Genomic DNA, 288358 nt, shown 5'->3' on the forward strand with positions numbered 1-288358 from the left:
TAAAAATGCAAAAGGAGGAGGGGGGGAAATGAGAATATTTAAAGTCTGGAAGCATTGGTCAAGGTCCAGAACCAGAAGGTCCACTTTTGCGTTGGTATCAAACGACAGGTGGTTTGCACATTTTAATGGTAGTCTTGGTAACGATTTATAGAAGTCTTGGCAACCTGTAGACTGGGTTCGAAGCTCGACCAGCTGTAAACTGTCCCTCGGGTGAATGTTAAACTGAGCGTCCCATCTAGCAGCATCGGTCGGTGGACGTTAAAGCTTGCTTCCGCAAAAATAGGCAAGCCATCGACGGGACCACAAAGAAATTCCAAATTCCTGCCCTGACTTTCAATGTCAAAGTGTCAAACCCAGACTGACTTCCATCCAGGATTGTACCCCGAGCCAAGAAACTGCTTCAGCAGAACCGTCGCTCCATATAGAGCAAGCATCATGGTAGAGGAAGATGGTTATCGATCAAGTGTTTGAAAATGCCATAAGTGTGGTTAACTGGTTCAGTGTTGCGATTCGACAATCCAAGCAACTTCAAACTTTCCAAAGACCACTGTGATCTCACAAAGGCATTCCGTTCACTGCGAAACTTACAAATCGAGTAAGCTGCGTCATATGAGGCAAAGGCTGCCCGGTGGATTGCCGTTAATGATAAACACAAAGTTCTTGGAAATGAATGACTCAGTCCCTGACATTAACACAGGTGCAGAAACATTTTTCACCAAATTAGAAGTTTTAACCCTTGGATGCAGTGATTGGGCCTCGGAGGCCCACAAGGTTGTTTTTTTTGTTGCAAAAACTATGCTGTACAAAAAAATTTTGGAATGAGGCTCATTTTCACAGACTTTCATGTTATTACACAAAATTCAGTGACATAAATAAATAAAAAATTCAATCAGACGTGGGAAAATCTTCATTCTTCACTTACCTGAAAAACCGACATGAATGCAGGCCTGGGGCCTTCGAGACCCCGCATAAATGTTGTTGTACTACTAAGTTATATCATTATTTTCTTGATATGAACCTCATTATATGCTCCTATAACTTGGTTACAAATAATTTAGTGACAAAAATATGAAAATTTAAAAACTTTACATGAATACATTCGTGGGGGCTCTGAGGCCCAATGGCTGCATAGGTGCAGGATTTTTGACAGTTGTGAACATATACATTCTAAATAAAAGGATTAGTGAATCATATTTTTTGAGCAAATACTCCTCCATGAACCTCAACTTTTTAGAGAGAAAAAGTTGAAAAACCAAGAACAAAATTCTTTTTTTGCAAAAAAAAAAAAAAAAGATTCATTACTTGTATGGGATTCTTCCAACTAATAGGATCAATGATTCACATTTTCTGAGCAAATACACATCCATGAGCATCGACTTAGATTGAAAAAGGATATGAAAGAAAAATATATATTTAAAAAAAAAAGACAAAAAAAACATTACATGAATACACCCGTTGAGCCTCCGAGGACAAATGGCTGCATTTATGTAGGATTTTTGACAGTTGTGGACATATACATTCTAAATAAAAGGATTAGTGAATCATATTTTTTGAGCAAATATTCCTCCATGAGCTTCAACTTTTTAGAGAAAAAAGTTGAAAAACCAAGAACAAAAATTGTTTTTGCAAAAAAAACAAAAACGGATTCATTACTTGTATGAGATTCTTCCAACTAATAGGATCAATGATTCACATTTTCTGAGCAAATACACATCCATGAGCATCGACTTGGATTGAAAATACATATGAAAGAAAAAAAATCTATAAAAAAAAATCTATAATTACACGAATACATCTGTTGGGCCTCCGAGGCCCAATGGCTGCGTTTATGTAGGAGTTTTGACGCCTGCATCTAAGAGTTAAGGAAAAGTTTTTCACATCTCCAGAGAGAACCCAAATTCCTGCAGGCCATTCGTGATATTAAAATACAAGAAGTCACTGTGAGAGAGTGGCCAGATGTGTGTGGCCGGGCGGTTTACCAAGACGAACAGGTCTGTTTATCAGCTTGTGGGTCGATGCAAAACATAACGTAAGCAGGATGTGGTTGCATTCAAATAGGAGGGGGAAATATAGCGAAAAAGCATTTTTCCATCTCAAACCTGTGTAAGAAAACAGGAACTCTTAGTTGGAAATGTGTCTCAGCAAGCAATCGATTGTAAGCCTGAACGGGGACAGCAGCGGATAACTCGATTGGACAAGGTGCTGTGAATATACATTCTCAGGTATGTATTGCCTGTTACTTATCCTGACACTTTCTATCAATTGCATCAATTTTAAAAGCAGCGTTGATTCTTTTTGAGAATGGAGAAGAAATGTCCATCGCGCCTTCACCCTCCCAATATGTAGGTGGTTCACCTGAGTGCTCTCTGATGTTAAGGTGCAATTTTTAACTCTAATTGGTTGTTCTGCATCCTTCTCGGTCCCTTCTGTTCAGCATCTCCAAGGTTTTGAATTTTTTTTGTCCCCAACCCGTTGGACCGCCCCTCCTATCCGCCAAAGTCGGAGACGGGACGTTAAAACAACCTCCGTCCGACCGATCAACCGTTCATGTACTTTTGTGTACGCAGTATTTCAAAAAACGTTGAACATTTAGCTTCATATTGCAGACATCTATTCCTCATGACATTATCTTAACCTGATTAGATCATTGCTGCGATTGGCTGAATCATGTTGCCATGGTAATCATCTAGGTAACTTGGCTTGTGTACGTGATATTTCAAAAAGTATTCCAGATTTAGCTTTCATATTACACAGATCTATTCCTCGTGCCACCTAAAGGCCTAGAGTATCAGCTGTTTTGTTCATTTAAAATTGTCCGCTACACCATCAATCGGAGAGCACTCTGGTGCAGACTTTTGGGATACCGAACATATAACCAGGACCAAGAAAGGTACATCTATATGAAAGGGACATCCCAGATTCTCTATTATTGGTAAATTTTACATTTGAATTTAAGTCTTGTGCTTGATGTCATTTTTGCTTTGACCTTTGATTAAGATTAAGTTCAAGAGCTCTCCATTTCAGAAAAGTTAATTTTTTTTTCCATTTTGCATTTTCAGAAAATGTCCATTTTCCATTTTCAGAAAATGTCCGTTTTCCATTTTCAGAAAATGTCCATTTTCCATTTTCATGAAATGTCCATTCAATTTCCATTTTCAGATTTTCAGAAATTTTCATTTGCACATTTTCATTTTCATTTTTCAATTCAGAGAAAAATCAAAAAACATTTTCATTTTCTTCACAAATTTTCAAATTTCACTTTTTTGTTTAATTTCAAATTTTGAAATTTCAAAATTCACATTTTTTCAAATTCAAAATTTCAAATTTCAAAAAATTTCAAATTTCAAAATTTCAAAATTTTCAAATTTCACAAATTTCCCTTCACAAATTTTCACAAAAACATTTCAAATTTTCTTCACAAATCTTCACAAAATTGAAAGACATTTTCAGAAAAGAAATGTCCATTTTCAGAAAATATTCAGTTCAGAAAATAATTACAGAAGCAAAGAATAGGAAGTTCGATAAAACAGATGGAAATATTTCCATTGCTTGTTGCGTACTTTCACTGTTCATCTATCTATAATTCCAGTAATCTCTGTCTGTACGTTTGTTTGTCTGTGACCGCTGTTTCTCGACAACCACGGGTCCGATATACTTTTAACTTGCCAGGTATATTGCTGGGGACCCGAGGATGTGCCTTTTCAAGGTTTCATATTAATCGGACAATTACTTACCGAGCTATGTCCAAAAAACGATTCAACCAATCAGAGAGCAGCGAACGATCGCGTGTGCCGGCGTTGCGAATGGACCAAACCATTCCATGTAAATAGAGGGGGGGGGGGTTCTGTGGTCGTTGCGAATGGACGAAACCATTTCATGTAAATAGAGGGGGGGGATTGTCACTGTACTCGCAAGCCGTTCGCCGTTCGCTTTGGCGTTGCGAATGGACCAAACCATTTCATGTAAATAGAGGGGGGGGATATAATTTTAGATAGATATATAGTACGGGCATATATATAGTACGGGCATGCCCTAGTTAATAATAATAATAATAATAATAATAATAATAATAATAACCATTCCTTTCATGCTGTCAAGCACACATAGGGATGCCAATACAGTTTTCCATTGGCTAGGGGGCTAAATCCTGGATGGGTCATCACTCCGATGCAGCTGGATTCTCGAATAGCTCAATTTTCCAGGGACAACAGGGACTTTAAGATCTTAAGCCAGGCTGCCATTGTTATTTTGGAGTTCCATTTATCCCACATCTAGCATTCTCTGACTGTGATTCTTACCTACGGAACCTCAATTGATCCGAGACCGGAGTGACGACGACCAGGGGTGGCATTCACATCTGGATATGGAATATATGACTGAGCGCATGTAAAGTAAACCGGCCTATCCCACATATTCCCAACCGTGTCTCAAAATTATGCAATCTGAAAGGGAACAGAACACCACATATCCATAGTGACAGTGGAACATGCAATGACTACAATAGATACCTTTTTGAACATGAAAACTAAAATGTATAAATATTCCTCAAAAACAGGATTTTTTGAAAACAGGAAGCAGCACGTACCATTTTTAAAGTCTTTGGTATGACTTGAACCGGTTCAAACCGGATGGGTGTTTTTTAGGAGACACCATCTCCTTACTGGATGACAGTTGGTTCCCTACGGGAGCTCATCCGCCCTTTGCCAGGTGTTTTTGGTCCTGGCAGTGTGTCACAGTCACCTTCCCCAACTAGCAAAGCCAGTGAAGGGTGTTGGTTTAGTCGCCGGGCAACCCGACCATGCGGCAGGTAGCACTGGGTTACCCATTACCAGTGGCAGTCCCAAAAGATTGACCTGACCTGAAAGAAGGATATGGCCCAGAAGTATGCACACTCACCTCTAACCTGTCCTCCTAGGAGGGCATCATAAGCCAGGTTCCCGTTTGCCAACATTTGCCGGCGGACGATAAAGCCCTTCCCTGTATATTCCAAGATTAGGCCATCGTGTGGCGGCACCCTGGCCAAATCCCAATTCCTGACCTAACCAGGCGCATTGCCCATGGCAGTCACCATATTGTGGTGGTTCCTCAGGTACAACACCAGTGCCCAACCCAACTCCTGCCCAGAATGTCGCTTCAACTGTTATTTACAGAAAAAAAATTCTCTACTAACAAACCTAGGTCATATTGATCACCGGAAAGTCTTTTCTGTCTAATTATACAGACCGTTGGGCTCTTCAATGGATTCCTTGATTCTTTACATCCAATGGCTTTCATACCTGAAGATTATATTCATCATTTGTTTTGCCTCAACGTACGTTGTTTCAGGTAAATAGGCCTTAATTTTCCCCACCTTTGTTTTGGTTTTTATTTGTTACCTACCGCTTTAATTAGTGGGGGTTTATTTGGTATTTTTTGGAGAATTGGGAGCAGTTAAAGATTGTTTTTGTTTCTCTACAACCTCGTAGAAACCCTTCCGCAAGTTAACAACCTTCAGGTGATTGTACAGCCGAACGGGGAGCTTTCTCTGCAATGGCAATGGCCAGGCCCAGTCGGCCCAAACTGCATAGACTTTCAAATAGAGTACAAAATCAGCAGAATATCAAAGTCATGGAAGGTAATCATGTTTTTTGCCGGATGAAGGTAGGCAATTTCATCTTGATTCTATCAATTTGAGGTGATTTTTATTCATTTATTTAAATTTTATGACCAGTATTTGACCCGTCCTGAACACAGAATGTTACCACCGGTAGCAACCAAGTGATGCTTCCAGGAAGTCACGTCAAATGGATGAATAAGTTCCGCATGCGGGCAGTTGGCGTATGCTATAACGCAAGCACCTATGGTAACTGGAGCTACGGATCATTTTCAGGTACGATCAAATTGTTATGTTCTTTGCGTGAAAGTCAAATGGTCGCGCCTCATTTGTGGCCTATCAATATTCCAGCTGACAAAAGGACTTTTGCAGCCAAAACAGCCGTGCCCCAAAACTTGAGCATTTCTGCTGTTGGGAACCTGACAAAGTTACGTGTTGATTGGGGATCTTCCGAGATCCTCAACATAAGCAGTTGCATCGAGTTCCAAATGGATTATGGTCATAACCCAAAACACAGCAACGCCTGGCAAGTGAGTACAAAGGCAGTGCACACGTCAATCTTATCACACTGGGACTGCACATTAAACATACAATCCTGATTGAACAAGCATTCTGAGTATTGCGCTGCAATACATGTCCCCTACCGGTAGTCTGTCGTCCGGAAAACTGTTGGGGAAATTACCAAAGGGTTATTTACCCACAGGTTCTGAATCTTTCCCAATCGCTAATTACCTCAGGACGGGCTCACCTGTGATTCGCACTTGGGACTTCGATTTATACACCTTGCAAACAGGTCAGCAGAAACACGAGAAAATAAGTTGTTGATAAAGAACCTTTCGAGTCGCTAAATATCAGTAATTTATTATATTTTCCGGTTCATGATCAATGATCGATGTGTATATATATATGTTGCTCGGCTTGGCTCCGCTCCACCCGAAAGCGCGCGCTGTGTCGCGCTTTTGACGTTCGCGAGACGAGGCTGAGGGCGCGCGGTGCGGCTTGAGGAGAACTCTAGAATAAACAAGAGATATCCATTTTAAAAATATTTTCGTTTAATTAACGATATCTGCCAAACCCCGCACCCTATCGCAAATTCCAAAAGGACGTTTTAGTAGATTGACATGCTGAACAGATTTGTGAAGTTTCCCCTCGATTGGATCAAAAATGAGGGAGGAGCTCGGTTTTAAAGGTTCATGCTTAAAAACGTCATAACTCTGAAACCATGTGATGCATGACATCATGCTCGCTGACTTTTTAGTTCGTCATGGGTATGCGATTCTTCCTGAAACGTTTGGCCTCGATCTGTTCAGCCGTTGCAGAGAAAAAGGGGTGGCCGAACAATATGGCGGCCGAACCACATGACCTCTGACGTCATAATCACCATTAAAATATTCTACAGACCGAGTCCCTCATATGGTGAAAATTTGATCTCAATCGGTCCAATTATTGCAGAGAAAATCTTTTTTAAAGGAAATTAAAACTTAAAATGGCACTGAGTTAAGGATCATCAGAATTATCAGAATTCCCAAAGTTCAAAGTGCCATAACTTTGTCAAAAATGATCAAAACGTCGTGAAGTTCGAACTTGATCTGTAACTTATCATGAGGAAACCATGTACCAAGTTTGAAATCATTAGCATTAAGCGTTTAGAAAAAACGTCCGGAAAACTGTTCTTTGCGTGACGGACTGACGGACTGATGGACTGACAGACTGACAGATGGAGGGACGGCGTGCAAACCTATAGTCCCCTCCGGTGTACACCGATAGGGGACTAATAAATACACCATGGGCAGCCCACCGACCTTGTCCAGCATGCATGATAGACAAGACGTTGAAAAGGTAGCACACCAGCACGAGCTGGTAGATGTTGAAAGATCCCACACGGTGTCTCAACAAGTTATCACCAGTACCCTGGCCAAATTCCAACCTCTAAAGACTGTCTCATGTATCACATGTCACGTGTGAATGGCAAACTTTTCTAACAGGCTATTGACAAACAGAAGGGCGACATGTGCGAGTTCTTGATTGGACAACCGCTACTGGTGCGTGACTATCGTTTAGAACCGGAAGTGCGCAACAGGTTGTTGTTGTTGTTGTTTTATAGCACCGGACAACCCACGGCACGGAGGCAGCCGATCTATCTTGCAGGAGCAACCCAGAGATCTCCTACATCTAGGATGATGTGCCCCTGCCTTGATGAAGTCAAGGTCACAACAGAGTTAGAGAGAGAGAGAGAGAGAGCAAAGAGAGAGAGAGAGAGAGAGGGAGGAGAGAGAGAGAGAGAGAGAGAGAGAGCAGAGAGAGCAAAGAGAGAGAGAGAGAGAGAGAGAGAGAGAGAGAGAGAGAGAGAGAGCAAAGAGAGAGAGAGAGAGAGAGAGAGGGAGGAGAGAGAGAGAGAGAGAGAGCAGAGAGAGAGAGAGAGAGAGAGAGAGAGGGGGAGACAAGAGGGAGAAGGCTGGTCCATGGGAACCAATTAGCACTCTGACTGCGACTGCGCTGCTCTGACGAATCCGGGCAGCAAGGAAGCATAGGTATAAGATTTGGCCCCCGACTTGCGTTGGGGGGTACACCACCGCAAAGAGGTGTCCCCGGTAGTTGTGCGCAACTGGTACTGTTAAGCACAGACGAGGGCGTTTCAATTATGATATTGAACTTGAATCAGCTGATTGGGAACACGATGTGGACTAAATACATGATATTGGACTTATCTGTGAAGTTCAACCTTCTCCGTCGGTGGAATATCCTGTAAGATGGGAGTCGATGCCATCGAGACCAACCAAAAGTTACACCTGCACTGATGACGACTACAGTGACCGATTCTGTGTCGACATTGACAGGTGTTATCTCAACTGACAAATTCCTCTAGGGGGGGAATAAGATATCCCCAGAGACACTAAAGCTCAGCAGAGATTAGATTTGTGAAGTGACTTCATTGATGGGGTAGAATAATCCCCTTCAAATGATGAGCCAGGGTAGGTGTTCTGTGACGTCATAAGAGTTCATTTGAAGGCTTTTGGTTGTAAAAAATATATTTATGTTGAAAAAGGGAAAAATCTTGGCAGATCATTGTCTCTCAAAATTTAGGTCGTTATTATTCCATTTGTGGAGTTCAGTTGCGGGTGAGACAAAAGATCATCTCGTTCATGACGCTCCGATGTTCTGCTTTAGAGTAATACTGTTTCCTCGATGTCCATTGAAGGAGTTAGACATCAACTAAAACTTGGCAAATGAATGATTAACTCCGCTACCAAAGGTGGTTGGAGGTTACGTTTTCACCCGTCTGTCTGTCCATTTGTCTGTCTGTCAGTCCGTTTGTGAACAAGATATCTCAAAAGGTTGTGGACGGATTTGGACGAAATTTGGCAGAGGTGTAGCGTATGGGACACGGAATAAATGATAAGATTTTGGTGAAGATCCGGATTCGGCTACAAGAATTTTAAAAGTGATTCTTCACCATTGGGAGATAGGGCCAAAAACGATACATAGCGGGATATCTCAAAACGTTACGGACGGATTTGGACGAAACTTGGTGGACAGGTTGGGTGTGTGACGAGGACGATTCGATTCGATTTTTATAAAGAGAGAGAGAGAGAGAGAGGCCAGGTGTTAGAATAAAACTCTCCACTGATTTCTGAGGATCTTTTTTTTTTGACATTTGCAGAATTTGTTTTCTGTCTGATAAAAATTTGTCTGACAAAACCTGTGGTGTAAACTTTTAGTGTCAAATTTTTTGCCATCACATGCAGATGGATGGACGGATTACCAGTCGTTCCGGCTGAAATCATTTTGTGGTTAAATATAAGGAACAGGAACAATGTTCTTCACAGGAATAAACATACCATGCTCGGTCAGCTTCCTTGCTGTGTTACAATTCAGTTGAGTCGTGTCCCCAAAATCCTCCAATCAGATGTTTTTTAAACCAGGCAAGGCTTTTTACAGCGTAGCCCATCGGGCAAAGCCATCTAGAACAGTGTTTGTCCGTCTGTATGTATGTATGTCGCCTCAAACATAAACCAATCAGAGCTCAGGATATGGTCACATGACAGGGTGATGTGATTACGTCTGATGTCATTACGGTGGCTGACTCTCCACACACCGCCATTTTGTTTTCATGCCGAACATATCGTCGAACCTGTCATATATCACAATCGCCATGCTCTGCCTTTATGTTTTTCATTCAGTGTGAAACACAAACAAACCGATTGTTAAAATGATCATCAAATATCTGAAGCACAGACGTTACGGATCTTCCAACAAAACGGTACGTACCCAACCCTTGTGGGGTATATAGATTACCGTAGATCTTCCCTCAGTTCTGAAAGTAAAACTTACCTCACGCATGTCGGGATTCTTCCAAATTTCTTTGTTTAATGTTATAAGCAGCATTAGCGACTGTTAAAAAAGCTAATCATACGTGTGTTTGTGGTTTATAATATTTTACAAGCTCGGCTACGTCGCTGTTGGACTTCCGGTCTTGTTTAAAGTTAAAATTCCTCAAAGAAACAGCACGGAGAGCAGAGTAGGCCCGTACCAGGAAGATGTCGTGGCCCAGCTATCCAACACCAAGAGCGTCCCCAGCAAAAAAGAGCGATGCTGTAGAGCAATCCCAATGAAAGAGTGAACGTCGCACCTCCGGCCCTCAAATACTGCCCCTTCCCACGTTCTCGTTCCCTCACGTGACCAATGGCGGCCACTGGGACGACGTCTTCCCACCGACGGCCCAATCAGGTGATGCCTCATGGCTCCGGCCAATAGCGGCACTTCCTGTTGCCAGCTAGTCCAGCCAATGGTATGCTGCTTTGCTGCCACAGTAGTCAGTCGGTGGGTCCTCCCACTTAACCTTAAGTGATGACATTGACGACAGTGGTGATGTTATGCCCTCTGGCCTGCAAAGATACCAGAGGTTGCGGGGGACTGCAGCGATACTTCGTGCTGCATGCTGGGACGACCTCATATAAATGATCCTCTCGGGGTCCCTCCCCTCACTTTGCCTCACCTGGCCCTCGCTTGTTAGTCCCCTACCGGTGCACACCGATCCTGTCTGTCAGTCCGTTACGCAAAGAACAGTTTTCCGGACGTTTTTTCTAAACTCTTAATGTTAATAATTTCAAACTTGGCACATGGTTTCCTCATGATAAGTTACAGATCGAGTTCGAACTTCACGACGTTTCGATCATTTTTGACAAAGTTATGGCACTTTGAACTTTGGTAATTTCCCCAACCGTTTTCGGGACGACAGACTGCCGGTAGGGGACATGTATTGCAGCGCAATACTCAGAATGCTTGTTCATACTGGAAAACCAGATCACACAACGCCCCACCAAAAGCGTGCAAGAAAACGACAACTTAACCTAAACACAAAATCCTTATTGCAGGTAAAATTATCTATCCTACGCCAGCAGATAGCCCATGCTAAGACCTTACATTTTGATAACCGCCCCATAACCTACACACGAAACACACACACACACACACACACACACACACACACACACACATACACATACACACACACACACATATACATACACACACATACACACATACACACACACATACATAATACACACACACACACACACATGCACACACATACGTACATATACAGACACATATACACACACACGTACACACACACACACACACACACACACACACACACACATACACACACACACACACACGCACACACACATACACATACATATACACACACACATACATACACACATACAAACACACACACATGCACACACATACGTACATATACAGACACATATACACACACACGTACACACACACACACACACACACACACACACACACACACACACACACACATGCACACACATACATGCACACACATACATACACACACACACACACACGTACACACAAAGACAGACTCAGACATACACAGAAGTGATTGCAAAATCCCATCTGCAGGGGACAGGCTAATAAGAACGACTGAATGTATAACGTGATGGCAATTGATTTGTTCATGGCGTGACGTCACAGCGCCTTTCGTGGGGCATCAACTCGCCAACTCATGTGTGGGCGCCAACTGCGACTGTCGGCCAGTGGTTTTCCACGGCGGAATTTCTAATTACCCTGTGCTCGCGAAGCGCGAAGCGAGATTAAGCGATCGGGTACGTGCTTACGTATGTATCACATGGTACGGCCGCCATGTTGGGAAAAAAACGAAAAACTTTGGACTACACCTCCAAAACCGCTCCATTTAAAATTTTTTAACGTCGCTCATTGTAAAGAACTCCACATGGGGAATAACTGCTATTAACAATGACGTCATTGGTGCCTTCATTATGACGTCATAATTCCACAAGTACAACGCTTAGTCCGATCAGTTTGAAATTTCTTCAGTGTGATTTACGCAACAATTATATCAGACAATATAAATGTATGACGTCATCGGTCACGTGATGTGCCAGCCATATTGGATCACATTTTTTTTAAACCTTAAACAACAGAGGAGTTAGTTCGCACCAAGTTTACTACGTGGGGTAAGTATTCTATGAATACCATGTATAGTTTTTAATAGAATTGAGTGTTGTTCTGTATTCTCTAACCATAAGAGTTTTGTATTCTCTCTGCTGATCGGTTTCTCCTTGTGCAGAAAACGTACCAAAAGGATACCTTTTTTGAAAGTCACTTTGATGGAAATTTGCAGCTTGACGTTCGAGTTCGAACAAAATTTGAATGTCTTAAACGAGTGCATTCAAAATGGAGCCCAACAGTTACCAGGTTACCACCCCACGGTAGGTTGAACAAGAGGTACGAATACATACCATGTTATCGAAGTGTAGTTGGGTAGCGCAGCCAAGTGTACAGGAGGTTCTATCACCATTGGGACATCGGGATAAAAACGATACATAGCAGGATATCTCAAAAAGTTATGGATGGATTTGGACGAGACGTGGTGGAGTGGTTGGTGGTTTGACAAGGAAGAATCGATTCGATTTTGGTGAAGATACGGATACGGATCCACCTAGTAGAATTTTTAAGCGATTCTTCACCATTGAATGATATGATCAACCAGGTGGAGGTATGTAATAATAATAATAATAATTCATTTATTTTGTATAGCGCTTTTCCAGAAGCCCAAAGGCGCTTTGACAGAGTGGAAAACATAATGCATAATGCAAAACATAATGTATGCTCTCTACTGAGTGCCGTTCTAGTTTTTAGTGTGGTCACTCTTTGCTTGAGGGTTTTTCAGGTGGAGCAGGAAATACTTGGATTTCCGGGATCATAATGTACAGTACTGGTCAAAAATGTTTGCAAATGAGATCTTGATAAGACGTTATGACTTCTGTATATTTACGTTTTCCATTGTCACTCATAATCTCAAGGGGCCTCTTTGATTTGCATTTTACGCAAACAATTCCCAAGAAATAGAATCATTTCCCACCACAATGTGCGAGCCATTTGTCATCGATACATCGCGTATGTTCGATCTAACTCTTGAGAATGATATGGCAATGATCGTTTTTGGCTCAATCTCTCAATGGTGGTGATAAGAATGACTTTAAAAAATTTTAAAACTCTGGTATTTGGATCTGGACCTTCACCAAAATCAAATCGAATCGTCCTTGTCGCACACACAACCTGTCCAACTAACTCCACAAAGTTTCATCCAAACCCGTCCATAACTTTTTGAAACTTCGTGCTATATATCATTTTTGGCCCCATCACTCAATGAAGATCATTCACTTTAAAAAATCGAAATTTCTCGTATTCTAATTCGAATCTTCACCGATATCGAATCAATTTGTTGTTGTCACCCACCCAACCTGTGCGCTAAGTTTTGTCCGAATCCGTCCACCACTTTTTGAGATATCCTGCTATGTATCGTTTTTGGCCTTATCTCCCAATGGTGAAGAATCACTTTAAAGACAAAAAAAATTCTCGTATCTGGAACCGTATTGGGGTCTTCACCAAAATCGAAATGATTCGTTCTTAGTCACCCATCCAAACTGGAACCAGGTTTTGTCCAAATCCGTCCACAACGTTTTGAAATATCGTGCTAGATATTGTTTTTGGCCCGTTCACTCAATAGTGAAGATCAATCACTTAAAAAGAAGTCGTATCCGAATCAATATCTGGATCTTCACCAAAATCGAAGCTACTTTTTCTTGTAACCCACCCCAGCTGTCCACTAAGTTTCCTCCGAATCTGTCCACAACGTTTCGAGATATCGTGTTATATATCGTTTTTAGCCCAATCACTCAATGGTGAAGAATCACTTCAATTTTTTTTTTTAAACTCTCGTATCCGGATTCGAATCTTCACTAAAATCAAATCAATTTGTTATTGTCACCCACCCAACTTGCCCACCAGGTTTCGGCCCAATCCGTCCACAACCTTTTGAGATATCCTGCTCACAAACAAATAAACAAGAGGACGTCATGCGTAGCACGATACTTGCAAAATCCGCCCCCAAAAGTTTCCCATTGATACAGCAAATTGTCCATTTCGTGAAGATTAAAATTTACAATCTTGATCAAAGCTCGGGTCAACAGGATGAAAATTGACGATTTTTCAGATGAAAAATGATGATTTTGGAAGGTTGACCTTGAGTTGACCTTTGACCTTTTTACCTCAAAACCAGTTAGCTTCCCTATTTAGTGACTCAATGTGCAAATGCTGTTCAATTTTCAAGTCAATCGGAAGAAAATTGAGGATTTTAGAAATCTGGCCTATGTTGACCTTTTGGCCAATGTTGACCTCAAATATACTTGGTGGTTGAATTCAGTGACCAGATATGCAAGTCCTCTTCAAATTTCAAGTCAATTGGATGAAAATTGAGGATTTTAGAAATTTGGCCTATGTTGACCTTTTGGCCTATGTTGACCTCAAGAATACTTGGTGGTTGAATTCAGTGACCATATATGCAAGTTATCTTCAAATTTCAAGTCAATTGGATGGAAATTGAGGATTTTAGAAATTTGGCCTATGTTGACCATTTGGCCTATGTTGACCTCAAAAATAGATGGTGGTTGAATTCAGTGACCATATATATAAATCCTCTTCAAATTTCAAGTCAATTGGATGAAAATTGAGGATTTTAGAAATTTGGCCTATGTTGACCTTTTGGCCTATGTTCACCTAAAATATAATTTGTGGTTGAATTCAGTGACGAGATATGCAAGTCCTTTTCAAATTTCAAGTCAATTGGATGAAAATTGAGGATTTTAGAAATTTGGCCTATGTTGACCATTTGGCCTATGTTGACCTGAAGAATACTTGGTGGTTGAATTCAGTGACCATATATGCAAGTTATCTTCAAATTTCAAGTCAATTGGATGGAAATTGAGGATTTTAGAAATTTGGCCTATGTTGACCTTTTGGCCTATGTTGACCTCAAAGATACTTGTTGGTTGATTGAATTCAGTGACCAGATATGCAAGTCCTCTTCAAATTTCAAGTCAATTGGATGAAAATTGAGGATTTTAGAAATTTGGCCTATGTTGACCTTTTGGCCTATGTTCACCTAAAATATAATGTGTGGTTGAATTCAGTGACGAGATATGCAAGTCCTTTTCAAATTTCAAGTCAATTGGATGAAAATTGAGGATTTTAGAAATTTGGCCTATGTTGACCATTTGGCTTATGTTGACCTCAAAAATGCTCGGTGGTTGAATTCAGTGACCAGATATGCAAGTGGTCTTCAAATTTCAAGTCAATCGGATGAAAATTGAGGATTTTAGAAATTTAGCAAAGTTGGTGACCTTTGGCCTATGTTGACCTTTTGACCTATTGACCCCAAAAACAATAGGCTTCTGGCATTTGACCAACTCTACCATTTGGTGAAGTTTGGTGAAGATCGGTTGAAAATTGTGACCTGTAGGCCGGTGACAAACAAACAAACAGACAGACAGACAGAGTCACAAACACAACCGACCAATATACTTGAAAAATCTTCGATTTTGCAAGTAACAAGAGATATGTCATGCATAGCACGATACATGCGAAATCCATAAAATAAGTTGTTGGTCTAAGATGACCTAAAAAAGAATTGGTGGTTGAATTCAGTAACCATATATGCAAATCCTCTTAAAATTTCAAGTCAATCAGATGAAAATTGAGGATTTTAGAAATGTGGCCTATGTTGACCTTAATAATACTTGGTGGTTGCATTCAATGACCTGCTATGCAAATCCTCTTCAAATTTCAAGTCAATCGGATTAAAATTGACGATTTTAGAAATTTGGCCTATGTTGACCTTTTGGCCTATGTTGACTTCAAAAATAGTTGGTGGTTGAATACAGTGACCAGATATGGACATCCTCTTAAAATTTCAAGTCAATCAGATGAAAATTGAAGATTTTATAAACGTGGCTTATGTTGACCTTTTGGCCGATGCTGATCTCAAAAAATCTTGGTGAATGGTTTCATTAAAAGCTGATATGCAAATCGTATTCAGATTTCAAGTCAATCGGATGGAAATTGAGGATTTTAGAGACTTGGCCTATGTTGACCTTTTGGCCTCTGTTGACCTTTTGGCCTATATTGACCTTTTGGCCGGTGCTGATCTCAAAAATAGTTGGTGGTTGAATTCAGTAAGCCGATATGTAAATCCTATTCAGATTTCAAGTCATTCAGATGAAAATTGAGGATTTTAGGAATTTGAAAAAAAGTGGTTGATCTTTGGCCTATGTTGACCTTTTGACCTCAAGGATCTATATAATTTGTCGGACCACGAACTCCACCATTTGGTTTAAGTTTCGTGAAGCTCGGTTTAAAACTGTGACCTGAAGGGAAGTATAAGTGAGCGGACAGACAAACAAACACACAAACAAAAAACACACAAACCGGAGTGATCAACATACTTGTCAAAAACTCTTTTTTTGCCAACAACGCACAAGACCAACCAATATATACACAAAGAATTAAGTTAAGCACCCCCCCCCGTTTTTTTACAACCTCGCACATTACAAGTTTGTTGTCGTCAAAACAGTGTAATATACCCATGATATTGCTATATTTTCTGGAGAAGTGATATTATGGTCACATAAAAACATAACAATCATGCCGTTTTCAATATTTTATTCTGCATAATTTAAGGTGAAATTTTTTGGGGAATTTTAGGCATATTTTCACCTCAATTTAAGTATGGAGCTATAGGTCCATCACGGACAGTGTGGATGACGTTTATGTTTTCTAACGTACAGTCATTGTTCTGAGAAGACCTCGAGCGATCTTTGCGTCAATAACGTCAATAACGTCAATAACGTCAATAACGTGTAATGTCAATAACGTGCAAGTGACGTCAATAACGTCAATAACGTCAATAACTAATGTCATACCAATCATTATTTGATCTCACATACCTTAGAATATATGCCAATGTATACATATACACAAAGAATATATATTAGGGGGTGCTTACCTTAATTCGTTGTGTAGGGGTGCTTAACTTAATTCTTTGTGTATACTTGGAAAAATCTTTGATTTTCGCAAGTAACAAACAGACAGACAGGAGTGAAAACATAACCTCCGTCCATCTTCTGTGGCATATGTGGCATAACCAGCTTGGTGGCATTACCAGCTTGGTGGCATAACCACCTTGGTGGCATAACCAGCTTGGTGGCATAACCAGCTTCGTGGCATAACCAGCTTGGTGGCATAACCAGCTCGGTGGCATAACCAGCTTGGTGGCATAACCAGCTTGGTGGCATTACCAGCTTGGTGGCATAACCAGCTTGGTGGCATAACCAGCTTGGTGGCATAACCAGCTCGGTGGCATAACCAGCTTCGTGGCATAACCAGCTTGGTGGCATTACCAGCTTGGTGGCATAACCAGCTTGGTGGCATAACCAGCTTGGTGGCATAATCAGCTCGGTGGCATAACCAGCTTGGTGGCATAACCAGCTTGGTGGCATAACAAGCTCGGTGGCATAACCAGCTTGGTGGCATAACCAGCTCGGTGGCATGACCAGCTTGGTGGCATAACCAGCTCGGTGGCATAACCAGCTTGGTGGCATAACCAGCTTGGTGGCATAACAAGCTCGGTGGCATAACCAGCTTGGTGGCATTACCAGCTTGGTGGCATAACCAGCTTGGTGGCATAACCAGCTTGGTGGCATAACCAGCTTCGTGGCATAACCAGCTTGGTGGCATAACCAGCTCGGTGGCATAACCAGCTTGGTGGCATAACCAGCTTGGTGGCATTACCAGCTTGGTGGCATAACCAGCTTGGTGGCATAACCAGCTTGGTGGCATAACCAGCTCGGTGGCATAACCAGCTTCGTGGCATAACCAGCTTGGTGGCATTACCAGCTTGGTGGCATAACCAGCTTGGTGGCATAATCAGCTCGGTGGCATAACCAGCTTGGTGGCATAACCAGCTTGGTGGCATAACAAGCTCGGTGGCATAACCAGCTTGGTGGCATAACCAGCTCGGTGGCATGACCAGCTTGGTGGCATAACCAGCTCGGTGGCATAACCAGCTTGGTGGCATAACCAGCTTGGTGGCATAACAAGCTCGGTGGCATAACCAGCTTGGTGGCATAACCAGCTTGGTGGCATAACCAGCTTCGTGGCATAACCAACTTGGTGGCATAACCAGCTTCGTGGCATAACCAACTTGGTGGCATAGCCAGCTTGGTGGCATAACCAGCTTGGTGGCATAACCAACTTGGTGGCATAACCAGCTTGGTGGCATAACCAGCTCGGTGGCATAACCAGCTCGGTGGCATAACAAGCTCGGTGGCATAACCAGCTTGGTGGCATAACAAGCTCGGTGGCATAACCAACTTGGTGGCATAACCAGCTTCGTGGCATAACCAACTTGGTGGCATAACCAGCTTGGTGGCATAACCAGCTTGGTGGCATAACCAACTTGGTGGCATAACCAGCTTGGTGGCATAACCAGCTTGGTGGCATTACCAGCTTGGTGGCATAACCAGCTTGGTGGCATAACCAGCTCGGTGGCATAACCAGCTTGGTGGCATAACAAGCTCGGTGGCATAACCAGCTTGGTGGCATAACCAGCTTGGTGGCATAACCAGCTTCGTGGCATAACCAGCTTGGTAGCATAACCAGCTCGGTGGCATAACCAGCTTGGTGGCATAACCAGATTGGTGGCATTACCAGCTTGGTGGCATAACCAGCTTGGTGGCATAACCAGCTCGGTGGCATAACCAGCTTCGTGGCATAACCAGCTTGGTGGCATTACCAGCTTGGTGGCATAACCAGCTTGGTGGCATAACCAGCTCGGTGGCATAACCAGCTTGGTGGCATAACAAGCTCGGTGGCATAACCAGCTTGGTGGCATAACCAGCTCGGTGGCATGACCAGCTTGGTGGCATAACCAGCTCGGTGGCATAACCAGCTTGGTGGCATAACAAGCTCGGTGGCATAACCAGCTTGGTGGCATAACCAGCTTCGTGGCATAACCAGCTTGGTGGCATAACCAGCTTGGTGGCATAACCAACTTGGTGGCATAACCAGCTTGGTGGCATAACCAGCTTGGTGGCATTACCAGCTTGGTGGCATAACCAGCTTGGTGGCATAACCAGCTCGGTGGCATAACCAGCTCGGTGGCATAACCAGCTTGGTGGCATAACAAGCTCGGTGGCATAACCAGCTTGGTGGCATAACAAGCTCGGTGGCATAACCAACTTGGTGGCATAACCAGCTTCGTGGCATAACCAACTTGGTGGCATAACCAGCTTGGTGGCATAACCAGCTTGGTGGCATTACCAGCTTGGTGGCATAACCAGTTCGGTGGCATAACCAGCTCGGTGGCATAACCAGCTTGGTGGCATAACCAGCTTGGTGGCATAACCAGCTTGGTGGCATAACAAGCTCGGTGGCATAACCAGCTTGGTGGCATAACCAACTTGGTGGCATAACCAGCTTGGTGGCATAACAAGCTCGGTGACATAACCAGCTTGGTGGCATAACAAGCTCGGTGGCATAACCAGCTTGGTGGCATAACCAGCTTGGTGGCATAACCAACTTGGTGGCATAACCAGCTTGGTGGCATAACAAGCTCGGTGGCATAACCAGCTTGGTGGCATAACCAGCTTGGTGGCATAACAAGCTCGGTGGCATAACCAGCTTGGTGGCATAACCAGCTTGGTGGCATAACCAGCTTGGTGGCATAACCAGCTCGGTGGCATAACCAGCTTGGTGGCATAACCAGCTTGGTGGCATATCCAGCTTGGTGGCATAACAAGCTCGGTGGCATAACCAGCTTGGTGGCATAACCAACTTGGTGGCATAACCAGCTTGGTGGCATAACAAGCTCGGTGGCATAACCAGCTTGGTGGCATAACCAGCTTGGTGGCATAACCAGCTTGGTGGCATAACAAGCTCGGTGGCATAACCAGCTTGGTGGCATAACCAGCTTGGTGGCATAACCAACTTGGTGGCATAACCAGCTTGGTGGCATAACAAGCTCGGTGGCATAACCAGCTTGGTGGCATAACCAGCTTGGTGGCATAACCAGCTTGGTGGCATAACCAACTTGGTGGCATAACCAGCTTGGTGGCATAACCAGCTTCGTGGCATAACCAGCTTGGTGGCATAACCAGCTTGGTGGCATTACCAGCTTGGTGGCATAACCAGCTTGGTGGCATAACCAGCTTGGTGGCATAACCAGCTTGGTGGCATAACCAGCTTGTCGAGTCGGGTGAAGGTAACTCCTCAATCAAGCCCTCCAACAAAACGGTTGATAAGGACGAACTGGCTTGGCAAGTGATATCAATCTGACCCCATGATTGTGCACAGATTGCTGAACTTACCACCTTCCGGGAAGCAGTTGAATCAGCCTTTTTATATCGGTTTGCACTTTTTTTTTGTTTTCCAGGTGCAAATGGCACCACAGCGCATGGCATCGCTTGTATCTTACACAACGGCCTTTTTATGGAATGTTCCTGGAAACGTGGCTTGGCTGTATCCAATGACACCCGGTACAGACTGTATTACTGGTAAGAGGAACAATTCATCATTCCGCCATGTCCTGCACGAATTGGAATTGCAATATAATTGGGAGTGATGTGGGTTGAAATTGAAAGGGAATTTTAAACAAATTTTGGAAAAAATCATGTTGTTCACCTTAACAGCACAAACATAAAAGCATAACTTGGGGAATACAGTTGAGCTAGATTGATGACTTTTAGGTCTTGAAATTGAAGACCTCAAATCCACTTGCATTTGAGATTTCCTGCTTTGAGGTCAGTCGCACTTCGACTCTGCTGTTGTCCCTTTCCATTCTGTTCTTGCTCTTCCAAGACACTCAATCATGGATACAAAGTTTTAGCCCGTTCCCTGCACAGCAGGAGACCAGGTTTTGTAATCACTTCTGTGTGTCTGTGTGTCTGTGTGTGTGTCTGTCTGTCTGTCTGTCTGTCTGTCCGAGCCGTAACCTTTTTACCATTTGAGTTTTGACATCTAATTTTCACCAAAGATTTACGATGATAATATCGAGAAGGCAAAATAATAATTTTGTCAAAAGGTCAAAGGTCAGCGTCACATCAAATCATAAATTTTCACCCAATCTCAATTTACAATTTTTTGTCATCAATTTTTCAACAAAGCTTTATTATGATAATATCGAGAAGGCAAAATAATAATTTTGTCAAAAGGTCAAAGGTCAGCGTCACATCAAATCATAAATTTTCACCCAATCTCAATTTACCATTTTTTGTCCTCAATTTTTTAACAAAGCTTTAATATGAGAATATGGAGAAGACAAATTAATAATTTTGTCAAAAGGTTAAAGGTCAGCATCACATTAATTCGTCAATTTTCCTCCAATTGACCTGAAATTTCAATTTACCATTTTTTGTCCTCAATTTTTTAACAAAGCTTTAATATGAGAATATGGAGAAGACAAATTAATAATTTTGTCAAAAGGTTAAAGGTCAGCATCACATTAATTCGTCAATTTTCCTCCAATTGACCTGAAATTTCAATTTACCATTTTTTGTCCTCAATTTTTTAACAAAGCTTTATCTATCTATAATTCCAGCAATCTCTGTGTGTCTGTCTGTGTGTCTGTGTGTTTGTCTGTGACCGCTGTTTCTCGACAACCACGGGTCCGATATACTTGAAACTTGCCAGGTATATTGCTGGGGACCCGAGGATGTGCCTTTTCAAGGTTTGTAATTAATCGGACAAGTACCTACCGAGCTATGTCCAAAAAACGCTTCAACCAATCAGAGAGCAGCGAGCTATCACGTGTGCCGAACCGTTAATGCAATGCAAGCGTTAATGCGTTAATGCAAGGCTTTTCTTTTTTTCCCTCTTCTCTTTCTACTTTTCCTTGCGATTAAATTGCAAACAGCCAAAATACGTTGGCGCTAATTGAATAATTGGCCATTAACACTAAAATAATCGTAACTGCGATATGCCAACTTCCGGACAGTGCAGCCTTCCATGTTGTTGTTGTTTGCAGCAGCTGTTTGCAGCAAGGCAAGGCTTTTCTTTTTTTCCCTCTTCTCTTTCTACTTTTCCTTGCGATTAAATTGCAAAAAGCCAAAATACGTTGGCGATAATTGAATAAATGGGCATTAATAGATAGATAGATAGATATGCGATATGCGAACTTCCGGACAGTGTGCGCGTTACGAGCTGACCGCCATTACGGTACGTAATTCGATTTCTTATGCGCATTATTTCTCCCAATTCAGTCAGAGCGAAGGGCGGAAGCGAAGAGCGTTGTTATTTTTTGTTTACGGGCGTACGGGCGGGGTAGAGCGTACGGGTAGCGTTTTTTTTTTTTTTTGGCAAGGAACGGGCACCCACGTACGGGCAATGCCCTAGTCTATCTATAATTCCAGTAATCTCTGTCTGTACGTTTGTTTGTCTGTGACCGCTGTTTCTCGACAACCACGGGTCCGATATACTTTTAACTTGCCAGGTATATTGCTGGGGACCCGAGGATGTGCCTTTTCAAGGTTTCATATTAATCGGACAATTACTTACCGAGCTATGTCCAAAAAACGATTCAACCAATCAGAGAGCAGCGAACGATCGCGTGTGCCGAACGTGGCGGGCACACTCTGCCTCGGATGGCACATTTGAGAGCGTATTCATTTATTTCACGTTTGCAAACTATGTTGGCGCTATGTTGGCGTTAAACGATGTTTTAAAACTAATAAAAACCCCGGGGGGATTGTCACTGTACTCGCAAGCCGTTCGCCGTTCGCTTTGGCGTTGCGAATGGACCAAAACATTTCATGCACCAAACCATTTCATGTAAAGCGTTCGCCGTTCGCTTTGGCGTTGCGAATGAACCAAAACATTTCATGTCCCAAACCATTTCATGTAAATAGAGGGGGGGATATAATTTTAGATATAGATATAGTACGGGCATGCCCTAGTCTATCTATAATTCCAGTAATCTCTGTCTGTACGTTTGTTTGTCTGTGACCGCTGTTTCTCGACAACCACGGGTCCGATATACTTGAAACTTGCCAGGTATATTGCTGGGGACCCGAGGATGTGCCTTTTCAAGGTTTCATATTAATCGGACAATTACTTACCGAGCTATGTCCAAAAAACGATTCAACCAATCAGAGAGCAGCGAACTATCGCGTGTGCCGAACGTGGCGGGCACACTCTGCCTCGGATGGCACATTTGAGAGCGTATTCATTTATTTCACGTTTGCAAACTATGTTGGCGTTAAACTATGTTTTACAACTAATAAAAACGAATTTGCGATTCATTCGCTTTCCTGCGCGTTTGTGCACGCGATGGCGATTTCTTTACCAAACTCCGGAAGCCGTTCGCTTTGGACCAAACCATTGCATGTAAATAGAGGGGGGGGATTGTCACCGTACTCGCAAGCCGTTCGCTTTGGACCAAACCATTTCATGTAAATAGAGGGGGGGGGATATAATTTTAGATATAGATATAGTACGGGCAATGCCCTAGTTATGATAATATGGAGAAGGCAAATTAATAATTTTGTCAAAAGGTTAAAGGTCAGCATCACATTAATTTGCCAATTTTCCTCCAATTGACCTGAAATTTAAATTTACCAGTTTTTGTCATCAATTTTTTAACAAAGCTTTATTATGATAATATGGAGAAGGCAAATTAATAATTTTGTCAAAAGGTTAAAGGTCAGCATCACATTAATTTGCCAATTTTCCTCCAATTGACCTGAAATTTCAATTTACCAGTTTTTGTCATCAATTTTTTAACAAAGCTTTATTATGATAATATGGAGAAGACAAATTAATAATTTTGTCAAAAGGTTAAAGGTCAGCGTCACATTAATTCGTCAATTTTCCTCCAATTGACCTGAAATTTCAATTTACCATTTTTTGTCATCAAATTTCAACAAAGCTTTATTATGATAATATTGAGAAGAAAAACTAATAGTTTTGTCAAAAAGTCAAAAGGCTAAAGGTCAGCATCACCTAAATCATCAATTTTCATCCAATTGACCTGATATTTCAATTTACCATTTTTTGTCATAAATTTTTCAACAAAGCTTTATTATGATAATATGGAGAAGACAAATTAATAATTTTGTCAAAAAGTTAAAGGTCAGCATCACATTAATTCGTCAATTTTCCTCCAATTGACCTGAAACTTCAAATTACCATTTTTTATCATCAATTTTTTAACAAACCTTTATTATGATAATATGGAGAAGAAAAATTAATAGTTTTGTCAAAAAGTCAAAAGGTTAAAGGTCAGCATCACCTAAATCATCAATTTTCATCCAATTTACCTGAAATTTCAATTTACCATTTTTTATCATCAATTTTTCAACAAAGCTTTATTATGATAATATTGAGAAGAAAAATTAATAATAATAATAATAATAATTCATTTATTTTGTATAGCGCTTTTCATGAAGCCCAAAGGCGCTTTGACAGAGTGCAAAACATAATGCATAACAAAACATGAAAACAACAATTGCAAAAAGACAAGAATCAATAGGGAAATATTTAAAGCAAAAGGAGGGAGAAGGAGAAGTGATAGTCAGGGGTTAAATGCAATAGTTTAATAATAGGACAATAGTTTTGTCCAAAAGTCAAAAGGTTAAAGGTCAGCATCACCTAAATCATCAATTTTCATCCAATTTACCTGAAATTTTAAGAATTTGCATATTGGGTCACTGAGTTGGTTCTCCAATCAAAATCTAGAAGTTGATTTTTATTTATTTATCGAAAACTCAAAGGTCAAGGCTGCATCAAATCATCAATTTTCATTTTGTATTTTTTTAAATAAACTGTCTTCGTTATTTTGAGCAGGCAAAAGAAGACGAAGACGTTTGAATACAAACGGACGTGGACAGGCTTTTCATTTTCAGTTGGTTTCTAGTTTTATAATGGAATGTGCATTAGTCTTTTCCTCAGAAGGTTGAAGCGAGTCTGTTTATCAATGTCACGCATGCATTGGTCACTATGGAGATGGATAACCTCTCTCGGCAACGAATCGACTGCTTGGCGAAGGCTCTACAAATGAAGTCAGAAATACCTGTGTACTTAATTAATTAGTCACAAGGCGGGGGAAGTTTGGCTGTTATAACACCCTTTTTGAATATGATTAACCGCCACTTGGTGAATGCTATCCAGGCTGCTTTTGCAAGCCATGGCGTTACAGTAGACAGAGTTCCCTTTTTGTTTTATGTACCCATTTTTTTAATGACTAACATTTTGTGCGATTATATGAACCTTCCCCGAACCTCCCCCCCTTGCCCCCCTCTTCCCCTTCCCCTCCTCCTCTTCCTCCCTCCTCCTCTCTCTCCATCCTCTCCTCCCCCTCTCTTCATATGCCTGTCAGGAAGCGACTTATTGTTAAACGGCAATGCCGAATACTTTTGCTAGTATATATATATATATATATATATATATATATATATATATATATATATATATATATATATATATTGTTACAGACGTGGCTTAGATGTTATTTACCGAGCGGTTTGGTATGACCACGTCTGCACAAGTTACCCGATTATACCCGAACGTTGACTAATCGCGCTACGCTAGGTCAATGAAGGAAAAGACACACAGCTGGGATTCAAATGACACGACACCAGGGTTCAGTTCTCAAGACCTCCGGAGGAGGTTATATTGTTACGGAAGGTTAGATTACAACTACAAGAGGGACAGCATAGTAAGATAAGCACTTAGACACACTCTTATATTATTCCCAACAGACGACAGATAAACGGGACAAAAGGCTGACTCACACGGGGATTGATGGCTAGGAAAGGCAGGATCGATGGCTCCAGGTGCACCTGGGCTCAGGGACAGAATCGGCTCGGTCCGGTCCAGAGATGCAGCATGCAGGGAGGTCGCAGCGCTCGGAGGTAGTGACTTGCTCTTCTTCAAGCTGGGGGCGCATCTCACCTCACATCCGGTGAGTCGCTTCGTATATCCGGCGGGGAGTGACACGCCCTCGGCTCGTTAGCTCCGCCCCAGATGGAATCGGCACGTCGCTTCTCATTGGGTGCGTGCGGGGGGGGTTACCGGCTCCGCCCTTGACGGGGGACTGACAAGGAGCCCCTTCGTGGTAACCCCGTGGAGCGCATGGTCCGGAGCGCATTGTCAATGGCGGCTAACCGAGCCGGTGTGATGACGCACACTCCCCCGCGCAGCGTCGTTGTTGTTGTAATTGTTGTTGTAGTTGTAGTTGTAGTTGTTGTTGTTGTTGTTGTTGTTTGGGGAAGAAGATGGAAGGAGGTATGGGAAAGGTCCTAAACTCACTACTGGTGCCATATAATCACATTCTGGTGCAACGAAGAGTCAGAATTAATGGAAACGAGTCCTTAACTGACATAGACTAAGAATAACTAGCAAGATGTCCGAAAGTTGTCTACGTGTGATGCGGTGGACCTGGGCACGACATTTAATGGGGGAAAAAGGGGAAGGTCGGCTCTACTGATTGTTGTTTACAGACAATGGGACTAGGGAATGGGGGATTGGGGATAGTTGGGGAGTATTGGGGAAATAGGGGAATATTTACAAGCGGATATGGAGGCCAAATTCCATATTCGCAACATTGCACCCTTCTCTACCCTCGGGGCGTCCCGACCCGATAAATTTTTACCTACTTTAGTGTGGCACGCAATGTAGTTCCCTCTACTATTAACTCTACCCTGAGTGCGACAGTTTTACAGATATTCACAAATGAGTAAATATGTCCCCCTGCGACGTTGCACCCTTCTCCTCTCAGAAACACACCCACAGGATAACCGAATCCGGAAAGAATTCGCAAACTAAACATACAGCCGGTAGGGAGCATTATTTACAAGACTACGCTGATATTTACACTACGATCCAGGACCTGTTTTTGGAGGGACACATGCTGATGTTATGCATAGAGAGAGCACGCATGCTAGCATCGATACACCAACCCACGAGTGCTCTGTGGCCTACGGCCTTTAATAACGTGCAGAGCACCCCTTTCCCAGCACGAAAAGCACCACCCCATCACACAGTCAGCACCATCCGGTGCACCAATAAAGTGTTTAATAAACCATTGTGTGGTGTCACAGCCGGCCGATGTTCTGCCGCTGGTCTTGCCCTCGTGTGGTGCACCCGGCCCCCGCACTTCTTTCAAAAATAAAGAAAGGCGCCAACCGCGTCCATCTCCGTGTTGTGGCCTTCAGTGGTGTCAACTATAAGTGGTTCACCTGTATGGCATAGGTGCCACGTTGACCCATAGGTCCATCCATGGGTGGTGCTTGGCCGCAAAAGAACTGCGGTCCATTGTGGGTGGCCACAAACATTGCGGTCCATATGGTGTATCGATCCAAGCAGCAAGCAGCGAAAGTGCAGGCCCACAACTGCGAAGCCAGCACCTCTCTCTCCTCTCTCTCTACCCCAAAGCCAGATCCTCGGAGGTGGGAGACAAAAGAAGCAGACAAGTGAGTAAGGTGGTAAGGGCGCAAAAGTGCACACAATGCAAGGTAATGCACACTGGGGGCACATGGGAACCAGGTGAGACAGGTACGTTCCTACCGTACGCTCCCCCCCACCAGGTAACCTACATGGCCCCTCCCTTACCCCTTACTGTATCCACAAAACACAACACTACCCATAAACATCTATTTTACAAATCAACAAACATCCCTACTGTCTTCCCCGTTCCTCCCATAAACCAAATTCGTCTTCTCTCCCTCCTAACCAATCAAATTTGCCATTTTCAACTCTCATCAAAATTTGCCATCTCCAACTGAACATCAAAATTTGCCATTACCAATTCATCATCAGTCCCCCCTAAGGGGGGAGAGATGGAATCACCCCAATGTCTCATCCACGTCGTGATGCGTCTCACAAATCCTCACAGCAATTCTCATTTCCTGCACACAGAACAAAGAAAACACAGGTGTGGAGTCATCATCATCACCACAGGTAAGTGGCTGCGTATGGTGCGACAGGTTCATCAATCCTAACTATTTCCTAAATGACTTTAACAACTTTACACTACCCGGGGTCTTTCTCCGGCCAAACCATTGGCCCTCTTACACTATGGGTTCTAAAAACCAATTCCCATTGGCCAAACTGTGGTGCTCTTCAATTTGGGGTCTCACTCCCCCGATTCATCTCCCGGTGCCCTCGCACAATTTCTGGGCTGTGGCGTGTACCTCTCCCAGCGGGTCTACCCACCTGCACACCTCCACCACTGCAGTTGCCTCCGAGCTTACCGGCTCCTTACCCTAACCTAACTACCTGGGGAAGGCCCTCTGGCGCTCTCCCCACTCGGTGCCCTCTCTGGCACTGGGCTGCCCGATCCACACCCGGGATCCTCAGGCACCCACTCACAACTACCGGCTCCCAGAGCCCACCTGCGGCCTCACCTGGCCGACATCCTCACAGTGGTGGAGTGCCCAACCAACTACACACACTAACAGGCTACACGCCCAGCCATTTCCACAACACTAATGCACCCATTCACAATACCATTCTGTCACCCGCACCACAGATGCCAATATCCAACCACAATTTACCTGTACCCTCTACCTAACACTTACACTACCCGCCCCGGGTATCCGTGAAAAGGGTCCACTCTTCCCCCATCCACACCTTCGCACCATGCACACCACTCCGTACCACTTACTCCAACTCTCTCCACACACCTGTACTTGCACACCTGTGCTCTCACACCTGGTGCCACCTGCACCCTTCTCTCCCCAAGCGCATTCGCGCTGATCTACAACACTCACTACTCACACACTGCTCCACACACCCGTCCAGTTGCACACCTGTGCAATCACACCTGTTCAATTCTCACCTGTTCAATCTTCACACACACGGCATCATCTCAGCTAACTACTCCCTTCTGAAACTTGCGCTTCCCAGTCGTCCCTTTAAACTATTGCGCTCCCTCGTCATTATAATCCACACTAATCTACCTGCGTCCCCACTACAGGTATCAGTCACTACCTAACCTTATCGTCACCTAATGTCATCTTCGCTAGATCCCTATCAATATAACCTAACCCACCCGGGCTAGTTTTCACTGCCATACACCCCATAAGCTATTGCTCCTTTGCCCCCTATGGGAAGGGTGGCAGGGATGCCAGCCTTACCCACCGGGCCCATCGCTCACTACCAATTTTGCACATCAAATTTCAACAAATCAAAAATTTGCCAATCGCTACCCATCATCTGCCAATCACTACTGCCAATCCCTTGCCAATCATCAAATTTTTGTTTTTCTCTAATTTTGGGTCCAAAACACTAACCTCATCACCCAGTCTACTCACTAATACCTCTCGGTGCGCCAATCCCTGTCCAAAGCCCGGCTTCGTAAAGCCAAGCAATGGATGCTGGTTGTTTTGTGCCAGCGGCTGGATGCGTCCGGCACTCGGTGCAGGGACGGGGGCTTACCCGGGCCGAGATCCCACGCACCCTCTCGGCGTGGAGCCATCCAATGTCCCGATCTCGACCTGCCGGACTGCCTCAACAAAAAGTGGTCGCCATGACGACCCTTTCTATCGGGCTGCCCGCTCCGCCTAGTGGAGCACGGACGCAGCCGTTCAAAGCGAGGCCCAGCACGCACCGAGGGCCCGATTCGGCTATAAGTCGTTCTAAACTCTACCCCGTCTAACGTCGATGCTTCACCTGGACGCTTACACCCCGCAGCCCGTTCCTTGCTCACACATCCAGCCGTGCCCATGCTCCTCGTACCTTTCCTTACACACCCAGGTACACCCATTCCACTCACAGCCTTGGTCACACACCTGACCACCGAACACCTTGGCACACATTCGTTGGTAGCACACCTCACCAACACACCTCTTCGCGCCCCTTCCTCTGTCACCTCCTCTGTGACAATCACAGGTGTGCTCTCATTCGCACACCCAACCACGTGCCTCACTACCAATTCCAGCGTGCATTCCCACTCACGCTCTACCATTCCAGGTGTGCATCCTTCCATCCCAGGTGTACATCCTCGCTCACCTGTCACAACCAACTCACTCTCCTTGTCACTCTCACTACTCTCACCTCCATTCTTGACAGCGCACTCACCCTTACTCTTGACAGCGCACTCTTTCCTCGTGCACCTGTCCGTCACACACCTTTCTCGCGCACACTCTCCCGTTACACCCTCTGTAACACTCACCACAGGTGTGCATTCTTCCTTGCCTTTGACAGCGCACTCTTTCCCCATGCACCTGTCCGTCACACACCTTTCTCGCGCACACTCTCCCGTCACACCCTCTGTAACACTCACCACACCACGCTTCCATGTGCTCCCTCGCACACGCGCTACGACCGACTCACTCTCGCCAGCACCCTCACTCCTTGGCACGCACTTTTTCCTCACACACCCCAGAGTCGGACTTTCTCGCACACCTCCTCTTTCGCACACCAGACCTGTCGCACACTTCACCAACGGCCTCTCACGAACACCCGGGTCCATCTCGACCCCCAAGCTTATTAAATCACCTGGCGCATCATACGCACGACCATATTGGTCACCACTTACACCGGGTCCTCTTCCTCTTCGCTTCTCCTCCATCACCTGCGAATCCCTCATCCGGTTAATGAGCACATCATCACGATCCAAACACAGACTTTGGACCAATTCTTTTATCTCCTCTTTTATCTCTTTCTTATCCCCTCTCCGTCGCTTCTTAATTTCGCTCATCCCTTCTTCCACTTCTTCTAATTTCTGCTTCACCTCTTTTATTCCCCGGTACGTCTCCTCAAGCTCATCCTCTAAGGCTACCTTGACCGTTTCCAGGTGCGTCCTCACCTGCCGGTCCTTCGTCTCCATTACCTCTATCACCTCGTCCAACCTCGTTGTCAGTCCCTCACGTACCATCTGACATTCCCTCTTTGTCGCTATCAAGTCGTTTTTTATGTCGTTTTGTGTCGCTTTTAAACCTCCTAATACCGCAGTGTTCCTTTGAACCTGCTCCACTAACTCCGTTTGTCCCACCGTCAGCTGCTCCACCTCCTGCGTCAGGTCCTCTATGCCCCCTTGCAATTTTACAGTCCCCTTTCTCACCTCTTTCTCCATGCGCTCCTTACAGTGCCTCACCTCCTCGCGCACTCCTCCGACCTCCTCACTCACTCCTCTCCTGATCTCCTCTCCCATCACTTGCATCTCCTGCCCAGATGCCACCCTCATCTGCTCCATTTCCTCCCTGTGAGCATCCAGTTTGGCTTCTACCCCCATTCTGACCCCCTCTATCTGCTGCCCCATTTGGTTAACTTCACTTTCCGCTTGGTCCCTCATGTCCCTCAATTTGCCTTCCATCCTGTTTTCTAACCCCTCTAACCCTTTTTGCATCCCTTCCATTTGATTCTCTTGAGCGGCCATTCTGTTTTCTACCCCCGTTAACCCATGTTTCACTCCCTCTATCTGATTCTCTTGAGCGGCCATTCTGTTTTCTACCCCCGTTAACCCATGTTTCACTCCCTCTATCTGATTCTCTTGAGCGGCCATTCTGTTTTCTACCCCCATTAACCCATTTCTCACCTCTTTTATCCCGTTGTCTAACCCCTCAAAATTATTGTCTAACTTCTCACTGGTACCCCTCGCTTCGTCCCTCATTACCCCCATTTCGTTTCCCATTACCCCCAATTGCTCACTCTGAGCCCTCATTTGCTCACTATTCTGGGCCATAAGGGCCTTCATTTGTATTAAAAACAAGTTCAAATCCACCGGTGGCGCTGCCACGGTCGCGGGCGCGGTGACCAGCGAGGCGCCATTTTGTGCGTTTGCTACCCTCGCTGCTTCGCTCTCCTCCTGTCCCTCATGTCCCTCAATTTGGTCCTGGACCGACCCTGCCTCACTCTCCCCTACCGGACCCCAGCTGTCTTGATCCGCCATAGCGCGACTTTCAAAATTCGGGTTTTTATTTTCGTATAACAAAATCAAATTTCGCCGTTATAATTTCGCGCGGGAAACGCGCTCCGAATCGATTCTAATTGTTACAAATTTGGGCCTAATAAATTTAGTCCCGGGTTCGAATTCCACTCCTCGACACCAATTGTTACAGACGTGGCTTAGATGTTATTTACCGAGCGGTTTGGTATGACCACGTCTGCACAAGTTACCCGATTATACCCGAACGTTGACTAATCGCGCTACGCTAGGTCAATGAAGGAAAAGACACACAGCTGGGATTCAAATGACACGACACCAGGGTTCAGTTCTCAAGACCTCCGGAGGAGGTTATATTGTTACGGAAGGTTAGATTACAACTACAAGAGGGACAGCATAGTAAGATAAGCACTTAGACACACTCTTATATTATTCCCAACAGACGACAGATAAACGGGACAAAAGGCTGACTCACACGGGGATTGATGGCTAGGAAAGGCAGGATCGATGGCTCCAGGTGCACCTGGGCTCAGGGACAGAATCGGCTCGGTCCGGTCCAGAGATGCAGCATGCAGGGAGGTCGCAGCGCTCGGAGGTAGTGACTTGCTCTTCTTCAAGCTGGGGGCGCATCTCACCTCACCTCACATCCGGTGAGTCGCTTCGTATATCCGGCGGGGAGTGACACGCCCTCGGCTCGTTAGCTCCGCCCCAGATGGAATCGGCACGTCGCTTCTCATTGGGTGCGTGCGGGGGGGGTTACCGGCTCCGCCCTTGACGGGGGACTGACAAGGAGCCCCTTCGTGGTAACCCCGTGGAGCGCATGGTCCGGAGCGCATTGTCAATGGCGGCTAACCGAGCCGGTGTGATGACGCACACTCCCCCGTGCAGCGTCGTTGTTGTTGTAATTGTTGTTGTAGTTGTAGTTGTAGTTGTTGTTGTTGTTGTTGTTGTTTGGGGAAGAAGATGGAAGGAGGTATGGGAAAGGTCCTAAACTCACTACTGGTGCCATATAATCACATTCTGGTGCAACGAAGAGTCAGAATTAATGGAAACGAGTCCTTAACTGACATAGACTAAGAATAACTAGCAAGATGTCCGAAAGTTGTCTACGTGTGATGCGGTGGACCTGGGCACGACATTTAATGGGGGAAAAAGGGGATGGTCGGCTCTACTGATTGTTGTTTACAGACAATGGGACTAGGGAATGGGGGATTGGGGATAGTTGGGGAGTATTGGGGAAATAGGGGAATATTTACAAGCGGATATGGAGGCCAAATTCCATATTCGCAACAATATATATATATACTGTATATATATATATATATATATATATATATATTCCCCCAAAAATAATATATATATTTAAAATATATATACAGTATATATATTGTAGCGGTTGCCGCTGAGCATACACAATCACCTTACACCTGCCGAAGACGCAACCAGGGAGCGATCACGGTACCGGGCACGCCGGCCGACATCCCCTTCGCGGACACTGTCCTGCTCTGCGACGTCTCCCAAGACCAGCCTCGCCCCGTCGTGCCCGTTACCTGGCAGCGCCGCGTTTTCGCCTCCCTCCACGGCCTTTCCCACCCGGGCCGGAAAGCTTCCCAGAAGCTGGTGTCGGCGCGTTTCGTCTGGCACGGACTTCGACGGGACGTCTGCGATTGGGCCAACGCCTGCATGGCCTGCCAGCGGGCCAAGGTCCACCGCCACACCCAGGCCCCGCTGGCACCTTTCACCGTGCCCGAACGGCGTTTCGACCACGTCAACGTGGACCTGGTGGGCCCCCTTCCCCCATCACGAGGTTTCACACACCTGCTCACCATGGTGGACAGGACCACCAGGTGGCCGGAGGCCGTTCCCCTCATTTCCACCACCACCGTCGACGTGGCGCAGGCTTTCATCGCCACCTGGGTCGCCCGCTTCGGCGCACCGGCGGACATCTCTTCGGACCGCGGTCCGCAGTTCACCTCCGAGCTGTGGGGCGCGGTCGCCCGCAACCTGGGGGTCAAGCTCCACCGTACCACGGCCTACCACCCCCAAGCCAATGGGTTGTGCGAGCGTTTTCACCGCTCCATGAAGGCCGCGCTCATGGCCGGCCTTCAGGACGGCGGTTGGGCCGACCGGCTGCCGTGGGTCCTTTTGGGCCTCTGCACAGCCCCCAAGGAGGACCTCCAGGCATCCACCGCCGAGCTCGTCTACGGCCAGCCGCTACGCGTCCCGGGCGAGTTCGTGCCCGACGCTACCAGTCCCTGGTCCGCAGCTCGCAAGCGCTCGGACCTCCAGAAGGCCGCCCGACGGTTTGCCCCCGTGCCAACGTCCCGCTACGGTGGCCCCCAGTCCTACGTCCCCCCAGCGCTTCGCACAGCGGAGTACATTTTTGTGCATCATGACGCACACCGGGGGCCGCTCCAGGCGCCGTACAACGGACCCTTCCGGGTCCTGCGATGGGACGACAAGTCTTTCGTCATCGACGTCGGTGGCAGGTCGGACCGGATTTCGGTGGACCGCCTCAAGCCGGCGCACGTGGACGTCGACCAACCATCACGGTTGGCCCTTCCTCCGCGGCGAGGCCGCCCCCCGTCCACGGTTCCCCCCGCTCGACCACCCACCACCACACCGGACCCCCCCCCCCCCCCACGACCCTCCAGGGGTCGCTTCGGCCGGGTCATCAGGACCCCCCTTAAATCTACCCTGCCGGTGCAAGTCGATTCTGGGGGGGCGCGTGTAGCGGTTGCCGCTGAGCATACACAATCGCCTTACACCTGCCGAAGACGCAACCAGGGAGCGATCACTGTACCGGGCTCGCCCAGACCGCCAGGAGACGCTCAGTCTCGCCTTTCCCGGGCATGTCCAGACTCGCCTTTCCCGGGCTCGCCCAGACCGCCCGGAGACACCCAGTCTCGCCTTTCCCGGGCATGTCCAGACTTGCCTTTCCCGGGCTCGCCCAGGCCACCCAGGCACGCCCACTCTCGCTGTGTTTGATTGCATATATATATTGCTGCCCGATAAACCGGCTTTTCAGAGTACCCGAGTTTGGTTTTGCTGAATAAAGAAACTCGGACGAATTCCCGTCTTTTGTCGCGTCAATCCTTTCAACTCGCGTAGGAGCACAGCTCCTTCAATATATATATACAGTATTGCTACTGTTTTCAGAACTGGCACTTGTAAATAATAATCCATTATAAATAATGCCCTGTAAATATTCTCATCTTCCAAAGGTTAAAGGTCGCACCCTAATTAGTCCATATACAACACGTAGGGCACAATAGGAAGTCTAGTTATTTCTTTAGTATGTGTTTCAGGTAAGGCTCTGTTTCCAATAGTTTGACTCTGCGTTGCAATAATTAAATAAGATAGGTCCTTCAATCCCGTGCATTTTGATCTCTCTCTCTCCAAGCTACTCCATCATGCACACCTACAGATGGGGGTTGTCTCTCTCTTGCTATTACGCGCCTTACCGCTTGCTTGCTAGCAGCGTTTGCTGCATCAAACGCCATTGCGAACGCGGTCAGGCTGGCGAAGAAGGGCGGAGCGCGGGGAGGAGGCGTGGCCCCCCCATCGACTTATCATCAAAGGTGGAGCCAGCGAGCCCTCGCCGATCAACCAGGGCTGAGGTAAGCTCGCTAGTGGGCGTAGCCCTATGAAGGCGGCTTGATTTCAACGCGCGAGATATAAGTGCGAGCGCGAAGCCCGATTACGGACTGCGCAGGGTAGGGTTGATTGTCATGTTACGAAGATGACTGCGCAGGGAAGCATTGCTTGATACGAACTGCGCCAAAAGAGAGCTCGATTACCTATAACTGTGCTGGGGGATGCTGATGTTACGAACTGCGCAGGGAGCGACCAACTGTATTGGACTGCGCCGGGGACTTCTGTTGAACTGCAGCACGTTATGAACGTTGAGAGTGAGAAAGTCGAATACCTTCCCCGATATATGAACCCCGCTAAGTAAGGTCCGCTCGCGTGCAACAATATACGAGCAGCGCTACCTGCCGGGTTTCGCCACGGAGCTGGAGCGTGGATCGGAGCCGGAGCCCACGCCGTCCTTCTGCTTGGACCTTCCCTCCCTGCCACCATTACTCCTTTTGTGTAAGTCTGTTTGTGTTGTCCTGGGGCGTGATAGTTAAGACTGTTTAAGACTGCACTGTGTTCTGCTTCTTCCTCTTCCCTTGTACATTTACCCTTCCGTTTCCTCTTTAATTATTGGTGTTAATAAATTCCTGTGTTCTTCCTTACTTTGGTTTCTTCTGTCCGATCGTCTTAGTCTTTTCACAATTGAATATACGTGGTACGATTTCGGCAATCGCTCAGGATCGGGTTCGTCAACCGCTAACGGCTCGGGCTTCGGATTGCTAACCGCTCGGCAAATTCCATCTTGTCCGCGGTCCGAGCAGGAGTTATCTCCCTGCTTCACGGCCAGGGGTAGCACTCAGGTATTTGGGACTTCATTGACCAATCACCCTGGCTACTCCCGACCGGAAGGAGCGTTATAACTTCTATGGTTTGGGGAACGGCCAGCTTAAAGGACAAGGGGATTAACCCCCCCTTGGTAACGGGAGTGCCGGATCCCGAATATATATATTTTTTTGGTGCAAATATTCTCAAACAAGTTTTCCCAAATATGGTGCCACATCCATTTATTGTCGCTTTGAAATCTCAACTTTTCCATGACCTCGTGTTTATTCGAAAATTATAAGGCTTTAGTCTTTGGCAATCCATTGATACCTTTCATCCATTTGGGATTGTTGTTTAATCACCTTGGTAATCAGAAACCAGCACTAAAACTGTGTTTTACATCATGACTTTGGTGACTGATCCCACTTCATGAACATCCTCTGGGAGATCATGATGCTGTGACCCCCTTATAACTTTGGGCCATTTTTTGGGCACAGTCACATCACGATATTTGTCAAAAAAAATTTTTTTGCATGTATTGTTTTTTATGCCGGTTGCACATTGAGATTATCATTAGTTATTTATCGCATTCTGCGGTTTGCGGGTTTAGCAGCCATTCTGAGTGTGCAATGTCTGTGGTTCAATTCTGGCCCTGGCTGTGTCACACCGATGACTTTAAAATTGGTACGAGCTCCTTTCTTGGTTACTGATAAGTGATAAGTATTTGGAGGATACACCATGGAAAGACCCTCTGGGACAGCCTTCCATGGGAGCTATGGGAGTGAGCGGAGAGATTTCTATTTAATTATCCTATATTGACTGCGGAGACAAGTACATCACAATGTGGCGTTACCAACACACACAATGCACCAGGAAGTTACATCACTTTCCCAAACAAGTCACCGGCTGTGTTTGTCTGAAATCAAGTCTGATGTTGTCTAATGTCTCTGCATGTAAAGCTCCTCCATGATCCAAAGTACATGAAAAGTAAACTACATATTGCAAAGATTTTTGGTAAATCTCATATTACATTAACGGTGGCGTGTATACAGGCACATTGACAAGCCTTACCCAGAGGAGTGTCCGAACTACTTCTGGAAAGATGGCAGCGAACAAGCTTGTCGTTTTGAACAAGGAGAAGTCCCATTACATGCAGATTTCACCCTCTTCATCAATGGGACAAATGCTAAAGTGAAGTCCACCTTCAGCAAGCCCATTATCACCGGTAAGGCTCTGCACTGGTGGCCAATGGCCCCCACTTTGTTTTTTTTTGTATACAAGGTCGAGGCTCGTGTAAGAGCTAACATTAATCACAAAAAGACAAACTGACACATAAAACATATGATAAAGGGAGCGGGAGAACAAGATGGAGAGCAGGGACATCGGGAGATCTGTGGGAGGGAGAGGGCTTGGAGGGAGGAGGAATGGGAAGGGGGGGTGGGGGGGGGGGGAGAGGTAAAATAAAAAAACACATGGACACAGCTAGGACTTCCAGGAAAGAAGTCGGTATTTCAAAAAAGTGTATCTGGGGTGAATTAGCGGGGGTAGAAAAGATCAAGGTTTTGGATGGGGGAAGATAATTGATGGTGGCGAACAGCTGTTTTAAAGACCTGGAGGGTGGAGTGGGATTGAAGAGAGTGAGGGAGTTTGTTTTAGAGGCGGGAAAAAAGAGGAATGAAGGAGTGAAGGTGAGCAGAGAGCCTATATTTTGGCAGTTTAACCATAAGTGGCAGTTTATCCATGAGTTTAACCATCTTCCATCTGCATATGTGGCACCAGTACCTAGATATCCAGGTCAAAGAACAACAAAAGAGAATTGAAAGACAACGGAATACACAAAAATTGTTTCCTGCATTCTTGTCATGGTAAATTGCAAAATACCGAGACAAATAAGAATGCGTGTACAGGTATATCTAGAAAATAATTAATTAATGAAGATACAATTTGAGGATAAAAAGGTTAATCAGATGCACATCGTGTAGACAAGGAAGCACCCATGTCCCTAGGAAAATCAAGTCTTTCTTACCATAAGCAAATGGCACTACCGTATATAAATCCGATATTTACCTCCGCCACCAAAGGTGGATGGAGGTTGTAATGTTTTCCCCCAACTGTCTGTCTGTCTGTCTGTCTGTCTGTGGTTATTTGTTTGTGAACAGGATATCTCAAAAAGTTATGGACGGATTCGGACGAAACTTGGTGGATGAGTTGGTTAGGGGACAAGAACCCGATTCGACTTTTGTTCTTGTCCGAATCCAGATCTGACCTATCGGTGGGATGGGATACAAAACGTAATCTGTTCAGCCTGGCGGAGGTACAGTATGTGCTCTACCAGTTTCTTTGCAGTTCTAGTTTGGTTTGGAGGGTTTTTTCTAACAAGGTCGACGCTCAAGGAATATCAAGGTGACTGACAGTATGAACAGACAGTGCAGCACCAGGTGGACATAATGAACACGGGATTGAACAGGAAACAGGAAGAGAGGAGGTAGAGAAAGAGGAGGAAATACAGTAACTTTCAAATAAGACGATTGGGCAGGACAGGATCAATGGGGGTAAAAAAAAAAAGTGTATGCTGGTGATTTGGGGGGATGTGGACATGAGATAGTAGTGCATCACCTGCTTCAAGAGAAAGCTGTTCCATGGAAGGAAGAAGTGAGGAATAGGAGTTCATGTATGTGCACTCCACCTGGATTTTGGAAGTTTAACCAGGAGTGGATTAATGGAATAACACATGCATCCTGGAATTGCTGCGGAGGATCGGGGAAGTAAGAAATCAGAGGGAGCCAGACTGGAGGAAAAGTTAGTGACCTACAGAGTTGCTTCCTGTGGATGATAAATTTTCGGTGTCAAAAGGGATACGGTGTCAAAATCTAGTTTGCTTTCTACAGTGGGCAGATGGATTTTCACCTCATTGGTGCCGCAGCTGCGCCCTGGCATACGATGCTACCCGCAGCACTGCATATGAAAGAAGACCTTTTTTAATACACCATTGTGGCTCGTGGAGGAGCTAGAGCACAGTGCGGACCAGGACGTAACAGAACGAAAATAACTGCAGAAAGAGAGTTGGGTGGAGGGTATAACATACGAACAGCAGGGTCGAAGGACAAAATAGAGGGAGACTTTGAAGGACAAGAAATGTGGGGAAGAATGAGAACAAGGGAACGACACAGGGGTGAACAAGGTGGAATCAATCTGCAAATTCTTAATCACAGAAGTGGAAGAAAAAAACTGGAAACCCAGAAAGAGATGGCCTTGGGTAAGGTTCATGGGAGTAGAAAAGATCATGGATGTGGAAGGGGATGACCTGTAATGGTGTTGAACAGATGTCTTGAGTTCCTGGAGGGAAGAATTATATTGAAGAGAATGAGGAACTTCGTTCCATTGGTGGAATAAAAATTAGGAACAAACGAGTGCAGGTGAGCAGTGATTCTGGATACTTATATTTTACTGGTGGACCATGTGCATCCTGTATAAACCTGAGGGGAAGGAGTCCACAGAGCATGGAAATGGGAAAAGGCGCATGACCGGAAAGGAGACGGAATAATACAGACCACCGACCTGTCTTTGATGGTTAAGTGATAAAGCTAATAGACTCAGCTTCATTGCGGGAGATTCCAATAATTTTGAAGGCCTTGGTTTCCAGAGCGCAAAACTGAGCAAGATGAGAGGCAGGAGCGCCAGCCCAGAGAGGAGAGCAGTATTCCATCAAGTTGTGGATGAAGGCCTCGTAGGTTCAACAGTGTGTGCTACTGTTCCTTTTGTCCTGTTGCGTCCTGATCCATTCAGTGTACTAGCTCTTCCATGAGCCTCAACTCTATTAATAATAAAAAATCCTTACCATGGATAACTTTCTGTTTTCCGTTTATTTTGGTTTATCTGCACACTATAAACCTTACTTATCTTACTTGCCCAACTGCTAATGCGTGACAAACATTTCTGTAGATGTCAAGGTGAACTCTTAGGTCCACTAATGTATTTTTTCACATCTGCTTTGCAGTGAGACCATATGCTCCAGAGAACTTGACAGTGACGTGTACAGATGGAGTGGCATTTACCTCATGGCACGCGCCACCCGGTGGTTTCTGGAAAAACAAAATGGATCAACTGCAGTACATGCTCGAGACAAGACAAGCGAAGAATGAAAACTGGACTGTGAGTACTTGACCAAAATGAGCCGTGACTCTTGTAATCAAATGATTTTGGGGATTTCCGTAGGCCAATCAAGATTATTTGTACACCACAATTTGTTGGAGGGAAGGGAAACCCACCACTCCGAGTCAGCTGAATTCACAGTACAGTATTTACAAATCACAAAATTCAGTGTGAAAAAGTCACAAGTACCGATGCCCATCAATCCATGTGTGCTCACATCTTAAATACCCTTGAAGAGGAATGGGTGTGACACAAAAAACATCTCAAAATGCAGACTATCTGCGTCTGCTTTGAACAGTACCCAAAACAAACTTGACCAAAATAACACCGAAAATAAATAAATATTGCACAAAAACATGACCAAAATAACAGCGAAAATAAAGAAATATTGTACACCAACTTGTCCAAAATAACAGCGAAAATAAATAAATATTGTACACAAACTTGACCAAAATAACAGCGAAAATAAATAAATATTGCACAAAAACTTGACCAAAATAGCAGCAAAATAAAGAAATATTGTACACAAACTTGTCCAAAATAACAGCGAAAATAAATAAATATTGTACACAAACTTGACCAAAATAACAGCGAAAATAAATAAATATTGTACACAAACTTGACCAAAATAGCAGCGAAAATAAATAAATATTGCACACAAACTTGACCAAAATAACAGCGAAAATAAATAAATATTGTACACAAACTTGACCAAAATAACAGCGAAAATAAATAAATATTGTACACAAACTTGACCAAAATAACAGCGAAAATAAATATATATTGTACACAAACTTGACCAAAATAACAGCGAAAATAAATAAATATTGCACACAAACTTGACCAAAACAACAGTGAAAATAAATAAATATTGCACACAAACTTGACCAAAATAACAGCGAAAATAAATATATATTGTACACAAACTTGACCAAAATAGCAGCAAAATAAATAAATATTGAACACAAACTTGAGCAAAACAACAGTGAAAATAAATAAATATTGCACACAAACTTGACCAAAATAACAGCGAAAATAAATAAATATTGCACACAAACTTGACCAAAATAACAGCGAAAATAAATAAATATTGCACACAAACTTGACGAAAATAGCAGCAAAATAAATAAATATTGTACACAAACTTGAACAAAATAACAGCGAAAATAAATAAATATTGTACACAAACTTGACCAAATAACAGCGAAAATAAATATATATTGCACAAACTTGACCAAAATAACAGCGAAAATAAATAAATATTGCACACAAACTTGACCAAAATAGCAGCAAAAATAAATAAATATTGTACACAGACTTGACCAAAATAACAGTGAAAATAAATAAATATTGCACACAAACTTGACCAAAATAACAGCGAAAATAAATAAATATTTTACACAAACGACCAAAATAGCAGCACAATAAATAAATATTGTACACAAACTTGATCAAAATAGCAGCAAAATAAATAAATATTGCACACAAACTTGAGCAAAACAACAGTGAAAATAAATAAATATTGTACACAAACTTGACCAAAATAACAGTGAAAATAAATAAATATTGTACACAAACTTGACCAAAATAACAGCGAAAATAAATAAATATTGTACACAAACTTGATCAAAATAGCAGCAAAATAAATAAATATTGCACACAAACTTGAGCAAAACAACAGCGAAAATAAATAAATATTGTACACAAACTTGACCAAAATAACAGCGAAAATAAATAAATATTGTACACAAACTTGACCAAAATAACAGCGAAAATAAATAAATATTGCACAAAAACTTGACCAAAATAACAGCGAAAATAAATAAATATTGCACAAAAACTTGACCAAAATAGCAGCAAAATAAAGAAATATTGTACACAAACTTGTCCAAAATAACAGCGAAAATAAATAAATATTGTACACAAACTTGACCAAAATAACAGCGAAAATAAATAAATATTGTACACAAACTTGACCAAAATAGCAGCGAAAATAAATAAATATTGCACACAAACTTGACCAAAATAACAGCGAAAATAAATAAATATTGTACACAAACATGACCAAAATAACAGCGAAAATAAATAAATATTGCACACAAACTTGACCAAAATAACAGCGAAAATAAATAAATATTGTACACAAACTTGACCAAAATAACAGCGAAAATAAATATATATTGTACACAAACTTAACCAAAATAACAGCGAAAATAAATAAATATTGCACACAAACTTGACCAAAACAACAGTGAAAATAAATAAATATTGCACACAAACTTGACCAAAATAACAGCGAAAATAAATATATATTGTACACAAACTTGACCAAAATAGCAGCAAAATAAATAAATATTGAACACAAACTTGAGCAAAACAACAGTGAAAATAAATAAATATTGCACACAAACTTGACCAAAATAACAGCGAAAATAAATAAATATTGCACACAAACTTGACCAAAATAACAGCGAAAATAAATAAATATTGCACACAAACTTGACGAAAATAGCAGCAAAATAAATAAATATTGTACACAAACTTGACCAAAATAACAGCGAAAATAAATAAATATTGTACACAAACTTGACCAAATAACAGCGAAAATAAATATATATTGCACAAACTTGACCAAAATAACAGCGAAAATAAATAAATATTGCACACAAACTTGACCAAAATAGCAGCAAAAATAAATAAATATTGTACACAAACTTGACCAAAATAACAGTGAAAATAAATAAATATTGCACACAAACTTGACCAAAATAACAGCGAAAAGAAATAAATATTTTACACAAACGACCAAAATAGCAGCACAATAAATAAATATTGTACACAAACTTGATCAAAATAGCAGCAAAATAAATAAATATTGCACACAAACTTGAGCAAAACAACAGTGAAAATAAATAAATATTGTACACAAACTTGACCAAAATAACAGTGAAAATAAATAAATATTGTACACAAACTTGACCAAAATAACAGCGAAAATAAATAAATATTGTACATTTTATAAATTTGTGTTCTCAATATTCTCATAATGAAGGTTTGTTAAAGATTTTATGACAAAAGCTCAATTGGTAAAAAACGGTACGGCCTGGACAGACACAATGAAGCTCAATCTGTAATAATGAAAGACGGTGTGTGTCTCCTCCATAACTACAAAACCATGAAGCCTAGTGGCCCAAATCTCTACACGGATACGAAAGGAACTTCAAGGAAGTGCATGAATCAAAACTGGGTGTTTGAGTAAATTTAAATACCCATATTGAAGTTACTGTCATGGCCAAAAATATTGGCACCCTTGCACTTTTTTTTCAAATAATGCACTATTTCTTCCAGAAAATTGTTAAAATAAAAAAGTATTTTGGTATCCACAGATGTATTTCTTTGGTTTGCAGTGGAACAAAACAAAAAAAGCTGAAAAAAATTACCAAATCTTAGCTTATTCCACACAGGAATCCTAAAATGGCCTGGACATATTATTGGCACCTTTTGGAAGTTGTTGGAAATAATTAGATTTCAAGCAGGTGATTCTCCTTTACTTTGGAATTGAACTCACCTGTGGTCAGCTGCAGGTGCCTGCAATATAAAAATCACTCATTCAACCAGTTTGAATAGAGAAAAGAAGTCATTCTGCTGTTTTGTGTCACTGTGTACCGCAATGAGCATGGAGAAAATAAAAGAAAACCAGAGAATTGTCTGAGGAGGTCAGACACAAGATTGTAGCCAAGCATGGACAATCTCAAGGCTACAAGTCCATCTCCAGAGACCTTGATGTTCCTGTGTCCACCGTACACAATGTTATCAGGAAGTTTAAGACCAATGGCACAGTAGCCAACCTTCCTGAACGTGGCCGCAAGAGAAAACTTGATCGAAGATTGCAGTGAAGGATTGTTTGAATGGTGGAGAAAGCACCTCGATCAATTGCCAAACAGATTCAAGCTGAAATTCAGACACGAGGTGCGACAGTTTCAACTCACACCATCTGTCGCCAACTCAATGAAAGGGGGTTCTATGGTAGGAGACCCAGGAGGACCCCACTGCTGAGAGAGAGAGACATAAGAAAGCCTGACTGGAGTTTGCCAAAACACACCAGAACAAGCCAAAATCCTTCTGGGAGAATGTCCTGTGGACAGATGAGACCAAATTAGCGCTTTTTGGTAAATCACATCATCTCTATGCTTCCAGAAAACAAAATGAAGCCTTCAAAGAAAAGAATACCTTTCCTACAGTCAAACATGGAGGAGGTTCAGTGATGTTTTGGGGTTGCTGTGCTGCCTCTGGCACTGGGTGCCTTGAATGTGTGCACGGCATCATGAAATCAGGAGATTACCAAGGTATTTTGGAGCGCAAAGTTGAACCCAGTGTCAGAAAGCTGAGTCTCCATCGAAGGTCATGGGTCTTGCAGCAGGACAATGACCCCAAACACACCAGGAATGGTTCAAGACAAAACGCTGGACTGTTGTGAAGTGGCCAGAAATGAGTCCAGATCTAAATCCCATTGAACACCTGTGGGGAGATCTGAAAACAGCAGTTGGGAGAAGGCACCCTTCAAATCTGGGAGAACTGGAGCAGTTTGCACAACAAGAGTGTTTCACAAGAAGAGCGTTTTCACTTTGCACAAGTTTCACTTTTTTGAAATACCAACTTCTTCTGTTCTCTGCTGTTGTACTTGTGTGCTTCCCTCTCTCTCCCCATCTTGTTTCCCGCTCCCTTTATCATGTTTTATGTGTCGTTTTTTTTTTTTTTGTGTTGTGATTAATGTTAGCTCTTACACGAGCCTCAATCTTGAATCCCAAAAAAAAGAGTGGGCCAAACTGCCAGTAGATAGGTGTAGGAAGCTCATTCATGGCTATAGGAAGCGCTTGACTGCAGTTATTTTGTCCAATGGTTGTGCTACCAAATAGTAAGTCAAGGGTGTCAATAATTTTGACAATGCCATTTATTTTTATTTTCTGATTTAAAAGGATTTATTAAGTTCTAAATAAAAAACAAAGGTTCCATAATACTAACAGTGAAATAAAGAATTGTGGAGACCAAATACTTTTGTCAATTTAAACTTATTTTTCAAGGAAATTGTGAGTTATTCGAAAAAATTGCAAGGGTGCCAATATTTTTGGCCACGACTGTAATTAACGGCCTTATTAAATTAAAACAAAAATAGGCTTTATCCTTGGTCAGCCCGCTATCCCTCACAGGGTTTTGGCCTGATCAAAAACGCCTTGCCTTGGAACAGACCGCAACCGTTTCTACACGATTAAAGGCTGAAAATTGGTTGGTTTTTAAAATATTTTTCTCAATCACATCATCGAATGTCTCTTCATATCGATGAATCGCTGTATGCATCACTTTTGTACGTGCTATAGTTTTCAAATTATGAGTTTGGAGCAATTTTATGCATTATATGATGCAATTTTCCACGACAGACTGAGGGAGTGTGGGAGTCTGAAGTGGGGTGGGAGGAGAGACAATGCCGGGCACCTTTACTAGTGGTAAATAAAGAACCAGTGATAAATAAATAATTGAAATTTCAAATATGAATCCAGATCTTTACCAAAATCTCATCATTTTGCCCTTATCACACACACACACACACACATACACAGTCACACACACAACATCTCCACCAAATTTCAGCCGAATCCATCCACAATGTTTTGAGATATCCTGTTCACAGACAGACAGACAGGGGTGAAAACATAACAACAGCCCACCTTTGGTGGCGGAGGTAACTCGAGAGTTCATGGAACATGATATACCATGCCATGTTCAAGCATATACTTCAATTTTAATTCCATAGTAATTATTAATTAATTAATATTCAATGATTCAATAATTCTTTTACAATAAATAATTAATAATAAGGGAAAAATATATATATCATATACTTCAATAATAAATTCAATAATCATATACTTATGTATACTTCAATAAATAATATAATAAATATATGTATAATAAATAATATTCAATAAAAATAAAAAGAATCTTACTATAATTCACCAAAAGTCTGTCCGTCTGTCCGTCTGTTCCCAGGTACCGCAAAAACGGCTGAACCGATTGCAACGAAATTTTGGGTGGGTAATCCTGGGACCCCCTGGAGTAAATTAGGCTATATTGTTTTTCCAATTTTTCCAATTTCAAAATTTTCCAGTTTTTCCAAGCACGATGGAATAATATTTACCGATATGAACAGTGATGCGGCTTTTATTTAAATTCTATAAATAGTTTAGATTTTGATGATTTGTGTGTGATACGATTTAACGGATGTTTATATAAATCGTTCAAAATATTTTTTTAAACCTTCAATTTCTGATATTTTGCCTTTTCATTTGGGCCTCCCAATTGAAGCCCCGCCCCTAGGGCGGGTACCGTTGCTAGTAATAAATAATTAAATAATCATATACTTCAATAATTATTTTAAAGATCGTCAAAATAAAATAAAAATCTGGAAGTTTAGCACAATCGGCATCGTACATAGTTAAGTGATCTGTGTATTTATTTTATTTAATTTAAATGAATGACTGGAATTTTGATTTGAACTTTGCCAGGAGTGGGAAAGCAAGAAGCCCGAACTGCAGATCGAGGGATTGGATAAAAGGCGAGAATACGTGTTTCGAACACGAGCCAAGGTTGTGCGTCAAGGGGACTGGAGTACCTGGAGTGGAGAGGCCCGGTGTGGTTGTGAGTCGACTCTCGCGATACTCACGCGTGCAAATCGTTGCTCACTTCGTGTGCGAAATGTTGCCTTTAATCAAGGAATGATCCCTTCTGCGCAGTGTCGACCACCAAGGATATTTTATCGACCGAAGGAACAATTGTGTTGGCGTTTGCTTCTGCTCTTTGCGTCGCCCTTTCCCTTGTGGTCTACAATAGGAGAAGGTAATGAAACATTTGGCAAATTAGTTAAACCTCCGCATTTTCCAAAGTGATTATGTAATCTTATTATAACGGAGCAAACGTATATGGTTATGTATCCATGCATGTATATCTGTGACCAAAACGTCTTCTTCTTCAAATTTGTATAAAACCGAAAAACACGGTCCGTGAAGCCATGAGGCGGTGAAGCCATGTGACTGTATATCTATTAATTAGGTACTGTTTGAATGTCGGTTGCATCCTGTCAATTAATTACGTACTGTTGGAATATGCCTTTCGACCCTTTAGATTGCTGAGACCCAATAGACCTTTGAAGACCCTTTAAGTCTCAAGACCACCAATACCCCCAAAGACCCAAAATATCCCAACGACCCTTAAAGACCATAAAGACCCAGAAGACCTCAAATATCCTGAAGACTCAAAAGATCCCCGCAGACCCAAATACAACTACCACAAAGAGGCGTCCCTGATAGTTGTAGGTGACGGGTTATGTATGCTGGTGAATCTGAATTGGACCAAATATTTTGTGGTATGTGAACGATATTGGAGGAACTGATGGTGTCTTTCCGACCCCACTGCCTGCTAGGGGAATTTGGTCAGTGCCCTATTATTCTGGCGTGCACCAGGGCCGGACTTTAAGTGCGTATTGGAACGAATTATCAACAACAGGGCGATCACCCATTCAGTGGATCAATCCATCCTGATTATTGGGGACTTCAATAGATGTGACCTCAGTCAGCAGATCCCTCGGCTCCATCACTATGTGAATGATCTTTGGACAAATGTCATTGCAACAGTGAACATGCTTATGTGATGAAGTGTACTCCTGCGATCGGGCAATCGGTTCATAAGGTGATCCATCTCTCTCCCAAGTATAGACAAAAGTTGAAAAGAATGCCTGTACTTTGCAAAAGTGTTAAAACTGATGATGTCGAGTCTCCTCGGGCAATGATGGTGTGTTTGTCATCATATTTGCCTTTCTATGGCTGGTACACATGGGTAAGTGTGTAGTATAGACGGGGGTCGCCACTCCTCTCCATATCTCTGCTGGCCATTGGGGAATTCACCCTCTTCCGCCCGAAGAAGAAACATGCATTCCTGTAGATTGTAGAAGGATGCCTGTGCCCTGAGAGTGGCGAAGAAAGAACTGCGCTCTGTCATCGGCAAGTGTAAACGGTCGTACAAGGATAAGATTGAAGAACAACTACACGATGGTGATGCTCATAACTCAGAAATATGGTGGGCATGACCGAGAAGGTGAAGGATGTGAGGTTGCCCATTCAAGTTCCTGATTCCAAATTCGTGGATGAATTGAGCGACTTTATGCTAGATTTGATGTTCTGGGAAACTGAGTAAATTGTGAAACTCTCTGTGAGGATCTAGATGCTCAAGCATAGTCATACTGGTAATTTGTGATTCCGATATTGTAAAATGTGACTTAAAGTCCTCAACTCCCCTCCCCTCAAACCCCAGGTCCTCACCCTCTGCCTCCCAACCCCAAATGCTCAACCTCTGCCTCTGCCTCCCAAACCCAAGTCCTCAACCTCTGCCTCCCAAACCCAAGTCCTCAACCTCTGCCTCCCAAACCCAAGTCCTCAACCTCTGCCTCCCAAACCCAAGTCCTCAACCTCTGCCTCCCAAACCCAAGTCCTCAACCTCTGCCTCCCAAACCCAAGTCCTCACCCTCTGCCTCCCAAACCCAAGTCCTCAACCTCTGCCTCCCAAACCCAAGTCCTCAACCTCTGCCCTCCCAAACCCAAGTCCTCAACCTCTGCCTCGCAAACCCAAGTCATCAACGTTTGCCTCCCAACCCCAAGTCATCACCTTTCCCATCCCAATCCTAAGGCATCAATCCTATGCCCACCCCAAGCCTTCAAACAATGTCCCCATCTGTCACGGTTGCCTGTGTAACTCACAATCCCACAATATATGTGGAAAATAATATGCCATGAACAGAAGTCCATAGAGGCCAGCTTTGTGAAGGGAACAGGATATTGTTGATTGATGAACATTAACTCCCATCTCAGACAGAGCCTTGTGGATCTTTTAGTCATTGTTGGATTTACAGTCACATCCCGAACCAGTTTCCTGCTTGCCCGGGTGCTGATTTTGGACAGGTGACCTGATCTGGGTAGAATCTGGGTGATATGATACGTCTTCCACTTCGTAATGATGGATTTCACCGAACTCAAAGGGATAACGAGTGACTTTGAAATCTTCTTATAACCCTCTCCTGAACGGTGCTTCTCCACCATTTTATGTCTGACTTCTTTGGAAAGCTGCTGCTTTGGAAAGGTCTTCATGTTCGCCTTGTTGGTTGACCGAGTGTTTCACCTTAAAACTCCTTACATAAGTGGAGAAGCTTAATTTTTAAGTTAAACCACTGATTACATACAGGTGAAACCTATTACACTTATTTTGTAACCTTTAAAACAAATCATTTGCTCCTGGAGTGATTTAGGGTTAATTAGGCAAAGGGTTTGGGTTAATTAGATAAAGGGTTTGAATACTTATGCAACTGAGAATCATCTGAGTTTCTCTGTTAATCAAACTTATTCACATTTTATCTGCATTTTTAGCTCTATCACTTTAGAGTAGTTTGTGAAGACTATTTATATTAAGTTTGATTTCAAAGAATCATGAAATAAGCTCAGGTGGCATCAAAATTTGTAAACTTTGGAGGAGGGTGAATACATTGCAGGCCACTGTATTATTTGATGAAGAAAATCATTTATATTGATGTTGTTGCAGGATCACATCACGTGTATTGCCACCAATTCCTGATCCAAAACATTCATTTCAGCACCTGTTTTCTGCCTACAAGGGAAGTATGCAGGTTCGTGTTACCTCATCCAAGTGAATTAGACCGGATTATATCGATTTTTTTTAAATTTTTTTTTTTGTATACTGAATCGAGGCTCGTGAAAGAGCTAATAAAGAGCTAATAATGATGACGAACAACAAACATTTCAACAAGTTAGTTGCAAAACAAATCAAAACCCATGGTCGAAAATTTCCATCTATGACACCGTATCTTAATGCATACTTAATGTATACGGGGTGACTTTGAACCCAGAGTAATGACTTTCCATTTCTGTGCAGTTCTGAATGAAAAGCAATATCGAAGTAGTAAGCAGTGGATGTCTATCTGCATTGGTTTCCAATCTTGATGTGCATAGAAAAAAATTAAATGAATTTAAAAAAAAGTCTTCATGCTACATGTAGGGTGAACCAAAGTACTGTAGTTAGTTGCTTGTGCTATGCAAGCATGCCCTACTGGTGTGTGTGTGTGTGTGTGTATATATATATATATATATATATATATATATATATATATATATATATATATATTAGTATAGGAAGCTCTTTTTAACCACCCACTCATTGACTGACTAATATTAATGTTCGGTAGCTTCCAGGTGATGCAGAAAGCTGAAATTTGGCCTGCCGACGGGTATCAAATCTGGTACGCTGGGGAAATCGCAGATCCATCAGAAAGTGTCCATAAATGAAAATTGATGCAAAAAAACGCAAATGTGTACATTAAAAAAACCCAAAAAAAAAACAAACATAAAAAAAAAATCTAAATCTAACAACATATTCAATCAATATCTAACATTTAAAAATTGTAATTTCTATAACTGTATACTGTGAAATCAAAATCTCAATGAAAATTTACATAAAAAAAGCTGTAAATGCATACATTAAAAAACAAAAAAACAAATAAAACCCTTAGTCGATATGTAAGCATTTTAAAATTGTAATTTCTATAACTGTATACTGTGAAATAAAAATCTCAATGAAAATTTACATTAAAAAAGCTGTAAATGCATACATTAAAAAACAAAAAAAACCCTTAGTCGATATCTAATCATTTTAAAATTGTAATTTCTATAACTGTATACTGTGAAATAAAAATCTCAATGAAAATTTACATTTAAAAAAACCTGCAAATGCATACATGAAAAACCCCTCAATCAATATATAATCATTTTAAAATTGTAATTTCTATAATGGTAAACTGTGAAATAAAAATCTCAATGAAAATGTACATTAAAAAAGCCGTAAATGTGTACATAAAAAAACAAAAAACAAATAAAACCCTTGATCGATATTTAATCATTTTAAAATTATAATTTCTATAACTGTAAACTAAAATAAAAATTTCAATCAAAATTTATGCAAAAAAGCTGTAAATGCATACATTAAAAACCCCTCAATCAATATCTAGTATTTGAAAATTGTAATTTAGATAACTGTAAACTGTGAAATAAAGATGACAATAATGTCCGTAAATGAAAATTTTCATTTAAAAAAGCGTAAACATGTCTGTAAAAACAAAACAAAAAGAAAAAACTCAATCGACATCTACCATTTGGAAATTGCAATTTCTACAACTGTAAAATGTGAAATAAAAATCTCAATGAACATTTACGTAAAAACCATAAACGCATCTGCACTATACAAAAATAAACAAGAAAGAGCAATCAGATTACAGACCCTGACCAGGATGTGTTTTCAGTGGTTTTTAAGGCTTTTGTGTTAAAACAAATATGGCGGCCAAACCACGTGACCGATGACGTCATCATTTTTTTTTTCTCTGCAAATTTATCCCTATATTATGCTCAAGAAATCTTGATTGGATGAAGTTTTGTACTTGTCAAACTATGATGTCATAATGAAGGCACATATGACATCACTAACAGATGTTATTCCACATGGAGAGTTCTTTACAATGAGCCATGTCTCAATTTTTTCTATGCAGCGCTTTTGGAGACAGAGGTGCAATTGTTTTCGTTTTTTTCCAAGATGGTGGCCGAACCACGTGACTGATGACGTCATAATTATAATTAAAAAATTCTGCAGGTGGAGATGCACCTATGGTGAAAATTTCCTGTCAATCGGACCAACGGTTGCAGAGAAAATCATATTTATTCTGTGCAGACAAACAAACAAATGAAAAAATCGGTCAGAGACCGAGGACTTGCCGGAATGTACTTTTTATCGGCCATTTTGAACAAATATGGCGGCCGAACCACGTGACCAATGACGTCGTTATTTGTTTTCTAAACTAATTTATTCCGAGATTATGCTCAAGAAATTTTGTCTAGATCGGATGAAGTTTTGTACTTGTCGAATGATGGTCATAATGGAGGCACCTATGACATCATTAACATATTTTATTCCCCATGAAGAGTTCTTTACAATGAGCCATGTCTCAATTCTTTCCATTCAGCACTTTCGGAGATATAGAGGTGCAAAGTTTTTCGATTTTTCCAAGATGGCGGCCAAACCACGTGACCGATGACGTCATCATTTTTTTTTTCTCCACCAGTTTATGCCGACATGGCGCTCAAGAAATTGCATCTTGATCGGATGAAGTTTTGTACATGTCGAATTATGACGTCATAATGGAGGCCTTGGGTTGGGGGCAAACACAAACGACAAACAGGGTTGGTGGCAGGAAGGGCATCCGGCCGTAAAACATTGCTTCAAAAAGGGGACCAACAAAAACAACAACAACCACGGTGCCCGAAAAAGGCCAACCCCCGCTTTGCGGGGAAAAATGGCCTCGAAAAGGTGGGTTTTGTTTTTAATGGAGGCCTTGGGCCGAGAGTTAAAAATTGGGCACAATCTATTCCAGGGCAAGACAAATATGTGTGTAAAGTTTGGCGATTCTATGTGCAACGATGTAGACGTAGTACTGCACACAAACAGACAGACAAGCAGACAAACAAACAGACAAACCAACCAACCAGCATACTTGCCGGAATCTTTTCCGGCAAGTAACAAACAGACAGACAGACAAATGAAAAATCGGTCAGAGACCGAGGACTTGCCGGAATATACTTGCTATGTACTTACTTACAATATGGCGATGCTATGTGCAATCGATGTAGACGTAGTACTGCGCACAAACAGACAGACAAACCAAACAATCAACATACTTGCCGGAATCGGACTCAAATGCAATACCCTCTCCTCAGGTGAGGGTAATAACCTAAATTGATATCTAGCATCAGGTGATGCTTGCCTATAATCATAAAGCTTCTATTTATTATGTACCTATGTATGAAGCATGGTTCATTATTGCTTACAATGTGTAAGCCTACCCCACTAGTGTGTATATATATTTATTTATTTTTAAATATATATCTATAAGCAGGAATCAAATTCCTGCGAGGGGCTAAGTGTGAAAAAATTCTGACAATGCGGGGCTCGAACCACGGACCTCCGTTGATTACACGTCAACAGCCCACTGCGCTATTGAGCCAGCCGCAATCTCCTCAGAACTTTTCCACACTTACTGCGAGCTTTATAATGGCCGATGTCTTACGTGCCTGCTCGGCAGACCCCGAATGTTAGCGTAAGTATATATATGCGTATGTATGTGTGTATAAGCAGAAGTGCATTGAAGATTAATTCATCTACAATTTTACAAATGATATACATATACATACATACACACATCACGAATAAGATAATTAATTTAATATCATTAATTAATACAATTAGGCTACTCACAATCACTTGAGTGGCAGTTGCATATAATTTCCATGAGTACCTGCTCGTACTGTTCAGTGGATTATACTTCTGGCATTGTGTTTCAGATTCGTACTGGAAATGAATGCAACAACAGAAATTCCAAATGGCCTCAAAAACAAGATGTGGAAGGTGCATTCACTGCTGTGAGTATCATATCAGAAACCGAGCAATGCCTCCCAAGTGGCTACGTCAACCTGGATGGAACAAACACCGAAATGCTGCTTTGCAGCCAAGTAGGACATGTGACTATGACCACCAACCAGTCATTGCTGCTGAGAATGTGATCTGTACTTCGAGTTAACATTGTGGAGAGAGTGCGCCTTCGATTCGAATAACGAGTCGTTTTAAATGTGTTACCGCTGTACGCAATATGTTGTCCATGCTCAATAATTATGTGTATTAAAAAATAATTCATTTTTTTAAAAATAAAATTCATCGCGGAAACGTATGTGCATCACTTATATTTTCTTAGTTTGATTTTTAATGTTTTCCAAAAGGATCAAAATAGTTTTCACCATAGTTTCTTTCCATGTTTTTTTTTTTTTTTTACCTCTTCCACCCCTCTTCCCCCCAAGCCCTCCACCTCCCACAGAACTCCCGATGTCCCTGCTCTCAAATGTTGTACTTGTGCGCTTCCCCCTCCCTCCCCATCTCGTCTCCCACTCCCTTTACGTCTTATGTATCCGTTTTTTTTGTCATGAACGTTAGCTCTTACACGAGCCTCGATCTTGTATACAAAAAATAAATAAATAAATAAATATATATATATATATATATATATAAAAACATGCTGGACAAACAAGAAATCAATTCTGAAGGCAGACGAAATAAAAATGGAACAAAGGAGTGGATGGAGGTGAACAAACAGAATGGATTTCAGCAATGGTGGTTCGAGTACATTAAGCGCCATGGAAAAAGAGAAGTGTGACTGTGGCTGACGTGTTGAGCTTTAGCCCTGGCCAACTGAGCAGTGATTGGCTGATTTTTGTTTTTTTTGTATATGACAGTGTATACAAAAAAAACAGATTACAGTCACCCTCCCCTCTAGCAAAGCCAGTGAGGGGTGTCGGTTTCATCGCCGCCAGCCCGACCATGCGGCAGGTAGCACTGGGTTACATGGCACCGGTGGCATTCCCAAAAGACTGACCTGACTGAACTTCTCAAGGAAATACTCAGAACGTCATAGGATGTCCAAACCCTAACTGGGACAGAATGGAAACTGATGGTCTCAATTCAGGCTGTTTGAAAGCAGGAAAGACGACGTCACAAGTGTTGATGGATTCCATGACCTTCCTTACATTCTTGTAAGCAAGCTTGGTGGTCTGTGGTTGAGAGAAGTGATGTTAGCAGATTTCCAGGCAGATAGTAGGAAGCCAAAAGAGAAGGCTACCGTTGAATAGAGCAGGCAGAGAAGCAAAAGAAGAGCGGGGTTTGAATACATGGGCCCTGATGCCATCTGAGTCCACCGATGAAGTAGGTTGGACAGACCCTTATCAGGTGAGATGGGCACAAATCCTGATTGGCTATGGGGTAAGATAGGGACTGGGCAGGATGTATTGGGTCTAGGATTTGGAGGCGGAGATACGAAATTCTACCTTATCTCAGTCTTGTGATTTCATTTGTTCCGAGGACGGGATGAGGGGGAGCACACACAAGTGAAGGATTTAACAAGGCACCGCCATGGCTTTGAGGAAGGAAACTGGTTGGAGAGTTCAACCTTGAGATTTGCAAGATGATGTTTTCTCACTTGCCTCAATATAGACACCCTTGTTGTGGGATCTGACTGCATGGCCTAAAATTATTCTCCATCGGGTTTGTTTTGTGGTTAAAAAAAAATCCATCATAGATGTATACTCAAATAGAAGGCCCCTCGCCACAAGCAGCAATACACTACAGATCGACAACAACATTATTTTCTTTTTTTCCACTGGTGACAAGAAATTACAATAACCCAAGTACAGAGTGTTCCAAAAAGACCTGGACAACTTTGGGTGTTAATATATTTAGCACCACAAATGATACAATGATACCCTTTGGTTTATATGATACAGAAACTTAAAGTTTTCTTTATTTTCAAGTCCGGTGGTTTATTGGAAGAGAAAATGGCGACTCCACGGGAGAATGGTTCAAGACGAGATCCGACACAAGTTCAGCGTAATTTCTGTACAAGGTATGGAAGGAATCCGCCATCATGGATTAGTATCAGAGAGTGGTACAGGTTTAAGGAGACTGGAATCTGTCAGAAACAGAAAGTACCAGTCGAGCACAAGTGCAGCGGACATTGAACGAGTGTGTGAATCATTTCAACAAAGTCCCAGAAAATCAATCCGACACACATCCAGAGAACTGGGACTACCAAGCACCACTATACACATAATTTTCCATAAACGACTGAAGTGTAGCTCATTAACTTTTAGACCCATAACCGCTACAATACATTCGGGCAATATATTGCTTTTCATCATTGCCATGGTAACAGATATTGTTATGGCCTACCTTTAGCTATTAGAATCGGTTATCGGTACAACATGTGAAATCAGCAAACTTGTAATCCTGAAACAACATACGAGCGTCCGACATTTTCTTTTATTGGGTGAATACCAGCAACCATGCAGAATTCCCAAAATCTGGAAATCACTGCTCACCTACACTCATTTGTTCATTCCTCTTTTCCCCACCTGTGGAACCAACTTTCACGTTCTCTTCAATCTCGTTCTTGCATCCAGGTCTTCAAGACAGCTGTTCACCACCATCCCAGATCATCCCTCATCCAAAACCATTGTCTTTTCTACCCTCGTCAACCCTTCCCAAGCACACCTCTGGGGGTTTTCTGTTTTTCCTTCCTGAGAATTTGCTTCTGTATCCATCTTTTCTACCCCATGTGTCCTCTTTTAACCTCCATTCCTAACCACATCCCTTATCTGTCCTCGTCTCACTCTATTTTGTCGCTCAACACTGCTGTTGATCTTTCCTCCTCCTCTTTCTGCTGCTACTTTTGTTTTGTTGCGACCTGATGTGTTCAGTAGCTCTTACAAGAACCTTGACTTTGTATACAAACAACAACAAAAACACATCGGGTCCATTCTGAACTGAAACATCCTTTAGAATCAGTATGGCAAAAAGTTCTTAAACCTTTTGACAAGGAATTATTTAATGCTAATGGCAATGAGGAAAATTTACATACCACAAAATTGCCTTCTTCTAATTACAGTATTAGTTTAGATAATTTTAGAAGTAGAATTAGTGTTACCTGTACTTCAAAAGGACATTTGGTAACAGTGGCCAGATTACCTTGGATGACTTTAGAAACCCAATTTAAAGAAAAAGTAAATAAAGCATTTGTGAAATTACCTCAGAGTGGCCAAAAAAGTAGAGGGCAGCCAAAGAAGAAACAGAAAACGTCACAATCAGCTTCTATCATGGCCTAAGTTTTTAATTCCATTGTAAAAGCGAAACAATCAGTGATTGTGAATAACATATCCAAAGGTAAAGTGACTCAGCAGTCGGTCATTGATACAACAGAGTGGACAATTGGACTCGTCCATCCCTCGAGGCTGAGATAATTGAGCTGCAGTCACAACCAGGAGACCAGTCCACGGCAGTCACAGGAGAAGCATGTGAACCCAGAGACAGGCATGGCTTGAGGGACTGCGATGTCAACTGGAGGGAGACACGTCATAAACCTTTTGTAACATTATCTATCGATGCATGCCTTCGGTAATAATACAAAAATAAAGATCAAACCCTACCTATGGTTCGAGCCCCGCATTGAGTCAGAATTTTTTCACACTTAGCCCCTCGCAGGAATGTGATTCCTGTTTATAAAATTGTAGATGAATTAATCTTCAATGCATTTCTACTTATTCACACATACATACGCATGCATATACTTACGCTAACATTCGGGGTCTGCCTAGCAGGCACGTAAGACATCGGCCATGATAAAGCTCGCAGTGTTAAGTGTGGAAAAGTTCTGAGGAGATTGTGGCTGGCTCAACAGCGCAGTGGGCGATAAATATATATATATATATATATATATATGATAAATGCCTCCTCCTTCCCTTGCACTGCCTCTCTTCGGAACAGCCTCCCCAGCAGTGTTCCTGACTTCTATCAACTTGCAACAATTCAAGTCACGAATTAATGATCTCAATATCTTATTATCCTCTGTTTTTGGACTTGTCTCTTCCCTGTGGAGTTAATAATAATGTAAAAAATTGGCAATTTCATCCAAGGTGCTTGGTTGCCATTTAAATCTCAGTATCCATATAACCGCATACAGCCCCAATGATGTTCATATCGGTACCTTGTGCAGGCCAAGGCATCTTTGTGAGTGTTCCGTCAGCCTCTTTACATTCCAGATACGTAGTTTTGGTTATTGCTAAACATTGGAAAACGTAGACCTTCTTCCAGTATTGGTTATCCCACCACTTCATTTCTGCTGCCCATTTTTGCCTTTTACTTTGGTTACTGGATAGTCGTCTATCAGGTAGAGAACCTACCCGGAAGTATTTAACATCAATTTTGAAGAGTTTGGGGGTTTCTTCCTCACCCACTTTGATTGTCAACAGTGACCAACTTCGCATATCCATCAAATCCAGCTCCTGCCTGCTTAAACATGAAGTCAGGGCTGCAATCTATCACATGGAGTAACCATCACTAACTAAGAGTTTCATTTCTATGTGCTCGTCATGTGATACCTCCTCTCGGGAAGACATAATATTCACCACATGACAATATCACCGACTACACTTCTATAGTCCATCTGTAAGTGTGGCGCTTCCTGATTGCTTGCATGATAACCAATCACAGTGTTCTCTATCAACACATTACTGTACTTTTTTTTTTTTACATTTCATTTTTACACACAAGTTGCGAAATCGTTGGAAGAGAGATCTTTGAATTGTTGAGAATTCAGAATTCGTTATCGTTGAGAGAGAGGAAGACAAATGATGATTTGCGAAAGATGATGGGAATAGAGCCTGTGATGGATGCTGTGAAGAGGAACAGGTTGAGATGGTTTGGTCATGTGTTGAGGAAGGATGAAAGTGACTGGTTGAGAAGAGTGATGGAAATGAATGTAGAAGGAAGTAGAGGACGGGGAAGACCGAGAAAGACTTGGCTGAAGATGGTGGAAGAAGAAATGCGGGCAAGGGGGCTAACAAGGGGAGATGCAGAAAATAGTGCAAAATGGAGAAGATTGTCATGCAAGTCAAGTGAAGATTGTCATGCAAGTGAAGATTAGCAAGGCTAACCCCCGCTCCAGCAGGGAAAATGACCTTAAAATGCCTGTTGTTGTTTGTTGTATTTTTACACACAAGATGCGTTTCTATCACATGTTATTTGCATTTTATACCCAGCTCTTCTTCCGTTTTCATAATTATTCCCAATATTCCTCGAATGCATTTCCATAATATATCCATACTAGTGGGGTCACCCGTGGGAATCCCACGGGCATGGACGTGTGTGACATTTCGACATATTGAGTGAGATGCTGCACCTGTTTCACAATAACACACACACACACACACACACACACACACACACACACACACACACACACACACACACACACACACACACACACACACACACACACACACACACACACACACACACAACCTCGTTTTTTCATTTCTGTATCTCACAATTCGGTCTCTCTCTTATTCACACACCCACACACACACACCCACACCCACACCCACACCCACACACACCCACCCACACACACACCCACACACACACACACACGCAAACACACATCCACACGTACACCCACACACATGCACACATACAGACACACATATATACACATACAGACACACATATATACACATACAGACACACACATATATACACATACACACATATATACACACACATACACACGTGTACACACACGTACACACACATGTACACCGACACACATGCACACACATACACATGCACATACACACATATACACACACATATATATATATACACATACACACATGTACACCCACACACACACATACATACACACACACACACACAAACACACACATATACACACACACAAAAACACACACACATACACGCACACACACACGTACAGACAAATTAATGTACATCGACACACATGCACACACACATATATATATATATATACACATACACATATATGCATGCACACACATATATGCATGCACACACATATATGCATGCACACACACACACATATATATGCACACACACACACACACACACACACACACACACACACACACACACACACACACACACACACACACACACACACACACACACACACACACACACACCCCACATGTATATATCCCACATCCCACATGTATATACATGTTTAAAGTGTACGTGCCCTTCCCCCCTCCCCCGCCCGGCAACGCTGAGTACTTCTGCTAGTAACTAATGAAATAAAAACGGAGAAATATCTCTGGGTAATTTCCTGAAACTCGGTGAAATTCGCTGAAATTCGCTCGGTGTATGGGTGAAATATTTTATTTGGGCGGTGTATAATTGCTTCGAACGAAATATCTCTAAGCAATTTCCCGTCTGTGTTTCATGTCCATGCACACGTGAAATGGAGTTTGTTTTTGCACACGTGAACCTTTACTTCCGGATAATGTTGAATGAAATAAAAACGAAGAAATATAGTGGGGTCACCCGTGGGAATCCCACGGGCATGGACGTGTGTGACATTTCGACATATTGAGTTAGATGCTGCACATTCATTTTTACAAAATGGTTACTGGCAAGTCATCAGATCCAGAAATGGTGTAATGAACACAATTTATTTATTTCACATAATATGTGACCCCTCACTCCTCTCCACCTGACACTCTCCTCTCTCTACCTGACACTCTCCTCTCTCCACCTGACACTCTCCTCTCTCCACCTGACACTCTCCTCTCTCCACCTAGCACTCCTCTCCTCTCCTCTCCAATCCCTCACCCTCACTCTCCTCTCCAATCGCTCCTCACTCGCCTCTCCAATCGCTCCTCACTCGCCTCTCCAATCGCTCCTCACTCGCCTCTCCAATCGCTCCTCACTCGCCTCTCCAATCGCTCCTCACTCGCCTCTCCAATCGCTCCTCACTCGCCTCTCCAATCGCTCCTCACTCGCCTCTCCAATCGCTCCTCACTCGCCTCTCCAATCGCTCCTCACTCGCCTCTCCAATCGCTCCTCACTCGCCTCTCCAATCGGCTTTCCCCGTCTCGTTTCTCTCGTTCTTCTCCCGTCTCATTCTTTTTCTTGCTCCAAATCGGCCCGTCTCGCCCGTCGGCCCGTCGGAATCGGAAATCGGGCCGTCTTGCTTTCTTGCTTGCGCGTAAATAAATTGTGTTCATTACACCATTTCTGGATCTGATGACTTGCCAGTAACCATTTTGTAAAAATGAATGTGCAGCATCTAACTCAATATGTCGAAATGTCACACACATCCATGCCCGTGGGATTCCCACGGGTGACCCCGCAAGTTTGCATTGACGTTCGTCGATGGACTCGTTCGCCCGTCTCATTCGTTTTCTTGCTGCATCCTGTTCAAGTCTGCGTTCTTCATCGATCGTCTCATTCATTTTGGAAATAGAAGTTTCCACGCAGCGCATGAATTGTCGCGATCCTCAAGAGGAAGTGTCTCGTAATCATCAAATGATAAATGGCAAGTAAATTATATTGTGGAAAATTAAAGATTTCAAATAAACCTATTTAAAGTGTATGTGCACATAACTAATAAAAAAAACGAAGAAATATCTCTCGGTAATTTCCTGAAACATATTTTACTTCCGGCTAATAATGTTGAATGAAATAAAAATGAAGAAATATATGTCGGCATCATTGTTGACGTTTTTGTGACGACTGTCATCAAACGAAAAAGTAATATATCTTAACGGAAAAGCAAAAGCGAATTTTTAATATATATCGACACGTTGCCGTCGGTGTCATGTTGGGCGGTGTATGATACACCATGACGCGATTTAAAAAAATATATCTCTGCATTTTCCCGCGTGTGTGGAATGTTCTCAATTATTGCTGACACCGAGTCTAAAACCATCGATAAAAATGAAATCATATGGTGAGTTAGATTGGAGATAAAGGCGTGAGAGAGACTCAATGGCCTTGAAGTTACAGGCGTTTGAGAATTCATTTCGTTCTATAAACGGCAACTTTCATTGGATTTTCTTCCCGTTTTTTTTCAACCGAGTCTAAAACTATGTTAGCGACTGTGAAAAATGAAATGATATATCGAATTTGATTTGAAATAAAACTGGGAGAGAGAGCAAGACACCATGGGCCTACAAAACAGGCCTCAAAGCTATGCGAGTTAATAAAATGGTGGATATTTGTTTATAATTATATGAAGCCACTCCCAGAATGGGTGGAGCTATGGGTGGAGCTACTCTGCAAACCAAGTAAGCCACACCCTGGACAGACACCCAACAGACAGACAGACAGAGACAGAATCATCTACGGCTATTATAATATAGATTGTCGCGCAACTCCGATTCACACCAGAGTTGCGGACGCCGATTACGAGGCTTTAACTCCCAAGGCGGAAGCTCAATAGCGGATTCCAAAATCGACACCTAAAACCCTTAAGCGCGCGGAATGGAGGGGAACGGCGAGAGCCCCGCAGCCTTATCTATTAAAATCAAACACCCGGTAAACTGCGTTCAGATATATGTATAAAAATAATATAAGGGTTTATTCAAATGGCCTCTAAAGGTGGTTATTTTTTTTTTATATTCAAATGAAAAAGGCAGGACAGGAAAATGCGCACCGATAATAAATATCCTAATCGGGATCCCGCACACCAGACTTCAAATACACCACACAGGAAGATGAATAACCAAAAGAAAAACGTTTGTTATGTAATGTAAATGTAATGTAGTGTGCAGTCTTATCTGTCCGTAGTCTTGCAGTGTAACACGGCCCCGCTCGGCCCCGCTGGCGTGCCAGCAGGCCCCGCTCCAAGCCTCTCGCCGCTCACGAGGTCCGTGCACCAAGCACCACACGTCCAACACACCAAAAGCACCACGCGTCCAACGCAGGCCAGCGAGCTCCACACGAGGTCGATCTCCAACACGAGCACAAACCCAGAACCAAGAAGAATGGAAAAAAGGGGAGAGGGCGCAAGTGCGACTGCACGCTATGAGCCAAGTCCAAGTCCGAGCACCGCTCCAAGCCCGAGTTCGCTCTCTCTCCGAGCCAAGCGAGTCCTTTTTATAACCTTGCCGTGGTGACGTCAGCCTTGGCGCGCCGCCACCCAATCAGTGCCCTCCACCGACCCGTTGGCTGGAGGTTCGTGCCTACCATGCCAACCCATCACTCGTTCCCTGTAGCATGGTCATAGCGCGTGCTATTCGAGGTGGATAGGCCTGCCGGAGGTGTAGGTGGCGGCGGCCATCATCGGCGGTGTCCTGGCCTGGTTTCCTGTCCGTTTTCTTCCAAAGTCACCGTCAGGGAAGGGAATTATTTAATGTTGCGCTAGGGACCTAACTAAGTGTCTACAGGTGTGCATTGCCATAAGGGACAAAGGTTTGATGACCAGGTTGGACTCACAGGGGCGTTATCTTTAATCCCTAACTACTTAACACTCGAACATCCTGGTATGTTCACAAGCAGCCATCTTAACCCGACAAATCGCCTAAACATGAAGAACTTATTACAGGTAGATTCCCTATCGCGACAGTCGAATACCTACCTATACAGATCTACCTAGCTCTAGATATTGCTTTACCCCCAGACATAACAATATTTAGCCTAGTGAACTGAAATGTCTAACGTGCGGATTACTGCGTTTCTTCCTCGTCTATCTTCCCTTTTCCTGTATGCTGATTCTCTTGACTGTGTCCAACTATGGCCCAACTAACCCCAGTGCTAGGATGTCACCTTTTTTCTCTCTCTGCAACTTTGCTCTTCCACAAGCCTAGATTTTGTATGTAAACTTTACTATGTCCGAGATGCTAGATGGGAGAGTGTGAGAGCTACTCTTGGTACCAAATGACATCATGTTCATTGATGACATCACAAAGCTGGGAGCTTTTGGCACATATAATTTAACTTCAGAAACTATCAGTGTGTGTAGTCCGGGTAAACTACACCTGTATGCCAACTTTGATGTTTCTAGCCTTTACCGACCCCTTTGGCAATTCTGGACACTCAAAAAACATACATACGTAACATACAAATGTTGTAGTGTTTTAAAATGAGTTTTTAAATACATTACAGAATAGACACATTCGGTCCATGCAAAGATGTTATAATTACAAATGGACAGATTTGTAATTTTTTTACACATTTCACACATTTACCTCGTAAATTGTTGCTTGCAAGCCATTGCAAGCCGCCAGGTATTGCAAGCCCCCCTGACTTCCTGAATCGAGTGCAAACGGTCGTCCCCATGGTGAGAGCGCCAACGAAGCTGGGGGTGGCCGCCAAGCCAAGCCCACTGTTGCTTCATCATGGCTTCCGCCCAAGGAAAGGTCCACCACGGAAGAACTCGGAGAGTGGAGAGACCACTGTACAAACTAGGGGAGTGGGGGGGAGGGGGGGTGTAGGAGTCAAAGGCAGGGCAATATAAGAACCAAAAAATTTCTCAACTAGAAAAGGTTCAAAGGCCTGGGTTTGAATCCCGACCCAAAAACAAACTGTCATCCCAGTGTTTCACTGTCAGGGTGATTCATCGATGTGTGTGCCATCCCCCGGATGGATGTTAAACGGTCTTCCCGTCTGCCAGCATTCACTGGTGGACATTAAAGATCCCACGGTGCCCTTCGTGAAGAGTAGGGGAGCTATCGTCGGCACCTTGAACAAACTATAAATTTCTGCCCAACCATGCAACAGGGGGCATTGCATCAGTGGCACGGCCACGCTCCTACCCAGTGATGCAACCCAGTAAGCCTTGTGCTGCATACGAGTGAAGAAGCACATGTGATAGTCAGATGACTGCAAATATCAGGTCAGGCAGAGATTTGTTTAGCATGATTTTTGTTCCTCTTCCAAAACCCATCACCTTTTCCTTCCGCTTCCTCCTTACACCTCCTATTTACTTTGTCATTTTAGCATGGCTCTGCCCAACCTCTGCACTCTCGAGTTGTTCACTGCAGGTTTTTTTTGTTTTTTTTAACATCAAAATCCCACGGTTCCCTTTACATTTATTGTTGTTATGGACCCGTTCACGACGTGGTAGGAAGTCGGATGGCACGAGCACAAAAACCTGTTTAGCTGGCATAAAGAAGTCAAGATGGTACTTTTTTTCTGGCATACAAATTACAAACAAGCCTGGTGTTGGCTTAGCGGTTAGGGTGCCGGGTTGGGATCCTAGGATCCTGAGTTCGAATCCCGGTCGATCGCTGAATTAACGCCAGTGGGGTTGACTCAGCCTGTCATCCTTCCGAGGTCGGCAAATTGAGTACCAGCTTGCTGGGATGAATGATCCCGGTGTGTACCCCGATTTAGAATAGGTACACCGTATCCCTACGCATCGTAAGAGGCGACTAAGGGTTGGCGTCAGGAAGGGCATCCGGACATTAAAAAAAACTGTCTCAAAAAGGGAACCATGAGGTCATGGTTCCCTTTTATCAATCGCAAGGCTAACTCCCGCTCCAGCAGGGAAAAATGGCCTTAAAACGATCATTCGATACAATTTACAAACAGATGGCAAAAGAAAAGAAGATTTTCTGCTTCCTCGCTTAAAATCATTAACAAGGGGAATGGGTCGGAGTAAATTGATTGAACATTCTTGTGCAAATCTTCACTGGTAACAAGGTATGCGCTTCAAATCTTCGTATAAAATCGAGATGGCTCCCATTATTTTAGGTCGATTACTCATACCCATGCTGTCGCAAAAATGTACTTTTGCCAGCAAAACAGGTTTCTGCGAATGTGCCATCCGACTTTCCATTATATCATGAACAGGTTCGTTGTACAAAACCTCAGTTCCTGAAGACCAATATTCTTACCATTAATTACCCCTCGACCCTCAACCAAGTCCAATAGGTTTTCCAAAAGGAGATTTTATCTCTTTTTTTTGGTGTTTCAGTATAACATGTCGCATAAAATTACACAGAACAACGTTCTCTCCACCAAATATCATTTTGCAAATGTTTAAGAACAAATTTAAGAATTCTCTCGACATTTCAAAAACAATACTTGAAAGCAAAACTTATGGGAAGCTTGGCTTCATTATATGAACACGTGAAACCTTTTCACAAGTCGATTCGCCAAATCGCCAAAAAGGAGGTAGAGAATTTGCAAGCACCGGTTCATAAACCATAATTCACAGCATATTGATCGGATTGTATCTTACGCATATTGGGCTCGGAATCACTTACGAGTTCGGCCCGCAGGTACGATAATATATATGGGGTGCCGATGCAGTGCACACTGTCGGTTAGGGCAGCAATTTGGAATTTGGTCGGGGTGTCAAGAATAACCTGCAGACTCTTTACGGCACATATAATTTACAAGACGATAAATCAAATCACAAAATACAGAAAGAAAAAACAAAAACACAGGATTATTCAAATCATCATTTGCTCTCACCCTGTTGTCTTCTCCCATAGTATAAATACTAGTTTCATCTCCACTGAACTCCAGCGCCCAAACGCTGCCCTGATGTGCAGGCCACTTGAGAAGGCACTCACCACGAGCAACATCTACACACACACACACACACACACACACACACACACACACACACACACACACACACACACACACACACACACACACACACACACACACACACACACACACACACACACACACACGGTAAATGTGCCAATAATAAATTTGTTCAAAACTGATGTACAAGTATAAAGGTATTAAAATGTATTTATCATTTCAATCATTGGTTTAGACTTCAGACAATAAAATGTGGTAGAGATGTCTCTTGCGGTCGCAGTATAGCATCACGTGATGGTGAAATCACAGTGTTGCTGTGGGTTGGATGATAATCATCTTTATTCCCAGCCGCAAAATGATGTTCTCCTATCAGTGCTATAGTAAGAGACAATGTGCTCATGTGGCAGAGGATGCTTGTTGGTCATACATCTGTGATGGGACACAATTTGTCTTGTACTTGCTATACACAACAAGGGGTTCTTACCATATATATTGTTACCCTTGTGAGGAGAGGTGGGAGGTGTGGTGGAGGGGAGTTTAGAGATTACTTCCGTACAGATAAAAGTGTATAGAGTAGTGTGGTCCATGTACGAGTAGTTAGCCAATCTTGATGTAATAACCAGGGACATGTAGCTTACTGATTGTCTGTTTGAATGTATACCATACAGAAGGTGGTGCATTGTAATTAATAGCAAAGGATTAAGTAAATTAAATGTGTGTACAGGCCTCTCTGTAACCATCCACCGGGTGCACCGGATGGCAAGAGCAGAGGAGAGCGAAGCAGATAGTAATGGGGCTCTGCCAGGCAAGAGGGCGGAGCTATGATCGTCTCCTAAAGGGGGTGGAGCCCAACTCTTCAAGGGGTGGAGGGTTGTCAAGAGAGCAGAGGGGAGGAGCCTGTGTGGTGTAAGTTTGTTGCGTATGGAGATCGCGCTGGTTCTGAGGAGTTCACAGAGGTTTGAAAAGAATTGAAGCGTTGCCAGGTAGTGCGTCGTGCTTGGAGGGGAGTAAAAAGGGCCATTCCCCTGAGGACAACTGCTCATCTGCTGGCCTGCTCGCATTCCTCCCTTCGCCCTGTGCCTGTTTTTGATCGTTTGCTGCCTGTTCATTCTCCTGCTCATATCCTCGTCACATCCTCACCGCCTGTTCATGACTACTCAGCACCCCATCCTTTTCTGTTACCAGCAGAGAGAGATGAGCCACCTGGTTTTTGTTCACTTTCCCTGTCTGTGATCGATTCCGGTGTGAGGTGCCATAGGTCCATAGTTCTATTGCATTTAGTTACTTATTTGATTCAATCCTCCCTGTTTGTTATTTGTCGTGTTCGGGAATAAATCAGTTTGTTTTTAAAAGAGATAAGGTTCTCGTGTTTCTCCTCAGTTCCACGCAAGCATAAGACTGTAGCGGTTGCCGCTGAACATACACAATCGCCTTACACTTGCCGAGGACGCAACCACGGAGCGATTGCTGTGCCGGGCTCGCCCAGACCGCCCGGAGACGCTCAGTCTCGCCTTTCCCGGGCATGCCCGGACTCGCCTTTCCCGGCCCGTCCGGCGACACCCAGTCTCGCCGTTCCCGGGCATGTCCAGGCACGCCCGGCGACACTCAGTCTCGCCTTTCCCGGACTCGCCTTTCCCGGGCTCGCCTTTCCCGGGCTCGCCCGGCCCGTCCGGCGACACCCAGTCTTGCCGTTCCCGGGCATGTCCAGACTCGCCCAGGTCTCCCGGACATGCCCAGTCGCACCTTTTAAGGGCAAACGCTCCAGCATGAGATATTCGAGTGCTTGTATACAATGCTGCCCGATAAACGGGCTTTTCAGAGTACCCGAGTTGATTTGATGCAATAAAGAAACTCGGACGAATTCCAGCTTTTTGTCGCGTCCATTCTTTCGATTCGAGTTGGAGCACAGCTCCTTCATTGGTGACCTACCGACATGGACACGGCAGTTGCGCTCAAACTGCCTACCTTCTGGGAGGCTCACGCGGCGGTTTGGTTCGCCCAGGCGGACTCACAGTTCGCCCTGCGAGGCATCACCGCCGACGATACCCGCTTCCATCATGTGGTAGCAGCACTCGGCTCAGCCACCGCGGCCCGCGCCCTCAGCCTCCTCCAGCACCCGCCAGCCGCTGACAAGTACGGCGCGATCAAGAAGCTCCTCCTCGACGCTTTCGCCCTCTCATCGGCGGAACGCGCACGGCGCCTGCTCGATCTGCCCGAGCTCGGCGACACATGCCCGTCCGAGCGAATGGATTACATGCTCTCGTTGCTCGGGGAGCACGCCCCGGATTTTCTTTTTCAAGAGCTGTTCCTCCGTCAGCTGCCTAGCCAGGTACGCCTCGCCCTGGCAAGCACGCAGATCACGGATCCCCGCGCCCTCGCCAGGGAAGCCGACAAGATCTCCTCGGCAGGCCAACGCATCGGGGCAGCGACCTGGAGCCCGCCGCCGTCCGAAGCAACGCCCCTGGCGCCCGAGCACCCGGCAGGGTCGGCGGCCGAACTGCCGGCGCAATTGGCGGCCGCTACGCCGCGCCGACCGCCTCCAACACGACGACCGGGGCCTACACCTGACCAGGCGTGGTGTTACTACCATGCCAGGTTCGGACAAAGGGCCCGGACATGCCGACCCCCGTGCACTTTCGGCAAGTCGGGAAACGGCCGGGCCGGCGTTCATTACCAGCCATGAGCGCCGGCCACACGGGCAACTTACTTTTTATCAGGGACAAAGCGTCCGGACGGCGCTTCCTGTGTGACACCGGCGCCCAACTGAGCGTCATATCCGCCTCCGATCAGGACAGGCAGTCCGTGGTTTGCGGCCCCTCCTTGGTGGCGGCCAACGGATCGGCCATCCGCACCATCGGCCCGTGCAACGTCACCCTCTGCTTCGGCAGCCAGCGCTTTCATTGGACTTTTGTGACCGCAAGCGTGCCCATGGCTCTGCTGGGCGCCGACTTCCTCTGCGCACACGGGCTGCTGGTTGACGTCAAACGGCGTCGCCTCATCAACGCCGAGACCTTCAGCTCCCTGGCATGCACGTTGAGCAGCTCCGCGCCGACCGAGCTAGCATGCGCCCTCCCGGCGGCGAACGAGTTTACTCGCCTGCTCGCGGAGTTCCCGGCCCTCACGCGGCCGACATTTTCGGCCGTCGCGGTACGACATGGTATCGAGCACCACATACCAACTACGGGCCCGTCGGTCGACGCCAGAACCCGCCGCCTCGACCAAGCCAAGCTCGCCGTGGCCAAAGCCGAGTTCGACGCTTTGGAACACCTCGGCATCGTGCGGTGCTCCGATAGCGCGTGGGCTTCGCCACTACACATCGTACCGAAGCTGGGGGGCGGCTGGCACCCATGTGGCGACTACCGCCACCTTAACGACGTTACCACCCCCGACAGGTATCCGATCCCGCACATTCAAGACTTCTCTGCCCGTTTGGCAGGATGGGTCATTTTTTCGAAGATCGATTTGATACGGGGATACCACCAGGTACCTGTCAGGCCGGCCGACGTCCCAAAAACGGCCGTCATCACGCCGTTCGGCTTATTCAAATTCCTTCGAATGCCATTTGGCCTCAAGAACGCGGCTCAGGCGTTCCAGCGCTTGATGGACGGCGTGCTGCGCGACCTGCCGTTCCTCTTCGTCTACCTGGACGACATCCTCGTCGCCAGCGCGTCCCGGGCCGAGCACCTCCTCCACCTCCGAACACTGTTCGGGCGCCTCAGCGAGCACGGCCTAATCGTCAACCCGGCCAAATGCCACTTCGGCACGACGGCCGTTGATTTTTGGGCCACCACATCACCAAGAACGGGGCCGTGCCGCTGCCTACCAAGGTCGAGGCCATCACCGTGTTTCCGCGTCCCCGCTCCATCAAGGCCCTGCAGGAGTTCCTCGGCATGGTGAATTTCTATCACCGCTTCGTGCCCCGCGCTGCTCAGCTCATGCGGCCCCTCTACGAAGCCCTCCGGGGCAAGCTGGCCAAACACGACGTCGTCTGGTCCGCAGCCATGGACGCGGCATTTACAAGCTCAAAGCGGGCCCTCGCCGATGCAACACTGCTCGCTCACCCGGTGCTCAACGTTCCCATCGCCCTCACCACGGATGCCTCCGACTACGCGGTGGGCGCCGTACATGAGCAATGGGTGAACGGGGTTTGGCAGCCACTCGCTTTTTTCAGCCGGCAACTCCAGCCAAACGAGCTCAAATATAGCACGTTTGACCGCGAGCTCCTCGGTCTACACCTGGCCGTTCGCCATTTCCGCCACCTCCTGGAGGGCCGACCCTTCATGGCTTTCGTCGACCACAAGCCGTTGGTTTATGCAATGGCCAAAGTCACGGAGCCGTGGTCGGCCCGCCAGCAGCGCCACCTCTCCGCCATGTCGGAGTTTACCACGGACATCCGGCACGTCGCCGGCAAAGACAACGCCGTGGCCGACTGTCTTTCTCGGGCCAGCGCGAACGCGGTCCACCTCGGCGTTGACTTCGCGCTTATGGCGGCTGACCAGACCACCGACACCACGGTGCAAGCCCTCCGGGCGGCGGACACGGGCCTCCGCCTGGCCGACGTCCCCTTCGCGGACACTGTCCTGCTCTGCGACGTTTCCCAAGGCCAGCCTCGCCCCATCGTGCCCGTTACCTGGCAACGCCGCATCTTCGCCTCCCTCCACGGCCTTTCCCACCCGGGCCGGAAAGCTTCCCAGAAGCTGGTGTCGGCGCCATTCATCTGGCACGGCCTTCGACGGGATGTCCGCGATTGGACCAGCACCTGCACGGCCTGCCAACAGGCCAAGTCCCACCGACACACCCAGGCCCCGCTGGCACCTTTCACCGTGCCCGAACGGCGTTTCGGCCACGTCAACGTGGACCTGGTGGGCCCCCTCCCCCCATCACGGGGTTTCACACACCTGCTCACCATGGTGGACAGGACCACCAGGTGGCCGGAGGCCGTTCCCCTCGTCTCCACCACCACCGCCGACGTGGCGCAGGCTTTCATCGCCACCTGGGTCGCCCGTTTCGGCGCACATCTCTTCGGACCGCGGGCCGCAGTTCACCTCCGAGCTGTGGGGCGCGGTCCACCGCAACCTGGGGGTCAGGCTCCACCGTACCACGGCCTACCACCCCCAAGCCAACGGGTTGTGCGAGCGGTTCCACCGTTCCATGAAGGCCGCGCTCATGGCCGGCCTTCAGGACGGCGGCTGGACCGACCGGCTACCGTGGGTCCTTTTGGGCCTCCGCACGGCCCCCAAGGAGGACCTCCGGGCATCCACCGCCGAGCTGGTCTACGGCCAGCCGCTACGCGTCCCGGGTGAATTCGTGCCCGACGCCACCAGTCCCTGATCCGCAGCTCGCCAGCGCTCGGACCTCCAGGAGACCGCCCGACGGTTTGCCCCCGTGCCAACGTCCCACCACGGTGACCCCCAGGCCTACGTCCCCCCAGCGCTTCGCACAGCGGAGTACGTTTTCGTGCGTCATGACGCACACCGGGGGCCACTCAGGCCGCCGTAGGACGGACCCTTCCGGGTCCTGCGACGGGACGACAAGTCCTTCGTCATCGACGTCAGGTCGGACCGGATTTCGGTGGACCGCTTCAAGCCGGCACACGTGGACATCGACCAACCACCTCGGTTGGCCCTTCCTCCATGGCGAGGCCGCCCCCCGTCCACGGTGCCTCCCGCTCGACCACCCACCCCCACACCGGACCCCCCCCCCCACGACCCTCCAGGGGTCGCTTCGGCCGGGTCATCAGGACCCCCCTTAAATTGACCCTGCCGGTGCAAGTCGATTCTGGGGGGGCGTGTGTAGCGGTTGCCGCTGAACATACACAATCGCCTTACACCTGCCGAGGACGCAACCACGGAGCGATCGCTGTGCCGGGCTCGCCCAGACCGCCCGGAGACGCTCAGTCTCGCCTTTCCCGGGCATGCCCAGACTCGCCTTTCCCGGGCTCGCCCGGCCCGTCCGGCGACACCCAGTCTCGCCGTTCCCGGGCATGTCCAGACTCGCCCAGGTCTCCCGGACACGCCCAGTCGCGCCTTTTAAGGGAAAACGCTCCGGCATGAGATATTCGAGTGCTTGTATATAATGCTGCCCAATAAACAGGCTTTTCAGAGTACCCGAGTTGATTTGATGCAATAAAGAAACTCGGCCGAATTCCAGCTTTTTGTCGCGTCCATTCTTTCGATTCGAGTTGGAGCACAGCTCCTTCAAGACCACCATAAATTGAACACAGTCTGAGGGAGTTAAAGTCTGTTCGGCCCATCCAGTGTAACAGGGACATGTATCTTATGGATTGTCTGTTTAAACATGCACCATGCGGTGGGTGGTACGTTATATTAAATAGCTAGGGTTTAATGTGAAGGAAACGTGTGTAAAACCTCCTGCGTAATCCCCAGTGCAGCCTGGGTGTGGCTTCAAAGAAGGAAGGGAGGAGCTTCGTCTCCCCAAGAGGGGCGGAGTTATGAATGCCTGCAAGGGCGGAGTGTTGTCCGGAGAGTAAGGGGTCGAGCTAGTGTCTGTTGGATCCGGTGCACTGGAGGGAGGTTGTGAAAAAAGCACGAGTGGAGGAGAGCTTTTTTTGGGGGAGAATTGGTATCACCTGAGAGGAAGTGCTTGTACACAGACCATACTACTTTATACAGTTCTATCTGTTCTAAGGAAATCTTAGACTCTTACCCCCCCCCCCCCCCCCCCCCCACTCCAAATGTAACTATATATACATATACACAAAGAATTAAGTTAAGCACCCCTACACAACGAATTAAGGTAAGCACCCCCTAATATATATTCTTTGTGTATATGTATACATTGGCATATATTCTAAGGTATGTGAGATCAAATAATGATTGGTATGACATTAGCAATTATCCATTGATGAAATTGAGTGATCAAAGTGAAAAAAAGTGATTAGTTGAGTCAGTGATCCGATCACGTGGGTCCTACACACGTTATTGACGCAAAGATCGCTAGAGGTCTTCTCAGAACAATGACTGTACGTTAGAAAACATAAACGTCATCCACACTGTCCGTGATGGACCTATAGCTCCATACTTAAATTGAGGTGAAAATATGCCTAAAATTCCCAAAAAATTTCACCTTAAATTATTCAGAATAAAATATTGAAAACGGCATGATTGTTATGTTTTTATGTGACCATAATATCACTTCTCCAGAAAATATAGCAATATCATGGGTATATTACACTGTTTTGACGACAACAAACTTGTAATGTGCGAGGTTGTAAAAAAACGGGGGGGGGGTGCTTAACTTAATTCTTTGTGTATATATCTGTGCAGTGTCTGTGTTGTCTTGTCATTGAACTACTCCCTCAAAACTTTTGGTTCTGTGGTTGTGAAGTGTTTTTAATAACACGGTGGTGAGGTGTTTTGAATCACGTGGTGGTGAGGTGTTTTGAATTTCATGGTGGTGAGGTGTTTTGAATTACGTGGTGGTGAGGTGTGATCGGCCCAAACTTTCAGTCTGCACCTACCCCTCCCCTATGTATGTGCTGAGGGATTTTTTTTTTAATTGTTTTTTTTTTTCAACTTAAATCTTCAACCTAAATTGTTTATAAAAATGTAATATCACAAACACCACAAGTAAATTTGTGCAAAATAATTGTTTGTATTATGATTGGTGTAAATCATGACAACACAACTCAGGTACAGTCATTATCCTGAGCTAAAATAAGCCCGTTCCTCTGTGTCTGTAACGACGCGTGGTGAGGTGAGCCACGCTCGTGTATATATATATACACAAAGAATTAAGTTAAGCACCCCTACACAACGAATTAAGGTAAGCACCCCCTAATATATATTCTTTGTGTATATGTATACATTGGCATATATTCTAAGGTATGTGAGATCAAATAATGATTGGTATGACATTAGCAATTATCCATTGATGAAATTGAGTGATCAAAGTGAAAAAAAGTGATTGGTTGAGTCAGTGATCCGATCACGTGGGTCCTACACACGTTATTGACGCAAAGATCGCTAGAGGTCTTCTCAGAACAATGACTGTACGTTAGAAAACATAAACGTCATCCACACTGTCCGTGATGGACCTATAGCTCCATACTTAAATTGAGGTGAAAATATGCCTAAAATTCCCAAAAAATTTCACCTTAAATTATTCAGAATAAAATATTGAAAACGGCATGATTGTTATGTTTTTATGTGACCATAATATCACTTCTCCAGAAAATATAGCAATATCATGGGTATATTACACTGTTTTGACGACAACAAACTTGTAATGTGCGAGGTTGTAAAAAAACGGGGGGGGGGGGGGGTGCTTAACTTAATTCTTTGTGTATATATATATATATATATATATATATATATATATATATATATATAGTTGCGGTTTTGAGTCTGTCAAGTGAGTTTAATAAAGACTAAAGTCTGTCCCCCATAGTTAGTAACACAAGCAACATGTAGCCTCGCGATAGTATAGTTATGTCTTAATATTTGTGAGCTTAGTTACTCTCCTTTGTTCATTCTGCGTTGAGTAGGAGCCAGGGAAATAGGCCCTACTTGCCACCGATTTCCCAGCCACCCTAGCCTCGATCATCCTACGTCCGTAGCCCCAACCCCTTTTGCGTTAACGTTGGTTCATATTGGGCGAGTTAACACTAGGCAGGCAGAGGAGGATCGGGGCGGAGTCGAGGTGGAGCGGCAGAAGCAATGACGGTAAGCACGAGCCGCCAATCAGAGCCTGAGGGAGATGGCGGCGGCGTGGCGTCAGAGGGCGTGGTGAGAAGAGTCTGGTGAGTTTCAGAAGGTTCGGGGGGCGCAGCTATAAAACCCGTTGCGCAAAGCCCTCGACAGGACTTGCATCAGAGGGCTAAGAGGACTTGATTTGCTGCAAGAGAGAGAGAGATAAAAGGACTCGCGTTGTACTGCCTGATGAACTTGACCATTGCACGAGAACGCGCGTGCTAACCAAGTGTATTGAAGAAGAGGGGTTGGTCGCTACATATACGTGGGCGCAGCCAGGCGCGCTGATAACGAAATAGAGCATTTCAGCCGTGCGAGTGAACGAGGCTGGGTAACCGCCAGCCGCGCTAAGGTCCGCCCTCTACCGTTTCGCCCCGATCATCTGCTTTGTACGAGAGACGCGCTACGAGTCCCTGTCTTCGCCTGCCATCATCTTCGCGGGACGCGCCGGGCCGTGGAGAGCCGGACGGAGGCCGTCTCTGGATGACGACATCGACGCGTGGGGAACACCTGCCCATCTACAATCCCCTGTGTGAGTGTGAGTGAGATGGGCCCGTTGTCCCAGGGATAATTTAAGACTGTATAAGGCTACTCTGTGTCTCTTCGTCCTTGAACTGTATATACATGTGGGAATAATTAAACCCATCTGTTCTTCCTTTCTTCTTGATTCGATTGTTTCTGTGATTTCTCCAGTTGACTAAGCGTGGCACGAATAAGATCGCTCCAATCAGGTTCCACCGAGTAAGACTGCGCGGACCACGTGTACGCAATCCGCTCGGCGTACTCAAACCACATGTGGTTCGTGCGAGGCTCGTTTCCTCGCTCCCAGGGCAGCGCGGGTACTTAGGTACGAGCGAGAAAGTAGTCCCGAAACCCTACTCCGCGTGTGTCCGGGGGGGGACGGGGGGGGGGGACGTAATAAGTCTCGGTTCCGCCAGGCCAGTAAAGACAAGGGGAGTAATCCCCACTTGATAAGGGGGAGAAGGCCGGCGTAGAGAACCGCAACAATATATATATATATATAAATATAATTATATATATATTTCATCTTTCCTCCCCATTTGATTTTATCTCTTCACCTTGTATTTAGCTTCAGATGCTCTCCCATTTCATTACAACTTACCATTATTAATCATTGCTTCATTTGGTTTGCTTTTGCATGCCTGTAATTATTTGTTTGCATAAGATGCTGTTACTCATTTGCTTCCATGGTGAAATATGGCACCAAAGTAAACAAGGTGAAATATGGCTTTGAAGGATAGGAGAACAGTCTCCACTCGACTACTTGGGCCAAGCAATCTCCCAATTATAATATTAGCTTCCCGGCTAATATAATATTCTTGAATAAATAAAACATTCTTAATAAATAAACAATAATAAACAAACAAGATTAAAATTCTTGGGCAGATCGACTAATATTGAAACTTTGATACAAAGCTTACATCGTCCATGATGAAAGCAAATTATTTCATTTCTTTCTCACAAGCACCGAGTTAACGGGCGTGTCTTTGGTAATTTCACCATTATATATTTATCACCCTTGAACATTTCATCACGATTAATGCGCCGTTTTTGAACATGACCTTGCGTATCCCTCTCACCAGGATTAACACTCACCAAAAACTCTCGTTACCCCATCTGTTCCACCCGCAGCCAGCAGAGTGCCATTGTGGTTGAAGGCAACGCAGCTGGAAGCCATCGTGAGGGTTGAACCTCCAAACTGGTGCTGCCATGTTTGGGTGAGAATTGAGGTCAAAAGTAAAATCAATAACTAATAACCCAAACTTTGTGATAATTGAAAGAGTGACGATGCAACATGTTAGCACAGTGTGAAAACAGCTCTATTATTCCTCATCATCCCCTACACACCAACTGTTTCATTGTCTTCATGTCCCAAAGGGTCAGCAGTCCTGATGGCGTAAAGGCTGTGGGTTGTGCTGCTGCACATACCGCACTGCAGACAAGTGAACTGGAGCCGGGAGAGCAGGAAATGCACAAAACCCTGGGGCCAAATAACCAGAAAGAAAATGAGAGCCATTTAAAAACAAAACTAGAGCAAAGGCAATGAAAGCTCCACCAGGAATGACCCAATATCAAAATCTGAGTTTAAAAAATCTTCTGTTCTGACCCTTGTGACCTTAAGTCTCCACCCTCTGGGGCATGAACTGGGAGTCAAATTAAAAAAACTAGCAATGGTACCCGCCCTATGGGCGGGGCTTCAATTGGGAAGCCCAAATGAAAAGGCAAAATATCAGAAATTGAAGGCTTTTTTATTTTAAACGATTCATATAAACATCTGTTGAATCATATCATACGCAAATCATCAAAATCTAAACAGTACATGGCGCCCATTTTGAAAAAAGATTGAATTCTGCAAAACGGAAGCGGCCGCTGCACATCTTTCTCAGTCGCACGTTTATGTGTGAAGAGTGCACGCCGAATCTGTAACACGGAAAATTGGAAAACTTGGAAAAACAATATAGCCTATTTTACTCCCAGGGGTCCCAGGAATACCCACCCAAAATATCGTTGCGATCGGTTGAGCCGTTTTTAGGGTACCTTCGAACGGACGGACGGACATTTGGTGAATTATAGTAAGATGGTTACATATTTTACATGTCCTCCAATGGTAATTGCATATACAAAGTTTCATTAAAAACATGTTATTAAATGTGCGTGCAATTTAATTTTTTTGTGCCTGTAATTGCCTTTTGACCCCTTTGACCCCGGGGGGGGGGGGGGGCAGGGCAAAAAATGATATTGCTCTTGCACCTTCTTGCCATGTGGTGAGCACAACAACCAAATTTGGTTGAATTTCTGCAGAACCAGCAAGAAGATAGCATGACGGACAGATGGACTGACAGACAGACGCAGTGACATTACACTAAGGTGCACCTTGGGAAAGCCATGTCAAGAGAAACCTCTCCGACAGTTCTTTTAACAGCGATGTCGTAGATGCGAACTCCAGCAACCGCTGAACCAAGGACCAACTGCAAAGCAGAAAGCACCAATCATGGTTGGGCAACATAGGTATGCGTCTGTGGAGACACTCACGATGTGCCTGACATAACATAATGTGATGATTATATCAATGCAGTTCATCCCCCCCTCCTCGTCCTCCTCCTACGTCCACCTTTGCTTATGGACAATCTCAAGAAATTATGAGGCAGTTCAACCACCTCCACGAGATACCTTCCAGTTCCACATTAACTGCTTGTTTGTTTCTCGTTTTTCTTTTCTTTTTCCAAACAGTGCCAAGGTGGAAGAACTAGAACAATGAATGAATCAGGATGCAACTGGACGAAAGGAACATTAGAGTGGTCGGTTGGGAGAGGCATCAACAGCGTAGTTGAAGGACAAAATAGAGGGAGACTTGGACAAACAATGTGCGCGTGGAGGAATGGGGGAGCAGAGGGCAGGAAAGGACGCATAGGGTGGACATGTGGATACACAGAGGAAAACTGTCAGGTAAGAAAACCTGGACATTTGGAAGGAGGAGGGATTGGGTGGGGCTAATGAGGGTAGAAAGATCTTGGTTTTGGATTGGGGATGATCTGAGATGGTGGTGAACAGCTGTCTTGAAGATCTGGAGGGAAGGATGAGAATGAAAAGGATGTTGAAGTTGGTTCCACAGGTGTACAAAAAGAGGAACATACGAGTGGAGGCGAGCAGCGATACTGGATTTTGGGGGTTTCACCAGAAATCAAATTTCAAATTTTGGGAGTGTTGATGGTGGACCGTATGTACCCTACAGGAACAAGGGGGAGTCAAGGCAGGTCTGACGAGTCAGCTGCTGAAAGATTTGGGCCAAAAAATTTCCCCGAGTCGACCCCACAAAGAAGGTGGCCATATTTGGATCTATGAAAGTGGTAGTGGTATTATGAGTTAAAGATGCACCAATACACCAACACACCCTCTTATTATTATTAATATTCAAATAATACTTTTAATACAATGCACTTTGAATAGCACAGCTGATTTCACCCGAGTCTTGGTCGGTAGATAGTCAGCTAGAGATTAAACGTTTTCCCTTTGCCAAGAGCAGGATGCAATAACAATTGAGATTTTACAACAATCTGACAGTGACTGGACAAATTGGACAATTTAACTGGGCCTAGTTTGACCAAGAGCGTTTGTTACAGTTAAAATAGTCCTCAAACCCACGACATCCAGGATGCCATAGCAGTGCACCAGACACTGCACTATCCATCCAACAAACATTCAACAGTGAACCTCACATTGTTCCTCCTCACCAGTCGATCTGGCCTGTGTGACCACGCAAGAGAGAGGATCGGAGATTTTGCCATGATGGTAGCGATCGTTTTACCAGGTTCTCCACCGCTTCCACCATTCCCCAAATCTCTTTCTCGTGAGATCATCCCCTCAGCACGCCCTCGCTCTGCACTCTCACCGCTCTCAGCTTTCGCCTCGCCACGAGATGCAACAGCGGCCCACACTTTAACGATGCCATCAGCATCCAGACTAGCAACATGGCGACCAGAAGCATCAAACCTTAGGAGGAACAGGGAGTAAAGAAGGAAAACAAGAGTTAAAATAAAAACTACCACAGGTTGCCTGTGTCATTGCACTGTCTGTGTCATTCCTCAGATAGATGTTTAACTGGGCGTCACGTCTGCCAGCATCATTTGGTGGGCAATAAAGATCCCACGGGGCCCTTCGCGGAGACTATGTGAGCTATCGCCAGCACCCTGATCAACTTACAAATGTGTGCCCTAACCTACAGAGGTCATTGCATCAGCAGCATATCCGCTCCCTCAGCCAATGATGCCAACCCCCATGGCCTTGTACTGCCGATGAAAAAAGAATAAGCCTACTCTATTACAACTTTAACGGCCCACTTAATCCCACCTTCTTGAGGGATAAGCCAAGGTGGTATATTCAACATAATAATGGTTTCATAAACACCGATCAATTTATAGCAACAAAATAATTAAAAAACGAATGTTACATGACCAGAAAACAACGCACAATGAAGTAATGATGCATGAGATCAACAGAATGGTCATTGAGGTATGCGAACAGCCGTGGGAAGCAAGGAGAAACTGATGTTTCCGACGTTAACCCTTTTTCAACCCACATTTGAGGATTTAACAGGAAGAAAAAGACAAAATGTCATAGCCCCCACCCCACCGTGGTTTTAGCAATTTCGCTGTACGGCGTTAAAAGCCGTTAGTCGGTCATCTTTGGTTGGATGACAAAACAATATCTTCTGAATATGTACACTCGTGTATCGTCTTTGTGCCAAGTTTGAAGAAAATCGGTCCATGCATATCCGAAAGTAAAAAAATGGCCGCCAGTCGGCCATCTTGGATATGATCTCGAAAAAAAAATGTCGTGGACATGTAACCCATCATTCACTAATTGTGTGCCAAATTTTAACAAGATCGGTAAATTCAGGTGCGAGGAATGGTTGAGGATGTGTTCAATATCGGGTTTTTTACAACTAAAATGGCCACCAGTCTAATAGTCGGCCATCTTTGATCAGATTGCAAAATAAAGTGAGGTGCACATGAATGCCATCATGTACTCTGCTTGTGCCAAGTTTAAACAAAAGCGGACCATGCATGTCCGAGAAATTGTTGGAGACACGTTTAAGTAACAAAATGGCCGCCAGTCGGCAATCTTAGATCTGTTCTCGAAAAGAAATAATGTGCATATGTAAGCCATAATTCTTTATCTGTGTGCCAAGTTGGAACTACATCGGCAAATGCATGTCCAGGAAATGGTGGAGGACCTGTTCAACATTGGGGTTTTTTTACAACTAAAATGGCTGCCCGTCGGCCATCTTTGATCGCGTCGCGAAACAAAATGATGTGCATATGTATACTGTCACGTATTGTCTTTTTTCCAAGTATGAACAAAATCGAGACCAAATCCATCAGCCCCTTTTTCGGACCAAGTCCAATGGGGGCGAATAAACAGAGTTAAACAACCACAAAAGAGAGTTGAGTGTGATTGACATACCTCACATTAACCACTCCCGAACGATGCTCTTTGAACTCCTCCTGCCAAAGCAGCATGAAAGGACCTTGGCTGTAAGAAGAGGAAAGATAGACAATAGGAACAAAATGGAAAATAAAACTAGGTGTTTCAATTAAGCAATACGAGTCAGCCCAGAAAAAAAAAAAAAGAAAAAAAAAGGTCTCTGAAACCGGTGCATCTTGGCACCAACATATGGGAGAATTTATCCCTGAATCACCCAAAACGATGCCACCTCATCCACCAAGCCATGAATCTTTTAGTGCTGGACAATGTAAACACGAAAGTGGAAAGATGACAAAGAAGTGAGGAGAGAGAACAAAACCCTGCACTGTGGACCCCTTTTCCACCCGGAACATTCTGCTCTCACTGCCCTAAAATCTTCGGTTCTAGGATTGGCATCTTCAGTCACCTTATGACCCATCGACATGCCTCAACCTTGGTGGGCATCATCCTCACATCGATGGACTGCCAAAGACAAAGGAAGACCTCCCATTTCTGGGGTGGCTCTCCTCCATCAGTTATTGGTATTCTGGATCATGCCCGACTAACTCCCCATTTCTGTTCCTCTTCCTCGTCACTCTGTTCTTAACACCAGTCTATCATCTACTCATCACCCTCGGTATCAATCACCGAGCCTCTTCCTTCTTCTTCCCCTGCACTGCCTCTGTTTGGAACATCCTTCCAGTAGTGTGCTCCTGACTTCTATCACCTCACATCAATTAAAATCATGAATCAATCCTCCACATATCATTTAATGATTGCATTTTTCCATTTTCTTGTTTGTGATATGCACACAGTTCAACAATAAAACATACAAGCACAGACACAAAAAGAAGGTAAAGTTCTCAAAACTATTTCTATACCAAAAGCACAAAATGGTTGGCGAAACAAACAACCACCATAATAAATAGATGAAATCAATATCAGGGAAGTATAACAAGCCAAGATGAAAAGTTTCAGACTTAAATTGCTTGCCAAACATATTCACAGTATGTTTGTGTGGATGTCGAGCGCACTTGACCCAGAGGAATAAAACAATCACTATACCATGGGTTCGCAGAGATGCCAGTGTCACTCTGAGTGGGATGAGTTTGCTTGCTGCTGCTCACAGCACAGGTGTCAAAGGAAGAGCTGTCCACCTCAAAGAAGAAACAATATCATGGCAAAACGCAATTAGAGCGTACTTGTAGACAATCAGAACAGCACTCTTCGACGTCACGATAATATATGTATACGTATAAACTCGCCATCAAAATAAACTTATCAAATCTTTAGAAGGATACTCATTGAAATCGTCCATGCAAAAATGAAAAATATTTGAACACAGAGGTAAGTTCAGCTACCTTTACTAAACACAGGTCAATAAGCAAGAGGTTGCCTCAATCACAAAAAGCAAAAAGCATGAACATCACAGCACTGCAACACAAAGGCACGCACCTGAATACAGTCAAAACAAAATGACACAGGAATGGACAAAACACTCCTAACAGTCAAGGACAGAATGACAGCAGTCCTCAATATCGTGTGTGTCCTCCCTGAGATGTGATGCAGGCTGTACACCTCCGACGCATGCTCTGTACCAGGCGTCTGATGCGGTCCTGGGGAAGTCTGTCCCACTCCTCCAACAAGCCTTGAATGAGCATTTGCCGATTTACAGCTGTTCATCTCCTAGATGCAAGACGTCGACCAAGCTCATCACATAAATGCTCAATGGGATTTAGGTCAGGGGAATAAGGCATCCAAGTCATCACTTCAACACCCTGTTCCTGGAGGAAGTTGGTGGTCAGGCGAGCAGCATGGGGTCAAGCGTTGTCCTGCTGGAAAACTGCGATGTCAGGATGAGCCTGGAGTAATGGCAGCAGATGAGGTCTCAAAACTTCATTGACATAACGCTGACGAGTGAGATTGCCTTCGATGACGAACAGAGGTGTCCTGAAACGGGTGGAAATGCCGGGCCATACCATCACACTGGGTCCTCCCCAACGATTGATCTGGCGAATACAGCATGATGCATACCTTTCCCCATCTCTGCGTCATACCCGTTGACGCCCATCAGCAGCATGGAGGCAAAATCTGGACTAAGACGTTGGGCAATTGTTCGCTGGCTTACACCAGCCTCAAGCATCCCAATTGCCCTTAAACTTTGTTCAGATGTCAGGCGTGGCATCTCAATTTTCTTGTTGTTTTCATTGTCAGAAGTCTCGAGTCTAGAGTGACTATAGACAGCAGTAAATGAATGTCTAACCATGAGAACTGAAGGATTTCATTATGAGGGTCATTATTTAAAGGGAAAGATCCAAACACAGAACCACTCAAGCATGCCATTGTCAATCAACCAGGTAGTCTAGTAGGAAGACTAGGTCCCCCTGCACCCCCCGGAGATATACTTCTAATCAGTGTTTCTAGATTGGAAAAAATGTGTAGAAAATGACTAGCTATGGCCCCAAGCTGAAAAAATGTCCCACATACCATTTTTATGCAAATTACTGCTGCAAATTTTATGCAAAATTATGCAAATTTTATGCAAATTTTTGATGAGGAGTAGAGTTGAGGGGTCTTTGAGGGCTTCATCGAGGTGCTCTCGGTTGCAAGACTGGGTCATTCTGAGAAGCACAGCAGGGTCAGAGATCATGATGTTCTCCTCCTCAGTGAATCTCTCCATCAACAGCCTCTCCATTGCCTCACACACTGTTTTGAGGCAAAAGAGGGACTTTGCGTAGGCCTTTCCACTGAGAACACCTTTGAGAGATCCACTTGTTACTAGTTGTGCCTCAAAGAGAATCTCTGCATATCCAGAACCACGCATCTTGTGTCCAGTGAGCATCCCGATGTAGTTCATGGATGTGTGGAAGGGTCCAATCGTTACTACATGACTAGCAAATTCATTTGGCCAGCGCCAGATGATGGGAAGGGCTTTCATGCAGACACCCAGATCAAATGTATTCAGGACCCATCTCTGACCCACCTCAGCAGTTGCTGCCTCGGAACGCTTCAGTAGCTCACGAACAACTGCGTTGTCTGTGATCGGTCTGTGCCTGGTGCCTGCATGGCATGGCAATGGCCTGCAGCCTGTGCCTGGGCTAGGGGGTTTCACCTCTGCAACTGGTTCTCCCCCACCCAGCAAATCAACAGTCGACTACTGCACGCCTATCCACCAACCGATCACAGACAACGCAGTTGTTCGTGAGCTACTGAAGCGTTCCGAGGCAGCAACTGCTGAGGTGGGTCAGAGATGGGTCCTGAATACATTTGATCTGGGTGTCTGCATGAAAGCCCTTCCCATCATCTGGCGCTGGCCAAATGAATTTGCTAGTCATGTAGTAACGATTGGACCCTTCCACACATCCATGAACTACATCGGGATGCTCACTGGACACAAGATGCGTGGTTCTGGATATGCAGAGATTCTCTTTGAGGCACAACTAGTAACAAGTGGATCTCTCAAAGGTGTTCTCAGTGGAAAGGCCTACGCAAAGTCCCTCTTTTGCCTCAAAACAGTGTGTGAGGCAATGGAGAGGCTGTTGATGGAGAGATTCACTGAGGAGGAGAACATCATGATCTCTGACCCTGCTGTGCTTCTCAGAATGACCCAGTCTTGCAACCGAGAGCACCTCGATGAAGCCCTCAAAGACCCCTCAACTCTACTCCTCATCAAAAATTTGCATAAAATTTGCATAATTTTGCATAAAATTTGCAGCAGTAATTTGCATAAAAATGGTATGTGGGACATTTTTTCAGCTTGGGGCCATAGCTAGTCATTTTCTACACATTTTTTCCAATCTAGAAACACTGATTAGAAGTATATCTCCGGGGGGTGCAGAGGGACCTAGTCTTCCTACTAGACTAAGGTGATTGAAGTGAAGTTCCTGTTACATAATCAGCCATTACAATTGAAGAAACGTGTTTGTAAAGCTGCACATTTCAAAAAATGAGTGATAAGTTTATTTTGATGTTCAGTATATATATATATATATATATATATACAGTCACGTGAAAAAGTAAGTACACCCCATGTAAAGTTTTGACTTTTCAACATATTTCAACATACGGCTATTTGATCTTCATTTCAACAATATTGATAGATAACGGTGATATAATACAACAAATATCATGAAACATTTACATTTTGTAGTCCATTGTATAATTTAAATAAACATAAATGCAAAATTCACATGTGGAAAAAGTAAGTACACCCCATGAAATGTTTTTTAATCTTTTTAACATATGTGGCCACTGGACATATCAATATCTGATCTTCATTTAAACAGTATCTATAGATAAAGGTGACCTAATTGAACAAAAAACAATGAGAAATTGACTTTGTAATAATTTATTCAACAAAATTTAACAGAGATGCCATTTCCTTCTGTGGAAAAAGTAAGTACACCCTTGGCTCTAATAGGTGGTATTGCCCCCTTTGGCAGAAACAACCTCAAGTAGGCGTTTCTTATAACTGTCTAACAGTCTCTGACATCGACTGGGAGAAATTTTTGCCCACTCCATGCAGAATTCTTTCAGCTGTGCGATGTTTGAGGGGTTTCTTGCATGCACAGCTCGTTTCAAATCCCCCCACAACATCTCGATGGGATTTAGATCCGGGCTTTGACTTGGCCATTCCAGAACCCTCCATTTCTTTCTTTTCAGCCATTCCGTGGTGGATTTACTGGTATGTTTAGGGTCATTGTCATGTTGCAAGGTCCACCCTCGGTTGAGCTTCAACTCTCTGACAGAGGGCCTCACATTATCCTCAAGCACCCTCTGGTACAATTAAGAATTCATAGTGGATTCTATGATGGTGAACTGCCCAGGCCCTGATGCAGCAAAGCTGCCCCAAACCATAATATTTCCACCACCATGCTTTGCAGTTGGTATGAGGTTCTTGTGGTCAAATGCTGTCTTTGGTTTTCGTCAAACATGTCTTCTGGTACTGTGGCCAAATAGCTCTACCATTGACTCATCTGTCCAGAGCACATTGCTCCAGAAGTGCTGGTCTTTGCCGAGGTGTTCATTGGCAAACTTTAGTCTTGCCCTGATGTTCTTTCTGGGCAGCAAAGGTTTCCTCCTGGCACACCTACCATGTAGATCAAATTTGTGCAGCCTCTTTCTCATGGTAGACTCGTGCACTTTGACATCAACAGTGGCAAGAGCTACCTGTAGGTCCCGTGATGACATTCTGGGGTTATTAGAGACTTCTTTCAGCATCTTGCGGTCTGCTCTCTGGCTGAACTTGCTGGGGCAGCCTGGCCTAAACAAGTTGGCAGTTGTTTGGAATCTTCTCCACTTGTAGATGATCTTCCGGACAGTTGAACGATCGATTTCAAATTGTTTGGAGATCTTTTTAAATCCCTTCGCAGACTCGTAGGCATCTATAACCTTCTTTCTGAAGGCCTCAGAGAGCTCTTTTGATCTCGGCATGGTGACGCCGCACACTTCAACAACAAAGAGCAAACCAAACGAAATGTCTGAGGTTTAAATAAGACAGGTTCCTCCAAGATCCTAACGATGTTCTAATCATTTGCACCTGAGCTGGTGCACCTGATTCTAATTTTAGGTATTTGAAGTAGTGATAAATGTCGGTGGGTACTTACTCTTTCCACATGCGAAATTTGCATTTATGTTTATTTAAATTATACAATGGACTACAAAATGTAAATGTTTCATGATATTTGTTATATTATATCACCTTTATCTATCAATATTGTTGAAATGAAGATCAAATAGCTGTATGTTGGAATATGTTGAAAAAGTCAAAACTTCACATGGGGTGTACTTACTTTTTCACGTGACTGTATATACACACACTATATGTATACACACTATATGTATACACACTATATATATATATATATATATATATATATATATATATATATATATATATATATACATACATACCACTACATGACCAAAAGTATGTGGACGCCCAAACATCGAACATCTCATTCCAAATCACCACTCTGAATTGTGAAGGGTGGTTTTAATGAATTGTGAAGGATGGTGATCATGGCCTTGACAAATATGTATTTTTACATTTGACATGTTGCAGGTCTACAAGAGATTCATATTGCTGTTGTTGTTGATGTTGTTGTTGCATAGCCCCAGACAGTTCTCTTGAACAAGCCCGCAGCATGGAGAAAGCCGATCGATCTCGCATCAGCGACCCAGAGATCCGACATATCCAGGATGGTGTAACCCTGCCTTCATGACGTCAGGGCCACGACAGAATTAGAGAGGGAGCGAGAGAGAGGGAGATAGCAAGAGAGAGAGAGATAGAGAGAGATAGAGAGAGAGAGAGTGAAGAGACAGAGACAAGAGGGAAAGGGCCGGTCAATGGGGACCAATAGGCACTCTGTCCGTGACCACGCTGCCCTGACGAATCCAGGCAGCAGGAAAGAATGGGGAAGATTTGGCCCCTGACTTGCGTTGGGGGGTACAACCACCATGAAGAGGCGTCCCCGATAGTTGTTATTGTTGTTGCTGTTGGGGTTCTTGGTGGGGGTCGATCTTTTAAATGTGCACCTATTGGTCGGATAGCTTCCAGACCACACCCACATCTGTCACTCGACTCCATGCACCATAGTGCAGAAACAAAATTATATATATCTTGTTTCCTGGTGGGCCTCGCACATTGTTGCGGCAGATTTCCATTGGCTTTGTTTGGGTTGATTAAAGTATTCGCTTAATGACAACGTCCCGTACCTCGAATGAACACGTACAAGTTTTTAATGAACAAAGGGTTTATTTGCTCAAAGTGGCAGGGTGGAAACTTACTAACTGAATACACCTTTGACATTCATGAGGCCCGAGCCAAGATCTACTGTAATCTATATGCCACACAGAAGATAATAACATAAACCTTCCTGCCGCTTCTGGTCGGAGTGTGTGCACTAGTTGCCTGACACCAGACCCAGCTGTCCAAAAGACTCGTAGTTGATATTGAACCAAACTGTGAAGACCCTCAGAGATGATGAATCATATGATACCTCCAAGAGCAAGGATGAGGGAGTTAAATGGAAAAAGGAGGCGAAACATATATATTTTCTGTCGCAGGTTGTGACCACATTGCGGTCATTCTTGTTTTTTGACGCATATGTCATAGCTTTGCAACAAATCAGTGTATAGTTACTCACATGGGAGTTTATAGATGCACACTTGCAAACAAAGAAAATCATTGTGAGAGATGAAGCATTGAGCAATTTGAGTGTCATTTGTTCGGGCTTTTCCTTATTACCTGTGCCAATGGACGAGTATTTGGAACTGTTTTTGCGGAGTCCAGCTTGGAAGGCTTTGATGTCATCTAAATACAGGTTGGAATGACAAAGGAGAAATTCTATAAGCAGCAATTCCACCTGCACGGTGTCCCAAATTATTACAACTACCTCACGCCACACTCCTATATTTTCTACTTTCAGTCGTGTACAATACAGGGATTCTGAAGAACACTCAAAATTACAAATAATAACAAATACCTCCACAGTCTTTGCTGGAGAATGAGTGCTCTTTGAGAGCTGCGTTGATGGCTGCGTAGTGCGACAAGTAGCCGAGCTCAAACGTGAAGTAGGCATCATGATCAGAGTACGATTGGAAAGTGAACGTGGATCGAGAGTATTTCCATTGCTGGTAGATGTGGGAGTAAAAGAAGAAGAAGAAATCTCTTCATAAATTAAGAAAGATAATGTTCCCCAAAAGGTAGTGTACAAGCTCACCATTTTAAACACCAATGACATTCTGGTCTCTTTGATGGATGGTGAAGGCGTGCATCGGTGTACAGGATAACAATGGGTTTATCAACTGATGGTTAAAAAGAATATTTTACTTCAGTAGAAATGGAGGTGAAGTGACTTTTCAAGCATTATCCCTTTGTTAAGCAAGATCACATGTCAAATGTGGGAAGAAAAAGAAAAAGGAGACAAAGAAAAAGAATAACTGGACCGAAGTTAATGACGCACTGTCGCAAATCCTCATGCTTCCCAGCTAAAGCAAAGTTGAACTAGAACGGCACTCGGTGGAGCACATACCTCCGCCAGGCTGAACAGTTTACATTTTATATCCATTGATAGGTCAGATCTGGATCCGGATCTGGATCCGGACCTGAACCAAAATCTAAGCGGCTTATTCTTGTACCATCTCATCCACCTAGTTTTGTCATAATCTGTCCACAACTTTTTGAAATATCGTGCTATACATTGTGTTAGCCCTGTCTGTCAATGCTGAAGAATCACTTTTAAAAATTCTCACATCCATATCCGTATGTTCACCAATATCTAATCATTTCATCCTTGTCACATACGCAACCTCTCCACCAAATTTAGTCTGAATCCGTCCACAATGTTTTGAGATATTCGGTGCACAGACAGACAGACGGGTGAAAACCTAACCTCCGTCCATCTTTAGTGGCGGAGATAAAGATGGAAAAAAGTTCCACCAAGAATGACCCAATACCAAATCGAGTTTTAAAAAATCTTCTATTTTGACCCCTGTGACCAAAGTCGCCACCACCCCTGATAGACCGCAATGCAGTGAGCAGAAAGAGCTCTATTTCTTGACTTTTGCAACCACCATCTGGCAACTACTTGAAATTTTGTAGAAAGATGAGGAAAAATACATTGAATAAACACACAAAGTCGTCAAGGATAAAACTTGCACATTATTTAGTAATAGTAATTTAAAATTTCAGAACTTCTGTTTGTCGCCCTCTTGAGTCCTGTTGGGGGATTGTATAATAAGGATTATTACTGACTGACTTCCAACGGAATCCTCTCCGCGAGTACGTGATATACGAATTTGGTATGAAATCTTGAAGACTCAATTTATTTTCTATGATCCAGGAACACATTTGAGTTTACATCCTACCCAAAGGATGCTTGGATAACTATGATTTACTGTATTTTCTTTTCTATAATCACTGGTGGATTCTTTGAATGAATAATGGCAAATAGAGCTCCCATCCATGGCATATATGTGCTATTACTCGTCAAAGAAATGTTACATGTGGGTGTTTTTTATGCAAATTAATTTACCATGTTTGGTTTTACATCCTATCTGAAGGATGCATTGACAACTATGATTTAGTGGCTTTTTTTGGTCTAGAACCACCAGCGGATTTAAAAAAAAAGAATAATGGCACTAACAAAATACAACACCAATCCATAGCATATTTTGTATATTACAGCTTGCTAACTATCCAAGAGATGCTCCATGTATTATTTCATTTAATATTCAATTACTTTCTTTATTTTTTGTCAAAACCAGTTTGAATATTCTGTGACATGGTCATTTTTTTCTCCCTCCCCCCCCCCCCCCCCCACCCCCCTCTCTCTTGTCTATTATCTGCTACATTTTATATGTTCTGCTTGAAATGAATTTTCTCTCTTCTCTGACATCGGGTTCATCAACAATTCCATTCATCTATTCCACTTCATCAAATCCACTCTTCACATCTTGTAAAATCACTGAATTTCTAATTTCCTTTCCTCTCGCAACATACTCCATTACAACAATGAACAAACTTTCCATTTCCCTTTGTCTCATTCAATTTGTTGTGAAATAACAGCTAATTAATTTAAATGCACATTCTTTTTCATTAATAAATGTTTTATTTGTGAACATGACACATGCAAACCAAGCCTCTTCATTTATTTCTGTTGTTGTTTTACTATCTTATTTGAAATTGATGAACTGTCAAAGATGAGACAAAAAGCTTTAAAAGCTTTTTAAGTGCCAATATGTATCAAAACAAAACTGAAACGTTTCGGAGGCAATGTCCATCATACCATAAACCACATCCAATACTAGAATGTATCTCCAGATAAATATAAAAAAACCACCTTTAGAGGCCATTTTTCCCCGCAAGCGGGGGTTGGCCTTTTTCGGGAACTGTGGTTGTTGTTGTTTTTCGGTCCCCTTTTTGAAGCAATGTTTTACGGCCGGATGCCCTTCCTGACGCCAACCCTTTTTGCCACCTTTAACGACAAGCAGGGAATTACCAGTGAACTGGTACTCAATTTGCCGACCTCGGAAGGATGACAGGCTGAGTCAACCCCCCTGGCGTTAATTCAGCGATTGACCGGGATTCGAACCCAGGATCCTAAGCCGGCACCCTAGCCGCTAGCCCAACACCAGGGACTCTATTTTCTGAAACATCTCCAGATAAAACAATGTTATTCTTTGTGTCAAAGAAGAATAGAAATTAAGACAACAAAATTTCATAACCAAACACAGTTCAATCATTAAATTACATGTATATGGTAATTGTGCACCATATGGCATGTACACATTGATATGTTTAGTTGACAAGATAAACATTGAATATTTCATAATTTCATGGATTATGGATGCTGTTACACATACCTAACCATCTTTGTCCTGTTTCAGAATTACTTATCAATAACAAATATAAATATGCCCTTGGCCAATCACTAGCAAGCATTTTGGTGAGTTGTAACAATTGTCGGAACAAATTAAAACAACTTCTTATGAAATGAGACACTTGATTAAACTTTATGTAGTAGTTGTTGAAAATAAGATTGAGATTTATAGTGAAATCACTACAGGGATGTACATTATATAGTGGAGATATGATACTCATCCCCACATAACATCTTCCACAAATATGACCAAATGAAGATCATATATTCACAAAGTGTTTGTCATTCTACTGTTCATAAATTAATGCTTTCTGATATATCTTGCGCTCTGACAAGTACACTGGCCTTTACATTATCTAGCAAAATGTACGCATCTAGCAATTGATAAAGAGCATCAAAGGATCACCATGCATGTCTGTAGGCAATCTTTCCTCTTGTAATACCCTGATGTATCACAGGCCAGTAAAATATTCAAGTAATTGCACATTATGTATTGTATTCTTTATGACAGGAACATGTTTTTTTTACCCCTGCATGTCTGACATGACCTTTACAAGCAAAATTACATTTGTGTTCATCTATTCAACTCACATTTAATTTAGTATGTCTACAATAAAACATGATTGTACGACATGCAAAGGATGATGGCAAACTTCTAATCTATAATCATCCCAATAATAGTAATGATAAAAGGAATACATGCCCCAAATTATGGCAAAATACATGTCACACAATTATGGCAAATTGGTAAAACTATGTATGTACACAGAGGGTATTCTGGTGACATAGCTTCTCGCACTGTACATTCAGTGGTTAAACTGCAGCTTCATACATTTCAACTAAATAATGCTTAGAGCAGTGAGTAATATCTGTACCCTATTAGCAATAGTCTTTCTGTCTAGAGGTACACAACAGTACTACATACAGCATACCTCAAGGAATCTATCTAATACATTATCATTAATTGGCAACCTGTTTGTTTTTTACAGCATACATACATGTACACATCATTGCCAATAAGCAATCGGATAGGAACTTTGAATGTGGTGGTAACTTGTATATTTGGGCATTCTGTAAAGAAAAAAAAAATCATTACTTTGACTGTAAACGGCTTCAAACTATTCCAAGAAACAGAATGAAATAGTAGGGGAGCTCCCAATAGAGTTCGTGACCATTTTCCCGTGATCAAGGTTTGAAGGTTGATTTTGAAAGATAAAAATATATATAAAAAAATAAGCTTGGGTATCTTTTTTTTAAATGCGGGCTAACTCGGCCAGAGGACAAAATCCAAGATGTCCGCCAAAACCGCGAAATCGGGCATATTTCCGCCTACGTGAATGCTACATATACATATTGGGTGTCCATATGTGGGTTTTTCTGGGCCCAGATCTTGCATCTTACATCAGTCAAGTGATATTGTGACTTAAAATGATATTAAATGATTAATGTTGACCAAAATCCAAGATGGCCGCTGCAAAAAACCATGTATTGTATATGTTCATAATTGTGCATACCATAGATTCATCGCTGGCGTCTAAATACAGTTTTACATGACTAGTGTTTTCATTTATAACCTTATTGTTACTATGAATGACTTTTTGAGCAGGTAACGAACCAAGATTGCTGCCTTATCTACAAGATGGTTTGATTAAGTTTCACAGGTATTTGTTCACAGGTAGTTGTTAGTATTAATTTCCAGGGAGTACCAGGGTGGACAATGGATCAAGGCATTACAGTTAAGTATATTCAACTAATAATAGTTAAAATATTAGTTAAGTCCCTTTCTTTAAGAGATAAAGATCTGTCCTGTTCAATATTTAAGTTCAGTTAAGTATTAACATCATTCATATCATGCTGTCTGATGTACGGTATGTACAGTAAGTAATAGGTTTTATTTTTCATTGCAGAGTATACCATGGCGACACCACCCATTCAAGGAAAGAAGAGAAAGAGTGAAGATGAGGACCAGCCTCCAGGACTATCAAGCTCCAGTGAGTGTATCCTCTGTCATAAGCATTGTGATGAGGAAAAGAGTGGCTTAAGCCCAGAAGCCTGGCAGCATCTCCAACAACAAGCAGAACGATGGAGAGGATTGGACAAATATGGTCAAGTCTTTGATGCAGTGCCATGGCACAATGGACCAGCTGGAATATATTTCCACAAACTGTGTAAAGTTCAACTGGCCAGTAACTATAAATTGGAGCAGGCACTAAAGCGACAAAAGAAATGTTTTGAAACAGAAATCTCTCGCAGCGATGATGTAGCTGACGAAGCACCTGGACCATCTTGCGCTCAGAGACAATCACGATCACAAACCGGTATTATACAAGACAAACATTTGTGTATTTGGTGTATGAAGGGAGAAGACCTGAAACACCCTGGACGGGACAAGTGGCACATCATGCAACAAATGGATGCATGGCATGTCTTCAAAGGTCACACAGTCCATCTGGACGACGAGAATATGCGGGATCACATTTTGACACTGATTGATTCCACGTCAGATCCATTTGCCACAGAGATCCGCTACCATCGGTCATGTTGGACGAAATACATCAAAGTCCATGATTATAATGATCAACATTTGCACATGCACAATGTACGACTGGCAGAAGTACGTCAAATGTTTTTCAAACATGTGCGCACTGTAATTTTTGAAAGACATGAACTCCGAACACTACAGAGCCTTCTACAAGACTACACGCAAATGCTGGTGAACTTTGGCATGACTGTGAACACTGTGAAGTCTAGCACAATAAAATCTATGCTCCAAACGGAATTCAGCGACCAAATTGGTTTCCACGAAAGAGTTACAAAAAACAAGAGCTCAATGGTTTTTGACACGTCAGCTGGTGGAACATACATAGAAGCTGCTGTAAATTGCCTAGGTGCAACTGATGACCAACTCGTCTCAATTGTAGCGCAACGAATTAGAGCTGAAGCAGCAAAAGTATCGCCAATGATCTGGCCACCTCACATTGACGATTTACTCAATGAGGACGAAACAAGCAGCCTACTGAAACAGCTCATTTCCCGTCTAAAGTCTTCAAAACCTCAGCGTGACCTTGATATGGAGGATGACGACTCTGCAGTTATCGCTTTGACTGCCTTGCTCTCTTCATATATGACAGGCAAACGAACTTCATTTGGAACAAGGTTGTCTGTTATGATACACGGACTAACCAGAAGCCGGGAACTTGTCGAGTTATTGAAAAAATTCTCAATTGGGATCAGCTACAAAGACGTGCTACATCTCTATGATGCTTGGGCCAAGTACGATATTGAGCAGAACAAAGCATGTCCAGAGGAGCTTGCACTGGGTATGCCAGGGACAGCAGTAATGGACAATGATGACTTTTCTGAGGACACGCTAACTGGCACGAACACTTCACACCGTACAAATGTTATGTTTGTCCAGCCACTTGATTTGGTTCATGCTCCAGAGGAATCGGCCCCAGAATTAACAATTCCCAAGTCTAAAGAAATGAAGCATCTTTGCATCGATCAGCATAAAGTCCATCCTTACAAGACTGTCCAGCGTGGAGCTCCAAGTATGCGAACAGGTGTTGACATTACTCCTTCAGATACTAAAGTCCAGAGGCAGCGAGGACTCATTCATGCCATGGCACGTCTAGATGAGACTCATACACCACCTGCACCATGCAGTCAAACAGTTGGGGGATTTGCAGGTTTCCAGTCAACAGTTCAGCTGCATGTTGTCAAAAGCAAGCCGTATTACTTCTTGACTTTTCCAAATCCTCCTGGAAAATCTGTAGTGCACGAAATAATGTGCCAGATGGTTGATGCAGCAGGCAAAAAGAACATGCCCTTCATCCATTTGGTAGGAGATCAACCAGTGTATGCCTTGATAGTGCAAATGAGATACGAACACCCTGATAAATTCAGTGTCGTGTTGCCTTCTATGGGCCCATTTCATATTCACATGTCTTACATTTCTGCCATGAATAAGCGTTTTCACGGGTCTGGCTTGTCTGACATCCTCGTTGCGGCAGATGTTATTGCAGAAGGGTCTGTGGACCAGGCATTACGGGGCAAACACTACAAGAGGAGCATACGATGTCTCCGATTGATGTATGAAACTCTGCTGAGAAGAATCATACAACAGTCACTACAGAATGGGGGAAGCATCTCAGATGAACTTGAAGCTCACTTGACTGTCCTGCGGAATCCTTCCTCAACAGCAGAAGAACGGCAGGAATGTTATGCACTTCTGGAAGCCAACCAAGAGGTTATTTCATTGGTGGCAGATGAGTTCAATAGAATTGAGGAGTCCGGTGGTTCAATGGCAAAGTACTGGATCACATTTATGGAGATGACTGAAATATTGATGATGAATCTGCATGCGTTGAGAATCCAGAACTGGGAACAATTCAAGTCGACATTACGTTTAATGCTACCATGGATCCAGATTTATGACAACGATAAATATGGACGGTGGTTGGTTGAGTATTGGCTGGAAATGGAATCCCTCCCAGAGGATGTAGCACAATACATGCGAGATGGCTTATTTGCTCAATCCATGTCAGGAAAGCCTTACTCATGTTTGCCATTGGATCTCTGGATCGAGATGACAATGAACAAGGGTTCAAAGATGAAAGCTGGCTGGCTCAAAATTTTGAAGAACGAAAAGATGCTGCTGTCACATTCCCGAAATGCTAACAATGTTAATAGAGTCCGATCCTCACTGCATGATCTTGCCAGCACATCAGAAACAAAACGACATCACAGTGAAAATGCTCCCACTCGCATGAAGGAAGACGAACAAGCTGTACAAGATATTAACAACTGCATCACTGAATTCGGCTGTGACCCTTTCAATGAAGAAAACAAGGTCTTGAAATCACTACAGTCTGGAATGGTAGCTTCTGATGACCTCATTCAAGATTTTGAATCGGTCCACACCGATGGCGAGAAATGCTTGAAGGCATTCTGTGAAGACAGAATGTTCAGCAGCAACAAACCTTTCCATGCAACCATTCACAGGAATTTGAGACGGAACTTCAGCAACCCACCTTCAGTCAAGACTGGCGAGCGCATCATGAAGTCAGACGCAATGGAGAACAGAGCGATGGCAGCAGTTGTCTCACTTGCTGAAAATGACACCGAAAATTTCACCTTGTCAGAGATAATGTCGTACCGAGTCACAGATGAATGTCTGCCAATATTCAATATCAACGGCACCATGAAAAAAGTGCAAAAATCTAAGTTGGTAGAAAAATTCAAGCTACATGCGTTGGAACCAACACCAGACAAGTACACGGCGATCCTGGACATGGGATTTATATGGCGTTTGTCTACGCCATCGGTAGAAGACAGGGAAAAGGCTGATGGAATTTCCTACACCTGGGGAGACTACGCATCGAAGGTGTTCGCCGTCATTATGAGCAGACATAAATATGCATCACAAGTTGTGTTTGTCAATGACAGATATGATGTTTCCCTGACCGTCAAGGATAGCGAACGCAAGCTTCGAAAAAGCACTTCTGGATTTTCAGATGGCTCCAAGAATGTATTTTTCAAGCAGTCGGACAAATTCCCATCTGCCAAAGGATTTCAAGACTTCTTCCACAATGCAACAAACAAGCAGCACCTACAGATCTTTCTCAGAAACGAGTTCAGCGTGTTGTACCGAAACTATTCTAACACTGAATTTGTCTACTGCGTTGGGCCCACATGTGTCAATCTATCGACAGGTTTGCCTGTTACAGACTTCCAGTGTGAACAGTTAGAAGCAGACACATGCATGTTCTTCATCTACTCACAAATACGTAAAGCTGGAATAGAAACACCTGTTATCATCGACGCAGAAGATACGGACGTGCTTGTATTGGCATCGTATGTTGCTCATAGAACTGAAGGGGTGCTCGCAATGAAGTACAAAAAGCAGTTCATAGATTGTACAGCTTTCTGCCCGAAGGAAATAGCAGATATCATAGTTCCTCTTCACGTCCACAGCGGCTCAGACACAACAGCAGCATTCTTTGGACATGGGAAGAAAACCATCTTCGACATATCATCCACTTCACCTGAAGCTAGAGCGTTCCTCAGTGAAGTAGGGAAACACCTACCGGTCCCTCAGCAGGTGCTTGATCATATGACGCTGTACACCATACGGTACATATACAAGGACAAACAAAGTACCACTCTGTGTGATGCTCGGGCCAGGAAGTGGCGACAAATGAAAAGGAAATCAATACTGCGGCTTCCACCAGACAAAGAATCCCACGATTTGAAAGTCAAGAGAGTGAACTATCAAACCTACGTGTTGCTCAACTACGAAAAACCTGATGCGCCACCGTCTCCTTTATCTCATGGCTGGCATCTCGAGGAAGGCATGTGTCTTCCATTGAGGTACATTCACCCAGCACTCCCAGAAAAACTAACTCAGGCTTTGGAAAGCAGCCCAACTATGGATGATCCAGTCGAGTCTGGGTCCGAGACGGACGATTCGGACAGTGAATAACAATTTCAATCTATCCAACACAAACAAACTGTTATAACAACTATTGTCATTTTCAACCCTACCGTATATGCTACTTGTGCAATGTGTATCACTGCTTGTAAATGTAATGTCATGTCACTGTAAATATAATAAAACAAAATAGAGAAAGATAAATTCTTTCTTACTGATTGCAAATGAAAACCTTGAACATTGTGTCAAATAAAAGACGTTGCAATAGATACAATGTACAGTAGCCATAACTGCTTATCTAACGGGCGAGAGGCAGCCATCTTGGCTCGTTACCTGCTCAAAAAGTCATTCATAGTAACAGTAAGGTTATAAATGAAAACACTAGTCATGTAAAACTGTATTTAGACGCCAGCGATGAATCTATGGTATGCACAATTATGAACATATACAATACATGGTTTTTTGCAGCGGCCATCTTGGATTTTGGTCAACATTAATCATTTAATATCATTTAAAGTCACAATATCACTTGACTGATGTAAGATGCAAGATCTGGGCCCAGAAAAACCCACATATGGACACCCAATATGTATATGTAGCATTCACGTAGGCGGAAATATGCCCGATTTCGCGGTTTTGGTGGACATCTTGGATTTTGTCCTCTGGCCGAGTTAGCCCGCATTTAAAAAAGATACCCAAGCTTATTTTTTTATATATATTTTTATCTTTCAAAATCAACCTTCAAACCTTGATCACGGGAAAATGGTCACGAACTCTATTGGGAGCTCCCCTACTAAAAGTGCTTCAATAATCTATCTCAACACAGTGGCAAATTCAGAGAACCCACAGTATGGACAGAAAAACTAGACAGTTTCACAATAATGAGATTTAACGCACATACAGTAGGTGTGCATAATTAGATATGTTATCATTTGCATGATAGAGGAAACAGTCAAAATATTTACAATAAACTTCAATGTCATCATCATGGAAAGGATCTGTTCATTAGACACATGAATGAACAGTGTACTGTACATGCATGGGTATATATACATGTTGATTCAGGGCAAATGACCAACTGGATATTCTTGCTTTGCAGACTAAATTATGGATTACAAATGTGTGTCCCAGCAAACTAGACTCAGCAGACTGGTTCTAATGATTACTTATAAGTTGTCACGTACTATGTTTGACCTTATGGATTGTTTCTCTTTTCTGGCAGATGCAGAAGCTTTGAAGTGCTATTTACTGCCCTAAAACAAATGATCAATCTCTATTAACATCGTTACCAGAAAAAGAAATGTGTTCTGTCTCACAAGCATTTCAGTGATTGGTACAGTATGTAAATGCAAGCAGTGTTATTATTAACAATGTTCTTCCAAGGAGCTTAAGAGTGAGCGATGAAATCAATTGCCTATTCATCTTCTGCATTATCAGAGTCTTCTTCAATGTCATCCATGTCATTTTCAGTAGGGACTGAATTCTTGCAGTCTATACACTTGCATAGATCTGTACAAGGTATATTGTGGTGTCTACAAGAGCAGCGGCCCTTTCCTCCTCCTTTGGGGTCCTCACAGTTTGTCTTCTTGCAACTACAGTGTGTGAGCTCCAGCAGAGTGCTTGGTGCAGGAGGAAGATCACCCCACACAATCTCCAGTTCGGTGTCGTCGGTCACTTTCCATCCATGATTATGTGGGCTCGGGATGGTGGGAAATTGTTCCAAACATTTAGTGTGCACAGCAGCTTGGTAGTTAGCTCTCAAAATATGTTTTTGCAAGGAGTCCCTGGTAGGGGGCATGTTCATCTCAGCTTTGACACCCATCAAAAAGTTATTGTATCGAGCTGTGTTCACGTCAGTGCAATCTTGATCATACAACTTGCACACAAACCTCTCCATCATGTCACTCAGACTGGCATCTAAGGTAAATGCATTTCCCAGCTTTTTGAAGGCTTCTTGGAAGTCTGTAGATTCACGCAATAGTTTCATTGCCTTCTTCTTTGACCGCCCATAAAAGGAGCTCACAGAGTCACATCCAGTGAAGCAGTGAAGGCCAATGAGAGCATCTGTTATATTTTGCCCAAGATAATCTTGTATGACACTCAGATTCAATGTGCGTTTCCCATTTCCTCTGCCAGTATGAAAGAGAAGCTGTGCACTAATCTTGTGAGCTTTAGCCACACCAATAACAAATACATCAGTATCTGGGCTCTTGATGATGACAGAGGGGCATCTGTTTGAAGAAGATGGGAGAGAAGCAGCAGCATACTGGCAGTGTAGGAAGAGTCTTGTGTCAGCTTCCGCGTGGTTGCATTCAAGTTCTCTCACAGCAGTTACTTCCAATGCACCAGCAACATTACTGACAGAATGACACTCTCCATCATGTGCCATCACAACGGTTACATTTTGAAGGACATGTCCAGAGCTTTCACTCCACAGCTTGAAAAGAAAACGTACCAGGGCTCCCTTATTTTCATTGCATGACAGAAATTTCTTCCATTGCTGTGGGACTTTTTGATCTGCTGCATAGATCTTTGTGATCTGACTTCCAGTAGCTGCACGTCTTCCTCTCTCTGTCCCTTTGATGCTGAGCTGTCGGTAAGTATCCACTACAAAGTGAATAGCATCACTGTGGGCACTCCTTGCCAGGTCAATAAGCTGCTTGAGTATGTGACTGGCAAGTTGGCCAAATGTGCCTGGAAGAGCTCTTTGTGGTAACTCGTGCAGCATTGCCATACCATCTATAATCCACACACTTCCAAGTGGGATGCCTTCCACCACAGGAGGTGGCTGAACACTTGCTTCGATGTAATGTAGCAAGCTGGACTTGGTAGTCTTGGTCAATGCTCCATCTACACAAGAAAGGGAAAGCGGCAGAGGACCCAAATTGTAGGACATCATGTTCTTAATGTCTAGCTTTCTCACACTGGCAATGATGAGAAGCCTTTGGAACAAGTTTCGATCAGCTCGTATTGTAACCTCCTTCCCCATCACTTTTGACTTTGCAGACTTGCTCATCGATGCAAAGGTTTTCTTTTTTTGCTTCTTCAGAACTTTGAAGATATCTCCATCACCCTGTAGTCGTTCTTCACAGAAAGTTCTAAAAGCTGCATCGCCACTTTCATAAGCTGTTATATAATCATGTGTTACATCAGTTGATGCTGTGGCTCCGGATGCAATGTGAACTAGCCCTTCATTACTTTCTTGGAAAGGGTTGATCATGGCTTCAACAGTTTCAACTACTGAACGGATATTCCTCTCATCTTTCATCATACGTGCAGTACTGAGATCTTTCTTCACTCTACTTCTGTCATCCTTTCCTGCCATCTCTTCACAGAGCTTGCTGATGGCACTCCGTTCATGCTGGGACAGTATCCAGCGGGAAACCGCACCCTTGTTTCTTGTGAAACCAACCATGCCTCCTTTCGTCTTGGAATCCCTGTTGCAGGTTTGCTCAATGGTCTGGTCACATGCTGTTCCACAGAACCCATGGTCAGTATGACGCTGTACCGCAAACTTCCCTTCCATGAAGGCCTCGTGAACTGCTGGATGACTATCGGGTAGCTGACACATTTCCAGCCAATACACTGGCAGGTATCTTGCATAATTTGTATGATCATATGCAAAAAACCAGGGTATGAAGCTGCGAATGGCTGACAGATGGAGTCTCCAATCGCCTTGCCTTGTTGAATTTTTTAAAACTTTTCTCACTGAAAGAAAGAACCTTGCCATGCGTGTCTACTGTGTGCATGTAGCAAAATGCAGAATATTTTCCTTCGGAATCTGCCTCAGACGACATGGAAGACACATACGGCATGTAGGTCGCCATGTTGTTTAGTATCGCGCAAATGTAACAAGAGGCATAATTGGTTAAGAGGAGATGGCGATTGCGGTTTCGCGTAAGACACGCGCTGTGATTGGTCAATATTTTGGATAGGAAAAGCTAATTTTTTGTTCGTTTTTTCTCATTTTCTCTCTTTTGTGCAAGTTATATTCTTGACGAGTTTCACAAACTTACTGAAATATATTTATATACATCATGTTAGGATATTATGTAGTTGCAGCACGGTGGTCACAAAAGTGAAAGATTTTCGGGGTCAGCATGCAGTCTATGAGTTATGAACTGTGGGTCAAATCCCAAAAAATCGTTAAATATTTCATGCTTCCTCCAATATTGATTGCATAAATCAATTTTTATTAAAAAATGTTTTCAAATGTGCCTGTAATTGCATATTTTGGTATTTGTCCTTTTTGACCCTGCCCCAAGACCACAGGGGATGGACCAGAAACGGTACTGCTCTCATAATTTTGCCATGCATGGATCATAACTACGAAGTTTGGTGAATTTATGCACAACCATTTAGGCGGGGATAGCGTAACGGACAGATGGACGATTACAATATCCCCCCACCTTGTTTTTTCCCAAAAGTGTGGGGATAACAAGAAGACAGAGTCTTCAAAGGGGTACAAAATCTACAAACATCTCGCTCTGGGAATGGTTGTTGATATCTGACAGGTTCCACAAATTTAATATTTAATAAAGTTCCCGAGAAATTTAATAAAGTGGTTTTGCACAAAACACATTTAGGAATAAAATTGGTGAAGAAATGTTGAGGGGAAAGGACAGCTAGTTGAAAAGGATTAGCAAACGGGAATGAACAAGCTAGATCAGAAAATGCCAATTCTGTTTCGAAAGTTTTGATGTGCTTGGGGGAAAGAGATTGAACTTCCGTTCGGGCTAAGGAGCAATTCTGCCCCAGAAAGATTACAAGGGTCGCAACTACGTCACCCAAGGACTTGAAAGTGCTGCATTACCCCCGCCACCGAAAGTGGCCGGAAGTTATGTTTTCACCTCTGTCTCTGGCTGTCAGTCTGTTCGTCTGTGAACAGGATACAGTATCTCAAAAAGTTGTGGAGGGATTCGGATGAAATTGGGTGCAACGGTTGGGTGTGTGAAAAGGATGAATCGATTCGATTTTCGTGAAGTTCCGCATCAGGATCCGAGAATTTAATTCATTCTTCACCATTGGGTGATAGGGCCAAAATGATATATGGCATGATATTTCAAAAGGTTTTGGACAGATTATGACAAAACTAGGCGGATGAGCTGGTTTGGTGACAAGAACAAGCCGATTAGATTTTGGTTCAGGTCCAAATCCAGATCCGGTCTTTCGGTGGGATACAAAACGTAAACTGTTCAGCCTGGTGGAGAAATTCTCTACCGAGTGCCGTTCTAGCTCTACTCGTCCTAATGATGATCATAGGCAGGTAGAAGGAAGGCAAATATTTTGTTCATGCATTATGTATACCATGGTCCCTTCCTTTTCAGAACCAATGATCTTTGCTCTGGTGTCAAAGACGAAAAGGTCGAATAATTTATGCATTTTTTTCCCTGCGTGAGAAAGTGCTACACGATCCGAATACATGTAAATGGTACCTGCAAACATGTAAAGGCCCCATAATGTTGCACTTTTATAATTGTTTTCTACAAAGAGATTTTGTTTTGCATCAAAATAATATTATAAACGTATTCAGAGGAAAAACACAAGTGATGCAACGAATTTTGATGGAAACAAAAATTGCAGGATAAAAATAGGATAAAGCCTTACTTTTCGTTAAAGTTCCCACCACAACCGCCACCACCATCAACGCCTTTCCGGATCGGCATGCCTCCGTATGCCTTAAACAAAAGAAGGGGAGCAGAAGTGCAGTTCAGAATAAACCATAAACTTGTGGTAAAGCTTGCCAATAGTTTATCAACTAGTCAATGGAACAGCTGTCATATGTAAAAGAGCAAGATAAGTGGCATCAACTGCAAGCATTTGACCACTTTAATGTAAAATAGATGGTATTCATAGAATACTTACCCTGCGCAGTCAACTTGTTGCGAGCCAACTCTTCTGTTGTTGAATTAATTTTTTCTTTGATCCAATATGGCTGCCAGACTACGTGAGCGATTGACATCATAAATTTATATTATCCAATATAATTGTTGCATAGATCACGCTCAATACATTTCAAACTGATCAGACTAAGCGTTGTCCCTGTCGAATTATGACGTCATAATTATGGCACCAATGACGTCATCGTTAACACCACCTATTCCCCATATGAAGTTATTTACAATGAGCCATGTTTAAATTTTTTCCATGCAGCGGTTTTGGAGATAGAGGTGCAACATTTTTCGGTTTTTCTAAGATGGCACCTGTACCACGTGACCAATGACGTCATAATAATCATTAAAATATTCTACAGGAGGAGTCCCTCCTATTGTGGAAATTTCATGTCAATCGGACCAACGGTTGCTGAGAAAATGAATTTTTAAAATGCAGACACGGCACGTACGCACCTTGCGTGTTGGAAGAAAAACAGCGTGTTGTAATATACGACTGAATAAAACATTCCAGGGGAAAGTTTAAACATATTTAAACAGAACCGTGAAGAACAATCTATATTCACAAAAATACCAATGGGGAGAGGGAGCCCAGAGGGACGGCCACGAGTCACTTGAACAGGGCAAAAGGTGGAAGGCAAGGGAAAATGGGGGCGGGGCGAGACAGCGCACGTGGGCAGAGGCAAAAGCATACGATGGGACAAAAGCACACGAGGAGAAAGGGAAATAAAAGTTTGTTTTTTTTTGTTTTTGGGGGGGGGGGGGGGGGGAGGAGTGTGGGGGTTACAACGTTAGACAAATAGTAGATGTTCGGTGAAGTTTGGGGGAGAAGGGAAAATCAAAAAACCTAGCAAAACCAGAGAAGGAAGAAACAAACTTCGACGGGGTAAGCCTGAGGCTGCAAGGCCTCACACGCCACGCGGCAAACAAACAATTAATTTATGAAAGATAAACACCGAGAAACATCCAAGGGACACACTATAAGTTCACATGCCGAAAGATAAAATACAGTTACGACAAAATACAATTGTGAACAGACTCAACATTGAAAACGTGGAGACCGTGTGGAGCTTCGAAAATTCGTGACGTCGTCTCGAGATCTCACATCGCCAACTGGACCAGACGGCATCAGCCCACGGGTCCTAAAATCCTGCTCTCTCTCGTGCACAGATTTGTCCCATCTAGTCTTCAGTTGTCTTACCCTTCCTCCCGTCCATGGTACACTGAATCTTGTGGTGAGGCAGTTGCCCTGAATGCTTAACCCCACTTTACGCTACGCGAGCGCAGAGTAACTAACACGCATTAAATGCGCATTGAGCCCATCACTTCACTGAGGGTAGTTGAACAACACAACGTGGATGGTACAGTAGGGTACAATGGTTTATTGACAGTCAATACTGTCGGACCTTGACATTTGCGATTTCAACATGCAGAGACCCCGCATATCCACGGTTCATACATTGTGACCTGAGCTTCTACCTTCGTGGCCCTGTGCCCCCACATATACAGTGGAACCTTGACTTACGAGTGCCCCAACTTACGAGTTTTTCGAGATACGAGCCGTCGCTCGGGCGGTTTATTGCTTTGAGATGCGAGCCGAGATCTGAGTTACGAGCTTTCGCCACCCGGTCACGTGGTTATCTTGTCGTGCAAGTACAGTATCTCTGCCGTATAGCGCTGCATTTTTGTTTTCACATGTTGGTTATTTTGAGTTTACGCCACCAGGTGGGTTCCGGTCACGTGGTTATCTTGTCGTGCAAGTACAGTATCTCTGCCGTATAGCGCTGCATTTTTGTTTTCACATGTTGGTTATTTTGAGTTTACGCCACCAGGTGGGTTCCGGTCACGTGGTTATCTTGCCGTGCAAGTACAGTATCTCTGCCGTATAGCGCTGCATTTTTGTTTTCGCATGTTGGTTATTTTGAGTTTACGCCACCAGGTGGGTTCTGGTCACGTGGTTATCTTGCCGTGCAAGTACAGTATCTCTGCCGTCAACTTGTTCAGAGTGCCGGCGATAGCTCGCCTTCTCTTTGTGGAAAACACGGTACTGAGAAGAAGAAGAGGATGATGTGCTTGGATATAAAACACGCAATCGTCGAAAAACATGAGCGAGGTGTCGAGGAGGACGTATATAACGGCAGAGGAGAAGAGCATGCCAGGCCACAACTTGTGGATATAAAACACGCAATCGTCGTGTTTTATATAAAACTTGTGCTTGGATATAAAACACGCAATCGTCGAAAAACATGAGCGAGGTGCTGAGGAGGACGTATATAACGGCAGAGGAGAAGAGCATGCCAGGCCACAACTTGTTCAGAGTGCCGGCGATAGCTCGCCTTCTCTTTGTGGAAAACACGGTGAGATCCTTAACATCCAACAACTAATGGGACGCAAACGGGGCGCCCAGTTTAGCGGTACACACATTGATGAATCACCCTGCCTGTGATTCACCCATGACAGGTTATAGCTGGGTCGGGATTCAAACCCAGGCTGGACAGTTTAGACTTTAGAGTCAAGTGTGCGTACCTCCAGTCCAGGCCATCCTGCCAACTTGTATGCTGCATACAGGTGAAATATAAAGCGCGAGATATTTTTATATATACTGTATATTTTTTAAAAAATTGGTGTGGTTTTTGGCGGGCTGGAACGGATTAATAGCATTTCAATGCATTTTAATGGGGAAATTTGATTTGAGAAACGAGCAATTTGAGTTACGAGCTCGGTCACAGAACGAATTAAACTCGTAAGTCAAGGTTCCACTGTACATACATTGTGACCTGTGCTTCCACAATCGTGGCCCTGTGCCCCACGTATCCGCGGTTCATACATTGTGACCTGCTCTTCTACAATTGTGGCCCTGCGCCCCACGTATCCGCGGTTCATACATTGTGACCTACTTCTACCTTCGCGGCCCTGTGCCCCACGCATCTGTGGTTCATACATTGTGACCTGCTCTTCGAGAGCAGAGTCTTCTCTTGGAGAGCAGGTCACAATGTATGAACCTTCATGGCCCTGTGCCTCGCATATGCACGGCTTTTCACTGGCGCAAAAAAGATGTTTGCTCGGGAACCGCGAGCGATTATTTAATCATATATACCAGCAACAGTACCCGCCCTATAGGCGGGGCTTCAATTGGGAAGCCCAAATGAAAAGGCAAAATATGAGAAATTGAAGGCTTTTTTATTTTAAACGATTCATATAAACATCCGTTGAATGATGTTTATATCATTTATATCATTCTGCATTCATATCATTTTGCAGAAAATATTCTGTTTCACTTACAGGTAGGACAACCTGGTCACATGCAAATCATCAAAATCTAAATAGTACATGCCGCCCATTTTGAAAAAAGATTGAATTCTGCAAAACGGAAGCGGCCGCTACACGTCTTTCTCAGTCGCACGTTTATGTGTGAAGAGTGCGCGCCGAATCTGTAACACGGAAGTGGCCGCTACACCTGTTTGTCAGTCGCTTTGCACACGCTGCCGTGTTACTTCAGAGCCGCACGTTTATACAGGAAGAGTTCATCAGGAGTCGATCTACTCTCTCCTGGTACGTAGAATAAACAGTGTTTGTAGAATTTCAACGAAAGCCACATCACTGTTCATATCGGTAAATATTATTCCATCGTGTTTGGAAAAACTTTGGCTAACCCCCGCTCTAGTAGGGAAAATGGCCTTTAAAATGCATGTTGTTGTGTGTTGTTTGTTGTGTTTGGAAAAACTGGAAAATTGGAAAAATTTGAAAAACAATATAGCCTATTTTACTCCACGGGGTCCTAGGATTACCCACCCAAAATATCGTTGCGATCGGTTCAGCCGTTTTTGTGGTACCTTCAAACGGACAGACGGACGGACATTTGGTGAATTATAGTAAGATGTTGTTCAGTTTTAAGTCTTATTCTTTCGTTAGTATAATTCTACATGCTGCCCTGTCTCCTAGAAACCATTGAAAATGGTTTAAAATACCTTTAGTCCATGTAACATTAAACTCCAAGCTGTTGAATCGGCAACTATTTCTGGGATGAAGATGCGCTTTGGGGATCACGCAAGATCGAAGCAAAACAAACGGTTTGTTTTCGATAAAGTAACATGACACTCGCGGCAAAGGAATGAGCTAACCTTTTGGAAAAGTTTACAATATTTTTTATTTGCAAGCATTTTAATGAAACTGTAAATAATGATGTGCATTCGTGTTCGTATAATTTAAATTTTTTCCCTTATGAATCAGGAACCGTCGGGAACAGATCCCCCTTTTTCCTATTGAAACATTGGCCGGACATTTGTGGATTCGACATTCGCGGCATTTTTTCAGGAATGTCGGGGTTCGACAGTATTTGCATTTTTATTTATTTATTCCAGAAACATTCTGTTTACTCCTAACAACCCAGCGATTATTTAAGTAACGTTATTACAATACGATCATTATTATTAACGTTACATTATTATGACAACAGTAGGATTAATAATTGTAGGCAAATTCGTTACGGCTTGGAAGCAGTTATAAGTGGTTTATTCCCATCGAGTCGTGAATAATACACGGTCGTGAAGGCCGGGCCTAGTGCTGGACTAGTTCTTCATTCCAGTGTGTAATCCAGGATGAAGACCATTCTGCAATTGAAGCATCAGACCTCAGCCATGTACCAACTACTATTATCACAATGACCCCAATAAGTCGCTCATTGCTTTTGGTCAGCCACGATAAGTATGCTATTGGTCCAAATCATCATCGACATAGCTGGTCAGGCCTAGCATTTGACTGGATCCGATTTGGGCAGGAAATTGTAATTTGTTCAGAGTTTTGGTGAGGGAGGGTATACCTCGTGGTGCTACACCCTGCCTCCGCAGCACCAATCTGATAATTAATACTCGGGCCAAGAATCAAACCAAAATGGGACAGCATTACCTCTGCACCATCCTGTGGTTACCTTTGCACCAAAAGATCTTTCCAACTACTTGGGATTCCAGTTATTTGCAAATTTTAAATAACCAGACCGTCACAATAAATTAGGTAGTGATGTACAAGAACGGCAACATGAGATATTGTTAAAACATCAGACAAACATTTATAGAACAAAAAGGAAATTCAAAAATGTGCACTTCCTACATTCAGTTAATGCGAGATCAAGCAGCAATCACCTTCGCCCTCAGCTTGTCATTCTCTGTCTGCAGTGTGCGGGTTCGTTCCAATTCTGCTTCAAATGCCAAGAGAGCAGGGACAGGTAGGCTCGTTAAGGAGGTTCTCCTTTTGGGTGGGGTTTACAAGGAATAACAAGGAACTTCGATGCAGGAGGGGGACATTCAGTCCATCATGCCTGCGCTACACCAACACCAGATTAAACAAGAGTGATAATTGTTATGCAATAATGTCCCCTACCAATGTGATATTTTCTAAATCCAAAAAGGGCATAACTCTGTGAAAAATTGACGAAACGCCCAGAAACTCGAACTTGTTCTACAACTTATCATAATAAAGCCATGTACAAAGTTTCAGTTGAATATGTTAAAGGGTATGGGAAAAAGTCTGAAAAAAACCCCACAGGTAGGACAACCTGGTGACAATACTACGACCGCTGTCAATAAACATAGACTGTGTGGTTGTGTCCTCCGAGACAGTTCCTCAGACGTGATGTACACAGCGGACAGGGGCAGGAAAAGCAAGGATTTGAGGTCTCGCAAATCCAGCTTGAATTAATCAAGCAGGAGAATAAAGAAGCAATGACCTATGATCAAAAATGTAGACTGGAGCAACCCAGAGAACCTTGCTGCGATGGTGAACAATGGCATGGTGGTCCACACAGAGTTCACAGTGATGTCCGGCATGACTCAATCGACCTCATCGCCAATAGCCACCGACATACAGCTTGTGGTGGCGTGTAGTTGTGCGAGCGTCAGCGGTGATGGGAGGGTACGTGATTTGATAGGAAGAGAAAGTCATAGATCAACAAAAAATGTCACAACTGCATCCATGATGGTGAAAGCTTTGAGGAAAGTCAACTTCCTTTCCATCTCCTTTCTGGACTTGCACCCTCTGCCCTTTCTGTGCTCTGTCTCCCCCCTCCTCTCTCTCCCACTTCCCAGGTTTCTTCAGAGCACACGTGGTCTTCCAGAAATTCCAGCAACCCCCCTGGGGAACTCCCAAAATCCTGATTTACGACTCACCTCCACTCATTCTGTCCTCTTTTCCCCACCTGTGGAACCCACTTCCTCAATCCCTTCTTCCCTTCAGGATTTCAAAACAGCTGTGTACCACCATCTCAGGTCATCCCCCATCCACAACCATGATTTCTTTTCTCACCCCATTGACCCCCTTAAGCCCACATCTTTCCAAGTTTACAGTTTTTTCTTCCACTCCTGTGATTTAGAGTTTGCAGCTGTATCTATCTCGTTCACCCAGTGTCCTCCCCTTGCCCTCATTTGTCCCTTGTCCCTCCAAACCTCCCTCTCTTTTGTCCTTCAGCTCCGCTGTTGGTGCTCTCTATATGCAGTTCCTTTTGTTCTGTGTCGTCCTGATCCGTTCTGTGTTCTACCTCCCCCATGAGCCTCAACCGTTTATAAAAAGAAAACTATAGGTACAGAGGACTTTTCCTTTTTTTTTTTTTCCCAAGGCTTTCATCCACAGCTCAATGGAATATTGCTCTCCCCTCTGGGCTGGTGCTCCTGTCTCACACCTAGCTCGGCTTCACGCTGTTGAAACCAACGCTTTCAGAATCATTGGAATCTCCCACGATGAAGCCGATTGTGAGGGCCTTTCACTCACTTGCCGCAGGCAGGTTGGTGGTCTATCTTCTACAGACTCCTCTCCAGCCTAGCTCCCCCAGCTCTGTCTGTGCTCTGTCCCCCAAATATTCTACAGGTCACACAACATCTGCCAGCAACCCTCTTCTGGTGAAACTCCCAAAATCAAGACTCTGCTCACCTTCACTCTTTCATTCCTCTTTTCTCCTGCCTCTGGAACAACCTCCCTCACTCTCTTCAATCCCACTCCTACATCCAGGTCTTTAAAACAGCTGTTCACCACCATCTCCTATCTTCCCATTTCCAAAACCTTGATCTTTTCTACCCCCGTTAATTCACCCCAGATCCACTTTTTTTGAAATACTGACTTCTTTCCTGGAAGTCCTCGCAGTGTCCATGTGTTTTGTACCTCTCCCCCCCCCCCCCCCCCACCCCTGACGCCTCCCCCACCCCAAGCCCTCTCCCTCCGACAGATCTCCCAATGTCCCTGCTCTCAAATGTTGTACTTGTGTGTTTCCCTCTCTCTCCCCATCTTGTCTCCCGCTCACTTTGTTATATATTTCATGTGTCCGTTTATGTTTTTTGTGATTAATGTTAGCCCTCACACGAGCCTCAATCTTGTATACAAAAAAAATAATAATAATAAAAAATAAAAATAAAAAGGTCTTCTCTAGGTTTCCCGGTTGTAATTCTTCTTATCGTCTGGGTGTCCATTCTGACAATGCTTTCGGTCTTCATCTTGCCACGATGTTGGTGCAGATTCAAGGTCACTGTTACGGCATTATATATCTCCCTTAATATATCGCGTTTGTAATCGTGCTAACTAGAACGGCACTCTTCGATGTTGCGAAGTCGACCGATATGCCTCCACCCACATTATTACATCATTATACATATTTAAATCAAGTTTGATTTAAATCCATTCAGCTGTTCTCAAGTATCACATTTTTGCCTGACATGACCCTTGACCTTCGATGCCGAAATCTAATCAGTTCATCTTTTCATCATAATATATAATTATACCAAGTTTTTTTTTTTTTTTAAAGTTAGCGTGGTAACATAATTTTTACTTAATATGACCTTTGACTTCTTGACCCAATAATCTAATCAGTTCATCCTTACATCATTATACATACCTGTACCGAGTTTGCCTTGGATACTTTAAGCCACATTTAAGTTATAATGGCAACATAACTTTTACTTAAAATGACCATTGACCTCTTGACCCCAAAATCTAATCAGTTCATCTTTGCATCATAATATATACCAAGTTTTGTCAAAATTATATCACTTGTTCGCAAGATAGAGCAGTAACAGACTTTTTACTTAACATGACCTTTGACCTCTTGATCAATTAACTTTACATAATTCTACATACTTGTACCAAGTTTGACTTTGATCCCTTCAGCTATTCTTAAGTTATCGCCGCAAAGAAAACCTATCACGGACGGATGGACAGCCGGACAGACGACCTGAAAACGTAATGCCTCTGGTGACTTTGTCGGCGGAAGGATAAAAATAAACAATTATGTTTTGATTGGGAGGAGCGGGGACCCCCGATAGTGGAGGAAGAACAAAACTGATATTGTATCTGAAATAAAGCCATTAAATGCGCCCGCCGGTGATAAAACGGCATTATTATTACCATCAATGCAAACCTCCAATAAAGGATATGCATAGCGTGGAACAAGACGCTAAGGAAATTATGAAGGGAGAGCCAGAAGGTGTCCTGCCACTGCCGGGAAGCCCAGGGAAGAGAGGAGTTGCTGAGCGTGGGAGAAGCGGCGTGCCCGGTGCCGAGATCATCAGCAGGGCGCCTGGCTCGACGGGAAGGAGGTGAGGGGCTCGGCACAAACACAGCCCCAAAGCCAGACAGCCAGTCTGGCCGAGTGCTAGCTTCAGGGCCAAGCCAAGTCAGAGCCTCTTGGACCTTGTCCATTCGACCACCCTGGAAAAAGAAGAAGTCAAAAAGTGTTTCAAAGCATCTGTGTTGTAATACCGGCACAAAGATCGTATTTTACCTCCGCCACCGAAGGTAGACGGAGGCTGTTTTTTTCACCGCTGTTTGTGAGCAGGATATTTCAAAATGTTATGGACCGATTTGGGCGAAACTTGGTGGACAGGTTGGGTGTGCACCGAGAACGAATCGATTTGATATTGGTGAATATCCAGATCCCAATTAGGATAATATAATTTTTTAAAATCTGTAAGTGATTCTTTACAATTAAGAGATGGGGCCAAAACCGATGTATAGCATGATATCTCAAAAAGTTGCGGACAGATGTGGCCGAAACTTGGCGGAGAGGTTGTGTATGTGACAAGAATCGATTCAATTTTGGTGAAGATTCGAATCCGGATGCAGATCAGGGAATCTTTTTAAGTGATTCTTCAACATTGAGCGATCGGGCTAAAACTGATACATAGCAGGATAGCTCAAAAAGTTGTGGACGCATTTGGACGAAACTTGGTGGACCGGTTGGGTGTGTGACAAGGACTAATCGATTCGATTTTGGTGGAGATCTGAATATGGATTTGGATACGATAATTATTTAATTTTTAAGTGATTCTTCACCATTGAGAGATCGGGCGAAATCGATATATCACATGATATTTTAAAAAGTTATGGACGAGTTATGACTAAACTTGGTGAACGAGTTGGTGAGGTGACAAGAACAAGCCGATTAGATTTTGTTTCAGGTCCAGATCCAGATCCGGCCTATCAGTGGGAAACAAAACACAAACTGGTGAGCCTGGTGGAGGTGTGCTCTCTACTGAGTGCCATTCTAGTTTATTTTCTATTTGTGAATTCAAAAGTGAATGTAGTATGCTCATGTCTCATCGAGCTCTCCACTCTGGACTGGCATCCCTGCCTGATGACACCTTGCTCAGCTTTACATAGTGGTAAGCAAGGCCTTAAAATTAATTGGAATCTCCCATGATAGAGCTGAGTCTCTGGCTCTGGGCCTATCACTTTCACAAAACAAACAGGTCGATGGTCTCACCTTCCAAGGCCTCCTTTGTGGTCTTGCACCCTTCCGTGCGTTGCCCCTCCCCACCAACCACCAGGTGTCTACGAGGAGGCACGGGTCTGCCGCCAACCCCCTTCCGGTGAAACTCCCAAAATCCACCCCCTGTGGAACCATCTTCCTCAGTCTCTTAAATCTCATTCTTACCCTCAGGGCTTCAAAACAGCTGTTCAACATCATCTCGGATCATCCCCCATCCACAACCATGATATTTTCTACCCCCATTAACCCTACCCAAGCCCACCTCTTTCAAGGTTTCAAGTTTTCCACTTCTATGATTGAAAATTTTGTGGCTGCATCCATCTTGCCCACCTCCAGAGACCTCCCCTTTCCATAATTCTTCCGCACATCTCTTATTTCTCGAAGACTCCTTCTATTTGTCCCTCAGCCCCTATCTTTTTACTTTTTGTACTGTTACTTACTGGTCCATTTTGTGTTCTCGCTCTGCCATGAGCTTCCACTCTGCATCCAAAAAAGTATTTCTCCAACATCAAAAAAAAAAACCTGTTACTCCTGCACCAAGTTGCGCTGCGTAAAGTGAAAACAGCCCTTCTGAAAGTTGGAGAAAAAAATGAACCACCTTTAGAGGCCATTTTTCCCCGCAGAGCAGGGGTTGGCCTTTTTTGGGCACCGTGGTCCCCTTTTTGAAGCAATGTCTTATGGCCGGATGCCATTCCTGCCGCCAACCCTGTTAGTCACCTCTTGCGACACACAGGGAATTACCAGTGAACTGGTACTCAATTTGCCGACCTCGGAGGGATGACAGGCAGAGTCAACCCCCCTGGTGTTCATTCAGCGATCAACCGGGATTCGAACCCAGGATCCTAGGATCCCAAGCCGGCACCCTAACCGCTAAGCCAACACCAGGCTCAGATTATAAAATCAAGAAATTATGATCATAAAATATTTTCTTAATCAATTGGCTAATAGCATACCTAAACCACCAGTACTTCATCCGAAGCGGCAACCTTTTGAAAATTAATTAAATAAGTCATTAATTGAAAAAAACCAAAAGCTAATTGATTAATCAATAAATAATTAATCGATTACTCAATAAATAATTAATCAATTAATTGCTTAATCAATAAATCAAAAATATCCTTTATAGCCACATCACTTGGAGATGAAACTTCACTTCTGAAAGGTGGAGAAAGATCAGTATCGAGTCACAATAAAGGATGCTCCATAAAAACACAATTCATTCCCAACCTGTGCTGCTGCGGCCACAAACGCTTGTCCCAGGGACAGGCGAAGACGTTGGGCTGCAATTGCACCTGCATGGTCCAGCCTGGAGAGCAGACGAGGTTCCAACAGTGCCCAGAAGTCCCGCACAGCAACTAAATCGAGAGTATTCACAGCTTGCTGCAGCCATGGAACTATTTTCTCAGGCTGGTGGGTTATGGGTAGTGAAAAAGCAACTGTCAATCATAGATCTGAAGAACCCAAGACAAATAAATAAATCACTGGCTTCTCCTGCCTCGATACTGTATTCACTTGCAGGTACTGCATATACTAGGCCGTGACCTACACGTTGAAATGTAACTTTTTAGTAATAGTGTGAGGTCACATGACCCGTTTAAAATGATGGCTAAAATGTGGGGTCTTTTTCATTCATTACGTCCGCCACCTAAGGTATGTAAGTCATGTTTTCACCTCTGTCTGTCTACCTGTGTCTGTCTGTGAGAAAGAAAATGTCAATGCTGTGGACAGAATCAGACGAAATTTGGCGGACAGGTTGGGTGTTTGACAAGGACGAATTGATTAGATTTTGGTGAAGATTCGAATCTGTTAATTTTTTAAGCGATTCTTCACCATTGAGTGATCGGGCTAAAAATGCTATATAGCACAATATGTCAAAAAGTTACAGACGGATTCGGACGGAACTTGGTGGATGACTCGGGAGTGTGACAAGGACTAATCGATTTGATTTTGGCTCAAGTCTGGATCCAGATCCGGCCTATCAGTGGGATACAAACGTAAACTTTTCAGTCTGGTGGAAGTATGTGCTCCACCGAGTGCCGTTCTAGTTACCTCCACCACCAAAGGTGGATGGAGGTTATGTTTGCACCCCTGTCTGTCCATTTGTCAACAAAATATCTCAAAAAGTTGTGGACAGATTCGGACACAATTTGGCAGATACGTAGTGTATGTGACACAGACGAAATAATTAGATTTTGGTGAAGATCCGGATTCAGATACTATAATTTTTTAAAGTGATTCTTCACCATTGGGAGATAGGGCCAAAAACGATACATAGCAGGATATCTCAAAAAGTTGTGGACGAAACTTGGTGGACAGATCGTGTGTCTGACAAGGACAAATAGATTCGATTTTGGTGAAGATCTTAATATGGATTCGGATATGAGAATTATTTAATTCTCTAAGTAATTCTTCACCTTTGGGAGATAGGGCAAAAAACGGTACATAGCGGGATATCCCAAAAAGTTATGGATGGATTTGGACGAAACTTGGTGGACAGGTTGTTTGTGTCACAAGGAAGAATTGATTCAATTTTGGTAAAGATCCAGATACGGATCCACCTAATATAATTTTTTCAAGTGATTCTTCACCATTGAGTGATAGGATCAACCAGGTGGAGGTATGTATGCTCGCTACTGAGTGCTGTTCTAGTTTCGTATGTAGCTGGTGGGTGGCTGCTGGTTGTAGCTTGTTGGAAGTACAGCGGTGCCGCTGATGCAGTGTCCCCCGTGGCTGTACGACTCGGAGTGACAGGAGATCAGGGGCAAAAATTTGTATTTTGTTTAAAATAGTTTCAAAACCAGCAGCTTCAAACTACAACAGACTCTATGGAGTCACGGACCATACAAAATGTCAAAACTGGATTACTAAAAATGGGAGATTGGGACAAACACAAAATTCAGATGTGCAGGTAGTTGTAACGATCTGGTAGTGGTAGAGAGACAGGTAAACATGGCAGTGAACTCCCTACCCGGAGAGCTCGGTCTCTGTCGGTCCGAAGTTCGGCCTCGAAGGCTCGAAGCGTTCCAGGAAACCCGCGGAACAACAGGTACTGTCTCACGAGCTCGTCCGCCCGCTCAACGCCGTGAGACATCCTCCCCCAGGTGTGAAGAGGCTCAGCCAATCAGGACGGGAGGGACACCCTGCGAAACGGCTTGGGTCAAACACCTTAGCAATACGTCAACGGCTTTGAAAGGAAAACCTATGAGCCATTAAATCCCCCGAAATACCTTTGATCGCCTTGTCTCGACCAGGGCTGCCACTCTAAATTTTCATTTTCCCCTGCCACGCGTGCGCATTTTCCCCTACGTTTCCCCTACGCCCATCCCTAAAAAAAAAAAAAATACTGCACCTACACTGAGTGTTCCCACAAGTTCAAAACATAAACTCCCTACAATAAGGCTGAAAATTCGCAATATTGGACCACAATTCCCCAAATCCATTTTACATGCATATACCGTATGTGAAAATAAAAGTATTTATATATTTCTTTCAGTTTTTTAAATTTTATTCTTTCATTACAAAAGTTCCACAAATTATTCCACAAAACAAAAAACAAATTTATGGCGTAAATGAACATTTTCCTTTGGTATCCGGCATTCCGGCTACATCAGTTGTGCAAGTATTTACAACTGTATTACTGAAAGTACAATATGTGTATGAATGAAAATGAAAATACATGTATTACTGAAAGTCCTCAGCATGGGTCTGCTCATTTTCTGTGTACTTCTCCATGTACGTCTTTCTTGCGTCGGTATACAAGCGAGTAAGCCTTGCGTTTACATCAACACGCGATGGAAAGGCTTCTGCCGTTTTGATGATGGCCTCCAAGGTGTGTACAGCTAGGGAACTCCTTAGCTTTGTTTTGTTTGCATTAAGTTTGGAGAAGGTCCTCTCTACCTCTGCAGTGCTTTGTGGCAAGGCGGTCATTTGCAGCATAAAGATCGCGACGTCTTCATACTCAGGAAGGCAGCGCAGACTCTGCCAAAACTCTACAATGGGCTTGCTCTCCCACCCTCCTTTCTTCACATTGTCATCAATCAGAACGCTACGCCATTGTCGATCAATAGCCTGCACTTTTGACGAACTGATCCTTGGAAAGCCCTTGGCAAGAACTGCACCAGAGCTGACATCAGCACTGCCATTCAGTATTTTCACATGGTTTCACATGGAGACTCTCGACCGTTCACACTTGTATTTATTTGTAAACACTTGCTCACTGCACTCTGAGCAGACTTCTTCCTGTTCCTCTTTTACCGAAGCCCCGACAAAAATGCAAATGATTATTGGATTGTGATTTTTGTATGATGTAAAATCCGAAACATAGCTCACTCATATTGACAGGAATATACGAATCGAAATATAATTTAACGCACAGCCCAAGCAATACTGCTGCCGACTACACCGCCTGCCTGGTCCTCGCCACCAAGACGAGGACCAAATGATTTGAAAATAATAATTCAAAAACTGAAAGTGAGAACTAGACAACTCTTGTATGGTACTGTTCTCTATTGCGTTCTCATCTTGTGTAATACTGCGCATTGTTATTTGCATATTCTGTATCTATTATCTTATTCTAATATCTACCATCGCTTTCTTTGTCTTGCAGATTGATTGTTCATCGTTGTTGCTAATAAACCTGCATTCAATTGATACATTCTTGTTTATGAACAATCAACTCATCTGAAGATGCCTGCTGCAGTCTGCCCCTTCCCGAGCTGTGTCTACGTTACTGACAGCACTGACAATGCCGTTGCTGCTATCCAGCTCTCCATCCACGCCATGACTCACACGTCCATTGCACCAGCCAAACCGGACAAAGTCAGCCGTCCTCGTATCCAAACCGGCGGTACCAGCGAAGATTGGCAATATTTCACCAGAAGATGGGATGGTTACAAGGCAGCGACCCAGATAATCGGCAATGATGTTCGCGTTCAACTCCTTGAATGTTGTGATGATAATCTACGACGTGACCTCCACCGCAGCAACCCACGCATTGAAATCAAGGACGAGGCAGCTATACTACAAGCCATTCGGTCCCTTGCTGTCCGAGAGGAGAATACCATGGTGTCCCGCGTAAACCTCCACAACATGCGACAGGACCGAGAAGAACCAATTCGTACCTACGCAGCCCGTCTGGCTGGTCAAGCTGAGATCTGCAAGTTTTCTGTTGTATGCTCATGCAATCCCCCTACTGATGTCAACTACACCAAGGACATGGTTCGCGATGTCCTATGTCGGGGACTCGCCGATCAAGATATACAACAGGACATTCTCGGCGATCAAAATCAGAACATGAGCTTGGAGGAAGTTCTCATTTTCGTCGAGGCCAAGGAAGCAGGGAAACGTTCCCAGAATGCCTTGCTCGATAGTGAAGGCGCTCATGGCGCAAGCCAATACAAAAACTGGAAGAACAAAAGAGCCCTGATCACTACCGACAAGCAGGCGGCCATTTGTAGTTATTGCGGCAAAACTGGTCATGGCAAACAGCCGAACATCGACCAAAGGCGTCAATTCTGCAATGCCTACGGGAAAACATGCAGTAAATGCGCCACTCGCGGCCATTTTGCACATGTCTGCCGGGGAGGCACGAAAAAGGCGGACAACAAACCTACGGACAAATCAATGGATGCTCATGATGTGGAAGAAAGCAGCCAGGTCCACGATCTCCTCTGCTCTGTCACGGAACGAGAAACGGCCATTTGGAAGCCGCAAATTAAAAGGGCCATGGCCACCTCGTCAACTCCACTACACCTCGACCACCATATATTTGACCACCTCTCTGGCTGGACCAAGAAGAAGTCTCAACCACAGCCGTACATAAAACTCATAGCACGGATCGATAAGGAATCTTATGACCATTTCGGCCAGCCACTGTCATCCCGACCAAAATCGGCCAGGCTCCAGGCCATGGCCGACACTGGCTGTCAAAGCTGCCTCACAGGACTTAATATTTTCCACAAACTCGGGCTGCGTAATGAAGACCTGTTACCTGTCAACCTGAAGATGAATGCTGTTAACAGTGGAAGGGTCCGGATTATCGGCGCCATGCTCCTACACCTGTCTGGTTGCACAGCCAATGGCGACATTATTGAAACCCGACAAATCTGCTACATCTCACCTGACACACGGAACATGTATCTCAGTCGTGAAGCATGCGTCGATCTAGGCCTCGTGTCTAGTAGCTTCCCAACCATTGGCGAATCCAACACAGTTGGTGCTGCAGTGGCAGCAGTTATCGATGCAAATTGTAACTGCCCGGAAAGATCGCTTCCCCCTACACTGCCTACATCTATCCCATTTCCGGCCACTGACGAGAACCGAGAGAGGCTGGAGAAATGGCTACTGGAGTACTACAAAAGCAGCACATTCAATGTCTGCGAACACCAGCCACTACCCCACATGGAAGGTCCGCCTCTCACACTGATGGTTGACCCCGAGGCAACACCAAAAGCGGTGCACACCCCAGTGCCTGTCCCCTTACACTGGCAGGCAGAAGTCAAGGCTGGTATCGATCGCGACATCAGGTTAGGGGTCCTGGAACCGGTGCCAATTGGTGAACCAGTGACATGGTGCAGCAGAATGGTCGTCTGTCCAAAGAAGGATGGGACCCCACGGAGGACAGTTGATCTGCAACCACTGAATGCGCACTGCACACGTGAGACCCACCACACCCAGTCACCCTTCCATCAAGCAATGGCGGTGCCACATAACACCAAAAAGACGGTAACAGACGCCTGGAATGGCTATCACAGCGTTCCAATCAGAGAATGTGACCGCCATCTGACAACGTTCATCACACCATGGGGCCGATACCGTTACTGCACCACTCCCCAAGGTTACATCGCTTCAGGTAATGGATACTCCAGACGATTTGACGAAATTGTATCGGACTTCAAAAACAAGTCCAAATGTATTGATGATACCATCATGTGGAGCGACACATTGGAAGAGAGCTTTTTTCAGGCATGCAACTGGCTCGACCTGTGCGGCCGTAATGGGATTACGCAAAATCCGACGAAATTCCATTTTGGTCAGGACACGGTCGAATTCGCTGGATTCGAGATCACCATGGACAGTGTACGACCATGCCAAAGGTATCTCCAAGCGATACAGGACTTCCCCACACCAAAAACAATTACTGACATTCGCTCCTGGTTTGGGCTAGTCAATCAGGTAACATACTGCTTCAGCATGACCGAGAGGATGCGACCTTTTCGGGACCTCCTAAAACCATGCACCCCCTTCTACTGGGATGCAACACTACAATCCCTATTCGAAGAATCAAAACGACTCATCATATCTGAAGTCGCAAATGGGGTCCGGATCTTTGACAAGGAACGGACAACATGTCTCGCAACTGACTGGTCGAAGGATGGGATTGGCTTCTGGCTCCTCCAAAAACACTGCAGATGCCCTGGTGAAACCCCACAGTGCTGCCCCGATGGCTGGAAAATCACCCTTGCTGGAGGCCGCTTCACCCATGCAGCGGAGTCGCGCTATGCTCCGATAGAGGGTGAAGCTCTAGCAGTGGCGGACAGCCTGGAAAAAGTAAAGTATTTTGTGTTGGGATGCAAGAACCTGATTATTGCCGTCGATCACAAGCCCTTAATCAAGCTTCTTGGTGACAGACGATTAGAGGACATCCATAACACGCGGCTTGCCAACTTGAAAGAAAGGACCCTAGCATATCGTTTCCGAATTATCCACATCCCGGGAAAACGACACTGCGTACCAGATGCGATTTCACGACATCCGTCGGGTGCCAGACCATCGGAACGACTGCCACTGGTGGATGACATTTCCTCCATTATGGATGTGGCCACATCGACTACACTAAGACAGCACACCTTGACTGGGCTGTGGACCACAGATGACGACACTGGCATGGAAATGGCTATTTCTATGGCAGCCATCAAGACACTCGATTCTGTGCGGTCCGTCACTTGGGACGATGTTCGGGACGAAACAGCAAGTGACACTCAGATGCTGCAGTTACTCAATTCTATTGAGCAGGGTCTACCTGCCAGTCGGGACGATTTCCCTGTGTCCATTTTGGAATACTTTCCCTTCCGTGAACACCTCTACACTATTGATGGCATAGTGGTCTACAAGGGGAGGATTATAATCCCACCGAAGCTACGGAAGCTTGTCCTTGAGAATCTTCATGCTGCTCACCAAGGAGTCACGGCTATGACCACCCGGGCCAGCAGCTCGATCTTTTGGCCTGGAATCACTCCCCAGATTCATGAGATGCGCAATCGCTGCTCACACTGCAATCGGATGGCCCCATCGCAACCAAGCGCTCCACCTACAGCCTCAGCTGAACCTGCCTACCCTTTCCAGTACGTTTGTTCAGATTACTTTCATCACAAGGGTCGGAGTTATTTGGTCACCGTTGATCGTTACTCTAATTGGCCAATCATTCAGCTAACAACTGGCGGGGCACAAGGCCTAGTGAAATGTCTGCGGTCGAACTTCGCCACTTATGGTATCCCCGACAAATTGGCATCTGACTGTGGGCCAGAATTCACGGCACATGACACCCAAGACTTCTTGCGTCGGTGGGGCGTTAACCATCGGTTGTCATCCACTGCCTTCCCACACAGCAACTGTCGTGCCGAGATCGCAGTCAAAACATCGAAAAGATTGATCACCGATAACACTGGTTCCAATGGTGAACTAGACACTGATCGGTTCCAACGTGCAATACTCCAGTACCGGAATGCACCGGATCAGGACACTAGGTTGTCTCCAGCCATGATCATCTTCAAGAGGCCAGTCAAGGACTTCATACCCATCATCCCAGGCAGATACTTGCCATCGGACACCTGGCGGGAAACACGCAACAATCGTGAGGAAGCTTTGCGCATTCGGCATGCCAGGGAGATCGAAAGACTCTCTGAACACACGACAAAGCTACCTCCACTGGCCGTCGGGGACCATGTCCGGATCCAGAACCAGACCGGCCTGGAACCACGAAAATGGGACCGGACCGGAACCGTGATTGAGGTAAAACAATTCGATCAATACGTTGTCAAGGTGGATGGCTCCGGAAGAATCACTCTCCGGAATCGTAAGTTCCTGCGACGTTTTACGCCTTTCAGCATGACAACCCCCACTACGACTGGCAAAAGTGGCATGCTGCCAACCGTTATGCCAAGTGTTATGCCAATCGTACCGAAATACTTAATGTCTGGTACCCAACCCATCGCCGCTCCAAGAGTCTGTCTCAATCCTGTTACCACTCCCCAGAAGGGTGAACCCCAACATGTCATTGCGCCGGGCTTACCATCACAGACACTCCGCTCCATCACCGCGATGACACCACCTGCGAGAGTCGCTAACCAACCACATGTGCAGACCACCGCCACACCTCCACGGTCACTGCCTATTTCTGCCCCCTTGACGGTTCGGGTGATGATGGACCAGCTGGAGGGGACTCCGGCGTCGGACAGGGCGATAGCGAACCACCCACCGGAGACTCCCACAATGGACCAGGAAATTACGAACTGCCCTCAGAGGACTCCGACGATTGATCGGGTGGTGACGGGCCACCCGAAGCGAATTATCAAACCACCAGCCCGATTCAATTCAGAAGAATATCAATTATAAACTCATGTGATCCTTTTTCTCGGTCTCCAGTTTCGTTCTATTCTGTGTCACAATTGAACGTTTTTGGGAAAGGGAGATAGACAACTCTTGTATGGTACTGTTCTCTATTGCGTTCTCATCTTGTGTAATACTGCGCATTGTTATTTGCATATTCTGTATCTATTATCTTATTCTAATATCTACCATCGCTTTCTTTGTCTTGCAGATTGATTGTTCATCGTTGTTGCTAATAAACCTGCATTCAATTGATACATTCTTGTTTAAGAACGACAACCCTGTAAGCAAATTGTAAAATAAATATTTGTGTTTCTTTTTAGCCATTTATGGCCTTTCTTGCACCGACTATTTGTACTTTGTGGGATTATTTGTACTTTGGACGCTGGTTATCAGGTTAATTAAACTTCCAATACCTTACACGTTTGTCCAATTAAAAGTCTCAGGTGTCTGTAGATGCACCAGTTAACAAACCTAAGACGGTTTTAAATCAAATATGGATCAATATGTGATACATCGTCCCAACATTACACTGAGGGCTATGGTTGGACGCAAAATTGGAGTACTTCCGGGTAGCGACGGCCGCCGCCATTTTGGAGCGGTGAAAACAACTCCCTAGCAACGAACAGGACGCCTTGTAATGCTGTTTGAGTCGACTCCTCTTTTTATGTGTTGCAGCAAATCATTCCATACAAACATTGGAGTGAATCTTATTATAACAGAGCAAACGTATATGGTTATGTTTGTTTGTTTCGATGCGACCAAAACGTCTTCTTCTTCTACTTCAAATATAATTAACACCCAAAACAAAACATAGACCGTGAACACTTAATTACGTTTAGACTGCTGAGACCATTCAGACCTTTTACGACCCTTTAAATCCCCCAAGAGCAAGACCCTTAAGACCACCAAGACCCCTGAAGACCCAAAATATCCTTAAAGACCCTGAAGACCCTGAAGACTCAAAACATCCAAAAGACCCTGAAGACCCAAAATACCCTGAAGACCACAAAGACCCCAAAGACCACGAAGACCCAAAACACCCAAAAGACCCTGAAGACCCAAAACACCCAAAAGACCCTGAAGACCCAAAAGACCCTGAAGACCACAAAGACCACGAAGACCCAAAACACTCCGAAGACACAAAACACCTCGAAGATCCAAAACACACTGAAGACCACAAAGACCTTCAAAGACCCCGAAGACCCAAAAATACCCTAAATACCCCAAATACCCTTAAATACCCTTTAGACCCAAAAGACCCTTAAATACCCCGAATAACCAAAATACCCGAAAGACCCTTAAAGACGCAGAGGAACGAAAAGACCCTTCAGACCCAAAATACCCCGAAGACCCAAAAGACATAGAAATAGTCAAAGATGCCTATCCCTCTGAAACGACGTGTGGTGAGGCGCGCTGAGCGCACCGAGTCATGCTAGTGCAGGAAATACAACACATAGACATGCAGGAAATATTTGAATACATATTTCATTGAATTTCCCCGGACAACGCCGGATACTTCAGCTCGTCTCGTATAAGGATCAGGATTTGTTCCAGAGGAAATTCCAAATAGGATAACATTTAATTGATTGGTTATTGTATAATTTTGAATCAAACTACGGCGACCATTTTTGCTGACATAACTAAGCAAGCGCTTGATACGGTACGACTGGCTTGGAAAGCGATAGCAAGCCGATTGCTAGCAGACCACGCCCCCCTCGGATTAGCGAGCGGAAGTCGCGATGCTCGGTTCACGCACATGTTGCCACGTGTTTACAGAGATCGTCCCGTGAAATTCCCGCTCTTCTGTCATGGTCTCTGTTATTCCTTTACGGGTAAATATCTTCAATTAACCTGAGTTAAGCAATGCTATGAATGTTATCGATTAATAGTTTGTCAAGCTTTAATGTACTTGGGCTGACTGTTGCTATGGTAACGAAGCTAGGCCGCGACGAAGCCTTTTGCGTGTTATGCCCAGCACAATTGGCAGGTACATATTTAAGGGTGTAGTACTGGTGAAAAATTGAGAAAACTACATAGGTACCTTTGAGAGGCCTTTAAGTTTACACAAAAACAAAGTCAAGTTAATATCTAATTTTCAGTTTTTGTTGAAAGATATAATCTTGGCTTTAACTCAGACCAGTTTCAACGCTTCTTTGTCATATTACATGCATATAATTTGCATAAATTAGACCGTCAATAAAAAACAAGGAAAAACAAAGAACACATTTCTACTTCTATCTTCTATGTCACCTATCATTCTTTTCACACAAAACTTGGTACATGTATTATACATGTGTTACTCTACTACCTGATGAGAGGATTTTGTGAAATGATGTCAAATGTTCACTAATTAGCTAATTATGCCAATTACCAGATAAAACTTGGTTGTCCTTCAATAAATCCACAATGGCTACTCCTATAAACAAAAGCCTTCATCATTTTAAAGGAAGTGATATTCTGAATATCCTGTCCAAATTTCAGCCCAAAAGAATGATGCAAATTAAAGTTATAACAAATTTCATGCAAAATATTATATTTCTTGTAAATTGCGTGTAAACATAACAATAATTAGGGGTACTTCTATGACCTCTAATAGCATGGTTCTTGTTTATAAGACTATAAGGAAACTGTTCAGCTAAAAAAAACAAAAAAACACCTGTTCACCAGTACTACACCCTTAATTAACCGATTTGATGGATCGATTTCCAATTGTGTTTCCTCCCGTGTGATTTTTCTTCTCTGGAATTCGACAATTCCCGGAAATCTGGATGGGACGCACGGTTGTCGTTCGTTGTGGTGATGTACTCAAGATCTGGCGCTCCGACTAATGGTCTCTTTCGTTCCTTTCCAGAAATAAAGTTTGTTTGACCAACTACTCGGCTTGGTCGAACGGGTCGGTAGCGTTACACACGCAGATGCCAAAACGAAAAACGCATCTATCTACAGGTGCTCGCACCCCATCCGCGAAGCGAAGCAGGGCGGCCAGGTTGAGGGAGTCTTCACTACAACGTCGATGTAGACAGCTGAACGACGCCGCGGCACACGCAGCCGCCCGTCTGAGAGGTCGGAGGGATGAAGCCCGAGGTCGGAGGGATGAAGCCCGAGGACGGTCACCCGATGGACTACCGAAGAGATTACCTGCTGACGATTATCGACCATCCAGGGAGGATGACTGCGCCAACACCTGCCACGTTGGGAAGAAGTCGAAGGTCCCTGCTCGTTCCGGAGCCAAGACTTGCCAAAAGGAATTGTCTTCGTTGTGTTCTTCAAGAAAAGTGGAGTTACAGCCACGGTTGGAGCCACCGCCGCCGCTGAAAGGTTTGATTCTTACCTCCGCCATGTGTGATGGATGCAGGTCATAGTCAGGTTCACCATGTTTTTTCGTTTCAAAAATTTTCGAGATTAGCAAAACTATACATTTTTGGAATATTCAGAGCATGAGGAATCCAAAAATTAATGTTGGCATTTGCGTAGACACCTTTGCAAAAATGACACTCAGGACGGTGATGAAGATCTGTAAAAGCATATTCCTGAACGGTATCTAGACCGAGTAGATCCTGTGTATAGGACTTGTAGTTCAATCTGATACGAACAAGGCTGCTTCCTTGCTTTATAAACCCATACCTATAACTTCAAAGGACTTGCAATATCATGTATTATGTAATACAGTTATATCATCCATCATTTATATCAGCATTATATTATATTATATTATTATATATCATTATATTTATTTATATCATCCATCATTTATATTTACTAGGGCATGCCCGTACGTGGGTGCCCGTTCCTTGCCAAAAAAAAAAAAAAACTCTACCCGTACGCTCTACCCCGCCCGTACGCCCGTACGCCCGTAAACAAAAAAAACAACGCTCTTCGCTTCCGCCCTTCGCTCTGACTGAATTGGGAGAAATAATGCGCATAAGAAATCGAGAAATTATTATTTTCTCCGGAAGAAATCGAATTACGAACCGTAATGGCGCACGCGCTCGGCTCGGCTCGCTCTCACATCGGCCACGCCTACGCAATAACGCGTTCTGTGATTGGCTGCCGGAAGTGCAGTCTTCACTGTCCGGAAGGTCGCAAATCGCAGTTACGATGAATCGCAAATTAGTTTTAATTAGTTTTAAAACATAGTTTAACGGCAACATAGTTTTCCAACGTGAAATAAATGAATACGCTCTCAAATGTGCCGTCCGAGGCAGAGTCTGTTCGCCACGTTCGGCACACGTGATAGCTCGCTGCTCTCTGATTGGTTGAATCGTTTTTTGGACATAGCTCGGTAACTACTTCTCCGATTAATATGAAACCTTGAAAAGGCACATCCTCGGGTCCCCAGCAATATACCTGGCAAGTTTAAAGTATATCGGACCCGTGGTTGTCGAGAAACAGCGGTCACAGACAAACAAACAAACACACACACAGACACACAGACACACAGACACACACACACACACACAGAGATTGCTGGAATTATAGATAGATATTTACTTTCAGTTATATCAGCCTCATCTCCATCTCGTCTGCTCCATCATTTGAACACCTGGCTTTTAAACTTTCTGGTCACACACAGTCAGTCATGGCAGTTGTCTACCGCCCTCCCAAACCACACCCATCATTCCTGTCTGACTTCTCTTACTTTCTGACCCAGCTCTGTTCCTTCTCCCCCTCAACCCTCCTCTTCGGTGATTTCAATATCCACATGGACTCCACTGACTCCACAATAACCGCTGACTTCATTGATATTCTTAATTGCTTTAACCTCACTCAACATGTCAACTTCCCCACCCATAACCGTGGTCACATTCTGGACCTTGTCTGTTCTATTGGACTAATCTACACCATCTCTCTGGCTCTGACCTCACTCTCTCCGATCACTTAGCCATCACTATGACCATAAACATCCCCACCCCAGCACCAAGGCAAAAACGCATAATCAACTTCCGTAAGCTAAACTCTCTTTCACCTACCTCATTCTCATCTTCCCTCTCCGAAAAAATGTCCACCTCTACCTTCGTTGATTTGCACAGCCCCTCTGACCTCACTGACTACTACAACCACACTCTCTCCTCCTGCCTCGACCAGCTTGCACCTATAAAAACCAAAACAGTTTCCTTCACCCATTCTGCTCCCTGGTTTACCCCTGAACTCCGCCTGATGAAAACCCGTGCCCGCCAACTTGAAAGACTCCGTAATAAAACATGTGTCACAATCCACTCCCAAGCCTACAAAGACCACCTGCAGCACTACAAAGATGCCCTCTCCCGTGCCCGCTCCGCCTACTACTCTCAAATTATCCACTCTGGCTTCGGAAACCCAAAAGCACTCTTTTCCACAATAAACAAACTCCTCAGCCCCCTGGATACCACCACCCAGTCATTCACAGTTGACAACTGCATTTCTTTCCTTTCATTCTTCTAAAGCAAGATAGACAACATCTACAGCAGCTTAACCACCACCTCACCTGCTCCCCCTCAAACCACCTGCCCCCCCTTATCCTGCCAACCCCTATCTTAGTTTTCCCCAGTTTCCCCTACTGACCTCTCTGAACTCCTCACAGGAATGAAAACTGCCACCTGCACTCTTGACCCCATCCCCTCCAGCTTTGTTAAGGCTTGCCTTCCTGCTCTCTCTCCACTTATCACTGCAACGATAAACTCCTCCCTGTCTACTGGCATCGTCCCACCATCCCTCAAAATCGCTGCTGTCAACCCCATTCTGAAAAAACCTGGACTCAACCCTGACACCCCAAATAACTTCAGACCCATCTCCAACCTACCCTTTCTGTCAAAAGTTTTGGAACGCGCTGTAGCCACTCAACTCAAACATCACCTCTCTGCCAATAACCTGTATGAAACATTCCAATCCGGATTCCGCCTCAACCACAGTACGGAAACTGCACTCCTCAAAATCACCAACGACTTTCTCCTCTCCTCCGACGCCGGTAACCTCAACATTCTCATCCTTCTCGACCTCAGCGCCGCCTTTGACACCATCAATCACATCATCCTCCTTACCCGACTTGAAACCACCTTTAACATCACTGGCACTGCCCTTTCTTGGATCAAATCATACCTCTCCGACAGGCACCAGTTCATCTCCATCAATAATTGCAAATCCCCACCGCTCCCCTCCCCCAAGGTGTCCCCCAAGGTTCAGTTCTCGGTCCCCTCCTCTTCATCCTGTACCTGTTCCCCCTTGGTCACTTAATCCGTCGTCATGGTCTCCAATTCCACTGCTTCGCCGATGACATCCAGCTTTTCATTTCCGCCAAGTCAATTTCCACCGTCACCCATTCTATCCTGACAAACTGCATCACTGAAATAAAATCCTGGCTTCAAATCAACTTCCTCAAACTAAACTGTGATAAATCCGAAATAATCATTATTGGACCAAAAACGCTCACCAAATCCACCCACAACTTCACCCTCAACATCGACGGTATCCCAGTATCCACCTCCCCTCACATCCGGAATCTTGGCATCATCTTTGACCAAACCCTCGCCTTCGACAAGTACACTAAACAGATCACCAAGACAGCCTTCTTTCATCTGAAAAACATCGCCCGTCTCCGTCCATCCCTCTCCTCCACGGCTGCAGAAACCCTCATCCACGCCTTCATCACTTCCCGTCTGGACTACTGCAACAGCCTCCTCTATGGTTCACCCTCAAATATCATCAATAAACTTCAATACATTCAGAACTCCGCTGCCCGTCTACTCACCCACTCCCGGGCCCGGGACCACATCACCCCCGTCCTTCACAAGCTCCCGATCTCCCAGAGAATCCAGAGAATCCTCCTCCTGACCTACAAAGCCCTCCATAACCTGGCCCCATCCTACCTGACTGACCTCCTCCCCAGACACACTCCCACCCGCACCCTCCACTCTGCTGCTGCCAATCTCCTGTCCCCCACCCCCCCCCCCCCCATCCGGACCAAACTCATATCCTGGGGGGACAGGGCCTTCTCCATTGCTGCTCCCACACTCTGGAACTCACTACCTCAAACCATCAGAGACTCCTCCTCACTCACCACATTCAAATCATCACTCAAGACCCACCTGTTCAACACCGCATTCAACCCCTGACCGTCTCTTCTCCTTCTCCTTCCTTTCTGTTTGGTTATTTAATTATGTATTTTTGTCTTTTTTGTCTTTGTTTTACGTACTATGTCAAAGCGTCTTTGGGTTTCTTGAAAAGCGCTGTACAAAATAAATGTATTATTATTATTATTATTATTATCACAAATATAAAGACAATGGTTTTCAATTACCTTTGTTTGTTGCTTTTCTATAATCCTGAGCACTATTTTGAGGCCTTTATTGGATTCCTTGACCCAGAAAACATAGGATTAGCATATTTAATTAAGTCTCTAGGTTGACTCGAAGCCGAGATCGCGCAAAATATGTATTTTATGGTGGCCATTTTGAAAATCCAAAATGGCGGCTGTAGTGAAATTATACCAAGGTGAACCCAGGGGTGCTCGCTACGGAAGGGGCGTCTATAAGACCCGGGACAACCGGGGCGCGCGGACACTCCAGCGGAACTCACTGTGACATAGTCCTGTAGTTTGAATGGTACGTACGCCCCCAAATGCTGCGCTGACAATGCGCTGCGCTAACCATTGTTATATTGAATCAACCATTGCTGCTCATGAAATGCTCTGATTTTAATGCCTGTTGCATGCATGTATTCTTACAGGATGTACTGCAGATCTAAATGATATTAAACCTACCCAGAGGTCAAGTCGTGTCTGAGCTTGATTTTCACGACATTTAATATCATTTAGATCGCCGGAATGGCTGACCACAAGATGATCGTGGTACCGATTCTCGGAGCCGACCCTCAAGCTGAGGGATCAGCATCGGAATTCGCTCACTGGCTCAACACGCTGGAGAATTACTTTGCTGCTCACGAAACAGAGCCCACCGCTGCGATAAAGCTGTCCGTGTTACAGTCGAAGGTCTATCACACTGTTTTCCGGAACATTTCTCGATTTGGGACGTACGCTACGGCTCTAGCCGAGCTGAAGCGCCTCTACGTAAAGACACGGAGCGCTGTGCACGGCCGGCATCAACTCTCTCAGCGGCGACAGCAACCATCTGAATCGATCGATCGCTTCGCGCAGGAGTTGCGCTACCTGTTGGCAGACTGCGTGCAGGACGTCCGGACCCACGAGCAAGTGCAGGACGACTTGCTCCGAGATTCATTCATCTCCGGAATTAGTTCTGGAGTCTTGCAGCTCCGACTCTTGGAGGTCGCGGATCTGACATTTACAGAAGCACTACGGCTGGCACGCGTATACACAGATGCCCGAGAACAATTGACCGCATATGATCATCCACGAGTCGTGGCGGGGGCCTCGCAACTCGCGCGACCTGAGAGGGCTACCGCCGAGGATACGGAGGGGGACCCGACCACCACTACGGCCGAGTCTCTGGGAGCTCCTGAAGCGGACTCCGCTTCCGGCCTCGCTGCTGCCGCCGCTGCCCGGCCACGGCCTGACCGGTATGCAAAATGTTATTTTTGTGGAAATCGGCAGCATCCTCGCTCTGAATGCCCGGCCCGGGAGGCGACATGTCACCTGTGCTCCACCAAGGGCCATTTTGCAAAGGTCTGCAGGAAGGCTGCTCGGGGCACGCATCCCCGCGCGACCTTGAATGGGCTCATCGTGGAGCCAACGGATCGAGCGCCGGACGGGGCGCCTCACTCGGCTTTGAAGAGCCGCTCTCCTTCTCGCGGGCCTCTGGCTACCCGCCCGACCTTGGTGAGATACATCGGGCCGCCGAAACAAATGGCGCGAACGCGACCGGTCACAGCGCGACCGACCTTGACTGGCGTTCAAACGCCTACTTCAAACAAGCGACATGCTCCTGCTTTGGAAACTCCTCTCGAAGTGCGGCAAACGCAGCACGTGACACGAGCCCCATCTGACGGCAGCTTTTACGAATTACATGCACCCACTTTGGCATGTGAATCTGCAGACGGCAGAGATCTTTCTCACGTGACGCGAGCGCCATCTGGCGGCGGCTCTTACAAATTACATGTGTCGAGAATAGAACCATGTTCCACACCTTGAGTTCAAGAGATAACAAGATTTAATGATGAACCAATATCACAGCGCTGTGGAGGGTGTAAGAGTCATACCCTTCACAAATGAACAGCATGGCCACATACACTCCTGAGTTCCTTACAGAAAGAACTTCCTTATATACTTGCAGAGTGTGATAAAAATCTCCGCTAATTTTGGCAAGTTTCAGCAGTATAATACACAATGGGGGAAACGTTGACCAGTACCCCCACCCTTGTCCTATCTTCTTTGGCATGAGAAAAGGGCAAGATGCGGGAGGGAGAAAGAGCACCGTGACATTCTCAAAACTTATCTTCCATGTTGGCTTTTGGTCAAGGACAGACAGACGCGTTTTCACTAGGGGGTCTAACGGAGCAAGCGGTTTCACTATCTTTCTACATTTTTTGGCACATTGGTATACAACCTCCTGAGTCAATACTTCATAGAAACGCCTTTGGCAGAGATTACAGCTTCAAGCCTTCTTGGGTATGTCTGTATCAGCTTTGCGCATCTGGATTTGGGGAGTTTCTCCCATTCTTCCTTGTACATTTGCTCCAGCTCAGTCAAGTTGAATAGGGAGTGTCGTGAATAGCAATCTTCAAATTTTTCCACAGTTGGACAATAAAACATAGTTCAAAACAAGAGGGAACATAGTAAGCTTAATCCTTTTCACAAAGCAACCATTATTAAATGCAAACCACAATTACATAAGGCACAATAAAAGGCATGATCTCGACATTCCCCCATTTGGTCTCTACGAGACTACGTATCACAGAGACCAGGCCACATCGGCTTTATTTGCAAAGCAAAAGAGTATAGTGTTATATGTGGCCACATCAGGCTTTATTGAGTGTTGTATGTGTGTCCTCCAAGGGCATGCCACCACATAAAGTACCTCGCATGCATGTTTGAAAGGTGTCATGTTGTGCGTGTTTGGAACATGAAGGCTCAGAACATGAAAGGCCATTAACGTTTCGGATCCACAACGAAGGCCTCTGGTTCAGATGAGGTTCTGCTCCGCCAGGGGGCCAACAACCTCCCCTGCGGAACTTGCTCCCCCCACCCTTTGCAGATGCGGTCCTTGCAGATCTTCGAAGTTAATCAACGATCATGCCCATGAGATCTCTCACGTGCTGCTGTTCTGGGGAATACATAATGTTGTCAGTATCTTGTGTCTCATGTTCCTGGTCAGGGTACAGAGCGTTAAAATCCGAATCACTTGAAGCAAAGAGATCCGAAACATTTGAAGCAAAGAGAGGGACTTCCTTTATGTCAAAGTCTCCCATGGACGCCTGGTCGGCTTGCGGGTCTAGGATATCCATGTCGGGTCCCTCGACTGCCAGACCCAGCGTCGCAATCAGATCCATAGTTGGGTCGGAAGGGGGTGTACAGCTGTGAGCTTGTAATACATAAGAGGCGTTAGCTAGTACACGCAAGGGGTTTACCACACAAGTATCACAGCCATCACAAACATCAATACAGGCATCAGCCAGTTCCCACAAGGGATTTTCAACACAAGTATCACAGTCATCACAAAAATCAATACAATCTTCTGAAGCGCCGGTCACATCTGCCTTGTTGTAGGACCCATTCAGGTCGACGGCCTCTGTGGTCAAGATCATGGTCTTCCGACGGCGGTTTCTTCATCGTCCATCCTGAAAAATACTTTCTTACACACACCATGATCAAATTCCTAGTCCCCCGTCCCACCAATTGGCATTTAGTTACCTTATCTCTCAGATGGTTGGCTTATTCATAGCCGCATTTCCTGTGTCGTGTCTGGAAATTCAAATGCCATATTTACTTTCACCAATTTCCGAAAATACCTTCCTTTTAATCATCTTCCCTACATCTAATAATACATGATTTACCAACCATTTCCCCCCCATTTGGTCAATGGAAATAATCGGTATTCTCCCCTTCAAAATTTCACTGTTATCCTATCAATACCTGGACATTTTTTCCCTTCCTTCCTAGATACGCGAATTTCACACCAGTATAAACCCACTGGAAAAATTATCTGAAAAATAACGAAATCGTCTCCAAGTTCTCTAGCTAATCTCCATCCGCAATCACCAACTTTACCCTCCTATGCATTTTGCCTTAGGTTTTAGAACCTAGAGTCTACCAAAACAACAACAATTAGCCTCCCAAAGCCATTTCCCTGCAAGAGTGGGGGTTAGCCTTGCGGTCCCCATGACAATCTTCTTCATTTTGCTCTATCACCTCCCTTTGAGCAATAATTCAATTGATGTGATTCCCACATACCTGGTGGAGTTCTGTTCACCTGGTCTGCAGAGCCGTGATCCAATCTTCACCAGCCTCCAATCACCTCCTCGATTGGGGTCATTCTGCATGTAGAAATCTAACACAACGTTTTTAAACTTTACATTCATTGGTCCCCCCAGTGCAAGCCAACCCCTTGTATCACCTTCTTATCTCAAAAACAACAGTCCATAACTAACCACTTTCCTTTATTTCCTGTCTTTTCCATTAACATTTTACAACCTTTTCCTCTACTTCCTCAACAATTCCTGCAGTCACCTGTCATTGACAAATAATCCATCTGAGTCGACTTTCCAATCCAATCATCTTTGCACTTTCCACGACCTTCTTCACACTTCCTCCCAAACCTTTCCTTCAGACACGACCCACATGAGTTATGAATACAATTTCCCCTTTCAGGCGCATGTCTAGCCACTCACAAAGTGTCCACAAGACAATGTCACCATATTTCACACCTCGGACCAGCCAGGGGTCCATCGAGAGATGCATCCTAATGTTAATCAGCTCTCGAGAGCTCAATTTTGAACAGGGGTAAAACCAGCAACACTCAATTCTGCCAAGCAAGAGGCCAGAGCAGTATCACTCCCTCTTCCCTCTGCCCACCATAACTGGCAGACAGACAATGGCGAGCCACAAGCCCCAACCCTACAAGGCTCCAGCTCCCATCCAAAGGACACAAACTCCCTCAGACTGGCATAATCTCTTTGCCAGCTTATGTACGAACCAAGATTGCAAACAAATAGTTTTCCAAACAAAACTCAGTTGTCACCCTATTGCACCATATTGGCAGTATTCACTTCAGCTCTCTACCACTCTTGTGTCGAGTGGTGCCCCAAAATGACATTGCACGAACCCTTTCAATACCTGTCTAAACCTACTGCCATTTAACGACGCTTCCCAGATGACGGTTCCCCATACACTATTCTGGCACAAAATTGTTGCATCCCACAGATGCCACGATTATTTGAACAAACTCATTTTCCTAATCCACCTTTTCAATTTTCATTTCAATTTAAAGTTAATCCAATGTCCTCTAATACCTCTCTTAGCATCCCATGCACCTGTTGCAGACACCTGTTTTAGCCTCTGGCCCAATAGCTGCCCAATAAACAAATAATAAAAAGAAAATAACCTGATCTATTTATTGAAATAGACCTAATTCTCATGTTGGTCAATTTTTTCACCCACTGTGACTCTCGCGTCAATCCTGCCATTCCCAACCACATTTCCAGCGAGGATGACGTCACTATTTCACACCTTTCCTCCCTTGAACAGCGGGAGTCCTCCATGAGATGCATTCCGATGTAAATCACTTCAAAGTACCCGAATAGCCCTCTCTGGAATCGCACCTTTAACATTACCGGCACCGCCCTTTCTTGGTTCAAATCCTACCTCTGACAGACACAAATCCACTGCTCAACTCTATCCTGACGGACTGCATCACTGAAATAAATCCTGGCTTCAAATCAACTTTCTCAAACTTAACTATGATAAATCTGAAATAATCGCATCATCTTCCTTCGAACTCAGAGCACACCAACACAGTATACATCAAACATTGGATTCATATTTCCACAGACCTCCACCACTCTGTTAAATCCTAAACATGCCCAATGGGCAATCCCCTCTGCTCAGGGCTGCAAAATGCTGGATTCTAACCTTCCCAAACACAGCTCTTGTCCGCCAGGCTGCAAATTCAAAGCATTTTCAGTCCCCCTTTTTCCCATACACTAGCCAGTGTAAGCCAGCCAAACATAAACAAAGAGGTTCCAGCGAGCTGTGACCTCCATAACTCTAAACAACTCCACTGGCACTTTTTAAAACAAACTTTCCCAGTCACTTACTAAAATAAAGTGCAGCTCTTGTCCGTAGATATACGTTAACCAAGATTACATGAGACTTGACAACAATAGTACTGCCCCGTGGAGCAAGGCATCAGAGACAACTCCCCTCCACCTTGACTTACCCCAGGTAGAATTTGGCTACCTACAGAGAAAGTACCTGCACAACACATTTACAAACCAATTCGTCCCCTCGTATTAGGGGACATCACAAATGTTCCACCACAATTCACAGCAGGTGACCACCCACCTGCCTTCTGTCGAAGTCCAGTTCAATTTTCTGAGTTTCCATTCACAGACAGACAGACAGACGAACCCCCAACGTACTAACAGGATGGTCTCACAGAGGCCATTCCATTCAAATCTGTAGGCTGCCACGATTCTTCCCGCCAGGACACACCATCATAGTCACCATAGTCACACGACACGTCAGCAGACACAGTGAATGACATTCGACACCATAACAGACACCGCAGACACTGCTCCTCCTTGATCCATATCTGCAGACGCAGTCAGACACACCCAGTCGGACAGACAGACTGGCTCCACATTACAACTGCAAACATCCGAAATGACAACAGCTAACACCAAATATTTATTGTCCCCCTTTCAGGGAAGTCAAATCAACCACCATTAAAGCACAAAACAGAAAACGACCATATACTCAGAGTATATACCATATACTCAGAGTGAGACCCGAAAATCAAGCAGACAGACCGACAATCGAACCTGTCTTTCGACACTGCTGAACGACAAGTCTGCAGGCACTGAGGGAGTGACATTCGACCCCCAGTAGACACACACCGCTTTGGTCCGCACCTGCAACTCCATCACGCGCCTCCAACTTCTTTTTCGGCGCATCGATCAACACAAATGTACCAACGCATCTTATATTCTACACATTGCTATCCAACCTTTCGCCACAGTCCCATCACAAACAATGTATCTCTCGCGGCATGCATGGCAGGAATCACACTCGCATTGCACCAACATGGAATTCGAGCACATTCCATAGTTGCGAAAATATTGTGCTGGACAAGACATTATTATCATCGACTTGCGCTTTCACACGCATGGCAAAGTCCACGGATGTACAAAGTCGAAGTGCCCTCTCCCTTAATTGATCCACACTGCACCTCGGCACACATCCTCAGATAATTAAATACATGTTTTAATCCAAGCGTGCATCCTCGCACCCGATCCACCATCACCTTCCAACCACCGCAGGTGCACCTGAACTCCATGGCACACCCGCAACTCCCTCAAAATCAGTGTTCAAAGACATGACTCCATGGACAGCCAGAAAGCCAGACAAATACGGACACACACACACAGAGATAGACACAGGTGGGTTATCGCCTGCATTCTGTTCAAATTCCATGTTCCTGTCCATAAGTTGGCCCATCAAGTGTAACCCCTTTCACGAAACCTTTTCTGAGGGTCAAATGTAACAGACAGACAGACCGGCAAATAGGCAGGGGCAAACCCCGAGGCCCCAGACACCATCACCACACACATACCCCGCATCACATAGGAGTATCAACATTTGTCATAGGAGTATCAACTTAAAATATCCACCCGCTCTGATCCTCCAGAGCTGAGGAAACCAGCCAACCTGAGCCCGACAGCAAATGCCATATGTCTTCGTCTCAAATCGAGGGCAAAATTTCACAATGGCAAACAATTAATATATTGTCCACATTCATCTTGGTCACCCCCAACCCATCCTGGCTCTCCCAAGAGCTCCGTGTCCGGACAGACAGACAGATAAACAGACCGGGTGAAACCATAACCATCCATCCTTCCGATTGGACTCACGCCAGCATCACATGTCATTCTTGCCTTCATTCAACGCATTCTGCCATCCCAAGTCGGCCAAATACAAGCCCCGGCCATGCCGTTGAATAAACACCCAGTCGGTTGACAGCCTATCATCTTTGACTTTTACTCCCATTCTCCCTTGCTACATCTGGAGAGCCGTTAATGTGGGGATGTAATTGAACACTTGTTTTAAAGCCCTGTCTACACATGCTCTCCATAACATACTCATTATTCCCTGCCAATTTTCCCCAGCAGACTGAGTCCCACATGGCATCTCAAAATCTAAACTGATACCTTTTATTTCTTCCCCAAATTTACTCATCCGGATTGCCCAACGCCCGCAGGCAATTTGGGGAACCCCTTGTCAATCAATGACACACATCAATGACACACACACAATAAACACAAATACACGCTGCAATGACAGATCATTCATTCCCTTATACACACATACCATGTGACTGACACTTCATTTTCCATACAATACAGTATAAATTCATGCACACTCCATATACTTCCTACCTGTGAACTTACCTGGCTCCTTGCTGTGATGTGAGCCTATCCATCCCTTGGTTTCTACCTGGATTTCTTTCTTCCTGTGCTTTTGAAGTCTCAGCACTTCTCCTGCCTTTCTCCTATCTGGTACCTGCGCTTTTCTGATTCCAGTTTAATTTATCCTTCTCCAAAAATCACATAAACATTTCCTATTTCCACATATAAGAAATAACCAATATCTCCCTTGAGATACAAAACAAAACGCTTCCAACTCTAGCATCCCAAAGTCTTCCTTGGAAGCATGCTCGACAATGCAGCACTGCTTCCACTCAGCACACAACATACATGTGCTCACTCCAACACATCACTTCAAGCTACCTCATCACTCGCATTGTTCACACACACGAATGCGTCCCCTGCTTGTGCACAGCACGGTCCGCATTCCTGTCTCGATTCTGTCCCACCTCGCTGTTCCCCGCGAGGCAGCTACTCCGTTGCCCCGGTAACCTGCCTGCATGTCTCGGCTCGCGTGTTCACAGCTGGATTCCACACACCTCGTACATTATAATCCTCTCTGTTTTATTTCTCCAGATCTAACCTCATCTCTTGTCCAGATAGAGCTAATACTTGACCTGCCTATAGCATATTGTCAGAACTCCTTCCTTTGGGTAAAAACTGCACCGGATGTGCATGCCTTAAATCCTGAGACAGGACAAAGAAGGCCTTGAGGGGGGGGGGGTTTATCAGATACACACATCCAGTGCGTAGCTTAACTTAAAATACTCATCATCCTACCTTCCTTGGGCTAGTCCCTCCAGCGGGTCGAAGATCGGGCCGCCCCCCGATCTGTAATACCCTTCTCTTAACACAGTACTCACGCCGGAGTATTCTTAACACCAATATCTATTACCCATTCTTATCCTTATTCTTCCATATCCTTATAAAGGTGCAACCAGCCGCATCTTACCTGGCTCATTTTAATCCTTTATTCGCCTGACTCGGCCACCCGAATGCGTCGAATACACGCACTCCGTCTCCAGAACTCAAATCATTCTAGTTTACTTCAGATTGAGTATTACTCCGACATACCTTAATCTCCCTTAAGATATTTAATTAACGTGCACGGAACATTTTCCCGTCCATGCACCCAGGCGGTCGCTCCCAGCGCACGGCAGCACGACCCCCATTTGCAAGAAGCAGCTCGTGATGCGTACAAGGCGCAAGGAAGCGCCCCGAGGCCATCCACCGAAAAATCCTGCCTTCTAGTTTACCGCGCCGATATTTCCCTCATCCGGTCCTCCCGCGGCGCTAACTCGCGGTCAATGCTTGTATAGCGCTTCTAACTTGTCTAACTTATCACCCATGCCAGGGCTTTCCTAAAAGGGGTTCTCCCTTCTTAACTTAGCTTAACACTTATCCTGGCCATCCTCCTTGGGTCCCCTCCGTTAGTCCGCAGCCAATACTTTCTCTGGTTACTATCAACCCCATCAACTCCATCTTGTCTCTAGACTGCCCTGCCTGGGAAGTTCTTGGCTTTACCAAGAAGTCCCCCCTTTTTGCTAACTGACCCCCATTTCTTGGTTCATCAATAGACAACTTGTTACCCGAGCCAAATAGGCCTGTACTTACACACCAGATTCCAATTTGTTCGTGATCCAAGCACGGAACGACGAAATGGAAGACAGACAGCCTGAGTGAGTGAACGGAGCTCAATTTGGAAAGACCCCTCAGTATGAAAACTCACGTTAATCGAATCAGTGCTGGCCAGCCTCTCCGCTGAGTCCCCACAGGGTCTGCCTCCCAAATATCGCTCAGAGTCGGATCCCACTTCTGACACCAAAACTGTCGAGAATAGAACCATGTTCCACACCTTGAGTTCAAGAGATAACAAGATTTAATGATGAACCAATATCACAGCGCTGTGGAGGGTGTAAGAGTCATACCCTTCACAAATGAACAGCATGGCCACATACACTCCTGAGTTCCTTACAGAAAGAACTTCCTTATATACTTGCAGAGTGTGATAAAAATCTCCGCTAATTTTGGCAAGTTTCAGCAGTATAATACACAATGGGGGAAACGTTGACCAGTACCCCCACCCTTGTCCTATCTTCTTTGGCATGAGCAAAGGGCAAGATGCGGGAGGGAGAAAGAGCACCGTGACATTCTCAAAACTTATCTTCCATGTTGGCTTTTGGTCAAGGACAGACAGACGCGTTTTCACTAGGGGGTCTAACGGAGCAAGCGGTTTCACTATCTTTCTACATTTTTTGGCACAGTTGGACAATAAAACATAGTTCAAAACAAGAGGGAACATAGTAAGCTTAATCCTTTTCACAAAGCAACCATTATTAAATGCAAACCACAATTACATAAGGCACAATAAAAGGCATGATCTCGACACATGTACCCACTTTGGCATATGGATCTGCTGAAGGCAGAGATCTTTCTCACGTGGCTCGAGCGCCATCTGGCGGCTGCTCTTACGACCAACACACACCCACTCTGGCGAATGAAACTGCTGATGAGCCAACTGACTTCAATGCTCCTGCTGAGGCCCAACCTGCCGACGCTGCCCGAAGGATTGCAGCCGGCGTGGGATCCACCCGCGAGGCGCGATCTTCTCGCCCGGCCGGTACTATACCTGCCGGGTCTGCCGGCCTAGCGCAGGCCATCATTCCGCTCACGGTCGCGGGCGTTTTTGCGCAAGCTTTGATTGACACGGGGTCCACGGATAGTTTTATCGATCAGCGACTCGTGCATCAACATGGGTGGCCGGTTCTCAGGACAACCCGCCGGATCTTCATGGCCTCTCAGGGACTTCGGTTGAGCACAAAAGGGGCGTGTCGATTGAAACTTGTGATAAAGGGACGCATGTTCCCGGACGTGTATCTCATGGTATTACCGGCCTTATGCGCTGACGTTTTGTTAGGACTTGATTTCCTTAAGCGGCATGGACGTTTGGAAATAGACTTCGGAGGGCCGGACACGCTCGCTGTGTGCGCCCTCGCTCAAATGGACATGGAGCCACTCTCACTGTTCCCCAACCTGACCACTGATTGTACCCCTGTAGCCGTCAAATCGCGGCGCTACTCTCGCGCGGACGCGCAATTCATTGCGGAAGAAATGGCCCTGCTCTTAAAGGACGGTATCATAGAACACAGTAGGTCACCGTGGCGGGCCCAAGTCTTAGTGGTGCGGAGTGAGGCCCACCGCCGGCGTATGGTAATCGACTATTCGCAGACGATTAATCGTTTTACACAGCTGGATGCCTACCCCTTACCGGGGATGGACGCCCTGGTACGCCAGGTGGCCCTGTATTCCGTTTATAGCACTCTCGATCTGCGTAGTGCGTATCATCAAGTCCCCATCTCTAGGGCTGATCGCGTCTTTACAGCCTTTGAATCGGGTCAGCGGTTGTACCAGTTCACGAGACTTCCCTTTGGGGTAACGAACGGCGTCGCTTGTTTTCAGAGAGCTATGGATGACCTCGTTGCGAAGGAGAATTTGACCGATGTCTTTGTCTATCTGGACAATCTTACGGTTTGTGGGTATGACCAGGAGCATCACGACGCTAATCTGAAACGCTTCCTCGAGGTCGCACGGAAATATCGCCTAACCATGAATGCGGCGAAGTGTCAATACTCTCTACGCACGGTAGACCTTTTGGGGTACACCGTGACCCATGGCTCCGTCTCTCCGGATAAGGAGCGTCTGCGCCCTTTGCTCGATATGGCTCCGCCTAGCGATCGGGCTTCGCTGAAACGCGCTCTAGGGCTGTTCGCCCACTACTCAAAGTGGGTGCAAAATTTCTCTGCGAAGCTCCGCCCCCTCGTGGCCTGCGACACTTTCCCCATGGGCCCGGCCGCCCTGGCGGCCTTCGAGGGCCTTAAAGTCGACATCGCTGGCGCCGCTGTCGCGACGATTGACGAGAGTGCCTCTTTCGTTTTGGAGAGTGATGCCTCGGATCATGCGATAGCGGCGACTCTCTCCCAAGGAGGCCGCCCTGTGGCTTTCTTCTCGCGGACTCTCACCTCCGCCGAGCGGAGGCATTCGTCTGTCGAAAAGGAAGCGTACGCGATCGTCGAATCAATTCGGCGATGGCGGCCGTATCTGCTTGGGCGGAGTTTCCAAATCATCACGGACCAACAGAGTGTTACGTTTATGTACGACACCTTACATGCTCAGCGCATTAAGAATGATAAAATCACCCGTTGGCGTATCGAACTCGCCGACTTCTGCTACACCATCAAATACCGCCCGGGGAAGGATAACCTGGTCGCTGACGCCTTATCGAGGCCGGCCACTTGCGCGGGGGTTGTAACTTTGGAGGGGCTGCGCACTTTGCACGGCACTATGTGTCATCCCGGGGTAACGCGCTTCGCGCATTTTGTGCGCGCGGGCAATCTGCCGTACTCGATTGAGGACATCCGCCGCATCTGCCGTGATTGCGCGATCTGTGCGGAACTCAAACCGCGTTTTTATAACCCCCCTATGGGGACACTCGTTAGGGCTACTAGACCGTGGGAGCGCTTGGCGATGGACTTCAAAGGGCCGCTGCCAATGTCGAGCAACTCTCGCTATCTGCTCACTATCGTCGATGAGTATTCCCGATTCCCCTTTGCTTACACGTGCGGGGATATGTCGGCTGCCACGGTTATTCGGTGCCTGCAGAATTTGTTTTCTATGTTCGGGTATCCGGCCTACGTGCATACCGATCGGGGTGCGGTGTTCCTGTCCCAGGAGGTGAGGGGCTACTTGCTCCAGCATAATGTCGCTTCGAGCTACACCACCCCGTACCGGCCCCAAGCGAATGGACAGATCGAACGCTTTAATGGGATTATATGGCGGGCCGTCATGCTAAGCCTTCGGACCCTCGGCCGAGGCCTCGATAAATGGGCGTGGTCACTACCTGCCGCTCTAAACTCGATCCGGGCTCTCCTATGTACTGCCACCAACCAGACTCCTCACGAACGACTGTTCCACCACCCTAGAAGCTCCGGCAGTATCCAATCTTTACCCAGCTGGCTCGCTGAACCGGGGCCCGCCTATCTCAAACGAGCGGTTCGCGCTAGCAAGTACGACCCCCTTGTTGACAAGGTGCAGGTCCTCCAGGCTAATCCCGAGCATGCTCGCGTGTTAACGGCGGATGGCCGCGAGTCTACTGTCTCCGTACGCCATCTCGCCCCATGTGGGGACGACGACAGGGATATCGACGAACCCGTCTACGAGTCTATGGACTCTATCGAAGCTTCCCCTATGGAACTACCACTGTTACTCCCGTCGTCCCCCACTCCCGTGCCCGAAGGCGCAGGGGCACCCCCTCCGACTCCAACCTCCGGCGGCTATTCCGACGCGGGGGACTCCGGGCTTGGGGACGCCGTGCCCGGTAGATTCCGAACACGAACTGGCAGGGAGGTTCGCCGCCCCGACCGCTACGGGTGGACCGACTGACGTGGATTGACGTGACCCATTCGTTTATTGCTGATGCTTGCTTGCAACCTGCCGAGCGGCAGTATAGTTCTAACGGCGGGGAGAATGTAGTGAAATTATACCAAGGTGAACCCAGGGGTGCTCGCTACGGAAGGGGCGTCTATAAGACCCGGGACAACCGGGGCGCGCGGACACTCCAGCGGAACTCACTGTGACATAGTCCTGTAGTTTGAATGGTATGTACGCCCCCAAATGCTGCGCTGACAATGCGCTGCGCTAACCATTGTTATATTGAATCAACCATTGCTGCTCATGAAATGCTCTGATTTTAATGCCTGTTGCATGCATGTATTCTTACAGGATGTACTGCAGATCTAAATGATATTAAACCTACCCAGAGGTCAAGTCGTGTCTGAGCTTGATTTTCACGACCGGGAATTTCACGGGATTTCACGAGAAGCCGAGATCGCGCAAAATATGTATTTTATGGCGGCCATTTTGAAAATCCAAAATGGCGGCCATGCAGGTGTCTGTGCAAATGCCAACATTGATTTTCGGATTCTCCATGCTCGGATAATTCCAAAAATGTACAGGTTTGCTAATCTCCCAAAATTTTGAACGAAATTATGTTTGTTAACATAGTGAACTTGACTCATGTTTTCACCCCTGTTTGCTTGTTTGTGTGCAGGATATCTCAAAAAGTTGTGGACGGATGATTCGGACAAAACTTGGTGGACAGGTTGAGTGTGGGACAAGGACCAATTGGTTAAATTTTGGTAAAGGTCCGAATACGGATCCGGATATGAGTTTTTTTGAGTGATTCTTCACCATTAAGTGATAGCTAAAACGAATATATAGCACGATATCTCAAAAAAGTTGTGGACGGATTTGGACGAAACTTGGTGGACAGGTTGTGTGTGGGACAAGGACCAATCTGTTCGATTTTGGTGAAGATCTGAATATGGATTTGGATACGAGAATTATTTAATTTTCAAGTGATTCTTCACCATTGAGAGATCAGACGAAAAGCGATATATAACATGATATTTAAAAAAGTTATGGACGAGTTATGACTAAACTTGGTGTAGTTGGTTGGGTGACAAGAACAAGTCGATTCGATTTTGGTTTCGATCGGAATCCAGATTCGGCCTATCAGTGGGATACAAAACAAGCCTGGTGTTGGCTTAGCGGATAGGGTGCCGGCTTGGGATCCTAGGATCCTGTGTTTGAATCCCGGTCGATCGCTGAATTAACACCAGGGGGGTTGACTCCGCCTGTCATCCTTCCGAGGTCGGCAAATTGAGTACCAGTTCACTGGTAATTCCCTGTGTGTCGCAAGAGGCGACTAACAGGGTTGGCGGCAGGAAGGGCATCCGGCCATAAAACATTGCTTCAAAAAGGGGACCACGGTGCCCAGAAAAGGCCAACCCCTGCTCCGTGGGGAAAAATGGCTTCTAAAGGTGGTTCAGTGGGATACAAAACATAAAGTGTTCAGCCTGGCGGAGGTATGCGCTCCACCGTGTGCCGTTCTAGTTTGTTACTTGCAAAATCGAAGATTTTTCATGTATATTGGTCGGTTGCGTTTGTGGTTCTGTTTGTCTGTTTGTTTGTCACCGGCCTACAGGTCACAATTCTAAACCGATCGTCACGAAACTTCACTAAGTTGTATAGGTCGTCACCATTGAGAAGCCTATTGTTTTTGGTGTCAAAAGGTCAACATAGGCCAAAGGTCACCAACTTTGCCAAATTTCTAAAATCCTCAATTTTCATCCGATTGACTTGAAATTTGAAGATGACTTGCATATCTGGTCACTGAATTCAACCATCAACTATTTTTGGGGTTAACATAGGCCAAAAGGTCAACATAGGCCAAGTTTTTAAAATCCTCAATTTTCATCCGATTGACTTGAAAATTGAACAGCATTTGCACATTGAGTCACTTATTATAGGGAAACTAACTATTTTTGAGGTCAAAAGGTCAAAGGTCAACTCAAGTTCAACCTTCCAAAATCATCATTTTTTATCTGAAAAGTCGTCACTTTTCTTCCTGTTGACCCGAGCTTTGATCAAGATTGTCAATTTTAATCTTGATGAAATGGACAATTTGCTGTATCAATGGAATTTTTTTTCTTGGGGGTGGGGGGCGGATTTTGCAAGTATCGTGCTCCGCATGACGTCTTCTTGTTTGTGTGTTTGTCTGTCTGTGAACAGGATATCTCAAAAAGTTGTGGACAAATTCGGACAACACTTGGTGCACAGGTTTGGTGTGTGGCACAGACAAATTGGTCAGATTTTGGTGAAGATCCGGATTCAGATCCTATAATTTGTAATGTGATTCTTCACCTTTGAGAGTTTCGGCCAAAAATGATATATAGCACGAAATTTCAAAAAGTTGTGGACGGATTTTGATAACTAGGTTGATGAGTGGGGTAGGTGACAAGAACAAGCCGATTAGATTTTTAAAGTTCGGATGCAGATCCAGCCCATCATTGGGATACAAAACGCCAAGTCTTCAGCTTTCCCCGCAGAGAAATGGGCGGCTCTGCCGAGTGCCATTGTTTTTGTTTTTTTAAATAAACTATCCAAATTTGTTTTTAATTAACGATATGTTTTTAATTTCAGATGCAATTGTGAAAGTCAAAGAGGAGGATTCTGGAGGTTCTCCTGCAGAACGTGGGTCAAGCGTTTGTAAACCCGACGTTGAGAATCCCTTATCCGGTACGTCTTTGCTTGTACTCACCGTGATGTTCCGATTCCTGTGCAGGAGTCTATGCTATGCTATGCTTCAAGAACTCATTTCTTTTAGAAATAACCATTTTATGGATGTTTAATATTGGACACTTCCTGGAGATATGTGTAACTGATTATTTTCAAAAAATATGTTTGATGAATGCTTTTCTTTTGTGTTTTTTCAGATTTTTCAGATGTGAGGGGCTTCACAGCCCCTCACAATTCAATTGTGAAAGTGAAGGTCAAGTCTGAGTTTTTAGACGATCCATCGTCACAATGCAAAGGTTTCGTGGATTTAAATATTTGACACATTCTTGTTTTCCTCCCCTCCTCTCCCCCCCCCCCCCACCCCCATTCCCCCACCTTCCCCTCACAAAACTCTACTGATTATTATTGCGCCACTAATGTTTCATATCAACAATATCAACATTCGTGTATCTGTGACTCCTAAGTAGTGAGTGTTGCAACCGAGGACAGACGATTTTTATGCACTACGCGCTTCAGCACTCGGCGGTCCCGTTCTGTGAGCTTGTATGGCCTACAACTTCGCGGCTGCGGTGTTGTTGCTCCTAGACGTTTCCACTTCACAGGAGCAGCACTTACAGTTGACCGGGGCAGCTCTAGCAGGGCAGAAATTTGACGAACTGACTTGTTGGAAAGGTGGCATCCTATGACGGTGCCAAATTGAAAGTCACTGAGCTCTTCAGTATGGCCCATTCTACTGCCAATGTTTGTCTATGGAGATTGCATGGCAGCGTGCTTGATTATATATACCTATCAGCAATGGGTGTGGCTGAAATAGCCAAATCCACTAATTAGAAGGGGCGTCCGCATACGTTTGGTCATGTAGTGTGTGTATATATATATATATATATATATATATATATAAACACTCAAGTCATTTTAAAATGTTTTGTACAAAGGAGTGTAGGAAATGCCTTTATTCCAAAATGTTATACAAGTATGAAGGTTGTATTAATGGGATTATGTGTTTTTTCAGATTTCATTGTGAAAGTGGAAGTGAAGTCTGACTCTGCGGATGATTCAACAACTCAAGACAAAGGTCTGAAATGCAACAACATTCTCCTTACAGCTGAGCTGGTATTAGTGATTAATGTACTTCTTCTTCTTTATTTGATCTTGCCCTTTTGAGAGATGCAGTTGGACTTGCCTTGAGGTCTTGCAGGGCCTCGAACAGCTGGTTCTTTCAGAAACGGAATTTGTTCTGCACGTTGAGGCATCACCATGTTTGTAGAGATAGTTGGTGAAAACGTGCTGGCGCCAACAGCTGTAATTGAAGCAGTTTGTTAGGAACATGGAACTGTAGCGGTTCCCGCTGAATGTACACAATCGCCTTGCACCTGCCAGGATGCGGCCAGGGCGCGATCGCCATGCCGGGCTCGTCCGGACGGGCCCAGACGCGCCTCTCCTGGGCATGCCCGGACTCGCTGTTCCCGGGCACTCCCGAACCTCCCGGGCACGCCCGGTCTCGTCTTTCCCGGGCATGCCCGCTCTCGCCTTTCCAGGGCTCGCCCAGAGCGCCCGGGCACGCCCAGCCTCGACTTGCCAGGCCGCGTCCAGGACGCCCGGGCATGTCCAGACTCGCCTTTCCAGGGCTCGCCCAGAGTGTCCAGGCATGCCCGCGCTCGCCTTTCCAGGGCTCGCCCAGAGCGCTCGGGCACGCCCAGCCTCGACTTGCCAGGCCGCGTCCAGGACGCCCGGGCATGTCCAGACTCGCCTTTCCAGGACTCGCCCTTGACACCCGGGCATGCCCGGTCTCGGTTTTCCCGGGCAAACGCCCCGGCATAAATGTGTATATATATATTGCTGCCCGATAAACGGGCTTGTCAGAATACCTGAGCTGTTTTGTTTCAATAAAGCAACTCGGACGAATTCCGTCTTTGGTCGCGTCAATTCTTTCGACTCGCGTTGGAGCGCAGCTCCTTCACTGGTGACCTACCGACATGGACACGGCAGTGACTCTTAAACTGCCTACCTTCTGGGAGGCTCATGCGGCTGTTTGGTTCGCCCAGGCGGACTCCCAGTTCGCCCTGCGAGGCATCACCGCGGACGACACCCGCTTCCACCACGTCGTGGCAGCGCTCGGTTCCGCCACCGCGGCCCGCGCCCTGAGCCTCCTCGAGCACCCGCCGGCTGCCGACAAGTATGACGCGCTGAAGACGCTCCTCCTCGACGCTTTTGCCCTCTCACCAGCGGCACGCGCACGGCGCCTGCTCGACCTGCCCAAGCTCGGCGACACGCGCCCGTCCGAGCGCATGGACTATATGCTCTCGTTGCTCGGTGAGCACTCTCCGGATTTTCTGTTCCGCGAGCTGTTCCTTCGCCAGCTGCCTCACCCGGTACGCCTCGCCCTGGCTGGCACGTCGATCACCGATCCCCGCGCCCTCGCCAGGGAAGCCGATAAGATCTCCTCGGCGGGCCAACACATCGGCGCGGCTACCTGGAGCCTGCCGCCGTCCGAGACGATGCCCGAGCGCCCTGCGCGGTTGGAGGCCGAACTGCCGGTGCAACTGGCGGCCGCCACGCCGCGCCGACCACTTCCGACACGACGGCCGGGGCCTCCACCTGACCAGGCGTGGTGTTATTACCACGCCAGGTTCGGACACAAGGCTCGGACGTGCCGACCCCCGTGCACTTTCGGCAAGTCGGGAAACGGCCGGGCCGGCGTTCATTCCCAGCCATGAGCGCCGGCCACTCGGGCAACTTGCTTTTTATTCGGGACAAAGCGTCTGGGCGGCGTTTCCTTTGTGACACCGGCGCCCAACTGAGCGTCATACCCGCCTCCGAGCAGGACAGGCGGGACGCCGTTTGCGGCCTCTCTTTGGTCGCTGCTAATGGCTCGGCCATACGCACTTTCGGCCCGCGCGACGTCACCCTCTGCTTCGGCAGCCAGCGCTTTCAGTGGACCTTTGTGACCGCCTGCGTCCCCATGGCTTTGCTGGGCGCCGACTTCCTCTGCGCGCACGGGCTGCTGGTCGACGTCAAACGTCGTCGCCTTGTCAACGCCGAGACCTTCAGCTCCCTGGCGTGCACGATGAGCAGCTCCGCGCCGACCGAACTGGCGTGCGCCCTCCCGACGGCGAACGAGTTCGCTCGCCTTGTCGCGGAATTCCCGGCCCTCACGCGGCCGACGTTTTCGGCCGTCGCAGTGCGGCATGGGATCGAGCACCACATACCCACTACGGGCCCGCCGGTCTACGCCAGGGCCCGCCGCCTCGACCCGGCCAAGCTCGCCGTGGCAAAGGCCGAGTTCGACGCGTTGGAGCACCTCGGCATCGTGCGGCGCTCCAATAGCGCGTGGGCCTCACCACTGCACATCGTGCCAAAGCCGGGGGGCGGATGGCGCCCGTGTGGCGACTTCCGCCGCCTCAACGACACTACCACCCCCGACAGGTACCCGATCCCGCACATCCAGGACTTTTCCGCCCGTTTGGCGGGACGGGTCATATTTTCCAAAATTGACCTGATACGGGGATACCACCAGGTACCTGTCCGGGCGGCCGACGTCCCGAAGACGGCCGTCATCACGCCGTTTGGCCTGTTCGAATTTTTGAGGATGCCGTTTGGCCTCAAGAACGCGGCCCAGGCGTTCCAGCGCTTAATGGACGGCGTGCTGCGCGACCTGCCATTTCTTTTCGTCTATCTGGACGACATCCTCGTCGCCAGCACGTCCCGCGCCGAGCACCTCCTCCACCTCCGAACACTGTTCGGTCGCCTCAGCGAGCACGGCTTAATTGTCAACCCGGCCAAATGCCACTTCGGCACGATGACCGTTGACTTTTTGGGCCACCGCATCACCAAGACCGGGGCCGTGCCGCTGCCGACCAAGGTCGAGGCCATCACCACGTTCCCGCGTCCCCGTTCCATCAAGGCCCTGCAAGAGTTTCTCGGCATGGTGAATTTTTATCACCGATTCGTGCCCCGCGCTGCTCAGCTCATGCGGCCCCTTTACGAGGCCCTCCGGGGCAAGCCGGCCAAGCATGACATCGTTTGGTCCGCAGCCATGGACGTGGCCTTCGCGAGCGCAAAACGGGCCCTCGCCGACGCAACACTGCTGGCTCACCCGGTGCTCAACGCGCCCATCGCCCTCACTACGGACGCCTCCAACTACGCGGTGGGCGCCGTCCATGAACAATGGGTGGACGGGGTTTGGCAGCCACTCGCTTTTTTCAGCCGGCAGCTCCGGCCGAACGAGTTAAAATACAGCACGTTCGACCGCGAGCTGCTCGGTCTATTCCTGGCCGTTCGCCATTTCCGAAACCTCCTGGAGGGCCGCCCGTTCGCGGCTTTCGTCGACCACAAGCCGTTGGTCTACGCAATGGCCAAAGTCACGGAGCCGTGGTTGGCCCGCCAGCAGCGCCACCTCTCCGCCGTGTCGGAATTCACCACGGACATCCGGCACGTCGCCGGCAAAGACAACGCCGTGGCCGACTGTCTTTCTCGGGCCAGCGCGAACGCGGTCCACCTCGGCGTGGACTTCGCGCTCATGGCGGCCGACCAGACCACCGACACCTCGGTGCAGGCCCTCCGGGCGGCGGACACGGGCCTCCGCCTGGCCGACATCCCCTTCACGGGCACCGTCTTGCTCTGCGACGTCTCCCAGGGCCAGCCTCGCCCCATCGTGCCCGTTTCCTGGCAGCGCCACATCTTCGCCTCCATCCACGGCCTTTCTCACCCGGGCCGGAAAGCTTCTCAGAAGCTGGTGTCGGCGCGTTTCGTTTGGCACGACCTTTGACGGAACGTCCGCGACTGGGCCAACGCCTGCACGGCCTGCCAGCGGGCCAAGGTCCACCGCCACACCCAGGCCCCGCTAGCACCTTTCACCGTGCCTGCACGGCGTTTCGACCACGTCCACGTGGACCTGGTGGGTCCCCAGCCCCCATCGCGGGGGTTCACCCACCTGCTCACCATGGTGGACAGGACCACCAGGTGGCCGGAGGCCGTGCCCCTCACCTCCACCACCACCGCCGACGTGGCGCAGGCGTTCATCGCCACCTGGGTCGCGCGCTTCGGCGCACCGGCGGACATCTCGTACGAACCGCGGCCCACAGTTCACGTCCGAACTTTGGGGCGCGGTCGTCCGCTCATTGGGGGTCACGCTGCACCGCACCATGGCCTACCACCCCCAAGCCAACGGGTTGTGTGAGCGGTTTCACCGCTCCATGAAGGCCGCACTCATGGCCGGCCTTCAGGACGACGGTTGGACCGACCGGCTGCCGTGGGTCCTTTTGGGCCTCCGCACGGCCCCCAAGGAGGACCTCCGGGCGTCCGCCGCCGAGCTCGTCTACGGCCAGCCGCTCCGCGTCCCAGGCGAGTTCGTGCCCGACGCTACCAGTCGCTGGTCCGCCGCACACCGGCGCTCGGACCTCCAGGAGGCCGCCCGACGATTTGCCCCCGTGCCAACGTCCCGCCACGGTGGCCCCCAGTCCTACGTCCCCCCGGCGCTTCGCACAGCAGAGTACGTCTTTGTGCGTCATGACGCGCACCGGGGGCCACTCTGGCCGCCGTACGACGGGCCCTTCCGGGTCCTGCGACGGGGCGACAAGTCCTTCGTCGTCGACGTCTGCGGCCGGTCGGACCGGATCTCTGTGGACCGCCTCAAACCGGCACACGTGGACGTCGACCGACCACCACGGTTGGCCCTTCCTCCGCGGCGAGGCTGCCCCCCGTCTACAGTTCCCCCCGCTCGACCACCCACCACCGGATCGGACCCCCCCCCCCCCACGACCCTCCAGGGGTCACTTCGGCCGGGTCATCCGGACCCCCCTTAAATTGACCCTGCCGGTGCAGGTCGATTCTGGAGGGGCGTGTGTAGCAGTTCCCGCTGAATGTACACAATCGCCTTGCACCTGCCAGGACGCGGCCAGGGCGCGATCGCCATGCCGGGCTCGTCCGGACAGGCCCAGACGCGCCTCTCCTGGGCATGCCCGGACTCGCTGTTCCCGGGCACGCCCGAACCTCCCGGGCACGCCCAGCCTCGTCTTTCCCGGGCATGCCCGCTCTCGCCTTTCCAGGGCTCGCCCAGAGCGCCCGGGCACGCCCAGCCTCGACTTGCCAGGCCGCGTCCAGGACGCCCGGGCATGTCCAGACTCGCCTTTCCAGGGCTCGCCCAGAGCGTCCGGGCATGCCCGCTCTCGCCTTTCCAGGGCTCGCCCAGAGCGCTCGGGCACGCCCAGCCTCGACTTGCCAGGCCGCGTCCAGGACGCCCGGGCATGTCCAGACTCGCCTTTCCAGGACTCGCCCTTGACACCCGGGCATGCCCGGTCTCGGTTTTCCCGGGAAAACGCCCCGGCATAAATGTGTATATATATTGCTGCCCGATAAACGGGCTTGTCAGAATACCTGAGCTGTTTTGTTTCAATAATGCAACTCGGACGAATTCCGTCTTTGGTCGCGTCAATTCTTTCGACTCGCGTTGGAGCGCAGCTCCTTCAGAACTCTATTAATGGAGATGAAGTTGACATATTACAGGGTGACGTTCGGGAGAGCTGAACGTGCTCCTCAAGTTATACAGATATATTTACGCCGCACACGTGAAGCGAAAAGCGACTTCAAAGGACACGTACAACAGGCACGAATAACTAATGTAACATATTTGAGAAGGTGGTGTAAAAGACGCTGCATAACCGGCGGTAAACTTCCAGAAATTTTTTCTACAATGTTTAAAATCCTTATTTTATTCCTCTTAAATTATAAACTTGAACACTGTAGAACACAAATTGCCTTCTTGGCACTTTCAAATACCTTACGTTTAGTAGCATCATTGGCTGGGGGCACAGCTCTGCTGCTGATGCCAATACCAACAATAAGTTAGGCCAGAAATTTCGAATTTATTCAGAGTGCTGGCGATAGCTTGCCCATTTTTCATGAAGGATACCGTGGGATCTTTAACGTCCACCAACTAATGTTGGCAGACGGGACACCCACTTCAACGTCCATCCGAGGGACGGCACACATATTGATGCCTCGCCCTGCCTGTGAGACACCAGGATGGTAGTTTGTAGCTGGGTCGAGATTCAAAACTAGGTTAGACAGCTCAGAGGCTAGTGGGTATACATACCTCTATGGCCTATGCCATCCTGCCAGCCCTCGTTTATTCGTCTTCTACCAGTTTTACCCGGAGGGGACTACAGGCTTGCTCTCCATCTGTCTGTCCATCCATCCCACCTGTGGTTTTTCAGACATCGTTTCCCCATACCCTTTAAGATATTCAACTGAAACGTGGCACAAGTTTGAGTTTCGGGGCATTTCGTCAATTTTTCACCAAGTTATGCCCTTTTTAGCCTTAGAAAATATCACATCGGTCGGGGACATGTATTGCAAAGCAATTGTCGCTCTTGTTCATTCTATTTATTGTAATAAACTGATGTCACATTGTTTGCAGGTGGAACTCCTGCAGTGAACATAGAAGATTCCCAAATGGAATTTCTTCAGACGTTCCATGCAGTTTTGCGCAGTGCACATATAAAGCAAAAACTGTGGGATTCTCCTTCCAGAGAACCCATGAGTGCTGTCGACCTGCAAGAAGGTAAGCAGGGCCTCACACCAAAACACACAGCACTGGCTTACTGATACATTTTGAAACTGCACTTAATCGTTGATTTGAGCTAACAACCACTTTTTAGGGACTAGGTTTTATGGGTTTTTAAAGGTTTTTAAAAAGGTTTTTTAAAGGTTTTTATGGTTTTTTTTAGGTTTTATGGCTGTTGCTGAGGAATTGACCAGATTCATGATGCTAAGCCTCTTTCTCAAATCCCCGCTATTAAAGTGGAGTTGAAACTCAAACATCAATTGTGATTGAAAGGGCAAACCTGAAATGTCAACAAAGCAGATTGATCAATCCCCAAGTTATCAACCCTCATCCACTATTTCCCCAACCCCAAGTCCACAACCTCCCTTTCCCAACGCAGAGGCTCCCCAAGCCTTAATACTCCATCCATCATCCCCACCACAACTCCTCAATCCCCCTCCTCTCCACCCCCAAAGTCTCAACCTCCCTCTCCCAACTCTGTCCCAACTCTGTCTCCCTCCTCCCTTCAAACCCCAACCATGTCCTCCCCTCCCAATCCCCTCCTCTTGCTCATAAATGCAGAGGGCATCCTTACATCGATCATTATTCATTACATATTTAATATTGTGTCACCACAATCACCAATTTTGAAGTTCTCTTACTTGGTTCTTACCCCCTCATCATTACTCATCGATAAATGACTATCTTAGTGTTCTGGTGTATTTTGTGTCATTGACAATCTCTGGAATGTCATTTTTACCACCTTTGGTAAAAGTAAGTCAATAAATAAAACCCGCCCCAACCATTCCACGTATGTTTATTTACTTCACATAACATGTGCATTACATGTGCATGCACATGTGAAATACAGTTTGTTTATAAATCCTGCATTTACACACTATTCGTCCTTTAAACCCCAGTGAAAAACAAGTTTTTTTTTATTAAAGACTTCAAATATTACTCATGACTTTTTTCTTTCATCTGCATGGATTGAAATCAAGAAGTACCTTTCTTTCATGATCGATGACGTGTTGATTAGTTTTTAAATGTACATAAACTCATCAGTCCTCTTGACTGTAAGAGTTTTTTTTAGGCGGTGTATCGTAGATTGCTGCCTTGATCCCTCCCGAAATAAAATGCATTACCTCATTTTCTTTGTATGGATTGTACTCGTAATTAAAACATACCTTTCCTTCCTCAAAACATACCTTTCTTTCATGTTAGAAGTCGCATTGTTGAGTCTTCAAATGTACACCAGATAGTCAGGTTCACCATGTTTTTTCGTTCAAAATCATGGTAGATTAGCAAACCTATACATTTTTGGAAACGTTATTACATGGAAAATCTGAAAATCAATGTTTACATTTGCCAATTCCGACCAATTCGATTCGACCAATCGACCAATTCCATTCGACCAATTCGACCATTCGACCAATCGTTTCGATCGACCATTCGACCAATTCGATCGATTCGATTCGATTCATCGAATTCGATTCGATCGACCATTCGACCAATTCGATTTGCCAATCAATCTGACCGACCTTTGCTTGTGTGGAACGGACTGTGAAAACGATGCGGACTATATTGTCGGATACGACACACGGGACAGTGATGACGAACTCTAAATGGCATATTCTGTAATCGTGTATGTTTGATGCCATTGACTGCCTGTGTATATTTTGTCATTGACTGCCTGTGTAGATGTGAAGTTATACTGACTGCATGTGTATAAATGATTTTGCTGACTGCCTGTGTATGTTTGGTGATATGAATTATTGTGACACATTTTGATGTTATTAACTGCCTGTACAAAATGATAACATGTATTTGATTATGCAACTTATCGTGAATATAAAGACAGTATTTTGCAATTCAAAACCTTTGATTCGTGTCTTACCATTCCCCATAGCACTAATTTGATACTTTCATTGGATTCCTTGTCCCTGAAAATATAGGTTTAGTATATTTTAAAAAGTTTTTAGGGTAATTAGAGGCAGAAATAGAACAAAATATGTATTTTACAGTGGCCATTTTGAAAATCCAAAATGGCCGCCATACAGGTATCTCTCCAAATGTAAACATTGATTTTTAGTTTCCTTATGCTATAACCTTTCCAAAAATGTATAGGTTTGCTAATCTACCATGATTTTGAACGAAATATAATTTATTGACATAGTGAACCTGACTAAGAGGCCTGAAGCTTAAAGCATGAAGCCTGAGGCATACACATCCCGACCAAGATGGCGATTGTCGTGTTACAATTGTGGGTGGAGTCAGGCGAGCTCTCCAACCAATGGGCACAAAGAGAGAAACAGACGGATAAATCCGGCTCCTTTAATATATAGATTCTTAGAATTGTTCAGCAACTATTGGATGTAATCCTTCCTCTGTAAATAACTAGCTGCTTGGATGTATAATTGCACAGCTTTTCATTACCTATTTCACATTTGCTACCTCCACGGCCGAAGGTGGATGGAGGTTATTTTCACCCCTGTCTGTCCGTCTCAGATCTGTCTATCTGTCTGTATGTGAGCAGGGCATCTCAAAAAGTTGTGGACGGATTATGACACAACTTGGTAGATGAGTTGGGTATACAGTTACCCATCAGTACCATGGCCACCTACCATTCCTGCCAATGTCCATGTACGCTTCTACCCTTCTATTCCCGATTCTTCTGGGTATATATCTAATTCAAACTCGAATCTATCTAATGTTTCTGCTAATGCACATTGATAGGAAGCCATACTAGTACCCAACTGCAAAGCCGCAATGAGCCGGCGAAGCCAAAGCCTCTTGCCACTATTTTACCCATCACGATGGCATCAGTAGGTTAGGTAGTTGATAGTAGGTCGGTGTAGTTACCGTACCTGGTAAGACTTGGTAAAAGAGAAGAGCAGACAGTCCTCCCCAATACCTACATACAATAAATGTCACAAGAAGCTTAAGGAAGTAACTATACGATGTGCTAGCTTAGGGCCTATTTTAAGAAATTTTAACTGGGCTTAACATACGTTTTCACAGTATGTGTGTAGTCTTCTAACTTCAGTCGCTGTCAGGACTGGTTCTCTCTGGGCACGGCAGCTTCCTCCACCAGAAGAAGTTAGCTTGCAGTAAGATCAGTGCCAACAGATCAGTCGATAGCGCCGTTATTTCTAAAAAACAATTCTTCGTCAATTTTAGAATATTTGACGCCGTTTTCACCCTCCGAAACGCGTAATAAGCTTTAAAAAAATATTTTTCAAATGCTCGAATCTCATTGGTTCCGGTGTTTGGTGACGATTTTCGTTGAAGATAACGAGGTTGGTCTTAACGTATTTTAATTACAAATTAGAGGTGCATCAGATTGTGAATCAAAGAACGACGGGTGAAACAAACTCCTATTGAACTTTTTGGCAATTGTTTTATGCAAACTTCCGCATCCGGTCGATGGCGGTCTCCATTGCGTGATTTGGTTTTAGAAATATTTTTTCAAATGCTCGAATCTCATTGGTTCCGGTGTTTGGTGACGCTTTTCGTTGAAGATAACCAGGCCCATGCGGGCCGAGGTTGGTCTTAAAGTATTTTAATAATAAATTGGAGGTGCATAAGATTGTGAATCAAACAAAGACGGGTGAAAGAAACTCCTATTGAACGTTTTTCAATTTGTTATGCATACTCCCGCATCCGCAAGATGGCGGCCTCCATTGAGCTTCGGAATTCTCAAGCCAAGGCATAATCTGGTTTTCGACATAATACGTACGCGTTTATTGACAACACCGGCTTCGCCGGCTACAAGTGGCCTTGAAATAAACTTCCATGTAGAAACTGGGAACAGCAAGGCATTTTGTCAATTTTAATCTTTGATTACTTTAATCTGCGATTGATGCTGTGAAGAGGAACAGGTTGAGATGGTTTGGTCATGTGTTGAGGAAGGATGAAAGTGACTGGTTGAGAAGAGTGATGGAAATGAATGTAGAAGGAAATAGAGGACGGGGAAGACCGAGAAAGACTTGGCTAAAGATGGTGGAAGAAGAAATGCGGGCAAAGGGGTTAACAAGGAGAGATGCAGAAAATAGGGCAAAATGGAGAAGATTGTCATGGGGACCGCAAGGCTAACCCCCGCTCTAGCAGGGAAAATGGCCTTAAATGCATGTTGTTGTTGTTGTTGTTGATGACTTTCTGTATGTAGCTATGATACCTGCTTTCAGAGATGACATTCTCCCTTTTATCCTTTTTCTACCCGCTTTAGGAGATTGCGACGAATGGCATGAAAAAACACACCAAAGAGTGAAGCCACACAAGTGTTCTACGTGCAATAAGTCATTCACCATGTTACCAAGTTTAAAACGGCATCACAGAATCCATACCGACGAGAGGCCCCACAAGAGTCACAAAAGTTTCGTCTGCACAAAGGCCTTTGCTAAAACATCAAGTTTCGATGGTCATAAAAGACTGCACACGGGAGAGAAACCTCACAAGTGCTCTTTGTGTCCTCAAACCTTTATTCATTTGAGACATTTGCACGCAATCAAGCCATACAAGTGTTCCGTATGTCATAAGACCTTTGCTCAATCAACCCAGTTACACAATCATGAAAGAATAAGCCATACGAATGTTCTGGGTGCCGGAAAGTATTTGATGGCAGAGGAACATTGATAGGGCATCAAATAATACACAGGAGAGGACGACAAAACTTCACAACTTGCTCCTTGAAACGTGACCCTCACCGAAAGGGAGGTGGATACTTTCAGTGCTGGGAAGACTCCGTTCCTCCTTGTGAAACCGCAAGGTGGAGATTACAACCAACGGATGAAGAAGCAATTCAAGTATTCTGTGTGTCATAAGGCCTTTTGTCCAATAACATCGTCCACAAGGCATCAGGTAGTACACAAGGCGAAGCCGTGCAATGGTGTGGGCCGGGAGGAGTGCAAACGTTGATAGGGGGCAGGGCCGGGGCAAGTGCAGACGTAGATTGGGGCAGGACTATGGCCGGGGCAAGTGCAGGTGTATATGGGGGCAGGACCAGGGCCGGGGCAAGTGCAGGCATTGATGGAGGCAGTACCAGGGCCGGGGCGAGCACGGGTTGATATTATAGATGTAGTGTTCTTAATTATCAGCTGTATATATATGTTGATGTGCACTGCTTTGGCTCAACTCAGTTTAACAACAGTTGGGCCTAATATGCCTGATGGGCCTTAACTGAGTTGAGCCTAATATGTCAGCTCAGCTTATCAATGACTGGTTCGAAATGTCACCTGGTAAGAAGTGCATTTCTCTGGATCCAGGCAGACATCCACATCTTGCTAGATGCAAACTGTGTGTGTAGAGCATAAGAATAATGCATCTTTTTTTTAAATGATGAGTGGTTAGAAATGTCACCAAGTGGAATGCTCTTCGGACGTCTGCCCAGGGAAAGGAGGAAGAACTGCACAAAATTATCATTTGGATGAACTGCATGCCTGGAAGGATGTGAATGTGTGATCATCCTTTCTCAATGTGAGCAGGTGATGTGGTTGCAAGAAAAGCTGGTTTGTTTTTCTTGCAATAAAAATTCCTTCGACGTTGAACAACTTGTTTGTCTTTGACGATGGTGGAAGGTGTTTCTTGCGTTGCCCTTGCCCTGTTATCAATCTAACAAAAGTTGCCTTTGTTTTCAATCTGCTTCCATTCCACAAGTTTTTTGTTTTTTTGAATTGGTTAACTCTCAAGCAGTTATGTATGCATTTGGATGAAACGTAGTGGACAGCTTTAGTGTGTGACAAAGACTAATTTATTCAATTTTGGTGAAGATTACAGTTGCAACTGGACCAGACGGCATCAGCCCACGGGTCCTAAAATCCTGCTCTGCCGCTCTGTCTCACCCTCTCTCTGTTCTCTTCACCCTCTCTTTTGCTCAAGGTCATCTCTCATCGGCTTGGAAATCAGCAAACATTACCGCTTTACACAAAAAATGTGCAAAAACAGATCCTTGCAACGACAGACCAATTAGCCTGCTCCCAAATTATCAGCAAAGTCATGGAATCCATCATTGCTTTGGATATCAAATCCTTCCTCTTCTCCAATGGCTTGATCTCTGATCATCAATTTGGATTCAGACCAGGTCACTCTATTCTGGACATGCTGCTTCTGCTGTCTCAACAATGGATGGAGGTCCTCAATGCCAAACAGGAAATCAGAGCTGTCTCCCTTCACATATCACGTGCCTTCGATACGGTCTGGCACCCCACTATGCTCACCAAACTCTCCTCCTATGGTATCCATGGAAATCTCCACGCATGGTTTGCGGACTTCCTCTCTGGTCGTAGGCAACGTGTGGCCCTGAATGGATTTCTCTCATCTCCCCTTCCTGTTCAGGCTGGAGTTCCCCAAGGCAGTGTTCTGGACCCTGTGCTTTTTTCTGGTCTTCATCAATGATCTCTCCGACTCTCTGGAAAATCCTCTCCATCTCTTTGCTGATGACTCCACTCTCTGCCGCTCCATTCCTCATCCCTCAGATCGGCAGTTTGCAGCCTCCTCACTCTCTGCAGACCTGGACCAAATCACAGACTGGTCAAACAAGTGAAACATGTCTTTCAATCCTGACAAATCTCACACTCTTACGATGTCTCTCCGAAAAGACCGACTGGACAACCCTCCCCTCTACTTTCTCAACAATCCTCTCCAAGAAGTTCTGTCACTCAAGCTTTTGGGTTTCGCTATCTGCCATGATCTTTCTTGGGAAAACCACATTTCCAAGCTGGCCTCCAAAGCCAGTCGCCGACTGGGCATCCTCCGTCGTGCGAAGTCCTTCCTAGGCACATCTGAGCTCCTCACCAATTACAAGGCTTTCATCCGCAGCTCAATGGAATACTGCTCTCCCCTCTGGGCTGGTGCTCCTGCCTCACACCTAGCTCGGCTTCATGTTGTTCAAATCGAAGCTTTCAGAATCATTGGAATCTCCCGCGATGAAGCTAACTCCGAGGGCCTTTCACTCACTCACCGCAGGCAGGTTGGTGGTCTTTCTGTCCTCTACCGACTCCTCTCCGGCCTTGCTCCCCCAGCTCTATCTGTTCTCTGTCCCCCAAATATTCCTGCAGGTCGCACAAGATCTGCCAGCAATCCTCTCCTGGTGAAATTGCCAAAATCAAGACTCTGCTCACCTTCACTCTTTCATTCCTCTTTACTCCCACCTCTGGAACAAACTCCCTCTCCTCCATCCCACTCCTCCCTCCAGGTTTTTAAAACAGCTGTTCACCACCATCTCTTATCTTCCCCCATCCAAAACCTTGATCTTTTCTACCCCCATTAATTCACCCCATATCCACTTTTTTTTTAAATACCGACTTCTTTCCTGGAAGTCCTAGCAGTGTCCATGTTTTTTATTCCTCTTCCACACCCCACCCCTCCACCCCCCACTTCCCATGCCTCTTCCCCCTTCCTCCCACAGATCTCCTGATGTCCCTGTTCTCTGCTGTTGTACTTGTATTCTTCCCTCTCTCTCCCAAATCTTGTCTGCCGCTCCCTTTATTGTATGTTTTGTGTCTTTTTTTGTGTGTGTGTGTGTGTATGATTAATGTTAGCTCTTACACGAGCCTCGATCTTGTATACAAAAGAAACAAAAAAATCCGGGTCTGGATCATATTTTTTTAAAAGTCATTCTTCACAATTGAGAGATAGGGCCAAAAACAATATATAGCATGTTATCTCAAACGTTTTGGACGGATTCGGACAAAACGTGGTGGATGAGTTGGGTAAGTAACAAGAACAAGGTGATTGGAGTTTTGTTCATGTTGGATCCAGATCTGGCCCATCAGTGGGATACAAAACGTATATTGTTCAGCCTTGCGGAGGTATTCTCTCTATCGAATGCTGTTGTAGTTCTATGCTATATTTCCGTGAGTCCGATTTGTATTCAGGATTTACTCTTCTTTTGGGTCTTCGGAGTCCTCAGGGTATTTTGCGTCCTCGGGATCTTTTGGGTCCTTGGGGCCTTTTTGTGTCGTCGGGGTCTTCTGGTTCCTCGTGGTCTTTTGGGTCTTGTGGTTCCTCGTGGTCTTTTGGGGTTCTCTGGTCATTTTGGTCCTCAGGGTCTTTAAGGGTCTTTGGTATTTTTTGGGGTCTTTTGGATTGTTTGGGTCTTCGGGGTCTTTGGCGTATTTTGAGTCTTTAAGGGTCTTGGGGTCTTTTCAGTGTTTTTGGTGATTGGGGTCCATTGCGTCGTTTGGATCCTGATTTTTGGGTCCTGAGAGCCTTTTAGGTCTTTTAACCGATGGGCACACAGTGGTGTTCAAAGATTGCCCATTAAAACCCCACTCAAATCCCCCTTAAGCGCTACTCAAAGCTTTTAAAACCTACCGTGATGAAGGGGGACAGACATCACACAAACACACTGTTTTATATGGTAGATAAAAATACTGGAATAGGGCCGGTGTGCCCAAGGACTACTTCCCACATTTGCCAGAGTGGACGCTGAATGTGACCCTTTCTGATCTGCGTCATTGGCCGACAGCTCATCCCACAGCAGAGTCAACCTTGTTTGTGCCTTCTTTCCAGAATCCGATGATGATTGATTTTAGAAGACTAGGGCATGCCCGTACGTGGGTGCAATGCCCGTACGTGGGTACGTGGGTACGTGGGTGCGAGTACGGTGACAATCCCCCCCCCCTCTATTTACATGAAATGGTTTGGTCCATGAAATGTTTTGGTCCATTCGCAACGCCAAAGCGAACGGCTTGCGAGTACAGTGACAATCCCCCCCCTCTATTTACATGAAATGGTTTGGTCCATTCGCAACGACCACAGAACCCCCCCCCCTCTATTTACATGAAATGGTTTGGTCCATTCGCAACGCCAAAGCGAACGGCGAACGGCTAAATCGCCATAGCTCGGTAACTACTTGTCCGATTAATTTCAAACCTTGAAAAGGCACATCCTCGGGTCCCCAGCAATATACCTGGCAAGTTTCAAGTATATCGGACCGGTAGTTGTCGAGAAACAGCGGTCACAGACAAACATACACACATACACACATACACACATACACACAGAGATTAATGGAATTATAGATAGACTAGGGCATGCCCGTACTATATATATGCCCGTACTATATATATATCTAAAATTATATCCCCCCCCTCTATTTACATGAAATGGTTTGGTCCATTCGCAACGACCACAGAACCCCCCCCTCTATTTACATGAAATGGTTTGGTCCATTCGCAACGCCAAAGCGAACGGCGAACGGCTTGCGAGTACGGTGACAATCCCCCCCCTCTATTTACATCAAATGGTTTGGTCCATTCGCAACGACCACAGAACCCCCCCCTCTATTTACATGAAATGGTTTGGTCCATTCGCAACGCCAAAGCGAACGGCGAACGGCTAAATCGCCATAGCTCGGTAAGTACTTGTCCGATTAATATGAAACCTTGAAAAGGCACATCCTCGGGTCCCCAGCAATATACCTGGCAAGTTTAAAGTATATCGGACCCGTGGTTGTCGAGAAACAGCGGTCACAGACAAACATACACACATACACACATACACACATACACACATACACACAGAGATTAATGGAATTATAGATAGACTAGGGCATTGCCCGTACGTGGGTGCCCGTTCCTTGCCAAAAAAAAAAAAAACGCTACCCGTACGCTCTACCCCGCCCGTACGCCCGTAAACAAAAAAAACAACGCTCTTCGCTTCCGCCCTTCGCTCTGACTGAATTGGGAGAAATAATGCGCATATGAAATCGAGAAATTATTATTTTCTCCGGAAGAAATCGAATTACGAACCGTACCGTAATGGCGGTCAGCTCGTAACGCGCTCACCTCCGCTCGTTCTCACATCGGCCACGCCTACGCAACAAAGCGTTCTGTGATTGGCTGCCGGAAGTGAAGTCTTCACTGTCCGGAAGTTCGCAAATCGTCGCAGTTACGATGAATCGTTTTAATTTAATCGCAGTTTGAATTCGTTTTAAAACATAGTTTAACGGCAACATAGTTTTCCAACGTGAAATAAATGAATACGCTGTCAAATGTGCCGTCCGAGGTAGAGTCTGATCGCCACGTTCGGCACACGTGATAGCTCGCTGCTCTCTGATTGGTTGAAGCGTTTTTTGGACATAGCTCGGTAAGTACTTGTCCGATTAATTTAAAACCTTGAAAAGGCACATCCTCGGGTCCCCAGCAATATACCTGGCAAGTTTAAAGTATATCGGACCCGTGGTTGTCGAGAAACAGCGGTCACAGACAAACAAACACACAGACACACAGACACACAGAGATTGCTGGAATTATAGATAGACTAGGGCATGCCCGTACTATATATATGCCCGTACTATATATCTATCTAAAATTATATCCCCCCCCCTCTATTTACATGAAATGGTTTGGTCCATTCGCAACGCCAAAGCGAACGGCGAACGGCTTGCGAGTACAGTGACAATCCCCCCCCTCTATTTACATGAAATGGTTTCGTCCATTCGCAACGACCACAGAACCCCCCCCTCTATTTACATGGAATGGTTTGGTCCATTCGCAACGCCAAAGCGAACGGCGAACGGCTAAATCGCCATAGCTCGGTAAGTACTTGTCCGATTAATTTCAAACCTTGAAAAGGCACATCCTCGGGTCCCCAGCAATATACCTGGCAAGTTTCAAGTATATCGGACCGGTAGTTGTCGAGAAATCGTTGTCGCATACATACACACACACATACACACAGAGATTAGTGGAATTATAGATAGACTAGGGCATGCCCGTACTATATATATGCCCGTACTATATATCTATCTAAAATTATATCCCCCCCCCCTCTATTTACATGAAATGGTTTGGTCCATTCGCAACGCCAAAGCGAACGGCGAACGGCTTGCGAGTACAGTGACAATCCCCCCCCTCTATTTACATGAAATGGTTTCGTCCATTCGCAACGACCACAGAACCCCCCCCCCCCCCCTCTATTTACATGGAATGGTTTGGTCCATTCGCAACGCCAAAGCGAACGGCGAACGGCTAAATCGCCATAGCTCGGTAAGTACTTGTCCGATTAATTTCAAACCTTGAAAAGGCACATCCTCGGGTCCCCAGCAATATACCTGGCAAGTTTCAAGTATATCGGACCGGTAGTTGTCGAGAAATCGTTGTCGCATACATACACACACACATACACACAGAGATTAGTGGAATTATAGATAGACTAGGGCATTGCCCGTACTATATCTATATCTAAAATTATATCCCCCCCCTCTATTTACATGAAATGGTTTGGTCCAAAGCGAACGGCTTCCGGAGTTTGGTAAAGAAATCGCCATCGCGTGCACAAACGCGCAGGAAAGCGAATGAATCGCAAATTCGTTTTTATTAGTTGTAAAACATAGTTTAACGCCAACATAGTTTGCAAACGTGAAATAAATGAATACGCTCTCAAATGTGCCATCCGAGGCAGAGTGTGCCCGCCACGTTCGGCACACGCGATAGTTCGCTGCTCTCTGATTGGTTGAATCGTTTTTTGGACATAGCTCGGTAAGTAATTGTCCGATTAATATGAAACCTTGAAAAGGCACATCCTCGGGTCCCCAGCAATATACCTGGCAAGTTAAAAGTATATCGGACCCGTGGTTGTCGAGAAACAGCGGTCACAGACAAACGTACAGACAGACAGAGATTACTGGAATTATAGATAGACTAGGGCATGCCCGTACTATATCTATATCTAAAATTATATCCCCCCCCTCTATTTACATGAAATGGTTTGGTCCAAAGCGAACGGCTTGCGAGTGGTGACAATCCCCCCCCTCTATTTACATGCAATGGTTTGGTCCAAAGCGAACGGCTTCCGGAGTTTGGTAAAGAAATCGCCATCGCGTGCACAAACGCGCAGGAAAGCGAATGAATCGCAAATTCGTTTTTATTAGTTGTAAAACATAGTTTAACGCCAACATAGTTTTCCAACGTGAAATAAATGAATACGCTCTCAAATGTGCCATCCGAGGCAGAGTGTGCCCGCCACGTTCGGCACACGCGATCGTTCGCTGCTCTCTGATTGGTTGAATCGTTTTTTGGACATAGCTCGGTAAGTAATTGTCCGATTAATATGAAACCTTGAAAAGGCACATCCTCGGGTCCCCAGCAATATACCTGGCAAGTTAAAAGTATATCGGACCCGTGGTTGTCGAGAAACAGCGGTCACAGACAAACGTACAGACGTACAGACAGACAGACAGAGATTACTGGAATTATAGATAGATGAAGAGGAGGGCGTGGCGCAGAGCAGGATTCGTGCAAACGCGCATGCGCGGTGCAAGCTCCGCCCTGTCGTTAATAAATTTACCTTCTCTTCTCACATGTCGGTTCGGTAAATAAAAAAAACAAATTGGGGATTTATTTATTAATTCGTGCTCAGAAACGAAATAGTTTGGGAAAGGAGCAAAACGACGATACCGTGATGGAAAATGTCGATTATAACATTAACAAGGAACAAGTCCAAGAGTCGAAAGTGAGACGAATGTGTGAAAATCGAGTCGACGGAAGCAATCGAGTGTGAAGCCGAAGGGGTTAAGAGGGCTGAGGAAAGAAAGAGGAAGAGTAATAACTAGAGGGTGTGCAGGCCGCAGGGGGACTCGAGCAGCAGGAAGGCGAAGTGGGGTATTTATATTAAAGAATTTAAATTGTTGTTGTTGTTGTTGTTGAGGAAGGAAGTGGTGGCCGATCGGTGGAGGCGCCATGGCGGCGGAGATACACACGGAAGCGCGGCTTCGGCGGCCTTTGCTGCTCGCCAAGGCAGAGGGATCGCAGGACGTGGTGAACATGGCGACAATCATTCCCAAAGAGGACGGGATCATCAGCGTGTCGGAAGATAAGTGAGTGAGGAGGACGCGGCGAGACCCGGACCGTATCGCCATCGGCCTTGTGATGTTCGCCGCTCGTCGGGTCTTGGAGTTGGTTGATGCTTCTCACACGACGCAGTTGTTGCTCTGTGCTCGTTTCTTTGATCAAAATGATGTTTCACTAACGTCGCACATTTCTCTTTCCCGCTACTTGCCTGCACGGAGTTCTTTGTACCACTCACTACTAGTACTACGAGCTACCCGCTACTACTATATTTGTTATCTTCGCTCTCCCGCTTCATTCCGCGCTACCGCCCCTCCTCCACCCTTTATTTTATTCCGCCCTCCTTTCACCCCACCCACGTCCCCCCACCTTCGCCCTACCCCCCCCCCCACCCTTCGCCCTACCCCCCCAACCTTCGCCCTACCCCCCACCCTTCGCCCTACCCCCCACCCTTCGCCCTACCCCCCCACCCCCCACCCTTCGCCTACCCCCCACCCTTCGCCCTACCCCCCCACCCTTCGCCCTACCCCCCCACCCTTCGCCCTACCCCCCACCCTTTTTTTTTTTTTTTTTTTTTTTTTGTGTATACAAGGTCGAGGCTCGTGAAAGAGCGAACATTAATCACACAGAAAGACAAACCGACACATAAAACATATAACATAGGGAGCGGTAGACAAGATGGGGAGAGAGGGGGAAGGACACAAACACAACATTTGAGAGCAGGGACCGAGAGACATGGAGACATCGAGAGATCTGAGAGAGGGCGAAGGCTTTGGGGGGGGGGGCGTGGGAAGGGGGCGGTGGGAGAGGTATAAAACATATGGACACTGCCAGGACTTCCAGGAAAGAAGTTGGAATTTCAAACAAGGTGGATTTGGGGTGAATTAGCAGGGGTAGAAAAGATCAAGGTTTTGGATGGGGGAAGATAAGAGATGGTGGTGAACAGCTGTTTTAAAGACCTGGAGGGAAGAGTGGGATTGAAGGGAGTGAGGGAGTTTGTTCCAGAGGCGGGAGAAAAGAGGAATGAAAGAGTGAAGGTGAGCAGAGAGCCGAGATTTCGGCAGTTTAACCATCAGAGGGTTGCTGGCAGATCTTGTGCGACCTGTAGGAATATTTGGGGGACAGAGCACAGAGAGAGCTGGGGGTGCAAGGCCGGAGAGGGGTAGAAGACAGAAAGACCACCTACCTGCCTGCGGTGAGTGAGTGAAAGGCCCTCAGAGATAGCTTCATCGCGGGAGATTCCAATAATTCTGAAAGCTTTGGTTTCAACAGCGTGAAGCCGAGCTAGGTGTGAGGCAGGAGCACCGGCCCATAGGGGAGAACAGTATTCCATTGAGCTGCGGATGAAAGCCTTGTATGTGGTGAGGAGCTCAGGTGTGCCGAGGAAGGACTTCGCACGACGGAGGATGCCCAGTCGGCGACTGGCTTTGGAGGCCAGCTTGGAAATGTGGTTTTCCCAAGAAAGATCATGGCAGATAGTGAGACCCAAAATCTTGAGCGACAGAACTTCTTGGAGAGGATTGTTGAGAAAGTGGATGGGAGGGTTGTCCAGTCGATCTTTTCGGAGAGACATAGTAAGAGTGTGAGATTTGTCAGGATTGAAAAACATGTTCCACTTGTTTGACCAGTCTGTGATTTTGTCCAGGTCTTCAGAGAGTGAGGAGGCAGCAGACTGCCGATCTGAGGGAAGAGGAATGGAGCGGCAGAGAGTGGAGTCATCAGCAAAGAGATAGAGAGGATTTTCGAGAGAGTCAGAGAGATCATTGATGAAGACCAGAAAAAGCACGGGGCCCAGAACACTGCCTTGGGGAACTCCAGCCTGAACAGGAAGAGGAGATGAGAGAAACCCATTCAGGGCCACACGTTGACGACGACTAGAGAGGAAGTCCGCCAGCCATGCGTGGAGATTTCCATGGATACCAAAGGAGGAGAGTTTGGTGAGCAGAGCGGGGTGCCAGACCGTGTCGAAGGCACGTGATATGTCGAGGGAGACAGCTCTAATTTCCTGTTTGGCATTGAGGACCTCCATCCATTGTTGAGACAGCAGAAGCAGCATGTCCAGAGTTGAGTGACCTGGTCTGAAACCAAATTGATGATCAGAGATCAAGCCATTGGAGAAGAGGAAAGATTTCATATCCGAAGCAATGATGGATTCCATGACTTTGCTGATAATTGGGAGAAGGCTGATTGGTCTGTAGTTGCTGGGATCTGTTTTTGCACCTTTTTTGTGCAAAGCGGTGATGTTGGCTGATTTCCAAGCAGATGGCAGTTGACCTTGAGCAAAAGAGAGGGTGAAGAGAACAGAGAGAGGGTGAGATAGAGCAGCAGAGCAGGATTTTAGGACCCGTGGGCTGATGCCGTCGGGTCCAGTTGCAGAATCAGAGTCAAGGGTTGACAGAAACTTTTCCACCTTGTCAGAGGAAAGGACACGGAGTCCAGGAGCAGCAGGGTACGACTGGGTATGGTGGGTACAGAGAGGGATGGGTTTGGGACACAAGATTTAGAGGCAAACACAGAGTTGAGGGCATTCAGCTTTTTCACGTGTGGAGTCAGCTGTGTAGCCGTTTGATGTAAGGGAGGGGATGGAGGGGGAACAAACACCAGAAACGGATTTGACCAGACGCCACCAGGATTTGGAAGAGGGAGACAGATAAGAGAGTTCGGTCTTGAGAACGGAGAGATATTGTTTCCTGGCTCTCCTGAGGGTGGACACACACTTGTTTCGGGCTTTGTGAAAGGAAATGAGATTTCCTTCCGTTGGATTTGCTTTCCAGGAGACGAAGGCAAGTTGTTTCTGGGCAACAGCCTCACCACAAGATTCCGTGTACCATGGACGGGAGGAAGGGTATGACAACTGAAGACGAGATGGGATAAATCTGTGCATGAGAGAGAGCAATTTACTTTGGAAGAATTCCCAGGATGAGTTGATGTCAGAGGTGGTAGAGATGGGAGACCAGTCCAGATGATTGATGGCTGCTTGAAGACCGTGCCAGTTGGCCTGAGTGAAATGCCAGACTCGTCGACGCTGAGCAGGCTCCCTGAGGATGGTCAGAGAGATGTCCACTTTAACAAGGACATGATCAGATGATCCGATCGGAGCAGAAGAAGAGCAGCAGACATTTTCAGGGAAGTTAGTCATAACCAAGTCCAGAAGAGAAGATGTTCCGTTGACTGAGATCCGGGTCGGGAAATTGACAGATTGTGTCAGTCCCAGTGAGTCGCAGAAGTCCTTTGCTGAGGAGCCATGGCTGGTGAGAGAGGTACCCACACCCAGCCAACTGGCATGATGACAGTTGAAATCACCACATATGAGGAAGAGAGAGTTGGGATGAGTAGATAGAAGTTGGTCCATATCATCAGACAGCGAGATGTAGATGGAGTCATCACTGTTTGGTGGACGGTACAACACACATATGAACAAGAGGTGGGAGCGAAGAGGAAGCCGTAGCCAGAGGTATTCCTGGGCGTGAGGTGGAGAGAGTGCAGTGCAGGGCGAGTGAGGAAGAGAGTTTTTGATAAAGATAGCAACCCCGCCTCCAGGACGAGGCTCAGGTCTATCATACCGGAGGAGGGAGTAGCCCGGGAGAGATACTATGGAATCAGAGACATCATAAAGGAGGAAAGTTTCTGTTAAGCAGATCACGTCTGGTTTGACAGAAGCAACCTGTATGGAGAGATCAGTTAAGTTTGAACGAAGGCCCCGGATGTTTGAGGTCCATACCGTTAATGAAGAGGAAGGGGGAGCATCAGATACAGAACAGGGGGGAGGAGGGGTAGGGTAAGATGTGGAAGAGGTGGAAGAGGTAGGGAGAGCTGTTGAAGGTGTGTCAGAGATTTCAGAATAGCTCGGAGAAAGGGAAGGATGGGGTGGACAAAAGGTTTGATGGTGATTGGGTGAGCCACAATGAGGTGTTATTTGAGGAGGGGGGAAGAGCGAGGCAGAAGGTTGGGGGAGATGGAGGTGAGAGTTTGAAGGGGGAAGAAGCGGGGAGGACGCTTTGAGGAGGGGGAGTGAGAGGGGGGAAATTGAGAAGCAATGAGGGTGGGGAGATTTGAAGGGGAGGGGTGAGGGGGGAGTTTGGGAGGGAAGGGGCAAGGGGAGGGATTTGAAAGGGATGGGATATGGGGGAGATTTGGAGGGGAGGGGTGAGGCAGGAGTCTAGGAGGGGAGGGGCGAGGGGGCGTCTTGGCGGGGAGGGGTGAGGGGGTAGTTTAGGAGGGAGGGGGCAAGGGGGGAGATTTGAAAGGGATGGGTGATGGGGAAGATTTGGAGGGGAGGGGTGATGGGGAAGATTTGGAGGGGAGGGGTTATGGGGAAGATTTGGAGGGGAGGGGTGAGATTGGATTTTTGAAAGTGTACGATTTATGGGAAACGAACATTTATTGCAAAATGAGTTTCTTGTGACCTTCGAGTTAAAAATACGTTTAAGGACGCTGGATGGAGGATGGAGTGCAGGAGAGTTTAGGGAATGTAGAAAAAAGGCACTATAGGAGATGGATATTTTTTTTGGGATGAATTGATTTGGTGAGCAAGTCGAAAACAGCCTTTTAAAGAAGAAGAAGAAAAAGGTGTTATAAAATATGACGGAATACATAACTTGAGGGGAAAGTGTAAACATTGAAGGTTAATGAGTGAAAACTATCTGGGGAAATGGGGGAGAAACACGTGGTCGAAGAACGAACGAACGAATAAGAATGAATAAACGAATGAGAACAGAGAAGGAAAATGTTTTTTTTTTTTTTTTTTTTTTTTTTTTTTTTTTTTTTTGATTTGAGATTTACACAAGGAAGTAGGCTATGAGACTGGGAATACAGAGAACGAAAGTTATTGGATCACAAAAGACGGACCGCTGAGAGAAAAACAAAGCCTCAAGGTTGTACAGTGCACACTGTACAAGGCCTCAAGACACGACACGGCAAACAGACGATCAATTTATGAAAGATAAACACCGAGAAACAACCAAAGTTGCACACAATAACTTAACACACCGAAAGATAAATACAGTTTCGACAAAATACAATTGTGAACAGACTTAACTTCGAAAAAACGTGGAGACCGTGTGGAGCTTCGAAAATCCCTGCCGCCGTCTCCAAGATCTCCTAGGGTCTCCCCTCAAGACCGCCCCTCTACCGCCCCTCCTTCGCCCTACCCCCCACCCTTCGCCCTACCCCCCCACCCTTCGCCCTACCCCCCACCCTTCGCCCCTACCCCCCACCCTTCGCCCTACCCCCCCCACCCCTTCGCCCTACCCCCCAACCTTCGCCCTACCCCCCACCCTTCGCCCTACCCCCCACCCTTCGCCTACCCCCCACCATTCGCCCTACCCCCTCACCTTCGCCCTACCCCCCCCACCTTTCGCCCTACCGCCCCCCCCACCTTTCGCCCTACCAACCCCCCCCACCTTTCGCCCTACCAACCCCCCCCACCTTTCGCCCTACCACCCCCCCCCCCCACCTTTCGCCCTACCAACCCCCCCCCCCCACCCTTCGCCCTACCACCCCCCCACCTTTTGCCCTACCACCCCCCCCACCTTTCGCCCAACCACCCCCTCCCACCTTTCGCCCTACCCGCCCCCCCCCACCTTTCGCCCTACCAACCCCCCCCCCCACCTTTCGCCCTACCAACCCCCCCCCCACCTTTCGCCCCTACCAACCCCCCCCCCCCCCCACCTTTCGCCCTACCAACCCCTCCCCACCTTTCGCCCTACCAACCCCTCCCCACCTTTCGCCCTACCAACCCCCCCCCCCCCCCACCTTCGCCCTACCAACCCCCCCCCCACCTTCGCCCTACCAACCCCCCCCCCACCTTTTGCCCTACCAACCCCCCCTCCACCTTTCGCCCTACCAACCCCCCCCCACCTTTCGCCCTACCGCCCCCCACCTTTCGCCCTACCGCCCCCCACCTTTCGCTCTACCGCCCCCCACCTTTCGCCCTACCGCCCCCCACCACCTTTCCGCTCTACCACCCCCCCACCTTTCGCTCTACCACCCCCCCCACCTTTCGCTCCACCACCCCCCACCTTTCGCCCGACCGCCCCCCCCATCTTTCGCCCGACCGCCCCCCCATCTTTCGCCCTACCCCCCACCTTTCTCCCGACCGCCCCCCCACCTTTCGCCCTACCGCCCCCCCCCCACCTTTCGCCCTACCACCCCCCCACCTTTCGCACTACCACCCCCCCCCCCACATTTCGCACTACCACCCCCCCCCCCCCCACCTTTCGCCCTACCGCCCCACACCACCTTTCGCCCTACCGCCCCACACCACCTTTCGCCCTACCGCCCCACACCACCTTTCGCCCTACCGCCCCACACCACCTTTCGCCCTACCGCCCCTCCACCTTTCGCCCTACCGCCCCTCCACCTTTCGCCCTACCGCCCCTCCACCTTTCGCCCTACCGCCCCACACCACCTTTCGCCCTACCGCCCCCCTTCCTTTCACCCTACCGCCCCCCACCTTTCGCCCTACCGCCCCCCACCTTTCGCCCTACGGCCGCCCCCCCCCCTTCGCACGACTGCCCCCCTTCGCTATACTGCCGCCCTTCGCTCTACTGCCCCCCTTTGCTATACTGCCCCCCTTTGCTATACTGCCCCCTTTGCTATACTGCCCCCCTTTGCTATACTGCCCCCCTTTGCTCTACTGCCCCCTTGCTCGACTGCCCCCCTTTGCTCTACTGCCCCCCTTTGCTCTACTGCCCCCCTTTTTTTTTTTTTTTTTTTTTTTTTTTTTGTATACAAGGTCGAGGCCTGTGAAAGAGCGAACATTAATCACACAGAAAGACAAACCGACACATAAAACATATAACATAGGGAGCGGTAGACAAGATGGGGAGAGAGGGGGAAGGACACAAACACATCATTTGAGAGCAGGGACCGAGAGACATGGAGACATCGAGAGATCTGAGAGAGGGCGAGGGCTTTGGGGGGGGGGGCGTGGGAAGGGGGCGGTGGGAGAGGTATAAAACATATGGACACTGCCAGGACTTCCAGGAAAGAAGTTGGAATTTCAAACAAGGTGGATCTGGGGTGAATTAGCGGGGGTAGAAAAGATCAAGGTTTTGGATGGGGGAAGATAAGAGATGGTGGTGAACAGCTGTTTTAAAGACCTGGAGGGAGGAGTGGGATTGAAGGGAGTGAGGGAGTTTGTTCCAGAGGCGGGAGAAAAGAGGAATGAAAGAGTGAAGGTGAGCAGAGAGCCGAGATTTCGGCAGTTTAACCATCAGAGGGTTGCTGGCAGATCTTGTGCGACCTGTAGGAATATTTGGGGGACAGAGCACAGAGAGAGCTGGGGGTGCAAGGCCGGAGAGGAGTCGGTAGAAGACAGAAAGACCACCTACCTGCCTGCGGTGAGTGAGTGAAAGGCCCTCAGAGATAGCTTCATCGCGGGAGATTCCAATAATTCTGAAAGCTTTGGTTTCAACAGCGTGAAGCCGAGCTAGGTGTGAGGCAGGAGCACCGGCCCATAGGGGAGAACAGTATTCCATTGAGCTGCGGATGAAAGCCTTGTATGTGGTGAGGAGCTCAGGTGTGCCGAGGAAGGACTTCGCACGACGGAGGATGCCCAGTCGGCGACTGGCTTTGGAGGCCAGCTTGGAAATGTGGTTTTCCCAAGAAAGATCATGGCAGATAGTGAGACCCAAAATCTTGAGCGACAGAACTTCTTGGAGAGGATTGTTGAGAAAGTAGATGGGAGGGTTGTCCAGTCGATCTTTTCGGAGAGACATAGTAAGAGTGTGAGATTTGTCAGGATTGAAAGACATGTTCCACTTGTTTGACCAGTCTGTGATTTTGTCCAGGTCTTCAGAGAGTGAGGAGGCAGCAGACTGCCGATCTGAGGGAAGAGGAATGGAGCGGCAGAGAGTGGAGTCATCAGCAAAGAGATAGAGAGGATTTTCGAGAGAGTCAGAGAGATCATTGATGAAGACCAGAAAAAGCACGGGGCCCAGAACACTGCCTTGGGGAACTCCAGCCTGAACAGGAAGAGGAGATGAGAGAAACCCATTCAGGGCCACACGTTGACGACGACTAGAGAGGAAGTCCGCCAGCCATGCGTGGAGATTTCGCATTTCCCTTTGCTCTACTGCCCCCCTTTGCCCGTCTGCCCCCCTTTGCCCTACTGCCCCCTTTGCCCTACTGCCCCCCTTTGCTCTACTGTCCCCTTTGCTCTACTGCCCCCCTTTGCTCTACTGCCCCCCTTTGCCCTACTGCCCCCTTTGCCCTACTGCCCCCCTTTGCTCTACTGTCCCCTTTGCTCTACTGCCCCCCTTTGCTCTACTGCCCCCCTTTGCTCTACTGCCCCCCTTTGCCCTACTGCCCCCCTTTGCTCTACTGCCCCCCTTTTCGCTACTGCCCCCTTTGCTCTACTGCCCCCTTTGCTCTACTGCCCCCTTTGCTCTACTGCCCCCTTTGCTCTGCTGCCCCCTTTGCTCTACTGCCCCCCTTTGATCTACTGCCCCCCTTTGCTCTACTGCCCCCCTTTGCTCTACTGCCCCCCTTTGCTCTACTGCCCCCCTTTGCTCTACTGCCCCCCTTTGCTCTACTGCCCCCCTTTGCTCTACTGCCCCCCTTTGCTCTACTGCCCCCTTTGCCTCTACTGCCCCCCTTCCCTCGACTGCCCCACTTCCCTCGACTGCCCCCCTTCCCTCGACTGCCCCCTTCCCTCTACTGCCCCCCTTCCCTCGACTGCCCCCCTTCCCTCTACTGCCCCCCTTCCCTCTACTGCCCTTTCCCCTTTATCCCTTTCCCATCCGGCCATAAAAACATTGCTTCAAACAGGGAACCATGATTGTCATGGGGCCCGCAAGGCTAACCCCCGCTCTAGCGGGGAAAATGGCCTTAAAACGATCATTCATTCATTCATTCATTTATTCACTACTACCCTTTCCCCTTTAACTCCACTGCCCTTTCCCCTTTAGCTCCACTGCCCTTTCCCCTTTAGCTCCACTGCCCTTTCCCCTTTAGCTCCACTGCCCTTTCCCCTTTAGGTCTACTGCCCTTCCCCCCTTTCACCCTACCACCCCCCCAACCTTTCGCTCTTCGCTCTCCCCCTGCTCCTTTTGTTCTCCCCATCCCCCCCCCCCCTTCATTTCGCTCTCACTCATCCTTTTACTCTACCGCTCCCCCTGCTCCTTGTTCCTTTGCCTCCACCCCTGCTCCTTTGCTTCTCCACCTCTGCCCCCTCTTCATTCCGCTCCCCTCCTCCTTTTGCTCCCCCACTGCTCCTTTCGCACCACCCCTGCTCCTTTCATTCTCACCCCCGCTCCCCCCTCTACATTCCGCTCCTCTTCTCCTTTCGCTCAACTGCCCTCTCCCCTCCCCCTTCATTCTGTTCTCCATCCTCCTTTCACTCTCACCCTGCTCAAAATATTTCCCTCCCCTCCCGACCCCCCCTTCATTCCGATCCTCTCCTCCTTTCACTCGCTTCTCATTCCACTCTCCCACCCCCATTCAGCCCTCTCCCCCACCCATTCCGTTCTCTCACGTCTTCATTCTGTTCTCCCTTCCTCATTCCGCTCTCCCCTCTACTCATCGCTCTCGCCGCCCCCGTCGTTCCGCGCCCCTCCCTCCCTCCTTTTGCACTCTCTCCCCCTTCACCTGTTCTCTACCCCTCCCTCAACTGACATTGATCCTCTTTTGAAGGTCTATTCGTGTATGGATGAAAAGGGACAGCGGGCAGTATTGGCCTAGTGTTTTCCACAGCATGCCAGGTGAGCCACGCGGTTGCAATCCCATGGACCCATGTTGTTGTTCTGTACATGACGGGATGAGCTTGTTGTGCCTTTTGTATCTGTGCATTTAACTAGCCGTCCATGGACAGTGCAAACATGAACTTGCTCTTTAAACATGAATTAATATTTTGATCGTTGTAAATTTATGATTCCTTTCAATCAGGAGCAAGGACAGTTGTTTTTGTTTTTACTCATTTGTTACACCCATTACAAAACTGAAGCAATGCGACCGTCCCCAATATGCCTCCGCATAGTCCCTGCCCGTGGCAATGGGTAGATGCCCTCTTTGACTGTCCTAAAAATAAACAAGTTTCATTTAAATCCCTTCAGATGTTCTCAAGTATCACATTTTTACCAGCCATGACAGGTTTCACATCGATCGGTGAAGCGGTGTTTCGGAGAAGGTTTTTTATTTTTTATTTTAAATATTGGCTTTCAAGCTAATATGATTTCCAAACTACGTGACATATGACATCAGAAATGTACACTTTGCATATGTATGGGTAGGGGATCATGTTTGTGAAGTTACATGTTGATCGGATAAGGTTTGTTTTTCTATCCAAGATGGCTGCCAAACCACGTGACCGATGACGTCATAATTTTCAAACTATATGTGGCAATGATGTTGGATGACATTTTGTAAAGTTTCGCATCAATAGGGTAAGCCGTTCCTGAGATATAATTATTTAATATTTTCCTTCATTCCAATATGGCTGCCACACCATGTGACTGACGTTTTCATGATCTACCTTTAATCGCCGTGCATAGTCGATGACGCACGTAAAGTTTTGAGTCGATCGCTTCGGTGGTTTCGGAGATGTTTTGAGAGGTTTTAGGTTAAATCCAATATAGCTGCCAAACCATGTGACCTATGATGTCATAAATTTAACATATTAATACAAATGGGTCATCGATCATGTGCATGCAATTTCAGATTTTTAGGATAAGGAATTCGATTAAAACATTTATGGCTGGTATACCACTTCACTTATGTTGTCATGATTATTATTATTTGTTCCCCATTGGGAGTACATGACAATGTACCAAGTTTCAAATTTTTCCATTCAGCGGTTTTCCAGAAATAATTTTCTAATTACTTGTGTTTAATCCAAGATGGCTGCCATACCATGTAATCTATGACGTCACAATTATCACAAACGTTCTACATGGTTGTCGCTCCTAACCTGAAAGTTTTCTCAATCGGGCATGTTGGTGCTGAGAAAAACGAGGCTTAGCCCGTATGGACGGATGGACGGACAACCCGAAAACATAATGGACAACCCTCCGGGCGGAAGACGCATACAAATAAAATGTGTAATATTCGTGAGCATCTCTTGGAGTAGCTCTACCATATTGATGAGAGCTGTTGAACGTGGATTTCAATGACCGAGCGGATGGGAATGGGATTCCTTGAGCCGCCCAACGTAATGATATCGGACACCTTCCTCCAGAAAAGATGTCGAGCTGTCGACCTTTGTGTAGTTACTTTGAGGTATTGCAGGTATAGAATGTTACTTCGTCACTTCGACCAACGTTGCTGCATTCGTTTTCCCCCCTCTGGGCTCTGTTGAAGACTGTGATGAAGAAGAAGCTGCCTGAATGTCTTGAAGTGCTGTCATGTACCCACACTTCCTGTACTTTTTGTTCCGATATCACATGCTGCTGGATCCTGCTTCTGAAGAGAAAATAAGCCAAACGAGGCGCAGATGAAAACCGCTTTGAAAACTGAATGTTGCAAATTTATTAATCATTTATCGTGTTTGATTTTGTTAAATCCCTAAAAATGTCTGATTTTAATGTCTTGCAGCGGCTTGTTCGTCCATGTCCTACAATCCGGAGACGAGGCGCTTGTTTGTTGGACAGGATAGTGGAATCATTGCCGTAGGTCTTGTGGGACTATTCATTCCTACCTACTCACCTGGTTGTTGTTGTTTTTTCACACTGCTTTGATTGTTTCATCAACACTTTGCCATAAAATAAGTACCAAGGTGTACGACGTGAGAACACTGATTTGTGAGTGTTAAAATAATTTTGTTCCATCAAACAATAGGTTTACTTTGGGATGCTACTATTCTATATTCCAGGAGTTCCAGCTGTCCGAGGACTTCAACAAAATGAGTAGCGTACGGAACTATCCAGGTAGGCCGAGCATCGATTTATTTCTGATGCGTTTGCTGAAAAATGTTGACATTGTTTTTAAGTTTTCTCCATTTATTTATTTATCCATCCATGCTGCCCGACAGCACACCAGCAAAGGGTCACTGCCGTGTTGTTTGTGCTGGAAACTGAATGGCTGCTCAGCACGGGACAGGACAAGCTCTTTTGCTGGCATCATTCTGAGTCATCTCAGGCCCTCGGTTCCTTCCGCACCCCTGCCTGGGCTTCCTGTTTACAGTATCCTTTCGTCATCATTTCCTGTAATCGTCGTATCCATAACTTGGCAGACATTTGTTTCGGGGAAATGGCATTGTTGAACTGGCATTGCACACGATCTCATTCAATCCTCGGTCCATTTGATATGACTCGACCGGGATCGGAATTGAAAGGCCGACCTCCCTGGCTGAGAGCGGAGACACGAACCACAATGACACCGAGTCCTGTTTATATATTTATTGTGCTAGTACACCCGTTCCCTACGTGAGCGGCAGGAAGGATCGTTCCTCTCTGTGGCATATATATTACAGTAGATCTAGGGTAATGCCTCAAGAACGTCGTGGGTGTGTTCAGTTACCATTTTCTTGTAGAGACCTCACCAAGTGGCTTAAGCATTCAAGTGCTACCTATCTCTTTTTTCTGACTGAACACTCCCCACGTTTCCTTCATTCCAGTTTCATGTTAAACAGCATTAGCGACTGTTTGAAAACGTAATCAAATGTTTGTGGTTTATAATATTTTTACTTCTGGTAGGGGTGCTCCCACGAAATGACACGATAAGCTAATTATACACGTTAACACGGCGTTTGTTGAAGGAAACACCTTTGGGGAGGTGGGATATTATTAGTATTAACATTGTTTTGTAATAACGTTAATATTATGCTATTATCATTAGTTTTGTTATTAGAAACGGCTTTGGAAAAACGCCACGATAATGCTAGCTTAATACGGATATACAAGCAACCCCCTTGGTGGGGATAATCCTCTTGAGATAGAGGGTGGGTGGGTGGAGGGGGGGGGGGGGGTGTTAAATTGCTACAACCTCAATCGTGTGACCCTTGGTCTCCCTGTCAAGTGTGGTTGCAATTGGATAAGTAACGACCAAATGTATCGTGGTCAAATAAATCAATCAAATAGACAGGCAACAAATTTCATATTTTAGTATGATTATGTTAGGTATACTGGAAAGCAATGTTATTGTAGCACAGCTCTAAAAAACATTACTTTCTTGTACACCTAATGTGTGTGTGTGCCACCTATGTGCCTGCTATAGATTAAGGAAGGTGTGTGTGTGTGTGTGTGTGTGTGTGTGTGTGTGTGTGTGTGTGTGTGTGTGTGTGTGTGTGTGTGTGTGTGTGTGTGTGTGTGTGTGTGTGTGTGTTTGTGTGTGTGTGTGTGTGTGTGTTTGTGTGTGTGTGTGTGTGTGTGTGTGTTTGTGTTTTTTTTTGGGTGGTTTTGATGTTCTCACTTGTAACAATTTTTTGATGTTCTCACTATCCATAATTGTTCCTTTGGTCATAAAAACACGATGTGAAGTTTTAGGGATCTATTTTAATATTTAGAGGTAGCTCAACCAACTTGACATTTCAGTATATACACAAAGAATTAAGTTAAGCACCCCCCCCGTTTTTTTACAACCTCGCACATTACAAGTTTGTTGTCGTCACAACAGTGTAATATACCCATGATATTGCTATATTTTCTGGAGAAGTGATATTATGGTCACATAAAAACATAACAATCATGCCGTTTTCAATATTTTATTCTGAATAATTTAAGGTGAAATTTTTTGGGAATTTTAGGCATATTTTCACCTCAATTTAAGTATGGAGCTTTTGGTCCATCACGGACAGTGTGGATGACGTTTATGTTTTCTAACGTACAGTCATTGTTCTGAGAAGACCTCTAGCGATCTTTGCGTCAATAACGTGTGTAGGACCCACGTGATCGGATCACTGACTCAACCAATCACTTTTTTTCACTTTGATCACTCAATTTCATCAATGGATAATTGCTAATGTCATACCAATCATTATTTGATCTCACATACCTTAGAATATATGCCAATGTATACATATACACAAAGAATATATATTAGGGGGTGCTTACCTTAATTCGTTGTGTAGGGGTGCTTAACTTAATTCTTTGTGTATATATAGTCTATACACTATACAGCTGAAATTGGTATATAACGCAATACACAAATTACACATACAGTACATACAAATTCTAAACACATCTACCAGCTGGTTATTCAGTCTTTTCCAGTTAGGGTCTTCTTGTTGCTGTCAGGGAATGTTTTCCTGTGTTCCTGCACAACCTGCAGCAGGAACTGAAGTTGATCTTCATCATGTGTCAGCAGTCCACTGAACTCCTGAATTAGTGCAACTCCTCGTTCCGCATGGTCATTTACCACTTTCATGGCCTTCACAGTCTCACACGCTGCTTTAAAATCGTCTCGGTCTTCCCAAGTCTCTGGGTCTGCTTCCAGAAAACTGTCAGGAAGGTCCATCTTTTCAAAAAGCATGTGGGATTTCTGTGTGACAGTCTTCCAAACCACTTTCCTGAATATTCCCAGATCAACTTGGATGCGCTTCGGAGGATCTTCTTGTCCTTCATTCTCCACTGCGAGGATCATTTGTTGTTTCACTGCTGCAGGCACATTCTTGTCAAAAAATGCAAGACCAATCAGGTCCTCTGATAAGTACCACAGATGGCCTGCTAGTTTCATGGTTGCTGCCTTCGAAATTGCTTGGTTTACATCTTTGTACTGCACCAGAGATTTTAGAAGAAGCAAATCACTGTTTGGGGCAGAAGCCGCAAGATGAGCTGTCATCCATGCTCTGATGTAAATACGGATGGTGAAGATGGCAATGTCTCTCAGTCCTTTCTGCTCTTTGCTTGTGAGGTTGAACTGACTTTTGAACATCCAAACCTTCAGGCTATAGATGACCTTTGACATCCAGTTGGTATCAGGTTCTTGTGGTCAAATGCTGTCTTTCGTTTTCGCCAAACTTGTCTCTGGTACTGTGGCCAAATAGCTCTACCTTTGACTCATCGGTCCAGAGTACATTGTTCCAGAAGTGCTGGTCTTTGCCTAGGTGTTCATTGGCAAACTTTAGTTTTGCCCTGATGTTCTTTCTGGACAGCAAAGGTTTCCTCCTGGCACACCTCCCATGTAGATCAAATTCGTGCAGCCTCTTTCTAATGGTAGACTCGTGCACTTTGACATCAACAGTGGCAAGGAGCTACCTGTAGGTCCCGTGATGACATTCTGGGGGTTCTTAGAGACTTCTTTCAGCATCTTGCGGTCTGCTCTCGGGCTGAACTTGCTGGGGCGGCCTGGCCTGAACATGTTGGCAGTTGTTTGGAATCTTCTCCACTTGTAGATGATCTTCCGGACAGTCGAATGATTGATTTCAAATTGTTTGGAGATCTTTTTAAATCCCTTCCCAGACTCGTAGGCATCTATAACCTTCATTCTGAAGGCCTCAGAGAGCTCTTTTGATCTAGGCATGGTGACGCTGCACACTTCAACAACAAAGAGCAAACCAAACTAAATGTCTGAGGTTTAAATAAGACAGGTTCCTCCAAGATCCTCTTGACGATGTTCTAATCATTTGCACCTGAGCTGGTGCACCTGATTCTAATTTTATGTATTTGAAGTGGTGATAAATGTAGGGGTGTACTTACTTTTTCCACATGCGAAATTTGCATTTATGTTTATTTAAATTATACAATGGACTACAAAATGTAAATGTTTCATGATATTTGTTATATTATATCACCTTTATCTTTCAATATTGTTGAAATGAAGATCAAATAACTCTTTGCCCTCAACATCGACGGTTTCCCAGTATCCACCTCCCCTCACATCCGGAATCTTGGCATTATCTTTGACCAAACCCTCTCCTTCGACAAATACACTAAACACATCACAAAGACAGCCTTCTTTCACCTGAAAAACATCGCCCGTCTCCGTCCATCCCTCTCCTCCACGGCTGCAGAAACCCTCATCCACGCCTTCATCACCTCCCGTCTGGACTACTGCATCAGCCTCCTCTATGGTTCACCCTCAATAATCACCAATAAACTCCAATACATTCAGAACTCCGCTGCCCGTCTACTCACCCATTCCCGGACCGGTGACCACATCACCCCTGTCCTTTACAAGCTTCACTGGCTCCCCATCCCCCAGAGAATCCAGTACAAAATCCTCCTCTTGACCTACAAAGCCCTCCATAACCTGGCCCCATCCTACCTGGCTGACCTCTCCAGACACACTCCCACCCACAACCTCCGCTCTGCTGGTACCAACCTCCTGACCCCCCCCCCCCCCCCCCCCCATCCAGACCAAATTCAGATCCTTGGGGGACAGGGCCTTCTCCATCGCTGCTCCCACCCTCTGGAACTCACTACCTCACACCATCAGAGACTCCTCCTCACTCACCACATTCAAAACATCACTCAAGACCCACCTGTTCAACATTGCATTCAACATTTAACCCACAGCATTTAACCCCTGACTATCTCTTCTCCTTCTCCTTCCTTTTGCTTTGGTTATTTACCTATTGATTTTTGTCTTTTTGCACTTGTTTTTTGTACTCTGTCAAAGCGTCTTTGGGCTTCTTGAAAAGCGCTATATAAAATAAATTTATTATTATTATTATTAAATAGTATGTTGAAATATGTTGAAAAATTCAAAACTTTACATGGGGTGTACTTACTTTTTCACGTGACTGTATATATATATACACGAGCAGGCATTCCTGCCCTCTTGGTGAGAGTACCCTTCTCAACAAACCTTCAGTGGAGAATGTGCTGCGGCACGTTTTTGGAAGTGCACTTTATAGTTTTTGAAATCAAAGGGTTCGGGTGTGCCCTACATCTGGCAAATAAAATACATTTAGTTCTTCATGCAGGTGTATGAATCAAATTGGCACCCCTTTATGTGAACTTTTCTAGAGCATTACTTGGTTCCTCCTAAGAACACAAGGGTAGTCCAGTATAACCACCGTTTAGAGGCCATTTTTCCCCGCAAAGCGGGGGTTGGCCTTTTCGGGGACCGTGGTTGTTGTTGTTTTTTTTGGTCCCCTTTTTGAAGCAATGTTTTACGGCCGGATGCCCTTCCTGCCGCCAACCCTGTTTGTCGCCTTTTTACGATAAACAGGGAATTACCAGTGTACTGGTACTCAATTTGCCGACCTCGGAAGGATGACAGGCTGAGTCGACCCCCCTGGCGTTAATTCAGCGATCGACCGGGATTCGAACCCAGGATCCTTGGATTCTAAGCTGGCAAGTCTAGTCCTGGCACATGATCCAAGTATATTCCTGGATCCTAAGCTGGCAAGGGTAGTCCAGTATGCACACGAGATTTTTCAATTCCCCTTATTTTGTATTGTTTGGTATTTTCTACAAGCTATGGAATGTCCCTTCTTTTCTATACTTTGCCACATGGCACATGCCCTTATATAAAGGAGCCTTTTCTATGCCCCAGGCGTTTTACCCAAGATAAATTTCTTTGATCACAACATATCGTACGTACTCCATGCGGTCGCATTCAAAGCTTGCGACACTTGTGAGGTCTATTGTGATGACGTTTTCTGCTGACAATAATGGTACCAATGGAAACAAAAACGTATTAAACATTTCATCCTATGTCATAATTATTTTTTATTTTTAATGGTTCGTTTCCGAGCTGGCGTGGCCATCTCGGCCCACCTTCGAAGTCACAAAGAATGATGCTGGGAAAAACGGGCCCCATCCAATTGGGCAGTGCTGCTACCAAGCGATGAGTGAATATTGGCGACATCGCTCCAGCCAACATCCTTTATCTATTACAATACTCATAGATATCCCGTGATTAACAAGTACTTGGTGATGTAGGCTGTTTGACTTGAATTGCAAAACTGTACCCTGCCCTTTCTTGTGTTGGACAAACTTGTGGCCCTTTATGTCTGAGCTCATCCATGAGCCTTGCCTAATGTAAGTGGAAAGAGCGTGTCTATTTGTGGAGCTATTTTGTAACCTTGACAACAAAACAGGTTTGATGTGGAATCTCGGTACGCTTTCGTAGGAGATTACTCAGGACAAATCTCTGTCCTGAAGATTGATGGCATGACTTGTTCCACCATCAGCACACTCAAGGGCCACACAGGTAGGAGTGCTTGCCCTGCACCCACTGCGTGCTCGTTTGCCCTGTGCCTGCTGCCTCTTCCTAAGGTTCCATCACTGTGTGCGTGCAGGAAGTGTTTATGCCCTTTGCTGGGACCCCATCCAAAAGCTGCTGTTTTCTGGCTCCTCGGACAATTCGGTCATCGTGTGGGATATAGGTGGGCAAAAGGGCCTGGCTATCGAGCTTCAGGGTCACAGGTGAGATGGTGATTGATTGGCGAATGAAGCTTACCTTTGCAGATTGTTCATAATTATTAGTCCCTTACCAGTTTCCCCGGAGGGGACTAAGTTTGCTCTCCGTCTGTCTGTCCCACAAGTGGTTTTCCAGACTTTTTGCCCTTACGCATTAACATATTCAACTGAAACTTGGTATATGGCTTTATTATGATAAGTTGCAGAACAAGTTCGAGTTTCAGGGCATATTTCCCATTTTTCATGGTTATGCTCTTTTTGGAATTGGAAAATATATTCTTTTTTTTTTCTTCTTTTTTACTTCATCTGGTGTCATCATGGTGCAGCTATTCAGACAAAGGGATGGGTGGTCTGCGTCGTTTGCTGTTGCAGAGTATATAATTAACTCATTTGGCCAAGGCCTAGCAAACTCACTTTTTGTATAATGTGTCAATGACGCACAATGCTCCAGTTTATCCGACGGGAGCTCGTAAACCAGGTTCACATCCAACAAATTATCTGCTAATGTCCTTGGTACCATACTAAAATCTGGTGTCCTTGGGTACCTTATAGAATCGAATAAGGTTTGGCCAATCACCACCAAATTTTGTTTATACATACTGGGGTACCCTGGGTCTGGTCATGGGCAGAAAATAATGCCCACCACCCCCCACCCCCCTATCCTTCTCTGAGGATGGGGAGAACACTTACGATTTTCTCCTGTGCAAGTGGTTCAACCACTGCCCCCTGCCATAAGGAAGAGGGTATTGTACTCCATATATTGCTCCTGGAGGGAGCGGGTGGGCTCTGGTGAGCAGGAGGCCAACCCCTGCTCTGCGGGGAAAGATTGCCTCTAAATGTGGTTCTTCTTCTTAGGGAGCGGGTATTGCTCGGTCATTTAAATGACACTGATTTCTACCAATTTATTTGAGCATTTACATTCTGAGAGATTGATGTACTTTAGTCTTAGTGGGGGGGCCAATGTTTTCCCGTTGAATTCAAATGTTAATTTGTGGACACTGGTTGGGTTGTCTTTAGGGATGATAGAAGTTGTAGAAAAAATATGTCTCCATTTTTTTCAAGTTCTTTATAGCGGCCATTTTGGATTATCAAAATGGCGTTTGTTGAAAACCGAAATTGTCATTATCTTGGCTTCTAAATGACCTAGAGTGTTAATTTTGGTGTCCAAATGTACATATTTGCGGATACTTAATCCAATAAACACACATTTATACACCTACATATGATCAAAAGGGTTCTTATGGCAGCCATCTTGGATTTTCACGCACTTATGCCAACACATCCTTCTGTACTTCAGCTGGCATCACCACCTTGGTGATGATAGTCGTCAGGTCTTCACCCTCATGCGTCATGGGATTCATGGACTCTCTGATCACATTCTTCAGTCGACGAATGCTGTCTTCCTGCCGAGCCCAGACTGTGGTTGATAGGTCGTGGTGCTCCTTGCGTGTAGCTGATTGTGAGCCAGCCATCTGACGGGCTTCTTCAGCAAGCCTACTCAGCTCTGGTGCTGTCAGAAAGAACCTTTCGCGGGCACTGGCATTCTGGGTAATGCCCACAATACCCCCTGTCACCTTCATGATCCTGTTGATGTGCTCCAGTGCATGGTCCACACCTACAGCACAGAAGGGGATTTCATTCTTATGGACACTGAAGTTCCCATCCATGAACTCTTGGTAGATCCCTGGATCTGTCATCTTCAGGGCCTTCATCTCTGCAAGGTACCGGGGAGTCAGCCTGGCATATTTCTGTTTGTCATGTGCAAAGAAGTATATGCACATCTCATCCAGTGAAGACAGGTGAAGCTCAAATTGTCCATCACGGGTGGCACGGATGAATGTGTATATCAGCATTATCATCCGCATGTAGCGTCGCACAAACTTGAACAGTGGACTCTTGGCTTCTTTCCTCTCATCAAACTTTGCCATGGCCTCCAGGACTTCGTTTGACTCGAGGACAGCTAGCATGTTGTTCTGCGCGCTTGTCATCTCCTCTCGGTTGTGTAGATGACAGCTCTGGGCAACCTGTTGTGCTGACTGGGTACATGGGCCCCTCAGATGGGGATGCTCTTGGAAGAATTCGTCCACATAGAGGTCGAAGAGGGCTTGGACAGTGGTGATGTGGGCCTCCAAAGCCCTCTTCATGTGCTTGGCTTCCAGTATTTGTCTGGTCGTTGTTGGGCCATAGATATCAGCCTCAGACCAAGCCTCGTCAAGACCACTGTCCTCTATGGCATTCCCAGCAGCCCTCAGTGCAGCCATCACAGTGTGCATCTCCCCTAGTCGCAGTACCCACTTGCCTTTGCAGTCATCTCTGGTCATCTCCAGCTGTTTGGCTCGCTCATACAGGGCCATGTCTAAGGTGATCACTGTCTTCCTATCGGGACCCATGACCATGCAGTTGATTTGCTGTGTCTGTTTCAAGACTGTTATCAGTGTTTGCCATTCATGGGCTGGTGCTGCTACCAATGGCAGGGCGTTGACCTCTGTCAGAGGCTTCGAAGAGGAGAGCAGTGAGTTGTAGGCTGTCCAAGTTGGGATATCGTGATGCTTGATCCTACTGCCAGGTGGTTGTTTTGGATCGTGGACGAGTGACCCAACAGGGTCAGCATGCTGGGGTTCTGCAGCTTGCAGCTGGTCATCTGGTGGGATGATGTCGTCTTGTACGTCCTCAGCTTCAGCTGTTCGCATGATTGTGCGTGAAAGTAGCCACACTGTGTCCGTCGCAGAGTACGGCTTGGTGACATCTGGGTTTGACCGTGTCTTGAAGCTATACGTGGTACCTGTGGCAGATTGTTTGTTTGGTGCTTGGCAAGGAACAAAGTCTGGAGCAGTCAGAACCTTGAGTGAGCGGTGTCTGGCCTTTCGGTCATGTAGTGTCAGTGTTCTATGTTCATCTGTGGAGGGTGCATGTTCCCGTCGTTGGTAGAGTGCCCAGGCTGTAGCATGGAGTGTCCGCTTCCCATCAGGTGTGTCTTCATTGAAGTCACTGTTGTCCACTGCAAAGAAGACAAACGTCCCTATGCGCATGGTTCTTGGAAAGTATACACCCTGTTCTGTCGTAGACTCTATGACTGAGTTGGCCAGCTGTGTCTCCAACCGCAAGATCCGACTATAATCAACAGACAGACCGAACCCATGCAGGAAATCCAGAAGCTTCTTGTTTCTGGTGGACTGATGGACTACAATGGCAACGGCAAGCTGCTGTGGCCATTCTAAGCGATGGCGGAATGGTGCATCTGGCTCTTTGGGCTTGTACGTGACTTGGCGTTTTGACTTGTAGCCGTACATGATGTTCTGACTGATGGTTATAACATCTCGATGAATAGTGGCTGAGCGCATAGTCTCTGGCTCAATGCTCGTGGCTGGTCCTTCCAGTAGCCAGCGGAGGAAAGCATAGAGTACTTTGGGTACATGCTTTTCAGCATCATCAGTGTTCATTTCTCCTTCAAATTGCCATGGGTGCTTGTTCTGACAAGCAATGGCACTGCGGAGAACAGAGGCACTCTCAAACAGTTGTTCGATGTTTTTTTCATTTGTCTTCGTCATTGCATCTTCGACAGCTGCATCACGCACGGCAGTGGAGAATACACCGTCTGACTCGTTTCGACGTTTTGGTTTCATGAAGTGAACGTCATCAATGTGAGAGTTGATTTTCTCCTTCATGCCTTGGGTAGTAGGTGATGGGACATTGTGCACACCATTATTGTCAAGAATCCTGGAGTAAACCGACTTCAGGTCAGACATGTTGAGAATTTCACCAGCTTGGAGTAGAGAGCGAACAAGGCTGACAAACTCAATGTCTGCGGCTATTTTGATAACATTAGTTTCTTGCAGTATGTGTTCTTTGTAATCACTTGATGTCCCACTCTTGGGAGCACGTTGGACATTCTGCACCCAGCATGGGAGATGATACTTGACGTCGATCGCATGAGCATCATGTGCACTGATGGCAGCACTCAGCTGAACTTTCCACTTGTGGTTGCTGCCTTCTTCAACAGCTTTCTTCAGCTGTTTACCTGCGTTGAACGTGCATACAACATGTACACTTTCCTTAGTGACCTCTTGACAGAAGAAACAAAGGTCTCTGTTGAATGGAGTTGATGATGAACGTGTGAAGCGAAGAGTCTCGTCTTGCGTAGAACCTGAGGTACTTGCAGCGGCAGGTGCAGAAGAAGGACGTCCACACCTCTTATGAAGATGCTGGGTGTCGCCATGTTCGCAGGCTTTCTGGTGGCGAACTCTAGCACGCTCCAGGTGAGCAGTGTTGCATGTAGATCCATAACATGCCCGGTGCCACTTTGCTTTATTGTTCCTCAAGTCAGTGGCAGTGAAACAGCTTAATCGTTCGCTGATCTGTTTGAAGTCGGCATCACCATATCGTGCCCTCTCCTGGATGAACTGGAGAAACTTTGCATATGAGCCCAGTGCTGGCTCAGTCACTAGTGCACCTTGGGGATCCTGGCACTGAATGCAAAGTGTGAAATCAGTTTCTTTCTTGGTTTTCTTGCTTTTTGGCTCCATCATAGCTCAGGGTCACGAATCTGGAACATACAAATAACAAATAACAATTAAGATAGATGTGCATTAAGTTAGATTTTGGACACTGGTTCGGCTGTGCCATAAAAACCTATTTTTATCCCTTGTAGGTTATTAAAGAAGGTTTCATTCAATTCTCTATCCCCAAAAATGTACAACTGGACACCAGAATCGAAACTCTAGGTCATTTAGAAGCCAAGATAATGGAATTTTACGTTTTCGACATCCGCCATTTTGAAAATCCAAAATGGCCGCCATAAAGAACTTGAAACAATTGGAGACATATTTTTTCTAGAACTTATATCATCCCTAAAGACAGCCCAACCAGTGTCCAAAAATTAACAAGCAATTTCACCGGGCATTTCAATCTGCTACATTGGCCCCCCCACTAGTTACCGGATGTGATGTATTTGAACAAAAGCTGTCTGTCACTTTCTTAGGAACAAGGTGCAAGGCCTGTGCTTTGCTCAGCCAACACGGCAGCTTCTTTCATGCAGCTCCGACGGTCTTCTTGTTGTTTGGAACATGGATGTCCACAGGCAAGAGGTGCGTGCAATTTTTCCACCCCCAGTACGAGCATACAAATGGTGATTCGTGATGTACAATAGCCTATGAGTCATTCTTGCTGTAATTTGAAGCAGACGTGCATCGAGCTGACGTGATCAGAAGAATTGACTCTCGCAAAGGCCGTGTCCAAAATGTTGGGTCGAAATCGAGCGCAAATAGGTTGCTACTTCCAAATTTTGCACTGAAATTGGTGCTTTTTTTTTTTTTTTTTTTTTTTTTGTATACTGAATCGAGGCTCGTGAAAGAGCTAACATTTATTTCACAAACAAATCAACCAGACAAACAAAATATACAAAAAGAGGGAGCGGAAGACAAGATGGGGAGAGAAGGGGAAGCACACAACCACAACATTTGAGAGCAGGGAGAAGTGTGGGGGGCAGGAGGCGTGGGAAGGGGAGGGGGGGGGGGGGAGAGGTATAAAACACAAGGGGACCGAAATTAGCGGGGGTAGAAAAGATCAATGTTTTGGATGGGGGAGGATAAGAGATGGTGGTGAACAGCTGTTTTAAAGACCTGGAGGGTGGAGTGGGATTGAAGAGAGTGAGGGAGTTTGTTCCAGAGGCGGGAGAAAAGAGGAATGAAGGAGTGAAGGTGAGCAGAAAGTCTTGATTTTGGCAGTTTAACCATAAGAGGGTTGCAGGCAGATCTTGTGCGACCTGTAGGAATATTTGGGGGACAGAGCCCAGAGAGGGCTGGGGGGGCAAGGCCAGAGAGGAGTCGGTAGAAGACGGAAAGACCACCAACCTGCCTGCGGTGAGTGAGTGAAAGGCCCTTGGAGTTCGCTGCATCGCGGGAGATTCCAATGATTCTGAACGCTTTGGTTTCAACAGCGTGAAGACGGGCTAGGTGTGAGGCAGGAGCACCAGACCAGAGGGGAGAGCAGTATTCCATAGAGCTGCGGATGAAAGCCTTGTATGTGGTGAGGAGCTCAGGTGTGCCAAGGAAGGACTTCGCACGACGGAGGATGCCCAGTCGGCGACTGGCTTTGGAGGCCAGATTTGAAATGTGGTTTTCCCAGGAAAGATCATGGCAAATAGTGAGACCCAAAAAAAAGCTTGAGTGACAGAACTTCTTGGAGAGGATTATTCAGAAAGTGGATGGGAGGGTTTTCCAGTCGGTCTTTTCGGAGAGACATCGTAAGAGTGTGAGATTTATCAGGATTGAAAGACATGTTCCATTTGTTTGCCCAGTCTGTGATTTTGTCCAGGTCTGCAGAGAGTGAGGAGGCTGCAGACTGCCGATCTGAGGGATGAGGAATGGAGCGACAGAGAGTAGAGTTGTCAGCAAAGAGATAGAGAGGATTTTCAAGAGAGTCAGAGAGATCATTGATGAAGACCAGAAAAAGCACAAGGCCCAGAACACTACCTTGGGGAACTCCAGCCTGAACAGGAAGAGGAGATGAGAGAAACCCATTCAGGGCCACACGTTGACTACGACCAGAGAGGAAGTCCGCCAGCCATGCGTGGAGATTTCCATGGATACCAAAGGAGGAGGGTTTGGTGAGCAGAGCAGGGTGCCAGACCGTATCGAAGGCACGTGAAATGTCAAGGGAGACGGCTCTAATTTCCTGTTTGGCGTTGACCTCCATCCATTGTTGAGAAAGCAGAAGCAGCATGTCCAGAGTAGAGTGACCAGGTCTGAAACCAAATTGATGATCAGAGATCAAGCCATTGGAGAAGAGGAAAGATTTCATATCTGAAGCAATGATGGATTCCATGACTTTGCTGATAATTGGGAGAAGGCTGATTGGTCTGTAGTTGCTGGGATCTGTTTTTGCACCTTTTTTGTGCAAAGCGGTGATGTTGGCTGATTTCCAAGCAGATGGCAGATGACCTTGAGCAAAAGAGAGGGTGAAGAGAACAGAAAGAGGGAGTGAAAGAGCGGAAGAACATGATTTTAGGACCCGTGGGCTGATGCCGTCAGGACCAGTTGCAGAATCAGAGTCGAGGGTTGACAGAAACTTTTCCACCTTGTCAGGAGGAAAGGACACAGAGTCCAGGAGCAGCTGGGTATGACTGGGTACGGTGGGTACAGAGAGGGATGGGTTTGGGACACAAGATTTAGAGGCAAACACAGAGTTGAGGCATTCAGCTTTTTCACGTGCAGAGTCAGCCGTTAATCCGTTTGAGGTGAGGGAGGGGATGGAGGGGGAACAAACACCAGAAACAGATTTGACCAGCCGCCACCAGGATTTGGAAGAGGGAGACAGATAAGAGAGTTCGGTCCTGAGAACGGTGAGATATTGTTTCCTGGCTCTCCTGAGGGTGGACACACACTTGTTTCGGGCTTTGTGAAAGGAAATGAGATTTCCTTCCGTTGGATTTGCTTTCCAGGAGACGAAAGCAAGTTGTTTCAGGGCAACAGCCTCACCACACGATTCCGTGTACCATGGACGGGAGGAAGGGTATGACAACTGAAGACGAGATGGGATAAATCTGTGCATGAGAGAGAGCAATTTACTTTGAAAGAATTCCCAGGATGAGTTGATGTCAGAGGCGGTAGAGATGGGAGACCAGTCCAGATGATTGATGGCTGCTTGAAGACCGTGCCAGTTGGCCTGAGTGAAATGCCAGACTCGTCGACGCTGAGGAGGCTCTCTGAGAATGGTCAGAGAGATGTCCACTTTGACAAGCACATGATCAGATGAGCCGATTGGAGCAGAAGAAGAGCAGCAGACATTTTCAGGGAAGTTTGTCAAAACCAAATCCAGAAGAGAAGATGCTCCGTTGACTGAGATCCGGGTCGGGAAATTGACAGATTGTGTCAGTCCCAGTGAGTCGCAGAAGTCCTTTGCTGAAGAGCCATGGCTGGTGAGAGAGGTACCCACACCCAGCCAACTGGCATGGTGACAATTGAAATCACCACATGAGGAAGAGAGAGTTGGGATGGGTAGATAGAAGTTGGTCCATATTATCAGACAGCGAGATGTAGATGGAGTCATCGCTGTTTGGTGGACGGTACAACACACATATGAACAAAAGGTGGGAGCGAAGGGGAAGCCGTAGCCAAAGGTATTCCTGGGGTGCTGTTACGGATTCGGCCATAATTATTGTTGGTATTATTATTATTGTTGGTTCTCAGTAAGGGTTATTGTGGTTAAAAGGTTTAAAATTTTAAAAAGGTTTAAAAGGTTTTGCCTCTAAATCTTGTGTCCCAAACCCATCCCTCTCTGTACCCACCGTACCCAGTCGTACCCTGCTGCTCCTGGACTCTGTGTCCTTTCCTCCTGACAAGGTGGAAAAGTTTCTGTCAACCCTCGACTCTGATTCTGCAACTGGACCTGACGGCATCAGCCCACGGGTCCTACAATCATGTTCTTCCGCTCTTTCACTCCCTCTTTCTGTTCTCTTCACCCTCTCTTTTGCTCAAGGTCATCTGCCATCTGCTTGTAAATCTGCCAACATCACTGCTTTGCACAAAAAAGGTGCAAAAACAGATCCCAGCAACTACAGACCAATCAGCCTTCTCCCAATTATCAGCAAAGTCATGGAATCCATCATTGCTTCAGATATGAAATCTTTCCTCTTCTCCAATGGCTTGATCTCTGATCATCAATTTGGTTTCAGACCTGGTCACTCTACTCTGGACATGCTGCTTCTGCTTTCTCAACAATGGATGGAGGTCCTCAATGCCAAACAGGAAATTAGAGCTGTCTCCCTTGACATATCACGTGCCTTCGATACGGTCTGGCACCCCGCTCTGCTCACCAAACTCTCCTCTTTTGGTATCCATGGAAATCTCCACGCATGGCTGGCGGACTTCCTCTCTAGTCGTAGTCAACGTGTGGCCCTGAATTGGTTTCTCTCATCTCCTCTTCCTGTTCAGGCTGGAGTTCCCCAAGGCAGTGTTCTGGGCCCTGTGCTTTTTCTGGTCTTCATCATTGATCTCTCTGACTCTCTTGAAAATCCTCTCGATCTCTTTGCTGATGACTCTACTCTCTGTCGCTCCATTCTTCATCCCTCAGATCGGCAGTCTGCAGCCTCCTCACTCTCTGCAGACCTGGACAAAATCACAGACTGGGCAAACAAGTGGAACATGTCTTTCAATCCTGACAAATCTCACACTCTTACGATGTCTCTCCGAAAAGACCGACTGGACAACCCTCCCATCCACTTTCTGAATAATCCTCTCCAAGAAGTTCTGTCACTCAAGCTTTTGGGTCTCACTATCTGCCATGATCTTTCCTGGGAAAACCACATTTCATATTTGGCCTCCAAAGCCAGTCGCCGACTGGGCATCCTCCGTCGTGCGAAGTCCTTCCTTGGCACACCTGAGCTCCTCACCACATACAACGCTTTCATCCACAGCTCAATGGAATACTGCTCTCCCCTCTGGGCTGGTGCTCCTGCCTCACACCTAGCTCGTCTTCACGCTGTTGAAACCAAAGCATTCAGAATCATTGGAATCTCCCGCGATGAAGCTAACTCCAAGGGCCTCTCACTCACTCACCGCAGGCAGGTTGGTAGTCTTTCCATCTTCTACCGACTCCTCTCTGGCCTTGCCCCCCCAGCTCTCTCTGGGCTCTGTCCCGCAAATATTCCTACAGGTCGCACAAGATCTGCCTGCAACCCTCTTTTGGTTAAACTGCCAAAATCTAGGCTCTCTGCTCACCTTCACTTTTTCATTCCCCTTTTCTCCTGCCTCTGGAACAAACTCCCCCACTCCCTTCAATCCCACTCCTCCCTCCTGTTCACCACCATCTCTTATCTTCCCCCATCCAAAACCTTGATCTTTTCTATCCCCACTAATTTCACCCGAATTCCATTTTTTTGAAATACCAACTTCTGTCCTGGAAGTCCTTGGTGTCCTTGTGTTTTATGCTTCTCCCACCCCCCCCCCTTCCCACGCCTCCTCCCCCCAAGCACTCTCCCTCCCACACATCTCCCTGCTCTTAAATGTTGTGTGCTCTCAAGTGTTTGTGTGCTTCCCCTTCTCTTGTCTTCCGCTCCCTCTTTTTATATATTTTGTTTGTCTGGTTGATTTGTTTGTGAAGTAAATGTCAGCTCTTTCACGAGCCTCGATTCAGTATACAAAAAAAAAAAAAAAAAGCGCTCGTGACAAAAATGATGCCGGAAATCGGATAGGGCACCGGAAGAGGTGGAGCGAGGAGGAAGAGCGTGTGAGGCAGAGGTGAAACGAGGCGTTTTGTAACAGCTCCGCACCCAGCGTGGTCGAGCGTCCATGGAGAGGGAACTTTGAGTCCTGGGAAGGAATCTCGTGCGATCGTTGATATCGCTGGTGTCGTGGAAAAGCCTGCGAAGCCAGGTACAGGTGGGAGATTCCGGAGAATCTTCGCCTAGCGGCTGCGACCCGAGGAAGAACCGACCGCCATTTCGGGGACCTCGTGCGTCGTTCGTGGACCCTTGGTTAGTCGCGTCCGCTGGTCCCGCCCTCCGGTGGTTTGCCGAGGATGTGTGGGCGCGACAGCGGCCTTTGAAGAATACGGTGCGGTTCGCGACTGCATGGTGTATGTGCACGTTTGGATAGCGTCTTTGGGATTCCTCTTTCCACCGCCAATTGGGGTTGGCTGGGACCACGTGACGGTCCCCGCCTGACCTACATCTCCTTACCCGCCTCATCGCCAGCGCCTCTTCGCCGGGAGCACCGTTGTGTTCTAGAGACATTGAGAAGGGCTCTGCTTCAGTCCCTGGGGGTGCCATCAGTCTGAGCTAGGGTACCATCTTAAGATTGGATTGCAGGGTTGATTGCCCCCATTGTTGTATGGTGCTTTTTGGGTCCTTTTAATATATTGTTTGTTCATAACCCTTGGAGTGGTCTCATTATTGATTAATTTCAACCAAGGATAACATATCTTTCTGCCGGGGACCCTCTCGGGGTTCGGAGGTTTACCGAGACCAGGGGATAGGGGAGGACCCCCGTAATAGTGCTTCCAAGGGTCTACACTTAATTGAGGGAATCTCCCATGTTGAAATCACAACCGTGTTACTCGATGTCCGTCTGTTGTTGTCGGGATGCGTGCCGTCGCTTATTCATTTTGTTCTCCCATGAATCGTCTCGGGGTACGACCGGCTTTCCTTTTTTTTTAACTATGAAGTGTCAAATGGCACGGATTGCAAGCGGATTTAATGCAGTAATTATACTAGTCCATACGCACTGTTCTTTACGAGTTCCCTGCCTCTTGGGATATGGGATGTGAAAGTAATTTTAAAAAGGATTTAATTGTCAAGTTTAAGTGATTGGTGGGAAACAAGAGGATGGAAATGATTTTTTGAGTCGATGGGATATGGAAGCAGCAGTGGTATGGTGGGCCCAAGTGACCTTCATCTGCTTGTTTCCTTATCTATGATTTTCAATAATCTTCATTCTAAAGTGAAATTTCCTTTCTGTTAACTTGGCCCTCCAAAGATGTATTTCCTTTCTAAAAGTTCAAGTTTTATCTGCATTTTGTGGTGTCTGTGCATTGTCTGAACCATTGTGCGTAACATGAGTGTTTCATTCCAAACTGCCTTGAACAGACACCCGAATGGTTGGACAGCGATTGCTGCCAGACATGCTCACAGCCCTTTTTCTGGAATTTCAAACAGATGTGGGACAGTAAGACTATTGGCTTACGCCAGGTAAACATTTGCTGGGAGACCCTGCCGGGCTAAAAACGGTGATCCTATTGCTCACAAGTTTTTGGTTTCAAGTACATTGTACGTGAAGGCTGTCGGGGCTGGGATGGTATGTGGGTGGACCTTATTTATCAGTCTCGACCCAAAGGGGTTGCGAGATTGTGTGTTGCGTGTGTTCCGATCAATGCATAACTTTTAACATAGCAGGGACTCCTCATGGAGAATGTCATTGATAACTCTGATGTCTTAGGTCACATGATATGGCAACCATATTAAATTAAAAGAAAATAATTGGACATTTTTTTCTCTGAAACCGCTCAACAAATGAAATTTAAAATTGGCATATGTCATCAACTCCCCATGGGTTAAATAGGGTGATAACAATAACATTAGTGAATTAGTTAAATAAAATATATATATACACTACCGGTCAAAAGTTTTAGAACACCTCAATTTTTCCAGTTTTTATTGAAGTTTACACAGTTTAATGTCCAGTGAGTAAACTGAAATGGTACAAAGGTAAGCAGTAAACTGCTCGAGGTAAAAAAAAAAAAAAAAGTTTAGGTTAGCAAAAACGGGAAAATAATGTAAATTGCAGTTATATTGTAAAAAAAAAAAGGCCTTCTTCAGGGAACAAGTAATGGGTTAACAACTTATTTAACAGGTTTCATGTTCTGCAGCAATGTTAGTAAATTAAGCCTTGAAAGTTGATGCAAACAATTCCTACAGGTGTCCCAACCTCTGCTGATTACTTGATTACAACCCCCCTGTCTGTATAAAAGCAGTATTGGAACAGACTGTTATTACACCCTCTGAAGCATTATTTGGACAATATTGCACTGCAGGAAGTAGTATATTGGAAACTGGAGGAAACTGACAGGAAGAGGTCTGGCAGACCCAAAGCCACAACAGAATCAGAAGACAAGTTTCTGAGAGTCAACAGCTTACGTGATAGGTGGCTCACAGGACTACAGCTTCAAGTACAGCTTAACACTGGTCGAAGTAAGCAAGTCCCAGTTTCAACTGTGAAGAGAAGACTTTGAGCTGCAGGTTTGACAGGTCGAGTGGCAGTAAGAAAGCCATTGCTAAGATGGCAAAATAAGAAAAAGAGTCTTGCCTGGGCCATGAAGCACCGCCAGTGGACTACTGAAGACTGGAAGAAGGTCTTATGGACCGATGAATCAAAATTTGAAATCTTTGGTTCATCACGCAGGGTTTTTGTATGCCGTTGAGTAGGCGAAAGGATGGTTCCTCAGTGTGACACCAACTGCCAAACATGGAGGAGGAAGCATGATGGTCTGGGGCTCTTTTGCTGGATCCAGAGTCGGTGACGTGCACAGAGTGACTGGCACCCTGAACCAAAAGGGCTACCACAGCATTTTGCAGCGCCATGCAATACCCTCTGGTATACGCCTCGTTGGTCAGGGGTTCATCCTACAGCAAGATAATGACCCTAAACACACCTCCAGGCTATGTCAAAACTACCTTTGAGGAAAAGAATAAGACGGTAGGCTTCAAATCATGGAATGGCCAGCACAGTCTCCAGACTTAAACCCCATCGAGCTGGTTTGGGATGAACTGGACAGAAGGGTGAAAGCAAAGCAACTTACAAGTGCAACACATTTGTGGGAACTTCTGCAACAGTGTTGGGAAGAACTTCCTGAACAATATTTGATTTTCATTGTAGAAAGAATGCCACGAGTGTGTTTGTCGGTTATATCTGCAAAAGGTGGCTACTTTGCTGAGTTAAAAAAAAAAAAAAAAACCTTTAGAGGCCATTTTTCCCTGCAAAGCGGGGGTTGGCCTTTTTCGGGGACCGTGGCTGTTGTTGTTTTTTGGTCCCCTTTTTGAAGCAATGTTTTACGGCCGGATGCCCTTCCTGCCGCCAACCCTTTTTGTCGCCTTTTACGACAAACGGGGAATTACCAGTGAACTGGTACTCGATTAGCCGACCTCGGAAGGATGACAGGCTGAGTCAACCCCCCTGGCGTTAATTCAGCGATCAACCGGGATTCGAACCCAGGATCCTAAGATCCCAAGCTGGTACCCTGACCGCTAAGCCAACACCAGGCTACTTTGCTGAGTCAAAAATTTAAATTAAATTTTGTTAAACAAAATGATTCTATGATTTCTTTTTTTTTTATCTCCAATTGTTTATTTGTTCTTTGCTTAATTTCAGAGTACATTGAGACATTAAACTGCGTAAAATGCGTAAAACTTTCCTCAAACATTAAACTGCGTAAAACTACATTAAACATTAAACTTTTTTATTTTTTTTATTTTTTTTAATTTTTTATTGAGACATTAAACTGCGTAAATTTCAATAAAAACTGGAAAAATTGAGGTGTTCTAAAATGTTTGACCGGTAGTGTATATCTAAAACTTGATATATATCTGATCTACGACCTGATGGGAGGAATTAAATTTGTCATTGGTCATTGGTCACGTGGTCTGGTGGCCATATTGGATTGTAAATAAATCATCTTCTCCACAACCGCTTAACAGATCGATACGAATTTTAGCAGGACTATGTGCGAGAGATTAGTCAAAAAAAAAAAATTTTGACTGTCATCCTCACTCCCAAACCTCTCCTAGAGGTATTGGGTGTTTTGGTATAATGAATAAAATAATGAATCTCTGGGATTTCTGTGACAAATTGTCCCTTTCCTCCACCCACTGTCCCTCTGTGTACTGGGAACATTAGATTACTATCCGAGATGTGTTCATGTTAATATAGACCAGCTGTTTGTCTCTCCCTTGCCCCTCTAACATTATGGCTTCCCCCCCCCTCCAGCACCACTGTCGGAAATGTGGGAAAGCCGTGTGTGCAAAGTGCAGCTCCAAGCGTTCCACGATTCCCCTGCTCGGATTTGAGACGGAGGTGCGAGTCTGTGACACCTGCTATGACACTATTACAGACGAAGAGTGAGTTTGCATCTGTCTGTCTCTCTCTCGCGCATCTGTCTGTCTCTCTCTCTCGCGCATCTGTCTGTCTCTCTCTCTCGCGCATCTGTCTGTCTCTCTCTCGCGCATCTGTCTGTCTCTCTCTTGCGCATCTGTCTGTCTCTCTCTTGCGCATCTGTCTGTCTCTCTCTTGCGCATCTGTCTGTCTCTCTCTTGCGCATCTGTCTGTCTCTCTCTTGCGCATCTGTCTGTCTCTCTTGCGCATCTGTCTGTCTCTCTTGCGCATCTGTCTGTCTCTCTTGCGCATCTGTCTGTCTCTCTCTTGCGCATCTGTCTGTCTCTCTCTTGCGCATCTGTCTGTCTCTCTCTTGCGCATCTGTCTGTCTCTCTCTTGCGCATCTGTCTGTCTCTCTCTTGCGCATCTGTCTGTCTCTCTCTTGCGCATCTGTCTGTCTCTCTCTTGCACATCTGTCTGTCTCTCTCTTGCGCATCTGTCTGTCTCTCTCTTGCGCATCTGTCTGTCTATCTCTTGCGCATCTGTCTGTCTCTCTCTCGTGCATCTGTCTGTCTCTCGTGCGTCTGTCTGTCTCTCGTGCGTCTGTCTGTCTCTCGTGCATCTGTCTGTCTCTCGTGCGTCTGTCTGTCTCTCGTGCGTCTGTCTGTCTCTTGTGCATCTGTCTGTCTCTCTCCCTCTTACCACTGCTTTCCTTTGAACCCTTCCCTGCCATAGCCGAGCACCTACAGCCACGTTCCATGAAAGTAAACACAGTGTGGTGAATATGCAGCTGGATTTGACACGAGGATGGCTTCTTACCTCTGGTACCGACAAGGTCATCAAGGTATGAGGAATGCATTGGGAGCTAAAGGGAGGCTGCTGGTTGTGTTGATTAGGTTGCACTCCGTATTTATTCATCTGCACTTGATGTACTGCAAGCCGTTTTGAGTCATCGACACATTTGTTTTCTATTTCCACAGTTATGGGACGTTTCTCCAGTGATTTCCTGATTTTTTTTTTTTTTCCAATGAGTGCGAGCCCATCAAAACGTCACCTTTTTCTCCAGTCCACAAACTCGATCCATGATTGAATTTCAGGTTCACTCCTTCAATCACTTTGACATACCTCCGTCCTTGTTCCCGCCCAGTGCCTTCCCTTTTTCCACCTGCTGTTCTCCTTACCTTTATCTTCTCTGCTCCATCTTCTCTTTCCTACTGTCTGTCTTTGTGCACATTACCTTTTTATTCTCTGCTTCCATTCCTACCCTTCCCCCTTCGCTCCTCTTCCTCCTCGCCTTTTCTTTCTCTTTTATTTTCTCTTTGTGTTTATTTCCATTTTGATCTCCGATTCTTCTTTTCTACCATTTCTGTCGACGCAATCTCATGCTAATCCAGTTGATTTGACAGTTTTAAGCTCGGATTGGCATCACCATGAACAACTGTGCACCCTTGGTGTCTTGAGTTTTCAAAGGTTTGTTCGGTTTGTCAAAAACAATTTTGTGCACTTAACACGATGTACTGTGATTGTTGCTTCCACAATTGAACTTCCACATTCTATTTTTCATTTCCCGTGTTGCGAACTACCCACCCCGCCCCTAACCCCCAATGCGTATGTTGTGTTGTGTTTGGTGTGCGTGTCACACCTCAATTGCTCAAAGCGATTGATCGAAAGATAGGGACAAAGGATGTAATTATTGCTGAATGCTTCCTCGTATCAGGGACATTCCACGTGAAGTGTACATTGCAAACGTACCCTCGTGTAAATGACACGTCAAGTCCAAAAAGTGGGGACAAGAAGCTTCCACAGCACGGAACGCTTCATTTGTACTGCAAATGCTATGGGTTTGAACTATTGTATACCTGACGTGCAATAAAAGCCATCCATGTTTAATCACCGGCACAAGGTACTCGATTGCTTCGCATTACATCAAATCCTCTGTCCGTAGAACGTAAGGCTCATGCGTCGATTGTATTGTGAATGATAAGTGTGGAGGTTGCAAATAAACAATCGCATCGACTACTACTATGGCATATTGAGTGCCTGTGGCACTATATCTGTGGCAGATACCTGTGGGGTAGAGCTGCCTAAATCACATAAGACCTGCGTTGGGTAGGCAGATGCTTGTTGAGGGTTTCTCCACCTCGTTTGGCCTCGGTAAGCTTCAGCAGAGCCCTGTGGAATTCTGCAGCGGCTTGCAGCTTCGTGGACCGAACGCCGCCTGGTAACGGACCCGAATGGTTCCACCCCGCCTTGAGCACACGGCATGTCGCCGATCGGTATATGCTTTATATATTTTTCCATCGTGGAAGAGGCTTGGGTTTGTTGTTCTTGCGGCAGGTTCGGTTCCTGGCTGTGAGAACGTATCGAAGCTTAATTGATGCGAATTATTTAATTCTGCCGATTTCTCGAAGAGAACGCCAAGTCTGTCGACTCTTTTCCAGCAGGGGAGGATTTAGGTTGATAAAGATTGTTCAGCTGTTGAAAATGGGTCTTCAATGATGCCGTGCCTCCGTATCGGTTTTCATGAAACGCATTATGATCCACCCACAGGTTGTCTCGTGATTTATTTATTTTTTAACTGCTCTATTTCTCCCATCCCCCCTCCATCCTTCCAATAGCTCTTGTTGTGCTGACTTGCCTTTTTTATTTTGTATGTTCCTAATGGGTTCTTTTTCCCCACTTTTTGTAACACACTGAGGCATCACATGAAACAAAATGACATCGTCGCACTGAGAGCAATGCGGGCTCAAGGTGGTTTTGTTAAATTCTGGATATATATATATATATATATATATATATATATATATATATATACATACATATATAATACATACATACATACACACACATACATACATACATACATACATACATACGTGTGTACCGACTGCCTGCCCATGTCGTATCGATTCCCAGATTCCAGGTTCCAATTCCGTTTCATCGATTCCGTTTATTTAGCGTTATCCACAGTAGCTTTCACCTTGGAGGCTCCCACACGTAATGAATGAATGGGTGCGACGATAGTTGGTTGTTTGCCATTTTTGACCTCCCCCACTACCACCACCACCACAACAATCCTCACTTCCCTTAATTTTCCTGCTGCTCTGCATCATGCAAATGGAGTCCGCTTCTGCTCGACCACGACGGTCGATTATCATGATTGCGTGAAATGGCGTAAATGTCTCCTTGGATATATTGGGTCGTTCCACTTTGGATCGGGGGTCTTCCTTTTAATTTGTCCAAAAAGGAATTTGTGGTCATTCATTCATTTCATTCAGATTAAGTTGAGGGTTTGCACTTTATCCGTCTATAAAATCATTTAGGCCCTGTGCTGGGTAATTGAGAGGGTCGGTCCAATTTGATGTGTGCATTGAGGGTTGGTAAGACATAAACATAAGCCACTGACTTCAGCCCCCTTTTTCGTTTTGCTTTTTATATTGTAGAAAAAGTCCTGAGGAGCCGTGAAGTTGATGAACTGATTTATAACATTTAATCCAACTTACACACGCACACCCTGCCGCCATATTGGAGTGCCTCATTGCGAAGGTGCAGTGCATTATGGGATCGTGAACATCAAAACTGTTGTATCAATATGGTGTGTATATGTATATATATATATATATATATATATATATATATATATATATATATATATATATATATATATATATATATATATATATATATATATATATATATATATTACCTTTCGTTTTTCTTTTTGTCCCACGTCGGAAAGCAGCGAGTTTCTGCCCTGAACAAAGTTCATCACTTTATACTTCCGTGCTGTTTGATGCAAAAAGTTGTCAAGGATTGTATTGTGTATAATAAAAGATGTTTGAACCTCAAATGTTGCTTCATCTTTTTTTTGTACCTGTTAAGTTAAACGTTAATGTACCTACTTTGATTTTGTTTTTAACCTTCAAGGCCTACAATAAAAAGCTTGTGTAGGGAGGTGTCAATTTAACGCTTTGGGGAGTGTGGCTGTGTTCATGTAAATTGTGATTATCTACTCCTGCTCGGGGCTGGCAGGATAATCTCAACTCCTGCAGGTATGTGCACTCACCTCTAAGCTCTAGCCTCGTAGTGTGGTTTGGAGTGTTCTTAAAAGTAGTTCCCGTAGGAATTTCGTGTTAAAAAATATATATATATATTTGCTTTTCTGTATTGAATTGGGATCATACTATAGGGAAATGATGGGGCTCAAATTTTCCTGGCCCTGGGTTTCCGTTCCGCAGGGCCCTTTCCGCCCTTTGACCCTCCCCTAGTCAGGGCCCTTCGGGATATTTTGGTTCAAATTCTTCCAAAAGCATCAAATTTGGCGCAGATGTTGCCCATGCCATACTCTTTCAATTTTTGACGGGCGCCAAGGGCGGTATGATCCGGGGACCATACCGGTCCATCCCGCCATGTCACCTGACCTATGACGTCATAATTAGGATATGCATCCAATCACATGGCGTACTATGAGTGGTCAAAGTTCAAAATGAATCGATCGAAAAATGAAGGCAGGGATTCATTTTTAAGCTTTTCATAAAATCCAATATGGCCACCAGGTCACATGACCTATGACGTCATATTTATGACATGTATACAATCATGTATACATGAACCCGGATCATGATCGCACAAAAATTAAACACAAGGATATGGCATACAGTTCATAAAACATCAAAATCCGTACCTTTGTAATTAGACTGATGAACTGCATATGCCTGAAAATTAGGAAATAGACATGTAAATATTTCCTCTAATTGTCAAAAATAAGGTCAGAGTTCGATTACCCAACCCAGAAACATAAAATGGTGAACCTCGCGTAAATCTTGACAAAAAACTCAAAAACCGACGTGTTTGACTCAAAAATGAATTTTTTTTATTTTTTTTTGGGATACTGAATCGAGGCTCGTGAAAGAGCTAACATTTATTTCACAAACAAATCAACCAGACAAACAAAATATACAAAAAGAGGGAGCGGAAGACAAGATGGGGAGAGAAGGGGAAGCACACAACCACAACATTTGAGAGCAGGGAGAAGTGTGGGAGGGAGAGGGCTTGGGGGCAGGAGGTGTGGGAAGGGGGGGGGAGAAGTATAAAACACAAGGGGACCGAAATTAGCGGGGGTAGAAAAGATCAAGGTTTTGGATGGGGGAGGATAAGAGATGGTGGTGAACAGCTGTTTTAAAGACCTGGAGGGTGGAGTGGGATTGAAGAGAGTGAGGGAGTTTGTTCCAGAGGCAGGAGAAAAGAGGAATGAAGGAGTGAAGGTGAGCAGAAAGTCTTGATTTTGGCAGTTTAACCATAAGAGGGTTGCAGGCAGATCTTGTGCGACCTGTAGGAATATTTGGGGGACAGAGCCCAGAGAGGGCTGGGGGGGGCAAGGCCAGAGAGGAGTCGGTAGAAGACGGAAAGACCACCAACCTGCCTGCGGTGAGTGAGTGAAAGGCCCTTGGAGTTAGCTTCATCGCGGGAGATTCCAATGATTCTGAACGCTTTGGTTTCAACAGCGTGAAGATGGGCTAGGTGTGAGGCAGGAGCACCAGACCAGAGGGGAGAGCAGTATTCCATAGAGCTGCGGATGAAAGCCTTGTATGTGGTGAGGAGCTCAGGTGTGCCAAGGAAGGACTTCGCACGACGGAGGATGCCCAGTCGGCGACTGGCTTTGGAGGCCAGATTTGAAATGTGGTTTTCCCAGGAAAGATCATGGCAAATAGTGAGACCCAAAAGCTTGAGTGACAGAACTTATTGAAGAGGATTATTCAGAAAGTGGATGGGAGGGTTTTCCAGTCGATCTTTTCAGAGAGACATCGTAAGAGTGTGAGATTTATCAGGATTGAAAGACATGTTCCATTTGTTTGCCCAGTCTGTGATTTTGTCCAGGTCTGCAGAGAGTGAGGAGGCTGCAGACTGCCGATCTGAGGGATGAGGAATGGAGCGACAGAGAGTAGAGTCGTCAGCAAAGAGATAGAGAGGATTTTCAAGAGAGTCAGAGAGATCATTGATGAAGACCAGAAAAAGCACAGGGCCCAGAACACTACCTTGGGGAACTCCAGCCTGAACAGGAAGAGGAGATGAGAGAAACCCATTCAGGGCCACACGTTGACCGACCAGAGAGGAAGTCCGCCAGCCATGCGTGGAGATTTCCATGGATACCAAAGGAGGAGAGTTTGGTGAGCAGAGCAGGGTGCCAGACCGTATCGAAGGCACGTGAAATGTCAAGGGAGACGGCTCTAATTTCCTGTTTGGTGTTGAGGACCTCCATCCATTGTTGAGAAAGCAGAAGCAGCATGTCCAGAGTAGAGTGACCAGGTCTGAAACCAAATTGATGATCAGAGATCAAGCCATTGGAGAAGAGGAAAGATTTCATATCTGAAGCAATGATGGATTCCATGACTTTGCTGATAATTGGGAGAAGGCTGATTGGTCTGTAGTTGCTGGGATCTGTTTTTGCACCTTTTTTGTGCAAAGCGGTGATGTTGGCTGATTTCCAAGCAGATGGCAGATGACCTTGAGCAAAGGAGAGGGTGAAGAGAACAGAAAGAGGGAGTGAAAGAGCGGAAGCACATGATTTTAGGACCCGTGGGCTGATGCCGTCAGGACCAGTTGCAGAATCAGAGTCGAGGGTTGACAGAAACTTTTCCACCTTGTCAGGAGGAAAGGACACAGAGTCCAGGAGCAGCTGGGTACGACTGGGTACGGTGGGTACAGAGAGGGATGGGTTTGGGACACAAGATTTAGAGGCAAACACAAAGTTGAGGCATTCAGCTTTTTCACGTGCGGAGTCAGCCGTTAAGCCGTTTGAGGTGAGGGAGGGGATGGAGGGGGAACAAACACCAGAAACAGATTTGACCAGACGCCACCAGGATTTGGAAGAGGGAGACAGTTAAGAGAGTTCGGTCTTGAGAAGGGTGAGATATTGTTTCCTGGCTCTCTTGAGGGTGGACACACACTTGTTTCGGGCTTTGTGAAAGGAAATGAGATTTCCTTCCGTTGGATTTGCTTTCCAGGAGACGAAAGCAAGTTGTTTCAGGGCAACAGCCTCACCACAAGATTCCGTGTACCATGGACGGGAGGAAGGGTATGACAACTGAAGACGAGATGGGATAAATCTGTGCATGAGAGAGAGCAATTTACTTTGAAAGAATTCCCAGGATGAGTTGATGTCAGAGGCGGTAGAGATGGGAGACCAATCCAGATGATTGATGGCTGCTTGAAGACCGTGCCAGTTGGCCTGAGTGAAATGCCAGACTCATCGACGCTGAGGAGGCTCTCTGAGAATGGTCAGAGAGATGTCCACTTTGACAAGCACATGATCAGATGAGCCGATTGGAGCAGAAGAAGAGCAGCAGACATTTTCAGGGAAGTTTGTCATAACCAAATCCAGAAGAGAAGATGCTCCGTTGACTGAGATCCGGGTCGGGAAATTGACAGATTGTGTCAGTCCCAGTGAGTCGCAGAAGTCCTTTGCTGAAGAGCCATGGCTGGTGAGAGAGGTACCCACACCCAGCCAACTGGCATGGTGACAATTGAAATCACCACATATGAGGAAGAGAGAGTTGGGATGGGTAGATAGAAGTTGGTCCATATTATCAGACAGCGAGATGTAGATGGAGTCATCGCTGTTTGGTGGACGGTACAACACACATATGAACAAAAGGTGGGAGCGAAGGGGAAGCTGTAGCCAAAGGTATTCCTGTGGGTGAGGTGGAGAGAGGGCAGTGGAGGGTGAGTGAGGAAGAGTTTTTTATAAAGATAGCAACCCCACCTCCAGGACGAGGCTCAGGTCTATCATACCGGAAGAGGGAGTAACCTGGGAGAGATACCAAGGCATCAGAGACATGAAGGAGGAAAGTTTCTGTTAAGCAGATCACATCTGGTTTGTCAGAAGCAACCTGTATGGAGAGATCAGTCAAGTTTGAGCGAAGGCCCCGGATGTTTGAGGTCCATACTGTTAATGAAGAGGAAGGGGGAGCATCGGGTCCAGAACAGGGGGGGAGGGGTAGGGTAAGATGTGGAAGAGGAGGAAGAGGTAGGGAGAGCTGTTGAAGGTGTGTCAGAGATTTCAGAGATTTCAGAATAGCTTGGAGAAAGGGAAGAATGGGGCAGACAAAAGGTTTGATGGAGATTGGGTGAGGCACAGTGAGGTGTTATTTGAGGAGGAGGAAGAGCGAGGCAGAAGGTTGGGGGAGATGAAGGTGGAAGGGGGAAGAAGCAGGGAGGATGCTTTGAGTAGGAGGGGTGAGAGGGGAGGAGCGAGGGAGAGTCTTGGAGGGGAGGGGTGTGGGGGGAGTTTAGGAGGGAGGGGAGGGGAGGGGTGTGGGGGGAGTTTAGGAGGGAGGGGAGGGAAGGGGCAAGGGGGGAGATTTGAAAGGGATGGGTGATGGGGAGGATTTGGAGGGGAGGGGTGAGATTGGATTTTGAAAAGTGTACGATTCATGGGAAACGAACATTTTTTGCAAAATGAGTTTGAGACCTTCGAGTCAAAAATACGTTTGAGGACACTGAAGGAGGGGTGGAGTTCTGGATAGTTTAGGGACTGTAGAAAGGAGGAACTGTAAGAGATGGTATTATATATATTTTTTGGAATGAATAGATTTGGTGAGCAAGACGAAAGCATCCTTTTGTAGGAAAAGAAGAAAACTGTGTTATAATATATGAGAGAAAATAGTTGTTCACAGGAGAGATTATACATTTCTAACCACGTGATCGCGTGATCGTGAACGAAGAACGAACGAACAAAAAAGAACAACAAATAAACGAATAACACCTGGGAAGGAAAAAAAATTTGGGTTTTTTTTTTTTTGAGTAGAGATATTAAACAAGGAGGTACGGGGTGAACGACTGGGACGAACCAGAGAACGAAAATAAATGCAGCGCATTCGACGAATCGCTGAGAGAAAAACAAAACCACAAGGTCGGAGACGGTACGGTAGCCAAGCCTACGAGTACTAGGCCGCAGAATACTCGATACGCATTAACTGACGATTGTGTATACATGTACGAAAAATTAGCACCGAAAATTTTCCAAAAGATACGCTGTAGGTACATACACCGAAAGATAGATACAGTCTCGACAAAAACACAATTGAGAAGGATCACTTAGCTTCGAAAGCGTGAGCGCATGGAACAGCTTCGAAAAGACGTGACCTCGCCGTGATCTCGTGAGATCGCCCCACCTTTAAGATGACCTTGAGGGTTGACCTTGACCTCGAATCATCAAAATAACATAATTGGATTCCTCGACCTTGAAAACCCCTGAAAAGTGGTATCATACATGATTCCAACCCTTTTGGTTATTTAACTGATTTTCCTCTAATCCGGGTGGCGGCCATTTAGTATTTCGACAATATGGGGCCCCCGGGGGGGGGGGGGGGCGCGCCCGTCAAAAATCGAAAGAGTATGGCATGGGCAACATCTGGGCCAAATTCTACCCCCCACATCCCCGGGACTAGCTCCACTTAAAATGAAGCCACTTTCATAATCTGTCGTTTTAGGGGTTTTTGATGTGATGCTGAATCCATTTTGACCCCCTGTCATGGGCAAGGTTGGGGGTGGTGGGGAGGAGGGGGTGGGTGTTCCATAAATGCCCCCCCACCCTGTAATAACCCTGCGCTTATCTTGGGTAAATAATAAATCAACGTGTCCGACATTATGAGTGGTTTGGGGGGATTTTTTTTTTATGAAGATGAGAATAAATTACACATCCTGAGTGATCTACACAGTGTATCAAGGAACCGGACTTAAACTGAACCGTCTGATGAGATGATCCCAGCGATTTTTGCACAAAACTATATATATATGAAATAAAAACTGAAAACACCAATCATAATGTACACCTTTATTATTGGGTTTGTTTCACAATACAATCCAACTAGGATGAAAAACATACTTTACAAGAATTGTTGTAAAAATTGACAATCTGCCTTCAGTTTGTCCTTTTTTGATAAACTCAATGTTTTAATTTACACAAGTACATGGTAATATTAAAAATCCAAACCAAGAACGTACTTATCATCCTTGACCTTATCCACATCGATCACCATCACATTAAACTGTTTGCTGATTTATTCATCGTCCTCGTAGGTATCATGCTTAATTATGTTTCTTCATTCATTCATTCAATCACTGCCATAGCACTTGGAGAGAAGTGCAGGAAAGTCTGTTCTTGAAGCAGCTGCACCTTCCTTTACACCCTGATTTACATGCACATTTCGTCAGTTCAATCACAGCTCGAGGGGCGGGCAGGGCTACATACCTCACTGGAACAGAAACACCTTCCTTAACATTCCAACCATTTTCTTCAATGGGAGGAAGGGTCAGGCAGTTGGTAGTGTATGACATCATGCATGGCAATGTAACTTGCACGTGTGATATGTGGTAGTACGGCAGCACGGTAGGAGGTAACATCTCTCCCTCCAAGTTCTTGGAACGAAACTTTTCGTTTATAGGGTTGTGGGATCTGCCGAGCAGTACACTCGGCAGTTGAACTGCTCCAAACCTTGATCTGTGGTGGCAATTCGCCAATGATCAGGTCACTCGGAATAGGACTTTCACCAAGTACCCTGAAGCAGTTGATTGCTGGATCATCTTCTTCAAGCTTCATGTAGGCACCAACCCAGGCTTGTACATGAAGCTTGAAGAAGGGTTTTGGTGCCAGCTCAGGACGGCTTCCCTGGATGATGAGAAATCTGCCGAACAGTTCGCGCTCTTCACGCAGTTTGATAACCTTTTCACCCACACGAAATTTTGTTTTCTTCATGCAGTTCGAGGTCTTCAATTTGAGCTTCTTCATTGGGTCCAAAACTGAACCCGTTGATGTTGGCAACAATCTGTTGTGAATGAATGCTCAGACCGCTCCTGACCCTTCTCCGCAAAGTTTAGAATATCGTGCTTTGCCTCTTGTGGTACTAGAAGCTGATGAAACCAGGCTTTTCAACGGAGACTTCAATATGAATGGATTGCCTTCACAATGTATTTCAATGGAGCGACGCAGCTTCAGAGCATTTTCTCTTGTCCTCACAGCAACGTCTCCAGAAAGCTGGTAGTGTTCAGTTTGGGAAGAGGACTTGGAGATTTGAGGGAAGCTGTTGAGGTGGTACTTCACTATTCGAGCGAAATGAGGGGTGGTGGTAACCACTCAGTCAAAAACAGCTTCATCTTGACTCAGTCCAACCATCCCGCCATGACGCTTCAACCCCTTTATCTCCTGCTCAAGGGTCTGATCAGTGAACAGGTGAGTAAAGGAAACTTCTGATTTCGCCACTACAAAGTCTCCAGACTTCAGTGCTTCCCAAGTAGCAGGATCATCCTGTTCCAGACCATTCATTTGAGCGAGATGTACTGGCATCAGGCGAGCATAGTTCAGAAGATCGTGTGCAAAGAAATACTTGAGGTTCTCCAGTGCTGCCAAGTAATATTCCCAGTCTCCTGAGCAGCAGGCACTGATGAGATTTAGAAGGCTTTCTACCTGTTCAAGGTACTGCATGAGAAACTAAGCGAGCTCTCGTCTGTCTCCTTCATGCGGCTTCAGATTTGAGGAGTATCCGGATTGGATGTTTTCATAGATGTCAACCATATCTGGACTGCGTTCATGTAGAGCCTTCCTAAGAACAGCGCACTGACCATGGAGAGGTCCTTGAGGGAATGCAGAGGAAATGGCATCAAACCTCATCAATATAATCGCCAAGCGAGTCATAATGTGGTATTCAATGCCTCGCTTGTATGCCTTGCCACCATAGATCCCACGATGGGCTGCAGAGGTGTATATATTCCGCTTTCAATGGCACATGTGTCGATACCACTTCCATAAATCGTTTTGCCAAGAGCATTCAAGGCGGCAAAGGCAATATCCAAAACCCCTGCACGGAGAATCCAGTTGGTGTTACCCACTGTCTGTTGAATCTGGAGTGCGTGGCTATAAAGATCCAGGTCGTGCGTAATTATGGTTCTTCTCTCTAGACCGACCACAAAAGCAGAGATTCCCTGTGTCAACATCAAAACTGTGCACAGGGTTGCATAGTCAGTTGGGGGGAGGGGGGAGTCTTGAACAATGGAGCAACCACTTCTGAGTTTGTCTGGCTGTGACTGAGAGTTGCATGATAACAACAGAGATTTAGTAGCAGCCCAAATTGGCATCACTTCTTGCTTTGCTAACTTCCTACTCTAATGGGAGCGTTCTTTCACTGATAGAATAGTCACCTGGATTAGGCTCATGTTCTTGCTGCTCCTCCATCTTCTGCTGTTCTTTATTCTCTACTTCATCCTCCTTCTTTGGTTTATGCTTCACCTGACGATCAGTTCGAGTATTTTGGATGAGGAACGGGCAAGGGACGTCAACAACTTTGTCTACTTCTTCATTGCGAATCCAGAAACTTTGAGAACATGACGGCCAAAGAGGAGATGAGTGAGGAAGACCTGGAGTAGCGGAGGATTCTCAAAGTCTTCAAAGCTACCGTTGAATGACCAGTTTCAGTACTCCATCATCTCCTCTCGTAGAATGTTTGCCATGCTCTTCAAGTGGTCAATTGTGTCGTCATCCAGCATCACAGAGCGAAGTTCCATAGCAATGCTAACTGCTGTTGGGAGGACGGGATTGTCAGGCTCATTTTTGCGTAGATTTGACGAACTGGACATTAGGAAGCTGTTCAGATATCAGTTTTTTCAGATGCTTGCAGTAGTTTTCTGTCTCATTAACCACTACCTAATACCTCTTCAAAATTGACAGGGATGCATCATTCACTTCAGCCATGTTTAGGGTAACATCATCATCAGAGAAGGTGTTTTGAATGGAGAGGAGCAGCTATTCATCACATACAGAGCGAATGAGCTTGGCATTACTGTAATCTAATGGAGCGAAGGTGCGCTTTGCATAACTCAAGCATTTCCTATGATAGTACCTTTCAGGAGCAGAATCCTCCCCGGCGCTCTCTAACTCAGATACACAAGTTCTTACGCGGTCATCTTGAGTCTTGCGTTTTATCTCCAGGAAGTTTTCAACCATGTTGTCCGACAAAACGCGATGAGGTTCTGAAGCATCCTAAGGACAAAAGCTACAGGACGATGAACGTCAGTAGCATCATTGGCACCATGAACAAATTCCAAAGTCCTGCCCACTGAGAAGTATCCTGCACTGTCGACTATTCTGTGTCGGAGTGGCGACCCGTCCAGGATTCCTGCACTGTTGACTATTCTGTGTCGGAGTGGCGACCCGTCTAAGATTCCTGCACTGTCGACTATTCTGTGTCGGAGTGGCGACCCGTCTAAGATTCCTGCACTGTCGACTATTCTGTGTCGGAGTGGCGACCCGTCTTAAGATTCCTGCACTGTCGACTATTCTGTGTCGGAGTGGCGACCCGTCCAGGATTCCTGCACTGTCGACTATTCTGTGTCGGAGTGGCGACCCGTCCAGGATTGCAAGTTTTAACCCTAGCCAAGGAACTGCCCCCACAGCTTTGTCTGTGTTTATACTCCTCATGCAGTTACAAACAAACTATTGGGAGCCAAAACCCATCATGTGTTCCTTTGGTTTGAGGGTGTATTTGTGAACAATTTAAATTTACTTTATGTACACAAGATCTCACCTCACGCAAGAGGTCTTATATAAAGATTGGAGATGTAAGTGCACTCAAGCAAGTAGTAATAACAGTTAAAGAAGATTCTCAGCTTTTGAAGAATGTTTATCAGAGCAGATAACATGGTTGTGACCGGAAGCTCAGTAGAAATTATGATCTATTAAAAACGTCGAGCGTGTTGGAATTTACAGACTGGTTGTTGTTGATTAGCCCCAGTCAGTTCTGCTCATACAGGCCCTCGGGACGGAGGAAGCTGATGGATCTCCCAGGAACGATCCAGAGATTCCTCACATCTAAGATGATGTACTCTTCCTTTGTAAAGCCAGGGCCACAAGAGGGAGTGGGCCGGTGCATGGGGACCGATCGACACTGTGACCATGAACAATCTCTTCCATGAGCCTCAGATCAATGTTCAACTAGAATAAAACACCCTCGTATTTCCCATTACTTTTGAGTAAATATTTCACGAAAGCTGTTGGAATGCATCATTCCCATTGTCCTTTATTGTTTGAATTATACAAGATTTCCTCAGCCCTTGGCAAAGCTCTTTTTGAGGAAATCAAAGCCAAGAACAAATCATGTAGTTTCAGGTTTAAACATGGCTGCCATCGCTTCCAATGCCTCCATGAGCTTATTCTCATCTTCAAGTGAGGATTGGGTCCAGGCCATGGGCAGGTGTGTGGAGACAACCTTCCTGTCTGTAGAAAGAGGGATCAGTTAATGAAATCACTCATCACCTTCAACAGCTCTTGCTTCTTCAACCCAAACCTTTCCAATGAGTATCCGCATGCAAATCGAGCAGCTTTGATCCCCAAAAAACAGCAATTCAAATGGAGACAAGGATGATCTCATGTTGTGTTGTTCTTACCTTGGAAGAACTTTCCGCTTGGTTGATTCTCCATGACAGGAGAGAGGGCTAGCCAGACTACGGTGTCTGCACCCTGGGCCTCGGTGCGCAAACGCTGACCCATCCGGCGGTGGAAATCGGGCATGCTGACTCGCACAGCTACGGGCCGAAGATGCGAGTCAGAGGATTTCAAGCCAGCCGATTCAACCATTCAGCAAATCATGTCTCAAAGTTTCAAGATGTGAATGATCAACAGCAAGGATCTCGATAAACACTATCATTTACTGAGAGATGATGGAGCAACCTAACGCTTTATTTATCAATGAAATCAATCATCAGGAATCTCAGATATGATGAAGCTTAATAAACCAAGGATTCCCAGAATTGCTGGTTTTTTTTGCATGGTCAAGGCTCATATAAGAGTTAACACCTAACATACAGTCGTGGCCAAAAATATTGGCACCCTTGCACTTTTTTCAAATAACTCACAATTTTCTTTTAAAATAAGTTGAAATTGGCAAAAGTATTTGGTCTCCACAATTCTTTATTTCATTGTTAATATTACAGAACCTTTGTTTCTGATTCAGAACATAATATATCGTTTTAAATCAGAAAATAAAAAGAAATGGCATTGACAAAATTATTGACACCCTCCATTTAATATTTTCTAGCATGGACTTTGGACAAAATAACTGCAGTCAAGCGCCTCCTATAGCCATGAATGAGCTTCCTGCACCTCTCTACTGGCAGATTGGCCCACACTTGTGCAAACTGCTCCACTTCTCCCAGATTTGAAGAGTTCCTTCTCCCAACTGCTGTTTTCAGATCTCCCCACAGGTGTTCAATTGGATTTAGATTTGGACTCATTGCTGGCCACTTCAGAACAGTCCAGCGTTTTGTCTCGACCCATTCCTGGGTGCTTTTTGAAGTGTGTTTGGGGTCATTGTCCTGCTACAAAACCCATGACCTTCGACAGAGACCCAGCTCTCTGACACTGGGTTGAACACTGCGCTCCATAATTCCTTGGTAATCTCCTGATTTCATGATGCTGTGCACACATTCAAGGAACCCAGTGGCAGAGGCAGCACAGCAACCCCAAAACATCACTGAACCTCCTCCATGTTTGACTGTAGGGAAGGTGTTCTTTTCTTTTAAGGCTTCATTTTGTTTTCTGTAAACAAAGATGATGTGCTTTACCAAAAAGCTCTAATTTGGTCTCATCTGTCCACAGGACTTTCTACCAGAAGGATTTTGGCTTGTTCAGATGAGTTTTGGAAAACTCCAAGCTTTCTTGTGTCTCTATCACAGCAGTGGGGTCCTCCTGCGTCTCCTACCATAGAACCCCCTTTCATTGAGTTGGCGACAGATGGTGCGAGTTGTAACTGTCGTACCTTGTGTATGAAGGTCAGCTCAAATCTGTTTGGCAGTTGATTCATGGTGCTTTCTCCACCATTCTAAGAATCCATCGCTGCAATCTTCGATCAAGTTTTCTCTTGCGGCCACGTCCAGGAAGGTTAGCTTCAGTGCCATGGGCCTTAAACTTCCTGATAACATTGCGTACGGTGGACACAGGAACATCAAGGTCCCTGGAGATGGACTTGTAGATTGAGATTGTCCATGCTTGGCTACAATCTTGTGTCTGACCTCCTCAGACAATTCTCTGGTTTTCTTTCTTTTCTCCATGCTCATTGCAGTACACAGTGACACGAAAGAGCAGAATGACTCCTTTTCTCTCGTCAAACTGGTTGAATGAGTGATTTATATATTGCAGGCACCTGCAACTCTCCACCAGTGAGGTAAATTCCAAAGTAAAGGAGAATCACCTGCTTGAAATCTAATGATTTCTAACAACTTCTAAAAGGTGCCAATAATATTGTCCGGGCCATTTTAGGATTTCTGTGTGGAATAAGCTAAGATTTAGTAATTTTTCCAGCTTTTTTTGTTTTGTTCCACTGCAAAGCAAAGAAATACAAATGTGGATTTCAAAAGATTTTTTTAATTTCAACAATGTTCTGGAATAAATGGTGCATTATTTGAAAAAAGTGCAAGGGTGCAATATTTTTGGCCACAACTGTTTAAGAAAGGGAGGGGAGAGATGGAGGAGTCTGCTGTAAAGCAGGGAGGGGGGAGAGAGAGAGGGAAGCATAATAACAGTAGAGGACAGGGACATCAGGAGGTCTGTGGAAGGGAGAGGGCTGGGGCGGGGTACATGGGATAAATAAGATGGACACGACAAGGACTTTCAGGAAAGAGAACGGAATTTGAAGGAGGTGGATTTGGGGTGTTTTAATGGGGGTAGAAAAGAGATGATGGTGAACAGCTGTTTTGAATACCTGGAGGGAGGAGTGGGATTAAAGAGAGTGTGGGAGTTTGTTCCAGAGGCGGGAGAAATAAAAGAGTGAAGGAATGAACGAGTTGATTTTGTCAGTTTTACCAGAAGACGGTTGCTCGCAGATCTTGTGCGTCCTGCAGGAATATTTTGGGGACAGAGCATAGAGAGAGCAGGGAGAGCTAGGCCGAAGAGGAGTCAGTAGAAGACAGCAAGACCACCAAACCTGCCTGCGGTGAGGGAGTGAAAGGCCCTCAATCAGCTTCATCACGGGAGATTCCAATGATTCTGAAAGCTTTGGGTTCTACAGCGTGAAGCCGAGCTAGGTGTGAGGCCATACATATTACCATTGAGAAAATTGTGTTGCTCTACCCGATGCTGAATCCATGGGACTACAAAACATTTTTTAACCACCTAAAACCTTTTTGGGGACACACCGAGTACAACCACCAGTTTTCAACTCGCTCGTTGCAGGAGTGCATGGAAGTCAAATAAGCATACCAAAACACTTCTCGATTTTATACGACGATTTGAGAATTAATTTGGTATCACAAACAGCACGCATATTAATATGACTTGTACCAAGAGGAGTTCTCATGTGTTCCTACCTCCCGATCGAGTTTCAACGGCTGACAGGATGGCCTCGAGGTACGCACACTCTCCTCTAAGCTTTCTAGCCTGGATTTTAATCCAAATCACATCCAACGATGTATACAGTAGTAGCGAGACTGCGATACACGCCCATTCCCTGCTCCGTAAACATTCAATGAAACGCTGCGATCATAAAAAGTGGGTGGAGGAGGTCAACCTCACCAGGGGTGTCTACCCATCCAGGGTGGAGCACCGAGAAGTGAACGCCGGGATGGAGCCGTGACCAGTGTTCAGTTAGAACCACCTGCTGCCTCTATTGGGAAGGCAGAGTGTCTGAGTAACGCATGCTTTACGTAACCTTGTAATGCATTCAGTCATGTGCATCTCTTGTAAATACGAGTGGAGGTGAACCTTATTCTGGGCGTACACCATCGTCCCATCAAACGTCCCATGCTCGTGCTGCAGGTCTTTCACATCCAGCTGCTGGACAAGCATCCCGCCAGACGATACGGTCACCTGGGGTTGCATGGGCATGCAGACTACTCCATCAATGCTACAAAACACGTTGCTCAACTCTCTGGGCTCGCGTTTAACGTGCTGCACTTACACAAGTGCAGCTTCAACTTTCTTCACCCAACGTTGAATCAATTTGAATACGAGAGTGTCCAAATTAGCCCTGAGCCAAGAATATGCAACCCTTATGAAATATTACTAAAGAGGAAGAAGAATCTGGTGCGGCATTCACAAATTGCAAATTCAACTCTTTAGATACTACAGAGGTTTTAGAACACGATACCCCGCACATTATTCAAGTATATACTTCAATTTTAATAAAATAATGATTTTAAAGATGGTTGGGGAAAAAAAAAAAACTTCCGGAAATTTAGCGCTTTTGACGTAATCTTATACGCAAACTTATTTAACCTCTCCGAGTACCGCAAATAACGAGGTTCTTGGAAGTGACAAGAAGGTGATTTGTGTTCTACATTGTTCAAGTGTATCATTTAATTTAAATAAAATAAAAATTGTAAAAGTCATATAAATAAATTTATTCTGGAATTTACCACCGTTGACACAGCGCCTATTACATCACCCTATCTAGCACGTTGCATTAGTTCTTCGTGTCTGTTGTCTGTGTCCTTTGTAATGTCCTTAAAAACAGGGAGTTTCCTGTTTGGAATTATTTTCAATTTTGTTTGACTTCCAGACAAGGAGACAGAGTAAAAATATTATCTCACTCCTCTCTGCGCATGTGCGATCGGGACGAATTCAGAGCCAAAGTACGGTAAAACGGCAGGTTTGTCTTCAAAGTTTTGGCAGGTGTTCAAAATATAACATTCAATTTAAATAAGATGCTCCTCGATCATAAAATGACGTTTGAAGACAGACAGAAGATGGACAGACAGAAGTGAAGCAATTGCTTAACCCAACCCTTGACTTTGTGTGCACGGGGTAAATATCCAGATTCATGGGAGAGCAATATGACAGGAAGTAGAGGACGATTCACTGACAAAGAAACAACAATGGAGTTTGTTTTTTTTGCATACAAGATCGAGGGTCATGTAAGAGCTAACATTAATCTTAAAAAAAAAAAAACCTCACATAAAACATATGATAAAGGGAGCGGGAGACAAGATGGGGAGAGAGAGGGGAGAGAGAGTGGGACGTGAGGGGGGTTGATTTACACAAGTACAACAGTAGAGAACAGGGACATCGGGAGATCTGTGGGAGGGAGAGGGTTTGGGGGAGGAGGCATGGGAAGGGAAGGATGGGAGAGGTATAAAACACATGGACACTGCTAGGACTTCCAGGAAAGAAGTCAGTATTTTATAAAGGAGATGAAAAAACATGAGGGAAGGAAACATCAAGTAGATAGGAAGGTGTATAGGAGAGTTGATGAGGATATAAAAGATCACAGGTAGGGGTGGACGATGACCTTGGGCAGTGGTGTACTGCCAAATAGAAGCCCTGGGGATGGGGGCGGGGGGCCGGGGGAAAGAAAGGGATTTGGGGTTTTCACAAGAACAATGCAACGAGGAGGGTTTGGGGATTTACATTATCGGTATTTATCTGCATTTGGTATTTTCATTATTTTTTTATTAATCAATTAATTTTGATGAATTACTTAATTATTATCGATTAATGAAGTATTTATTTATTTCCTTTCTCGTCTGGGCAATATCTCAGGCACCTTTTGAGATAGGAAGCTGATATTTGGACATGACAATGACCAAGTGATTTGGCTGTAAAGGGTATTTTTGATTTATTGATTCATCAATTAATAGATTTATTTTTTTTTAAATTTATTATTAATTACTTCATTTTCAAAAATTTACAGATTCGGACGAAACACTGGTGGTTTAGGTATGATAGTAGCCACTGATTAAGAAATTAATTATTTTACGATTATAATTTATTTATTTTTATTACACAATGAATTAATCAGTTAATTATGGTATACCGCTCCCTCCAAATTACGTCTCCATGTGCTGCACGGTGGCATCGCCAGGGAGCCGAAGGCACCCAGGCAATGCCGCACACTGGAGGATGTTATTTATTTATTTGGTAGTGTACCTTGAATGTAGCTCTACTTGTTTTGTTTTGTTTTGGTTTAAAAAAAATAAGTTTTGAAACATTTCTTGTTCTGGAAATCTCACAAATGCAACAACAAAAATTATTGGGGTGGTCTATATTTTAAGGCATGAAAGCAGGTGAGGTCTGTACACCTTCCTTTCCTATGCAGCACATGGCTGCTGGTTGCATCATTTGGTGGAGTGTGGATATGCAGCTTATGCAGTGTCCCCTGTAGGTTAGAGATGCAATATGGAATTTATTCATGGTGCCGGCGATAGCTCGCTTACTCTTTGAGGACACCGTGGGATCTTGAGCGTCCACAAACTAATGCCGGCACAGGATGCCAAATGCAACGTCCTTCCGAGGGATGGCACACACAATTATGAAATTCCCTGCCTGTGAAACTCCAGGATGGCAGTTTTCAGCTGATCCGGGATTCAAAACCAAACTAGACAACTCAGAAGTGACTGTTCACACTTGGTTAGCCTTCCAGCCCTAAGAATGAATATGAATGATCGTTTTAAGGCCATTTTTTCCCACTAGAGCGGGGGTTAGCCTTGCGGGCCCCATGACAATCATGGTTCTCTGTTTGAGGCAATGTTTTAAATAGTATTTTAAAAGTACCTAAGGCACTTTTGAATAGTACTTTCACTAAAGAGGATGATGATGATGATGTGTGTGTGTGTGTGTGTGTGTGTGTGTGTGTGTGTGTGTGTGTGTGTGTGTGTGTGTGTGTGTGTGTGTGTGTGTGTGTGTGTGTGTGTGTGTGGGGAGGGGGGTTGATTTACTGGGCGGTTTTTGCCACTGCCTTCCCAGCGAGGTTTAATCTTTAGGCAAGGATGTTAGCCAGGCTGCTGACACACAATGGCCTACTCTTTTTGAGAAACAGCTTGGCATCTTTTAACGTCTACAACTTGCCTTTTCATCTGCAATTGCCTTAGATTAACCAAAAATAAATAAATAAAATTTGACAGCGAGCTTTACATCGCAGTCAGAAATTGGACAAATTGTGAGGGTGGCAATTTTTGTGATTTGATTCAGAACAAATCTAGGGTCAGCCAGCTCAGTGGTGATGACACGATCAACCGGGCCATAATACAGATCCTCAACATACAACACGCAACCTTCCATGAAGATCTCCCAAACAAGCAAGATCAACTGCGTTGAGCTTCATGTGGGATTGGGCATGTCTAAGGTGACACATCATAGGCTACAACATTTATTAATAGTGTTATACATGAGTAAAGGTAAAATGAAATTTAAAGCTAAAGGTTATATTTTTGAACAACTTACAACACGAGGCTTGTTTGCCTTTTTGAGCAGCGGTAAGAGTGCACAGGTGAGGATGTAGGTTCCTGTGAACGACAAGAATCATCCCATTACACACTCGCTTTGCAATGACGATGCAGGGGGATCCACGCAATCCATAACAACCGTGCACAGGAATTCCATGGTGAAACCTGCTACTGGCTGCCAAATAGACACCACATGTTGGAATTATCCAGATGAGCACACCCTCCCACACCACACCACATCTGCATGGGACTGCAAACTAACGATCGAGCAGAGCAATAACTCATCATCGGTACAGGGCACGGTTACACAATAACTGACTCGTTACAAAAGGTGCAATGGCGGTCTTTTGACATCTCCCCAATGTGCTGTGGGATTGATAGGAAGTGCACGCCATTAAACAAATAGAAAATATAATTTAATGTGAAAGCTTCCACCCATGTTGGATGTCAATCCACTGTTACGTTTGATCTTAATTAAAGGTCACATGAGAGCGAGAGAGAGAGAGAGCGAGAGAGAAAATAAAGATATGTAGAAGAGAGAGCATCAGATGCTTCTAACTTGAGTTATGGTGTGCAGAATGAGTTTCAAAGGACGTGTGACCTTTGACCCATTGAACCAAAAATTGAGTCAGTTCATCTTTGTATTACACTTTACTAGCAACGGTACCCGCCCTACGGGCAGGGCTTCAATTGGGAGGTCCAAATGAAAAGGCAACGGCTTTTTTTAAATTTTAAACGATTCATATAAACATCCGTTAAATCATATCACACGCAAATCATCAAAATCTAAACAGTATTTGTAGGATTTTAATAAAAGCCACATCACTGTTCATATCGGTAAATATTATTCCATCGTGTTTGGAAAAACTGGAAAATTGGAAAAAAAACTGGAAAAACAATATAGCCTATTTTACTCCAGGGGGTCCCAGGATTACCCACCCAAAATTTCGTTGCAAATGGTTCAGCCGTTTTTGTGGTACCTGGGAACAGACGGACAGACAGACATTTGGTGAATTATAGGAAGATACATATGCCGAGTTTGGTTGGAATCCCTTCAACGGTTCACAAGTTATCGCGGTAACAGATATCTGCTGCGCACACAGGGATGCACAGCCGGACGGATGACCCGAAAACATAATGCCTCCGGCACCTTCGGCTAAGGAAGCACAAGATGGGAGGAGAAGGTGGCATTTTGATAAGGGGAATGCGATAAAGCAAAACATCTCGGCCCCTCAGTCTCGGCCAGCTCACCGAGTGTATTTGTCGCAAAGTTTTTCTCGAGGCCATCATCAGTGACTTCACGCTGGTTTACCATGCATCCCGCATTGTTCACCTGCTCAGCCAAACAAACACAAACAAACATGTCTGACATGCTGCCCTTTACACAAAGCGATGTTAAAAAATAAAAATCACAACCGGACAGGAATGATCTCTCCATTGATTTCCAAAGACAAGAGGCCTACAAGAAGGAGAAACGTGAGAGGGTAACTTAAGGCTTCATTGGTCTTGGACATGTTTCTGTTTTAAGAGTTAATCAGCAAGACGATATCGGCGTAACAGGACGGCATTCCAATTGGGGCCGACACAGACAAGAAGGATACCAGGAAGCAATGTGAAGCACAATCTCATTTGCATCACCGAGCATCGTCGGTGACGTCATTACCCGACGCCAGAAGCAAAAAGTGGGTTAAGCATTTGGTTCACTCTGTCTGTCTGTCTGTCTACAGATGTCGGACGATGATCAAGAAACTGCTTAATTTCAATTGAAAGTTACATTTTGAACCCTGGAGAACATGAATCGGAACACGAACCTGCAGTTTCAGCAGTACTTTGGCAAATTGTACGGAATCTCATTTTGAGTGTGCATGTGTATATGGGGTGTGAGATAAGTGTTTTAGTCTGTCTACATGTCTGTCTGTCAAAAAACAAAAAACAAAAAAACATTCCAAACAGGAAACTTACTGTTGTAAGGATGTCATAAAGTACACAAACAACAGGTACAAAGAACCAACGTGACGTGCTAAACAAGGTGGTGTAAAAGACGGTGCATCAACAGCGGTAAACTTCAAAAAAAACATTTTTTTAAGCCTTAAGATAACTTCATTTTATTTAAATGTAATTATGTACTTGAACACTGTACAACACAAATTGCCTTCTTACCACTTCCAAACACATCCAGGTTAGCAGTACTTGGACAAATTATTACGTACGTCATTTTACACCATCTCCGCCAAAGTTTCCGCTTGCGCTCTCGGCGTTGGGGAATATTGAGATTCAGACATAATGGCGGCTTGGTGGAAATATAGACCATGCTCAGAAACGCAAAGCTGGAGTTTATCCCTAACTGAACTGGGCGATTTTCAGCTTTTCCCGACTGATCTCGGCCATCGTCAAACTCAGATCAACTCACGTAATGAGTAATGAAAGTGACAGTAAAATTATTTTTCCCATAATATGTTAATTTGCCTAATTTTTGCCTAATTATATTGTTCTATGATTACTCAGTATGTCTTGGACACCATGCTAAAACACTCAATAATTTACAGGCCAATTAATTTATACCACCAGTATCCTCATGCATGTAACCCTTATTCACATGTTAGTCTTCCCTCCGATCGAGATCGACCTGATGATGATGATAATGATGACGTGTTAGTTGTCCATAAACGTATGCAAAAACTAAGTTTTTACGACTTATTGTCATGTGACCCCATCATGTAAGTCCGATTTGGATGTATGTGGTATCAAAATGTGCGGAAGACCCGAGAGAAAAGTGTCCTGAGTGGAGAATTTGAAATCCCCTGCGGTTGCGAAAATATTGCGAAAACTGTCGAGGAGAGGCGGGAGACGGGAGAGGTTGGGGGTAAAAAGTTTCGGGTAAAGTTTTAAAAGTTTCGCTTTTTAAAAGTTTCAGCTAAACCAGTGTGTATGCACTTCTTAAACATTCAATGACAATTGAGAGACCAGCCAAAAACATCACGCGTACCAACACGTCCAGATGATCGTTCCGCTTGGCAAAATCAGCACAGAAGTCCCAGATATCCTGTGGCTTGGAAAGGTCCAAAATATGTGCAAACACATTCTAAGGGGGAAGAAAAGAGAATTATATGCAATCAGGGATCAACTGGATGATTCAACAACACAACAACATGCATTTTAAGGCCATTTTCCCTGCTAGAGCGGGGGTTAGCCTTGCGGTCCCCATGTCAATCTTCTCCATTTTGCCCTATGGAGAATCATCCAGGATGAACTGGATGATTCGATTGGAGAAAAACAGTCGGCCTACCAGATACACCTTGTGAGTACAGAACAACACAAATTGTGGTTCTGCAAATGAAACATCTTTTGATTGCATAATTTAAATAAATAAAACTGCCAAAGTACGACTGTCGTAAAAAAGGTAGGTAGGTCACCTGTCCTTTTGTTTTTTAACCACCTCTCCTCTGCTCTGTCAGCCCTCCGAGCCTCCCAGACTCCTCCTGGATGCACATGCTCTTCTAGTAACTCTATCCTACTTCGTCTCTCAAAATCCAGGCTAACAGCACAACTTAACTCTTTGGTTCCTCTTTAATCTTACACTTGGAACATGTCTTTCAATCCTGACAAATCTCTCACTTTCTCTCTCCGAAGGAACCGTCTGGTAACCCCTCCCATCTACTTTCTTAACAATCCTTTTGAGGAAGTTGGAATGGAAACCAAGGCCTTCAACATCATTGGAATCTCTTGCGCTGAAGCAGAGTCATTGGGTCTCTCACTTCGCCATCGTGGACAGGTCGGTGGTCTCTCTGTCTTCTACCACCTGTTGTCTGGTCTTGCACCCTCTCCTCTTTTCTGGCTCACAAGGTCCACCATCCACCTCCTTCTCGTGAAACTATCTAAACCCAGGATCACTGCTCACCTCCACATCCTCTTCAATGTCATGCTTCTCTTCAGGTCTTCAAGACAGCTGTTCACCACCATCTCAGATCATCCCCAATCCAAAACCATGATCTTTTCAACCATTGTTAAACACCCACCCTCAAGCCATCCTCCTTCCAAATTTCCAGTTTTTCCTTCCTTTGATTTTCCTTCTGTATCCATCTTGTCGAACCCATGCGTCCTTTCCTGCCCCACCCTCACATTGGTTGTACAAGTCTCCCTCTATGCTGTGCTTCAACTCAGCTGTTGATGTAGACCCCTCCACCCACCTCTCTCTACTGTTCCTTTTGTCCTCCTACATCCTGATCCATTGAGTGTTATAGCTCTTCCACGAGCCTTGACCCTGCATACAAAAAAAAGAATCCCAATTGTGAAACTCAGAGTAGGTGAGGGAGAGAAGCGTTGCATTGGCGGCACAGCCACACTCCCCTCAGCCAATGATTATACTCACAGCCTTGTGCTGTATACCACAGAAGAAGTGGGACTTCCTTACAGAAACTTTTCAATCCAACCCTTTCCTCGAGAGCTTCAAGCAAGCCCCATTCCCCCCATTCCTAACGACGATATTTTCTACAACCATTATTCCCAACTACACTTATTTGCAGGTTGTTTTTCTCCCTCAGTTCATTCATTCTCTTTCTCCTTTTGATCAAATGTGGACACACCATCAGTATGTTGCCATTTTACCCTCCACCATCTACCTTCCACAAGGCTATATCTAGTATAAAATTAACTGTCAGACTGAATTTGATAACAGTAAAAATATATATATATATATATATATTAATTTTTTTGGATAGGATGTATATATTTTGGATAGGATAGGATGTATATATATATATATATATATATTGGATAGGATGTTACCTCATTCTTGCTCTCCTCAATTATCTGTGCCCTGGCTGCTTCGGCCCGCTCCAAGTTACGACAAACCATGTGGACCGTTCCACCTGGAAACATGTTGGGCAAGATGTGAACAAATGGCGGGGATGTCAATGGATGCATCTGAATATGCCCGGAATCCCAGGTTCAAATACACGGCATTCAAAATGCAGGGCTACGCGTGCGGTTGCCTCTCACCCAGCGGACTTGGTCCAATAAATCTGGTACATGGTATTCAAGTTGCAAGGCATATTAGGTGCTGTTTGTCCCAAATTTCCATGCACAATAATAATCGAGACCTAATGGAACACACCCAAAATTAGATGGCATTCATAGAATACTTATCCGGCGCAGACAACTTGGAGTGAGCCAACTAGTTTTTGTTTTTTTAAAGCTTTTTATTTTATTTGATCCAATATGGCTGCCAAACCACGTGCCCGATGAGGTCAAAAATTTACATTCTCCAATATAATTGTTGCATCGATTACGCTCAATAAATGTCAAATTGATCGGACTAAGCGTTGTACTTGTCGAATTATGATGTCATAATGAAAGCACCGATGACTTAATAGTTAGCAACACTTATTCCCCATGCAGAGTTTGTTACAATGAGTGACGTTCCAATTTTTTTTCCATGAAGCGGTTTCAGAGATATAGAGGTCCAGATTTTTTAGGTTTTCCAAGATGGCGCCCCTACCACGTGACCTATGACGTCATAATTATCACAAAAAATATATACATGAGCAGACGCATCCTATGGTGAAAACTGTTTCAATTGGACCAACTTTTGCAGACAAAATGTATTTAAACAAGATGGCACCCATACCACGTGACCTATGACGTCATAATTATCATAAAAATTATACATGAGTAGATGTGTATGGTAAAAAATTCCATGGTAAAAAAGTTGCATACCAACGGTTCCCGAGAAAATGAATTTTTAAAATGCAGACAAGAACGTACGTGTACGTGCCCGATTGCTTAACCGCGCTTTTCGCTTCGCGAACGCAGGGTCGTCAACACGTGGAAGACACAAGAGCCTGAAGCACTACTCCAATGATCAAATTGTCAGGATCTTCATTTCAAAATGGTTATTGTTTGTCAAGTTAATCCAGCAGCATGAATCACATGCTACCCCAAATGTAAGCTGGTAGGCTTACACGCTCTTGCGCTCACAAAATCAATAGACACCTACCTCTCTTTGCGATCTCCAATGCTGTCCTTTTTCCGATGCCACTGTTGGAGCCGGTAATGAGGAAAGATTGGCCGGTGACGTCCACATCTAGGTCACCAGGGTTGAACTGACTTGCCGCAGACTCAAAGCCACTCCTGGGATATAAACGTTCAGGTTACTCAAGCTGTACAAAAGGAATATTTTCCCAATAAGTAGCTTTTCTTAGTTGTTTTATGCAGGAAGAGCATGGAGGTTCATTTATGGAAATCCCAGCCTCCTGGGGTAAGTGATAAGGTCAGAGCTGATTGGTTATTCCTTCCAATTATGGGTGAGAGATGTGATTGGGCTTTAAGTACTTCCATGTTGACTGGTACTTACATTGTGCAAGGTACATGCTTGGGAGCTTTGGTTGCACCTGGTTTACACTGCGATTCCGGCTCTGAGCTTGGGCCAGCAAGAGCTTTGAGATACCTGGCTATCGCTTTGCCGAGCCAGCTTTTCTTTATGGCAACCGTTTCCTTGGAATGCTTGCTTGAGTTTCCAAAGCCATTTGGTGAGTGCTCCACAAGTTGATTGGTAATGGAACACACCTCAGGATACAGAAATATCTTACTATAATTCACCAAATGTCCGTCTGTCTGTCTGTCTGTCTGTCTGTCCGTCCGTCCGTTCCCAGGTACAGCAAAAACGGTTGAACCGATCGCAACGATATTTTGGGTGGGTATTCCTGGGACCCCCTGGAGTAAAATAGCTTATTTTGTTTTTCAAATTTCTTCAATTTTCCAGTTTTTCCAAACACGATGGAATAATATTTACCGATATGAACAGTGATGTGGCTTTTATTGAAATTCTACAAATACTGTGTTTAGATTTTGATGAGGATTACGAACCTGCCACGAATGCAGAAGTGGACAGATGACGACAATGCACGGGTTTGATAATATCCCATTACAACCGTCATTCAATCGTAATGTTAAATCGTTAAACGTTAATCGTGTTAATCATTTTGTTAAAGTATCAATTGAATGAATAATGAATGAATGATCGTTTTAAGGCCATTTTCCCCGCTAGAGCAGGGGTTAGCCTTGCGGGCCCCATGACAATCATGGTTCCCTGTTTGAGGCAAATGTTTTTATGGCCGGATGCCCTTCGTGACGCCAACTCTTGGTCACGCTCTTCGATGCGCAGGGATACGGTGTACCTATTCTAAACCAGGGTACACACCGGGAAAGTATCAATTGATGATTGGAACTGAGTGAATACAATTACGATTTTGAATTTGTAATTGTATTCACCCAACCATATGGTACTTCACATCAGGATTTAAATATTTGTTTATGTCACGAATGTTGTTAAAAGTTTATTTTTTCTATTAATGTTATTTAATTTGTGGTTGGAGTTATGCTGTTTGGAATGAAAAAAGAGATATCGAGTTCAAGTGAATGACGGACTGCCATGACGGTTTATACTTTCTAAACGTGAAATTTGCGGATCGCCATATGCAGATTCGTCATTGACTGGGTATGGAATAAACGTACCCGTTTGTTTGCCAATGGGTACGTTTTTCATGGAAGTCCTTCACGAACTCGCTGTCCATGTCTGACGTGCGACTGAAGGTGCTACAGGAATTTGGAATTTATTGGTTTCATGATTTAGCATTCACCGTTTCTGCATTGTCTGTTTGCTTCTGGCCTCCCACCCGTGCGTAGCACGGGTACCATGTCTGACGTGCGACTGAAGGTGCTACAGGAATTTGGAATTTATTGGTTTCATGATTTAGCATTCACCGTTTCTGCATTGTCTGTTTGCTTCTGGCCTCCCACCCGTGCGTAGCACGGGTACCTCACTAGTGACAATAATTTAACAAACTATGTCAACTATTTTATTGAGATTCTGAGAGGCTGCCACTGAGCACATAGCACATTTAAATGCTTTAAAACCCTGAATTATCCAAGCCAGCTTTACCGGTAAAATAACGTTACAGTAAAAGTTAATACCAGTACCAAGGGTGTGTTCAGTTACTAAGTCGCTCAATTACTACGTTGTTCAGTTACTAAGTTTATTGTTCTAAGTTGTTCAGTTACTATGTTTCTTCCTCTAAGTTGTTCAGTTACTAAGTTTCTTGCTCTAAGTTGTTCAGTTACAAAGTTTCTTGCTCCAAGTTGTTCAGTTACAAAGTTTCTTGCTCCAAGTTGTTCAGTTACAAAGTTTCTTGCTCCAAGTTGTTCAGTTACAAAGTTTATTGCTCTAAGTTGTTCGGTTACTAAGTTTCTTGCTCTAAGTTGTTAGGTTACTGAGTTTATTGCTCTAAGTTGTTCGGTTACCGAGTTTCTTGCTCTAAGTTGTTAGGTTACTGAGTTTCTTGTAGACTAATTTGTTCAGTTACTGAGTTGCTCAGTTACTGAGTTTCTTGCTCTAGGTTGTTTAGTTAGTAAGTTGTTCAGTTACCAAGTTTCTTGCTTTAAGTTGTTAGGTTACTGGGTTTCTTGCAGACTAATTTGTTCAGTTACTGAGTTGTTCAGTTACTAAGTTTCTTGCTCGAAGTTGTTCATTTACTAAGTTTATTGTTCGAAGTTGTTCAGTTACTAAGTTTCTTGCTCTAAGTTGTTCAGTTACTAAGTTTATTGCTCCAAGTTGTTCGGTTAATGAGTTTCTTGCTCTAAGTTGTTAGGTTACTGAGTTTCTTGTAGACTAATTTGTTCAGTTACTGAGTTGTTCAGTTACTAAGTTTCTTGCTCTAAGTTGTTCAGTTACTAAGTTTATTGCTCTAAGTTGTTCGGTTACTAGGTTTCTTGCTCTAAGTTGTTCGGTTAATGAGTTTCTTGCTCTAAGTTGTTAGGTTACTGAGTTTCTTGTAGACTAATTTGTTCAGTTACTGAGTTGTTCAGTTACTGAGTTTTTTGCTCTAGGTTGTTTAGTTAGTAAGTTGTTCAGTTCCTGGGTTTCTTGGAGACCAAGTTGTTCAGTTACCAAGTTTATTGCTTTAAGTTGTTAGGTTACTGGGTTTCTTGCAGACTAATTTGTTCAGTTACTGAGTTGTTCAGTTACTACGTTTCTTGCTCTAAGTTGTTCAGTTACTAAGTTTATTGTTCTAAGTTGTTCAGTTACTAAGTTTCTTGCTCTAAGTTGTTCAGTTACTAAGTTTCTTGCTCTAAGTTGTTCAGTTACACAGTTTCTTGCTCCAAATTGTTCAGTTACAAAGTTTATTGCTCTAAGTTGTTCAGTTACTAAGTTTATTGCTCTAAAAGTTTCTTGCTCTAAGTTGTTCGGTGAAATGAGTTTCTTGCTCTAAGTTGTTAGATTACTGAGTTTGTTGTAGACTAATTTGTTCAGTTACTGAGTTGTTCAGTTACTACGTTTCTTGCTCTAAGTTGTTCAGTTACTAAGTTTATTGTTCTAAGTTGTTCAGTTACTAAGTTTCTTGCTCTAAGTTGTTCAGTTACTAAGTTTCTTGCTCTAAGTTGTTCAGTTACACAGTTTCTTGCTCCAAATTGTTCAGTTACAAAGTTTATTGCTCTAAGTTGTTCAGTTACTAAGTTTATTGCTCTAAAAGTTTCTTGCTCTAAGTTGTTCGGTGAAATGAGTTTCTTGCTCTAAGTTGTTAGGTTACTGAGTTTGTTGTAGACTAATTTGTTCAGTTACTGAGTTGTTCAGTTACTGAGTTTCTTGCTCTAGGTTGTTTAGTTAGTAAGTTGTTCAGTTCCTGGGTTTCTTGGAGACCAAGTTGTTCAGTTACCAAGTTTCTTGCTCTAAGTTGTTAGGTTACTGAGTTTCTTGCAGACTAAGTTGTTCAGTTAGAGTTTCTTGCTCTAAGTTGTTTAGTTATCAAGTTTCTTGCTCCAAATTGTTAGGTTACTGAGTTTCTTGCAGACTAAGTTGCTCAGTTACTGAGTTTCTTGGCTCTATGTTGTTTAGTTAGCAAGTTGTTCAGTTCCTGGGTTTCTTGTAGACCTAGTTGTGCAGTTACAAAGTTGCTTGCTCTAAGTTGTTAGGTTACTGAGTTTCTTGTAGACTAAGTTGTTCAGTCACTACGTTGTTAAGTTACTGAGTTTATTGGTCTAAGTTGTTCAGTTACTAACTTGTTCAGTTAATGAGTTTCTAGCTTGTCAATTGGCTTAAGCATTCAAGCAAGCACCCCATTCAAACTGTTGATAAGGAACGGCTGGCTTGGCAAGAGATAGCTAGCTTTTTGGTAACTGAACATACCCCGGCTATGCAGGTACATTTCCTTCCTCTCAAATGGATAAGGGGATAATTGAGTTTTCCAAGTTCGTACTTTAACCATTAGCCCAATACCTGTCCAGGTATCACTCCGTATCTATATCTCTACATTTCCACAATACAATCCAGAAATTTGACAAGACATAAACATTTTCGTGACAAAGTTCATGTGGAAACCTTAAGTGGCTGTTTCGTAGTGCCTGAACAGCACAACCCACAGCAGCATGCACCACACAGCACCACCGACAACAGCATGCACCGCACCAGCACCACCCACAACAGCATGCACCGCACGGCACCACCCACAACAGCATGCACCGCACGGCACCACCCACAACAGCATGCACCGCACAGCAGCATGCACCGCACCAGCACCACCCACAACAGCATGCACCGCACGGCACCATGCACCACATGGCACCACCCACAGCAGCATGCACCGCACGGCACCACCCACAACAGCATGCACCGCACGGCACCACCCACAACAGCATGCACCGCACGGCACCACCCACAACAGCATGCACCGCACGGCACCATCCACAACAGCATGCACCGCACAGCAGCATGCACCGCACAGCACCACCCACAGTAGCATGCACCACCCACAGCAGCATGCACCACATGGCACCACCCACAGGAGCATGCACCGCACAGCACCACCCACAACAGCATGCACCGCACCAGCACCACCCACAACAGCATGCACCGCACGGCACCACCCACAACAGCATGCACCGCACCAGCACCACCCACAACAGCATGCACCGCACAGCACCACCCACAACAGCATGCACCACCCACAACAGCATGCACCGCACCAGCACCACCCACAACAGCATGCACGGCACCATGCACAGCACCACCCACAACAGCATGCACCGCACGGCACCATGCACAGCAGCATGCACCGCACAGCACCACCCACAGTAGCATGCACCGCACAGCACCACCCACAGCAGCATGCACCGCACAGCACAGCACCACCCACAGTAGCATGCACCGCACAGCACAGCACCACCCACAACAGCATGCACCGCATTGAGCAGCGTACCTGGTGTACTCTCTCAGGCCTTTAACGAACCACACGGAGGTCGTGAATCCCCTGTGTATCTGGAGAAACATGGTGTCGACACCTGGAACCTTCACACCGCGAGCTGCGTACCCGAGCGAGGTTCGTTACCTCCTCAACTTTTGCACCACGTTTCGTACAAATCCGTCCACAGCTTTTTGATATCGCCTGTATTCACAGACAGACACAGACAACAGGGGTGAAAGCAACCTTTTCCTCCCGTCAGTTCTTATGAATTAATTAATTTACTAACAGCATGAATTGCCTGGATGTCATGGATTGGGTCGGGTTTAAAAAATGTGTTCAGGGTGTGTCACAACAATACTGTTCGCTCGGTTGGTACCTTCCATTTTAAATATTTTTTTACTGCATCCAAATGATTTATCAAACATTAGGAGAGATCATTTAGTACTTCGTATTAATCGTCAAATCCAATGTCCTCGAAGATTAATATTAACTTTAATTATAAAAAAAAATATCGAAAGGGCGATGTAAAAATAATGTACGGAAATATATATTTTTAATGGCAACACTTCCAGATAATAAAATGAATAGACTCCTTCAGCGACGATTTATCGGAAAATTGTTGGCTTTGTCGGAAAAAAGTAATTATATTCACCATCCTGAGAGAACGAATCAGAGAAATAAATAAATAAGACGGGCGATAATAAATGCTTAGGCTAATTGTATAATATATCTCAAATAATGAGGAGAATTAATAATTTTATTTTAAAATAGTGGAGAATAGTATTGTTCGGTGAAAATAGTTTGCAGATTAAAGAAAAGACACAGAGAATGAACGTGACGTCACTGGAATGACGTAACGAATGAATAATGAGTCTGTCGAGGGAACACGGACATTCGGATTGATCGACGCGACGAACCTGAAATGGTGAGTCCAGCGGGTTGGTGGGTTACCTGTCCGGCAGGTACGTCAGTGAGTCGACGAGTGAGAGTAAAACGTCGGGACAGTTCGAGTAGGTGCAAAGCACATAAAGGTGTTTGGGGGAAGAAAGGAAAGGCTGCAGTTTGTTGATGGTTGTGTGTTGGGTACGACGGTGAGAAATTAAATGGAATGTGTGATTAGAAGTTATTTCAAAGGATTTATGAATAAAAATGATTGAAATGAAAAGACTGAGGTAAAAAGGAATAAATTAACAGGTCAGTTGGAGGAGTGAAGAGATGAGATGGGGTTGGGGGAGATGTAAGATGAGGAGTGGGGGGAAGAGATGAGATGGGGTTGGGGGAGATGTAAGATGAGGAGTGGGGGGAAGAGATGAGATGGGGTTGGGGGAGATGTAAGATGAGGAGTGGGGGGAAGAGATGAGACGGGGTGGGGGAGATGTAAGATGAGGAGTGGGGGGAAGAGATGAGACGGGTTGGGGGAGATGTAAGATGAGGAGTGGGGGGAAGAGATGAGATGGGGTGGGGGAGATGTAAGATGAGGAGTGGGGGGAAGAGATGAGACGGGGTGGGGGAGATGTAAGATGAGGAGTGGGGGGAAGAGATGAGATGGGGTGGGGGAGATGTAAGATGAGGAGTGGGGGGAAGAGATGAGATGGGGTGGGGGAGATGTAAGATGAGGAGTGGAGGGAAGAGATGAGACGGGTTGGGGGAGATGTAAGATGAGGAGTGGGGGGAAGAGATGAGATGGGTTGGGGGAGATGTAAGATGAGGGGTGGGGGAAGAGATTAGGGGTGGGGGAAGAGATTAGGGGTGGGGGAAGAGATGAGGGGTGGGGGAAGAGATGAGTGGTGGGGAAGAACGGCCAATGTTTGTAACTCGGTTTCACCTTAAGACGTTCAGGTGACTACATCGTGATTCTTGTGGTTATCATCTTGCCATCTTGCCTTGTGGTTATCATCTTGCCTTGTGGTTATCATCTTGCCTTGTGGTTATCATCTTGCCTTGTGGTTATCATCTTGCCATGTGGTTATCATCTTGCCTTGTGGTTATCATCTTGCCTTGTGGTTATCATCTTGCCATCTTGCCTTGTGTTTATCATCTTGCCTTGTGGTTATCATCTTGCCATAGTTTAACATTTACCGTACCCACACAGGGGACAGCAGCTAAGTTTGTGATCCAGTGAACCTTTCATCCTGATCGTATCTGCTATTTGGAGTAAAAATCCACCGACAGTGAAATTGCATCAATCTAACTCCCCCTTTAGACTTAGAGTTTCTCCATTACAGTGCCGTTTTCGGCCTTTTGGTGTTTCAATGTCATTTATTACCTCCGCCACCTCAAGTGGACGGAGGTTATGTTTTCGCCCCTGCCTGTTTGTTTGTCTCTTTGCGTGCAGGATATCTCAAAAGGTTATGGACGGCTTCGGATGAAACTTGGTGGTTGGGTGGGCAGGTTGTTTCGGGTGGGCAGGTTGGGTGTGTGACACAGACAAAATGATTCGATTTTGGTGAAGATTCGAATCCGGAAACGATGATTTTCTTTTTTTCTAAGTGATTCTTCACCATTGATAGATGGGGCCAAAAGCGATAAATAACATGATATTTAAAAAAGTTATGGACGAGTTATGACTAAACTTGGGGGATGAGTTGGTTCGGTGACCAGAACAAGCCGATTCGATTTTGGTTCAGGTCTGGATCCAGATCCGGCCGATCAGTGGGATACAAAACGTGAACAGTTCAACGTGGCGGAGGAATGCCCTCGACCGAGTACCATTCTCGTGGGCGATTATGATATCGTGGGCGATATGAAGAATGCAGTGGAAACTCGAGACTGATAATACAGGCTCTGCTATGGTGGTGGAAATTTTTACATTTTGAATTTATTTATTTATTTTCCCCTATTTCGTTTCCACAGCCATGTGGCCTGGTCACATGTCACCTCAACAGGGCAAATAAATTGGTGTGCAAGGGGCCCTGCCGAGGCTTTGTTGAAAGCTTGACAATGGATTCTCCCAGGAAAGTTGCATTTTCTTAACTCTTGTTTGGGGGAAAAAACGATTTGTTATTTGTTTTGGGACCTTTACAACCAGAGGTTGTTCAAAATGACATTTCCCAAATTTATTTCTCGCTCTATTTCTCAAGAAACTGCAACTATGCCTGCCTTAACTCGCACCATTCGTTGACGTTGGTTAGGCCTGACGAAGTTTGGGCAGGAATCTGTAAAATAAAAAATAAAAAATTCAGGGTGCCCGCGATAACTCACCTGCTCATCGAAGATAGACATTTTTTCGTTTTTGACATCCACCAACTGATGCTGGGGAAACGTGACACCCCGTTTAACGTGCATCCGAAGAACGGCGCATCTTGTGGTGCATCACCCTGCCTATGAAGCACCAATCCGAGAGGTCGGGAGTCGAACCGTCCCTCGTACGGACGTTGAACTGGGCGTCCCGCCAAGCATGAGTTGGTGGACGTTAGAGATCCCACGGTGTCCTTCGTGAAGAATAGGATAGCTATCGTGGACACCCTGAAACAAATCCCTGCGGTAACTACTGCTGGGAAGGCAATGGCAAACCCAGGAGTTTGGATTCAAACCCAGGCTGGACAACTCAGATGCGAGTGTGCGTAACTCTAGGATATCCCGCCAGCCCCAATGTTGGACAAAACAGGCGTTTGTCAATGGTTAGGTGTTTTCCAGATCACAATTGATTATTTTTGATAATGTGTAAAGCACCCTTAGACTCCCACAAATATCCCACACCCTATGGATATTCGTGCATGGCTGGACTTTCAGAAATAAGCCATAGTAGTAGGGGCATAAGCAACGCCACCAATAATTAATGGCCGCTTGCTTTTCTTCCACCAATTATCAACCCCATTTTTGGGGAAGAATGTTCTCACATCACATGTCAAAAAGTTTAGTGTCGGCCGAATCCCCTGCACTAGGAATGAAGGAATGAATGCAGACATTAGGAATAGGTCAGGATTCAAACCCCTGCGAGACAGCTCAGAGGAGAGTGTTCATACGTCGAGGCCATCTTGGGAGCCTCCGCAGATCCCCAGTGGGGATCAAACCCAGCTCAGGAGCGAGCACACAGATCGGCCTTGCTCTGGCTGAGGGTGAAGATGGCTGCGCGGCTCTAACCAGCTTTCAGCTGGATTGCCATCCTGGAATGTGGTCCAGCTCGTTTATCATTGAACGTGTTCGTACAGCATGCCGAGACTCCTCCGACTCCTTCACACTCTTGCTTCAGCTTCAACGCTATAATCTGACGTCACAGACGAGGCATTAACCCAGGCCGAGATACGACCAAACACTGACGTTAGTCGTGCATCAGTGTGTACCTTATCAATTTGATTGTATGGTGACCTTTGCTCCCACCCCGATGGCGGGCTGGTTTGTAACACCTGTCACGGTTTCATGCCATTTCGCAGCTCTCCTGCCGGAATGCATGCTGGTACAACGACCGCGTTCTGTTCTCGGTCGGCCTGGCCACTTTGGCTCAAGCTGTCCCCAAAATAATATTTCGCTTGACGAATGAGGGAGCTGAGCTTGGCGCAGCAGCCGCAAGTGGACAGAAATGTGTTGAAGGCATCCTGAAAATTTCACTCGGATGTCTCCTTTGCTTTTCCTTTCCAACCATTACAGATCCATTTCATTGTGCTGTTCAGCCGGCAGGGAAAGCTCCGCTTGCAGAAATGGTACGTGGCGCTTGCCGAGAGGGACAGGAAGAAAACAGTCCGCGAGATAACCACCATGGTTCTGGCGCGGAAGCAGAGGACGAGTAACTTTTTGGATTGGCGGGAACTGAAGCTCGTTTACAAGAGGTATGGAGGTTTAAGTGTAATCTGGCTGTTTTGGCTTGTCGTGTGTGTGTGTGTCGTTGGTTGTTATCTTTAAATGCGGGTTTCAGAAGGTGGAACGGAGCTCTCCCAGGTCTCGATGTATCCACCTTCGTGTAGGAGTGTGTGCACTTATAGTGTGCGATAAAAGTTGAATTTTCTTTCTCCAACCTGGCCTACCCTTTCCCTCCTCCACCATTCCTTTCCTCTCCTCATCTCCTGGTCTCTTCCAACAGATACGCAAGTTTGTTTTTTTGCTGTGGTGTGGAATGCCAGGACAATGAGCTTATAATCCTGGAGCTAATTCACCGCTACGTTGAGCTTCTCGACCAGTACTTTGGAAATGTAAAACCTCTTGCGCATCTACACCTGCACATAATAACCACCAGTAATCCAACATTCTTTGATTTCTTCTTTCTCATCCAATCGCTTTAGTGATTTCTCCATTGAGTTCCTGTGGTGCGATTTTGGCCAAAGCTCCGCAATCGGGTTAGTCATTGTTAACGGCCCGCGCCGCAGTTCGCTCGCTCGGCGCAACCAATCAAATTACACTGCGGCACGGGCGGGGTAGGGTGGAGCTTAAAATTTTTTAAAAACTAAATTTTTATTTTTGAAAGTCTTACCCCCTTAATCTGTTCCATATAATATAGAAACACTGTATAAAAAGTTTGAGCACTAAATTATTATGTTTAGGGGTAGCTCAAGGGCCTCAAAGATTATGAAAATTATAAAAATTCAACGAATTACGAGTATATCAGACTATATCTTAATTTATTTTAAACAACACACTTGAACACAGTATTTATTTTTGAACACGTTAATAGTGAATTCTTTGTTCAGTTTCTGACAGAGTTCATAGTATCAGTCTGACAATGTCCAGCAAACCCCAAATTTATTATTTTCATGGCATCCCGGACAGTGTATGTTTTCTGCTATCAGGGTACATTCTGCGATGGTCCTCGACAACTTGCAGCAGGAATTGCAGCTGAGTTTCATCGCGGGTTATCAACCCACTGTACTCCTGAATGAGTGCCACTCCACGTTCAGCGTAGTCATTGACAACTTTTAGAGAGTTGACTGTTTCTGCAGCCTGCTTGTAGTCGTCTCTGTCATCCCACAAGTCCGGATCAACCGCGAGAAATCCATCCGGAAGTTCCATCATTCGCAGAAGTTTCATTGACCTTGCTGTGACGAAATCTTCCAAGTTCTTGTCCTTGAATGAATCAAGAGCAACAGTGATTCGCTTGGAATGATCCTGATCTTGGTCTTCTTCATTCTTCATGGCACTCACCATCAGTCTCTTGGTTGACGAACTGACCCGACTGTCGAAGAAAGCCTAGCTAACAAGTTCCTGTGACAAGTACCACACGTGATTGGAAAACTTGCGTGATGTTGACTTTGAGATGGCTGGATGGATTGATGAGTATTCAAGCAGTGACTTCAGCAGCAGCAGGTCACTGTAAGGAGCACCTGATGCTTGAGGTGCAGAGATCCAGGCTGTCAGGTAGACACGTACTGTGAATACACACACATCACGTAATCCTCTCTTTTCTGCAGGAGTCAGTTTGAATTGAGCCTTGAACATCCAGATCTTGAGACAGTATATTACTTTGGACATCCAGCGGGCGTGGTGCATTGCTCCGGGTGACATGAATCGCACTCCTCTGGCAGGAGCAGCACCGAGAAAGACAATCACAAGTTCCAAGAATTCTTTATAATCATCTCTCGGCTGACTCTGTTCAAGATGCTTGTTGGCATAATCGATAGTGCCTTGCTTTATGTCTTCCACTAGACTTGCCACGTCATCAGCTGCAATCCCTGGTTCATACTTGGCCGTGTCTATGAATCCCCAGTATTCCTGGAAGCGTTTGAAGAGTGGAACCTCGGGAGAAGATTTGGCTCCCAATCCCATACACACTTGGAACACTGCACCAATTATCAATTCCATAATGTGATGCCTGCAAGCTAGTGACAAGAGCTCCTTCTCAAGCTTCTGCTCTAGGAGGACACAGGCACCAGCGATCCGACCAGTGTTTGAGCTGGTCGTGTCAAAATACATAGCTCGGATGCTGTCAGCTATGCCCCAGTCTTCAATGGCTCCAAAGACAGCAGCAGCATGAGCCTCGCCTGTTCCAGATGGAAGCTTGGCAACTGTGAGTAGCTGAGAAACTCCTTTCCCTGAAACCAATACTGGCAGGCGATCAACCTTCTCTTTTCCAATTAGATCAAGGATCAGTTTGCCGTCCCAGTGAACAACAAGGGGAACGTTACCCTGAAACTCCGCCTTTATATTTGCAGATCTCTGGACTCGGTGTTGTACTCTTTGTCGGCGAATTGAGTCTCTGTTTAGAGCAAGTTCATCAATGTTCTGTCCCAAGCTTTTGGCAGTTTCTGCTATAACAAAAACGGCTTTGCGGTCTGACACTTTTGTGCGATCTAGAGCGGCTGCGAGTTCTTCAGTAACGACAGTTTTTCGCCCCCTCTTTCTTTTTTGTGTCTGAAATGTGATGCCTCCAGCAGCTCCCTCACTTGCATTGTCCCCAGTTTCCATCTTTTCACTATCTTCTGCTGAGCTGTTTTCAGATTCAGAACCAGATGAAATCAGTTCAGCTGTAGAAGCTGCTAACTGTTTCATTTGCTCCATTCACTGTCGCCTGGCAAGCATTTCCTCCTCTCTTTTGGACGCCGTTTTCTCCTTCGCAGCAAGCTTTACATCTACTCCAGCCAGCGACCCCCTTCTTCCCTTTTCTCACTGGGCTAACAAGAAATCCTTGTCTTCTTCTAATACTGACGTATTGGTCAGAGCATCAGCATGAGCGACATCAAAAAGGTCTTCAAGCCTGGAAACAAAAGCCGACTCTCTCGCGAGTTGAGTTGGTGACGTTCGCGCTTTGTTCTTTTTCAGAAGACGCCATTCTTCAAATGTCTGCTCAAGCTTGGTTTGGCAGTTTTGATGAGCTCTCATCGGGATTCTAGCTTTCTTCCAAAAGTTAGCTATTTCCGTGATGGTAACATCCGACGATTGTCTTACGGTCTCCTTCAGATCGAGATGGTGATGCAGGAAGAATCCAAGAGCCATACGCAATGATGGCAACTTGCTGCCACTTAATTCAGTCACAGAGTCGCCAAGGAGATACAACTTGGTTTGAGATCTTGTTGCTTTTTCCACAGATGACATTTTCAATCAGATATGAATCTGAAAGAAGTAGAACATAGCATTAAGAAATTAAGAATCAAGAAAATTCAAACAGTTCTATTAATAACTGAGCAGTGAGCACAATGCCTCAAGCAATAACACAAACATACTGCTGCAACAGTGTTGCAGCTGTTGCTTAGTCAGCATAGTCAGTCCATTGAGTCCAAACAGTAAACAAGTCTGAACATGTCTGGAATATAAATTCATGGAAAATTTGCATTATCAATTTATCAGAAAAACAATGGGATTCGGATGATTGGTTGGATAATAGATATGAACCAGTTGAACCACAATGATTATGCTTCTATAATCTGTGATAATATTATACCATGTTTATACACCCATTGTGTCTGTGATTCTCTGCAAAACCTGTGATAACTTCGTTTTTATTTTCAAATAGTGTTCTGTGATACACCTATGTACAGTGTTTACTTTTAGATACTATGGTGATAAGCGTTCCCAGGTCAGCGCTACATCTCATTTTAGCATTTATTGTCTAGCAGACTCTAGCTCAACGAACATTTTACTCTTTTATTATAACAGATATTGTGTATGTACAATGTACATATTACTACTGTAATTATTTATTTAATGGAGCACAGAGTTTTATAATTTAAAGGTTTTATCTGTGTTCCCAGGAATTAATTTTACCACAATGATTGCATGTTGTGTGTATGATGATAGGAGAGAGTGTCAATTTACTTAGTAGTTAAAATTGGGTTCTTAATTTATCAACAGAATTAATCTATTATCAGTAGTATGCGAAATAAAAGGGCGGCCGCAGCTTTGGGGTATCAGAAACTTTACCATCATTGAGCTACCCCTAAATATTGTTCAATTGTGCTCATATTTTGCCTGAATTTCTATTTCATATATAGGAACAAATTGAGAGGGTAAGAAGATCATATTTCAAAAGTTTAAAAATAAGCTCCACCCTGGGGCGGGGGTGTTTCCTTGCGTCCCGGAAGGCGCTGGTACTTAGGTCATAGGACGGATAGGCCTAATACCCTACCCAGCGCTGACCGGGCGTGACGTCATACCCTCAGGATCGGCGACGGCCAGTATAAAGGACAAGGGGGTTAACCCCCCTTGGCAAGGGGAGCGCCGTCGTCCCAGATCCGTAACAATTGGACATAACAAGGGGAGCGCCAACAGCCTCGCACCAGATTGTGACTCATTGACAATGTGACATCCTCTTGTCACTAATGCATATTTGGCTGAAACTTCACCAACAACCTCACACTAAGCAACGATTCACGAAACAAACCAACCACTTGAACTGTATTCATCTGAATACCGATTGTCATATCCTTAAAATGATATTAGAAACTGGAATTTGACACGAATGCCTCCATCCACGTTAGATGTCAACCTGCTGTTACGTTTGATCTTCATTAAAGGTCACGAGAAAGAGAGACAGGTAAATAGAAGAGAGAACATCAGAGGTTTCCAGCCTGAGTTATGGTCTGCAAAATGATTTTCAGAGGGCACGTTACCTTTGACCTGTTCAATCCAAAATTGAATCGGTTCATTTTTGTATTGCAATCCACAATTGTTTCAAGTATGGTTGAAATCTCTTGAGTGGTTCATAAGTTATTGCAGGAACACAGATTTTCAATGAAATGGCAGTTGAAGTTTTGAACCCAAAATTTTACGGTTCGGCTTTGTATTACAGTTGGTCAAAAAACAGTGATGCCAAATTTGGTCAAAACCCCTTCAGTCATCCGCAAGTTATTGTGTTAACGAAAATCTGCTACTTTCACATATGCTGAAGGTCACAACCTTTTGACCATTTCAACCCAAAATCGAATCTTTTCATCGTTGCATCTTAATACACCTTTGTACCTAGATTGGTAAAAAAAATCCCTTCAGTGGTTCACAACTTATCGCGGCAACAAAAACTGATCACATTGACGCACGGACGGACAACCCAAAAACATAATGGCTGCGGCGGCGAAGGCATAATTATGGTGAGGGAGACGGGGAATGGGTAAAGGAGCAACTGCTGCGCTGTCATTCGTGTATATTGTAATTGATTCATCCACCATCCATAATGTTAGGCCAATCAACAAAGGTACTGATGTCCAAAGAGTAATTTGAAAACAATTAATTATTTACTTGCCCATCAACCCACTTGATCAGTAGATTACTATTTTAGAGGAAAGGAGGAAGAGGTGGGGGGCTAGGGGATTTAGGTTGAGAAAACATATTCCAGTGGAGATTGAAGATAATATTACTTATATGTGCACAAAATATCTATAGTGAACCAGAAAAAAAACCTCGTCCTGACTGTGTTGGTCATGACATCAGAAAAACGAGAACGGCACTCGGTAGAGCGCATCTCTCCGCCAAGCTGAACAGTTTATGTTTTGTATCCCAATTATAGGCCGGATCTGGATTCGGACCTGAACCAAAATCGAATCGGCTTCTTCTTGTCACCGAACCAACTCGTCCACCTAGTTTAGCCATAACTCATCCATAACTTTTTGAAATGTCACTCTTTTTGCCCGATCTCTCAATGGTGAAGAATCACTTAAGAAATAAATAAAAATTCTCGTATCAGAATCCATATTCAGATCTTCACCAAAATCGAATCGATTCTTCCTTGTCACACACTCAACCTCTCCACCAAGTTTTGTCCAAATCCGTCCATAAATTTTTGAGATATCCTGCTATATGTCGGTTTTAGCCCTTTCACTCAATAGTGAAGAATCACTTTAAAAATTCTCGGATACAGATCCGGATCTGGATCTTCACCAAAATCTAATCATTTCATCCTTGTCACATACTCAACCTCCAAATCCATCCACAACGTTTTGAGATACCTTGTTCACAGACAGACATGGGTGGAAACATAACCTCCATACACCTTCGGTGGTGGAGGTAAAGAAAATAATTTCAATAAGTAGTTTGTTGGTAAAAGGAGGAAAATTTGCAAATTGATACACGCCTAACACTTCTAATGTACAACGGATTTTGGAATATCGCGTACATAAGCCACGTTACCGAGATGGTTGCGATGGCAACACAATTCACCCAATCAGAGCGGTGATCTAACCAGGTTGAGATAATGCCATGAGGAATAGATATCTGCAATATGAAAGCTAAATGTTCACGGTTTTTGAAATATCACGGACACATGCCAAGTTACCGAGATAGTTGCCATGGCAACACAATTCAGCCAATCACAGCAGTGATATAACCAGGTTGAGATAATGTTATGAGGAATAGATATCTGCAATATGAAAGCTAAATGTTCAACCGGAACTGGCTTCACAAAAGCGAGGTTTCACCATCTTGGATCTGAGGGATCGCTGGGTCGCTCCTGGGAGATCGGCTGTCTCCGTGGCACAGGCCTGTTTGAGAGAACTGATCACAGCTAAACAACAACACAGAATGGACCAGAGAATAACAGAACAAGGAGAACTTGGGGAAAAAGGGGGGAAATACAAACAGCAGGGTAGAGGAAAAAAATAGAGGGACCTGCGGAAGAATTATATCAAGAGGATGAGGACGATACATGGGGTAGGTCCAACTAGCTGAGGCAGACACGCAAGATCAAAATAATCAAACAGGCATGCAAAGGTCGTGGCAATACGCACACAATACAAACAATCGATGGCAACAGGGACAAAATCCACAACGATTTCGACCTTTGGAATCGGGTCACTCGGAAAAGAAACAAAGCTGCCACTGCCAGAAAACACCTGGTACTTGCGATGAATGTAAACTTTTAAGGATACTCGAGACATTTCCAAAAAGTATTAAATGATGCAAACTCAAAGCTGATAGTTGCTGTACCCTCATTTGTTGATTACATTTGAACACCTTGTAACAGGAAGTAGTTGTAAATATTAAGGAACACCTTGTAACAGGAAGTAGTTGTTTAAGGAGCTTTTAATTGAATGTATACTCAGTCTTGTTTATTAGTTGACAGTCATTTTCTATTCAAGGTCATGTCGACTCAAAATATATTTGCGCATTTAGAATAATTGGTTTGTTTCTCACTAATGTATAGGGAAATGGCGAGTTTCAAAATGTCTCTGGCTTTCAGGTTTGCGAGTTGGACATAATCTTTAATTTCGAGAAGGCTTACTTCATTTTGGACGAGTTTCTGATCGGAGGGGAAGTGCAAGAGACGTCTAAAAAACGTGCCCTGAAAGCCATCGAAGACAGCGATTTCTTACAGGAGGTACGAGTTTTCTTCAAGCACACCGTGCTGCTTCCGGGGAGGGTCGGCTGTGCACGTTGATATAATATTCCTGTAACAATCTAAGTTGATCCATAACGTGGCGGTACAAGCCTGACGAGCCCGACACATGATCTTGCATCATATTTGTCATGTCCGCGGTTGTAAATAAATGCACATGTGGCCACCCATTAATTTTGCTCTTAACCCTCCATTAGTGCAGTGGGGTAACTGTTACGGGATCCTCCCCCTACCTCTGGTCTCGGTAGACCTCCGAACCCCGAGAGGGTCCCCGGCAGAAAGATGTGTTATCCTTGGTTGAAATCAAGCAAATAATGAAACCCTCAATGGAACCAGCAAATGAAACAGTCAAATCAATAATGCAACCACACCAGGTTATGAACAAACAATAATATATTAGAAATCACACAAAAAAGAGCCATACAACAATGGGGGAAATATCAAGCCCCTTAACCCCAAACTCACGGCACCTCCCCAATGTCTCTGCACCCCTCCAAGGCGAAGTCCCAATGTCTCTGTGCGCTCCCGCGATCGGGCAGTCAAGGCCCGATCAAAGTAAATTGAGGCGTAGGCGATCGAGGCGACCCCGAGGTCACGTTGTTCAGCACCCAGCAATACAGCGGTGGAAAGGAACCTCACAAAGACGCACTCCGACGTACAACTTTTGCGGTTCAATCCGCGAGCCTCCGTATACTTCTCAAGTGCCCTTTCTTGCACAGCAGTCCCCGGCAAACCACCGGGGAATAATGCCCAGCCGACACGACCAAAACCGGTTCACTGCAGGTTGCTCGCGTGGCGAAGATGGCGTACGGCTCTCACGCGAACCCGGGCTTTGAGGCCAGGATCCTCCAGAACCTCAATGAGGATACCCGACGACACAGGCTTCACGCACTCCGGCGATATCTCTTATCGCCCGAACTTCCTTTCAAGGACGCAAAGTTCACTCGCACTGTACGTCAACCGCTTGGTCCGGAGCCTCAACAACCACGTCTCTTCACAATCTCCTACCGCCTCTTCTTACTCGCTCCACCTCTTCCGGTCACGATCCGGATTTCCGGCCACATTTTACCAGGAGCGCTTTTAAATCTTTTAACTATAATAACCCTTTCCCTTCAACCACAATCACCAGAATACTTCGAACCAACAACAACAATCATTAGGGCCGAATCCGTAACAGTAACTCAAGCCCATAACGAATGTCACAAACAATGTCCAAAGCCCCGCCCCGCCACACAAAGTGTCCAAATCCGGGAGGAAACATTTACCGAACGTTCCAAACCAATAGCTGTTAAAATCTGGTCTTGCTTTGCCTCCGACTATGAAGCGTTCAAAGCCTCGCTCATTAGGTTTACACACCCAACCGGATCTGGCCATCGATGCCGACTAACCGCTGCCACTCAGGAACCCTTCGCAGGTTAAACTCTTTGGTGAAAGCAGGAAGTAAAAAACAAGAAAGTCGCTGAAAATGCTCAAGCGCTCGTGTGCTATTTATTGTTTTGAATGCACTATTGGTTTACACCACTCTGTGCTTGCCACAAAACCATATATCTGTTTTTTTCCATCAATTTCTTGAATGCCATGCTGATTATTAAAGGGTGGCGGTAACCAATTTGTGATTTCTCATCCCAGTCTGCTCCACAAATGCAATGATTGGGGCACATTTTGTTTTGCCTCTTGGTGCAAATAATGAAGCTTCTGTGCACTTCCCTTCCTCATCAACCAGGAGACCGAAGAACCAAAGACCATGCTGGAGGAGCTTGGCCTTGCCTAGTGGACTTCGTTACAGAGGGACGGTTGGCGGTGACATTCCACACAGGCAGAGGGGTTGGACCAATTTGGATTTGGGATCGAATTGATTTTGAACGCGTCGTGCACTCGGTGAAACTAGGATGTTCCATTTTGTGTCGGGTGAACTTGTGGCGTGCTCGTGAATACTCACTTGAACATGACCAATTTATTTTTTAAACGCAGGTGCACGTCTTGGCTTGGTTTCAGAGCCTATGCAAACATGCAGGTGGAACTTTTCAGATTCCTTGATTTATATTTAAAATTGCATTCAAGTGCTGCATGCTTGCCGTTTGACCGTCATTTCACTTTTGATTTGGAATGCTAACATTTCGAACGCCCTTGGTGCAGCGACTGCCCGATTTAAAGTGCCTTCTTAAGAGTAAAGCGGCTTGAAACGAGAATGGGTAGGGAGCAGAGGAGAATAAGCTCCTCGTGCCGTGCGGAGCAGCACGTGCAGTGATGGGAATGTGTACAGAGTTGCGACTTGAGCAGTCATGTACAGGATGCACAATAAAATGAGGGTTTATTTTGAAATGACTGTAAACAAGTCTATGCTGCCATGATATTTACAAGTTGACTACTGCTGCAAACTTTACACAGATCAAGGTTTAATGTACAACATTCGTGTTCAACTTCCCGGAATCGGATGAAGTTTTGAGTGCTCACGCCACCCCGGCCTCCATGAACTTACTCATGCCCGTCCTGTTGATTCTCATCCATCGCCATTTTGCATTAGTTTTTGTCCTCGTCTCGTCTGCCTTCTTCCAGCAACGTATCAATAGGACTGCTAGAACACACGTGCACACAATAAGTAAGTGTAAATGTTATGCAAATTTGATCAGCAAATCTAACCTGGCCTAGGAAAAAGATTGAGTGCCCCACAATTGACAGGCACTGTCTGTAGATGACATTCTCATTGGGTAAGACGGCTCAACCATTGCAAGCAGAGATGTGGCCCCTGAATGGCCTCTCTTGTGCTGTTAACTAGTGCTTAGACCTGATAAACTTTATTAACTTGCTAGACTTAAAAACAACCCACAGCAAAACATTCTTTGTACCAAAGTGCAATCGGTGCCAAATCGTCTGCCATGTCCAATGCTTTGAAGCCGTTTATTGTCCCCCGTCGCACCGCGGAGCGAAAGGGGGACGATGGTTTTCCCCTGTGTCCGTCCGTCCATCCGTGTGTGCGTGTGGGCGTGTGTGCGTGCGTAAGCGAAGGACTGCATTCGAATTTGGTGTGTGGGCGCAACCCACGTCAAAATCCAAGATGGCCGCCGCCATGTATGTCTGATGCCATGTATGTCTGAACCTTGTGAGCGAAATATCTCGAAAAATAAGCGAAGTACCAACTTCTAATCTGGTGTGTGGGTGTATCTAGGCACAAGCAAGAAGGCTGTTTAAAATTGGGTCGCCACGTCAAAATCCAAGATGGCCACCGCCATGTATGTCTGAACCTTGTGAGATGAATATCTTGAAAAATAAGCGAAGTACCAACTTCTAATTTGGTGTGTGGGTGTATCTCGGCATAAGGAAGAACGCTATTGAAAATTGGGTCGCCACGTCAAAATCCAAGATGGCCGCCGCCATGTATGTCTGAACCTTGTGAGATGAATATCTTGAAAAATAAGCGAAGTACCAACTTCTAATCTAGTGTGTGGGTGTATCTCGGCATAAGGAAGAACGCTATTGAAAATTGGGTCGCCACGTCAAAATCCAAGATGGCCGCCACCATATATATGTCTGAACCTTGTGAGCGAAATATCTTGAAAAATAAGCGAAGTACCAACTTCTAATATGGTGTGTCGGTGTATCTAGGCACAAGGAAGAACGCCATTGAAAATTGGGTCGCCACGTCAAAATCCAAGATGGCCGCCACCATATATATATGTCTGAACCTTGTGAGTGAAATATCTTGAAAAATAAGCGAAGTTCCAACTTCTAATCTGGTGTGTGGGTGTAGCTCGGCATAAGTAAGAACGCTATTGAAAATTGGGTCGCCACGTCAAAATCCAAGATGGCCGCCACCATATATATGTCTGAACCTTGTGAGTGAAATATCTTGAAAAATAAGCGAAGTTCCAACTTCTAATCTGGTGTGTGGGTGTAGCTCGGCATAAGGAAGAACGCTATTGAAAATTGGGTCGCCACGTCAAAATTCAAGATGGCCGCCACCATATATATGTCTGAACCTTGTGAGCGAAATATCTTGAAAAATAAGCGAAGTACCCAACTTCTAATCTGGTGTGTGGGTGTATCTAGGCACAAGCAAGAACGCTGTTTAAAATTGGGTAGCCACGTCAAAATCCAAGATGGCCGCCACCATATATATGTCTGAACCTTGTGAGATGAATATCTTGAAAAATAAGCGAAGTACCAACTTCTAATCTGGTGTGTGGGTGTATCTAGGCACAAGCAAGAACGCTGTTTAAAATTGGGTCGCCACGTCAAAATTCAAGATGGCCGCCACCATATATATGTCTGAACCTTGTGAGCGAAATATCTTGAAAAATAAGCGAAGTACCCAACTTCTAATCTGGTGTGTGGGTGTATCTAGGCACAAGCAAGAACGCTGTTTAAAATTGGGTCGCCACGTCAAAATTCAAGATGGCCGCCACCATATATATGTCTGAACCTTGTGAGCGAAATATCTTGAAAAATAAGCGAAGTACCCAACTTCTAATCTGGTGTGTGGGTGTATCTAGGCACAAGCAAGAACGCTGTTTAAAATTGGGTAGCCACGTCAAAATCCAAGATGGCCACCACCATATATATGTCTGAACCTTGTGAGATGAATATCTTGAAAAATAAGCGAAGTACCAACTTCTAATCTGGTGTGTGGGTGTAGCTCGGCATAAGGAAGAACGCTATTGAAAATTGGGTCGCCACGTCAAAATCCAAGATGGCCGCCACCATATATATGTCTGAACCTTGTGAGCGAAATATCTTGAAAAATAAGCAAAGTACCCAACTTCTAATATGGTGTGTCGGTGTATCTAGGCACAAGGAAGAACGCCATTGAAAATTGGGTCGCCACGTCAAAATCCAAGATGGCCGCCACCATATATATGTCTGAACCTTGTGAGCGAAATATCTTGAAAAATAAGCGAAGTTCCAACTTCTAATCTGGTGTGTGGGTGTATCTAGGCACAAGCAAGAACGCTGTTTAAAATTGGGTAGCCACGTCAAAATCCAAGATGGCCGCCACCATATATATGTCTGAACCTTGTGAGATGAATATCTTGAAAAATAAGCGAAGTACCAACTTCTAATCTGGTGTGTGGGTGTAGCTCGGCATAAGGAAGAACGCTATTGAAAATTGGGTCGCCACGTCAAAATCCAAGATGGCCGCCTCCATGTATGTCTGAACCTTGTGAGCAAAATATCATATCATAGCATGTTTTCTGCGTCTTCCACTTTGTCAACTCATCACTTCCCCGACGGGGGACCGAGGCGTAACGCTTGTTTGTTTTAAGGTTCCTCAAATCATTATTTTAACGAGAAGCATCCATGCCGACAGGAGCCACCAGGGGGAGGGGTAGATAATGTTATTGTCCGATTATTAATTCCATAGCAGAGTACCCACCCTACAGGCGACCTTGTTCCAAGCATGCAACATGTTCTTCCGACACATCCCTCTATTTTGGGCGGTGTATGGGCAGCAGAGCGCTGGCTCAACTGCTCCCAAAAAGAAAGTTAACCCGGGTTATGTAAATGAAGTGAAAATGTGCATACTGCTTATGTGCATATACCCCTCCTCCCCCACTCCCCTTCCCTCGCCCAAGGAAGAAAATGCCAAGATGGGCAATTTTTTTCTCATAACGTGATGGAATTGTGGCGCAAGGAAGGGCATCCGGCCATAAAACCATTGCCTCAAACGGAACCATGATTGTCATGGGGCCCGCAAGGCCAACCCCCGCTCTAGCGGGGAAAATGGCCTTAAAACGATCATTCATTCATTTTATTCAACTTGATGGAATTTAATGAAACTTGCACATGATGCACAACTTCAGGGTGCCCTCATTATTCCCTGAAAGTTTCTGCTTCTTTGGACAAATTATTTCGGAGTAGATGAAACATACGGACATGCACTAGCATTATTTTATTACCTCTGCCACCGAAGCTGGATGGAGGTTATGTTTTCACCCGTGTCTGTTTGTGAACAGGATATCTCAAAAAGTTATGGATGGATTCAGACAAAACATGGTGGACAGGTTGGGTGTGTGACAAGGAAGAACCGATTCAATTTTGGCGAAGATTTGAATCCGAATTAGATAATTTTTAAGTGATTCTTCACCATTGAGTGATAGGGCTAAAACCGACAATATATAGCATGATATCTCAAAAAGTTGTGGACAGATTAGGATGAAACTTTGGCAGACAGGTTGGGTGTGTGACAAGGAAGAACTGATTCAATTTTGGTGAAGATTCAAATCTGGATCAGAGAACTTTTTAAAGCGATTCTTCACCATTGAGTGATAGGGCCAAAAACGATATATAGCACGATATTTCAAAAAGTTGTGGACGACAGATGACAAAACTAGGTGGGTGGGTTGGTTGGTTCAGCGATAAGAATAAGCCAATTCGATTTTGGTTCAGGTCCGGATCACGGTCCGACCTATCAGTGGAATACAAAACGTGAACTGATTCAGCCTGGGCGGAGGTATGCTCCCTACCGAGTGCCGTTCTCGTTATATAGATGTTTTGACGAGGAAGTATTGACTCTACCATTGTGTAAATGGTGATCCCATGAAGGTGAAGCAAGTCAGGTTGAGATGGACTTATCAACTTAATACAGTCTGAACCATATTTCACCAATTTGAACCTTAAATGCAATGACTTGACCCACCCAATTGCCTCCATTATTCCCTGCTGAAACAACAGCAATTCCTGAATTCTCCCATGCCATTCATGCAGCGAACATTTTATAATTGGACATGCCCGACTTTTATATCAATAATATAATTCCATCCCTTTATCGTGTGCATTTTCTTCCTAGAAATCATATTTATGAAGAAGCTAGTTTATAAAACTAGCAACGGTACCCGCCCCAAGGGCGGGGCTTCAATTGGGATGCCCAAATGAAAAGGCAAAATATCAGAAATTGAAGGCTTTTTTTATTTTAAACGATTCATATAAACATCCTAACCCTTAGGCTAGCATAAACATCCTTAGGCTAACCCCCGCTCTAGCACGGAAAATGGCCTTTAAAATGCATGTTGTTGTTGTTGTTGTTGTTGATTCATATAAACATCCGTTGAATCATATCACACGTAAATCATCAAAATCTAAACAGTACATGGCGCCCATTTTGAAAAAAGATTGAATTCTGCAAAACGGAAGCAGCCGCTACACGCCTTTCTCAGTCGCACGTTTATGTGTGAAGAGTGCGCGCCGAATCTGTAACACGGAAGCGGCCGCTACACCTATTTCTCAATCGCTTTGCACACGCTGCCATGTTACTTCAGAGCCGCACGTTTATTTCGGAAGAATTCGTCAGGAGTCGATCTACTCTCTCCTGGTACGTAGAATAAACAGTATTTGTAGAATTTCAATAAAAGCCACATCACTGTTCATATCAGTAAATATTATTCCATCGTGTTTGGAAAACTGGAAAACTTGTAAAAACAATATAGCCTATTTTACTCCCAGGTATCCCTGGTATCCCAGGTATATCCCAGGTACTCCTATTTTACTTTTACTCCCGACGTGGTGTGGTGCTGACCGGGCCGCCGTGGTGTGGTGCTGACCGGGCCGACGTGGTGTGGTGCTGAGCAATGATGGCCGTCGGCCGACGTGGTGTGGTGCTGACCGGGCTGCCATGATGTGGTGCTGACCGGGCCGCCGTGGTTTGGTGCTGACCAGGCAGACGTGGTGTGGTGCTGAACGGGCAGGCGTGGTGTGGTGCTGACCGGGCAGGCGTGGTGTGGTGCTGACCGGGCCGACGTGGTGTGGTGCTGACCGGGCCGACGTGGTGTGGTGCTGACGGGGCCCCCAGAGCCGTGATGCCCCCCCCCCCACGCCCCCCAGAATTTCCATGTTTTAAACGTTTCCCAGTGTGTACCCTGGATTAGAATAGGTACACCATATCCCTGCGTGTCGTAAGAGACGACTAAGAGGGTTGGCGTCAGGAAGGGCATCCGGCCATAAAAACATTGCCTCAAAAAGAGAACCATGACAATTACAACTACATACGGGCAGGGTACAGCCCGAAGTGGAGATCGGTTTCTGAGGTTTGGGACATGGAATGTAGGCACAATGACAGGGAGATCAGGAGAAGTGGTGGAAGTAGTGGTCAGAAGAAGAGTGGACATATGTTGTGTGCAAGAGACGAGATGGAAGGGAAGTGGTGTGAGAATGGTGAAGGGTAGGCAGGGACAGAAATACAAGTTTGTGTGGCAAGGGTGCCTGGAGGGCGTGAATGGTGTTGATGTCCTGTTTTCTGAGGAGTTTGTAGACAGTGTGGTGAGTGTGAATAGAGTAAGTGATAGGTTGATGATGGTGAAAATGATGATTGGAAAGCTCTTGGTGAACGTCATCTCGGGACATGCTCCGCAGGTTGGTCGGAGCGATGAAGAGGACAAGTTCTGGTGTGCGATAGAGAAGCTGATGGAAAACGTGAAAGATGAGGAAGTTGTTGTGGTAGGAGGAGACCTAAATGGACATGTGGGAAGGAGTATGGATGGTTTTGAGGGAGTTCATGGCGGTTACGGATATGGTGTGAGAAATGGAGAAGGTGAAAGGATTTTGGAGTTTGCTGATGGAGCTGATTTGTAATACTCAGTTCCAGAAAGAGGATAATAAGATTGTTACATACACGTCAGGTGGGTCGACGATAACCGAGGGGCACCTCCGGGACACAAAGGTGATCCCGGGTGAGGAGGCTGTTTCACAGCACCACTTGGTTGTCTGCGACATAAGGGTGAAAGGTCCGAGGAGAGCTCGGCGGGTGAAGTACCAACCGAGAATGAAGGTGTGGAGGTTGAAAGAGGTGACAGTAAGGGAGGCATTCAAAGAGAGGCTGAGTAGGGTAGAGGATGATGTGGTTGAACTTGAAAGTGGTTGGATGTCAATGAAAGCTGGTCTGTTGGGAGCCGTTGGTGAGGTATGTGGATGGACAAAAGGATCACCGAGGCACTCGGAAACATGGTGGTGGGATGATGAAGTTGGAAAGAGGATTGACGAGAAGAGGAAGAAGTTCAAGGAGTGGCAGAAGGCGAAGGGTACGGGAGCAGAAACAGCAGAGCATGAAAGTTATAAGGCGGCCAAGAAGGCTGCAAAGAAAGAGGTAACAAAGGCGCAGGAGGCATGTAGGAAAATGTTCAGAGAACGCTTGGATTCGGAAGAGGGTCAGAGAGCAGTATTCAGGATTGCAAAGCAGATAGCGAAAGAGAGGTGTGGTGTGATGGGGGTGAGTTGCTTGAAGGATGAAGTGGGACAAATCGTTGTGGACCCAGATGGAATTAAATGAAGATAGAAAAGATATATGGAAATGCTGTTGAATACAGAGCATGAATGGGATGGCAACATAGAGAGTAACCCAGTTTTAGGACCGGCAGAGAAGATAACTGAGAAGGAAGTTGAGGAAGCGATAAAAGCAATGAAGAGTAGAAAAGCGGGAGGGCCGACGGGAGTTTTGGGAGATATGTTGAAGGCAGCAGGAAGTTGGGGTGTGAAGAGAATGACAGAGATCTGTAAGCTGGCGGTGAAAGAAGGCCGCATTCCAGTGGATTGAGAACTGAGTACCCTCGTCCCTCTATACAAGGGGAAAGGTGACCCCCGAGAGCGTGGCTCGTACCGAGCGATAAAATTATTGGAGCATGGAATGAAGGTATTGGAAAGGGTGTTGGAGAGGAGGATAAGGAAGAAAGTGAAGATCGACAAAATGCAGTTTGGATTTATGCCAGGAAGAGGAACGACAGACGCGCTTTTTATTGTGAGGCAGTTGCTGGAGAAGTACATGGAGACGAGGAAGAAGTTGTTTCTTGGGTTTGTTGATCTGGAGAAAGCATTCGATAGGGTTCCACGCAAAGTATTGACATGTGCAATGAGGAAGTTAGGAGTGGAGGAATGGTTGATCAGAGTAGTGATGGTAATGTACAAAAGAGCGTGCACAGCTGTAAGGACGAAGGACGGGAACAGTGGTGAGTTTGAGGTGAAGGTGGGAGTGCATCGGGGGTCGGTACTAAGTCCACTACTATTTGTAGCTGTGATGGAGGTGCTGGCTCAGAACGTAAAGGAGGGTTTACCGTGGGAGTTGTTGTATGCAGATGATCTGGTGTTGATTGCGGAAAGTATGGATGGACTGAAGGAAAAGATGAACAAGTGGAAGGAATGTATGGAGACAAAAGGTCTGAAGGTGAATATCGGAAAGACGAAGGTGATGGCAAGTGGTAAAGCATGTGGTGAGGTGGAAAGAACTGGGAAGTGGCCCTGTGCTGTGTGCAGGAAGGGCGTCGGAGTGAACGCCATTCAATGTACAATGTGCGCTGAGTGGGTTCATCAAAAATGTAGTGGTCTGAGAGGGTCATTAACCAGTGTGGCAGCTACATTCAAGTGTAAGGTGTGCACAGAGGGAGCTGCAGATGGAGGAAATGTTGAGTTGGATCTTGGAGACGGCGTGAAGCTGGAAAGTGTGAAAACATTTTGCTACCTCGGAGACATGCTGAATGGAGAAGGTGGATCAGACTCGGCAACGGTTGCTGGAGTGAGATGTGCATGGAAGAAGTTTCGGGAACTGAGTGGCGTGCTGATGAGGAGGGGAGTGTCGTTGAAGCTGAAGGGAAAGGTGTATGCTGCATGTGTGAGAAGTGTTATGATTTATGGGAGCGGGACATGGGTAATGAACGTAGAGCAGCAACGAAGGTTGGAAAGGGTGGAAATGCGAATGGTTCGATGGATGTGCGCAGTATCGTTGAGAGAGAGGAAGACAAATGATGAATTGCGAAAAATGATGGGAATAGAGCCTGTGATTGATGCTGTGAAGAGGAACAGGTTGAGATGGTTTGGTCATGTGTTGAGGAAGGATGAAAGTGACTGGTTGAGAAGAGTGATGGAAATGATTGTAGAAGGAAGTAGAGGACGGACGGGGAAGACCGAGAAAGACTTGGCTAAAGATGGTGGAAGAAGAAATGCGGGCAAGGGGGTTAACAAGGAGAGATGCAGAAAATAGGGCAAGATGGAGAAGATTGTCATGGGGACCGCAAGGCTAACCCCCGCTCTCGTCGGGAAAATGGCCTTAAAATGCATGTTGTTGTTGTTGTTGTTACTCCCAGGGGTCCCAGGAATACCCACCCAAAATATTGTTGCGATCGGTTGAGCCGTTTTTGCGGTACCTTCGAAGAACGGACGGACATTTGGTGAATTATAGTAAGATGGTATACCTCTTCAAAAAGTAGTGTGGGGTTTTTGATGTCCTTAAGCAAGCAGGTCCACATTGGACTCAACACAGTTGTCGTTTTACTTCTCTTTTACAACTTCCGCTGTGTCCTCAAAACACAAATCCATATGTAATGATGATCTATATTTGAGAAAGCATTCCAAATTATAGCCTTCTTTATGTTTCCCTCCAGAGGAAACTTTTCAGTTTATACTTGCAACTCGACTGTACCACCTTGAAGACATTCGGTGTGTCTGCTTTTAAGTGACAAATTATATTATTGGGAACTGCCTGATTAATGAAAGGAAATCTTATCTCATGGCCACAATTATTCCCACGTTTTTGGGGAGGGGGATCTGGGGGTGGGCCAGGGGAAGCTGTGGCAATAGCTCACCGACTCTCTGCCAAAGACGGCAGACAGAACGCCAGTTTAACGTCCATCCAAGGAACAGTACGTACACACATTGATGATTCACCCAGGCGGTGAAACACCGGGATGCCAGTTTATAGCTGGGCCGAGATTCGAAAAACTTCGAGGCGAGTGTGAAATTTTGGACAACATTCACTCTCCATTCAGTTTGCTCTAATGAAACCTCATGCCCAGATTGATCCTAGGTGAATTTAACACAGGATAAATGTTTGGACACATCATATTTCTACCATTCGACCCTGTTCTTGCAAATCAGGTCACGTTTGGCACTTCAAAATGATACACAAACATGAGATTCATGACTCGTACTTCCAGAAAAGCATACCTGATAGTTGTTGCTTGCTTGCAATCTCCATTTCTTTCGTTATCCGAAAAGGTAACGTGGTTGGATTTGACTCCTTCGCCTTCCTCTGTTCCCTCATCAATGTTTCCTTCCCCATGTCCCACCACCCCTTCTCCTTTGTCGTTTGATTTGAGCTTTTCACTGCACAGCAGCTTCTTCTTCTTGTGCTCATCCCGACTCTCTCTATTAGCCTTCTTTTTCTTTTTTTGTTTCTTCTTCTTTTCTTTTTTTTCTTTCTTTCTTTTTTTGACCTTGCCCCCATCTTGCCCCATGGCATATTTGCAAGTCATTCTGTGCTCAAGGAGACTCTCTGTTTGATCCAAAAGTGATTCTTGAATTTCACTGGAAGGACTGGTTTTGCCATCTGATCCATGGCAGCTTGGTGAGCGTCCCTTGCTCATTGACTTGTAATCTTCGGCTGACTGCAAAACTGCAGAATTTTCTTTACTTTGAAACCTCCAGTTTTGGACTGAAGTGTCTTTGCAGCTCGATCTTAAACTTATTGGTGATCGTTCCCCACTTCTCGATCGCCGGCTTCGTGGTGACCTCTCCCCACTTCTTGATCGCCGGCTCCGTGGTGACCTCTTCCCACTTCTTGATCGCCGGCTCCGTGGTGACCTCTCCACACTTCCTGATCGCCAGCTCCGTGGCGACCTCTCCACACTTTTTGATCGCCGACTCCATGGCGACCTCTCCCCACTTTTCGGACGCCGGCTCCGTGGTGACCTCTCCACACTTCCTGATCGCCAGCTCCGTGGCGACCTCTCCACACTTTTTGATCGCCGACTCCATGGCGACCTCTCCCCACTTCTCGGACGCCGGCTCCGTGGTGACCTCTCAACACTTCTCGATTGTCGGGCCAGTGGTGACTTCTCACCACTTCTCGATTGTCGGTCCCGTGGAGACCTCTCCCCACTTCTTGATCTTCGGCTTCGTGGAGACCTCTCCCCACTTCTTGATCTACGACCTCGTGGAGACCTCTCCCCACTTCTTGATCTATGACCTCGTGGAGACCTCTCCCCACTTCCCAATCTCTGGCCTTGTGGTAACCTCTCCCCACTTCTTTGCTGCCGGCTCCTTGGTGATCTGTCCCTATTTATTGACCGCCGGCTCCTTGGAGTCCTCTCCCTACTTCTTGATCGCCTGCTCCTTGGCGACCTCTCCCTACCTCTTGACTGCCGGCTCCTTGGAGACCTCTCCCTACTTCTTGACCGCCGGCTCCTTGGAGACCTATCCCTACTTCTTGATCGCTGGCTCCTTGGCGACCTTTCCCTACCTCTTGGCCGCCAACTCCTTGCCAACTTTTCTCTACCTCGTTGCCTCAAATTCCTTAACATTTCTCTACTCCTTGAGCGCCGACGACTGCGCAGCCACCAATCCCGAGATGATCTCTCTCGGTCTAGTGATCTGTGACCCTTAGAACTGTCTGAAAATCCAGACGCAGTATTTTTTGATGTTGGTGAAACAGGATTTATGTCATGATCTGCTTCCCAAAAGTCGTTGCTGGGGTTCCTGAACACGTGAAGAAAATTGCAGTTCTTGCCTTTGGGGCAGCGCTGTCGGCCAAAAAGTCCTAAGGACGTAAAAATAAACAGGCAGATGTTAGCAAGAAAAGATACATTTGAAATTCGGAAAGAATATGTAACCAGCAATGCAAGATTATTAATAATGTCATCATATTAAAAACTAGAGCAATGCGACTGTGTTGCCAATATGCCTCCACGTAGTCCCTGCCCATGACAATGGATAGATGCCCTCGTTCACCGTCCTAAAAATAAACAAGTTTCGTTTAAGTCCCTTCAGCTGTTCTCAAGTATCACATTTTTACTAGACATGACAGGTTTCACATCGATAGGTGAAGCGGTTTTAGAGAAAGGATTTTTTTAAACATCGGCTTTCAACCTCGTTTGGCTGCCAAACCACGTGACATGACATCAAAAATGTACACTATGCATATGTATGGGTAGGGGATCACATTTGTGAAGTTTCGTGTTGATCGGATAAGATTTGTTTTTCTATCCAAGATGGCTGCCAAATCACGTGACCTACGACGTTGTCATTTTCAAACTATATGCAACAACGGTGTCAAATGACATTTGTAAAATTTTGCATCGATAGGGTGAGTGGTTTCAGAGGTATAATTATTTAATATTTTCCTTAAATCCAATATGGCTGCCAAACCATGTGCCTGATGATGTCATAATTTAAATATCTCAATACAAATGAGTCCGATCATGTGCATGCAATTTCAGATTTTTAGGATAAGGCATTCAATGAAAACATTTGTAGCTGGGAGACCACTTCACCGATGATGTCATCATTATCATGCTTTTGTTCCCCATTGGGAGTACTTGACAATGTGCCAAGTTTCAAAATTTTCCATTCAGCGGTTTCCAAGAATATTTTTTAAATTATTTGTGTTTAATCCAAGATGGCTGCCATATCACGTGACCTATGACGTCACAATTATCATAACATTCTGCATGGGTGTCACTTTCACCCTGAAAGTTTTGTCACAATCCGACGTGGTTTCTGAGAAAAACGAGGTTTAGCCTGTGTGGACGGATGGACGACGGACAACCCAAAAACATAATGCCTCCGGCCACCTTCGGGAGCAGAGGCATAAAAACACGACGAAAAGGCTTGTGTGGAGCAAAGGTATTATTGGTGATAATGCCACGGAAGAGCGCCTAGAACATATGGAGGAAAAAAAAAAGACGTTATCATAAAGATGTGGAAAACTCATTTGTTTACCATTCACTTTAGGAGTCAGTTGTAAAAAGTCACAAATGTCACAAAACGTGACAAAAAAAGTCACAATGCACTTTTGATGCAAATTATTTATATACAAGTAAAAATTTGAGAATTTGTGCTTATATAAAATGTTGGAAGCATTTCGTGTTAAAAGTGATTAAACAAGTTTTTTAGGATAATTCGAGGGTGCTGAATTCAAAAATGCTGTTTAACCGGTTCAATTTTGGAGTCTTAACCTTCAAATTGTAAAAAACAAAATGCCCGCCATTTTCAGCATATTTTTTGCCATAACTTGAATTTTAAGCAACATAGAAGGCTCAAAATAGTGGCAATACCCATGTTTGTGATACTGAGGATTCCAAATTTACTGTTACCTAAGTTGTAACTAGTTTGGTTTCGCCGCCATGTTGAATTCCAAGATGGCCGCCATATTGATCATCAAGATGGCCACAATGTTGGATTTAAATACAAAGAAACAAATTGAAATATAGTACGCCTGGAGTCTTTTGCAAAGTGTGCTTTGGACCATTTTGAAAAGCGAGTAAAATGAGACAATGAAGGAATTGTGGTCTTGTGGTTGAGTTACATACACCTTCGCCTTCATGTGACCCCAGAGGAAAAGGTCACATGGGGTCAGGTCCGGTAACCGTGGAGGCCATTCGATCGCGTGATTCATAGCCACCCTTTCATGGAAGAGCTCTCCGCCAGTATGTTATCTGGGTTATTGACATGTATATTGATTATACATGTATTGTATACCTGTGATTGTAAGTTTGTTGATCAGCGCCTTCTTCAGCCTCCTGATGGCACATGTCATATCAATTTCAATGCCGCTTTACATAGGAACAAAGCACAGACTTTCTCGTCTCTGTATGCTGTAGACTGCAAAGAAAGCAAAGGCAAAGAAACGACCATCAAGGCAGATAGAAACATTCTACAGCGACTTGTGACAGCTTCCAAAGCAGGGCGTGTGATAAACCTGGACCTGATTCTGCAGCATGAGCTTATGCCTGTGCCAATTTCACTTGCTGCCATGAATGGGAGTCTACATACAGGCAGTAGCGGTAAATCTCGACTGGCAAATGAGTTGATTCAAGATGTCTCAACCCCAGAACAAGTGACATTAACTGGAAGTACTTGCTTAGTAATTGATGGTCAAGCACTGGTGATGGCTCTTGGAAAGCCCAGCGGAATAACCACATTTGGTGAATATGCAGATGCGTTTGTGAATTCAGTGTTTGCCATGGGGAAAAGATTTGAGAGAGTTGACGTAACTTTCGACCGATACCAGCAGGATTCCATCAAGACTGGAACCAGAATGAAACGTACCCGGGCCTCTCGACCAATACGTCGGGTAATAGAAAACCAAAACGTTCCTCTACCAGACAAATGGACCAACTTTCTCTCACTTGGAGAGAATAAGGCAAATCTAGCAGAGTTTCTTTCTCAGCAGCTCATGACAAATGCGGTGTCTATTGCACCCACAACACTTGTAGTGGCTGGAGGATTTGCACAGATCACAGACGTGAAATCTTCAGATCCAGAGATGGACACATCATCCCTACAGGCCAACCATGAGGAGGCGGACACACGACTTGTTCTTCATTGCGTCGACATAAATGCTGAAACAGTGGTGGTTTTAGTGCGTGACACTGACGTGCTGGTCTTGTTAGCTGCTCATTTTGATAAGATGCCATGCACTCAGCTGTGGATGAAGGCAGGAACTCTTAAGAAGCCAAAATACATTCCCATCCACAAACTCCACCAGAAACTGCCACCTTGCCAAGTGGAAGCGTTGCTGCCATTCCATGCAATTACTGGTTGTGACAGTGTGTCACAGCTTGCTGGCCACGGCAAAAAGACAGCCTGGAAGGTGTTTCAAACACACAGCCAATTGTTGACAGATCTAGGCACAGAAGATATCACTGAAGAAGTAATCAACGATGCAGAAAAAAGTTCATATGCTGTCTTTACAAGGTACCCGATGATGTGGACAGATGCGACAAGGCACGTGTAATACTCTTCTCTAAGGGTTGTCCACAGGAGACTCTGCCACCAACATCAGATGCAGTGAGACTACACATAAGGTTACCAGGCTTTTATTTGGAAGCACGCAACCATCGCTACTCCAGTACTCCCCCAAGTAACAGACATGGGATGGACATACATCGATGGGAACTTGGTGCCGAAGTTGATGACGCTATCTCCAATTCCTAAGGCGTGTCGCGAGATAGTAACATGCGGATGTACCAAAGGATGTATAAATGGCCGTTGCAGCTGCAGAAAAGCTGGGCTAACATGCACAGGAGGATGTGCATGTGCATACAACAGACAACTAGAATGCAGAAACAGAACAGACTAAGATAGACAGGTAAACATTTGAGAATGCCAATATTGAGCTATACGGTATTTATAAAGTATAATTACGAAAAGGCAGCCATTTTGGAACTTTACCCCTTTTTTAAATGCACTTTAGAAATGATTTAATATCATTTTTTTGGTTCTAAAGAAATTAAAAGCGCATTTGACCAGTGAAAGTGATGTACATAAAAAAATACACCCCAGAAATTACCAAAAATATGGCGGCCATCTTGGAATTCAACATGGCGGCGAAACCAAACTAGTTACAACTTAGGTAACAGTAAATTTGGAATCCTCAGTCTCACAAACATGGGTATTGCCACTATTTTGAGCCTTCTATGTTGCTTAAAATTCAAGTTATGGCAAAAAATATGCTGAAAATGGCGGGCATTTTGTTTTTTACAATTTGAAGGTTAAGACTCCAAAATTGAACCGGTTAAACAGCATTTTTGAATTCAGCACCCTCGAATTATCCTAAAAAACTTGTTTAATCACTTTTAACACAAAATGCCTACACTATTCGAAAATTCTCAAATTGTTACTTGTCTATTAGTCAAAACATCCATGTCTGCTTGCCAGGGGCCAACTTCGCATCACATACATGGCAGAGTTTGGGTGGGAGGAATAAAGTGATAAATATTGAGGAGGAAAGGGATTGTGGAATAATTTATGGAGGAGGAAGACTCCTGTATTTGAGGAGGGAGAGTCCTGCATTGGAGGAGGGAGAGTCCTGTATTGGAGGAGGGAGAGTCCTGTATTTGAGGAGGGAGAGTCCTGTATTTGAGGAGAGAGAGTCCTGCATTGGAGGAGGGAGAGTCCTGTATTTGAGGAGAGAGAGTCCTGCATTGGAGGAGGGAGAGTCCTGTATTTGAGGAGGAAGACTCCTGTATTTGAGGAGGGAGAGTCCTGCATTGGAGGAGGGAGAGTCCTGCATTGAAGGAGGGAGAGTCCTGTATTGGAGGAGGGAGAGTCCTGCATTGAAGGAGGGAGAGTCCTGTATTGGAGGAGGGAGAGTCCTGCATTTGAGGAGGGAGAGTCCTGTATTTGAGGAGGGAGAGTCCTGTATTTGAGGAGGGAGAGTCCTGTATTTGAGGAGGGATAGTCCTGTATTGGAGGAGGGAGAGTCCTGTATTGGAGGAGGGAGAGTCCTGTATTGGAGGAGGGAGAGTCCTGTATTGGAGGAGGGAGAGTCCTGTATTGGAGGAGGGAGAGTCCTGTATTAGAGGAGGGAGAGTCCTGTATTGGAGGAGGGAGAGTCCTGTATTGGAGGAGGGAGAGTCCTGTATTGGAGGAGGGATAGTCCTGTATTGGAGGAGGGATAGTCCTGTATTGGAGGAGGGATAGTCCTGTATTGGAGGAGGGAGAGTCCTGTATTTGAGGAGGGAGAGTCCTGTATTTGAGGAGGGAGAGTCCTGTATTGGAGGAGGGAGAGTCCTGTATTGGAGGAGGGAGAGTCCTGTATTGGAGGAGGGAGAGTCCTGTATTGGAGGAGGGAGAGTCCTGTATTGGAGGAGGGAGAGTCCTGTATTGGAGGAGGGAGAGTCCTGTATTTGAGGAGGGAGAGTCCTGTATTTGAGGAGGGAGAGTCCTGTATTTGAGGAGGGAGAGTCCTGTATTTGAGGAGGGAGAGTCCTGTATTGGAGGAGGGAGAGTCCTGTATTGGAGGAGGGAGAGTCCTGTATTGGAGGAGGGAGAGTCCTGTATTGGAGGAGGGAGAGTCCTGTATTTGAGGAGGGAGAGTCCTGTATTTGAGGAGGGAGAGTCCTGTATTGGAGGAGGGAGAGTCCTGTATTGGAGGAGGGAGAGTCCTGTATTCATCGCATGGTCTTATCCACGAACTGCACACTGCCAGTAATGGTTAGAGCATCTGCTCCGAGTCTGGAGGTCGGCGGCCAAATGCTTTTAAAATGGTACATGCTGCTTCCTTGTTTGACGTTCAGCATTTTCAAGGTCAAGAGCACGGACAATCCCCATAGGTTGGCATCCATGGAGAGGAGTAAATTCCTCCCCAGGAAATGCCCCGCTGAGTGCGGTGAGAAAGTCGGCGCCATTGTTGTGGCATTGCTGGTATCCAGAGTGCCCCGAGAAGTGACCGTAATTCCCCCGAGCTCAGTGGCTGTGTTTGTCTCGTCTATATGCCCATGTGGGGCCCATGTGGGGCCCATGTGGGTGTGGCAGCTCCACCACGAGCCTTAGATCCTGTAAAAAAAATGTTGTGCCGGCTTATGGCAGGCCGACGTGTAACTAGTTTGGATTTTCCAACAATGCTCGATTTTATAATCCACAAGGCAGGTCTTGAGGACTTTAAAATATTCCTAGAATCATGACTTCTAAATCATAACTAAATCATCACTTCCGTTTTCCGGTCCGGTCGTGAGAGGACGCTGGCGTCGTTTGCTCGCCGCTTCTCTGACTGGACCATTGTCCGTGTCTTGCTTTCCTGGTGGTCGTGGCGGATTTATGGCCATTGAGTCTTCCTCTGCGCGGTCCCGGCTCTGCTCTGCTGCTCCGGGCTTCACCTGCTCGGCTCCATCGCTGTTTCCTCGGGCCCACTCCCGTTGGTTGTGTCGATTGTTTCGCTTCCTCACCCTTGGCCGCGTGCTCGCTTTGCCTTCGCTCCTGCTGGCATGGCTCTGCGGTACTCTGCCGCAAGGCTTCTCCTGCTTAAAACCCGCTCCACCCCATCATGCATCTCTGCAATCAGATCGAATGGACTCCTGCGTCGACCCAGGTACATTCACCGTGGCTCCGGTCGTAAGTTTGTTTATTTACAATCAGGTCACTCCATCCCCATCCTCTGGTCGGCTCAGCGCACTCCCACTCATCGTCCCAACACACCTGGTCACAACAACGCACAAAATCGCACCTCCTGTCTGCGAACCCTGGCCAAATCACCTGGATTCATACCCGCCGTACAAAACAACATCAAGCTCACCCTGTTCAATACCCGGTCCCTCAACAACAAATGCCTCATCCTGAACGACTACATCCTGGAAAATAAACTGGACTTTCTCTGTCTCACTGAGACCTGGCAACAACCACTGGACTACTACACGCTCAACCTCACCACACCCAATGGATATTCTTACATCAATAAACCACGCTCGGAGGGCCGAGGTGGTGGAATTGCCGTTATTCACCGACAAGACATCAAGACCAACCTCATCTCCATCTCATCTGCTCCATCATTTGAACACCTGGCTTTTAAACTCTCTGGTCACACACAGTCAGTCATGGCTGTTGTCTACCGCCCTCCCAAACCACACCCATCATTCCTGTCTGACTTCTCCTACTTTCTGACCCAGCTATGTTCCCTCTCCCCCTCAATCCTCCTCCTTGGTGATTTCAATATCCACATGGACTCCACTGACTCCACGCTAACCACTGACTTCACTGATTTACTCACCTGCTTTAACCTCACTCAACATGTCAACTTTCCTACCCATAACCGTGGTCACATTTTGGACCTTGTCTGCTCTACTGGACTAATTTTGCACCATCTCTCTGGCTCCGACCTCACTCTCTCTGACCACCTAGCCATCACTCTGACCATCAACATCCCCACCCCAGCACCAAGGCATTATCGCACTATCAACTTCCGTAAGCTAAACGCTTTTTCACCTGCCTCATTCTCATCGACCCTCTCTGAAAAAATGTCCACTTCTCCCTTCGTTGACCTCCACACCCCTTCTGACCTCACTGACTACTACAACCACACTCTCTCTTCCTGCCTTGACCAAATTGCGCCTATAAAAACCAAAACAGTTTCTTTCACCCATTCTGCTCCCTGGTTTACCCCTGAGCTCCGCCTAATGAAAACTCGTGCTCGCCAACTTGAAAGACTCCGCAATAAAACAGGTCTCACAGTTCACTCCCAGGCCTACAAGGACCACATACAACACTATAAAGATGCCCTCTCCCGCGCCCGCTCCGCCTACTACTCTCAAATTATCCACTCTGGCTCCGGAAACCCAAAAGCACTCTTCTCTACAATAAACAAACTCCTCAGCCCCCTGAACACCACCACCCAGTCATTCACAATAGACAACTGCATCTCCTTCCTTTCATTCTTCCAACGCAAAATTGAAAACATCTACAACAGCTTGACCACCGCCGCACCCGCTCCCCCTCAAACCACCTGCCCCCCCTTATCCTGCCATCCCCTGTCTCAATTCTCCCCAGTCTCCCCTACTGACCTCTCTGAACTCCTCATCGGAATGAAAACTGCCACCTGCACTCTTGACCCCATCCCCTCCAGCTTTGTCAAGGCCTCCCTTCCTGCTCTTTCTCCACTTATCATTGCAACAATAAACTCCTCCCTGTCTACAGGCATCGTCCCACCATCCCTCAAAATTGCTGCTGTTACCCCCATTCTGAAAAAACCTGGACTAAACCCTGACACCCTAAATAACTTCAGACCCATCTCCAACCTACCCTTTCTGTCAAAGGTTTTGGAACGCACTGTAGCCACTCAACTCAAGCATCACCTCTCTGCCAATAACCTGTATGAAACATTCCAATCCGGATTCCGGTCCAACCACAGTACTGAAACTGCTCTCCTCAAAATCACCAACGACCTTCTCCTCTCCTCTGATGCTGGCAACCTCAACATTCTCATCCTCCTCGACCTCAGCGCTGCCTTTGACACCATCGATCACACCATCCTCCTCACCCGACTTGAAACCACCTTTAACATTACCGGCACTGCCCTCTCTTGGATTAAATCATACCTCTCTGACAGACGTCAGTTCATCTCCATCAATAACTGCAAATCCCCCACTGCTCCCCTCCCCCAAGGTGTCCCCCAAGGTTCAGTTCTTGGCCCCCTCCTCTTTATCCTTTACCTGTCCCCCCTCGGTCACTTAATCCGCCGTCATGGTCTCCAATTCCACTGCTTCGCCGATGACATCCAGCTTTTCATCTCCACCAAGTCCATCTCCACCGCCACCCACTCTATCCTGACAAACTGCATCACTGAAATAAAATCCTGGCTTCAAATCAACTTCCTCAAACTTAACTGTGATAAATCTGAAATAATCATCATTGGCCCAAAAACGCTCACCAAGTCCACCCATAACTTTGCCCTCAACATCGACGGTTTCCCAGTGTCCACCTCCCCTCACATCCGGAATCTTGGCATCATCTTTGACCAAACCCTCTCCTTCGACAAATACACTAAACAGATCACAAAGACAGCCTTCTTCCACCTGAAAAACATCGCCCGTCTCCGTCCATCCCTCTCCTCTGTGGCTGCAGAAACCCTCATCCACGCCTTCATCACTTCCCGTCTGGACTACTGCAATAGCCTCCTTTATGGTTCACCCTCAACAATCACCAATAAACTCCAATACATTCAGAACTCCGCTGCCCGTCTACTCACCCATTCCCGGACCCGTGACCACATCACCCCCGTCCTTTACAAGCTTCACTGGCTCCCCATCTCCCAGAGAATCCAGTACAAAATCCTCCTCTTGACCTACAAAGCCCTCCATAACCTGGCCCCATCCTACCTGGCTGACCTCCTCTCCAGACACACTCCCACCCGCAACCTCCGCTCTGCTGGTACCAACCTCCTGACCCCCCCCATCCGGACCAAATTTAGATCCTGGGGGGACAGGGCCTTCTCCATCGCTGCTCCCACCCTCTGGAACTCGCTACCTCACACCATCAGAGACTCCTCCTCACTCACCACATTCAAAACATCACTCAAGACCCACCTGTTCAACACTGCATTCAACATTTAACCCACAGCATCTAACCCCTGACTATCTCCTCTCCTTCTCCCTCCTTTGTGCTTTGAATATTTCCCTATTGATTCTTCTTTTTTTGCAATTGTCTTTATGTTTTGCTATGCGTTATGTTTTGCACTCTGTCAAAGCGTCTTTGGGCTTCCTGAAAAGCGCTATATAAAATAAATGCATTATTATTATTATTATTATTATGACTGTGGGCCTCACCACAGATGGCAGACTTCCAGCGACTCACTGGGCACAACTCACAGCTGAGCTGTCTGCCCGCATACCAGCGTCCGTTGAAACTTAACAAGGCCTGGGTGCATTGGTCCTCCCTGCAGACAAAATGTACGACTCATCAGCGCAATCAAACTATGGTATCACAATCCCTCACTTCGCCCCTTTGGCCCTCGAGCTCCATCAAAGTGAATGCCATAATTGGGTGGGGTCAAAGGTCGATCGGGGAACAAGTATCCGGGGTGCACGGCCTTTCCTTTTACACTGTGCTCTTTGTACATCCTCTCACGGCTTTGAATGATGGAGACATCACGGAAAAACAAAAGCGTTCGAAGGCAGGGCATCACTTACGTCTCAAACTGCACGTAGACATTTCCACGCAGGTGTGGTTCATAATTGCAGCTCACCTGCAGAAAAAAAAACAAAAAAAAAAACGCCACGTACAATTTTCATTCTGTACTTAAAATGCACAAAACACCTCGACGATGGATAAATTCACAAGGATTTAAGAATCTCTACACACACACATTCTTGTAAAACAGATGAGCTGTGGTGGTAGTGTTGCTATGGTAGTGTTGTGACGCAATCTGCATTGTCATTCTGGTAATCACCGTTCGCACCAAGGCCCAGTAAACACTCGGCCTTTTGCCTGCACAGAATAAATATGATTTTCTCTGCAACCGTTGGTCCGATTGACAGATTTTCAACACATGTGCACTTCCTCCTGCAGAAATTTTTAAATGGAAATTATGACGTCATAGGTCACGTGATACGGGCGCCATCTTGGAAAAACCGAAAAAAAACACCTCTGTATCTCCGAAACCACTGCATAGACAAAATTGAGACTTGGCTCATTGTAAAGAACTCTCCATGGGGAATAATATATGTTAATGATGATGTCATCGGTTCCTCCATTATGACGTCATCATTGGACAAGTACAAAACTTCATCCGATCAAGATGAAATTTATTGAGCCTCATCTGGGGATTAATTGGTGGAGGGGGAAAAAATGATGACGTCATCGGTCACGTGGTTCGGCCGCCATATTTGTTTTACCACAAAGGCCTTAAAACCACTAAAAACACGTCCTGGCGAGGGTCTGCAATGTCTCATTGCTCTTTCTTATTGTATCTGCACTGTGGAGGATCAGCGTTGTGGTCCCACACGATAGTGGGGTTGCGGTGAGTGAGGCCACACTTGCAGTGAGCAAAGCCAATTTTTTTTGGAGGCAGCCCATTTCAAAGCTTTGATTTTGGGTGTTTGCAGCTGTCTATCCTGGGTTTGAATCCCCACCCTGTCAGGCAGTCAGTCCAGCCGTCCATTCAAGGCCTCAGGTGGGAACCCAACGTCTCAACAAAATAGTTTTGAGAAATTTTATGATACAAATTTTATGAAACTGCATTATTAACGTCACGAGCGACATGACATCACTTACAAATCCCATCACGATGTTGCAAGATTGGCTTTCACCTCCGCAATGATATTTCGATGATCTGTAATTGCGTAGATACTCAGACAACGACAATGTTTAATCATTCTATGATCACATTCTGAATTGATGGCGATAAAAGAAGAAGAAGAAACTTACTATTTAACTTCACAAATCTCTACATGACCTCGGCTGGCTCAATGCTGCCGCCCGCTTGGTTACTCACATTCACCAGAGAGAGGCCATATGCTGACCTTATTGGCTCAACTTCACTGGTTTCAATGACCCTCGTACATCTATGTTAAAGTTGACATCCTATGGCATGAGGTCTCTCGATATACAAATAAATTATTTCGTTTCCTGGTGGACACAAACTTACGCACTTCACTTTCATTGCCAGCTTAGTTTTAAAAACTTTTTCTCGTGCACAATGTTTTTTCAGCTCACATGGAACTCACCGTGGGAGTTGTTGTATGCAGATGATCTGGTGCTGATTGCGGAAAGTATGGATGGACTGAAGGAAAAGATGAACAAGTGGAAGGAATGTATGGAGACAAAAGGTCTGAAGGTGAATATCGGAAAGACGAAGGTGATGGCAGGTGGTAAAGCATGTGGTGAGGTGGAAGGAACTGGGAAGTGGCCGTGTGCTGTGTGCAGGAAGGGTGTCGGAGTGAACTCCATTCAATGTACAATGTGTGCTGAGTGGGTTCATCAAAAATGTAGTGGTCTGAGAGGGTCATTAACCAGTGTGGCAGCTACTTTCAAGTGTAAGGTGTGCACAGAGGGAGCTGCAGATGGAGGAAATGTTGAGTTGGATCTTGGAGACGGCGTGAAGCTGGAAGGTGTGAAAACATTTTGCTACCTCGGAGACATGCTGAATGGAGAAGGTGGATCAGACTCGGCAACGGTTGCTAGAGTGAGATGTGCATGGAAGAAGTTTCGGGAACTGAGTGGCGTGCCGATGAGGAGGGGAGTGTCGTTGAAGCTGAAGGGAAAGGTGTATGCTGCATGTGTGAGAAGTGTTATGATTTATGGGAGCGAGACATGGGTAATGAACGTAGAGCAGCAACGAAGGCTGGAAAGGGTGGAAATGCGAATGGTTCGGTGGATGTGCAGAGTATCGTTGAGAGAGAGGAAGACAAATGATGAATTGCGAAAGATAATGGGAATGGAGCCTGTGATTGATGCTGTGAAGAGGAACAGGTTGAGATGGCTTGGTCACGTGTTGAGGAAGGATGTGGTTGAGAAGAGTGATGGAAATGAATGTAGAAGGAAGTAGAGGACGGGGAAGACCGAGAAAGACTTGGCTAAAGATGGTCGAAGAAGAAATGCGGGCAAGGGGGTTAACAAGGGGAGATGCAGAAAATAGGGCAAAATGGAGAAGATTGTCATGGGGACCGCAAGGCTAACCCCCGCTCTCACAGGGAAAATGGCCTTAAAATGCATGTTGTTGTTGTTGTTGTTGTTGTTGTTGTATGGAACGAAGTTCAGAGGAGCTTATGCGATGACGCGTCGTCCGTCTGTCAGTCTGTCTGTAAACACTTGCAACTTATTCTCCGCAACCGCTGAAGGGATTGTGACCAAACTTGGCACAAATTATATTTGTTGTTTTGTGACTAAAGTTTGTTCACGACATTTAAAAAGTCGGCGTCTAAGGGGTTTTACCAGGGTCAAAGTGGAACCAGGTTTGACCCCCCAAAATAGGAATTTGCTTTTTCCTCTGAAACTAGACACACTATTTTGATGAAACTTCACCACAAACTTAGTCACCCATGATGTACCGATGTTTGTTTGAGGCATTAGAAATATTGGGGTCTTAGGAGGTATATGGGGTTGGGGGAGGGAAGGGAGGAGGGTTGCCCCCCCCCCACCCCCCCAAAATAGGTATTTTTTTGTTTGTTTGTTTAAAGTCTTATGATTATGTTTCTATGATTCCACATGCTCCCCTGTCTTCAAGCAACCATTGAAATTGGTTTAAAAATACCTTTCGTCAGTGCAGTATACTGTTTATTCTACCAGGTGAGCACCAGGGGTATTGCCCCTATGTTTTGATGTTCACATGAAAAACACTTCATATGTATCAGTTAAAAATATATATAATTAGAACACCCACTCAGTAGAGCACAGATCTCTGCCAGGCTGAACAGTTTACATTTTGTCCCCCACTGATAGGTCGGATCTGGATCCGGACCTGAACCAAAATGTAATTGACTTGTTCTTGTCACCGAACCAACTCGTCCACCAAGTCCGAATCCGTCCATTAATTTTTTGAGGTATCGTGTTGCATATCAATTTTCGGCCCATCTCTCAATGGTGAAGAATCACTAAAGGAATTCTTGTATCCAGATCCGGTTCCACATCTTCACCAAAATCTAATCGATTTGTCCTCGTCACATACACTACCTCTCCGCCAAACTTCATCCGAATCCGTCCACAACTTTTTGAGGTATCCTGTTCACAGACAGACTTGGATGAAAACACAACCTCCATCCACTTTGGGTGGCGGAGGTAATGAAATAATGATTACCTTGAATTGGCACACTTTGCCAATACAGCGGAATTCAGGCAGAACGTCATCGTAGAATTCCAGAAACTCATTGTGAAGATCCTCCTCAGACACTTCCAGCCAGAAGTCAGAGCCATCATCGTCGGGACGTGACAGCGAAAATGGCGAGAACATGCTCCGGAGGAGAAGCACGCGAGACGCCGTTGGCCGTACATGACGTCGGGAACACCTGGAAAGTAAAATCAATGTAATCGCGGCATGAGAGCGTTTGAAAACTTTTCTAGAACGTGTTTCACGGAACTGAACTGAAGCTTCGCAAATGGAATGTCGTGCGTTACTGTTGCATACAAAGGCTGCATCACGATTCATATTGTATTAACAGTCGTTCAAATGCATCTTGGAAATGATTCAGACATTCAAAAACGTGGAAATGTGGAAGTTTGTCATGCCCGTTAAGTGGAGATGGATTCCTCTGCATCCAGAACACATCACACCAGCTAACAGAGAAAAAGAAGAGGAAGAAGAACATTTCTACCACCAACAAATGTGGCACAAGGAAGCAAGAATTTGATGTGGAATCACAAGCCTTCAATAAACCTCAATCCATGCCTAGTAGCGTGCAGGATGCCTATTGGACGGAAACATGGATGAGCTTTACGTTATCTGTGGTGTGTGCTCGCTGTTTGGCAGAAAGGCATCTTGGGTTGCTAGTACCATGAGGTTGGACACATCTTTGGCAGTGCTGGAGATTCACCACTACTGGACTTCAGATGGAAAGGCCATTATCGAAGCAGAAAGCATACAGAAGTGAGAGCGATGGAGACGTGAATGATAAAGGAGGCCTCATCTGTGTGCTATCAGGGAGCTCGGGAGCAGGACACAGATTGGGCCGGTGAGACCAAGCGTCACTGTGAGCACATGGTCTCTGGCGGGCCAACGAGTGCAAAGTATCGAAAGCTGTTGCCCAATGGGGAGCAGCCAGGATCGACGGACCGCCAATAAACGGCGAGTGCGACATCACACGGACTGGATTTTAATTTCTGGAGTCTGACCAGGATGGACGCAGTAGGATGTGCTCAATCACGTTATAATCTACTATATAAGAGGGATGTCTATCTGTCTGTGTCGCCATTTTTCTCAGATATGGCTGAACGGATCTTCATCAAACTTTCAGAGGTTCATCAGTGAGTGCCTGGGAGTGTTTTAGGCAAATATATATATATGTTTGAAAAAAAAAAAGATCGTTTTTTTGGAGTTTAAAAAAAAATCGCTTTTTTAATCGCCTAATCTTTCGCCTAATCTTTAATAATCGCCAAAGCTTTTTAAAATTAATGACAGTTATATACAAGTGCACATTCGCATAAATAAATACAAAACAATCACCAGACATTTGAACACGAATCAATCAAACAATTCCGGAAGTGTACGAAGTTGGTAGTACGCTTGTTCTTCCTGTTCGGCATCACACTTAACACAGAAACGGGATGAACGCCACATTCACCAGCATATATTTAACGAAAAGGTGATAAACCCCCTTCCTCTCCTGCTTTCCCCTCCTCCCCTTCCCCCCCGCCCCCTCCCCTCCTGCCCCGCCAACCCCGGGTACTTCTGCTCGGAGCTTTTAACGAGCTTCTGCCTAGCTTCTGCTAGGTTTTGCTCGATAGTGCCAAAGCCTTTTTAAATTAATGACTTATATACAAGTACACATTCGCATAAATAAATACAAAACAATCACCAGACATTTGAACACAAATACATCAAACAATTCCGGAAGTGTACGAAGTTGGTAGTACGGCTTCTTCTTCTTCCTGATCGGCATCACACTTAACTCAGAAACGTGATGAACGCCACATTCACCCACCAGCATATATATGAACCCCCTTCCTCTCCTGCCTCCCCTCCTCCCCTCCCCTTCCCTCCTCCCCTTCCCTTCCCTCCTCCCCTCCGACCCCCCAAGGCAATGCCGGGTACTTCTGATAGTCTAATATATAAGATTATAAGAGAGCCGTTGGTCTGTGTCGCCATTTTCTCAGATATGGCTGAACGGGTCTTCGTCAAACTTTCAGAGGTTCATCAATGAGTGCCTGGGTTAGTTTTAGGCAATTTTTTTTTTTTTTGAAATTTGGGGATTTTCAAAAAAAAAAAATTAATAATAATAATAATAATCGCTCTATAGGGCCAAAGCCTTTTTGAGTAATGACAGTTATATACAAGGACACATTCGCATAAATAAATACAAAACAATCACCAAACATTTGAACACAAGTAATCAAACAATGCCGGAAGCGGTCGAAGTTGGTGGTAAGGCTTCTTCTTCTTCCTGAACGTCATCATACTTAACTCAGAAACGTGATGAATGGTGCATTCAGCAGCATATAATGCACGAAAAGGTAAAATGATGATTTCACATTTGTGATGAATTCTGAGTTGGATGTAATTGCTTTTCCATTATATTTGCCCTCGTTTCAAATATGTTAATGTTAATTTTTCTCTTGACCAACGCCGGGTACTCCAGCTATAAATGCTTTTATACATTACTCGGGGTACAAATACAACTTTGTCTGGGGGGTAACATAGGCTATGTGGCTGCGGCCTCATGCGGGGATCTGGGGGGCCGTAAATCTTTTTATGTAAATGTGTAACGTGTAGCACCACCTGGTGATGGTGGCAGAGGGTATTACAATTTCCTTTTTTACATGGACAACACTGAGGTAAAAACACTCTTTGCATGGGAATTTTTTTTTCCTCCTTGCCTCCCCCTCCCCTCCCCCAACATGGAGAAGGGCCCGTCAAAGCCACCCCCCCCCCCCCACTCCCTTCCTCTCCCCTCCCTCTCCTGCCCACCCCCCCCTCACCCCGGCAACGCGCCGGGTACTCCTGCTAGTATATTTATATATACTAGGGCATGCCCGTACGTGGGTGCAATGCCCGTACGTGGGTACGTGGGTACGTGGGTGCGAGTACGGTGACAATCCCCCCCCTCTATTTACATGAAATGGTTTGGTCCATGAAATGTTTTGGTGGATTCGCAACGCCAAAGCGAACGGCGAACGCTTTACATGAAATGGTTTGGTCCATGAAATGTTTTGGTCCATTCGCAACGCCAAAGCGAACGGCGAACGGCTTGCGAGTACAGTGACAATCCCCCCCCCCCCCCCCCCCCTCTATTTACATGAAATGGTTTTAATTAGTTTTAAAACATAGTTTAACGCCAACATAGCGGCAACATAGTTTGCCAACGTGAAATAAATGAATACGCTCTCAAATGTGCCGTCCGAGGCAGAGTGTGTTCGCCACGTTCGGCACACGCGATAGCTCGCTGCTCTCTGATTGGTTGAATCGTTTTTTGGACATAGCTCGGTAAGTAATTGTCCGATTAATATGAAACCTTGAAAAGGCACATCCTCGGGTCCCCAGCAATATACCTGGCAAGTTTAAAGTATATCGGACCCGTGGTTGTCGAGAAACAGCGGTCACAGACAAACAAACAAACAAACAAACACACATACAGAGATTAGTGGAATTATAGATAGATATATATGTTGCAAATGGTTAAGGTTTCAAAAGTCACCTGTTTCCGAAGCGGCAAGAGCCTGTTTTGAGATAGAACGGACAGTGTTGCCTATCCCGCTCTGTTCCATAATCTTCTGGAGCTTCGGGGTTAGCCCAACTTTCTTCCTGTGGAAACAAGTGGTGAGAGGGATGGAGTAGCAATCAACCAGTCATATGCAGTACAAACACGGGGATGAAGTCGCTACAAACTTATTCATGTGACCTTTATTCATATCGCGGTCAAAAATACACACAGAATGAAAGACACCAAATTGTGTATTTTAGCGTGATGATTTAAAATGAACTCCAAGCAACTGCAAGGCCAAAGGGCCAGTATATGCGAAGCCCCTACCGGCTTGTCGTTCGGTTCCAACAACCGCTTTACAGCTTCCTGAACAGCACGTCAGTGTAGAAGCAACCGGGGAGAAGGTAAAGGTGAGGGTTTGGGTGGGGGAAATTGTTGGGGTAGGAAAGAGGGTGAGAACAATGAGAGCAGTCAGACAGGCCACAGGTTCCTCTTGTCCTGGAGTAAGTCCAAGGTTAAGGGACATGGAGCACACGGTATCTGAGAAACTTGGTTAAGTTGCGCAAATTATATGAATTCTAATCTCCTAAACCCAGCTTCCCAAATGTTTTATTAATACAGCTTTATCTATAATAATGCTGCAGAGGCATCGAGGCCTCAATGTACCTGCAGCCACTCTTCCCCATGGTTCTATCTTTTGATATTCAAAGTAATATACAAATCCTGCTTATAAAGGCTTTACGGAGGAAAGGATTTGGGAGAAGGATAAAAGATATCATGTTCAGTTGCTCACAGTCCATCATCCAAAGGCTGCCAATGAGCACATCTGTTAAGGATCAGCAGGTTAGCACATGATATGCACGCACACGCACGCACATGATGTGTCCCTAGGCCTTCCACGATAAAGAAAAAGGATTTTAGCATATAAAACTTAATGATAAATCTCCTAGGTTTTTGTCATACAAAGGTGGTTCAAGGTTAAGTTGCACTTTTGTTCGAGCAAATTCGAAAGCAAGGCACGTGTGACACTCGTTCCATTTTTCGAGGTTAACCTCTACATGCTACACACAGACGCATTTATCCCATCGTTCTAGAAAACCGTATCCCATGCCGTAGCATCTAAATCTTGAGGACAGGTGTGCAGCCATTTTAGGACGTCCGTTTTTATATCCTCGATACCAAAACTTGCCATCACCCTTATGCTTCTTAAATGATGGATTTTAACAAATAGGAGGTAAGGGCATGTTTACAGCCAAGGGGAGCTGACAGGGTGGCCTGGAGGTACGCACACTCCCCTCTAAGCTGTCTCGCCTGGATTTGAATCCCAAACCAGGTATAAGTCGTCATCCACGTGTTTGACGAGCACGGCGATTCATCAATACGTGTACCGTCCCGAGGATGGATGTTAAAGGGGCGTCCTGTCTGCCGGCTTTCGTTGGTGGATGTTAAAGATTTTACAGTGTCATTCGCAAAGTGAAGCGAGCTATCGCCGGCACCCGCTGCTCTTAGGATATGCAGAGTTAACTGCAAAGTGTTGCACACATACCAGGCCATGAAAGTAGATTACGCCTTAGTGAAGGTTACTAATGAGCAAGCCAGGTGTACATACGTTTTGACAATCTGAAAGCGACATGGTAATTCGTCTGATACTATCTTAGATTCCAGAAGAGAGATGAATTTGAACCAACAACCTATGGGATGCCAGTCCGGTATGATCACCACTAGGACCATACCCATTTCATTTCATCATTTTTGAAAAGTTTTGAAATATTTTGCGCTACTCAAACACTCAAACTCAAATACTCAAAGAAATTTTGCTCATGCCTGGTGTTGGCTTAGCGGTTAGGGTGCCGGCTTGGGATCCTAGGATCCTGGGTTCGAATCCCGGTCGATCGCCGAATTAACGCCAGGGGGGTTGACTCAGCCTGTCATCCTTCCGAGGTCGGCAAATTGAGTACCAGCTTGCTGGGATGAATTATCACGGTGTGTACCCCGGTTTAGAATAGGTACACCGTATCCCTACGCATCGTAAGAGGCGACTAAGGGTTGGCGTCAGGAAGGGCATCCGGCCATAAAAACATTGCCTCAAACAGGGAACCATGATTGTCATGGGGCCCGCAAGGCTAACCCCCGCTCTAGCGGGGAAAATGGCCTTAAAAACGATCATTCATATTCATATTCACTCAAACACACCTCCGTATGAGGCACGCACCACCGAGCTGTACGGCTAATCGTTTGAAAATTTGTGTTGCTTTGACATTTTTGCCGAAACTAAAACTTTATGACACAATGCTATCCCACAGCCCGTGATAAATTGTTCACCGCCATCTTGGAAACAGCCAGAACCGCCTGAAGAGCTTAAGTTACTTCACACACAAGCTGCCAGTTGTTGCCACTGTATCCCCACAAACTTTCAATGAACTGTCATTAAAAAAAGGAATGTATGCAAAATCTTGGCTCGCACAAGAGCGAAGTGATGCTGGAGCAGTGGGGACAAGAGGTAGAAGCAAAAAGTGTGGGTTAACCTTGCACCACCCTCATCATAAGCTACAAGGTAGACCAAAAGGCCACGACCCACAAAACGTGCACAGCATCTCGATCAATAATAGTCTCGCCACCATGTTGCAAATATGTCCACGGGTTGAGGATACTTGTCCGGTTATCCCCCTCCCGCGACCATCACCTCACGCTCTCTGTGTGCCTGCTCGCTTTGTTCCCTCTCCCTCTCCTCTTGCTTCGCTATCTCTTCGCGGATTCTCAGCTGCAATGGTGAGGCAAGACACATTCCGTTCATTCATTTTGCAAAAAAATATCAAGACAATGCACGTCAGCATTGCGGGACATTTAAACCAGCAAACAAATATTCTGAAGAAGTTCAAATCAAGAACAATTCCCCCCTCACCCACTCTCCCTCCCTCCATTAGAACCTTTCCATTTCCCAACCAACCTTAACTTTTGATACAACGCACAAGCAAAGGATAAATACACCAAGGATGGCACAAGCCTCCGTATCCGACTTGTATGTTGTCTTTGTAATAACAAATCTCTTTCGGCAAGAAGAAAAGTTTCCCACACTCAATAATATTTTGAGAATCCCAGTCCAGCAATTTAAAGTTCGAAGGATGGAAAGATGGAATGGTGGGCAGACACGTCCAGAAATGGAATGATGATGCAATACTTTACAAGACCCATGGATTTCCAAATTCAAAACTGCAGCTCTTCTCTCGTCTGGGCCTATCGTTAACACGTGGGGACTGTATGTTGATGTAGTCGAGAGGTGTTGTGCCCGGCTTCGGCCTTCCATGTTTAGGTGTCCAGATTATAAGATTGGAAACAGATTTGTTTTGGGAGAGGTAGCAGTGCCCGGCAATCCTGAGACTATTCTTCTAATTTCACCCAGCAGCCTTGGAAGAGAAGCTTAGGGTTCTTTATTTGTCCTATGTTGAGACTAATGGACATTGAAAGCTGAATGAATAAGTCAAGTTTTGATAGCATCCATCAAGTCATCTTTACCTCCGCCACCAAAAGTGGATGGAGGTTATGTTTTCACCCCTGCCTGTCTGTTTGTCCGTTTGTGAACAAAATATCTCAAAAGGTTGTGGATGGATTCGGACGAAATTTGGCAGATACGTAGCGTATGTGACAAGGACGAAATGATTAGATTTTGGTGAAGATCCGGATTCGGCTACTAGAATTTTAAAAGTGATTCTTCACCATTGGGACATAGGGCCAAAAACGATATATAACAGGATATCTCAAAAAGTTGTGGACGGATTTGGACGAAACCTGGTGGACAGGTTGGGTGTCTGACAAGGACGATTCGATTCGATTTTGGTGAAGATCTGAATATGGATTCGGATATGACAGTTATTTAATTCTTTAAGTGATTCTTCACCTTTGGGAGATAGGCCCAAAAACGATACATAGCAGGATATCTCAAAAAGTTATGGATGGATTTGGATGAAACTTGTTGGACAGGTTGGGTGTGTGACGAGGAAGAATCTTGGTAACAACTCAATTTTGGTGAAGATCAGGATCCGGATCCAGCTTGTATAATTTTTAATGTGATTCTTCACCAATGAGTTGAACCTGGTGTTGGCTTGAGTTGAACCAACACCAGCCTGGTGTTGGCTTAGCGGTTAAGGTGCCGGCTTGGGATCCTAGGATCCTGGGTTCGAATCCCGGTCGATCGCTGAATTAACGCCAGGGGGGTTGACTCAGCCTGTCATCCTTCCGAGGTCGGCAAATTGAGTACCAGCTTGCTGGGATGAATGATCACGGTGTGTACCCTGGTTTAGAATAGCTACACCGTATCCCTGCGCATCGTAAGAGGCGACCAAGGGTTGGCGTCAGGAAGGGCATCCGGCCATAAAAAAAAAACATTGCCTCAAACAGGGAACCATAATTGTCATGGGGCCCGCAAGGCTAACCCCCGCTCTAGCGGGGAAAATGGCCTTAAAACGATCATTCATTCATTCATTTCATTCTTCACCAATGAGTGATATGGCCAACCAAGCAGAGGTATGCTCTCTTCTGAGTGCAGTTCCAGTTCTCTGTGCAATGCTGCCAATCTACGGACAGAGTGCAGGTGCTGCCGAAGCAGTTTCATCGCAGGCGTATCCTGGCTGGTTGAGCACTGCGTTCTGACGAGTCTGTCAGAGCCTAGCATTCGTTGGTAGCTGTTGAAGATCCCAGCGCGTCTTTTGTAATGAGTTGGCGAGCTATCCCCGGCACTTGGAACAAATGACAAATTCCTGTTCTGACATACAGGAGGCCCTGCAATATTGGCACAGCCACACCACCAGCAGCAATAATGCAAACCCGCAGCCACATGATGCACAGAAAATAAACGAATGAGTCAGTCACGGCAGGAAGTTGTAATTTGCTTTCAGGATGCCCATTCTCGCCACCGACTATTTTGTACAGTGTTGAGGCTCATGGAGCAGGGATTCCGGCTTATCGTCCATCCGAGGGATGCCGCACTTTCTGATGGCATATAGTGCCTGCAAAACGCCTATCTGACCAGTTCAGTCATGCTGAGAATCGAACCCACACCACACAGCTCTGCACCATCCTATCAGCAGACATCCTAACCCTGTCCAGGTATGGCGCATTTTAATGAAACTCGTATGCAAGCAAGGCCTACATAGTCACGTGCGGTAATTTCGGGTGCTCATCCCACCACAACTGGCACACCTCAATACGATCTTCTTTACAGCATTACAGCACTTTTTATGAACGAGAGTGACACCTGCTGTCGCAACCATTTATAATCAAGGTGTCGGCATCAACAATCTCTCTGACTCTGGAAAATCCTCCAATCTCTTTGCTGATGACTTCACCCTCTGCCGTGACATCTCTCATCCTTCTGACAGACAGGCAGCAGCATCTTCCCTCCCTCTTCAGACCTTGACACAAACTGGTCAAACACTTGGACCTTTTAACCTTTTAACCCTGAGAAACTCGACACTCACTCTCTCTCTCTCTCTTCGAAAGGACTGCACCACAAACCCTCCCATCTACCTTCTCAACAACCCTCTCAAAGAAGTTCAGTCACTCAAACTCTTGGGTCTCACTCTCAGCCACGATCTCTCTTGGGCAACTAGTTTTGGAGGCCAACTGTGAAATGTCGCTTGTTATCCCACTTCTGACATCAGAAGTGGGATGATGGCCGGCCATGTGCGCCCTGCAGATAGCTGGAGAGATGGAAGGGAGGGGACAAAGCACGGAGAGCGCAGAGGGTGCAAGACCAGAAAGGACGCAGAAATGAATGTTACGAAAAGAAAAGAAAGACCAGAAAGGACTAAGAATCTTGAAAGCCTTGGTTTCCATGGCATCAAGCTGAGCAAGATGTGAGGCAGGGGTGCCAGCGCAGAGGGGAGAGCAGGACTCCATCATGCTGTGGATGAAGGTCTTGCACGTGGATAGGAGCTCAGGTGTGCCAAGGAAGGACTGTGCATGATGGAGGATGTCGGGTGTAGGTGTCACAGGAGCATGATGAGAAGTGTCCCTTCCTTCTGTGCTGTGGTTAACACCTTTCTTGCATGCGGTTAACAATGTCGGCATGTTGTGAAATAATTTGCACGTTGGTCGTTTTGAATGCTGACGTTTCATTCCGCAAGTCGTAACTTCGCAAAAAGAAATCTGTACACGGATCGACCGTCTATATGAAACCCCCTAACAATTCCCGGTATTGCGATGGCTGGGATGATATTATTATGGAACACAAGATCTCAAACGTTAGGTTGAACACCCATTTGTGACATTGAGAAGCACGAGGTTAAAGCGAGCGGCAAATCTGCGAGGCAACGACGAATCACGGTTTAACAGGAACCGAAAAAGAATGACCGAATCACCTCCGCGGCCTCCTGCCTCAACCTCCCCTCCTCTTGTCTCTTTCGCTTCAGCCGGAATGCTTCCTGTGCCTCTTCCTCTCTTCGAAGCCACTCTTCATGCAATCGAAGTCTGCCAAGTTTAGAGTGATGATAAGAAGCGAGCAGACCACTCAAAGAAAAAGGCACATGTCACAAGATAAAATAACCGTCTGCTGGTCACATGCTCCACCGCTAATCAGGTGACGTGAGGGGGGGTGTAGGTGTCACATGTAGGTGTAGGTGTCACTCCCTGTCACTGTCCCATCCCCCCCTACAATACTGTTACCCTACAATACTGCTACCCTACAATACTGTACATCACGCTGACATGAGGTTTGCCAGGAGCTAGTACATAAATCACTTGCAGGACAAAGATATTAGAGTAGACGTGAACATACTTTAACCTGAATTTACCAGGACGTTGGTAGGCAATGGAAACAAAATGGACATGGGATTTGAACCCGGGATCCCGGGATTGTAAGCTATATGCTCGGTCGTCCATATGGTTTCCATGGCAGTATATTGGAGGTTAACAGTATTGCAGGGTACAGGCCCACCCAAAATGCTCATGTGGAAATGATATTTGAAGCTCTTGCGTAAACCATAAATGATGTGTACAACAAAATAATGAATACACACCTCTCGTCTTCCTCGTTCTTCCTCCTCAGTTCTTCGTCACTTGTCCCTTCTCTTTCCGATTCAGCCTGTACGACGTCTAACAACAACAACAACAATTACTTGTTCTAAAATGTCCTTCGTTTTACTAATTTTTACATCCTCATTGACACTCACAGAGAGACATGCAATACGTTTGTCAACTACAACGTGGTCTTTCGATTAAACCCGTCAGCGAAGTTACGGGAGGCACGCCCAGTATCTTTGAAATAGAAGGAGAGTGACACAGATGTCCAATTCCCTCGTCCTCGCACGTGTGATGTGATTCAAGATCCACACCGATGTAAAGAAATAAATAATGTCGTCAAGCTTAACTTCGGCAGCAAATCAAACCTTGCATGCTTGTTAACACGTTTCATTTTGGTGCCGGTTGCGACAATATGGCGCTAGCAGCAAATCAGGGGACAGTGACAGGGTAACAGTATTGTAGGGGGGAGGGGACAGTGACAGGGTAACAGTATTGTACGGGGGAGGGGACAGTGACAGGGTAACAGTATTGTAGGGGTGAGGGGACAGTGACAGGGTAACAGTATTGTAGGGGGGAGGGGACAGTGAAAGGGTAACAGTATTGGAGGGTAACAGTATTGGAGGGTAACAGTATTGGAGGGTAACAGTATTGTACGGGGGAGGGGACAGTGACAGGGTAACAGTATTGTAGGGGGGAGGGGACAGTGACAGGGTAACAGTATTGTAGGGGGGAGGAGACAGTGACAGGGTAACAGTATTGTAGGGGGGAGGAGACAGTGACAGGGTAACAGTATTGTACGGGGGAGGGGACAGTGACAGGGTAACAGTATTGTAGGGGGGAGGGGACAATGACAGGGTAACAGTATTGTAGGGGGGAGGAGACAGTGACAGGGTAACAGTATTGTAGGGGGGAGGGGACAGTGACAGGGTAACAGTATTGTAGGGGGGAGGGGACAGTGACAGGGTAACAGTATTGTAGGGGGGAGGAGACAGTGACAGGGTAACAGTATTGTAGGGGGGAGGAGACAGTGACAGGGTAACAGTATTGTAGGGGGGAGGGGACAGTGACAGGGTAACAGTATTGTAGGGGGGAGGAGACAGTGACAGGGTAACAGTATTGTAGGGGGGAGGGGACAGTGACAGGGTAACAGTATTGTAGGGGGGAGGGGACAGTGACAGGGTAACAGTATTGTAGGGGGGAGGGGACAGTGACAGGGTAACAGTATTGTAGGGGGGAGGGGACAGTGACAGGGTAACAGTATTGTAGGGGGGAGGGGACAGTGACAGGGTAACAGTATTGTAGGGGGGAGGAGACAGTGACAGGGTAACAGTATTGTAGGGGGGAGGGGACAGTGACAGGGTCACAGTATTGTAGGGGGGAGGAGACAGTGACAGGGTAACAGTATTGTATGGGGGAGGGGACAGTGACAGGGTAACAGTATTGTAGGGGGGAGGAGACAGTGACAGGGTAACAGTATTGTAGGGGGGAGGGGACAGTGACAGGGTAACAGTATTGTAGGGGGGAGGGGACAGTGACAGGGTAACAGTATTGTAGGGGGGAGGGGACAGTGACAGGGTAACAGTATTGTAGGGGGGAGGGGACAGTGACAGGGTAACAGTATTGTAGGGGGGAGGGAACAGTGACAGGGTAACAGTATTGTAGGGGGGAGGGGACAGTGACAGGGTAACAGTATTGTAGGGGTGAGGGGACAGTGACAGGGTAACAGTATTGTAGGGGGGAGGGGACAGTGAAAGGGTAACAGTATTGTAGGGGGGGAGGGGACAGTGACAGGGTAACAGTATTGTAGGGGACAGGGTAACAGTATTGTAGGGGAAAGGGTAACCGTATTGTAGGGGGGATGGGACAGTGACAGGGTAACAGTATTGTAGGGGGGATGGGACATTGGGACAGTGACAGGGTAACAGTATTGTAGGGGTGAGGGGACAGTGACAGGGTAACAGTATTGTAGGGGGGATGGGACAGTGACAGGGTAACAGTATTGTAGGGGTGAGGGGACAGTGACAGGGTAACAGTATTGTAGGGGTGAGGGGACAGTGACAGGGTAACAGTATTGTAGGGGGGATGGGACAGTGACAGGGTAACAGTATTGTAGGGGTGAGGGGACAGTGACAGGGTAACAGTATTGTAGGGGTGAGGGGACAGTGACAGGGTAACAGTATTGTAGGGGGGAGGGGACAGTGAAAGGGTAACAGTATTGTAGGGGTGAGGGGACAGTGACAGGGTAACAGTATTGTAGGGGGGAGGGGACAGTGAAAGGGTAACAGTATTGTAGGGTAACAGTATTGTAGGGTAACAGTATTGTAGGGTAACAGTATTGTAGGGTAACAGTATTGTAGGGGGGAGGGGACAGTGACAGGGTAACAGTATTGTAGGGGGGAGGGGACAGTGAAAGGGTAACAGTATTGTAGGGGTGAGGGGACAGTGACAGGGTAACAGTATTGTAGGGGGGAGGGGACAGTGAAAGGGTAACAGTATTGGAGGGTAACAGTATTGGAGGGTAACAGTATTGGAGGGTAACAGTATTGGAGGGTAACAGTATTGGAGGGTAACAGTATTGTAGGGTAACAGTATTGGAGGGTAACAGTATTGGAGGGTAACAGTATTGGAGGGTAACAGTATTGTAAGGTAACAGTATTGGAGGGTAACAGTATTGTAGGGTAACAGTATTGTAGGGTAACAGTATTGGAGGGTAACAGTATTGGAGGGTAACAGTATTGGAGGGTAACAGTATTGGAGGGTAACAGTATTGGAGGGTAACAGTATTGGAGGGTAACAGTATTGTAAGGTAACAGTATTGGAGGGTAACAGTATTGTAGGGTAACAGTATTGGAGGGTAACAGTATTGGAGGGTAACAGTATTGGAGGGTAACAGTATTGGAGGGTAACAGTATTGCAAACCTGCAGAATGACATCTGGCTGCCTCTTGTCTCTTCTTTCTCCTCTTCTCCCTCTTGAGGAGCGCACAGTAATGCTTGTGGCTGCCAACGAGAAGCATCACAAGTGTTCACTTTCCTTTTAAGAAGTAAATTTTAATAATAATTTTTTTTTAAAGGAACCAATGCTCGGAGTGGAGCTTCAACACACATCTCAAACAGCCAGGGTGATCAATTTACCTTTTGTATCCCACCGGTAGGCCGGATCTGGATTCGGACCTGAAGCAAAATCTAAGCGGCTCGTTGTCGTCACCGAAGCAACTCGTCCACCAAGTTTATTCACAACTCGTCCACAACGTTTTTAGATATCACACTTTACATCATGTTGGCCCCATCTCTCAATGGCGAAGAATCTTTTTTTTTATTATAAAATTCTCATATCCAGATCTTCACGAAAATCGAATCAATTTGTCCTCGTCAAACACCCAACCTGTCCACAAAGTTTCGTCCGAGTCCATCCACAACTTTTTGAGATATCCTGCACACAGACAGACAGAGGTGAAAACGTAACCTCCGTCCACCTGCTGTGGGTGCAGGTAATAAGCAGAGAATCAGAAGTCTTGGTCACGGCTCGTGTTGGTTTACATCAACGAACAATTCAAATGATAGAAATTTTTAATCAACAGCAGGTAGACAAAGGTATGCTCGCTGACGTTGCAAGTGTCAGCCCTCAGTTGGAGTGAAAGAAGCTTTGATGAAGGACTTAGGATCGAAACTTAAGCACACCTTTGTCACCTTTCAGCAGGTAAAACCAATATAATAGGCTCGAGGCAAATCGAATCACACAATAGTCAACATACGTTCAACCGAGACCGAGGTCCAAGCTTACGTCATTTTGTATGCATGGACGTTAAGCTGGACGTCCTGTCTGCAGGGACTAGTTGGTGGGCTTCGTGAAGAGTAGGCGAGCCATCGCCGGGATCCTGAACAAATTACAAATTCCTGCCATGACCTGTCTGACGTCACTCCTGACCAACCTGTTCGTGAAAGACTTGGACCAAAAAACTCTCCCTCGGCCAAACCACAAGAACGTGAGAATAATTGCGACCGTTAAAGAAGAAGATCCAATTGAATCGCTTGTTAATATTGGTTGCGTCACGACGAGACGTTTCACACCAATACCAGCGAATTAAATAATGTTTACCATTGGACGTTTCAACGACACTTCACAGATCGTCATCGGGAGGAAAAACACAATCAATGTAGCATTGAATATACTTTGGACTGCGTCACACGAGTAGCCTTTGACGTCACACGTAAGGACTCTCCTGCACTGAGGTGCAAATATAATATATTACCTGAGTTTTAGATTGACAGCACAAGACGGAATGGGCGCCGCCATCTTCCTTAGATCACGTGATAATGAGACTTCATCTTCTTCCTCTTTTGCCTTCAATGACGTTTTCAGAGCAGTGAAATTCGATATACGCCTTAGGAGACTTTTTCTTCTTATTTTAATGACGTTTTCAGAGCAGTGAGGCTCTACATACGTCACGCATCGCCTTATTAAACTTATTTTGCTTTTAATGGCGTTTTCAGAGCCGTTAGGCTCTATATACGCCACTCGTCCAAACATGAGTGGTTCATGGAGCCTTCAGGGAATCCAAAACACGAAATGGGTTTCCCGCTCTCTTTAAATAATTCCAGGATCGCCCTGCAGAGACGGGAGTTCCTCTGATTCAAATGGCTGAATTTAAATTTAAAAAATAATAAATATCTTTGGGTACCCTGCGAATGTTCGTTAAGAGCCCCACCTCGGCGAGAAAGCCGAGGGAACCTAATAGGGGGAGCCACCACTAGGTTAACCCTGTGACAGAACCTAATTGAAGAAGAAGAGGAGTTATTCAGTCTTCAAATATACACCAGAGGTCTGTGAAACTACACAATGAACAAAATGGTGAGTTTGATTCTGAAGACCCACCCTGAGTGACAGATATCAAGACAGAGGGACAGACATACTGGCAGATAATACAATATATCTACCATATAAAACAAAATGTCGGTTTGTGTGTTTCTACAGATGTCTGTTCCCCTTCATAAGGGTAGATTTTAAAGACCAATCTTTTAACATGAACGTGTGTTCACTGCGGTCTATTTTTGAGGATAAAACAAACTCGAAAACATTTTCCATAAAAGATTAACGATGTCTCTTTAATTGGAATTGCAGACGGTGGCTTGCAAACCGAGCCTCAAGCGTGGTGAACAGAAAGGTTTTTTTTTAATAACAGTAAATACAAGACGCAGGGAGGTGAAATTTGCTGCATGTGATGTGCATCATGCGCAAAGTAAAACAAGTGTTCATTTACGTCCGTAGGATGTCTATTAAATAAAGAAGATACAAGCACACGTGAGACAAGGCCGAGGCTTCGGACGTTGGCACGCTCACGAGGCTGCACCGTCGAATAAACTGTTCCAACCTGACCACATTATTATAGATCTCTTTCTCACACTCAAACACGGTGCAATGAGTTCACTCACCTCATCCAGCATGCCACTAGCACGTTTCAGCATTATTGGTGACAACCAAAAGGGTAATGCAATCCAAATTGCTCTACTTAACGTTTTGCAAGGATCCAAACATACGCTACATTTAGGATTTTGGATTAATGCGCTAGCTATTATGGGATTATTTGCTGAAATCTCTGGGACAAATACCAATACAAGATGTTTGAAAATTTTCAGGAATACATCGGCAAGGACAAACAAGTCACACAACTGTCACCATCAAAATAAGTTTAATGGTCATTTTCAATGTAATAAATAAACGAAGAGACTTCAAAATGTTCAAACAAAACATGGATAAAGGAGCTGTTTTGGCATGATCTTTGTGCAAAATGAGTTCATACGAAGCAAAAACGTTGAAGATGAGAGGCTGGAGATGTCCATCAGGAGTTGTGATGGAGACTATCCATCCGCCAGCACCGAAGCATTGCCAAGCTTGGTATACCATAGTACTGGCCCGTTGCGCTGTATTCATCCTCTACATGAGCGAAGTAAGCAATGAATACACCCTTCGGATGACAGCGGTGGAGTAAAACCATCCAACAAGGGAAAAGCTCAAACTTTTAACGTTTGGCTCGATTTCAAGAAGATGCAACTAATTGGTTTATGGCAAGTGACAAACAAAAAAACCCCGATA

The 288358-nt window shown here is 45.4% G+C and overlaps 8 protein-coding genes across 21 annotated transcripts in view; 4 read left to right on the plus strand and 4 right to left on the minus strand.

The window, feature by feature from the left end:
• Window positions 1-2079: 2079 nt before the first annotated feature.
• Window positions 2080-54312, plus strand: LOC137427696 (interleukin-13 receptor subunit alpha-2). Its single transcript, XM_068117370.2, has 13 exons — window positions 2080-2222; window positions 5222-5325; window positions 5466-5614; window positions 5734-5869; window positions 5966-6123; window positions 12228-12369; window positions 20430-20550; window positions 37331-37503; window positions 40276-40430; window positions 46991-47123; window positions 47219-47321; window positions 50070-50154; window positions 53930-54312. The coding sequence occupies exons 2-13, from the start codon at window positions 5238-5240 to the stop codon at window positions 54146-54148; spliced, it is 1662 nt and encodes a 553-aa protein (XP_067973471.2). The 5' UTR covers window positions 2080-2222; window positions 5222-5237; the 3' UTR covers window positions 54149-54312.
• A 2964-nt stretch (window positions 54313-57276) lies between these two features.
• Window positions 57277-117922, minus strand: WDR91 (WD repeat domain 91). 5 transcript variants are annotated; one of them, XM_078777877.1, is made up of 18 exons: window positions 117833-117915; window positions 116887-116900; window positions 116628-116799; window positions 114887-115066; window positions 112326-112599; window positions 109053-109135; window positions 103631-103701; window positions 88693-88840; window positions 88455-88520; window positions 82271-82362; window positions 81206-81274; window positions 79474-79732; window positions 78116-78210; window positions 77090-77222; window positions 76838-76946; window positions 66429-66541; window positions 64196-64411; window positions 57277-57524 (listed from the first exon to the last, which is right to left on the minus strand). In XM_078777877.1, the coding sequence occupies exons 3-18, from the start codon at window positions 116748-116750 to the stop codon at window positions 57372-57374; spliced, it is 2184 nt and encodes a 727-aa protein (XP_078634003.1). In that variant the 5' UTR covers window positions 116751-116799; window positions 116887-116900; window positions 117833-117915; the 3' UTR covers window positions 57277-57371. The 5 variants fall into 5 exon arrangements, with proteins under 5 accessions (XP_078634003.1, XP_078634004.1, XP_078634005.1 ...); XM_078777878.1 differs by lacking the exon at window positions 116887-116900 and having other exon boundaries at window positions 117825-117922; XM_078777879.1 differs by lacking the exon at window positions 116887-116900 and having other exon boundaries at window positions 117557-117914.
• Window positions 117923-124996: 7074 nt separating this feature from the next.
• On the plus strand, window positions 124997-160019 carry LOC137427694 (uncharacterized). 2 transcript variants are annotated; one of them, XM_078777882.1, is made up of 7 exons: window positions 124997-125100; window positions 126120-126586; window positions 146837-146932; window positions 147130-147228; window positions 147945-148007; window positions 154350-154493; window positions 158704-160019. In XM_078777882.1, the coding sequence occupies exons 2-7, from the start codon at window positions 126184-126186 to the stop codon at window positions 159108-159110; spliced, it is 1212 nt and encodes a 403-aa protein (XP_078634008.1). In that variant the 5' UTR covers window positions 124997-125100; window positions 126120-126183; the 3' UTR covers window positions 159111-160019. The 2 variants fall into 2 exon arrangements, with proteins under 2 accessions (XP_078634008.1, XP_078634009.1); XM_078777883.1 differs by lacking the exon at window positions 158704-160019 and adding an exon at window positions 154660-155435 and having other exon boundaries at window positions 124998-125100.
• A 6703-nt stretch (window positions 160020-166722) lies between these two features.
• Window positions 166723-202112, plus strand: LOC137427693 (WD repeat and FYVE domain-containing protein 2). The gene is made up of 12 exons (XM_068117362.2): window positions 166723-167295; window positions 176903-176970; window positions 178799-178872; window positions 179076-179130; window positions 179235-179385; window positions 185190-185302; window positions 185391-185517; window positions 190490-190595; window positions 197093-197194; window positions 199986-200116; window positions 200826-200934; window positions 201071-202112. The coding sequence occupies exons 1-12, from the start codon at window positions 167159-167161 to the stop codon at window positions 201098-201100; spliced, it is 1203 nt and encodes a 400-aa protein (XP_067973463.1). The 5' UTR covers window positions 166723-167158; the 3' UTR covers window positions 201101-202112.
• Window positions 202113-209910: 7798 nt separating this feature from the next.
• The window catches only part of DHRS12 (dehydrogenase/reductase 12), a 275332-nt gene continuing 196884 nt past the window's right edge, over window positions 209911-288358 (minus strand). Inside the window, exons 1-11 of one of the 4 annotated variants that reach the window (XM_078777893.1) lie at window positions 247195-247284; window positions 232544-232729; window positions 227290-227423; window positions 226080-226162; window positions 224281-224376; window positions 222546-222627; window positions 221293-221354; window positions 217837-217941; window positions 217648-217738; window positions 214527-214664; window positions 209911-214356 (exon numbers count right to left, since the gene is read on the minus strand). In XM_078777893.1, coding sequence (XP_078634019.1) covers window positions 214235-214356; window positions 214527-214664; window positions 217648-217738; window positions 217837-217941; window positions 221293-221354; window positions 222546-222627; window positions 224281-224376; window positions 226080-226162; window positions 227290-227423; window positions 232544-232614 — 984 coding nt within the window. In that variant the 5' untranslated portion in view covers window positions 232615-232729; window positions 247195-247284 and the 3' untranslated portion in view covers window positions 209911-214234. Of the gene's footprint in view, window positions 214357-214526; window positions 214665-216959; window positions 217065-217647; window positions 217739-217836; window positions 217942-221292; window positions 221355-222545; window positions 222628-224280; window positions 224377-226079; window positions 226163-227289; window positions 227424-232543; window positions 232730-232814; window positions 233011-247194; window positions 247285-288358 lie in introns of those variants that run through there. The other 3 variants (XM_068117372.2, XM_068117373.2, XM_078777894.1) reach the window with 3 other exon arrangements.
• LOC137427692 (AP-1 complex subunit sigma-3) lies at window positions 233348-247037 on the plus strand. 2 transcript variants are annotated; one of them, XM_068117361.2, is made up of 5 exons: window positions 233348-233453; window positions 237116-237294; window positions 237546-237654; window positions 244560-244697; window positions 246439-247037. In XM_068117361.2, the coding sequence occupies exons 1-5, from the start codon at window positions 233451-233453 to the stop codon at window positions 246484-246486; spliced, it is 477 nt and encodes a 158-aa protein (XP_067973462.1). In that variant the 5' UTR covers window positions 233348-233450; the 3' UTR covers window positions 246487-247037. The 2 variants fall into 2 exon arrangements, with proteins under 2 accessions (XP_067973462.1, XP_067973461.2); XM_068117360.2 differs by lacking the exon at window positions 233348-233453 and adding an exon at window positions 236749-236924.
• On the minus strand, window positions 247010-286577 carry ZRSR2 (zinc finger CCCH-type, RNA binding motif and serine/arginine rich 2). 2 transcript variants are annotated; one of them, XM_068117359.2, is made up of 12 exons: window positions 286518-286577; window positions 285185-285264; window positions 282262-282337; window positions 281605-281713; window positions 277932-278009; window positions 275576-275614; window positions 275243-275349; window positions 271693-271900; window positions 268088-268143; window positions 267725-267834; window positions 256635-258225; window positions 247010-247287 (listed from the first exon to the last, which is right to left on the minus strand). In XM_068117359.2, exons 1-12 carry the CDS (start codon window positions 286559-286561, stop codon window positions 247236-247238), a joined length of 2550 nt encoding a protein of 849 aa, XP_067973460.1. In that variant the 5' UTR covers window positions 286562-286577; the 3' UTR covers window positions 247010-247235. The 2 variants fall into 2 exon arrangements, with proteins under 2 accessions (XP_067973460.1, XP_067973459.1); XM_068117358.2 differs by having other exon boundaries at window positions 247010-247290.
• MOSPD1 (motile sperm domain containing 1) overlaps window positions 287938-288358 on the minus strand; it is a 26631-nt gene continuing 26210 nt past the window's right edge. For all 4 annotated transcript variants that reach the window (XM_068117356.2, XM_068117355.2, XM_068117353.2 and 1 more), the window contains one exon: window positions 287938-288358. This exon is cut by the window's right edge. The gene's annotated coding sequence lies outside the window, so the exon portion shown is untranslated.

This window comes from Myxine glutinosa, chromosome 5 (assembly GCF_964187855.1).
Source record: "Myxine glutinosa chromosome 5, kmMyxGlut1.1, whole genome shotgun sequence".
In the NCBI taxonomy this organism is placed as follows: domain Eukaryota; kingdom Metazoa; phylum Chordata; class Myxini; order Myxiniformes; family Myxinidae; genus Myxine; species Myxine glutinosa.

Excerpts from the sequence above, each read along its gene's own strand:
- LOC137427696 (XM_068117370.2), top strand. The coding sequence starts at position 5,238 with ATGGATTCCTTGATTCTTTACATCCAATGGCTTTCATACCTGAAGATT. Across the intron at positions 37,504-40,275 it reads CAGCAAGCCCATTATCACCG|TGAGACCATATGCTCCAGAG; the intron begins GTAAGGCTCTGC and ends TCTGCTTTGCAG. Across the intron at positions 40,431-46,990 it reads CGAAGAATGAAAACTGGACT|GAGTGGGAAAGCAAGAAGCC; the intron begins GTGAGTACTTGA and ends GAACTTTGCCAG.
- WDR91 (XM_078777878.1), bottom strand. The coding sequence starts at position 116,750 with ATGTCTCACGGCGTTGAGCGGGCGGACGAGCTCGTGAGACAGTACCTG. Across the intron at positions 103,702-109,052 it reads ATGACAAGCTGAGGGCGAAG|GCATACGGAGGCATGCCGAT; the intron begins GTGATTGCTGCT and ends CTTTTGTTTAAG. Across the intron at positions 57,525-64,195 it reads TGCAAGCAACAATTTACGAG|TTGACATCGCAGTCCCTCAA; the intron begins GTAAATGTGTGA and ends GTCTCCCTCCAG.
- LOC137427694 (XM_078777882.1), top strand. The coding sequence starts at position 126,184 with ATGCCAAAACGAAAAACGCATCTATCTACAGGTGCTCGCACCCCATCC. Across the intron at positions 147,229-147,944 it reads TCCATCGTCACAATGCAAAG|ATTTCATTGTGAAAGTGGAA; the intron begins GTTTCGTGGATT and ends GTGTTTTTTCAG. Across the intron at positions 148,008-154,349 it reads TTCAACAACTCAAGACAAAG|GTGGAACTCCTGCAGTGAAC; the intron begins GTCTGAAATGCA and ends CATTGTTTGCAG.
- LOC137427693 (XM_068117362.2), top strand. The coding sequence starts at position 167,159 with ATGGCGGCGGAGATACACACGGAAGCGCGGCTTCGGCGGCCTTTGCTG. Across the intron at positions 185,518-190,489 it reads ATCGAGCTTCAGGGTCACAG|GAACAAGGTGCAAGGCCTGT; the intron begins GTGAGATGGTGA and ends TCACTTTCTTAG. Across the intron at positions 200,117-200,825 it reads GACACTATTACAGACGAAGA|CCGAGCACCTACAGCCACGT; the intron begins GTGAGTTTGCAT and ends TCCCTGCCATAG.
- LOC137427692 (XM_068117360.2), top strand. The coding sequence starts at position 236,829 with ATGGTGACCTTTGCTCCCACCCCGATGGCGGGCTGGTTTGTAACACCT. Across the intron at positions 237,295-237,545 it reads CTGAAGCTCGTTTACAAGAG|ATACGCAAGTTTGTTTTTTT; the intron begins GTATGGAGGTTT and ends CTCTTCCAACAG. Across the intron at positions 237,655-244,559 it reads TCGACCAGTACTTTGGAAAT|GTTTGCGAGTTGGACATAAT; the intron begins GTAAAACCTCTT and ends TCTGGCTTTCAG.
- ZRSR2 (XM_068117358.2), bottom strand. The coding sequence starts at position 286,561 with ATGGCGGCGCCCATTCCGTCTTGTGCTGTCAATCTAAAACTCAG. Across the intron at positions 282,338-285,184 it reads AGCCAGATGTCATTCTGCAG|ACGTCGTACAGGCTGAATCG; the intron begins GTTTGCAATACT and ends TGTTGTTGTTAG. Across the intron at positions 281,714-282,261 it reads AAGAACGAGGAAGACGAGAG|ACTTCGATTGCATGAAGAGT; the intron begins GTGTGTATTCAT and ends TAAACTTGGCAG.